Genomic DNA, 279,018 nt, shown 5'->3' on the forward strand with positions numbered 1-279,018 from the left:
GTGTCCTTGCAGCCCTGCCCTCTGCTAGCATGGAAATTCATGCATGCTTTCCCTGCTGTCCGGGAAAAGAGCATTGTTTGTAGGGTCACCTCTGCACCCCATTTGAGACCGAGGACAGTAAGTCAGCACTGGGCGTTATTATGTCTCCTGCTAGTGTAATGACGGTGCTATGGCTTCACACTGAATTGGGCCAGTTTTGTTTTCACCCAGAGTGAGATGGAGAACACTAGACATACAGCTTCATAGTTCAGAGGTGGAGCTGAACAGCGCGGGAAGGTGGTCTGCTCAGCATCCCATGTCAGAGCTGGATATGAAGCCGGGCTTCTAGCAGCAGTGTGCTGCTCTCAGGGTCCGTCAGTAGTGCAGCTGGGAGCGTGCTTCCCAGCTCTGACAGAGATGCTCTAGCCCCACTCAAGATAGTGCTGTAAAAATAGCTGTACAGCTGGGGGCAGCACAATGGGATAGCAGCCTGAGTACAAACCGGCCGGACTCCTGCATACATGTTTGGGCTGCTAGCCCAAGCCGTCACTTGTGCTACTCCCTGTTACACTGCTACTTTCAGCATGCTAGCTTGAGTAGAGCTAGCGCACGTCTGTCTGCCCGCATTGGTAAGTGATGTGCAGATTGTATACGCATGTAACCAAAATAAAAAACTAAAGTATTTGCTAGTCATTTTCTGCTTGATTTGCTATTTGGTTTATATTACAAAGCAAACAAATACTTTGGTTGCTCACTAACAACAACAAAAATCACAAAGGGAGCACTACCCATATGCTGGAATTAAATCACCAGGGCTTTCCTTTAGTCCACAAGGTAGGAAACATAAGGTGAAGGGGGAAAAGGTTAAGGTACCAACTCAACTATTTCACAAACCATTTTAAAAATCCTGCTTGTTTTCAGAAAGACTGAACTCAAACAAGAAATGTTTGCAGGGTTAATTGCACACAAATAAAAACCGCTAGACACCAAAACATTTCAGACTGCAGAAGGGGTCATTTTGAAACTGTTTCCATGAAATCCACAATGAAAAGAATCTGAATATGAAATATTCAAGTAGCATATTCACCCCTATCAAGTCCAGAGGAACAGTTCCCACAGGGGATAATCCTCCAGTTAAGCACCAAAATCATAGTAGGAGGGACATTACCTCAAAGACTGGTATTTACAAAAACCTTAGTAGTAGGTTTTCCCCCCCAAAAATCTTGCCATTCTTCATCATGTCCAGATCCTCAACTGTGTAAATCAACATAGCTCCCGTTCGCTTTGGCAAAACTCCACTTATTTACATCAGCTGAGGATCTGGTCCAATACATCTCAACATAAAAATCCTTTTGAGCTCAATGTATTGCCCTTATTGTTTCTGCGACCTGTAAGACCCTTTCACCAGACACTACTTATCTCCATTTCTATACTGCATTTATACATTATCATGCCTCCATACAAAAAAATGAATGTGAGCATATGGAACGAAAAGCTTCTCAAAATGAAAATAAACTGAATCTTCTAGAATTGGGCAGCATTGCTGCTTATGGAGTAACTATGGTTAAATCTTATCAAGCTAATATGTTCACACCTTTAAAAAAAAAAAGAAAACCTGCTAAAGATTGTAGATAATTACTGAAGTAAGATTACTGTTTTGGGTTATGTTCTATTGATCAATTCAAACAAAAAAAGTCCCATTTAGCATTAGTTAAGTTAGCTCTCTTCAATAAACAAACCATAAAAATTAGGGGGAAAAATTGATGGTTAAAAGGTATTAATTAAAAGGTTGCAAGTTAGGATGTGCTAGGATGAATGTTGCCCATGAAACCTTAATTCGACTCCCTAGCGTGTATGAATTATGATACAGCCTTTAACGATACAGCCTTTAACTACATGATTATTAAAAAACAAATAAAAATAAACACACAGGAGCCCGGTTCATTCAGTGCACAGGACGGATCTGCTCAGGAGATGAATCAGGGCTGTGTAGTGAAGGAGTCTGTTGTCTATGGGACCCCAGCTCAATTGTTGCAAAAGTTGAAAAGTTTGTAGTGAACAAGGGGACTGCAGGAAAAGAAAGGATGGTCTTGTGCAGGGATCAGCAACTTTTGGCCCACGACCCGCCAGGGTAAGCACCCTGGCAGGCCAGGCCGTTTTGTTTACCTGCCGCGTCTGCAGGTTCGGCCAATCGCGGCTCTCACTGGCCGCGGTTCGCCGTTGCAGGCCAATGGGGGCTGCGGGAAGTGGCGCAGGCCGAGGGAAGGTTGCCGATCCCCGGTCTTGTGGTTAAGGAAGTTGAATGCCGCCCCAGAGTCTTGGATTCTATCCTTGCCTCTGCCATAGAGATCCTATGTGATGCTAGGCAAGTCACTTACACCAAACTTTTCACAGATAGTCACTTCTGCCTATAATATATAACATATGCACAAGGGGGCCAAATTAAGGTTGTATGGGCAACTTTCATTCTGGCATTGCTTGACTTTTAATCCTTAACTTTGTACTTCCCAATTTTGTATGGTTTAGTTTATTGATGGGAGCAACCTTAAATAACATTAATCAAAGTATGTTTGCAAGTTTCCTTAGTTTTTTTAATAGAAAGAAAATTTTATAGATGTGCTATTTCAATAATAAAGCACTTACACATTTGTCATCTTCAGTGTATATTTTACTGCCATTGGTATCTTTGCAACGCTCAATATTTCACTGCTCAGTGCCAAGTTGACCAATATATACTGGAAGTAATTAAATTAAACTGTATGCAAACAAAACCTTTTTTAAATGCAACTTTAGTTTTACTGCAACCTCAGGCTCAGGGCAACTTCTAAATAACTTTGAAAAACTGTAACAGAAACCCGAGTAGGGACTATCTATTTTCTGCTTTTTTTAAAAAAAGATAAATATTCAGAAAGCTATATTCCCCAATTTGTAAGAAGCATATGAACAGAATACACGAAAAAGAGCTTAATTCTATATCTCACTTTAATGTAACCCTTTTTGAGGAAAGTAACAATTACGTTTTGAAAAGAAACAGTGTAATTTACCACAGTACAAACCCAAAGGAGCACAGCAGGAGCTTAGAAATATCCAGTCTGCTTTAATCACAGCTCCTCCTGGCCTTTCTTTGAAATAATGTTAGGATAGTCTGAGGTAAATCAACTGTCAAAAGCAGCCATAGCCATGACAACCATAATATTAGTGACTCTCCCCAAGTATGCAAATGAACTGAAGGAGGTAGTGATGAGTGGCTGATTCTCTCTCAAGTCACAATGTTACTACTCAGGGAGCAGTAAATGTGTACTGTGTGAGGGGTGGAGGTGGGGAGGAATCAAGCTTTTCCAGTGGTCAGATTTTCTATAATTCCCTACAAAGCAACATACAAACACAAAATACAGGTTGGCGATAATTTCATAAACATATTAATTAGTGTTTGAAATTTGGTTAAAATTCTCCATGGCATGTTAACAAAAAAGGGTTCTGAAAAACTGTGAGACAGTTGAGGTACAGACCCTGTAAAACAGAAAATTCTGACACAACCTTAGCTATGGTCTGCTACTGAGAGACCGTAAAAAAACAGGGAGGTGCAATGCATATTCTAAACTGCTAGGCACAGAGATTAACCCATCTGGTTGTCCCAATTACGGTCCAAATTCTCCACTGGTGTAATCTGGCACAGCTCCAATGACTTCTGTGGAGCTGCACTCATTTACACCAGAGAATTTGTCCTTATAGACCTGTGCCTGCAGATTTGTCACAATGCAAAACACAGCTCTGAGCATGCAGTGACATTACCTTCAAAATTCATTCAGGCCAGTTTTTTAAAAATAAATTTATTAAGAATTTTTTCCATAAAACATTGATATCATAATCAATGCAACCATTTAATCAGAAGCAGGCATTTCTATTATAAGCAGGCACAACAATACAAAATAAAGAGGTGAGTACACTGTTGGGTGAACTATATGTTATTGGACTACATACTTATCCTGTACTTCTGGAGAAAGGTAAAATGGAGTATCGACTTTCTGTTTCCAAATTTGAACAGAAAAAAAAAAAAAGTTATAAACTACCGTTATTTCTCTTTGGCCTATCTGCAAGACATTGAACAAAAGTTGGTCGTTACAAAAATCTTATGGTGCCGTCATTGTCAACAGGAAGAAGAATACTGAATGGATGTTTGAAACTTAAGAACTCATCTTCAGAACTCAAATGATTTGCTAAAATATCAGAACTGGTGTACAGAGATAACTGTTTATACTTACAAGGCAGATGTGGCCTACATAGTTATATGAATATGTAGCTTTTTAGAATATGTGGGGAAAAAGTATTACAGTAAATTTATGCATAATGCATACATATTAGACAAATTAATATACATACACACATGCTGTAAGTGAACTTTGAGGAAGTCACTTTTTCAGGAAGAGGGTTACTATCAGATTTCTCAACAATAATACACATACTTAGCATACAGTAATATGCTCGTTTATTTCTGTACCTTTTTCTTAAAATATATATTTAAACAAGAAACAAAGAATAGTATTGAATCTTTCCATAAACTTTGTTTTCTTATTTACATTGTAATATTCCATTATACACAAAGTAAAGACTGCATTACGGTACATTATCTTTATATAACTTTTTTGTAATACATACAGCTTGAAGCTATGTAACATCTTAGCTTGGGAAGAGAGATACAACTTATATTATAAGACTATTTAAAAACAATTCTGGCCATAATTCTGCTCTAGATTGTTTCACTGAAACCATTCTTTGTCAAAGAAAAATGCCCCACATAGGGGATGAAGAAGCAGTGTTTAAGTCACCACTGGATCCACTTAAACTTAAAAGAAATGTACAAACCACAATCACTTTTGCATTACTACACAACTACCTCTGAGGCCCATTACTTCCTAATTTAGAACATGAATGACAGTTACTATCACATCTTTAAATTAGTTTTTTCCCATAGTTTTAGGGCATTATTTTTTAAACTGTAAACAATGAAAATTTAAATGCAACATTAATCATACACTATCTTCATCTGCACAACTAGGAAGTGTTCTGATTTGTTTGGGAGAAAAATGAGCATGCACACACCCATTCACACAGAATGAGTATAAATAACAGCAGCACTTATCTCAAGTTATGGTGCACGTGGTTGCAATAAAGAGTATAAAATGAGAGTAAAATTCCCAACATCTGTTAAAACACAAAAGAGCTTATTGTACAAAACGTCATTCACATTCTCTGTATGGAGCTGAGGAGTAAGCTGTTCAGTTTGCTGGGGTCTCCAGCCGACAGACTCCTCCTTCGATTGCCACAGACTGCCCTGCCACAGCTCCAGGAGGAAGTCTCGAAATGTGAGTCTGTGGAAAAATTGTGAGAACTTTAGCAACTGCGGAAAAAAACAGAGAACTGAAAGCAGGTGGAATGGTGGACACAAAGGCATCTTAAAAAGCCCACAATGTTTACATTGTTCAGTATGAACATATATACATGCAAATTACAACACAACCGAAAAAGCTGCAGACAGGGAATGTTTAGTATAAAGAGGACATTAATAGGAGGGGACATAGTAAACTTATGCAAAATAATACGTGCAGAGCAGGTAAATTGGGTGCTGCAGTTTACCCTACCTACTAAGTGAACAAAGTGACATCAGTAAAGTTGACACAAAATTAAAACTGATAAAAAGAAAATACATTTTTGCACAATACATAATTGATATGTGCAGCTCCATGACCGAAGGCATCATTAATGCCAAAAGTTTCGAGGATTAAAAAAAAGGGTTAGAACTTAATATATTTGTAGGACACAAACTCATGCTTCAAAGCTTAAAGCCAACTTTAACTGACGAAAGAGTTAGGATGAAATTTCTCCAATGGGCATTTTTTTGCAAAAATGTTTTGAGAAAAAAAAAGTATGGTCATGACAATATTTCAGCAGGAAAGATCAAAACATCCATACTCCTTTTGTATGAGAGTTTAGTTTGTCAGATTGCTAGATGGATTTAATATATTATTCTCTGTTAATATTCTGGTAATGCTCAATGGCCCTAATGATATAGGAAGACACCATCCGTACCACACAGAGTGGGTTAGTACTAGTTGTGAAACTACACTAAAAGACATCTAAATATATTTTCCATATATTAATTTTCAATGTTAGCAATTGCCAAAGCTATCAAAGTGATATTATACAATTATGAATGGAAGAGGAAGTGGTCCAACTATGAAAAAATGTGAGAAACTATCTTGAGTCATCCAGTCCTCCATTTCCGAAAAATATCTGTTTATTGGTTTTATATTGGCAAACAATGTTATTCATTATATCCAAAGGCATGTCAGAGACCTGTTGTGTGATAAGGAGTGGCACTGCTTCAGTTTATTGTTTGTCTATTGTTTTACGTTCGAGGGAGTCACGTAAAGCCTTATAAAGAACTTACAACTTGACACATACCATTCATCATGTTTAATGGTGTCTAGTTACTCCTTTTCCTATGTGTTTATTGGGGTTATAGAATTCACATTGCTCATAACAATAGCTTGACATAACGGTTATTTCTCCTCTTCAGTCCATATTTGTTGTGCTCTATTTTGTAACTGCAGAAGATTTGTTTTATTACATTCTAATCTCCTACCAAGGAGGACAGATCTGTAAGTACTGAAGAAATTGCTTTATTTTCCAGTGCATACTTTGTTGTAAATGGGCAATGATAAAGACTTTACAGTACCAAACATGTATGTAAGCGTATTCTGCCTTATTGTTAGTGCTGTGTTACTGTTACATGTAACCCATCGTTGTTTCCATATGTAGCATTGTTATACAATATCAGCATATATCTTAGTCCACATGGTGTTGATTCTGCAATATAGTAATGCTAGAATACATGTAGGGCCAGATGGCTAAAGCAGTGCTTGGTGCACTGGGAGCAGTGTCACAGCCAGCTTTCTACAATCTTTCTGCCCACCCCTCAACTCCCAGAGCTGCTGATTTAGGCTCTGCTGTAACTTAAAAAAGCTTCAGGGCTACTCTATGGTGTGTTCTACACTACAGGGTTAGGTCAACTTAAGCTGCCTTGCGTCAACCTAACCATGAAAGTGTCTACACTTGAATTTCGTTCCCACCGTTGTAACTGTCCTGCTCCATCGACTTAACTCCACCTAGGGTGACCAGACAGCAAGTGTGAAAAATCGGGATGGGAGTGGGGGGGTAATAGGAGCCTATATAAGAAAAAGACCCAAAAATCGGGACTGTCCCTATAAAATCGGGACATCTGGTCACCCTAACTCCACCTTCACAAGTGGTGTAGAGTCAAGGTCGATGTAGTCAGGTCGACCCAGTGTCAGCGTAGACACTGTGCTGCTTATGTTGACTGTTACTGGCTTTCAAGAGCCGTCCCACAAGGCCCCACACTGACAGTACAATCGATAAAAGTACTCCTGGTGAGGATGCGCACCGCCAACACAAGGAGCAAAGTGTAGAGATGCACAAATGATGTAATTATTACAGGGGCTGTGTGCCAACGTAAGTTAGGGCAACCTAGGGCATCGCTACACTTGCAAGCTAGAGTGCATTAAAGCAGCCCCAGGCGCCCTAACTCCCGACTCGTCCACACTGGCAAGGCATGTAGAGCACCTGGACTCTGCACCAGGAGTGCTCCTGGTAATCCAACTCCACGAAAAGCATAACGCTTGTTGCACCTCCACTGAAACGCCACAGCGTCAGTGTGAACGAGGTGTTGCATCACTGCGCTTTGATCAGCCTCTGGAAATGTCCCATAACCGTTTCTAACAGCTGGCATGCTTATCTGCTCTGGGTCAAAGCAAGCCATTAGTGTGGAATGTTGCTTGCTGTGAGTGTGTCGGGGGGGGGGGGGGGGGGAGTCTGAACTTACAAGACAGCATGCTGACACACACTCCCCCCCCATACACGTAACACACTCCCTGTCACACTCCACCCCACCCCCCGCATTTGAAAAGCACGTTGCAGCCACTTGAACGCTGGGATAGCTACCACAATACACTGCTCTTTGTGGCATTGCAAGAGCTGCTAATGTGGCCACGCCAGTGCACTTCCAGCTGAGGGTGTAAACACTTGGCAGCATTTTCCCTGCTGTGGTCTCCGAAGACTGGTTTAATTCCCAGTGCTCTACATCTGCAAATGTAGCCATGCCCTTAATTTTGTAGTGTAGACATGGCCTCATCAGTATTGGATGGTAACAGCACTCCCAAGGGCTTAGGGAGGGTGAACAGTTACTGTTGTCCACACTACAAAGATTTTGTCAGTATAGCTATACCAGCAGTGCCCTCTGTGTAGATGCACTGTATTCTGACAGGAACTTTTCTGCCAGCAAAACAACATCGCCTCCCTGAACAATGTTAGCTGCGCCAACAGAAGTACTCTTCTGTGAGCATAACTTTGTCAACACTAGGGGTTTTGCCGACATAGCTATGTCAGCTAAGGGGTGTGGTTTTTTCATACCCCTGACCGACATGGCTATGCTGACAAAACTTTATAGTGTAGCCCTCACATCACACTGCCAGAGAATCACCAGCACACACTGTTCCTGCAACACCCTCATCTATCCCATATGCTAGAAGTTAGGGAGGAGGACAGCAGTTTCCCTGGCTGTTATGCCACTCAGCTTCTTCAGCTGTACTCTTAGGGCAGCTTTAATTTTTTTTTGTGCCAGGACAAGGATCGGGTCTGTAATGCTCATGCAATACGATTATCTGTAGCGTATATTGAAGATGCACAAACCAATACCCTGGAGACATAAAGCTGATCACTTAATTCTGGGAATTATATATTTAACTATTATGAAATAATAAAACAGGTTCAGCTGATTCAATTTCATTGGCAGACGTTCTGGTATATTTTGCATTAGATGAAGGGACTTGGGCAAAAAAAGGTACACCTATTTTGCCGGTAGTCTCATTATAAAATGGTGAGGTACATTTACTTTTAAAAAGTTGTATTTTTTAAGATTATGGGCTGGATTCTGCAAGTCTTCCAAGTACTGAACTCTCAATGCTAGTGCAAGATTCAGCAGAAGACGACTTGCAGGATTGGGCTTTATTTCTTTAAAGAATACTGTTTCAATTGGGGGAGATGTCACTGGCATGACCCATTGGCCTCAAACTTGGGTCACAGGAGCAGCCAAGCTTCAACTCCCCACTTGGGAACCTGCTGACAACCCAGGAACCATGGAGCCCAGCCCCAGCTTGAGGCTCCATCTCTGATGTTCCATTGGTGGTGTCTCAGAGCAGACAACCGGCCCGCTGGCCGTATTTAAGCCAGGAACAGGAAACTGTCCGAAAAACTGAGCTCCACCCTGCTCTGGACCGTGTGTCTCCTACTCCTGTTCCCCCAGCTTGACTTCCTGGTGTCCTGACCTGGCTTGGCTCCTGACCTCTGACTTGTGGTTCTGATCTCTGGTTGGTCTCCTGCCTCTGAATCCCAGCTGACTCTTGACTCCTGGCTGTGGACTCTGACCACTAGGTCTGGTTGCCTACGACCAGGCCCTGACAGTCACTTTATAAAATAGAATGACTTGTAACTGCTCCAGTGCTAGTGGGAGGCTAGACCGTGAAAGCCTTATTTATGTTGTTGTGCACTTACTTGAGCCTATAGTCCCATTAATCTTAAAAGGTCCAAAGATTGCACAATTTAACACATTGTGAGGTGGTATGTTTTGAAAGTCTATGAGTCGAAAAGATAAAACAGTAATAACATGTATCAGTTGAGCAGAATGTTATTTAGAACCTTAACCACAATTCACTGTAAAGACATTCTCTATTCCAGAGGCACAGCCTCTTTTAATCCCCTCCTTGATAAGGCTATCCTGGTGTCTGCTCTTAGGTGGTCTTTTTTTCAGTTAAATGACAGAATCAGATTTAATTAAAAACATTTTTAAGGTTTTCATTTTACTGGTTCAACTTTGATCCTTAGCCCTCCTACGTGATATATGAGCATCTTTCTACTTTTAGAACAATTTTGGTCAAGATCATGATTTACCACTTCAAGAAGAGAGGGTTCCCTTTAAATCTCCTATGGTTCCCCTCAAATGCAACTGATCATTTTTGGAACTATTATTTCAGAGTTAACCTTCCATTTGTTTAAAAAAATTTATAAGAACAACTGGTAGAACCAAATTTGCCAATATCTTTTTCTAAGGTCTATTTAAAACCCCAAATAAAGTTAGAGCCATCATGTAAAATCAATTTTCTTAGTAGTATGCAGTAACAGTCTTTACTCAGTAGAAGCATGCTACTGATCACGCAATATAATACCACAGTCAATGTGGCTCAGTGGCCTAATCTGAATCAGACATCCATTATGAAGTGGAGATGGTCATGGCAGAGTACAGTATTGGAACAAAGAAACAGTACAGTATGAGGCATGGATGCCCACAGATTCTGCCAAATGGCACAGGGCAAATATTTTTTTACCAGAACAGAACCACCAAAATTTCTTAGGCCTGCAGTAGGACATTCATTTATTCATGATAAAGGCTTTGATTTTTGAGACGTGATTTTTCTAATCCAAATAAACTGTGGGCACAATTAATAACATTTGCGCTTACCTGCTTACCCCACAAATCAGGTAAAGTTAGATGCCTCAATACACCCACAAATAACTGCAGGTGAAAATCGGGAGGCTGGGTTGAGTTACATATTGAAAAATCACTAAATATACTTATTATTCTAAAATAACGACAGTGACTAGCTGTTGAATATGAAACCTCAGTGAGAACTTGAACAGATTTTTCAAAACACAAGACGTTTTAACAGATAATCAGTACATTTGTATCTCAAATGTGTTATTTAGACATAGGCATCTACTCTACTTTTTTGAATATGAAAAGGATTTCCAATATATAAAAACCTAAAGTACACTTCCAAAATCTGTGTGTCTCCTTATTGAATTACCACACACACACACAAATGCATATATAATCAAAATCCTTGCATGTGTCTTGATATATAAACTTTTCTCATCATCTCTTTACTTGGCATGCACTCAGTATCAAGTAATAAATGAAGTACTATCCTATTTTATGCATAATGTTTCAGGTCACTTTTACCCAATAGCAAGTAACTATTACGCCAAACCAAAAAAATATTAAGCTGCCTTTTTAAAGAGAAATAAGATCACATTATTTTATTTTTAAAATATCCATAGCTATTTCATGTTGTATGAAAAAATAGCCTTGAAGTGCTATACATTTTATATTCAATTAAACTCCCAAATGACCTTTTAAGATTAGACTCTCATCAACTTTATTCTTAGGCATAACTATTTACACTAAATACATGTCTCCTTTGATTTTAGTAAGATTTTCAGACTCAACCACCTTACTTGTATAGTTTGTTACTGTTTTTTTAATAAATACCCACTACGCGACACATTTTTAATTCTTGCTGGATTTAGGCTTGTATGGAAAAGAAAAGGACAGGAGAGCTTTTAGTTAGATTAGATTGTACCTTTAGCTTTGCAAATAGAGGGAACCTAAATCTGGGGCGGGGGCCCAAAAAAAGCATAGAAAGAGAAAACAAGTTCCACTCCCTTCTTCCAGCCCCATGGAAGCGTCTCTGTTAGTGCACTGTGGATCAGCAGGCAGGGCTGCCAACTTTCTAATCGCAGAAAACTGAACAGACTTGCCCCACTCCTTCCCCATGGCCCCGCCCCTTCTCCAAGGCCCTGCCCCCCGCTCACTCCATCCCCCCTCCCGCCGTTGTTCACTCTTCCTCACCCTCACTCACTCATTTTCACCAGGCTGGGGCAGGGCCTTGGGGGTCAGGAGGGGATGAGGGCTCCAGCTGGGCTGTGGGCTCTGAGGAGGGGCCAGAAATGAGGGGTTCAGGGTGTGGGAGGGGGTTAGAGTTTTGGGGTAGGGCCCAGGATGAGGAGTTTGGAGTGCAGGAGGGCGCTCTGGGCTGGGGCCAAGGGGTTTGGAGTGCGGGAGGGGGCTCAGAGCTGGGGTAGAGGGTTGGGGTGCAGGATAGGGTGAAGGGTACATAATCCGGGCGGCGCTTACCTCAGGTGGCTACTGGGAAGCAACAACATGTCCCTCCAGCTCCTATGCACAGGTGCGGCCAGGGGGTTCTGCCCATTGCCCCCCCGACAGGCACTGCCCCTGCAGCTCCCATTGGTCGCAGTTCCCAGCCAATGGATGCTGTGGAGATGGCGCTCAGGGCAGGGTCAGCATGCGGAGCCCACTGGTTGTGCCTATGCCTAGGAGCCGCAGGGACATGTCGTCGGTTCCCGGGAGTCGCGCAGAGCCAGGTAGAGAGCATGCCAGCCCCACACCAACCAGACTTTTAATGGCCAGGTCCCTTTACGACCGGATGTTCCAGTCAAAAACTGGACACCTGGCAACCCTATCAATAGGAGATGGATCAGGGGCAAGAGGGACAGCCTGTCAACATAGTACATGCCTCACCCTTCCTGCTGGGAATATGCAGAAGAAGATATTAACTCTGTGAGAATCATTTTACTTTGATGTCCCCCTTGAAATGAAATGAGGTTGAGAGGGCCATATAGAAGCATGGCTGCCAAAGGAGAACAGCTGCTATGTGGACCACGAAGACCTCTATTGGTTTAGACTACCAAATCTCATCTATAAAGAAAGAGAAGGAGCAGACAAACATCACTTGAAGTGGGGATTACAGTGAACGAGAAGCTGGATACAAGTCAGCAGTGTGGCCTTGTTACCAAGAAGGCCAACAGCATATTGTGTGGTATTAGTAGGAGCATTACCAGCAGATCGAGGGAAGTGATTATTCCCCACTATTCGGCACTGGTGAGGCGACACCTGGAGTATAGCATCCAGTTTTGGGCCCCCCACTACAGAGGGGATGTGAACAAATTGGAGAGAGTCCAGCGGAGGGCAACGAAAATGATTAGGGGCCTGGGACACATGACTTACAAGGAGAGGCTGAGGGAACTGGGGTTATGTAGTCTGCAGAAGAGAAGAGTGAGGGGGGATTTGATAGCAGCCTTCAATTGCCTGAAGGGGGGTTCCAAAGAGGATGGAGCTTGACTGTTCTCAGTGGTGGCAGATGACAGAACAAGAAGCAATGGTCTCAAGTTGCAGTGTGGGAGGTCTAGGATGGATATTAGGAAACACCATTTCACTAGGAAGGTGGTGAAGCACTGGAATGGGTTACCTCAGGAGGTGGTGGAATCTCCATCCTTCGAGGTTTTTAAGGCCCGGCTTGACAAAGCCTTGGATGGGATGATTTAGTTGGTGTTGGTCCTGCTTTGAGCAGGGGATTGGACTACATGACCTCCTGAGGTCTCTTCTGATCCTAATATTCTATGATTCTATTTTTGTAGGATACTGAGAGCGGAAGCTTGCACTGGTGTTTTTTGTTCTTGATTTTTTTTTAATAACTACCAATACCCTGCCCATGCAAGGTAGCTCTGTTATGATTTGCTTTTGAACTCTGTAGACCCTTCCCACTCCTCTTGAAGCCCAAACCAAAGGGTAGTCTTTCTGGCCTGGAATAATTGTTAATTAAGAACAGTATACGATTTCTTCTTTTGGATCAAATGTATCTTTCAAATCTGAATTACTTGGTTTAGGATTAATTTTTTTCTTAAACTACACATGTTGTGCCAAGAACATTGTTATTTGGTGCCTCATTTGATAAAGTATTCTGACATGACTTGAAAGGTGAACTGTACTAGCTAATATGACAAGCATTTATTAAAGTCTTTAAAATAAAAAGACCAGTTTAAGTGCTCTCCAAAATGATGTCACTTGGCCTTTTTTGTGCATATAAAAGTAATAGTGCTTGTCAATGATGAGCTCATTTTTTTCATTAAAGCCATAAACATAATGTGAAATCAATACGAGTAAGCCAAAAGTAAGACAGAGCTGCGTGAGAAAGACAGAGTCCATCACACACTGCAAACTAGCATATAGTGTAAAGTAGGATAGTGCATAACTACCATGCGACAGCACATTCAGTACTTATGCAAACCTAATGAGTGCCTGACTTATTTTTCAGCTAATTTACCATGTAGGGAAAGTGTGTTTTGGTTAGAATATTTAGTTTACAGAAATATTCTGATATCCAGTACATTTTTGAGAGCTGGAACTGTATCATTAAGAATAAGCAAATCAAGAATAAAATGCACTGAATTTCACTTGCATTCTGCCACCTTACTGATTAGAGAAAAAAAATTGTCACATCAATGTATTGTATACAAATCATAAATGACCTGTGGGAAATGAGATTAGAATTCTAAGTAGACCTTGAGTTAATAAGGAAGTCAAGAGAATCTACAAACAGAATACAATGATTCTAGACTATTTTTACATTTTAAAATGTTAATACGACACATTAAGGACTGATATATATTAAGATAGTTTCTAAAGTAAGTGTTTTAATCCCTCTCCGTTAACTGTAATTCCCATATAATTCATAGTCGCGTTTAGATAGTTTAAAAAGATGAGTAACAATGCACCATTCTAACAAATGATGATGATTTGGGACTCAGAGCATTAGATGATAACTCTCAGATTAGTGATATTTTAAAAATATACCAAAATTTAAGATTTTCACTCTCCTATGTGCTGCAAAAGCAGAGCCAGATAATAGATATAATTCATACTTACATTCCACTATTAATATCTGCTGCAATTTTAAATATTTAATGTTTAATGTAGAGGAAAACAGTGCACATAAAAAACAGGCCCAAATATTTTAGCCTGTTCCTAAAATGCTGAATATATTATCTTGTGTGAAATAGGAACACAATACTGAACAGAAGTGTAAATAAGGGACCAAATTCAATATTAAGACCTTGGCCAAAGCCCACCAAACATTCCAGCTTAATCCAGAATTTCATCATGCGCTGGAATTTCACCCCAGCTACATTTAAACTGGAGCAAGATTTAGCAGGATTAATACAGGACAGACAGCTACGTAATCACAGATGTGTTTTTCAGTCATTTAAAGTTCAATGTCTTAGCTCAACAATGTGGACTGCTTACAAGGTACATCTTACTACAATGTCAAATCCACAGTTTAAGGAAGGGATTGTCAATGGGTGGACTGCAGGCCAATTCTGGACCACCAGATGCTTCCAAACTTTCAGCAAAATCTTTTTATTTAATTATTATTATTATTGTATTCTTTTCTCTAGAGTCTGGATCTTGACTGTACCTTGACCAAGAAATTTGGACCTTGACAAAAAATAATTGATTACCCCGGTCAATGGTGTGATGGTCCAAAGTGGAAATCCTCCTCTTTCCAACTTTAAAAACAAAAGAATTAAATATAAAACCTTCTGCTGTATTCCCAGATCTCAGAACCCAGCATTTTCATGAAGTTCAAATGAAGCTGGAAGTTGAAGCTAGGCAAAAGTTCAGACGGCAAATAAGACATACACTTTTAACTGTTTCAGAGTAGCAGCCGTGTTAGTCTGTATCCGCAAAAAGAATAACAGGAGTACTTGTGGCACCTTAGAGACTAACAAATTTATTATTATTTATTCTGGATTAAGCTGGAATGTTTGGTGGGCTTTGGCCAAGGTCTTTTAACTGTGAGAGTAATTAACCATTGGAGCAATTTATCAAGGGTCTTGGTGGATTCTCCATCAGTGGCAATTTTTAAATCAAGACTGGATTTTTATATTTAAAGATATGCGCTAGTTCAAAAGACATTATTTTAGGGAAGTTCTGTGGCCGGTGTTAAACAGTATGTCAGACTAGATGATCACAGTGATCTTTTCTGGCTTTGGAATCTATTTTCTATTAACAAAATATTTTAAATTTGTATTTCAACTCAGGATGGTCCTTTCCAAGTGAGCTGGAGCGCTGAGTTCTGAGCAGAAAACTGGATGTTCTAGTGTATGCACAAAGTTCTTTTCAAGCAAAAATTATAGAATGACTTCTTCAGTCAAATCCTACATATCTGAGTGCAGATTTAAAGATGAGTGACACATATTTTTCCTATTTCGTGCATGTAAAAGAGCTTCTCTGTAGTCTGAAATGTACGAGTAAATGGCTAAACATAAGATTACACAGTAAATCTTTCCACTAATTTTCAAATTATAATTAAAATGTAGGGTTACCATCCGTCCGGGTTTCCCCGGACATGTCCAGCTTTTTCAGCTTTAAATGGCCATCTGGGGGGGATTTCTAATAAAGTAGAAATGTCCAGGATTTCCCCCTTCCCCTCATGCAGAGTGCGGTGTGGCTGATTGGACGGCTGGGCCTGATTGAAAGCCGCTCGCAGCCACTGGGGCCTCTAGCAGCCAGAGTCCCTCCCCCTCCCCCGCTCCCTCCTCCCCCGCAGAGCAGCGCCACAGTGTTTGGTTGCATGTGGAGCTCGCAGCTCTCCCTCAGCCTGGTGGGGGGGCAGGCAAGGGACAGGGAACAGGGGGGTTAGATTGGTCGGGGGTTCTGGGGGTGGGGCTGTCAGGAGAAGGGGGTGTAGAGAGCGGTTGGGGCAGGCAAGGGACAGGGAATGGGGGAGGTTAGATTGGTCGGGGTTTCTGGGGGGGGCTGTCGGGTGAAGGGGGTGTAGAGAGCGGTTGGGGCAGTCAGGGGACAGGGAGCAGGGAGACTTAGATAGGGGGTGGGGTCCTGGGGGCAGTTGGGGGGGTCTCAGGAGAGGGCAGTCAGGGGACAGGTAGGGAGTAGGGGGATTCTGAGGGGGGGTGGGAAGTGGGAGGGGGCGGGACTGGGGCGGGGCTGGGGCGGCACCCCTGTCCTCTTTTTTGATTGTTGAAATACGGTAACCCTATTAAAATGTATATTTCTTTACTCAGTGAATATTGAGTTTGTGTCTTTCTCTTGGCAAAAAACTTTCATAAACCTTTTTTACCAAAGCAGGCAATGAAGTACAGAAGTTCCCTACCTTAAAACAATACCAATTATTGTAATCTGTACTTGTCATACACATTACTTCAGACATTTTAAGGGCAATAACTGTTAAATTTGGTAACTAGCATTTTAATGGCAGTAGTTAACTATGAACCACATTTTTCCTCTGCTTGTCCCGTTGCCCACTATATTTTTCCAACTGCAAAATGAAGAGTTTTCAGAGAGATTTTTGTTTGTTTGTTTTGCATTGAAGCTACATCACTTCATGTAGATAGTCACAGCGGCCAGCGTTCATTGTAAACTACAGTGGCATACACGATTCCATCTCCTCTACCCATTCACTTTTTCCTATCCCCTGGGCAGCAACTTAAATCCAATAAATTAGAAAATGGAAAGAATGACACACAGTAGTTTAATATTAAAACCAGCCCTAGCATAAGATTTATAAATTCATGTCATAAACTCAGTACAAGGAACAGGTTTTAAACTGGCAGTTGAATTTGGAATACAACAAGAATTGCAATTAGACATTTAAAAATTAGAGTGATTTTAGATCAAGATGGTAGAAAAATCTAAGTCCTATAAAACCAAATTATAGTGCACCAAGGATGTTGAGAACCCAGCACTTGAGGTTCTCAACATTTTACAACTATGTTCCGTTTCTTTCTTATTTTAAATGAAGTTAATAAGTAAATTAGAAACTTTTTATCAATCATGTCTTGATAAAAGACAATGTTAATTTTAAAAATGCGAAATGTGCAAACATGTAACTTCATTTGTTGGCTATTTTAAACATTTGAGGAAAATAACCGACACATGACAATGTGTCTTCTCAAAGAGATTGGCCTGCTAGCTATCTGTTCCGACTGTGAAGCAGATTTCATCCTAATAAAAGAACAGTATCTAACTTAACTAGTTGTAAAAGTGCTCATCAGTAAATGAAGTAAAAATAGTTCAAATCTTTTATACATCCCTCCACTGACAATTTGTGTTTTCTCCCATGCTGCCCCTCACACTTTAGAGGAAAGGCCCATAAAATTCCCCAAAGCCACTTAATTGTCTTCCAAATCCCTCCTTAAAACTCTTCTTTGCTATGATGCTTACTTCCTGGTGTACAGAGACAACGATTTATCATACTGACCAACACTGTCTCATTGTTTCCTTGTACTTCCTTGTCTGTCTATACCATCTGCTGTCTCTACAATACTTAGACTATAAGCTTGTTGGGGGCAATGACTGTCTTTTTGTTCTGTGTTTGTACAGAGCCTAGTAAAACAGGGTCCTGATCCAGGGCTAGGGCTCCTAGGGGCTACAATACTAAAAATAATAAATACAGACCTATTTCAGCTTTCCACCTGCAAGGAAAGTGACTGCAGTGATACAACAGAAGGAATTAAAGCCTAAATCAACAAGGACTACTGGAAATGAATAATGTGAACTAAGGAATTCTTTTCCTGAATACCAGTTTCCATATAGAATATTTTTTACAATAAGCTACCACAATTAACATGTACCATCCCCCACCCCACCCTAAGTCAAACCCACAATTAAATTGCACCACAAGTACTTCCTGCAGGCTCCCACTCAGTTTCTCAACGTCGCATTAAGTCTCTTTTACATGCCTATTTTGATCCTGCTTCAAATGAAGTAAGATGGGAATAAAGCTCCCATTTAGGGCCTCAGCAAAGCTAAAGATCAGAAACAGCAGGAGCAATTGCAGTGTTTAAAGCAGTTGAGTTGGAACACAAAACAACAACTTAGGCAAATAGGTGGTTTCCTCCCCACCAGCCATTTCCTATCCTCCTCAAAAATGTATTTTTAAGACAAGGTAAATAAACCTGAAAGAATTCAAATGGAAAATAAGAGTAGATACAAGGGCAATGAATTACTAATTTTTAATTGAAGCCCTAGTCATAAACCAAATGTAAGAAGGCAGTTCTAGTTTAAACTCCTTTAAGCCCAGAACTGGCAAATGTCCATCTAGAAAGCATTAGCTTCCAAAGCATAACTCAGACCAGGTCTACACAGGTTTTTTTTAACTGACTTAACTATTTCAGTTATGGTTTGTTTTTGTCGGTTTAATATTTAAACTGGTACAATCCCTAATTTTTATGCAGTTATATTGATATAGGGCACCTTTATACCCATATAGCTTATTCCACTAGTTTTATAGGAATAAACTATAACGGCTTCCACACGAGGGTGTTGTACCACTTAACTACAGCATTTCAAACACTTACAGTTAAAACAGTACAAATACTGTTTAGCCAAGCCCTCACAATGGTGTTTATGAGTTGTGACATGTAATTTGAAAGGTAGCAATGGGACTATACATACTATGGAAAATATGACTAAGGAAAAAAACTATTTTCAAAAGGTGTTAGTCTCCAAATAAGAGAACCCATCAACAAATACTTGACCCAAGATACCAGAATATCCTATAAAGCATTATTGTTCCTTTTGTTTCATCACAAATTAAGCTTCATTATATTTTCAACACCACACAAAACAGTTACCCTACAGAAGTGTGGTTCTTCTAGATGCGTTCACCACACAGATTACACTGTTTGTAAGCAAGAGCCCCAAGTACACAAAGTCAGATTCCTTTAGCCAGCAATGGCCACTGGGGCTATGCCTACACCTTAGGTACTCTCGCTTCCCTCTTTCCCCCACACCTGGAGGTATACAGGACAAAGTGGACCCAGGGCAAAGGGTAGAAGAGTAGGATCACTGAATCCATCTGGACAATCCCCTACAGTCACTGGTTCTTCAAGAGATAAGTAACCATTCTCTTCTCACGCGACTGTTGACATGGATTCCCATCTCAGTGACTAACAAGCAGTTGTCAAAATCGTGTCTTGTAAGTGCATGATTTGAGCTCTATGTAGTTGCCCTACAAATTTCAAATACAGGGACATTCCTCAAACAGGCAGCAGAGGCTGCCTCAGCCCTAGTGCAATGCAGGGCTGGCAGCTGGGACCCCAGGCTCGCAGGGCTGGTAGACAGGACCCCGGGCGCACGGGGCCTGCAGCAGAGTTTAACATTAACTGAAACTGATAAGACTGATGCGAATCGGTTAATTGGTTAAACTTTTACATTTTACCCCCCAGTCCAGGCCAATGGGGGCTGCGGGAAGCGGCACGGGCCGAGGGATGTGCTGGCCGCCCTTCCTGCAGCCCCCATTGGCTTGGAGCAGCGAACCGCGGCCAGTGAGAGCCGTGATCAGCCGAACCTGCGGATGCGGCAGGTAAACAAACCGGCCCGGCCCACTGGGGGCTTTCCCTGAACAAGTGTCGGACCGGCTTTGAGAACCACTGTTCTAGAAGTCTGAGACATCAGTTATTCAGCAAATCGAAATTGCCTGGACTCATTTTAAATTGGCATTTCCACGTATTTAGTGCCTATATTTAGGACATTAATGCCTTCTCTGCTGACCCGGAGAAGGAGGGAAAGCAAAAAAAGAGAAAGAGGCTACCCATGGGCAAAAAGAGGGCAAAACAAATCTGCATTCACCTACCACCTAGGCAGCTGCAGGGGAACAATTATTGAAGACTAGAAAAGATATTCTTGAAAAGAATTGGTTCCGATTATAGCAGCTCTCTCTATTTAACAAAAAACAGCCCTGCTTTAAGTAGAATCCACTGCAATTAAAATAATAAAAACAAAGTAGAGAACAGTTTGTAATGGAGATTCTCTGTTTGCTTCCCTGGGTAAATGAATCCATGGAGCCTGAGGTATATATTTTTTCACCTATTGCTGCAGATTGGGACCTAGCCACATAACTATTTTCAATTTGCACCTTCTAGAATTCAGTGGTGGAAGCCAAGTTCCTCTGGTCACTTCTATTACAAACTACTCTGTGGCAGAGTTATTTTAGGTTGTTCATCCGAGTTAGAGTAGATTGTCTGCAGTTTTAGAACATATGCAGTTGCTTGTTGTCACGGAGTATTGGGGAACTCAGGGCCCTGCACCCCCGGCTTCCTGCGATTCACTGCGACTCTCAGCCAGCCAGTAAAGCAGAAGGTTTATTTGGATGACAGGAATACAGTCCAAGACAGGTCTTGCAGGCACAGACAACAGGGACCCCCTCAGTTAGGTCCATCTTGGGGTCCCAGGGCATCCCAGCCCAGCCCCCCTTGGGAGGTCAGAGCCATCTCTGCCTCCCAGCCATCTCTCCAGCCTGCTTCCCCCACTCCGCCTTCAGCGACCCCTCCCACAGCCTTTGTTCAGTTTCCCGGGCTAAGGAGTCACCTGGCCTTCAACCCCTTCCTGGGTTCTCATGTTACACACTCAGGTATGCGCCCTCGGGCAGTCTCCCATCCTCCAATGCAGACTATCCCAGCCACACTCCCGTCAGCATTCACAGACCACAGTGAGAACAGGCCCAGTTCGTCACACTTGTTTAGCATCTTCTAATGGTTGTTTAAAAAGGGAAGGTCAATTTCATAAGGGGAGGTTTGGCTCCCACTGTTGTGAGGACATCATGGCAGGCTGGATAAAGAGGATGTGGACAATGTTTCTAGCTGAGATGTAGTAGATGGTTATGGAGTTCTGACCCACTACACGCAGGATGGTCCTATGGCCTTCCTGGTGATAAAGACCAGTAGGGAGGTCCTGGATGTGCTGCCAAGGGAGGTGGTTAATGCCTCATTCCAACTGGGTGGCATGCTCTTCATGTTCACATTGAACAAATTCTGAGCAATGGACAAACTTGCATGAACTTGAACATTTTGGTTAATAATTGATCAGTCTCCTCTCTTTCTGGAGAAAGGTATTTGAGATGCTTGCTGGGCAGTTCCAGGCACACTTGGACTTGATTGGTTCCTTTTATATCTTTCAGTCATGCTTCAGATTGCTATATGGCACAAACAGCCAGGGTCAATAATTTTCTGCTGGTTACAGACAATCAAGAATTGTCCTTATTGATTAAGTTTGATCTCTTAGCTGCCTTGATACCATGGGCCATCAGGTGTTCAAGAGGCTGTGGTGATAAGTCAGATCTTCCCCTCTCCCCTGGCTTAGTAGGAGTAGTTGGCAAGACAGTCCCACAAATCCCTTCAGCATCCTCTCTAATATGGGTGCCCTTTTCCAGTCTGTAGCACTGAAGTCTGATACATACTGCTTTAGATAGAGAACTCATGAGGGGTAGGAATCCAATTAAAATATTAGCAGGCATGTAGAGGTGTATGACCCTAACTATTGTCAGAGGAATGTCCCATCTGGCTAAGGACAAGCTACTTGGCAGCCTGTATAGGATAGTTACTATAGTGAGTTAGAAGGCAGGCTGGATTGCAGCAGGGTCGATCTCCCCAGTAGATCCAGCCATAAAGTAACAATAGTCCAACTGAATCAGGAAGCATTTACAAGAAGGCCATGTACCAATATGGATGGACTAGACAGGCATATTTCTCCTTCCATTCATAAAGTTCTATATTTAATAGTTTCTCTGAAATAATATTCAGTAATCACTTGTTAAATATCTAAAAATACTATAATTCGTTGAGTTATGCATACCAAATAGTCCAGAGATTACATAGGGTACTTGAGGAAACAGACTAACGAAACTGAACAGTTTGCTAAAACAAAAATATATCTAGACCCCAAGGCTGCCTTCCATTCTGTAAGCTGTAGCTGTATTGTGTTTCAGGACTTTTTATCCAAAGTCCTGCAATTCCCACTTCCCTTTTTAAATAAGAAATTAATAATGCTACACCACCACTGAAGAGTGTGCATCTTTTTTTTTTTCCAAAGTTTTTTGTTTGTTTTTTTCCACTTACTGCAGAAACAAGTTAATGAAAACACACAGGAGATGAGCTACTGTTATAGGCTCGATCAAATGCCTTATTAGAAACATCTAACTTGAGTTACAAAAAATGCTTTTCTAAAAATGAAAGAAGATAATATTCTAACACAAGCAGTAGTGCCCCCAACATGAAGTAACTATTTTGGATCTCATAATGACATATAAAGATTAATCTATTGCTTGACTGAAGTTGGTGATGGCCTCAGGACCAGTGATCATGACTTGATTACATTCAATATGGGCAGAGAACAGTACCAAAATAGTTGGTACTTCAAAAGGGTTTATTTCCCAAATTGAGAAAAATCTTGAGCTAAATTGACTGGAAAGAAAAATTTAGCCTGAAAAATATGAATGAAAATTGGGAGTCCTTTACGAAAAGTTCGTTAGCTGGCCAAAAGTCCACAATCAAAGAGGACAAAAACTTTGGCTAAAAGCCCACCCTAGTTCGGTGGCCAAGTAAAGACAGCAATTAGTATATATAAAATAAATGGAAGACAGGGAAAATAAATAGCACTCCATATAGATCAGAAAAGTGCAGAAAATCGATAAGGGAAGCTAAAGACATCAGGGGAAAAAAAGTCATGGCTGGCAGAACTAAGGATAAAGAAGAATTTTTAAGTATACTTCGAACAAGAGATCCTAGCAGTGGTATGAAGCCATTACTAGATGAAGATGGTAAAATTGTTAATGATGCAAATAAAGGCAAAAGTGTTCAGTAAATAATTCTGTTCTGTATTTGGAAAGAAGGAGGATGATTTATTCATATAACATGAGGATAATTAAGAATTTTCCACTCCATTGGTAACTAAGAAGGACATTAAAATGCATCTACTAGGGATAAACATTTAAAAGTCAGTAGGCCTGGTTAACTTGCACCCAAGATTCCTATAAGAATTGGCTGAGGAGATCTCCAACGTGTTGATAATTTTTTTATAAATCTTGGAATACCGGGGAAATTCCTGAAAATGAAATGTTGTGCCAATATTCAAAAAGGGCAAGTAGCATGACTCAGGGTAACTATAGGTCAGTTTGCCCAACATCAATCTTGGATAAGCAGAAAAAGCTGGGAAAAGCTGATATGGACTTCCATTCATAAAGAACTAAAAGTATAGGAATATAATTAATATAATATAATAGGAATATAATTAATGGAAGTCAATATGGTTTTATTGAAAATAGGTGTTGTCAAACAAATCTGATTTCATTCTTTAATGAAATTACAAGTTTGGTTCATAAAGGTAACTACATAGATGTAATACCCTTAAGGCTTTTGCTACGCATTTGACTTACCACCACACAGCATTCTAATTAAAAAATTAGTAATATACAATATGAAAACACATGTTAAATGGATTAAAAACTGGCTCAGAAATCTCAAGAAGTAGTTATCAATGGGAAATCATCATCTAATGGAGGTGTTTCTTGTTGGGTTCCACTGGGATGGGTACCAGGTCTGACATGATTCAACATTTTTTATCAGAAATCAGAAAATAAATATAAAATCACTGCCAATAACATATGTGGTTAACACGAAGATTGGTGGAGTTATAAACAATGATGAAGACAGGGCAGTGATACCGAATGACTAAGATTGGTTGGTGAGCTGGGCCCATTAAAACAAAATGTATTTGAATACAGCCAAATGGAAATGTATACATCTAGGAAGACAGAATGCAGGCCATACCTAAAGTATGGAGGACTTTTTCCTGAAAGCAGCAACTCTGAGAAGGATTTAGGGGTCATAGTGGACAGACTACTGAACATGAGCTCCCAGTGTGATGCTGTGGCAAAAAGGGCTAATGAGATGCTTGGATGTATCAATAGGGAAGCAGTGAACAGAAGTAGGAAGGTGATTTTACCTCTTTATAGAGCACTTGTGAGACTGAGGTCTGGTCTACACTAGGAAATTAGGTTGGTATAATACGTTGCTCAAGAGTGTGAAACATCCACACCCCTAAGCAACACAGTTAAACTGACCTAACCCCCGGTGTAGACACTGTTAGGTCAGTGACTCTCAGAGAGATGGAGTACCTATGCCAATAGGAGAGGCCCTGCCATCAGCATAGGTAGTATCTTGACTGAAGTGCTATACCTGCGCTGCAGCAACATTTTAACATTTGGTAGACATGCCATCACACTAGAATACTGTAAACAATTCTGGTGTTCACATTTTCAAAAGGATGTTGACAAATTGGAGGGGTACATAGAACAGTCACACAAGTGATTTGAGGCCGTACATTGAGAGACTTAGAACTCAAAGTGTTTAGTTTACCAAAATATTGAGAGGTGACTTGATAACAATGTATAAGTATCTTCACCGGGAGCAAATAGTGAGCTCTAAAGGACTCTTCAATCAAGTGGTGAAAGGCATAACAAGAACCACTGGCTGGAATCTGAAGCTTGACAAATTCAAATTAGAAATTAGGCACAAATTTTTAACAGCGTGGGAGATTAATTATTGGAAAAAATAACCAAAGGAAGAGGGGATTCTCCATCTCTTCAAATCAAGACTGGATGCGTTGCTGAAAGGTACGCATTAACCAAACAAATGTTTTTGGGCTCAATACAGGGTAGCTATGTGACATTTAAATGTCTATGACGCACAGGAAGTCAGACTAAGTGATCTAAGACTAGAAGAGACCCTTAAGCTATTAATATTTTATATGTGTGTGTGTGTGTGTGTGTGTGTGTGTGTGTGTGTGTGTGTGTGTGTGTATATATATATACACACACACACAAACAATTATGATTTTAATATTAGTGTGTTCCTTTTACAACTCTTAATATCTTATCATTTTACAAAATTTTGCTACCAGTTGCTGTATTGATGTGCACTGCCTGTGAATTCCTCAATCATTATCAGCCAGCCTTTGGCTGGCCATGATGTGAACCACTTGACTTCAGAATAGACGTTAGCCCAGGACTAGTGAAGGCTGCAAAAAACTTAGATAAACAGGGAAGCAAGTCAATTTTATACTACCCGCTTGACCAGCTTGTTTCTGGAGTTTTATACATGGATATTCTGTACTTTTATGTCACGAATACAATGTTAAATTTGCCAAATATTTACTTTTTTAAAGAAAAAAAATTATTTGCAATACACCGTGTTCTATTTCAAGCCTGGCTTTCCTTCTATGACTTAGCCTTACTTGCAATACAACAAAATTCCAGCCTTTATGACAGAAGATTATTTTTTGATCAATAGAAGTCGGCAGCCCAGGCATTTGTGTTTTTTCTCTGGAAAGCATTTGCAGCCACAGGCTCAAAGGAGGAAGAAAGGGAGAGGGATTAACTTTCTTCAATGAAGGTCAAAAACATAATTTAAAAGTGAACCAAGAGAAGCAGCTGTGTCTGTCAGCCCAATCAAGATTACCAGCTGGAGAATTTACCAGCAATATGAAAACAATGTACACCAGATGTCAAACGATGCAACTACGAGTAGGAAAACATTTCTGGGTATGGCACTGTATTGCTAGTGCTTATTACTAACCAGATTTCATATGACATACTAAAGACTTCAGCAGGCTACCACCAGCTAGGAACAAACATTTCCTCACAACCAGCTCTAGGAGCCATATTGTGTAAACAAAATCAGCTTTTATTTCTAATATAATTTAACATTTCACTTCTTTTAATGACTATATTTCAGGATCAAAAATATAAAGAATGAAGCAGGTTTATGCATTCACGTTTGCTGCATGCTGGGACATCTGCAGCTGGGCTTGTTCTAGCTTCACTAAATTGAGTTTGAGAAACTAGATTCTTTTAAAATAAAAATCTAAAATAAACAAGAACTCAGTGACACCGCATTTCAGTTGATTATCCAAGGAAATAAGCTGTACACGTGCCATAGAAAAGTGTGCACCATTGGCCGCTGTGTCAGCACCTCTGTAACCAGCTGCTTTTCCTCCTTCTCCCTCAGGTTATTGTCTACATTGTGAGCGAAGGGGTATGATACCCTTGCTCATGTACACTTACTCATGGTAGCGCTCATCGGTTCAGGTGGGCTTGTAATTGGCACAGCTCAGCTGTGCCTTCACTGCTGTGACTACACTGCTAATTATACTTGCACTAGCTCAATGTGAGCTAGCAGGAGTATGTGTACATGGCAGGGGAATCTCACCCCTGGGTCGTAGTGTAGACTTAGCCTCTGTTGGTATCCTTGTCTTTGTTTCTCTCTACATACAGTACTTATTCCTCAGAGGAGCTCTTCTACTCCCATGGTTTCAGATATCACATTTGTGATAATTACTTGTAAATCTACCTCAGACAGAAATACAGGACTGCACAGAAGGGAGAAATTGTCCTCCTTGACATCCCACTAATTAAACACAGCAAAAAGCAAACCTCTTTTTGAACCCTCTCCTCCCCGCCCTTTAACACTGCTGAACTACACCCCTGATCACTCAGACTCACAGTTACTGGGGTCATCTCTCTAACTTTCTCCCAAAGCATCCAGGCTCTCATCAAATCATCTCACCCCTTTAGCTATAAAACTGATCCGCCCTCTCTCACCAAGTTCCTTCTCTAGTTATGTTTCCACATCAATTTGTACTCATTCTCATGTTCAAATTCTACGCAGCTCTGTTCCTGCCTGCATCTCACCTTCTTCTGCTTTCCTTTTCACACTGTATGCTCTGCCCACACTTCTCTCCAGAATGTCCCATTTGCCTCTCACTCACTCCAATCTTCTCCCCAGCACCGCTCCATGCCTGAAAACAGCTCGCCTTGTCCTCATCCATGGCACATCGCTCCTAGATGGCATATCCTTCTCTTTTGTTTCACTTTCCATCACTACACTCAACTATCATAGAATCATAGAATATCAGGATTGGAAGGGACTTCAGGAGATCATCTAGTCCAACCCCCTGCTCAAAGCAGGACCAATCCCCAGACAGATTTTTACCCCAGTTCCCTAAATGGCCCCCTCAAGGATTGAACTCACAACCCTGGGTTTAGCAGGCTAATGCTCAAACCACTGAGCTATCCCTCCCCTGTGCTGATCTGAATTCTTTATGATAAAGGATCCTATGAATAAGCTTAGCTTTTTTGTGTTATACCCTCTTCTCTCATTTCCAACCCATCACGGGGTATTTCAGTTTCTATATCAATTATCTGCCTAAGGACTTGTCATCACACAAAAACTAACATCTAACTACACCAGTATAGTTAAAATAGTACAATCCACCTAGGATTAATAGCTATTTCTGTAAGTGAACGGCAACAAGCTATACTGATATAAGGCACCTCTATAAACTGCACCCACACTAGCAGTTGTTTCAGTATAGCTACCTGTTTCCTTAAAAATATCACACCCCAATCAAAACAACTAAATCTGTATAAAACTGCTGTAGACGTTGCCTTTACATAACCACTTCTGAGAAAGGTGTTATTTTCCCTATGCATCTGTGAGGCACCATGCACGCCTATGGAAGCTATGAATAATGATCACCTTAAATGGTGAAAAGAGGAAATTCAATGCACTTGATGACTAGATACTCAACACTATGTACTAGAGTACAGTCTAAAGTCTCATTCTGATTAGAATGCTTAAAAATAAACCAAAACAGCATCCATTTACTTCACTTATCTAAAAGCAGAAGAGTTCCTATTCTGCTTTACTTTTCCTTTCCACATGTAGCAGTACATTTCTTTTGATTCATGTTTTCAATCTATATTGCTAGGATCAAGATTGGAAAAACAGTTTAATTAAATGATAAGAGATTTATCATAATCTAAATAAGCAAGGCTTTAAAAATACAAGAATGTGAAGGGCATGCCCTTGTAAAAGTCAGAGTTGTTAGTAACCTCCTATGAAGGGAAGTAGGAAGGGTCTAAACATTATTTACACAAATCTAAAGTATCAAATGAACACAGGGCACATCACCAATGAAAAGCACTATCAAAATGAGCCAGGGTGGCAAACTACCAGTGAGGTAGCTGATTTGAACACTCAAGTCCAAGCAGAATGCTAAAATACACACTGATTTCATACAAATTGGTAGCTTTCTTTTTCATTAATTCATTATTACATCTTTTACTTGCAGACCTTTATAGAAGTCTGATCTTAAGGATGTTTTGTGTTAACAGTATTGGTCACTAGCCTGGCCAAGGAGCAGAAAGTGCCCCATCAGTGGCAAGGTTGCAGCTAATCGAGTAAACGGAATCTTATTTTACGTCACTTTTAAAATAATATTTCAACAGTTTGAGTTAATTTACGTGAATTCAAAATAAAATTGAAGTCATTGTAGAAGCTTTTAGGTCACAACCTATTCCTTAGGGCTTACCTTGGCTTTGCCATCCTGTGCTGACATATATCCTACACACATGCTCTCTGTTGTATGACTCCACAAGAACTCCACTATAAGGAAAAATGTAACAAGTCACAAACAAATACATTCATTTTAAGTGTAGAAAAACTTCACTTTTAACAAAACCAGAAATTAAAGGGACAACTCAAACCTAGCTTAAAGTTTAGGTTTGGTGCTTTTATAAAAATTTAACACAATTATTTACAAGAAAAAAGTAATTCCAGTGGAAGTAAGAGTAAGCACTCCTTGTAGTAGTTGCAAATAAATACTGTAGCACTAATAACCAGAAATAAATGGCATATATAGTGAAAAGTAGCATGCATTTTTAAGTTGTATTTATTTATTTGTAAGGTAAGTAATTTTTTTTTTACAGTACGATTACTAAAAAGGAGAATGTCTCTTTAAAATTAAAATTCAGACATATATAAAGCATATTACTGTGCTTTATTTTTTCTCCCTTGCTTAACAAAAATTTTCAACTGTTAAAATGATTTATTCTTAGTACTGGGTAATCCCTATTTACTGTGATAGACTTTTTTTCTACTCAAATGTATAATTTTTGTGACAAAAATATCAAGTGTTTCTGCCGTCCAGAGCTCAGTTTCATAAAACTCTACTGTGTGTAATATATGTAGTATACTGAAGACTCTTTTAGATTACTTACCTGCTATCAAAGAATAATGTTTTAAAACAACTAAACCTTTCTCCAGTACAAAATAGAAATCAAATAGATACTCAGAACTCTTCACCTGTCTAACAAACTTTAAGTCTGGGTTCAGCAAAATGGCCTTTGGAACATTTACATTCACCCACTAATCCCGAAGAACACTTTTTAAATTCAGACAATTCTAGGAAAAACTGGTTTGAGAATTTTGAAGAAGATATTGCCAGAATCTGTGCAAGTCAAACAATAAGAGAAAAAGGAGTTCTATACTTAGATACGTCCTTCACACTGATTAATTAGTGAATTTGTCAAAAATAGTAAGAAAACAGGATTACACAATTGGAGTGCACTGGTTCTCCCAGATCATTATTTTCCATAGACCAGGGGTCGGCAACCTATGGCACGCGTGCCAAAGATGGCATGCGAGCCAATTTTTAATGGTACGCAACTGCCTGCCGGGGTCCCAGCTCCACTCAGCCCCCCCGCCCACCGCTCTCTCCTGTGGGGGTAGGAGGCAGAGGCTTGGTCCTGCCAGCAGCCAAGCTTCCCCCTCCCCCGCTTCTTCCCCCAGCGTGGTGCTTTCCTGCCCCTCCTCCTCTCCTTCCCTGTGCCGATCAGCTGATCGCCCTTGCCAAGGGGAGGGAAGGGAAGTGGAGCCGCAGCATGTTCGCTGCTCCGGGGAGGAGGCGGGGAGGAGGTGGGGGCGGGGCCCGCGGGGAGGAGGTGGGGGCGGGGCATATCCCTTCCAGTCCCCTGCTGTGAGCACCCCCATGAGCCGAGCACCCCAGCCCTCTGCCCTGACCCCTGCACCCTCTCACACACACCCAGCCCTCTGCCCTGACCCCTGAACCCCCTCACACACACCCAGCCCTCTGCCCTGACCCCTGCACCCTCTCACACACCTCCAGCCTGTTCTGACTCCTGCACCCCCCACACATACCCAGCCCCCCCATGCCCCATGCCCTGACTCTTGCACCCCCCCACATCCCCTCTCCCACCCTGAGCACCAAACGGGAGCTCCTGCAAACACCCCCCCACACATTCCCACCTGCACCCCCGGTCTGGGGTCCCAGCTGCCGGCCCCGCTCAGCCTGCTGCCGGTCTGGGGTCCCGGCTGCCAGCCCCTTGCCAGCCGGGATCCCGCTGGTCCCACTCAGCCCGCTGCCGAACTAGGTGAACGGAACCCCAGGCCGGCAGTGGGCTGAGTGGGCCGGCGGCATAAGATCAGCATTTTAATTTAATTTTAAATTATGCTTCTTAAACATTTTGAAAACCTTGTTTACTTTACATACAACAATAGTTTAGTTATATAATATAGACGTATATAGAGAGACCTTCTAAAAAACGTTAAAATGTATTACCTGCATGCGAAACCTTAAGTTAAAGTGAATAAGTGAAGACTCGGCACACCACTTCTGAAAGGCTGCCGATCCCTGCCATAGACATTTCTAGTTTAAAAAAAAAAACCTTGCAAATTTTTTGTATTATTGCTGTCTGTGGAGTTTTCTAAATACAGAAGTGACTGCAGTTAAATAATCACCGTTTCTTTAAGGAAATTGAGTCACTCAATTTGAAAACAAGTCTTAAACACTGGAAATTTTCAGCAATAGGTGAGGTAGGCAATTAGCTCCTTTTGGACAACTAATTTAATTTCATTTTCTAACTTTACTTTCCAAAGTGCAGAGAAAGACTATACAGTATACACTTAGAATACAAAAGAATGAATGCTGGTAACTGTTCTAAATGAATGTGTGAAGTGTTATTAATTAAGTTTTAAGGATATTTTAGCCTTATTTGTCCACCACCTACGTTCTACATAATAGCTGTGAATTTTACTACTGAACCTTCACAGCTGAGTAGCTGTGTGTGTTCATAATGAGTTTCTTCAAGCTGCAGATAGTGCTAGTTTCTAGACGTGCTAGAATTAAAATCAAGATCTCAAATGTATGTAAATTCACTGCTCTGAACAGATTCCCTGGAATAGCACAGTTCATTAAAAACAAAAATGCTCAACCTACCTTGTATGTTTATTTCAGCTCTTTAAAAAAAAAAAAGACACAAAACCAATAGCTTATATGAATATCCAGCATGTGACATGTCATTTATACAAAAATAATGTGTTGCCATCTTCAAGAACTGAGAGTGCATATAAAGCTCCAAAAGGGATCTACTATCTATGTTGATTTATATCTAACAATGTCGTCTGAATTATGCAGTTTAAAAATCTGATTCTATTTCAGAAATTCCCAAAACCCTTACCTCCATTGATTGAACTTTGAAAAATTACAATAGGAAAACATCTCTGGAGGAGACTTTGACCTTGACTTGAGAAATTCAATTCTATTCATTTTTCCCTATATAATTTTAAAGAATTTTTAAGAGGCGAGAGTACAAACCTTAATGCTGCTCATTATCTCTTGAAACATATGCTTACAAAAGCAAGATGCATCAGTGCCATGTGATAGTATGACATTAAGATTTGTTTAAATTTTCAGAAAGCCAAAGCAATGATTTAGTATAGACAATGTGCTCATGACAACGTCAGTTAGGTAATCCTGCAGGTAATTAGATATGCAGAAGGGCAAAATAATCTTAATACAAATCTAAGGATACATTCTCAGCTTGATACAAAGTGAGTTGCCGATATGAATCTCCATAAATTGCCACTAGAGCACGTGATAAGGGCATGGGGTCCAAGGAAAAAGCAAATATCATCACTGAATAATGATAGTGACAGCACTAAGATGTTTGAAAGGGAAGATTTGTCACTATTGTTAAATATTGTTCAGACACAAGACATTAATCTTGCTACCAAATGTGTTAAGTGAAAGGTTAATTTAATTCACATACAATGTCACATGCTGTTCTTTCATGTCTCATCATGCTAACATTTTAGTTCTATTAACTCCTTCATGCAGACAGTGTTGATTTCTTGGCATACTTCCCATTACATGTCAGTAATGTCAAGTTCTTACAACAGCATATAATCCTATTGTTAATTCATCCATTTTTTGTGTTGTGAAGTGTAAGTTGCACTTATGAGATCTTGCATATGTTCAGCAATACCCAATCTTGACTCAGGAATTACATATTTTAATAGTTTTGACTTTTTAATGGTTGAATAACAACAAGTGGCCTGATTATCAAAGGTGCTGACCCCATAGAGGTACAACTGATGTCACTGGGAGGGATGATCACAGTCTTTTGAAAAAATGGGGCTATAAGTACATTAAGATGTTACAAAGTAAGAAAAACACCTCCCAATGATTCTGTAGCAGTTGTTGAAAAATTGTTACAATATCAACGCTAAGAAACTATTATGTGCCAAAAAGACACTCCTCCCCCCAAAAAAACCTCCCTATGTCCCTGTATGACTTATCACCCACTGTTCCTTTACATCCAATGCAGTGTCAGAAGAACTATAAGGATATATGTCATAGATCTCTGGTTTCTTGGGACAGCAAGGTCTGGGAAATACGGTAAGGGCAGTGTGCTCCATTGTTAGAAGAGTGAGACCTCTTTGGCCAGTTGAAGAATGTCAAATTACAACAAATATCCTTGAGACAAGGTGGGTGAAGTAACATCTTTTACTGGACCAACTTCTGTTTGTACCTTGTGGTCCCTTCTAATCCTCTGATTCTATGATTCTGCTGGTGAGAGAGATAAGCTTTAAAACTACTCAGAGCTCTTCACGTCTGAGAAAGGTACTAAGGCTATGTCCACACTAGAGAGCTTACAGTGGCTGTTTTGATTAATTTTGTTCTCAACCTATTGATTTTGTGCTGAGTGCATGTTTGTTCCCTTTTGTTATTGTGTAACTCCTTCCTGACTACTCTTGGAACAAAGAACATGTGTTACAAGATGGGGTACTGTATTCTAGATGTATTGAAACAAAGAGACTTTGAGATCACGGAAAATAACCAATAGACTCTCATCTCCCTGGGCTAAAGTAATCATTGGATGCATAAACAGGTGACTATGAAGTAAGAGTGGAGAGATGATGTTACTTCCACATACAGCTTTAGCAAAACAGTTACCAGAGTATTGTGCCCACTTCTGGCAAACCCACTTCAAAAAAGAGGTTGAAAAATCAGAACGGTTTCAGAAGACAGCTACAATAATTTCAGGCCTTGAAAACACATCTTATAGTACAAGGCTGAAGCTCAATGTATTTAGTTTACCCAGGAGAAGATTGAACGGAGCCTACGTAGAGAAGATATTAATAGCAGAAAATGGTATAACGAGATCCAACGGTTAGAAGTTTAAAATAGACAAATTCAGACTGGCTATGTCTACATTATATACTAGGAGTGTGATTTCCAGCTCACATACACATACTTAATGATGGCTCTCATCTGAGCTAGCATGCTACAAATAGTAGCATCGCCATGGTAGCACAGTCAGGAGCAGTGGTGGTACAGGCTAGCCACACCAAGTACAAACCAGCTTGAACCCCGTGGGTACCAACTAAGGGCTTGTACCATCACTGCCACTGAGCATGCAGTTGCTGCCTTTGTCACCATGGCTACACTACTATATTTTTAGCATGCTAGCTCAGATGAGAGCGAGTTGAATATGAGTACGCAAGCAGGGAATCACACTCCTAGCTTGTAGTATAGATGTAGCTTTGAAATTAGCTCAGTCAGAGTTACAGGCTTGATTCAGAAATTGGGTGAGGGTCTATAGCCCGTATTAATGCAGAAGGTCATACTACATGATCAGAACAGTCCCCCTTGTCACTAATTTCCATGAAAACCTCTACTAATTGAATTAAAAGACTAACTGCCCACTACTGCTGCCAGAAACTAAGGCCTGGTCTACACTACGAGTTTAGGTCGACTTTAGCAGGGTTAAATCGAATTAAGCCTGGACATGTCCACACGACGAAGCCCTTTTTTTTTACTTAAAGGGCCCTTTAAATCGGTTTCTTTACTCCACCTCCGACGAGTGGATTAGCGCTAAAATCGGCCTTTGCAGGTCGGATTTGGGGTAGTGTGGACAGAATTCGACGTTATTGGCCTCTGGGAGCTATCCCACAGTGCTTCATTGTGACCGCACTGGACAGCACTCTCAACTCAGATGCACTGACCAGGTAGACAGGAAAAGCCCCGCGAACTTTTGAATTTCGTTTCCTGTTTGCCCAGCGTGGAGAGCACAGGTGACCACGCAGAGCTCATCAGCACAGGTAACCCTGATGGAGTCCCACGATCGCAAAAGAGCTCCATCATGGACCGAACGGGAGGTACGGGATCTGCTCGCCATATGGGGAGATGAATCAGTGCTAGCTGAACTCTGTAGCAATAAATGAAATGGCAAAATATTAGAAAAGGTCTCAAAGGCCATGAAGGACAGAGGCCATAACAGGGACGCACAGCAGTGCCGCGTGAAAATTAAGGAGCTAAGGCAAGCCTACCACAAAGCCAGAGAGGCAAACAGAAGGTCCGGGGCGGAGCCGCAAACATGCCGCTTCTACGCGGAGCTGCATGCAATGCTAGGGAGTGTAGCCACCACTACCCCAACCGTGTGCTTTGACTCAGTCAATGGAGAAACACGCAACAGGGAAGCTGGTCTGGGGTACGAGGAAGATGATGATGAAGACAATGAAGATAGCTCACAGCAAGGAAGCGGAGAAACCGGTTTCCTCAACAGCCAGGATATGTTTATCACACTGGACCTGGAACCAGTAACCCCCGAACTCACCCAAGGCATGCTCCCAAACCCTGAGGGCACCCAAGGGGCTCTGGTAAGTGTACCTTTGTAAATATTACACATGGTTTAAAAGCAAGCGTGTTTAATGATTAATTTACCCTGGCAATCGCGGCCAGTACAGCTACTGGAAAAATCTGTTAACGTGTATGGGGATGGAGCAGAAATCCTCCAGGGACATCTCCAGAAAGCTCTCCTTCATGTACTCCCAAAGCCTTTGCAAAAGATTTCTGGGGAGGGCTGCCTTATCCCGTCCGCCATGGTAGGACACTTTACCACGCCAGGCCAGTAGCACGTAGTCTGGAATCATTGCATAACAAAGCATGGCAGTGTATGATCCCAGTGTTTGCTGGCATGCAGACAACATCCATTCCTTATCTCTCTTTGTTATCCTCAGGAGAGTGATATCATTCACGGTCACCTGGTTGAAATGGGGTGATTTTATTAAGCGGACATTCAGAGGTGCCCGTTCCTGCTCAGCTGAACAGAAATGTTCCCCACTGTTAGCCACGCAGTAGGGGGGAGGGGTGAAGTGATCATCCCAGAGAATTGGGTGTGTGTGTGTGTGGGGGGGGGAGGTAGTTGGGTTTGTGCTGCATGTTAACCCGGAAACCGCAGCTGTTTATGTACTCGGTGGCTTGGTGCTCCGGTGCCAAGATAGGGATATGGGTTCCGTCTATCGCCCCACCACAGTTTGGGAATCCCATTGCAGCAAAGCCATCCACTATGACCTGCATGTTTCCCAGAGTCACTACCCTTGATATCACCAGGTCTTTCATTGCCCTGGCAACTTGGATCACAGCAGCCCCCACAGTAGATCTTCCCACTCCAAATTGATTCCCGACTGACCGGTAGCTGTCTGGCGTTGCAAGCGTCCACAGGGCTATCGCCACTCGCTTCTCAACTGTGAGGGCTGCTCTCATCTTGGCATTCTGGTGCTTCAGGGCAGGGGAAAGCAAGTCAAAGTTCCATGAATGTGTCCTTACGCATGCGAAAGTTTTGCAGCCACTGGGAATCGTCCCACACCTGCAACATGATGCGGTCCCACCAGTCTGTGCTTGTTTCCCGGGCCCAGAATCGGCGTTCCACGGCATGAACCTGCCCCAGTAACACCATGATTTGCACATTGCTGGGGCCTGTACCTTGTGAGAGGTCTACGTCCATGTCCATTTCCTCATTACTCTCGTCGCCGCGCTGCAATCGCCTCCTCGGCTGGTCCTGGTTTTGCTTTGGCATGTCCTGGCTCTGCATATACTCCAGGACAATGCGTGTGGTGTTCATAGTGCTCATAATTGCCGCGGTGATCTGAGCGGGCTCCATGATCCCAGTGCTATGGCGTCTGGTCTGAAAAAAGGCGCGAAACTAGTGTCTGACGGAGGGAGGGAGAGGCGACTGATGACATGGCGTACAGGTACAGGGAGTTAAAATCAACAAAGGTGGCTGTGCAGCAGGGAGAAACACAAACAACTGTCACACAGAATGGCCCCCCCAAAGATTGAATTCAAAACCCTGGGTTTAGCAGGCCGTTGATTTCACGGAGGGAGGGGGAAGCAAATGAATACAGAACAAATCTGGTCCATCTATTTTTTACATCTTAAGCTGGCAGCAGACGGTGCAGCATGACTGATAGCCATCGGCATCTTCTGGGTGCTTGGCAGAAAATGATGTACTATGACGGATAGCCATCATCGTCAAGACGGTTCAATGGGACTGCCGGGTCTCCAGGAGACAAAATGAAGAATCAGATGCCCAGAGTGGAAAGTTTGGTTCAATATTTCTTAGAGGAATCTGCTGAAGAAGTTTCCCGGGTGCCTCTGATTGAACTCACTGAGAGTTCAGAGAGTGGCTGAGGAATATGATGATGACAGATATCAATCGTAATACACCATCCACTGCCAAAAGGCAAGGAGCTGCTGCTGTGTAGCAATGCAGCTCCACATCTGCCAGCACCCAGATGACATATGGTGACGGTGAGCTGAGCTGAGCTAAGCAGGCTCCATGCTTGCCATGGTATTTTGTCTGCACAGGTAACCCAGGTAAAAAGGCACGAATCGACTGTCTGCCGTTGCTCTGAGGGAGGGGGAGGGGCCTGACGACATGTACCCAGAACCCCCGCGACACTGTTTTTGCATCGTCAGGCATTGGGATCTCAACCCAGAATTCCAATGGGCAGCGGAGACTGCGGGAACTGTGGGATAGCTACTCACAGTGCAATGCTCCGGAAGTCGACGCTAGCCTTGGTACTGTAGACGCTGCCCACTGACTTAATGTGCTTAGAGCATTTTATGTGGGGACACACACAGTCGACTGTAAAAAAACCGATATCTATAAAACCGGCTTCTATAAATTCGACCTAATTTCGTAGTGTAGACATACCCTAAGAGTTATCTTTGGGCCAGCCACTAAAAAGGAACAATAATGAAACCGTTATGTAGGAATTACTCTTTTTACAGACAATATACCTTGATATATAGTTGGCAGGTTCTTTCTAAGAGGTAATGTGTGACTGGTTATCGCTCTGATTCTCAAGGTGCTCTAGCTCCAACATAAAGTTATTTTAACCCGCATGCAGCTCTAAATTATGGACAACTAGCTATGATAGCTAAGGGACAGTACACTAACTGTCTATTGGCACAGAATGAGCAGAAATCTGCTGCCCCGCCTTCTCCCATTTCCCCTTTCATGGCTTCTACACTGGGGTGCAGAGGGAAAGTGCTGGTGTAGAAGCCAGGATCACTAACTCAAAGTTACCTTCTGATGAAGGAATTATCAACTTGGTAGCTGTAACCAGATTCCACCCCTTTTGCAATGCGCAGGCAGCACAAAGGGGCTGGAACAGGAGTGGGAGATTTGGTCCCTGGGTTCTATTCCCACATCTGCCACAAGTGATCATTAATCATTCTGTAAAATGGTGGAACGTGTCTCCCTTCCAGAGTAGCAATGAAGCTGCAAGGGTTGCAATGTGCACAAATTTTATTACCAATCAGCAGAAGAGGCAAGACAAACATATGCTCTTCTGGTTCCCAGACCAGTGCAAATTTTCTTAGTGCAAAGAGTATTTTGATGGGAGAAATACAGTAGTAGCAGGAAGAAGAGAATGACTCATTTTGTCTGTGTGACATCTGTTTGGAGGCAAAGCAGGGGGCTGAAGTCCACAGTGTAGACTGAATAATTAGGCATTTCAGGAGCAAACATGTCAAATCCTACTGTGCACATGCAAATGTCAGTGCTGTGGCTTATCTGGATGGATTTGCATGGGGGCAGCAAAAGGAATTTCTGACCCTAGGAGTCTGGTGACCCTGCCAAATTTCAAGTCCATGTTCCAAACCATCATACACATTTTGGTCTCTGAGGAAAAAAAAAGAGGTAAACATTCGTACATAGCACATTTTGGCATGCAATGCACTGAGCAGCTTTAACAGCAGGATGTATGTGCATGCGTCTTTCTTTACCAGAAATGTGATGCTCTTTTTTGGAGAAAGTGTTTTAAAAGTATTTTTAAAAAAGAATCCAAGCAACTAAAATGAAAATATTACTACTGTTATCTACACTCTCACTAAAAAGGACTCTGGCTCCATAGACCAATACGGATCACATTTAAGTTCACAAATGGCAATTTAAGAGGCATGGTCTCACCCATACTTTTCAAAACAAAAAATATTTACAACTTTCACTCTGTCCCTCCCCCAGAGCATTCCTGTATTTCAATGACAAATGCTTCTCTTTTATGCCAAATATCCCTATTTATGGGTTTCAACTGGTGGTAGTACACATGATTTTTATTCCAGCCCTTGCTTGGTTCGTGAGTTTAGCACAACCTGTTCACAATAAAACTATACAAAAATCTTCTTACCTAGTAGAGTCTGCTTTTCTTGTAGAGAGTCAGGCTCTGCAGAACACCTGCAAGATCGAAGAACTATCACTCCACCGAGTACACCATCTTCATTGGCTAGGAAAGGTGAACCTAGGGTAGAAGTGGGAGGTAGGGAAAGACTTGTTACTTGCAAAAGGATGTTTTTTTTTAATTTGCCTACCACCCCCCACCCCCCCGCTTAAACTTGTCACCTAGAGTGGAAGAGCCAAGTCATGATAATATTTCTATATAAATGTCAATTTCATTTCTCTATTGAGAATTGCCATTATTTCTGATGGGTAAATGTTGTACTCACTTGATGGGTCAGGAAGACCTAGACTCCCACATTGTCTACATGGTAAAAGTAACATTGAAACGCCAAGGCAGGTTTAGCACGAAGCGTTGAATATTCATTATTTTCTTCAGAATGGAAATACAACCAAATTAAAGGATAAGAACATATATAAAAACACCTACAAGCTTTGATCAGCTCTTCAAGGTCGTTTAGTATCCTCTTCCTTGGCTATCTGGTGCACAACTACAAAGCTTTGATTTACTATCTCAGAATATATTTCAAACAAATACACCTCTACCCCGATATAATGCGACCCAATATAACACAAATTCGGATATAACGCGGTAAAGCAGTGCTCCGGGGAGGGGGGAGGGGGTGGCAGGGCTGCGCACTCCGGCGGATCAAAGCAAGTTCGATATAACACGGTTTCACCTATAACTCCGTAAGATTTTTTGGCTCCCGAGGACAGCGTTATACCGGGGTAGAGGTGTAATAAGATACAGCGTTTAACACAAATATTTCTAGTAATGAAATTCTGTGGGTGACTTGAATATTTCAATTTCAGTGGAAGTTGCAGGTGCTCAGACTTTAGTATCAGATCTCAGAGGCCCAATTGTATTCCCCATGAAACTAAAGTTTTGCCATCAATTCCAGTTGAGGCAGGGTCCATCTCAAGTTGGTGACATGGAGGGTACTGTGACTTAAGGAGGATTATCACACCTGAGGAGACCAAACAGATGAAACCAAACTGATGTTTGATCAAACTAAATTTACTCCAAGAAGTGAGGGAATTTTTGATTTTTAAGTCACCATAAGTACTAAATGATAAGTTTATTCTAATTTATGATTTTTCCTATGCCACTAATAACCCATTCCTCCCCCCCACCCCCACAAAGTGTCAATAACACACAATTAAGGTTGCAAGCACTCGATGGTATCGTCCAGAATACGAAAGCTGTGCTGGGAAACCAAGAAATGTGGAATTTAGGTCCCCTTACAAGAAAGTGTTATGGTTACAATAAAAGACACAAGTGATAGAAAGCAGAGAGAAACAGTGTTAAAGTGACACTTATACTACACTGCCTTAACTCTGCCAACTTTCATCCCTGCCCAGAGAAGTCCACAGGGAGTATGCTTTAACGTAGTGCTGTTTGAAACAGCACGATGCTAAAGCATGTTAGGGAACCTTAAGTGCGCACCGAGCCAGGTCAACACTGACAAATTAATGCATAACACTTTATTGCACTTTAGAAATCATCCCCATAGGGGACATTACCCCACCATACAGACAGGCCCTTAGTTTCACCACTGATTCACACTGAGGTAGCACCTACAGTCCCATTAAGAATTGGGGCTCAAATATGATAGGTGTTGTGCAAACTCATAGATAGTACCTAACCCCAAAAGTTACCATCTTCTCCATCTCCCCAAATGCTAACTAAACATAATTGGTTGATAATATAATAAAATCAATCATTATGTTATATATTATATTATATTATATTATCAATATATTTGGGTTTAAGGCTAGTGTCCACCACTTCCTAAAATTTTCAGTATTTCTAGCACAATTTGCCATCCTATATGACATGTAAAAAGTCAAGTCTCAAATCTGTCACTGGATTAATGTGGGCAGGCGCTTACGCCTATGCAGTCCCACTGAAGTCTAAGATGCGACATGAGGACGTAGGGGTCTACACTAGGCAGATCAGATGGCAGAACTGGGCCCTAAAATGTGTTCAAAAATCTATGCCTATGTGTATAGATGTATAAAATTACATAAGTCTAGATATCAAGGTTTGTTTCTGGTATCAGTTACACCAACGTGAATATAGAGCAACTTCCTTGATTCCAAGGGAGTTACTCTAGATTTATATTAGAGTGTCTGAGATCAGATATTAGCCCTGAGGGCATTTGTGTACCATACATATTTGTGGTATTTTGCTCTATTTTGGTTTTATACTTTTATCTTTAAACACCTTAGGGTAGAGGTCCCCAAACTGTGGGCTGCGGCCCTCTATGAAGGAACATTTGTTGGGGGGAAGCGCAGAAGGGCCTGGACTAGCCCCCCCAGGGGGGGAAGGCAGGGAGGGAGCGCCACCCAGTTCCACTCCTGGCCCCGGCCGATGGCGCCGTGCCTGCCAACGGGATCCGTAACCAGGGATCCACGCTCACTGGAAGGATTTGCGGGGCACAAGGTAAAAAGTTTGGGGACCACTGCCTTAGTGCATCAAACTAAAGAAAAGTAGTCATTTTATAACGTCATGCTTACCAGCATCTTAAACAAAAATAAGGCAAAATATATTACAAGAGTCTATATTTAAGGTAAAGGATCTGAAAATATTAGTTTTATGAGTCTATATCCATTTATTCTCACATCAAGGGAATTAAAAACTGAACCACAGTTTATTGTCAGAGTTGAGTAACAAATTACCATTGGAGAGAGACTGTCAAACTGAAAATCAAGTGTCTGAACATTGTCGCCCTTTCATATTTAGAAGCAATACTGAAGATTTTCATATCTGAATAAAGTTGGGGACATTTTTGCCATTTTTCCAGTTTGTTTACTTTATGCATTTTACAGCACTTCGTGTATAGTCAGTTTGATTGTTTCCCTGAATAGGCTGCCAGTATCTGCCTTACTGAGAATATTCTGCCTTATAAGCATCAACACAAGAACGGAAAGACACCTTAGAAAAATGGTTACTAATGTGTTCTGTAACTTTTCTTTGAGATATGTTGCACATGTCCTTTCCACTTCAAGTGTGTGCCCAGTGCACCAGAGACAAATATTTTTCCCTTAGAGCCATCTGTCGGGGCGGTGCATGCACTTTTAGCACTCTTGTGCTGCAGTCCAGTGGTATAACCGGTAGAGCTGCCTCCAGTCCTCCTTAGTTTCTTCTTACTGGCTAGAGACTCCGACATAGAAGGATCTGGGGCAAAATCAGTACTTGGTCCTGCTAGTGCAGGCAGGGGGCTGGACTCGATGACCTTTCGGGGTCCCTTCCAGTTCTATGAGATAATAATATAATATATGGAGATATACCTATTATTATTATTGAAAGGACAGTGGGTCGTGGAATGGACATGTGCAACACATCTTGAACAACAGTTACAGAACGGGTTAGTAACCATTTTTTCTTTGAGAGATTACACTTGTGCATTCCACTTCAGGTGACTCACAAGCAGTTCAGTCCGCAGGAAGGTGGGTTTCAGAGTCTATCTTAACAGCGATTGTAGAACTACTCATCCAAATTTTGCATAATCTCTGGATTGCCGAGATATAGCATAGTGACTTGTAAAAGTATGCACTGATGACCATGTTGCAGCTTTACAAATGTCCCTTATAGGTACTTGAGCCAGGAAAGCTGTAGAAGCTTCAGGAGCCGTCAGCACCAAGTGGCTACCACAATCCAGCAGTTGCTGCACCAAGGATGTTGGCATCTCAGCAGGGGACAGTCTTGAAGGCCCGGAGGGAAGAAGCAAAGGTTGGTACCGGGGATCCACACTGACACCCTACTTTCCATATCCTATGCTCTGCTAGTAGATGGTACTTGGAGATCTCAATCTTCCCGCCTTTGAGAAATGTGCTATTTCGTTGGCACTGGAGAGGGGGATTGGTGTCTTCCCTTTGACAATGTCCTTGGCAGGGACACCACAATGTCTGCAGGGGCATTCCAAGCCAAGGTGGAAGTATTGGGTACCTGTGCTGAGCAAGAAGGCTCTAAAGTTGGATGTGAAGCTGCCTGCATAAGAATGTGGTGGATGTTGTTAAAATGAAAGCCTTAATTTACATTTCAAGTGTTTGTGTTTCTGTATTGTGATGGGGCAAGGCCAGATGGCTACAGTAAAGTAATGAGGAACAGGTACGTTAGCCCCAGGCTAAACAAATCCCTGGTAAAATGGTAACCAAATGGCAGTTGCTCCAGGTTAATCAAGACACCTGGGGCCAATTAGGATCCTTCTAGAAGGCAGAAGAGACAGCTAGATTGATTGAGACACCAGAAGCCAATCAAGGACTGGCTGGAACTAGTTAAAAGCCTCCCAAGTTAGTCAGTGCAGGGTGGGTGTCAGGAGCTATAGGAGGGAGCTGTGCTGTTGGAGGTACGAAGTAGTACGAATCCATATCAGGTGCAAGGAAGGAGGCTCTGAGGTAATTGTGAAGAAGATATTGAGTGGGGGCTGCTGTGGGGAAGTAGCCCAGGGAATTGTACACGCCCTATTTCCAAAAAGTCAGCTTCCAGAGTTGCTAAGTTTAGGGTCCCTGGGCTGGAGCCCGGAGTAGAGGGTGGGCCTGGGCTCCCCCCCCTCCCCTCCCTGATTAATCACAGATACTGGGAGACAACAGAGACTGTGTGAGGGAGGGTTGTTTCTCCTCACCTCCCTAGCCGGCTTATGATGAAAATGGCTCAGTAGACTGTGACCCTTGCCTCTAGAGAGAGAAGGGCTACGTGGAGGGTCACAGTAAGCCTCTGAGGCTAGCAAAATCCGTCAGGAAACGCAGGACCCACGGAGTCAAGGACAGAACTTTGTCACAGTATCTTTAGTAAAAGGTTAAAAGGCTTTTTAATGGTGCGTCTGCCATAGTGCTAAGCAGGCGGAGGTCTCTGAACTACTCCAGCAAAAAGCCCAGTTATGCAGTATGTGCACTTAACGGGAAAATGCTAAACTGAAAAATGGCACTGTAAGACAAAACATTTTGAAAGGAATATTTTCCTGCTATTGCCCTGCAGATGTGAAATTCTGAATTTTTTTGTTATTGTTTAAATGAAAACACTGACACTCCTGTTAACTAGAGTAGTTCAAAACGTTATGTTATAATTCAATGGAACGCAGCAGGCAGTCCAGTTCCACATGATTATAGCACACTGGGTGGTGATGTAAAATATAAAGCTGAAGGCCAAGTGACTTTAATCTGATGACAAATGCAGCAATCCTTTACAAATGCACTGTCTATGCATTTCATTTTTATGTTACTAACAGAAAGTAGCATTTGCTGATGACAGGCTTGATGCTAGCACTATCACAATTAACGAACAGCTGGTGTCTGGTGTTGTAATGACAAGTCATTCCATATAAAACAACACATCCGAGTTTCCTTATTTTATTTTTGAAGTTCCTATATTGTGGATCAATGGTGGAAGACAGCTTTACTGCATACAGTAAATTTCTGAATAGTCTTTACAAATGCACCAGGTAAAGCCCCACGTTTGCACTGCAAACAAAGTATTTGGATGTCTGTTTTTTGCACATTCAAATAGATGTGCTTGCAAAAAAAATTTAGACTCTAGGATTGAATTTTAGAAAAATAATGGGCTATATTTTTTTAAATGTCTAATATTTAGATAGTGTATGTGTCTTTAAATTACCATAGTAGATAAAGAGAAACTGATTTCTCGTTAACATTGGACTTCCAAAATTTCCAGTGTCAAAATAACTTCACTTTTCAGCATAAGGGGTCTAGACATCAGTAGGATTCACACAAGTGAACAAAAGTCAGTTAACAAAAACCAAATTAATTGTTACATAGCACTGCCAAGATATTGAACACTGAAATATCAAAACATGGGTAACATAATTAGAATCAAATTCTGCTATTAGATGCAGGTGAGCACATTATCTTAAATAAAAGTTCCACATGCGTATTTGAGGGTAGAGTTTAGCTCATTGATCCTGATCCTGCAATGGACGTAGCATCCTCAACCACTAACTAAAATGGGAGTTGAAAGTTCAGTAACATACTAGGAGACGCTCAGTGCCTGGCAGAATTTGGATCCTTAATGCAGTATGCATCACACAAAAATGTGTCATTTTCCCCCCCCATGGTAGTGTTTCCCCAAGCAGTGAAGGCAGTGTTGGTGATTGTTGCTGACTGGGAATAAGCAAGGGCAGGAAGTGCAGATCTTGAACCCTGGCATCTTTGGCATAATCCAGTATCCAATCATGGGTGCTGGGGGGGAGGGGAAAGAGAGACCAGCAAAATAGCATCCCAACGTCCTTAAATCCTAAAAACGACTACTACTAACACTAAAACTACTACAAAATAACAAAATACTAGCTATATACAAGAATAAAACAGTCTTTTTTGTGTTTTAGAAAATGCATTACAAGAGACGAGAGAGCGGTAGAGGCTCTGACTTGGACCACGCGGTGAAACTGAGGGCGCGGCTGCTGCAGCCCACCCTTTGCCTTGGATGAACCCCTGAGGTGGACCAAGGGACATTACTACTTTCAAAGCCTCTGGCTCCGGATGCATGGTGAAGGGTATAGGTCTTAGGCAGTGCTTCCCAAACTTGGGACGCCACTTGTGTAGGGAAAGCCCCTGGCAAGCCGGGCCGGTTTCTTTACCTGCCGCGTCCTCACGTCCGTCCGATCGCGGCTCCCACTGGCCACAGTTCACTGCTCCAGGTCAATGGGAGCTGCTGGAAGCAGCGCAGGCTGAGGGATGTACTAGCTGCCACTTCCAGCAGCTCCCACTGGCCTGGAGCAGCAAACCACGGCCAGTGGGAGCCACGATCGGACGGACCTGTGGACGCGGCAGGTAAACAAACCGGCCTGGCCTGCCAGGGGCTTTCCCTGAACAAGCGACATCCCAAGTTTGGGAAACACTGCTCTTAGGGGAATACAATAGGGACCATCGAAGAACATATCTTTACTGCAAACTGTTTAGGTAGAGAATGTTTCTTATTCATCTAATTAAAAAGAGGAAAGAATAAATTCATATTTCTGTATTTAGAACTTTTTTGGATAGGTACACTTATTTTCTCATATTACTACATGACTATAGCTGTGCTAAAGGAGTTGCACGTATTTTAGAACAGCCATAAAGGCCGTGTACATGAAGAGTTCCATCTGCTTAGTCAAGCTATGTTGGATGCTAGATAGGTTTGATACCACACACATCAGGGTCAGCTATCTAAAAACACTGATATAAAGAGGATCTTGAAACTATTTTAGTCCTACACATGTTCGTGCTATGCACAAGGGACTTGACTTTGTAAAGTGCTGAGTGCCCTCAACACTTCCTGAACTTAAAGTTTAGAACATATTTTATCCTCTTAGATCTAAAAACAGCATCTGTTGCGAGCAAGACATTAGGGAGAAAAGAGGAGTACAGACTGCTAAGGGACACACGAACAGCAATTAAAAGGAACACTTGGCAGAGCATTTTTCATATTTGTTCAGCTATTTTTAGAAGTTTTAAAAGACATGAAAACTTGAAATGTGTTTTACTGAAATTTTATCCTGTATATTACATTCACCATGGTGTGTCACTAAAAGGATAGGACCTAATAGTACCCACACTGATTTTGTTTAATCCACATTGGGCTCTTTGCACATATCTTAACATAAAATTAAGACTTTAGTAAATGTATTCTATACTGGTTGCCTGAAAATGTATTTTATTACAGTGGAAAGATGCGGATGCTATGCAAATCTCTGTTTGGGCCACTGGTTTGCAAACATAACCAAATTCTGCTCTCATACACCAACACAGGTTTATGTTGGCATAAGGAGGAAGAATTTTGCATACAGTATCCAAAGATATAAACCTGATGAATCAAGCTGATAAATATAACAACCCACCGCTGTGAAAAGACAAGGTGCCCTTCAGTAGCTTTGTGCAACAGATACATAAATTATATTTTATCATGATAGACATTATCACCAACTTAACCTAACTTCAGAATTTAATAATTCAGCATTTTATTCCGCTTTGACGGTTTGGAAGTGCTATGAAGGGATTTCTTACATATATTTGTGTGCCTTATTCATTTAATCTAATAATGGCCTCCAAAAAATAAGCGACCCAATTTTCACAGCTCAGGACTCACTGCTCCCATTGAATTCAGGCTAAGGCTGAGCATCAGAGGGCTCAAGCCGACAGGTTTCCTCTCAGAAACTACATGACAAGCAAGTTCTGTCTGTAAATTGAAACCGTGTAGAAAACCGACCAATTTTAAGGGGAATCTAATCCTTATGAGAGGCTGTTAGATTACAACCCCCAGCGCTTGATCCACTGAACAGATACACAATAGTGCAAGGACACGAGACTTGACCCTTCTGGTTTGCCTCAGACTTCAGCCTTAGTTTCCAAGTCCATTTAAAACTTAGTCTTTGCCGAGATTGACAAAAAGAGTGCCCAATTGTTGTGGTGTATTTGGTGATGGTGGGGACCTGCCTATTAGAAACCCAGGCTTGGTGCCAACTCTTTATTTAGAGCATTAAAGATCGGATATTGGGTGATAGCTGATAGGTAAATCCATTCTAAAGCATATGTGAAATTCAGCAGAAGCAATGTTCCATTTAGTATTACCAGCTCCACGGACTAGCCAGTCCCCCATTAGGTGTATTGTATTTAGATCTACTGTCCTCCATACTACAGGAACCACTACTAGCGTCATTGTAATTAACATTTTATGTCTTGATAATTTGGATGTAAACGTTTACTATGGAAAGGTATAAGCACTTGAGTGGCAAAACTATTAAGCAGTACTGATGGAGTGCAAACAAAGTAATACTTCCCAGTTTTAAATACGTTTGCATTAGGTTACTAAAGAAGGTTCAGGGGCCATTAGTCCACAAGGATGTTCATTTTCTACTACGCCACTGGACTAAGCCTGTGCACACCTCAAATTGAAATGAAGTCATTTGCCCTGTCTATGCTGATGCTTTGCATCACATTAAATTTAGTGTTAAAGCTGTACAGGGTATCTTTGATAAAGGTAATTGATATGAATACACGCTAAATGGAGAGTCAGGTTTTGATTTCATGCACCTTCATTTGTTAAATGTGTAAGCACAAGAAAGCATCTGGATCCACAGATCTCTAAATTTTAGGATAACAAAGTAACTGAAACTACCACAGCAATTTAAAATAAGTTGGATTTTTAAAGAAGCTGCAGCAAAAATTTGTCCTCTGCTTGAGACTTTACATGCCAGATTTTTAAAGACATTTATATAATTGAATATAGTGCATGCCATTAAAAATACGTGTTCATTTAGGAGAACCATAAACGGACCCTTTAATACAGAAGTAGAAGCAAGGCCTGCTAAAGCACATACCGAAAGGTATTTTTAAAATGCTCTCCAGTGTCAGCAAAAAAACCTTAACAAAACCCACAAGAGCAGTGAGTGATTCTAAAGAGAGATAATTTCATTTAAGGAGCTGTATGCTCATTGTCTGAAGCAAATGATGAATGTTGTAACAATGCTTTTTATTAAAGCTTTCACGGTTCTATTTATATTTGATATGTACACACATGGTATCTACCTCCACATATATTACATTAGAGTGGTGGTGGGCAACCTGTGGGCCACATGCAGTCTGTCAGGGTAATCTGCTGGTGGGTTGCCAGACAGTTTGTTTACATTTCCATAGCCGCCCACAGCTCCCAGTGGCCACAGTTCATCGTTCCCGGACAATGGCAGCTGCGGGAAGCAGCGCAGGCCACAATGACTTGCTGGCCGTCGCTTTCACAGCTCCCATTGGCCGGGAACGGCAAACCGCAGCCTCTGGGAGCTGTGGGTGGCCGTGCAAATGTAAACACTGTTGCCCACCTCTGCATTAGAGGGATATTTAAAAAAAAAAAAAAAAAAAAAAAAAAAAAAAAAAAAAGACATACACACAAATAACTAAACAATACTGTTTTGATGGCGAATACTTATGAGGACAAAGGAGGATCTTGACTATAATTTCAGATTTCCAGTTTTACAGTTAACTGTATTAATCAGATTCTGGGCTGAAGAAAAGGAGAGATGTTAGCTTCTTTACCAGTTGGGCTGGAAGCTCTCAAAGGACCCCTTGGCCCTTTGGCGGTTTCATTTTCATGGCAGTAAGCTACAGAGCTCAGCAAATAAGGTGGGTTGTGGGCTTTCAGAGCAAACTTACCAATGCATGGAGTAAGTACTGGCTCTTCACTTTAAGCTTTTGCTTTCCATATTAATAATGTAAATGGATGCTAGTGTTTTTAGGTTGCTATTAAAAACAAAGTACTTTTTACTAGGTTTTTATAGGCTTCCAAATTCCAAAAATCAAAGACTTTAAACCAACTAATGAGTTTCATGGAGAAAATGAAGACAGCATTTCCATTCTCTTTTTAAAAAAAGAATCACTAGCCACCATGATAGGGTTGGAAAGGACCACCTGGCTCATCTAGTCCAACCCCTTGTATCAACCATTAGAGTTTAATAAGGTGTTAACTAAAGTTTCGCCTGGAGCACACGTTCAAAATGTTTTAGTCTGTATTGCTTCTATTAACTTTTTAGCCAGTTTTATTCCACAAAGGAGTGTTAACAATCTTAACTTTATTTTTAAAAGCGTATATATACTTAAAATATGTAGAGTATGTTTACTGTTAACATGTAGTATGTTTCTCTCACTCTAGGACTGGTACAGCCTTTCCTCAGTAGGATCTCCCCCTGCTCACATGGAAAAGGGGCAGCAATGGCTCTATGGCAGTTTTCTCCCCCTCCAGACCACCATGGATGCTGCAAAGGTTCTGGGAGGTGTGATGGCCCCAGGGCAGAGCTAGGAAGTGGCCATGCTGTGTAACTTTGTCCCCTGGCAGTCCAGTGGCTATCTGAGCATGGACCTTTTCCCCATCAATCACCATGACCTGTGTGGTATTAGGAGAGCTCCCATCCTGGGAGCTCCAAAAAAAATGTTAAACCCTTCTCCCGAGAGTGGGGTTTGCAAGGTTCTCTTGTCAGATTTTCCTGCCAGAGTTTGCTTGGCTTTTTGAGCTATCCTCCTGAAGTTCTCTTTAGGAAGGTGCAATCTTAGCAACTGAAATGTCATTATAGACATCAAAATACAGCCAGGTTTACTGTACCTTGAATCTCCATAAACAATCAGCAACACATCTTCATTAGCACTATAGGTGAGTCAATTACATTTAGTGTTCATAGCTCAAGTTTATATCTTCAGTCTACCTTGCTAAATATTATTTGGTACTGGTGTCCAGGGCACAGTCACAAAATGATTGCCGAGAAGAGAGATTTCAACAGGATGGTCCACACAGATGCGATTAGGACACTGAAGACCAGTTTGCTAAAACTTGTTTGTTCTCCCCACTCCCCGCCCAAAATGTTTACTTTATAGAACAGTTATGATCTAGTATTTGAGAGTATATAAGAACGTTAATAGCATATTTTTTTTTAAAAGGATATATGCAATATAAATTACACTGCCAAAGAGCAATGCCTAAGTTATGCGCTTGCAAACATCCCTATATATTCATGAAAGTGATAGTGCGGAAGCACAGAGGATGAAATTCCTCTTGCTGAAGACCAGTCACTAGACTTAATGGGGATTTGAGTGGTGCATAGGCCCTGTGCTGGCCCCTTCACGGGGTAAATATTTCACGTAGAGTGAAAAACACACAAGCTATAAACAAATGTTAAAAATCTATTTAAGAAGGGTGTCTAAAGCCTCCCATCAAAAGATTAGGAAGTAGCCAATTTTAATGAATATACTGATGTGGAGTTTCATTATTTTGTGTTTTAAACTGAAGATAATTTCTCAAATTACTCATGGGATTTTTCCACCATGATTCATGAGTTACAAGATCATCTGTAACTCATGTCAATTACAAAAAACAAAAACAACCCCAAAACCAACCAAGAAATCCTGATAACTGGTGATGTAGACAACATTGATCAATTTTTCTAAAACATTTTTCTCTGCAGTCTATAAAACTCTGAAATAACAGTATCATTACATGTTTAACATTCTAAATCAGGAAATTAGATTTCAAAATTTGGCCAGCCAGGAATGGGTAATCAGTAGTCAGTTTTCCTTCTCTCCCTCCAGGGAGAGGATGGCTTGTACATGAGGGTATTAATGTGAAAGCACTAGTGAAAGGAAGGTCAATAGAATACTCCTTGGATTTGGAACAGAAGGTGTTGAAATTAACATTTCATAAGGGAGTCTTACCCTTACCATACAAGCCATTACTTTGTACCTGAGGAATGGTGTTCTCAATCATGATCTTGATCCCAGCACTTTAGATGATTTTAAATATTCTGAGCCCAAATCATAAAATACCTTGAAGATAGAGACCAAGATCTTGAATTTGATGTGATACTGTATGGAAAGCCAGCAGAGACCACAGAGGACAGGTTTGAAGTATGCAGCTCTATTATGTATTAGTTGAGGTTTCCAAATAGCTGCTGTTTTCATAACCAGGGTAGAATGTTTTGGTGTAGTCAAGTCAGGAGTAACAAAGGAATGCAACAACTGAAGTCAAGACATCATCCACCAGAGTAGGGTGCTGTTAGACAGACAGCCATAGAAGGTAGAATGTTTTACTTGCAGAAGCTAGTCTGCAAGAGCTTGGTGTACTTAAAGAATTCAGGAGCATTCAGTCCTCAACGTGTTTTCCTTCTCCAATAAGCATGATCTCCAGTTTCCGAGGGTTCAACTTCAGCTGGATAGTATTCATTCATAAATTAATTTCAGACTGGCAATTGGCAAATCTGGTCTAATGATACTGTCATAGTGAGAAGATTAGGTAGACTTACACATTATCTTGACACTTGGGTTCACGGTCTCTCACCATTTCTGCCAGTGGTTGAAGGTAAGTATTGAAGAAGAGCTAAAAGAGAATTGATCCTGTGAGATTCTGCACCTTTGCCACCAGATGCCATCTCACTTGCAGATCCCCATCCAAACCCTTTAGGGGCATCCCTCCAGGAAGATCTCAAACCATTTCACTGCCTTTCCCTTGACCTCGGCAACTGCCCTCAGATGGGACAGAAGTATCATGAACAAATGCTAGAGAGAGGTCCACGAATATGAGAATAGAGGTCTGCCCACCATCCTCTGACATCAAGAGATTGTCCATTACCACCGCTAATGCCATTTCTGTTCTATTCCCTGGACTGAATTCAGATTACACAAGGTCTCAGATAATGGATACTATTAATGAACTTGAGCTATAACCCCACCCCTATTTAGTTATTTTCCATTGAATTATTTAATGTTATAGTTAAGTGTATCCAAAATGATACATAAATGTTTTCCAATGATAATTAACAAGAGCAGATCAGTTATTTCATGTACAAACTGTACCCTAAAATACATTAATACAGCAACCTAGGCAACAAAAATTTGAAAATATTTTTGCCTCCTAGGACTCAAAAGCATCAGATTCTGTTTATAGTTTTCAAAGGGTTTTCTTTAATACTTTATAAGAAACTCTAAACTACAATTCATAATATTTCCATGTGGACAGTTTGAATCTCCTGCCTGTGAGATGGCACAAACGTTTACTCTCAAGTCTGCATTCCTCAAACTTGGCCACATTTGAAAGGAATGGATGAGTAACAAAATCCACTGTTTTGTATGAAAGATATTTGTGTTTATAGAACATCATTCTTATTCTGTGTACCAATCTACTGCTCTTCTATTTATTACATTAAACCCATTCCATTTACAAAAGTTTAAATTTAATTTCCTCACCTCCTACTCAATCAGAAATTGTGCGTTATCCATAATATTTTGGCTCTAAACAAAGAGATGAGGGAAGCACATCACCTGCTGTTTAAACAGCTCCAAGTGTCTAAGCCAGGCATTCCCTAATTGGAAGAATTCTCAAGGTTCTGTGGAGATTTCAAGAGTTCTGTAAACAGGAAGCAAGGATCTGATGGCAAAGGCCAAAATCAGCAATGCAACGGGTCCAATGCAACTACATTTTTACTTTTGACTATCCACTTCAGTTCTCCCTTGCTAAACCATTCTTTTTGGCTTGGTCCAGAACTATTTTATTAGAAGTTTAATGTGGCCACAAAGTACAAGTTTAAGAAAGAGGAGCAAAAAAACCAGCCATGCTGTCTGTAGTAGGCTATTAACCTAATTTATCCAGTTATTTCACAGTAGAAGGAAAACTTGTATGGTATAATATAGCTTAAGTAAGCTTTATATCAGTGACAATCAAAATCTGTGAAAGTTCACCAGAAAATAAGAGTTACTTAGTTTAAGCCTAATATTTAAGCATAAATTTTCCCCTTGGGTAATATTTTGCAAAAATTAATGTTGGCCTGATTTTCAGAATTGCCAAGCACTCACAAAACTGCACTGTTAAGTTTGAGACTCCTCAGTTGATGTGTTACTGGAAGCAGTAATATTCAGCTGGATTTTCAGAATTCATTCACAGATACCAATATGCAATAATAGTAAGCATGAGTAATGGATCAATATCTAACGTGCCAAATATGTTTTGGAAAGCAGTGACTGAGAATATATAATAAACAGGTTTTAATTACAAACAGGCCTAATGCACATTACAAAATAAGCACACCATTTTTTTTCTATTCTTAACAAAAGCAATGAGCATTTTGACGATGAATGCTATTCATTTAATCGGCTTTTTTATTTGAGTCTTTCCAGGAGTTTTGGAAACATGAATGAGTTAACTCACAACTCCTGTGAATTTGGGCACTATCATCCCTATTATAAATGGGGAAGTTAAGGGATACCGAAGCAAAGTAACTAATTTAAGTTCACACAGCACGTCTGGGACAAAGCCAGGGACAGAACCCAGAGTCTCCGACTTCCAATTATGCTTGTAATCTGAAAATCTTCATCTCCAGAAAGGATAATAGCCTTTAAAACCAAGTTTAAGCACAGTCCTAGTTCAAAAATGTTATTCTGTCCCACCTAACACACTTTTCATTCCACATGGACTTTATTCCTACTTTGCCAAAATCTGCCTCGCTGAAACAGCCCCAAGTTTGTCACTACTGAATGGCTTTTCTGTTCATCCTGCAGACCAGCTTGTTTATCTATGGCTTCTAGCAAACCTTTCATATAGTAAGATGTTTTTCCAATTAGTCACCAAGAGGAATAGCTGCTTTTGGAGGAGTCTCCTTAATGTGCAGTCAGTACAGAGGATCCTAGGTAGACATAGAAAAAAAACTCAAATGCCCTATCACACAAAACTTAAGTAAATCTGCCCATCTTTCTCAGTCAGAGTTTTCTATGACTGGGAAACCCCACGATAAAACTGTATGTAAACACTGCTCTTGTGTTGGTATTGTCATAGCCTTACTGCCACAAACTAAATTAAAAGAAGTCTACTTGTTCTCCTTCAATATCCTGGTATTTCTTTTAATCTTTTCAGAATAGGTTCATTTAGATCAATTTTTTTAACTTAAATTTATGCCCACAGACCTCATGTTTCCTTTCTCAAGACTTTTGCTGACTATCTTCTGTTTCTTATTCCTCAGTATTTGTTCCTTCAATATCGCACTATTCTAACCTATTATTTCATTCATGTTTTCCTCCCCAGCACACTTTCGTTTCTACTCCCAAAGCTTGTATATAGCACCAAGGTCATGAAGTCCCAAAGGTTATGCACTTGCCACGTGGATCAACCGGGAAACCATAGATGATACTCATTATCTGGTCCTATCTGGACAACCTACTGACAATACATTCCCCAAGACTTCTACAAATTAAGTTTACATTGCCAAAATGCTTGTGCAGGAGAGTTCCCTCTGAAACACACACAAGCACAGCTTTTAAGAAAAGCCATTATACAACAAACTGCATAACAAGTGAGGATGAGTAGGCAGGAAAAGATCCCAGCTCAGCAAAAGTACCTAACAACATACTTAAGTCCCATCCACTTTAATGGGGCTCAGTGCATTGCTGAATCTGGGGTTCAAAGGACACACCGAGGACTCATCCTTCTAAACCCAGGAAAGAAACATGATAGTCCTGTTTTCTCCACAATCCAGTTCCCTTTCTTACTTTGATTCCATTCTTCTCTCTCCAGCCTGTCCCTGCACCCTTGCTCTAAATATCTGGTGCCTTGACCTGTATATTGTGGATACAACTGGGAAGAGCTTTGCCTGTCCTGAGCAGCCAGCACGGAAAACTACCAACAGTTAGGAATATTGAGGGGGTTAGAGTTTACTAAGGTTTTCAGGATCTTTACCAAAAAACATTTCAATTTTCTCCATTATCCTCTTCACTATTAGCACCATAGGTGAAGCAGATAAAAGGTTAGGTAGCGTTCAATGTAATGATGTCCTTTAACATTGTTTGCACTGGTGAAATCAGTCTTATCATGGAGTCACAGACAGTTCCCTTAGACACTCCAGTCTATCTTGCCACCCAGGTAAGCTGGACTATGTGATAAATGGTCACTTACACCAAAAAAATCATAAAATATTCAGATTGCACCCAGTCTCAAGAGAGCAGTTACAAATGCAGGTCAATTTCCATCCTAGATCTCACACCAAAAAACAATGTTGGCAGCCAATTCTATACTAAACTAACTAATGACTTATTAGCTAGCTAAAAGGAATGAGAGTTATTGAGAGGTTAAAGCAGGTAAAAATGTATGTACCAGTGAGTCAGAGTTTATACTTTCAAATGGAGCAGAGATGTAGTAATCTGCCAGTTTCCCAAAAGTCTCTCAACACTACCCAGAAAACTCTGGGGATCTCAGTCTTCTCATTCAGTTATTCTATCCTATTACAATCCAAACAATCCAGAGAGGAAGAATTTTTCCTTATGTTCATACGTACAGCATTTTCTTATAGTAAAGAAGCTGACAGAATGACTACCCAAGCTTTTTCTTTGATGGCGGAGAGAGAGGAATGCATTTAGTCTTTGTGAGCGATGATCAGAGAGCAATGTCCACTGGCCTTCAAATGCTCGAGAATTAGCACTTTCCTGTTAAAGTTCTTCATTTGCATTACACAAGGCTTCTTTCTCATTAGATGCGTTATTTAGTTGCATACAATATAAATGTTTGTTATTACATTATAACAGGATACAAATAAGTGAAAACCATGTTAATAACATCCCATTAGTTTTCATGAAGTTTAAACACTACATACACTCTTACACGTTTAACAATCGCTTTGATGTATATACCAATACACGAGTGAACGGGCCTGGCTTCCTGGTACGAGTTTATAAGCCGATGCCTAGGTCTTTGCCAGAGGTGGCACTTGGCTTACCAGCATCACACATGTAATAGCCATTTAAAAATAAAATAGTTCACTATACAAGATTGCTTCAAAAGCTTCTTACCACCAAGAAACAGTAAGTTACTGGGGAATCATGGCATGAATATTTTTGCTTGAAGTAATTAAAAAAAAAACACAAATCAACCTAAAAGAATATCTATTCCCCCACCCCCGCATTTGCCACTTAACTAGCTCCTGAGCTTTTGGTCTGTAATCAGCTGGTTAGCACACAGTATTATTATTAAAGAACTATTTTTGTCAGCCGTTTTCTTATGGTTTGTTGTGTAAATCAAAAAAAAGTTCTGGATCTAACAAAACTCTTATTTCAATTAGCAATATAAGAATTCTAGAGAGCATATAATGTCTTGAATTGGGCTACATTTAATCTTTCCCTTTACATTTTCCATTACAGTAAATTAGAACTGCCAAGAATGGTTTTTTAAGACAAAGATTTGGATCCATATCGCCAGCATTTGCCCAACACCTTCACAATACTGTTCTGAATTAGACAGTAATGTTATAAAATGGGTAAATCTTGCCTACAATACAGCTGCTTGTCTTAGGCAGATTACTGCCCAATTCTGTGCCAGTAGGCTCAGGGGTATATGGTTAAAATGTGCTAAAAATATATTTGTGCTACTTTTAAGCAGACACCATCTTTGTTCTGTCTTTGTACAGTGGCTAACACAATGAGGTCCTGGTCCTTGACTGGGGCTCCGAGGCACTTCTGCAATACAAATATTCTACCAGGACCTAAAAAATTGCATCTCTCCCCATATCACACAAATTGCAGTGGTGGTCAGATGCAGTGCTCAAGATGGAGATCTAGCTTTCTACATGAAGAGGAGCTAATGGCAAGACACTTGCAGTGAAGACCCCATAGGCTCTAAAACTTGCTTTCCCCTTTGCTTTCTGAACATACTGTAAGATCTATCTTTTCTCCCAGTCATGGAAGAATAACATCTGAAGGGATGAGTTTTGTCTTAGCCAAAGCTGTTTATTACTGATCTTAATTATTCAGGGATAATTAAGCAGCATATTGTTCATATACACATTTTATAAGAATGAAAATTTAGCATTGCAAGGGAACCCAGAGCATGGAAGGGGCATCTACCAACTGATTATTTTTACAAATCATATTAAATAAAGTACCTGTGTAAACAAGTGTTCTTTTTTTTATCATAACATTAATTAATTTCACAATATTTTCTTCATTTTCAAACTTCACCTTGGGATACAGAGATACAAATACACACTAAAATATAAAGCAAGGTGAAAAGTCTCTTTTTGATTAAGGTAAAGTTTCTGTTTCTGACAAATAAATAAAAGGAAATTTCCAGCAAGTTATAAATATTTGGTCAACATTAGGCAGCAACTTTTAGTTGACCTAAATATCACAAACACACACCTTATTTACAATTTCAAGTGATTTTGCCATTTTGCTGTTTCCAGAAAACCTTCAGGAAAGATCATGAACATTTCAGTTCCACTATAATAACTTGACAAACTAACACCAAAATTAAATATTACCTCTTCAGAGCTTCAAGTTGAATACCCTAATCACAACTATTATTTGGCTTCCAGAGCTTGTCTCTACCACCACAATCTAGTTCTCCAATTTTTCTTGACTTTGTCTCACCTGGATTTAGGGACTGAGCCCTTTTTGCACTGCAATAAATGGCATCAGACAGTGTAATATTTTCAATTATGACTAGCCAAGTGACATTTAGAATATTTAGGATTTATATTTTTAAACAACAAACCAGTAAACCTGACTATACCTTGATGACATAGATTTAAGCATAATCAGAGTTTAAGAAATAGGATTAAAGCAGTAAACTGCACACAGTGCTGCTTTCTTATCATCAGAGTTAGCTTCAGGCCTGGTACCAGGCACATTATAAAATGTATCAGGTTTCCATTGCCCTCTCTTTGTTCTAGCAGTAGCTAGAGAAGATAGTGATACTCAGACCTCAGTGGTACAGGAGCCAAATTAGTGAGCAACATTACCCAAAAGAGCCACAGCAGTGTGAATTCATTGTTTCATTTACTGCATCCTGATTGGTTAATAATTAAATCACACTGTGTTTTAATATCATGTGCTGCAAAGAGGTGCAGAAGATACATTAAAGAATCACTCTCAGCTCCTGAGTCTCAGTTTGAGTATCACTGTGCTAGAGGTTCACACACCTATATATTGTTTGTGTGTGAAGGTTTGACATGGTATTTCTAGATTGAAATAAAAATAAGTAATTAGTTGCAATTAAGAAGTTTTCCAGTAAGGCACTGCCCCTGACCACATCACCGAGGAGCAAGGTACTTGCACACTTAAGAGACATATGACCTATGCTCAATTGCTTAGGAACTTAAACAGTCCTTATGTTTCTGAATGCTGTAAGATTAGACTACAGTGAAGCTTGACATATTACGTATGTCAAAAGTCTCACTGTAATCCATGGTATCTCCTGGACTCTAGGTTTATCTAGAATTGATTAGAGTGTGAAAATCTGACGCTTTGAATGACAATTGTTTTCTTACTTGATTTTACTGAAGTTTTGTACTTATATTTTTCATACATACATACAACAAAATAGTCAAAAATATGTGACACAGAATGACTGAATACGATCCACAATTGTAATCATTATGTTAAGGGAGAAGGAAAAAAAACTATCAGCATTTGCCTTTTCTATTTATTGTCTTCAGTGAAATCTATATTTCTTTTTCTGAAAAAAAATTAAATTATTTCATTCACAAACCAGAATCTGTCCACACACAGGATTTTTAATCAAAAAATAAAATGGATCTTAATTTCCACTAGGTAAAAAAGGGGGCATGGGAAGAAGCATTTTATAGCCTCTATGATTATTAAATCACTAATTCCTAACAAACTCACTCTATACTATAGTCAGTGATTCAACCTAGAAAATTCCTCCCTCTAAACTATCTGTTCCCTGGCTTTTAACATTCAATGACTTCCCAACCAAGGAATATATTTCCCTTTCCTGTATGTATTTTTCTGTGGTTTAATTTATCATTCACTAAATACATTACAACATACTACTTAATCTCTGTCTACAGCTTCAAGACCACCAAGTAGCTCCAAGAGGAATTGCAAAAATATATCTGATTATATTTCAATGGACTGTTTTTCTTTTCAAACAGAAATGATAAAACATGTACGGTTAGGCAGTTTTCTGATGAATTGTATACTTACTAATAAACTTGTTTTGCATAGTCTCTAGCAGAGCCTGGTGGGCATCTTCTGTTTGCAAAGCACGTGAACATTCTCTGGCCAGTATGGTCCTTACAAGGTGCTCTCCACAACCTACACAAATATCACCACCAAGAATAATTAGAATATAGTTACCATTCACAGGTACTGATAGTTCTTTTATAACCACACAGTAAAGAGCTTTATTTGATAGAGGATTTCACTATTATATTAAAGGTTCTGACATTGGTTCCTCTGCAAGTTCAAATATCAGCAATCGAACCGGACAGTATAATTCACTTAAAGCTCCATGGTAAAGACACACAGAGAAAAGAGGCAAGGATTAAATACACAGAAAGCAAACAGGTGAGGAAAAGGGGTAAGAAGAAAAGGGAAAGCATCATGGTGTACGATTAATCATCTCCCTCAAGATTCTGCAACCATAACTCACATGAGTCATCTACACACAAGTAATCATACTGGTCACTCAAGTGAATAATTATGTAATCTAGCCCTTAGATTAGAAGTTTGTAAAACACAGATCTACCTTACACAGATATCTTCTGGTCATTACATAAATGATATAATATTACTAAATGTAATAATCTGAGCTCAGGTTTTAGAGCCAAAAACTTCCAAACTTAATCCCATCTTTAACACCACCTCCAGGTATGATTTAGCCTTTCTGCCTCAGTTTTCCAATCACAACATGGGAATAAGGGAAGTTTACTTGTAATTAGGTTTTTGAAGGCACAACTGCTCTTGGGTTTTATGTTTCTTGCTAAGAACTCCTCTAGCTCACAAAACTTTGTCTTAAGGAACTGAGAGTGTTTCATGCAGACCTTTAGTCACTGCCTCAATGTGTTAACATAGCCTTCTGCAATTTACTGACAAGCAGGAAGAAAAGTTACTTAACCCATACTTCTGGTGTATATGTTAGTCTTTTCATCTGTTTTTTCTGCTATGGTATGCTGTATGTCTATAATGGTCCTTTAGCATGTACAGTTCAGTTCAAGTTGTATGCTGCATGTTTATTACAACTATGTTTTCTTGGACAGGAGACTGAATTTGTGATACTTTTTGGGCATAAGATATTACTATCCCATTCTTTCTTCCACAAGCTGGCAGGTTTTATTCCACTAGTCAGTGGGAGGATCAGATAGCAATGATCTAAATAGACCCCAATTACACTGCTCTACAGCCAAAATGCTTCTGAAATAAATGTAGTCAAACTTTACTAATTCTGGGTCACTGAGAACGAAAATGATGCTTAAAATTGTTGATTGGCTCTAGTTTCCAAGATATGCTATTGGGTCAGTATATACAACCCTTGACTTGGGAATGGCGGAGGATAAGTGAGTTATAAAGGGAAGGGATCTCAATTTAAACCAGACATGACTAAAATACATCTTTGACTGGATCTATGAATAAATCTATGACTGGGTTTGGACAGTACTTGCTTTTTAGGCAAAACAATGAATGATGCAATCTGAAGCTGGTATTGCGCCATACATGATATGAATTACATCATGTTATTCCTAGAAGTCATGGATGATGCAATCATAACGAAGCTTACATCACTCTGCTGAACAAATTGCCCTATATCAGCTCTAGAAATCATACAGTGTCGTGCTCTCTTATTTGTCAGTGTTTGATTTTGCAAAGGGACACATTTCTGTTTAGCCAAAGTGAGCAGAGATGCCTCGTACTTGTGTGAACAGTGCAGATAACTTCTGCTATGTTTGTGGTGAAGTGACTTTTGCATCACAAAAGCGCGGTATAACCACTATGGTTAAGAAAACCTATCACCTTTATTTTGGCTGCAAAATTGGAGATCAGGACAAGAGGTGGGCCCCACACATATGCTGAGACACTTGTGCAACAAATCTTCGCCAGTGGTTGAACAGGAAAAGGAAATCTATGCCTTTTGCAGTGCCAATGATTTGGAGAGAGCCAACAGATCATACCAGCAATTGTTACTTCTGCATGGTGCCTCCAGTTGGGAAAGGTGTGTCAAAGAAGAAAAAGTGGACTGTGCATTATCCAAACATTCTATCAGCTATACGCCCAGTACCCCACGGAGAAAGAATGCCGGTTCCTGATGCACCAGAATCATTCTCATTTGAGTCAGACGAGGAAGAGGAAGAGGATGAAACTTCTGGTCCTGAACCATCAATGTCACAGGACCCACATTTTCTCCCATCCTCCTCCTCTGAACCACACCTCATAACACAAGGTAAACTGAATGACCTTGTCAGGGATTTGGAACTACCCAAGAGTAAGGCAGAGCTGTTGGGCTCCAGACTACAGCAGTGGAATCTCCTGGCAGGTGATGTTAGGGTTTCCATGTTCCGTGACCGTCAAAAGGACCTTGTCCCATTCTTCTTCATGGAAGGTGATCTTGTAGCCTGCAACAACATCGATGGTCTGATGGCAGCCCTCAACATCGTTCACGATCCAAATGAGTGGAGACTGTTCATTGATTCATCGAAGACGAGTCTTAAAGCTGTTTTACTGCATAATGGCAAAGTTTGGCCATCAATTCCAGTTGGTCATGCAGTCCATATGAAGGAAACCTATGACAACATGAAACAACTTTTGAGGTGCATAAACTATGACCAACATCAGTGGCAGCTTTGTGGTGATTTGAAGGTTGTTGCTCTCTTGCTTGGTCTGCAGACTGGATACACAAAGTACTGCTGTTTTCTCTGTGAATGTGATAGTCGTGCAAGAGATTCCCACTACATCAAGAAAGACTGGCCGCTCTGACAGTCATTGGAGCCTGGGAGGAAAAGCGTTCAGCAACCACCAGTTGTTGAATCAAGGAACATTTTGTTACCACCCTTACACATCAAGCTGGGTCTGATGAAGAACTTTGTCAAGGCCATTGACAAAACACAAGCAGCTTTCAAGTACCTCCATGGAAAATTTCCAAGGTTAAGTGAAGCTAAGATAAAGGAAGGTGTCTTTGTTGGTCCTCAGATTCGTGAACTTCTTCGAGATGACGCATTTGACCATGCACTGCGTGTCAAGGAAAAGACGGCATGGAAAGCCTTCTAGTAAGTGGCAATAAATTTTCTCGGAAACAACAAGGCAGACAACTACAGGTTGTTGGTGGAAAACCTCCTCAAGGCATACAAAAGCCTTAGTTGCAACATGTCACTAAAGATACATTTTTTGCACTCTCATCTAGATTTTTTTCCACCGAACTGCGGAGCACTGAGCGACGAGCATGGCGAGCGATTTCACCAGGACATTGCAACAATGGAGAAACGCTATCAGGGCAAATGGAGCCCATCAATGCTTGCAGACTATTGCTGGACAGTGACAAGAGATGCTCCATTTAATGAATACAAGAGACAAGCCAAGAAGCGCCGAGTAGACATTGAATAGGACTAAACTATGTACAGAATAGTTTTTTGCCTTTTGTTTCATAATCAATTTCATTTATATAACCCTTATATTTGAATTTAGCACATTAAAATACATAATAAATAGCACATTTTATATCTGAAGCAGACGACTTCTCAAAAATTGTAGACCAGTGTTACATCTATCTAGGGAAGCTGAAGTGGGCTATCAACTGTGCTCCAGTTAGCAAAAAAAAAAAAAAAAAAAAAAAAAAAATAGGCCTCCTAGAGAGCTAGCAAGTCAGCCTAACTGAACCGCTGAAAGATGAAAATTATTTAAAGTCATTTACATTTAGGTCACTAGTTACTGGTTTGGTCATTAGGAAATCCCATTATCAATCCTCTGATTCTACTTCTGTTTGGTATGGAGGCATCACGTGTAAACTTCAAAAACAAAGATTGTTACAATTAGGGTTACTATTTTAAGGATTTTTTTATTCCAGGCACATGAAGGTCCAATGTTTAGTACTGAAAATCTGTTTTTAAAATCTGTATTTTCCATTAATATCATTTTTTTCCATCTAAACCACCACCCTACAAGCACACAGGAGAGATTAGCTATTCTACTCCACAAATAATTTTCAAAAAATGCAACAACTGTAGCCACACCGGAAGAAAAACATGAAGCACTAAATGTGGTTTTGTTAGGGCACAACTTCATTCACTTAAAATATCAGGGAATAGCCGCTCCAGTCCAATTTAGCCAATAACCAGATCCCTTCCATAAGTAGTACCTGCACTGGACATCTACCCCATTTTTGTAGTTATTAAGTTGAGACATTTTAACCTAACTTCCTGACTACTCCCTGAGCCAGTGAGGAAGATGAAAAATCCACCCTGCCATTCCTTTCCAGCCCCCAAGGAAAAAGGTGACTAGCATAAATGCCCACAGTGGATCATGAGGAAACCTGGTTCTATTCTGATTCCCTGGGTAGGAGGGTGGGTGTTGCCAGCCTCACTACAATGAGATCCTCTAGGGTCACCTGGAAGGGCAGTCCCTTCTTGCCCAGTCCAGTCACTTATTGTTTCTCCCTGCTCTGTCCAGGTATACTTCCCCCTTCCTCCTCTCTGCCACCAACTGCAGAGGGATTCCCCCCCCTTTTCTTCCAGTCAGCAGGACAAAGGACCCCGCTGCATACAGTTCCAGTGAGGACACTGTTCATTGCCAGATTATGGCAACCTTACTTTGGCTTCCTGGTATTCCTATGTTTTTTATTAAGTAATTAAAACAATCCCATTAACCTAAAAATCAAGGAGATCTACTGTACAGATCTTTGCAAAAAAGAGTCTACTGTGTGTTTCCTCAGACTGCTAGAGCTAAAAATGTTATATCTACATTTATCTATTTACTTGATGTCACACACATCTGGAAATTATCAGGGGGTAGCCGTGTTAGTCTGTATCTACAAAAACAACAAGGAGTCTGGTGGCACCTTAAAGACTAACAGATTTATTTGGGCATAAGCTTTCGTGAGTTAAAACCTCACTTCTTCGGATGCATAGAGTGAAAGTGCAGTTACTTATTGTTTCTAAACAGGTGCTTAGTATGTCTGGTTCAAGCATCTGCAAATAAAGTACAGTTAATATTTTGTCATTAAAAATATAAGGGTATTGTTTCTTACTTTCTATATGCAATAAAATGTAATTTTATCTGTTGATTCATTTTGGAAAGCAGCTCTAAAAGTTTTTCTTCTCTACTATCACAACCTTAGACTTTGCACCTTGAGTGCAAAACTAATGACAGCAATTGGACTGACCGCTTACTTTTTTATAAACTAGTCAAAATGCTCAATTTCTGTGGTTCTTCCCACAAACTCCAAGGCCCCAAAACTTTGCTGCTACAAAGCCCATGTGTAATTCCAGCGCAAAAGGCTTCTGCTCTGCTGCTTCAGAGCTTAAAACTCTGGCTTTAGCAAGATGCTCTTCCCTCACTGGTACAGAGAAATAAGTCTATCACCTCATAAGCTCAAATAAGATAAGCTACATTAATGGTATTTTACAAACTGAGAAAACAGCTTCATTGAAATAAATGGGTGGGGTAATAGTAAGGGCTACTAAAAGAGAGCTCTCAAATCAGGGCCAAATTAACCTTTTGTGGGCCCTGCCTTCCCGCTCTGCCCTGAGGCCCCATCACCACTCAGCCTTTTTCCCCTGAAGCCCCACCTGCTGCTCACATGGGGAAGGCGGGAGCGAGGCTGAGAAGGGGCAGAGAGGAGCAAGCATCGGGCAGGGCCTCGAGGGGAAAAGGCCAAGCGGGGGCAGGGCCCCGGTCCAGGCACCAGGGCCCCTTCTTAGTGTGGGGCCTGGTGCCATTGTAAACCCAGTACTGACTCAAATCACCAGTCGAATGAATTAACTGTTGATAGTGCTTCAAGATTTCTTTTTTAAATAAGGGCATGAACATTCTTATTATTCTACAGTATTTAAAATATTGCACTTACTACAAGTTACAATTGTTGCTTTGACTCTTCAAAAGGCAGCATAAATTAATGGATTGAGCACCAGGCTTGGAGCCAGAAACTCTTGAGTTTTATTCCCAGCACTGCTATTAACTTGATCTGGTCACGGGTAAATCATTTTTAGAGTCCGATCCAAAATGTGCTGAAGTAAATGGAAAGACTCCCACTGACTTCACAGGTCCTGACCTCTGTGCTTCAGTGTCCCCATCATCTCTGCTGGAGGGTAATTAGTACTTCATATTTTCTAAGCACGTAGAAAGAATAATCCCAAGTATTTTCTCTATATTTGTATGAAGCTCATAATACCCATTGAGACCAAAGGCTAATATGCCAGAAAAACAAACAGCTCAAACATGGTTCAGATGGGGAAGGGAAATAACTGATGGCACTCTCCCAAACTCAGGCTACAACCTGAGTTCTGCAATGCTCAAGTAAGATGCAATTTAAAGTATATTGTGCAGATTTTCATGTGATCAGTGAAAATGTTAAATGCTCATATTTAATGGTTAGGCTTCAGCATTCCAGACTCAGTGACTATTTCAGCCTGACTGCAGACTCTGGCAGACACCAGTGCACTGGTTTATATTTCATTCACATTTTTACTGTGTGATTCTATTCCGAAAAGAGACTGAAAATGGAGTATTCTTACTCAACAGATCTACTCCCTAGGAGTAAATCAGCACAATCCTATTTCTGTATACAACACTGAATACACAAATTAGCCTGAAGATCCAGAGATAAGAATAGTGTCTAGTTCACTCTGGCTTGTACATTCAAAAGATAGGCTGCAGTAATTTAAAGAGACAGAGTATTTTTAAAGTTCAAAAATTTTAACATTTAAAACAGATCAATACAAAACCAGTGGTCTTCTGGTCTCTCCTCCACTGTGGAAGTAACAGTGGGAGAGGTAATTTGTAGCAAATGTTAGCCTGGAAATAAGGCCTGTAACTCCATTATAGTGCTCCAGTCCTGGCAGCTCAGAAAGTACACATGTAGTGCCAGCCTTCCAGCACGTTTCCTTTAAGTGAGCCATACAGCCCCTATTCTTGGCTTCTTGTTAAGCCAAACAGACAAGCTTCAGATACATTAATGCAGATTTTAAAGAACTCAACTCATTCGGCATTACCAGCAAAACATGGAAAAGAAATTTAATATGGGAGAAACTCCACTGAGAGATATTTCAGACAATTTGATAGAGGTGTTTCCAACAAGTCTTTAAACAAATTGAAGTACTAATTTAATGGAAAGTAACTAGATAGCTTGAATGTGGAGTCATATAGGCCAGGTCTACGCTAGAAACTTCTGCCGGTATAGTAGTGTTACTTAGGTTTGAGATTTTGTGTGTGTGACATTTCTACCCTGGCAAAAGCCCTAGTGTAGATTCAGTTATATTAGCATACATTAGCTTTTGCCGGTATACCTTATTTTGTTTGCCAAACCGATAAAAGCTATGCTAACAAAAGCACTTTGCTGTTATAAAGTGAGTGCACTAGGAAGGTTATATACTAGTACAGCTCTACTGGGAAACATTTTGTAGTGTAGACTAGGCCACAGTCAGAGAACCTCTATTTTATTAGTTTATTTGGTATCCAGAAACAATTCTATACTACCTGCAAACTCTTAACTTGGAAAGGGTGCTTACAGAACTGGTAACAAATAACTGTGCTTCTTCTGAACAGTATAATTTTGTTAATCCCCAACTCACTTTACTTCTAGTAGCCTCATTTCTACCTTCTACACCATGACCCAAAACAAGTGCTAATAGGGAAGGTACTAGTCATGGCTGTTCACTTTCTATCTAAGAAGCTTGAATCCTTAGTCAGCACCTCAGATAACAGACCTGAATGCAGTCTTCATCCATTTAAGAGGACAAATATGATCCCTTGGCCAGCCCAGTGGAAGTTCAACTGCTGCATGCAGTCAGTCATTCCTTCCTAGACTGACAAGACCCAGGAGTACAAAGGCGATTCGCAGGGCAATTTCTAATGACATTTAAAACCAACTCAAGCTAGCACTGATTAGTCCTGAACCTTCTTTAAAAAGAAGTAAGTTCAGCATGATGGAAGGTCGGAATTGGGGGGGGAGGGGGAATTTGAGGGAGTGTCTTGAGAATCCTCGTAGCAACAGAGGAAAAAAGACATTGGTTCGCCAATAAAGTTTTCCTCAAACTACAGATAAAGAGTATGTCTACACCGCAGCTGGGCGGGTGCTTACCAGAGCAGGTAGACAGACACGCGCTAGCTCTGCTTGAGCAAGTGCACTAAAAATAGCAGTGTTACCGGGGTAGCACAGGTGGATAGCTCAAACTAGCTACCTGAGTACAATCCTGGCCAGACCCCATGGTACGTAGTTGGGAGGCTATTCTGAGCCGCCACTCTGCTCCCCCTGGCTATATTGCCATCTTTAGGAGAGCTAACACATTTATCTACCCACATGCTCCCAGCTTCAGCATAGACATACCCTTAGATGACTGCACTCTCTAGATCCATTGAATTTGTGTCATCTGTTTTATAAAACCAGTAGAAGCGCAGACTATAAATGAGTCAATGCAAGTTATTCTCCTGAAGTACTATGTACAACATATCCAGATATGCCCAAATTAATATGAGAGACCACATGGTAATCTAGCAGAGACCCCGAGAGGGAAACCCAATTTAGAAAAGTCACCTACCTGCTCCTCTGAACACACCTGGTGCCTTTGAAAATCCCTTCATATTCTCCCCTTCAAAACCTTTAATATTTCTGATTTCACCTCGTTGCTCCTCTGTTGTCCCTTCCTCCTTCTCCTCTGCCCAAGCCTCACTAGTCACTCACTTGTTTCCATCTCACTGCCATCTTCATGCCTCCTTTGATGTGGCAATCTACTCCTAGAACTTCCTGTTCTGTTGCAATTTGTCACACCATCACCCTCCCTTAAACACAGAAGCTACATGCCCTATTCTTCTCTTCAGAGACTGTAAACAAAAAGCAAGATTTCAAAGAGTTACGGCATTCTCATGATGTATTCTTTAGTAGTCAAAACTAGTCATATTACATGATTGCTGAAAACCTTGTACACATTTCACTCCATTTTTTTTTTAAACTCTCATTCATCAAGGGACATCTTAAATGTAGGGCCCTATGCTGCAAACCCTTTTTATAACACAGAGCATATAACTATACATAATTCATTGATAGAAGTTTGCTGGATCAGACCTTCATATTGAGCTGTGGCAGAAGAGCATTACCCATGCAAATTATACTCCTGAGGGAAGTCTGCACCAAAAAAAATAAAAATTCTGCAAAATTCTGCACATTTTGTCAATAAATAAACGTGGAGGCTCCAGCATGGCAGTGGGGAGCAGAGGCCACTGGCTGCACAGAGGTGGGAGATCATCCTACAGCTTCCCCCCACTCCCTCCTGGGACAGGGATTCGGCGGTGAGGTTGCACCCGACCCTGACAGCACAAGGGCTGGACCTGCCCCAGAAACACCCTGGGATCCTGCCCTCTGCACCAGGTGTGGACAGACAGGCTCTGCCCAGCAGGATCCAAGTGTGAAGGGGCTTAGCTGGGGGATCCAGGCATGGGGTGACAGGATCTTGTATGGGGCAATCTGGGTGCAGGTGGCTCAGTGAGGGATCTGGATGCACAGGGGCTTGTTGTGGGGTTCTGAGTACAGGGGCAATGGGGCATTTTCTGCAGGAAAGTAAAGAAATTCTGCAAAGGGATATGAATTCTGCATGTGCGCAGTGACGCAAAATTCCCATGGGAGTAACATTAGTAGCCCTGCAGAAATACACACACTTAATTTGCATAATTTAGAGCATATAAAATGCAAATTAACTGTTGCTCATATGAAAAGTCTGTTATAATTGGATATGGATTGAATGTAAGAAAAATGGGTTTAAAAATGTCATGTGATATGATATACTTTAGCCGTAGCAATTTAAATACATAGGTTACATAGTACAAGGAGGCAACCCTTGAGAGCACAAGGGGAAGGAAGGGGGAAACACTTCCATGAATCCTGTCAACTTCTTAATCAACAAGAAAATCCCCTGTAAAATGTAAGGTTCCCAGAAAACAGAAAAGGCGCAAGCCGCATCCCTCACTATGATAATATAATATGAACTGATATACTCTGCTACAAGCAGTTATTCGTGAGACCATTCTAACATTGCCATGTTACTTCCCATGCCAGAAAGCCCCTGCCCAAAATGGAACTGAGATATTCTCCCATATGAATGCAAGATACAGTACAGTATAAAAAGACATGGAAAATCCATGGGGGTGCTACAGAATGCATTTTGTCCACAGGTCGCAGTTTGGGTACCTATATTTAGTAACAGTAGAAAAAGGGAGAAAGAAACAAGATTTTGAACAGTTTCTCCTGTATCCTGCTCTTAAAATAGAAGAAATCCTAATTTTTTGGTTAAAACATGAGTAATAATTTCTAATCCTTCACTGAAATTTCTTCCTCAACAACTTCCTTTGTTATTCTTCATAGAGGTTTTTTTTTTTCCATTCTCTAAACAAACTCTGACTATTCTTATCTGGTGACAAATGCAATCAACCCCAATTAAGGAAAACTGAGCCCACAACTATCTGTTTATGTGTGACTAGTAGTTTGAATAATTATTTGAAATCAAATTAGAGAATGTTACTAATGAATATTTTATCATTGCAAAAGGTAGTGCTTTTACAACAAACTATAAAAAAAAAACCCCAAAAACAGATGCTGCAGTAAAATGAGTGATGGAGGAGTAACTTTACTCCTTTTCTTAGGCAAAATAGTCTGCAGCTTTAAAAAAAAAAAAAAAAACCACCACATTTAAGCCATATGATGCAAAAAAGTACAAATCTGAGATTGAGTAAAGTAATTAGAAAAATCACCAAGACAAGCCCATGTGTCTCCAACTTTTTGAGTGCAAGCAGATGTTTACTAATTCAAGATTTTGATGCAACTCCTAAAACAGGCCTCAAAATGAGATTAACCATCTTTAAACAAGATGTATAAGATCATTATTTCCCTTGAGAATGACTTTCTTAAAGAGCTCCGACACATTAAGTTTGTTACAAAAGGCTGAGAGAGATGGAAAACTGAAAGTGGGTTATAGGACATGTGCAGCCCACTGACATTCCTGGGAAATCTGAATTTGGAGAGATCGAGGATCAACTACAAGGAAAACCAACTTTCAATACTACCACCATACCACACATCCCCAGGGATTAACAGTGATTTTTTTTTTAAGCATTCATGTCAACCTATTAATAAAGCAGTAAACTTACAGAGTGTTGCTAGTAGTGCATTTGGAAATCTTTCAACACATCACATGCTAGCAGTCTGTAGGGACAGATAAGTAATGAGAAGAATATTTTCCCAATTTTAAAAGGAAACATTTGTTACTTCAGTTTTCAATACAGCAACATCTATTTTTCAACAGGAGAATTTATTATATAATACATCACCTACTCTTTGACAGGGCAAAGGTTGGGGAAAGGATTTACTATATTACTTTGGGGATAGATTACTTAGAATTTTGAGGGCTATAGAAAGTAACAAAATGGGGAAGCTGATAAGTATTAGATCATGTATTATTGCAGGCTTTGCAAGGTCTCCTTCTCTACCCAAACCTGGAAACTATTATGTATAACAAACTAATGCAGGAGCTGCAGATGAAATAAGCGATGTGGTGGAGAATCTTCTAATCTTTTCTAGATCTTACAGTATAAATGTTTTGGGTTTCACTCACCTGTAATCTAGCCATCAGTATCAGCTCATTTCTGTGGAAGTTAAGTTTATGTATATTGCAATGACTCAAACATACTTCAGCAGGTTTCCAAAATAAATAAGTAATCTTAATGTGCAACTGATTATCAGTTTCTGATAAAAAGATAAGTCTTGTTTGTGTGCTTCACTGTTTCACATTACAATCATTTTTAAGTTTATGTATCATCACAGACTAATGTAACTGTTTCTGGCACATGGAAACTTCAGGAAATTGAAGTTTACTTTAGTTCAGCATCATAATGGAAAGGAAGTCAAAATAGTGACAAGCCAGTTTACAGTGGGATCATTTTAAACCTACCAACCATCGATTACTCAATTTTGCAGTTTAGCAAGTATGTAAAAAGTGTGCAACTAAAAACTGCCAATAGAGTCTGTCAGAGCAGAACTTTGGGCTCTCCATTTCCGATGCAGATTTAGCAATGGAGTTTAGTTTGTGGAATAGAGCATGCTGTGAAGGGTCAGCATCATTACCCAATTCTATGTATTCATGCTCTGTTTCAGGCTATAACTAAGTGCCAAGGGTAAGGCAAAAGAGCACTATGTCCTCCCAGTGACATTCCAGAAGCCTGGCATTATCCACAAGGATCCCAGCACAGTACCATAATCTGACCTGTCCCTATGATTTTTGGTGTTTTTCTTAGTTTACAGTCAAACACTAGTTAAGAAGGGAATTGTGGACTATAGTACATAGCACAGCCCTCATCTCTTTGGGGAGGGGGGAATCCTAGCATAGTGAAAAGCTCTCATTGCAAAATTCAGTGGCTCGAACGTTAAAGTTAGAACAGTTTATAGTACCCTTTACCAAGAAAGACTGGGTCACAGTATAATCCATTCATTTTCCAAACACTACTAAAACTGTGTAGCATTAATCGGTTTTTATATCCTAACTGAATTCCCCCCCTCAACCTTTCACCCACAAACTTCTTGGTATTTCCCTAAGTCACAGCAAATATAGACAGTTCAAGACTTGTCACGTTCCCCTGAGAGTTACTGTTAGTAGAGTTAGCATTGCCTTTGCAAGAACAGCGGCCCATGAGATGAACCTTCCTCTGGGCTTGATTAATGAAATTCAGAGGACAGACTCTGACTAGCATTTTGATACAAGTTTAGAACACTTTTTAAGTTAGAAATTTGCTAAAGATGAGAATTGTTTAGTTTCTCCCTACATCCATTCACTTTCCTGCCTGGAGAGATCCCTTCCTTCAACCACATCCAGTCCCCAAACTAAAGTCTCATGATCTAGCCAACATGCACTTATTTTTTGCTGCTTTCTTAGCTTTCCTCATTGCAACCTTATATTTCCTAATTTGGAGAACTGAGACAACTCTTAGATAGATATTTACAGTTAGGACCACTCTAGGTGAGGTCCCCCATGGTTACAGACCTCGAGGACTCACGACAGCGATCCAACTGTGAGGACTAACAGAGATGTTGCCTAGAGCATAACTCTCTTACTCACATATGGCAACACTGGGTAGTGATCTAGACATTTCTGCCTCTCCCTATTGTTAACTGTTATGATTCTTATCATGAGTCTTGCAGTGAGCTTTTTTCTTAAAGCTCTAGCTCCTGGACTCATGTGATTAGGAGAGAATCTCTGCTTGCCTTTAAAAAAAAAAAAATTCTAGTCCTTGTAGTTGTGGAGAAAAGCTTGAAAATGTGGCCACCTAAAGACTCCCACAGATACTGAGCAGGAATTAGGTCCAGTGACGAATGAGAGAACAAGGCAGGAGTTCACGTGGCAGGAGAGTGAGGTCTTAATATCTTCTGCCAGTTTGTGTTTAACATATAAGATAAGACCTCTCACTAAACCAATCAGAGCAAACAAACACTACCCCGAAAAAATTGGTAGGAGATGGAAAAAGCCATCTATTAGAGTTAGAACTATTAGCCATAATCTTGAATCGGATATATAGACAAAAAATTAAGCAAAGGTGAGAGCCTAGAGAACGTGTCTGTTGCCTCTTTTTGGCTCAAGTGGCTATCCAAAATTCATGGCTTTGAAATTATTTTGATGATGGATTCAGTTATCTTTGATGCAATCCTGTTACTTGCAGAGAAAGTACAAAGTCTTGTTTTCCTGAATACAGCAGGAAATAAACAGGAGATAGTTTCTCCAATCACAGCTTCAAGTACCTTTCAGACAGCACTTAGTCCAAAAGCATTCTCTTTTAGCTTTTCGCAGGGCCACGCTCCCATTGAATGTTCGTGCTACATATGGAACTTACTTGTCTCTGCTCCTATGTGGTTCTCCCCTCCTCTCCCACGCAGACACAAACCTCCAAACAATAACCAGCAAAAGCTCTCTGCCCAAACAGTTCTAATTCTTGAGAGATTTGAAGGAGGATAATGATGTAGTTTTGCGGATGTTTACGGGGAGCGCCGCCACGTGTGGAGTGCAGCATGTGAGAAAGCACAAAAATTCTTGTTTGAAAATTTAACAAGTGGGCAATGAAAGTTATATCATGGGCCAATTAGAGATGGGAGTTCATATCTTAATAGCATGTGAGAGATGATAGGCAGAGTGAGAACAGGTATGAATGACCCTGAAAGTGAAAAGCAGCTTATAGAATCATAGAAACATAGGGAGAGCTGGAAGGGACCTTGTGAGGTCATTTAGTCCACCTCCCCGCCCATAGCCTGAGGCAGGACTAAGGCTATCCTTGACAGATGTTTGTGTAACCTGTTCTTAAAAACCTCCAATGATGGGAATTCCATAACTTCCCTTGGAAGCCCATTCCAATATTTAACTATCCTTAAAGGTAAAAAGTTTCTCCCAATAGCTAACTTAAATCTCCCTTGCTATAGACGAAGGCAATTACTTCTTATCCTACGTTCAGTGGACATAGAGAACTGATCATCATCCTCTTTATAACAGGCCTTATCATATTTGAAGACTTAGGTCCCCCCTCAGTCTCTATCTTAAGACTAAATACGTCTAGTTTTTTTAACCTTTCCTCATAGGTCAGGTTTTCTAAACCATTTATCATTTTTGCTGCTCTCCTCCGGACTCTTTCCAATTTGTCCACTTCTTTCTTAAAGTGTGGCAGCCAAAGCTAGACACAATATGCCAGCTAAGGCAACACCAGTGCTGAGTAAAACGGGACAATAACCTCCCGTGTCTTACATACTATGCTCCAGTTAATATACTCCAGATTGATATTCTCTTTTTAAATATTTTTTGACACCTGCATCACATTATTTGTTCACATTCAATTTGTGACCCACTATAACCCCAGATCCTTTATAACAGTACTACAGCCTAGCCAGTTATTCTCCATTTTCTATTTGATTTTTCCTTCCTAAGCACAGTACTTTGCACTTTTCTTTATTGAATTTCATTCGCTTGATTTCAGACCAAGTCTCCAATTTGTCAAGGTTGTCTTGAATTCTAATCCTGGTCTCTAAGTGTATGTCTACACATCAAAGAAAAACCCGCAGCTGGCCCATGCCAGCCAGCTCAGGCTTGTGGAGCTCAGGCTCTGGGGCTGTTTTATTGCTGTGTAGCCTTCCAGACTCCAGCCCAAGCCCAAGCCCGGAAGTCTACACAGCAATGAAACAGCCCCATAGCCTGAGCCCCGTGAGCCAGAGTCGGCTGGGATGGGCCAGCTGCGGGATTTTATTTGCTGTATAGACATGCCCAACAGGGCTTGCAAAGCACTCCTCCACCCACTCCAGCTTGGTGTCATCTACAAATTTTATAAGCATACCCCCTCCCCATTTCATTTTCCAAATCATTAATAAAAACATTAACTAGTACCAGGCCCAGGACAGACCTATGCAGAACCACACGAGATAGATCCTGCCAGTATGACAGAAACTACTTTGAGTATTGTCTTTCAACCAGTTAAGCACCCACTTTACATTAAGTTTACATAGACCATATTTCCCTAGTTTGCTTATGAGAATGTCATGTCAGACTATGCCAAAAGTCTTCATCATAATCAAGATATATCCTATCTACTGCTCCCCCCCCCTCATCCACTATGACAGTAGACCTGTCAAAGAAAGAAATTAGGTTGGTCTGACCTAATTTGTTCTTGACAAATCCAGGATAGTTATTACTTATCTCCCTATTATCTTCTAGGTGCTTACAAATTGTTTGTTTGACACAGTAAAGAGGGAGTCACTGAAGGGAATCAAAGAGAAGAGTGACAGTCAAAGTGATGGGCTAATAAAGTGATCTTTGTAGCAGCATTCTAAATGTCTGGGTTAGGCAAGATTGTATTTGTCAAGGTGTGCAGGGAAAAGGATGTTCCAGTAATTTGAGACATGAAATGACAAAAGCCTGGATGAGAGTTAACACTGTGGATCATAGGAAAGACCGTGGCCTTGGCTACACTTGCGAGTTACAGCGCAATAAAGCCTCCCCCAGCGCTGTAACTCACTCACCATCCACACTGGCAAGGCACTTACAGCACTGTATCTCCCTGGGTACACTGCTGCATGTACTCCACCTCTCCAAGAGGAATACCGTGTATTGCGCCGCCGCTGCAGCGCCAGTGTGGCCGTCCAATGCACTGTTACTGGCCTCCAGAAGTATGCGGCAGTATTCCTCAATGCCTGTTCTAGCCACTCTGGTCATCAGTTCAAACTCTACTGCCCTGGCCTCAGGTAACCAGCCATGTGACCCGCCCTTAAAAATTCCCTGGGAATTTTAAAAATCCCCTTCCTGTTTGCTCAGCCAGGCGTGGCGTGCTATCAGCGAATTTTTCCAGGTGACCATGCCTCCACGCGCCAAGCGAGCCCCAGCATTGAGCAATGGCGAGTTGCTGGACCTCATCAGTGTTTGGGGGGAGGAAGCTGTCCAGTCCCAGCTGCGCTCCAGCCGTAGGAATTACGATACCTTCGGGAAGGTATCAAAGGACATGATGGAAAGGGGCCATGACCGGGACACCCTGCAGTGCAGGATTAAAGTCAAGGAGCTGCGGAGTGCCTACCACAAAGCCTGTGACGCAAACGGCTGCTCAGGTTCTTTCCCCGCGACCTGCCGATTCTATAAAGAGCTGGATGCGATACTTGAGGTTAATCCCACCTCCACTCCGAGCACCACCATGGACACTTCAGAGCAGGAGGAGAAGGAGGAGGAGGAAAACAGGAGTGAGGGTGGTGGGGCGGATGGAGACACCCCAGAATCCCTGGAGACATGCAGCCAAGAGCTCTTCTCGAGCCAGGAGGAAGGTACCCAGTTGCAGTGGCCGGTACTTGGTGGAGGACAAACAGAAGAGCAGGCTCCCGGTAAGCGGGTTTTTTTTCGGAAGGAATTTTTTCGGTGCGGACTCTTTGGGAGAGGAGGGTTAGGCATGCCTGCCTAGATGCTGAATAGTGCATTGATGTGGTTTATCACATCGCGGTAATCGGCCTCGGTAATCCCTTCAAATGTCTCATCCAGAACGTGTGCAAAGCGCTTGGGCAGGTTTATCGGGAGAGCCACCGTGGTCCTTGTCCCAGCCAGGCTAACGTGTCCACGCCACTGTGCCGCGAGGGGCCGGGGGACCATTGTTGCACACAGGCTAGCTGCATATGGGCCAGGGCAGAAGCCACATTGCAGTAGAAGACCCTCCCTTGCTTCCCAGGTCACCCTCACCATCGAGATATCGTCCAGGACGAACTCCTGTGGAAAATGTTGGGACAGTGTTCAGTGTAGGTGCCCCCTGCAGCTGTTGGCTCTCCCCAAGGCACAGAAAACCAGAGGGCAGTACAGCCCTGAAACAATGCAATCAGTCCCCATTACTCACCATTTTGAGGCTCCCGTGGGTTGTGTGTGCTCTGTTTGGGAAGAGAAAATTATGCTATTGTGTAGACCCTGCGTGTGCCCTCCTTAAGTGCGGGGGAAATCATTACTCTGTCTGGTATAAACAATGCTGCCTCTGTTAAATGTTGCATTTTGCCTATACAGCTGCAACAACCTTGAGACCTCCGCCGTCCCTCTTATTGCCTGCTCAGAGACTGCAAAGACTCAGGAAGAGACCGCGAAAAAGCAAAGAGGACATGCTGCAAAAAGTGATGCGGCAATTTATTAAAGAGAATGAAAAAGCACAGAACTGGAGGGAAAGAGAAAGCAGGATCTGCCAGGAAAATGGAGGCACCAGCGGCAAAGCACGGAGCTCCAGCAGCAAAGCACGGATCGGCTCATAAGCATCCTGGAGCGCCAAGCAGACACTATCCAGGAGCTCGTAGCCATGCAGAAGGAGCAGTACCGCAAATGCCACCCCCTCCCTCCCACAGCCCTTGTCCCAAAACTCTTTCCCTTGTGCCCCACTGTTACCTCCAACCCACTTTCCCCAACTTCCGGGTTCTTCACGCCACCAGCTGCCTCCAACACCAGTATCTTCACCACCCAGCCCTGAAAACCACGACCCTTACCACTGCACTCAACTCCCATCACCACGCAGTATAGCTATCCTGAAGTGCAGCACTCACTGCACAGCACACCAGACAGAACATACGCGAATCTGTGATTGTACTGTTCCCCACTCCACCTCCTTGCCCTTTCTGATTCCCAAGCAGTTGTGTTTCTTTTCAATAAATGGATTTTTTGGCTTTGAAAACATTCTTTATTATTGCATAAAGTAAAAGATTTCTTACCCCAGGAAATAAACAGGCACTGCAAGTCTGCTTAGCAAACACTAATTCCTAAAGATTGGAACTACTGCACTTCACTCCCGTGCAGGGCACCAGATATCACTGATGGTTTTCAGCCTCAAATTGCTCCCTCAAGGCATCCCTAATCCTTGCAACCCCACGCTGGTCCCCTGTAATAACCCTGCTCTCTGGGTGTGCAAATTCAGCCTCCAGGTGTTCAACCTCGGAGGTCCATGCCCGAGTGAAGCTTTCACCCTTCCCTTCACAAATATTATGGAGTGTACAGCACGCGGCTATAACCGCGGGAATACTGTGTTCGGCCAAGTCCAGCTTCCCATACAGAGATCGCCTGCGGCCCTTTAAACAGCCAAAGGCACACTCCACAATCATTCGGCACCGGTTTAGCCTGTAGTTGAACCATTCCTTGCTGCTGTCAAGGCTCCCTGTGTAGGGTTTCATGAGCCATGGCATTAATGGGTAAGCGGGATCTCCAAGGATCACAATGGGCATTTCAACTTCCCCTACTGTGATCTTCCGCTCTGGGAAAAAAGTCCCGACCTGCAGCTTCCTGAACAGCCAAGTGTTCCGAAAGATGCGTGCATCATGCACCTTTCCTGGCCAGCCTGTGTTAATGTCAATGAAACGCCCACGGTGATCCACAAGCGCCTGGAGAACCATAGAGAAATATCCCTTCCGATTAACGTACTTGGATGCGAGGTGGGGTGGTGCCAGAATAGGAATGTGCGTCCCATCTATCGCTCCTCCACAGTTAGGGAAACCCATTTGTGCAAAGCCATCCACTATGTCCTGCACGTTACCCAGAGTCACGGTTCTTCTGAGTAAGATGTGATTAATGGCCTTGCAAACTTGCATCAACATGATTCCAACGGTCGACTTTCCCTCTCCAAACTGGTTTGCGACCGACCGGTAGCTGTCTGGAGTTGCCAGCTTCCAGCTTGCAATAACTTCTCCACTGGCAGGGCAGCTCTCAATCTCGTGTGCTTGCGCCGCAGGGTGGGGGTGAACTCCTCACACAGTCCCATGAAAGTGGCTTTTCTCATCCAAAAGTTCTGCAGCCACTGCTCGTCATCCCAGTCTTCCATGACAATGTGATCCCACCACTCAGTGCTTGTTTCCCGAGCCCAAAAGCAGTGTTCCACGGTGCTGAGCATGTCCATGAATGCCACAAGCAATTTCATGTCGTACGCGTTACGCGGCTCGATAGCATTGTCGGACTCCTCACTCTGTCACTTTGGTTCTTAAGGAATAGTTCGACAGCCAAATGTGATGTACTGGCGAGACTCGTCAGCATACGCCTCAGCAGTTCGGGCTCCATTTCCTGCAGACAGATCGCACTGCACAGAAACCGTTGAAAGACAGCGCCAAAGGTGGACGGAAACAAAGGGATTTCTGGGATGCGAAGCGATGCATCATGGGGCGTTTGGGACAGGACCCAGAATCCCCCGCACCCACGCCTCCTTCCCACAACCCATGGCTCCAGAATGGGAAGAGGTGCTCTGTGGGATAGCTGCCCATAATGCACCACTCCCAATGGCGCTGCAATTGCCGCAGATGTGGCCATGACAGTGCGCTGGCAGCTGTCAGTGTGGACAGACTGCAGCGCTTTCCCTACTCAGCTGTACGAAGACAGGTTTAACTCACAGCGCTGTACATCTGCAAGTGTAGCCAAGGCCTGTATCTTAGAGATGTTATACAGAAAGAATCTGAACCATTTAGTATTCTTACCTTAGAGAACAGCCCTTAAAATCAACCATAAGCTGTAGGTCTGCAAGGCTATAACAAAAAGATGCAACCAAAAATAATTACATGTCTCTCTTGGAGACAGTTTCAAATAAACCTTTAAGTCAGTTTATTTTTTTTTTTAAGTTTCTTCAGATAAAATACAAGGGATTTTTTTGTGAAAAAGGGTTTCACCAGACTGAACATGCAGGTATAGTGTTGGTAGGATGATTACAGTGCAACACTATAACTTCCTTAGGGAGATATTTAAGAAGGACCTGTAGCATCACTTAATCTCTGTAGATTTTAGTATAAAAAGGCTGATCAGTCACTAGAGCTTTAGCTCAGTCATTCCAAGTTAAAGTCACTGCCATATGTAATGTAGTGTCTTTCATATTAGAAACCCTTATCAGCTTGCCATGGTTACAGGTCTGCCCCCTTTCAGATCTGGGTGTATTCCCCACCCCACTCAGGTGTATGGCCCCTTACTCTTGCCTGTTTCTTGATGGAACCTCATGAGTCTTCTCTATGGAGACCAAGACCAGGGTACATTGTGCAACCAATTATTACCCTGCAGGTTCAACTGGGTTTCAAACATGCATTTCCTCCCTTCCGAAATCTGTGATACTGAAAACACGCTTCTTAAAACACAGCATTTTCATTTAATAGTCTGAACAAAGCATTAGAGGAAAAAAGGCATTTTAAAACAAGAGCCTACATGCATATTTAGTGTCATCTAAACTTAAGCTTTACCACAAGCAGTCATATAGGCTTTCCTCCTAAGTTACAGGAATGGAACAGGACAAAAACTTGCATCCTCCTAGCAAGCCCATACCCTCCTTCATCCAAGAGTCTCCATCTTTACTGTCTGCCCCACCCTTTCCAAACCTACAGATATATCTGCACTAGAGGTGCTGCAGCTATGCTGCTGTAGCACCACAGTATAGACACTTCCTACCTCGATGGAAGGGATTTTTTCATTGATGTAGTTAATCCACCTCCATAAGCAGCAGTAGCTAGGTCGACAGAAGAATCTTACCCACGTCAAGCTCAGAGACTAAGTTGGCTTAACTATAGTAGAACCTCAGAGTTACGAACACCTTGGGAATGGAGGTTGTTCGTAACTCTGAAATGTTTGTAACTGTGAACAAAATATTATGGTTGTTCTTTCAAAAATTTACAACTGAACATTGACTTAACAGTTTTGAAACTTTACTATGAGAAGAAAAATGCTGCTTTTATCCATCTTTTAACTTACTTGAAACAAGCACAGAAACAGTTTCCTTACCTTGTCAACTCTTTTTTAAACTTTCCCTTAATCTTTTAGTAGTTTAGAGAGAGAGAGAGAGAGAGAGAGAGCGAGAGAGAGAGAGAGAGAGAGAGAGAGAGAGAGCGCGCACGCGCACACACGTAATTGGTTAGTTAGGGGGGAGGGATAGCTCAGTGGTTTGAGCATTGGCCAGCTAAACCCAGGGTTATGAGTTCAATCCTTGAGGGGGCCACTTAGGGATCGGGGGGCAAAATTAGTACTTGGTCCTGCTAGTGAAGGCAGGGGGCTGGACTAAATGACCTTTCAAGGTCCCTTCCAGTTCTAGGAGATGGGATATCTCCATTAATTTAATTTTATTTATTTATAACTCTGAGTTTCTACTGTACACAGCTAGGTCAATCTAAATTTGAAGTGTAGACCTGGGTTTTGGTGCTCCCTAAGGACAGCAGGCAGCAAGCCAATAAAGCTACTCACTCTGGCATTGTCTCTTGATCATCCCTTAAGTGTAAGCTGTTAGGCAGCTATTAGAAAGGGCCTCCTCCATCTTACCCTAAGTGGGACAGATCCCAAGGGTCAAATATCCACTCCTATTTATATTGGACACCATGCTAGTGTGAATCTACATCCAGAATTAATCACCAAAGATCACAGACACATTTTTCACATATCCACTTTAATGTTCCAAGAAATATAAACTAACGGGTGGAGAGAAACAAATGTATCAAGCCTTCATGCACTAACAAAATACAAGTGAACCCAAAAATTTTCTAAAGGATAATTATTGTGGAGAAGATTAAATATTTGCTCACTCATACATATTAAGTATTTTAGTACATGCCAAATTATGTTAGCTATGCACAAAGAACAGACTGGCAGACAAATGAGGAAATTTTGGACAAATGAGCCACATAGCCACTTACACAATGAGTCCATGAGCTACAATCCTGTATTGTCAATGCATTACGCTGCTTCAAGCCACTGACTATTAGTTGCTTGCCTGTTGTGACTGTTACGCCTACACTCTTAAGAAGCCTTGTTAAGGGTTCATCCCCTGTTCCTATTAACTTACGGCAACAAATGGAGCCAATATACTCCAGTGGCATAATGTTGGAGTAGAGCATATACCATGGAACAGCTGTTACAGAGAGGACTGAAATGTTGCACTGGTAGAAATTTCAACTGCTTTGCTGAGAGAACAGGTAGGCCACATAAGCATGGTCTTTGAAAACTCCTGGTGATCGGGGGAGATCCCGGATGACTGGAAAAAGGTTAATGTAGTGCCTATCTTTAAAAAAATGGAAGGAGGAGGATTCAGGGAACTACAAGCCAGTCAGCCTCACCTCAGTCCCTGGAAAAATCATGGAGCAGGTCCTCAAGGAATCAATTTTGAAGCACTTCGAGGAGAGGAAAGTGATCAGGAACAGTCAGCATGGATTCACCAAGGGCAAGTCATGTCTGACTAACCTAATTGCCTTCTATGATGAGATAACTGACTCTGTGGATGAGGGGAAAACAGTGGACATGTTATTCCTTGACATTAGCAAAGCTTTTGATACCGTCTCCCATGGTATTCTTGCCAGCAAGTTAAAGAAGCGTGGCCTGGAAGAATAGACTAAAAGGTGGATAGAAAGCTGGCTAGATTGTCGGGCTCAACAGGTAGTGATCAATGGCTCCATGTCTAGTTGGCAGCCGGTATCAAGCGGAGTGCCCCGAAGGTCGGTCCTGGGGCCAGTTTTGTTCAATATCTTCATTAATGATCTGGAGAATGGCGTGGAACCCACAGCAAGTTTGCAGATGACACTAAACTGGGAGGAGTGGTAGATATGCTGAAGGGTAGGGACAAGATACAGAGGTACCTAGACAAATTAGAGGATTGGGCCAAAAGAAATCTGATGAGGTTCAACAAGGACAAGTGCAGAGTCCTGCACTTAAGATGGAAGAATCCCATGCATTGCTACAGACTAGGGACCAAATGGCTAGGCAACAGTTCTGCAGAAAAGGATCTGGGGTTATAGTGGACGAGAAGGTGGATATGACTCAACAGTGTGCCCTTGTTGCCAAGAAGGCTAACAGGGCATTTGGGGCTATATAAGTAGGAGCATTGCCAGCAGATCAAGGGATGTGATCATTCCTCTATTCGGCATTGGTGAGGCCTCATCTAGAGTACTCTGTCCAGTTTTGGGCCCCATACTACAAGAAGGATGTGGAAAAATTGGAAAGAGTCCAGTGGAGGGCAACAAAAATGATTAGGGGGCTGGAGCACATGACTTATGAGGAGAAGCTGAGGGAACCAGGATTATTTATTTAGTGTGCAGAAGAGAAGAATGAGGGGGGATTTGATAGCTGCTTTCAACTACCTGAAAGGGGGTTCCAAAGAGGATGTTCTCAGTGGTACCAGATGACAGAACAAGGAGTAATGATCTCAAGTTGCAGTGGGGGAGGTTTAGGTTGGATATTAGGAAAAAACTTTTTTACTAGGAGGGTGGTGAAGCACTGGAATGGGTTACCTAGAGAGATGGTGGAATCTCCTTCCTTAGAGGTTTTTAAGGTCAGGATTGACAAAGCCCTGACTGGGATGATTTAGTTGGGGATTGGTCCTGCTTTGAGCAGGGGGTTGGACTAGATGACCTCCTGAGGTCCCTTCCAACCCTGATATTCTATGATTCTATGATCACCTGGAAGCAATAAGTGTCTCAGTTTCTTCAGAATAGCTTGCTAAAAGACATTTTCTGTAGTGGGTGAATGATTAGTAATTATCCCATGTATAACTCTCACATAAACCAATTATCGGTTTTCAAAATTCAGTCACCATCTTTGACTTGCAGTTATTAAACCTGGTATGACTTTAAAGTGCATACAAATTTGAAGTTACTAATTTCCTATGACAAACATTTGCTCTGCTGCACCAAAACAATAACTGTTACTGTACCTCACTGATCAGTTTATATTAACCATTACTACTTATGAGCATTGCTCCTAATTTAAGCTTCATGTTAGATACTAGGAACTACACTACAGTCTTTTCTATGCAAAAAACTTTACTAGTAGAATTCTAATGCTTGAAATAATCACAAGAGTATAAAAAACCCAGCACAGCATAAGGCGAAACCCCCAGATTATGTGAGCTCTGTATCTTACAATAATCTCCTATCGATGGAACCAAGATGGCAAAGCAAAGGAAGGCCTTCTGCAACACAAGGGCCTCTGAACAGCGTGTCAGAAAGAAATTGTTTTTCTACTTCTTTTGATGGGTTATGCTTTCAAGTCAGGAAATTAGAAACAGGTGTGCCAGAGGGCGCACACACATCCATGCACCACACTGAAAAACACGAGTTTTCAATTTTCAGACATGAAAGAGACTCCTGTTGAATGGAGGGAGAAATGAAAATCCAGCTGTTTCTGGAAGCCATATGCAGAGGGCTTAGAGAGCTTTGACAAGTTGCCTAATTCTGTCTAGCTATTGTAAGGTACTGTACCTCAGTAGGAAAGTGTAGGAACTTGTTTTAAAGGAAGACTTCAGAATGGAAAATTATTTGTACTATTGTGTGTACATGCGTACAGTCCACCCCACTGCAAATGATGATTATTCTCTTCTCAGAAGCTATTTAGAGACAGACATTTTTTCTTTTATTATCTGTTTCACATGCCAGAGCCTAGAACCCTTATGCTTCATTCATTCTTATTTTTAAAAGTTTGAATAGTAATGCCCAGAGAACAAGTTAGGTGATGTGCTGAAATGTTATTAACAAAATCTATCATCTTCACTTTATTTCCAAAAGTGACGAGTAGTTATGTAGAATGGAAATGTACAGTACTTGGCCTTTATTTTTAAAAACTCTGGTTGTCATTACCAGCATTTCTAGAAAAAGCTGAAGAACCAATATGCCAATGAAGTTTTAAAAATAGATGTTGTTCAAGTAGTACACTAATATACTAAACACAAAAATACATTAAAAGAACATTACAGTTGCAAAATCTAGCATTCAAACATTAGGAAATGCCAGAATTAATGTTGCCTCTGCAATCAATCAATTCAATCCCCTTATGTATTGCGATACAGTTTTTGTTAATTGTACTCCAGTCAGCCTGCTTCCTCCTCCTGTTTGCACCCCAACAGAAGGAGCTTTGAGAACAAAAGGAAAGCCTCCCTAACCTTGGTTCCTGTGCTCAGCACCAGAGAGTCCCTGGCTGCCACAAAAAGGAATTACAGGGAATGCCTTCTCAGCTCTTGCGGCCTGGGATAGAGCAGTCTCAGGGCAGGTCTACACTATAGTCCCCCCTCTCCCCGAGCGACGCAAGTTTTGTGCTGTCTACATGACGCTATGTTGGCGGGAGACACGCTCCCACCAATATAGTTTCTGCTTTTCGCCAAGGTGGAGTAATTATGCTGACAGGAGAGCGCTCTCCCATCAGCATAACGTGTCTTCACCAGACATGCAACTGTGCTGATATAGCACTGTAGTGTAGACTTGCCTTTAGTAAACATCTTCACCAAATTTAGCTGCCAAACTAAGAAATCTCTACTAAGAGTGTGTGAAGGAGATTCTCAGAAAATTTTAACGGCCAAATTTGGGCAGGTTTCACAGGGATGAAAGAAGGCACATCTGGCACCAGTGCAACCCCTTGCCAAATCTGAAGTGCCTTCTTCAAAACACAGTAGCACTAGAGTATTTGCACAAGGCAGTTATAGGAATTTAACGTGGCAAAATAACCTCTTTTCCCCCAACATTGTTCTGAGGAACAGCTGAACAGATTTTACTTAACTTTTTGGAAAAGTTCAACCTTAATCGGATACCTGCATGGAAAGTTTCAGCCCAAATAGCTATGTTTGGAAGAGTTATGGATACTGAAAACAGCATCTTATAAAGAAAAGTATCAGGCAATCTCAACAATAGGAACCACTACCTGCACTGCCTATAATACCCACCTTAATTCCGTTTTCAAGACAATTGTTAGAAAGAACCAAAGTTTAAAATGTATACAGCCATTTTTTATTAAACCATTTCAGCAGCTAATTTCAGCAGCGCTAAGTAGGAAAAAGCATTACAGCTCAGTATAGATATTCAGCAGAACTTTTGTAGAAAAAAAAATATAACTTGCCAAGTGATATCACTTTTGTCCTATCAGCTCTAAGAATTTAGGTAAATTATTTTGTAGTTTATGAACTATCCAACTGTAAATTAACATTCTCCTCTTCCAAAGGATAAGTTTATCTATTGTAAAAGTTTAAGTTTTAATTTAGGTTATGATTTCAATGTCATTTTACATTCTTGTTCAAAGCAAATTGCGTAAGGTGGTCTGAACAGGAACAAGATGAAATCTATTCATTCCTGTCCTGGAAAATGGATGGACAATGCCTCTGTTTACCATCACCCAGCCCTGTGAAAGTTACGTCCTTCTATAGAGATAAACTAGTGAGAAGGAGTCTGCTCTTATTTGTTCATAATACATTGTTAAATGAAGTGCAATTTAAATTCCAAGTGCCCAGATCCATCCACTGGTGGCATCCAACTACCACCAAGTACTTTTTCAAGACACACCCATCTAGCATGAACTTTCCTGAAGGCAGTTCAACCCCAGCATTATGACTAGCATGTGCCAAAACTGATCATCTACTCCATTTCTCCATCTGCTTTCTACAATCCACAGTAAAAGCTTTTTTAACCAGCATGCTGGAGGAACGGGGGGTGCTGGTAAATTAGAAATGCTGGTTAACTCAGAGGAAGGGGTTTGGAGTGTGTGGCGGGGGCGGGCAGGGGCGTGAGAGGGGCTGCGGGGCCTGGGCTCTGGGTGGGAGTTTGGGTCCAGGAGGAGCCTTGGGGCATGGGTTGGGGTGTGGGAGGGGGCTTGGGGTGCTGGATGGGGGGGTGCACTGACCTCTGGCAGCTCCCCGCAAGTGGCTCCCCCCAACCCTGCCTCTCCTGGTGGAGGCACAGCCAGGCGGCTCTGCAAACAGGCAGATACGTTGTCTCCGTCTGCAGGCGCCACTCCCTCCCACCCCTGCAGCTCCCATTGGCCACAGTTCCCAACCAATAGGCTGGGAGCCGTGAAGTTAGCACTCAGGGAAGAGGGACAGAGGCAGTGTGCAGAGCTGCCTGGCCACGCCTCTGCAAGCAACAGCAGGGACGGGAGCTGCTTGGGGGGAGCCGCCGGAGGTAAGCGCCCCCCCCATCTGGCACCCCGATCCCCTCCCACACCCCAGCCCCCTGCCGACCCCATACCAATAGCACTATAAACCAGATTTTCAGTGCAGATGAGAAATGCCGGTTTATAGAACTTGCCGGTTGGTGAAGTGCCGGATAGAAGAGCTTTTACTGTATAGCATTTCCAATCTCACAAATAATCTTTGTCTGCTACTAACTTCACCTTCCACAGCCAGTGACCAGTCCCTCTCTGGGAGACCTCAGGGAGGTAGCGTGTGCAGATTCCACAAAGGTATCCTTGAGAGCAACCTGCTTCTCAAGTATGAGAGAATCTGTCTGCAGGCAAACTTTTCAAAGCATGGTGGTACTGCAGAAAACCTGGAGCTGAACAGTCTTCCTCCAAGAAGCCCAGTTTGACATTACAGTAGGGTTGCCAACTTTCTAATTGCACAACCGAACATCTTTGCCCCGTCCCTTCTCTGAGTCTCCCCCTCCCCCCCCCGCCCTCTGTCGCTCGCTCTCCTCACTCACTCACTCTCACTGGTCTGGGTCAGGGGGTTGGGGTGTGGGAGGAGATGAGGGCTCCAGCTGGGAGTGCGGGCTCTGGGGTGGGACTGGGGATGAGAGGTTTGGGGTGCAGGAAGGGGCTTCGGTCGAGCGGTTTGGAGTATGGGAGTGGGCTCAGGGCTGGGTGTTTAGGTGCGGGAGGGAGGTGCAGGTTCCGGCTGGGAGTGTGGGCTGTGGGGGGGTGAAGCTATGGATGAGAGCTTTGGAGTGCAGGAAGGGGCTCTGAGCTTGGGCCGAGGGGTTTGGAGTGCGGTAGGGGACTCAGGGCTGGGGTAGGGAGTTGGGGTACAGGAGGGGATGTGGGCTCTAGGAGGGGGCTCAGGGCTGTGGTAGGGGGTTGGGGTGCAGGCTCTGGGAGGGAGTTTGGGTGCAGGAGGGGGTTCGGACCTGGGGCAGGAGGTTGGGGTGCAGGTGGAGGGTGCAGAGTCTGGGAGGGAGTTAGGGTGAGGGAGGGGGTTCCAACCTGGGGCCTGGGGTTCGGACTCCGGTTGGGCAGCGCTTACCTCAGGCGGCTCCCACTCAGTGGCACAGTGGGGCTAAGGCAGGCTCCCTGCTGCTCCCAGTAGCGGCCGGCATGTCCAGCCCGTAGGCAGAGGCGGGCTAAGCAGCTCTGCACGGTGCGTGCTGCCTGCCCCCACAGCTCCCATCGGTCGGGAACCATGGCCAATGGGAGCTGCAGAGCTAGTGTTGGGGACGGGGGCAGCATGCAGAGCTTCCCTGATAGCCCCTGCACCAGACGCTTCCAGGAGTCGTGTGGAGCCAGGCAGGGAGCCTGCCTTAGCCCTGCCACACCACCAACCAGACTTAACAGCCCTGTGAGTGGTGCTGACCAGAGCTGCCAGGGTCCCTTTTTGACCAGGCATTCCAGTCAAAAACAGTGAAGCAGGGTCTTTTCTACATATAGCCTCTTGGTTCTCCATATAAGAAAAGGAGATTGTTTCAGCTCTTTGGAATGCCAGTACGTAGCAGGCCCATGGTGCACCTGCCATGAATCAGTGCCCTCAAGATCTCACCTCAGCCAGTGCACTCCATCCGTCATGTCATCTGGATCACTTGGTAAACTGTGCTTGTTCAGACATGCTCTCTAATATAGCCAAATATGCAAGATCATATATTTAGGAACAAAGAATGTATGTAAGACCTAAAGTGAGAGAGTATTCCAGAATTCAGTTACTATAAAGGTCTTGAGGGTCATGGTGGATAACCAATTGAACACGAGCTCCCAGCACAATCCTGTGGCTCAGAGATTTAACAGAATGACCATGCTACCCACCAGATTTGCCTCTGCAGGGAAGTGCAGCTTAAAGGGGGAGGGATAGCTCAGTGGTTTGAGCATTGGCCTGCTAAACCCAGGGTTGTGAGTTCAATCCTTGAAGGGGCCACTTAGGGATCTGGGGCAAAATCCGTACTTGGTCCTGCTAGTCAAGGCAGGGGGCTGGACTCGATGACCTTTCAAGGTCCCTTCCAGTTCTAGGAGATAGGATATCTGCATATATTACAATGAACAAATTCCCTGTTTGGATCTAAAATGTGTTCATGAATACTGTATCCAATAATTTGACCATTTTCTCCATATAAACCATTTTGCCTACAGTGCCTACTGCAATGGGGCTCTAATCCTAGATATTTGCTTCTGGGAGCAACTGAAATTCAAATTATTCTTTACAAGCATTTCCTTGTAAGAATCTAAAATGTCACAATATGTAAGTGTTTTGATGAATTCAACTCCAAAAACATCCTTGAATAAATTACTTCACAAACTACAGATTTCAGTATGTATCATTTACTAATGTTCAACAATTCACAACAATTTTGACAAATTTGAAATCCCTGATTAATTCAAGAAGCACAAGAGTATTAATAAATATTTTGCCTTTTGTATTTTAGGTGTCCTTTATGAGTTCTGCATGCTCACAGCATTTGTAAAAATCACAGCACTAAACTACTGGGTATAAATTATTTTTAGCTTTTATGCCCACTGGATAAGTAAATTTTCAGTGAAAATGTGGAAGTCTACACAGGCTATCAAATTAATATGCAAAGCAAGCAAAAAGTCTAATTTTCATTCTTGTCCAAATCCTTGGGAAGCAAAAACTCAAAACAAACATCTGCCAATTTACAACTTAGAGCGGATGCAATAAAAAATAAATTAAAAGGTTGTACTATGAAAGCTTTTGCACAGCCACAGAAATCTCTAAAAATTAATTTTATTGAATCCAGACTTTAAGAATTGTTTTTAGAGATATGTTTACAACCCTTTACATAAGTTATAAAGAAAAGGAGCCCATTTAAATCAGGAGTCACCTATCCATCTCCCCATAACACATCCAAAAAGGTATAGAACTAGAAATATTAAGCTAAGTTTGAGTGCTAAATAGCAAAACATTCATACAAGACTACCACAAATGAACAATGACTAGTTAACTTCAAGGAAATAATGAATTTACACGTATAATCTTTAAAATGTTAGCAAAACACTACGGTCATAATACAGACATTTTCACTACAGTAAAATTGTTAGTCTTCTACAGTCACTCATGTCCGTTTCTCCTTCTCTATAAAGGTGGAAGAAAAAGGTAGTTGCACGTTTCAAGACTGATTCCCTCCAGACAATGAAGAAGCGGTATTCAGAGGGTACCAAGTGAACAAGGTCTTGTCCTCCTTGACAATGTGGAGGGAGGGTGAAAGTCACGCAAAATCGAGTGAGAAAACAAGGACTTGCAGGCAGCACTGTAAAAAATGAGTGTCTTGAGTTGTGTGCACGTTGGATCTAATTAGTGGTAGGGCAACAAACTAAAATGATTCCTCTTCAGCAGAGTGATTCACCACCATCACCAGGCAATTTTATGTTTGAGAAATCTGGATGAGCTGAGCCCCAGTAGGCTCTTTGAAAGGGGGAAGAGCATAACTGCGCTCAGAGCTCAGCTCTGGTGCTGCCTACATATATAACCTTGTCTCTGTGAAAAAGAACAGTAAGTTTGACATAAAAGCAGTTGTTACTGTAGATGGCACTGGAACAGGACTATAAGCTCCGCTGACGAGCCTTCTTTCTACTATCTGAGATCATGGTCTTTGATGGGTAGCTTCACCCCCAGCTCACATTCTGTTCTGCATGTGGCTGGAACTACCTGAACCCCAGGCCGGAGCAGCATTTGTAGAAAAATAGCTGCTGCAAGGAGTCTGGTTACAGCAGCCAGAAGAAGGACAGTACTGGAGTTGCTTCCTGCAGTGTTTTTTAGCTCTCAGCCATGGGGCCTAACACTAACTCGGAGGACCGAACCCCAGAAGTGAAAGACCAACTCTAAAGACTCTGATGCCATCAGAGGACTGTTTGACAGCTGAGCCTGGATTCAGGCCCTCGGGGAACCATCCACGTGAAAGGGAGTGCTACAGGCTACTTAAGGAGGGATACCACCCATCCTTATTGAGCTTTAACTCCACCAGACAATCAAGGCTGGTGGAGGAACTCTGACAAAATTTTTCCCCATATGTATTATTTGTGAGCATTTAGTGTTTAGTCGTTAGTGTGATTTGGTTAGTCACTCATTTAATTATCCTCAACACGCCTGCCTTCTCCTTTTTTCCTTAAGAGCTGCCTACCTTGCACCCCCTTCTACCATCGTTCTTCTGGGTATCGTAGTAGCGGAGAGTCACCACAGTGAAAGACTGCCTTGACCATGCTTCTGGTTCACCTGGAATGCTTCCTGTGTCAAGGGGTTCTGTGGAAGTGACACAAATCTGATAAAAAGGACATCCCCCACCCTACCCCCAATTGCTCCTGTGGGAATTGTGTGTCCCAAAATTAAAAATTCTTTGCCAAAAAGATAAAAGTTCTGCCCACAATGTTTTAAAATTCTGGAAATATTATTTGTCAATAAATAAATGTGGAGGCTCCAGCATGGCAGCGGGAGCACAGACTGCATGGAGGTGGGAGATCACCCTGCAGTCCTCCCTGGGGACACACATTTGGTAGTGAGACTGCACCCGACTCTGACACGGTGCAAGGGCCGGGCCAGCCCCAAAGGTCCATGTCATGGAAGCCCCTCCCTCCCGGGAGTGATTTACCTCTCCACTGGCTGCCCGAAATTATGTGTCCGCACTGCAGGGGAAGGGAACGTGACCACTCTTGTTGCTTCCCTTTGCTTCCCCATCAGAAAGTCATTTTTCTGCGGAGAAGCAAAGAAATCAGCACAGGATATGAATTCTGCCCACACAGTGGCACAGAATTCCCCCCAGAGTAAAAAATGTATACTTGTCACTGAGGCCAGAAACTCAGCAAGATTCATCCTGTGGCAGTAAGCTCCACAATACAAAGAGAGAGGGGACATATTTATGGATAAGACTATCCAGGGAATTAGGAGGACTTCACAGACAGATGTGGGGTAATCTGCCTTCCACAGTTTTTGCACCTTCCTCTGAAGCATCTGGTGCTTGCCACTGTTGGAGACTAGATTCTGAACTAGATGGACTGCGGCCTGAACCAGTATGGCAGTTATGCTCAAAGATGTGCAGAGCCACTGCTGACAGGCCAGCTCTCTCAGGGACTGCTGGTCTTGGACAATTCACTTGGAGGAGTGCCTCACAAAGTCCCTGTGTGGCTGCTTTGCACAAGTAATGCAAAGTGACCGGAATGTACAAGTGGATTTCACCCCTGCACATGAGGCACAGCCTCCCCGAAGAAAGCTAAATAATGCCTTTGAGACTACTGTAAAATGAAGCCCTCTATTTTCACCCATAGAATGGGAAAGCACCGATAGCTTTGATTATGGTACTTGGGTGGGAAAGCTGGTAGTAGCTTTCCCACCAAAAGTGATTCAATCCCTAGAGGAAGGGACTATAAAATGTATGTGTGACTTTTCACTCCATATTCTTTATGAAAATATGCTTATGATATGAATAGGACATAACTGAGATATATTTTATGCAAAATGGCTCATGTAAGATATGGAGATATACCTATCTCACAGAACTGGAAGGGACCCCGAAAGGTCATCGAGTCCAGCCCCTTGCCTTCACTAGCAGGACCAAGTACTGATTTTGCCCCAGATCCCTAAGTGGCCCCCTCAAGGACTGAACTCACAACCCTGGGTTTAGCAGGCCAATGCTCAAACCACATATCATTGGAAAGTTTATGATTTACTGAATGTGATTATCCAATTTGTTTGCCTGTATCATTTCTGTATCCGAAGTTAGGAATATTGACTATATATCTGTATTTCAAATGGGTTACTTTGGGTGTCACCCACAACTACCCCTTCAAGTACAACAATGGAAAAGACAGACAGGGCTAATGGGCCATTAGCAAAGACAATGGACTGTGAAAGAGCTTAGTCTCCCTGTGGATGCTCCAGACAGCTGCCACAGCCCTGGAGAGACATCCCCTGGAACTGAGTCATCTGGTACTGGGACCCACCCCTTGGAATGCCAGTGTTCTTCCACTGGGAGACAAAGGATTCCTGCCATACACAAGAGCTATATAAGGCAGGGGAGTGACATCATGGTGGTTCTCCTCTGCCTCCCTGCCCAAAGAGACACTGGGAAACACCTGGAAGCAAGAACTGAACTGGGGGGAGAAGGGTAGAGTCCAAGCTGGAAGGGTGTCTAGCTTGTGAGTAATAATACCTGAGGCCTCAAGCTTTGGAGACTTTCTGTAACCCGCCTGCTACAATATCTAGGTTGAGAAATTACTATTTGTAACCAATTTCTTTATGAAACAAACTTTGTATGTGTGTTTTATTTGCTTAGTAATCTGCTGAGTTCTGTTTGCTATCCCTTTAACCACTTAAAATCTGCCTTTTATAGTTAATAAAATTTGTTTTGTTTATGATTAAACCCAGTTTCTGTCATTTCTAACGGGGGCGGGGGGGCAGCCGACACAAGAAGTTGTGCACACCTTCCTCCACATTGAGGGAGGAGGTGGATTTCATAATATACCTTTGGGTCAGCACTCCAAGGGAGGTGGACACCTGAGTGCTGGGGCAAGTCCCTTAATCTGAGGCTTCCCAGAGCTGATCTCAGAGTCTGTGTCGTTCTGCAGTTGGGTGTGGCCCTACCTATGTGTGTGCTGGAGGAGGCTTAATAGCCTGGCTCAGCAAGACAGGTAAAAAGGGTGCCCAGGCTGGCAGAACAGGCAGGCTCAGCAGAATCACAGGATGGACGATCATTCTCCACGTCAATTCAGTTTTTAGCCTCTGTGCTTCCCAGTCAGTAATTAATTTTGCTACAGATTTTGGTCACACTTGAACAAGTAACGTAGAGATGAAATGCTGTGTGCATCTTTAAGTGATTTAGTCTCACCTTTCCTACCCCAACAAGACATTATGATTTTCACCACTTGGTCAGATGGTCAGTTCTGTTTTAGAAAAGAAATTTTGGTAAAAGCTTTTAAGCATTTCCATATGACGAAATCCATATGTTGTTATACTTATTGGAATGTTTAGTCTGATGAAGGGAAAGCCTTATCACAAGGTTACATTTTTAATTCTATAACAATGCTATGGACAAGAACGGTTAAACAAGAGCATAATGCAGAAGATGATAATAGTTTTATAATTGAATACCCCCAATTACAACCTACTTTACCGCAATAAGCTTCCATTAATAATTCCCAGCAATGTCACCCCCTACATTATGCCAACCTCTTCAAATTCAGCAAGGAGATGTTAGAGTGGATGAGGCAATATGGGTTAGTTAATGTCTTGAAAGTCGCTTTTAAATGTTATCCGTGTCATATTGTTCACAAATTAATCATGCAAAATTAAATGAAAGACCTTTTAAGGTCATCTAGTTCATCCTTCTGCTAATCATGATTACTCATTACAGTAATTAGTCCAGTCTGTTTTTAAATGTGTCAGGTGATAGCACTTCATTAAATGTCCATTAGGAGATCGTCCCACTGTCTGAGCTCTGACTTTCAAGAATGTTTTCCTAGTATTTCAGGCAATATTTCAATTTTTTTCCTTAGTGCAATATCCTCTATCACTAAGTAAATTCCTTCCCTTCCTTGGTGATTTCACCCTTCAAGTACTTCACTAGGTGAAGGGAAAAGGGACATAACCACGTACAAGCCACACATTTAGCATTTTTAATCGTTCCTCGATTCAGTCTCTACAGCTCCCTAATGAGTTTTGTTGTTCACCTTGTTGGCTGAGCATATTTTAAACAAGAGCCAGACCTGAATATATTTTAAGTATGTCCTAAAAACACGTTACATTATAAAATAAAGCTTATGAGCTTCTGAAAATGGAAAAAGAATGGTATAGATTACAAGAGTTCTGACTTCCTGTCAACATTTCTATCACACACACAAAAAGTTTATAGGAAAACCAGAAAAAAAAAGAGATTAAACACTACTACTTTGAATTTCAAATCATTTAGTGAACAGATGGCTAAGCTTCACAGACCATCAGCAGTCTATTTCAATTAGCTGGAATTGCAATTAATGTAATGTCATATAAACTAGGACTAATAGATTTGAAGCAAGATAAATAATATACTTGTAAATAGCCATTAAAGTATTTACCACTATAAAAAAATGGTACCGGCATTAAATAAAAAACTTCTATTTAAGGCAGTCATTAAATCTAGACATCATCTTAAGTGTATCAGGATGTTTGCTTGCATAGGCTTCAACAAACCCATCTGACTATTGTAAAGAATAATTTAAGAAAATTAAATAAAGCTGCCCTCTGATTTTTCATCAAACAACCTCCAACTTTAGAAACATGCTTACTAACAATTATGGCCCCAATCCTGCAAACACTTAAACACATGAGTACTTCCATCTAGTTCAATGGGACTATTCGTGTGCATATGCATTTATTAACTTGAGATAAGCCCCATGGTCCTTGAACAGAGAAATTTTCCAATGCCTTTGCCTTCAAGAGGACACTTTCTTAAATTTAGGAATACAGTAACACAAATTTTCAATACTGTAAGCCTGGCATCAGACAACATCCTTTTATCAAGCATGTCCTTGGGCTGTGATCTTGTAGCCAGGCCCAACCCTGCCTGTGATGTACCATTAGATATTTGATAATGATTTCCATGTTGTCAACTCAATAAATAGTACTCTTCCTTCTGAGTCAGAGTTTTATCAATATCCCATTATAGCTACCAACCTAAACTCCCTCTCTTTTTATTTGGGTAAGTTCTTCCTTTTCTGTTCTAAATTGTTCATATTTTAGCTGGTACCACAAGATCTAATGCTTTCAGTCCCAATGTGGGTGCATTTTGATGATAGGTGGAAAGAGCTACAGATTTTTTTGTTTGGTTTATTTGTAAAAATACTGCATTGTACAATATATACTAATGAGAGGATACAAGATCTTTACCCCAAAAGAGTCCTAGAATTCAGTTGAGAGGGGGAATACTAAAAAGCCACAGGCAGCAAATTATATTACTATAAGATTGGGGTGACAAGGCCAGTGGAGTAGATTTTAGCAGATGAGTGCATTACTACACTAACATCTAGAGCAGGAGCGGGCAAACTTTTTGGCCAGAGGGCCACATCGAGTTTCAGAAATTATATGGAGGGCCAGTTAGGGGAGGCTGTGCCTCCCCAAACAGACAGGCGTGGCCCGGCCCCCGACCCCTATCCGCCCCCCCCGCTTCTCACCCCTGACGGCCCCCCGGGACTCCTGCCCCATCCAACCCCTCCTGTTCCCTGACAGCCCCCCCAGACTCCTGCCCCATCTACCCTCAGGCCCCTTCCCTAACTGCCCCCCGCCGCCCCATCCAACCCCCCCTCCTTCCTGACTGCCCCCCACCCAGGACCCCTGCCCCATCCAACAACCCCTTCTCCCTGACCATCCCTGGACCCTCCGCCCCTAACTGCCCCCCACCACCCCATCCAACCCCCCGCTTCCTGGCTGCCACCCCCCGGGACCCCTGCCTCATCCAACCACCCCTTCTCCCTGTCTCCTTCTGCCCCTGGAACCCCCACCTCTGACTGCCCCCAGCCGCCCCATCCAACCCCTACTCTCATTCCTGACTGCCTCCCCAGGACCCCTGCCCCATCCACCCCCCTGCTCCCTGACCACCCCCAGAACCCCCGCCCAACTGCTCCCCGTTGCCCCATCCAACCCCCCCCCCTTCCTGACTGCCCCCCCGGGACCCCTGCCCCATCCAATCACCCCTTCTCCCTGACTATCCCCGGAGCCCCCACCCTTAACTGCCCCCCACCGCCCCATCTAACCCCCCTCCTTCCTGACTGCCCCGCGCAGCACAGAGCACCAGTTCAGGCCGGGCTCTGCAGCTGCGCTGCCCCAGGAGCTCGCCGCCCCGCTGCCCAGAGCATTGTGCCAGTGGCACAGTGAGCTGAGGCTGCGGGGGAGGGGCCAGGGCCTAGCCTCCCAGGGCAGGAGCTCAGGGGCCGGGGAGAACGGTCCCGCGGGCCATAGTTTGCCCACCTCTGATCTAGAGACTCAGTCAGGGATATCCAGTCCAGTGCCTTAACCACAATGCTTCACTACAATCTAAAAATCTGTGTAACAAGTCAGAAGTGGCAGAGATAAGCCTGTAAGTGATTATCTTAACCTTCATTGTCATGCAAGAGGATAGTGAGTGAATGCAACAAGCTATAAAACCCATTAAAATTTACATTTGTAACCAGGGAAAGAAGCATAGCTACAGCCATCTTGAGAAGAGATGAACAAGTGGAGAGGAAGTGCAGTGACAGCCATCTTGAGAGGGGCCAGACAGACAAAGAGGAAGCCCAAAGCATTGAAGAGTTAAAAAGATTATAGAAGCCACATGTCTGGGAAAGGAAGAAAGTTTTTCCATCATAAAGATCTTTTTGCCACAAAAAACAAAGACACCATTGAAAATGATAATGCTTCTCCTTCACTGGACAAACTGGAGACAGAAAGAGAAACATCGGTCAGTTCACGAAGGCTAACCGGAAGGATCTGCTAGGAGAAATTATGAATAAGGAGATGAAAGAAGAGCTTCAGACCAACATTAAGGACAATGAAATATATGAGATTAAAAAGATATAGGTGAAAACAGGATTAAACGAGTAAACAATACAAGCAGAGTAGTTTGAAGACTCCAAATAATTTGAGACAGAAAAAGACAAAATTAAAACTAGAGAACACTGAAGATGGGGAATGTAGAAAAATCAAGATTAATGACATCCTGGAGACAAACTGAAGGAAGAAATCTCCTGGGAATGCTGAATGGTATTTTCCAAGATATGCTAAAATTGGGCAGCAAGGCATGCATCTGTATTGACGGTACCCATAGAATTCCGACCCCACTTCCCCCACCTTGCACTCAGTAGGTCTAAATTTGGACCGCTGGTGATTCTAAATCAACCCATAAAAATGTTCCCAGATCTGGCAATCTCAGTCTTTAGACAATGAAAGGAATTGTACCAGATAACCACAATTACTAGGAAAAACAATATTTAAAAAAAACAAGTTGGCTTTCCCATTTAGACTTTCCTTTTAATGGAAAGCCAGAAGGGTTTTTCAGATTCAAAGGAGAGAAATAGATACTTATGGATTTGGGAATAGACAAATCAGTTCAGAAACAAAGAAACTGGACCTACATGTCACCAAACAACTGGGAAAACAGACCAAGGAAAGCAATAAATAAAAAAGATGCGTCACCGAAACAACAGGGCTGACCTGAGAGAGATGTAATAGACCAAATATAGAACAAGACTGGAATATGAGTTAAGGCATTAAAATCTACCAATTTTATACAGTTATGATGGGAAGATTAAATGGAAACTGGGTTGTATAGCACCAAAAATACTTCATATGGATACAGTATAGTTAATGAGCATAACATTATTTAAGGCTGTGGTTCATAGTATTCAATGAACAAAGTTAATAGTACAGTGGAGACCCAGCTCTCCCTTTGTGATGGAAATTAAGAGTTATATAATCCTGAATTGTACATTTTCCACCATAATTGACCCTTTTCCAATGATTATCAAACATTCTAATACTTATGTCAATCTTATAATGGCGTGTTATAATATATGCACTTAAGACAGACTATGTCTTCTAAATAGACTCCCCTCACCAGCAGGCAACCAGCATACCCTTGAAGGAAGAAAGGAGAGCCCAGGCTCCCACAGATAACAGGAACTAGACAAAAACAGTGGCAAGGAACAGGAACAGTGGTTAAATGCTGCTAAGTTTTAATAGAAGAGATCACATTTGATCTATTTATGTAATTCAATATATTGTTTGACTTGCCAGATGAAGAAAGAAGTCTATCAGCACAAGCCAACACAGCAAAATTGGAAAGGAGAACTGTGGCACTCTGTACCTCAAAGCAGCGCTCTGGAATCCCCATATTCACCACTGTCATGTAATTATGATATGTTTCATACAAAGTTTGCCATGTAAGATATCATATGATCAGGTCAGGTTCTACTGAAATCCATTGTTCTGCTGAAATATGTATATCGTTAGTGAGCATCGAGTTATGAGATTTTGCTGTATGGTTGTTACTGAAATATGCTGTAAGGTTGCTAGTGACATACAAAGAAGGCAAACCACGCCGAGGAGGTGCTCAACGACCATTAATCAGCAGGGGAGTTGTAACCAAGGGATTTATAATTCAATGAACACTGCCCAAGCACTACAAAACGGGGAATGCTCAAACTCTATGACTCAGTTGCACAAGACCACACCAGGGGGATTGTTCAACCCAGTGACTCAGCAAAGCCCACCAGAACATGTCTGGGCAAGTGTCTTCTAGGTACATGGATTAAGGATATAAAATAGAGAACAATGGCAGCATGCCTTTGCTTTCAGCATAGGTCGGGGAGGAGAAAAGCAACAAGAACTGTGAGAAGATGAAGGCTTCATCTAAGGAGACTGTTCCATGCTTCAGGGAAAAGCCTGTACATTAAGAACTGTAACATCCAGGGGGGTGAGAAAATTGCTTGATCTAAATACTGCCTAGTGTAATAAGGTTTAAAATTTAGATTGTGTATTTATCTTTTATTTTCTTCTGTAACTATCTCTGACCTTTTATGTCTACCACTTATAATCACTTAAAATCTTTCTGTAGTTAATAAATCTGTTTTATACTTTACCTAAAACAGTGTATATTGCTTGAAAGGTTGGGAAATCTCAGCTCAATCTACAAAGGCTGGTGCATGTCGGCTCCACATTGAGGGAGGGGTGGACTGGGTAATGAACTTACTCTGGTCAGGTTTCTGACCAGGGCAAGACGGTATAGCTCTGGGGTGCAAGGCTGGGGAGAATAAGCTGGTGCCTTTCTCTGTGTGATTCATGAGTGGCTTTGTGAGCATTCATGCAACCTAGCTGGGTGTGGGGCTCCACATGCTGCTGTGCTGAGTGATAACAGCACCTGAAGGAGTTTGCTGCCTGTCACTAGCAAAGCATTGTGGAGATTTGGGGTATGTCTACACTGCACTATAAACTCAGGCCTGTGGGACCTGGGCTTATGGACTTGGTGTTTCCAAGCCAATGCTTGAATATACACACTGCTTTGCAAACCTGGGCTTACAATTGCTGGACCCGGGTATCACAGCTGTGTTAATATGTCCATACTGCACTAGACAGACCTTCTGACTTGGGCCTGCAATTTGAGCTGTATCCAGGCTGCAAAATGAGAGTCTGATACATAGTGGGATTTGGGCTCTGATCCACTCCCCTACCAGGATTCTAGGGCCTGAGTCTTAGTGCTTGTTGACTCAACTTTTGTGTGGATTGACTTGTGTATGGAAAAAAGTGGGGCTTGGGCTCAAACCTGAGTTAGAGCCCAGGCTTAATGTGCAGTGTGCACAACCATTAAATTAAAGAGACTGACAGGCTGCAAGTTTTGCATAAAATAGGGTTACCATATCTCCACAATCAAAAAAAAGAGGACATGGGGGGGAGGGGGGCAGAGGAGAGCCCCGCCCTAGCCCCGCCCCATCCACTCCCTCCCACTTTCCACCCCGACTGCTCCCCTCAGAACCCCCAACCCCCCCGCTTCTTGTCCCCTGACTGCCCCCTGCTGAGAACCCCCCATCCTAACTGCCCCCCCAGGACCCTACCTGTCCCGACTGTCCCAACCCTTATCCACTCACATGGGTGGCAGGGTTGTAGAAATTTTGGTGGTGCCCAGAACCCGCCCCCCTCACCTGCCTACGGCTCTGGGAGGGGGGTTGGGTGGGGGGAGGAGGTCTGGGGTGCAGGTCCTGGGCTGGGGATTAGGGTGCAAGAGGGGTGCAGGGTGCAGGCTCTGGGATAGAGTTTGGGTGCTGGGTGCAGGCTCCAGGCTCGGGCAGGGTGTGGGTGTGCAGGAGGGTGAGGGGTGCAGACTCTGGGATGGAGTTTGGGGGCAGGAGGGGGTGCAGGCTTTGGGAGGGAGTTTGAGGACAGGAGGGGGTGTGTGGGAAGGGGGTTTGGGAGGGAGTTTGGGGATAGGAGGGGGTGCAAGGGTGAGGGCTGTGGGGCTGAGGATGAGGGGTTCATGATGCAGGAGGGGGCTCTGGGTTGGGGCAGAGGATTAGGGTGCGGGGGGGATGAGGGTTCTGGCTGGGGCTGGGGATGAGGGATTCATGATGCAGGAGGAGGCTCAGGGCTGGGGCAGAGGATTAGGGCGCGGGGGGATGAGGGCTGGGGATGAGGGGTTTGGGCAGTTGGAGAGGCTCGGGGCTAGGGTGGAAGGGCAGGGTAAGGGCAGCCTGTCTTGCCATTAGTGGATGGGGGGCACTAGGACCTGGGGGCAGCAGACAGCAGTTGCTGCCAGTTCTGGTAGTAGAAGCAGACAAGGGAAAGGGAGGCAGGGAGGGGGGAGGACTCATGGGGGGGGCAGGGATGCGCGGATGGGGGGTGGCAGGTGGAGGCCGGGGACCCATCCAACCCTCCCCCTGCTCCCTGACTGCCCCCCGGGACTCCCCTTACCATGCCCATGTACCACGTGTAGGCAAAACACGCTGCAGGCAGCAGGGGGGAGCAGAGGAGGGCTCTGGCTGCTGGAGGCCAACGGGAGCGGCTCAATCAGGCCCATCTGCCCAATCAGCAGCCACACTGTGCATGGAAGGGAGGGAGGGGAGGGGAAAAATCCCGGATCTTTTAACCTTGTTACCAATTCCTCCCGGACGGCTATTTAGAGACGCAAAAGCCGGACATGTCCGGGGAAATACGGACGGATGGTAACCCTACATAAAAGAGTCTAGAAGCACATTTATACACCTCTGATTCTGAGGGCAACTAACTGCCATACTTATAGAGAAAACTGAAGAAGCTCTCAAGTTGGCTGAAAACAGGTATTATAAAGGGTGTGGGAGACGAAGGCTAATAAGCTGCTTATAAATTAAGACAAGAGAAGGCAAAATTAAAAAATGCCAAAGGAGTAGTAAGTTTTAAGACCTGAGAGATTACTGAAGAACTGAGGAGGTTCTATACAGTTCTTTATGTCTTCAAACCATGACAAGCCCACAGCAAAAATTATTGTATTAGAGAGAGAGAGAGAGAGAGAGAGAGAGAGATGGAGATTGATTAACATGCCAAAGTTAACTCAGCAACAGTTAACAGATTGGAAAGATCAGTAGAGACAGAGAAAGCTACAAATTTGATTAAATTAATGCCAACACCAATCCCCAGGACCAAACAGGTTTTCAGCAGAGTTTCATCAGGTGAAGTCACATCACTGCAGACAAACCAGATACAATGCTTTTGTAGAGAGTAAGGAGATTCCCCAATACAATGAAAAGGGCAGATGATAGAATTCTAAAGCCACAGAAAGACAAGCTGCTATGTGGCTTGTTAAGGCCAATCTTGCTTCTTAATATAGACATGAACATATTTTCAAAGTCTCTTGCCAGAATAGAAGCAGTCCTTCCTCAGTTAATACAAATTAGTTAAATAGGTTCCACATGCAATAGACAACCGAATAACATTAGAATATCAGGATTGTTTAATAATATAGGGAACAAAAAAACTGAATGCCTGTGTTATTCTTAGGCATGGAAATGGCATTTGATAAAGTAGAGTAGCCTTTCCTAAAAAACAATTCTATTGGAAATGGGTTTTGAAGTCAATATAAAAAAACAAACAAACAAACCATGGATAAATATGACTCTCCCTTAGATAAAACAAGAGTGAATGGGGGTATATGCCCAAGAATTTCAATTACCAGAGGAACCAAATAAGGTTGTCCTCTATTCCTTTTGTTGTTTGCTCGCTTTATTTAACCCCGGCTCAAAACATAAGCTAGAAGAGCTAGTTAAAATGAATAAAACTGAACTTACTGTTGTGCTGTATGAAGACTGTGAATACAAATCATTACCAACCCAGTGCAATCTATGACACATTCTCAAGATAATTAATTCAGAGGTATATTAGCCTATACAATTATATTAAATCTGAAATTAGATCTAAGGATGGAAAGATCTAAGGTTTAATAGCTGCACAATACATTGTTTGCTTAAATTACACAAATTCTGAAAGGTTTCAGAGTAGCAGCCGTGTTAGTCTGTATCCGCAAAAAGAAGAACAGGAGTACTTGTGGCACCTTAGAGACTAACAAATTTATTAGAGCATAAGCTTTCGTGTTCCATTCTATATGCATCCGAAGAAGTGGGCTGTAGTCCACGAAAGCTTATGCTCTAATAAATTTGTTAGTCTCTAAGGTGCCACAAGTACTCCTGTTCTTCTTTTTACAAATTCTGAAGTATTTAGGAGTCAATATTTCTCCTAACCTCAAATCAGCTACATGAAATGAACTTTCCTCCCATTATTTTGAAACTGAAAAGTTTGTTGGATTGGAAAACACTACATTTGTCTTGCTCACATAGCAACAGTAAAGAACTGTTGCCAAAAAGGTTTCCTACTTCAGGTCCTATCAATAACACCAAGAAGAATAAGGAAATTTAAACAGGAGTTACATTAGTATTAGACAATAAGCATATATCCACGCTGGAAGGGGAATTGGCAATACCAAATTTACTAAAATATTATTGGGGGACTATGTGCATCTAACACACCTCAAAACCCATGTAGGAAGCCTAAGTTTCAGGAGATGATTAACAAGGATAGAAAATCTCATTAAAGAAAAGGGCAGCCAGAAGGGGCTGACTACCAGATGGTGCAACAAATTGTTACTGATGGATTGAAATATAGATAAGAAGGTGAGCAACCACAAATGGATTGTTTAAGGATAACACACACAGACTCTGAATAAGTTTGTCTGAAACTTCCATAAACATGTTAACAAAGACTCTTTGGTAGTTAATGACACTGAATTCACTGGCTTGAAGAACACACTTTCTGGTATGCTACCACATGAGTCTTAAGATTTTAATTCACTATATATTAAATAACTTGTTTTGAATTTTTAAATGAAAGAAAGTTGAACAGCAGTTCAAAATATTTACAAAAGTAGCAAATACCTGAAGTACTCACAGCTGTGGAATAAGGGTTATGAACTCCAATATTTTCAGCCCAGCAGCCACATCCATAAAGAGCTGCCTGAGAAGAGAAATGGATCTTTTATAAATTCAAGTACTCAGTTTTTGGGGAAAAGGGAGATTATTACATAGGATAAAGGAATAAGACTCAAAATAGCTACTCCAGTACATTTTGCTACATCCTCCAACAGTTAATCCTGAAGAGGAGTGCCTTGGAGGTGCTCTTATCTCCCTAGGTAGGGATGAAGGGCTCAATCTTACTGCAATGGTAAAACCCGCATTCATTTCAACAGGAGCTGGAATGGGTCCTATTACCATAGGAATTCTTTAAAGCATGTTTTATGTTTAAAACATTACAACATAAATGTTTTTAACTACACATTTTAAAGAACCCTTTAAAATGCTGTAGCTAAAGAATCTTAAGGTCAGTCCAAAAGAGAGTTACCCGTGGGATGATGCCAAACAGTGGACTAACCAGTTGTACGTAAGCTGTAGCGCATACAGACTCTTGAAGCATCTCAAAATTGTTACTCCATGTTGATAGGCCTATCTATGCTGTGTGTTCTTATAGTATCATATCTTTATCACCTCCTTCAAAAGATTCTAGCACAACAAAAGAACATCACTGAATTTGAAAATGGACACATTCTCCTCACATATTGATCAAAAACGTATAGAACAAGTAAATTTATCTAAAAGGTATCAGAGTAGCACTTTTTCTTTTAAGCTGTGTGGGGTATTTAATGAGTGGCAAAAGTGAGATACTAATAGCACTAGCAAAAGCTAAGCGTACCAAGAACAGGCTCTAGCTTTCTCTATCAATGCATCCCAAGTGTGACCTACAACACAACCGTTATTCCAGTAATAACCAGAAAGCATGCCAAATTAGAAGAAGTTTTGCAACACTGATAAAGATCCTCTAGACTAGACAAAACTCATTTCCCCATACAGAGTAATCAAGAACTGAATCCAGGTCTTCAGATTTAAACGCTAAGGCATCAATTCACTATCACTTGGCTCTTGCCTAGTTTACAGATGCACTGTTTATTAAATATGTAAGCCATTCCCTGGTAATACTAAGTAATTGTCCCCAGTTGAAAATACCTACTCACCTGACCAACTCTTCCAGGATGCTTCAAAGCTAAACCTCCACTGGAGACAGCAGCAGCAACATTTCCTTCTTGGTCAACAACGACTGCACCAACTGTATCCAATGTTCCTGAATCATTCTCCTGCAGGACATACAAATAGAAGCAACTACTAAAAATAGTATACTAACAGAGGGCTAAAATTAAATTATATTTCTTTAAAAGTATGCAAAAGCAATGCTCAAAATCTGATAACTAACAGGCAATCCAACAAGAAAAAGCTTCTTTATTGCTGTCCATGGTGTACCTGGTCTGTAATGTTGTAAATTTTCATTCAATAGTCACTGAATCAAGGAAAGAGATGGAGAATGACGCTCGAGCCACTCAGACAAAAGTTATAAGAAGGGTGGCACTCTCACCAGCTCCGCATTTTGTTACACCAGCCCAAAAATGTTTCAGCAATGCCAAAATGAAGTTTCATGTCAACACTACCAAATGTGTTCATTTTTTGATATTGTCAAAACTATTTGGTGAACTTGACCAATTCACAAATAGTTTCAGGTCAACCACAACTGTATTTTTTGGCAAATAATTTAATCATGGAAAAAATTATGCTCAATTCTACTATTAACTCATTTATGGGTATTCTGTGTCACTAGCTCCATGGCATACATTTAAGTTGTTATAAAAACTCAATCCTGCACACAATCACCCTGGTGAACAGTTCCACTGAATTCAATGTAGCTACTCATGTGAGTAAAGTTACCCATGTACGTGTTTGCAGGATTGCCCCTCCAACACCCCCAAAAAGCTGCTCTTTACCCAATTATCAATCCCTTGAGCGTTCCCAGTTCCAAAAGTCTACTAATTTAAAAGCTCATGCGGTGGGACAAAGAAAAAGTTATGGCTTAATCTAATAAGCAGAATTTTTACCACTCAAAGAATATGCATATGTTACATAGTACTTTAGTTATATATTTTTGCTTGCAATCTTCACATACCACTGTGATATGAACTCAGCAACACCTCAAGGTGGTGTAACACAGCTCACCCCCGTAGCTGGTACTCTTGTGGGGAAAAAGGGAAGCTCATCCCTCTTCTCCTACCCAGTAACAGGCAGCTTCTTTCTTCCACCCACATTATTATTTCTGAACCAGCACCTGAAATTGGCACCAAACACATCCAATATTACTCCTAGAACCACCACCTATCTCAGGTACTTATCTGGCCCTCATCACCATAGTATTTGAGCACCTCACAATCTAATGTAATTTATCCTCACAACACCCCATGAGATAGTACTTCCCCACTTCCATTTTTCAGATGAGGAACTGGGCCAAAGACTAAGTGACTTGCCCCAGGCCACCAAAGAAATCTATAGCAGAACAGAGAATTGACCCAGGTCTCTAGATTGCCAGGCTAGGGCCCTACTTATCCAGGACCATCCTTCTTCTCTGACTGCAACTGACACTCTTCCTCCTTTCTACTCACTCATCACCTCTCAGCTTCTGTAACAAAAACAAAACACTTAAGAGCAAGTGAGGAATTCAACGCTACCCGCTATAATTTTTTTCCAAAGCTCAAGTCTGCAGCATCACAGTGACAGTCACTACCCATGCTCCTCCAGTGGAGCCAACAGCTAGGACTACAGTCACACTGTACTGGTAATTTATCTTTTTAGAAGTTAAGGAGAAAGTGAAAGCTAGAATGGAGGGTCTTCTATGGAAGATTCTCCATAGAGTTCATTCATTTTTCTCTACTTAAAAATGAGAGATTAGGAAAAAACAAGTCTCTCCAAATATACAAAATTAGAATTCCCACTTCAATTTTTAGCATGTAAATAGCTTACAAACTTAAATGCTGGATGTAAAATATCACACACTATGTCTATTAACTCCAGTAACTAAGTAAAATGACTCACATAATACACATACCAGGTTCCAAATTTCTAGTGCCTTTTCTTAGGAAACTAAGTTTTCAGACACTCGAAGAGGAATAAGAAAAAAAAAAACTTTATTTTTAATTATTATTAATCTTCCTACTATGTATATTTGTAATTGTACCCTACTATTGAATGTCACAGCCTGGTGTTAGCAACTGTAGGTCTCTATCTTGGTGTTTTATAGTAAAATTGACTAGAGGATGACAACTCCAGTCGCAGTAACTTTTGAGGTTTTGAAATTTGATTTTGTTACAAATTAGAAGGAAACCAAACTGAATTGCTACTTAACCAGATCAATTAACCAAGTATCAAAAAGAACTATTTCAACTTCTTCTGTACTTGCATTAACTCCAGATACAGGAAACCGCTCTCCACCATCCCCCCAGAAAACAACACCACAAAACTACAAAGCAACCTGGGCCCCAAAGGAAGCTGAATATTCCACCATATTCCAATACTTTGCCTCAATGAGAAAACATTATAATTTCACGACTTTCTCTCCTTAACTAAATACAGCTAGAGAAAAAGAATTTTTAGTTAAAAGGAGTGCTATGTTATGTTTCAGTTATGTCAAAGCTTAAGTAATCCACTAACATACAGTCACCAGGAGTGAAAACCCAAATAGTTAACTTACCTAAAGCAATTTACAATGAATACCATTTCTAGTCACATGCTGAGTGATTCCTTCAGGCTGATTTTTTCTGGAAGGTTTTGGCCAAAATGGTTCAGCTGTATTTCAAGAACGAGGTTAGTGTTATTTACCCTTTCCCATGATACAAAAAACCTGGAGTCACCCACTGCAATTAATAGGCAGCAGGTTTAATACAAACAAGAGGATATACTTTTTCACATAATGCACAATAACCTGTGAAACTCATTGTCATGAGATGTTGTGATGGCCAAAAGTATAACTGGGTTCAAAAAAGAAGATCTAGATAAGGTCACAGAGGATAGGTCCATCAATGGCTATTAGCCAAGATAGTCAAGGACGTAACCCTATGCTCAGGGTGACACTAAACCTCTGACTGCCAGAAGCCAGGATCATCACAGAATCATAGACAGATCATATCATAGAGTTTCTATGGATAGAAATTTCATGCTTGAATAATAAGAGTATAAACAGTAGGAATATACTTCCGAGCACCTGACCAGGATGGTGATGATGATTGTGAAACACTCAGGAAGATTATAGAGGCTACAAAAACAGAAAACCCCAAAATAATGGCGGATTTCAACTATCCCCATATTGTCTGGGTACGTCACCTCAGGATGCAGAGATGAAATTTCTAGTCACTATTAATGACTTTGTCTTGGAGCAGCTGGTCCTGGAACCCACAAGGGGGAGAGGAAAGTCTCTCTTCCTGCAGTCCCCGACTCAATCACTACACACCTTCCCAACATCTTAAGTAAATGAAGCAGAGGTTCTACAAATGGCCCCTTTCACTGCAAAACCTTGATTCTTTACCAGAGCATCATTCATCCTCTGCACTGAGCCAGGCAGGGTCATGCACGATAAAAGTGATCATGTGACTAAAGATTATCACACTATGTAAGCATAATGGGGCCAAAATAAGGTTGCACAGGAATTTTGGTTCTGCCATTAATTAACTTCTGAGTTTCTATGTTAAAAAGAACATTAAGGGTGGGATTCACAAGGTGGATTTAGCCACCAAATTATCACTTTAAGGCCAACATTTAGGCACCACTAACCATTTAGGCACCACTGTCATTCACAACCCCCCTGTTCAGTTACCATCTAACTCTGTAACGTGCTTAGAATCCCTAAGTACCTATGTTTCCACCTTTAAAGTCCCCAAGATGCCTACATTTCAGTGGCTGGAAACACTCTCAGGTGCCCAAGTCCTTACATTTTGACATTGTCCAGTAGCTCTAAGCCATGGGGGGAACCCAAACTAAACAGTCCCCTCTCTATCTGGCCTTCAAAACCCAATCCTGTAGGTGTGTGCTCTGAGCACACCTAAACCCACACAAAAATGATTGCACTCCCTTTATAACCTTTAGCCCAGTGGTTACAACACTCACCTGAGATGTGGAAGACTGATTCAATCACACCCTCTTCCTGATGTGAAGCAGGGACTTGAATTTGTCTCTCTCATCTCCCAGGCAAGTGCCCTAACCACTGACCTGTAGAGTCATTCTCACTTTCCTAGCCCCATGAATATGTGATTACTTATAAAACACTGGAACTATTTCAACAACAGGAGAGATTAAGAGAAATCTGTCCCAGGAGCACCCATAGCCCAATGGTAAGGGCACTCCTGGGAAGCAGGAGACTATGGTTCAAGTCCCTGCTCCACATGTAGCAGAGGGGGATGGAACCCAGCTCTCCCACCTCCTGGATGAGTACTCTACCCACTGCGCTAAAGGCTGTAAGGGGTCTCCTCATTCTCCTCTGTTTCTTGAAAAATGGCTGACTGGGCTTAGGCATCTAACTGCAGAAAAGGATTCATGGCTATGAATCTCAAGCAGAAGGACGACTTCCAAGCAGTATCCCCAAAGGGAGGAAGGAGCTTTGGAATCTAGTCCAGATCTGAAGATAGCACTGCTGAACCAAGTGCCACACTGAATCTAGCAGCATGGGATGCGGTATAGTGTTTCTAAAATGTATGTATTGAAGCCTACGCAGTGGCCCTCCATAGCTCATATACTAGCACATTCTTAAATTATGTCGTAGATGTTACCTGTGATCTGGTCAAATGCACTATCATTCTTTGGGGGGGATGGGGGGGAGGTAGGGGCTGAACGACTGCAGCATCGTAAGTGATAATACATCCAGAATACTGTGAAAGGCAGGATCTGCCATCAAAGCACCAATGTCCAAGACCCTACGGGCTGACGTGATGGCTACTAAAAAGCTACTTCTGAAGATTAGTAATATGTCACCCAGAGTGTTCTGACTGCAGGCACAAGTATATATTTCCTAAACTCCCTAAATCACAATTAGAAAAAGGAAAATACTAACATACAGTTAAGTTAGTTAAAATATCTTTAAAACTAAATCGTACTGTCAATCAAATCCAACAAAATCATGCAATTTAGGGCTTTTGTTTTTCAAAAGCAGTGGGCCTGAACAAAAACTATTGTGTACATATGACTCAAACCCAATGTTACTCAAATCAAGCAGATGGCAATTCTTCAGAAAAGTGGCTTGTTTCAATATAACTGAAAAAAAGCTTAACAGCCAACAAAAATTTGCAGAGGAAAGGAATGGCATTTTATACTGGAAAGAAGAAGTTAACAGGGGGAACAAAGTGAACATCTGATAATTACTTGTGCCTGCGGTCAGAACACTCCGGGTGACAGTTGGACAATCAGTCAGTACTCCATGCCCAGCTGGGGAATAAATCAGTTATAGTCAACTTCAACAGAAACAGCTCCACTTATGAACACATTTAAGATTAGCTCACATGCAAAGGAGTATAATTTCTCAAACCCTGTATCATCTAATCATTTAGCATGCACATACAATCTCAAAGATGTGGAAATACATTTTAGGTCAGTTCCTAGTTTCTTCATCCACTAAATGTAGTGAAATTAAACAGATTTTTAACTTTAAATTAGAAACTCATAAAGAAATGCTAAAGAATAAAAGAGATTAGAACTTTTAACTAAGTTGTAGAAATTATGAAAAATACACTAAGAATATTTTGTTGTTCACTTGGGCCTCGTCTAAACAGTCAGTTAGTGTACAGCAAGCACACTAGTGTGCTGTGTGGATGCTGCTACTGCACACTAAAAAAGTTCCATAGTATGCTTTGACATACTGCTGTTAGACAGCAAAACTACTCTGGTCAGTGGCATTGTCTAATTCTTATATACAAGGAGTACTCAATGATATGGAGGAATACTTTAAAGCTGTGGTGGGCTGCACGCAGCCCGTCAGGGTTATCTACTGGCGGGCCGTGAGCCAGTTTGTTTACACGGACGGTCCGCAGGCATGGCCGCCTGCCGCTCCCAGTGGCCACGGTTCACCGTTCCCAGCCAATGGGAGCTGCAGGAAGTGATGCCTCGAGCTGCGAGAGCGCTGCAAACTCCAGCGCCCCCTGATAGTGCTGAGGCGTTTTAAATGTGCACATTAGGTATTGCAATGTCACAAAATTATTTTACCAATCTGTTTTGAACGTTACCTGCAATATATTAATGGTAAGACTAATACTTATCAGTTAACCATTTAACATTTTACATCCCTAATTAGCAGCTGTAGGCTACAGAGGCTGCCTCTTTTCCTCTTCCTCTGTGGGCCTCAGTAGGTACACTCTGCTTTCACATCCATTCCTTCCATGAACCAGAACGACAGGTACTGAGAGAATGGCACAGCCATTTCGCCTACATTGTCCATCTTTAGCTTTGTGAAAGAATGAAGAGGAAGCACTGGAGGGAAAGGTGAGAACCCACCCCCAATACACGCGGAGAATGGGGCGAAACCCCTCCAAGATGGGTAGGGGAAATTTTGCACTTCTCAGAAGAAGTTTACTATAAAAGTGCATAAGTGCATGAAATTTTGAGAATTCTGTTTTTGACACCAGATGATCTAGTGAACAAAGTTTTGGATTATATTTTATCTAGTAAAATATTCTGCCTTTGGTAACGGAACCTTCATGCCACGCTTTAACTTAGCATGAAATGCTGCTGTAAGCTTTAAAAGTCCCCTTGCACCACCTTAATTACAATGGCAGTGGCAGGTGCTAGTCCACATTCAAACAAGGATCTGATATCCTTGTATCAGATTATCCAAAAGCTTTAATTGATAATGATTCCTGCAGTATGTGTTCCACTGACTCAATTTTATTAAGCGAAATAGTGAAGTTTCCAAACTAATTCAGACAAATGAACATGCTAGTTTTCCGACATACAAATACACTGGCGAAATGTCCAATTGATGTAGTCATGGTGAAATCAATGAGTTATGCTGATTTACACCAGCTGAAGATCTGGTCTTTTGAAATTACATGTACCTCACTGGCTAACACCAATGAAATGTAAGTGTATATGCCTCTCAACTGTAACCGCATACAGCTGAGTCAGGAGACTTCTATTTTCTGAAGAGGCTGCAGTGAAATTAGGACAATCACTCTGGCTGTAATTAAAAACGTTGGGTTAAAAACATTCACTTGCATGGAACAGATTTGTCAAACAAATGAAAGACACCCCAGGGAAACTCTGATAGGGGGAAAAAAGAAAAATCAAGCTCATTAAGGTTTTATCATGGAATGTGCAAGTGCCACGTAAAGGCTCCAATCCTTAGATTTTTAAATATTCACTTTATTGCATATGCAAGTTCTGATCCATTTCATGACTTCTGAAAAATCCACCCAACAAAGAGAATGGATGTCCAAAATGAAACATTAAATGAGTAAACACTATCTAAACAAGACATTTACATGTGAACTAGTCCTTTGGGAAAAAAATTAAGGCTGTGAAAAAATGTTGTGTCTTAAGGAAGCGGAAATTCAATTGGCTTTCACAAGACCCTCTGACTAGTCAAGCTATCCACAGAGGACTGATCCAATTCCCATTGTAGTCCGAGGGAGTCTTGACTGGCATTAGTGGGCTCAGAACCAGGCCCAAAATGAGTTATCCAAGTCTGGTTTCAGTGTAATTTTTGTTGAGTGTGCTACAGAATTGCTACATCCAATTATTTAATCCCTCGTCCCAACCGAGAGAGGCCAGGGACCAACAAATCCCCCTTCGCCCTAAAGCTGTTCCCTTCAGATCAAGTTTGATGCATATTGAAAGCTCTCTCACTGGCCTGCAACTGCCTGCATTCTACATATTACGTAGACACATTATTTCAGCCCACAGCTTTGTCAGTCTGGTTTCTTTCACAAAGACCGAATTCACTGAAATTTAGAGAAAGTGGTGGGATGAATCAAGTTACTTACCAGTAAGCAGAGTTCTCATATATGGTCATCTCCTCTACCTACTATCCCTGGTCTGTGGGTGCTCCCCATAACTGCTGCCACATGACCCTTGAAATTTCAAATTGCAGGTTGGTAAGCTCATGCACCAGCACATGACTTGCCCCACATTACATGAATGTCAATACTGTGCAGAGACCCCTCCTCCCTCAGTTACAGGGAAGTGTGCACAAACCTGTAAGCAACAGGCGAAGTTCAGATACCAGTAAATAACCCATTTTTCCCCTCTAATTCTTATCTCCTCTACTGAGCCTCAGCTTTTCGAAGACTGAGAATTAGTACTTTTACACAAGGAAGATATGATTTGAGAATGTAGAAGAAATAGGCCTGATTTTTCACCACCTTGTGCAGTCATTTACACCTGTATAGAGCAAGGGTAAAATATTATTACACTTTCATATGCAGTATTATCGTAGCCGTATTGGTCCCAGGGTATTAAAAAGACAAGATGGGTGAGGTAATGTTGGCCCAATAAAAGATATTACCTCAGCCACCTTGTCATTCTAGTTCCATAGCATTTACGTGCACTTTAAATGAGGGTAAGTGACTACAAGGCAGTGGAGAATCAGGCCACCAGAGTCTGGAGATTTGGCTGTCCAAGAAAGGCATCGATCTCAAACAAAATGCAGGTTAATGTTTAAAAAAATAACAGACTAGCCTTCACTTTCACAGTTGTCATATTTCACCGAAGGGATATGTTTGGCATCGGTTATAGCGGTTGCCTTGCTGCACCACTTGTAAAGTCTTCAATAGACCAACCCTGCAGGTGTGAATTATACAGTCCACCACTAATTTTTCTTTTATTTAGTATTGTACTTACTAAGTATCCTACTTTAGCCAACTATATATTAATACTTATACTGTAAACCTATATATGCTGAAGTGAGAACAAAGGCTCAAAACTCACACTAGCAAGGAGGGAATTGTGGCAGTTTTGTAGTAAAGGAGCATAAGTAACGTGGGCCAGGGTCAATGCTAGATGCATGAACTGATGCACATTTACCTACCTGATATTTCAAATTTCACCGCTTCCAGGTCCACAAAGCAGTGTTCTCAGGAAACATTAAAAAATGGGAAACAATGATAGATCCCAAGCTAGAGAAAATGTTTTATTAGATATTTATCTGCTTATATTTACACTTGTCATATTTCCACTTTAAAACGGAATAGTATAGATATATTGACATCACAAACAAGACAAAAGGCATCTTTTTCACAGCTCTTTTGAAACTGTAACTAGCAGGAAGTTCTATCACCAGAGAAGATAATTTAGATGATCTGATATTATACTGATACTAACATGCATAAGATGGCCAAAGATGAGTGGTTTGTGATGCTATATCAGGTGACCATCTACAAAATGAAAAATTTAGATATGAAATTTTCGCGTTATAAATTATCTTTGTGGTAAGGGTGACAAAACATCTACTGACCTTTTCACTTGATTGTCTTCTTTTCTTTAGCTGAATAAGATCTGTTTCCACCTTTTCTGCCAACTCCAGCTTCCTTTTGTTCCTCTTAAAAGCTGCTAAACTAAACCCTATAAAATATTTTAAAAGCATTTAACTAATGAAGGGTTATTCAAACAAATAGTAGACTAGTAAGGTATTTCACTTCAGAAGTCTCTTCCACCCCACATGATTAGCAGCAGTATCCGAAGTTAAGATATAGATTGTGTGAAGTTTCAGTACTACAGATTTTACATCTTTTACTAAATCAAAAGGAGATACTGTTCAAATATAACCCTGAGTAAAATATCTAATACAGACAAGTCACTGAACACATCTGGAAGTTATGATGCCCTAAATATCTCCCTGTTTGGCAGTCATGTAGCAACACTAGACAAAAGAGAAAGCAATAAGTGGCTTGTTACAATGATTGTTTTGGACTGCTAAGATGTAAATAGATGCCATGTGAGCTTGTTTTGATGATATCCATAAGTTTATATAGCCTCTTAACGAAGTTAATTACATAGCTGTATGCTCACCCACATATTTAAATCCACATAATACACAGGCAATATTTTTATGCATCATAATCCAGCACAGGCTAAAGATCAATACATCTTGAGGATGCATACATGTGTTTTTCCACATTTAATAACTACATTTAAAAGGAAATGTTTTCTAAATGACAACTAAAAATGTGATGCTTAATAAAAATGATGGTGTATTCTCAGTTTGAGGGCTTTGTTTTACAAAAAGCATATTGACAGGAACACTTTTGTAGTTCAAATTAGTTTTGACTTAAGGTTACCCTCAGCTTGTCTTAATTCCCCTCTCTACTTCTAAGAAGGAAAGAAGAAACATTGCAGAGGGTAGTCCCTTCAATAAGCAGAGACGTATACAGGTATATTCCAAAGCCAGTGAAAGTTAAATGCAAGAAATCCCTACATCATAAAAGAAGGTTTAATTACATTTCAAATATAGCTGAAAATAGCTTTCTTCCTGTACCATTAACATTTACAAAGCCAGCACTGCTCCAGGAGCAATCTATTAGTTAACTGATACTGCCTAGTAAAACCGGCCAAAATTCAAAGTTTCCAGTTCATGGAATATTTCAACATTTCAAAATTTGGTTTTGGCCAGGTTCAGGCTGAAACCAAATGTCTGAAAGTTTCTCATGAACCAGGAATTCTGAAAAAAGATTGTTTCAAAAGCACCAAAACATGGTGTTTCCAAAACAAAATATGATCCCCAATTCCTGGCACCTCTTTTGTGAAACTGACATGATATCAGTTTCACCACTGCTATTCAATGGCGGACAACAGTGAAACTGACAAATTTCAGCAGCTGCCAGGGATCCTTGTTATGCAGACTTCCCCAGAGCTGGGCACCCCCGGGCTTCCAAACTTCTGGACCATCTGGCTCTCTGAGCTACCTGACTCACACCACCTGGGGAGTCAACTGGCCCAGAGTCTGGAAACCCTGGCTCTGCACCCTAGCTCAAATCAAGGCTCTCAGGACTTTCAAAGTCACAGCTCAAGCTGAGATTTCCAAGCTTCTGGATTCAGTGACAGCGAGCCTAGAATCACTGTGAGCCCCGGCTCCAGGCTTACAGCAAGGCACCTGAAGACTCTGAGACCCAGCTCAATCCAAAGGCCCCAGGCTTCCCATTCTACTGTAGGACCCTAGAAACCTGGGCTCTCCTGCTCCAAAGCACACTGCACAGCTGGGGTGTACCTGAGCCACGGACCTATGGTTCCGTGGTGACCTGGCAGGGAGCAGGAAGGTTTCCTCAGGAGTTTCCAACCTGCTCTACTGCCTAGCCAGCAGAATACAACTTACCTTTGCAATTCCCACAAAGTTTCATGGAAACTATGGTTACATCTTTGGCAATTTAATAGGGAAGATTGAAAGACATCCAGTGCATTTTCCTCTTTAGCATAAAACAATTTTAAGGTATGAAAAATTTGGGGCCTAAACTATCAGTCTCCTTTCCTCTCTTAAGTAATTGAGAAAGCTAATCTTCACAAATCCATTAAAAATTATGAAGGTTTCTTATAGATTCAGGACAAGGACAACCTTCAACAGCCAAGAAAGGAACCCATCCTATCATTCAGAGCATAGTAAAGCAGGAATTCATTAAATATGCCTGAATATGATTCAAAACAAAAGGCTCTTTAGTGTGTAAACTGATCAAAAGAGTGAAAAGAGAACACTTCATTGGAAAGATTACTCCAGCTACAACTTGGTTTGGATTGAGAAATTGTCCTAAAAAGTACAAGCCATTTACAAAATGTGAATTTAAGTTCAATTTTTAACAGGCAAACTTTCAGGTTGACTTGGGCCTCAATCCAGCAAGACACTTAATAACGTGTTTAACTTCAAGGAAGTGAGGAGTCCTATTGATGTGCCCCAGTGCATTTCTTGGAACCTAAATGGCTCAAGGACAGTGATAAGGCTCTGGAGCCCTTCAGTTCTAGGTTACCAGTGACCTTAAGCCACTGTCATCTGGAAGCTGTGTGGCAGTTTAAATGAACAAATTGGTGGTTTCAGTCCTGAATGGACAAGCATACAAAGACCTTTACCACAATTAACACTAGTTGGAACTACTGGTAGCATTGTTGGCAGTGGCAAAGGGCTGAACAGGTTTAGAGACTGAACTATTCACCCTGGAAGTGATCCTTCTAGAATAAGACTCATGCACATTGACAGGACAGGGTGGGGAAGCTTGCACTTCCACTACTCTTGGCTTATCTGTTCAAAGTCCAAATATTTGTGTGGAAGCTTATTCCGCCAGCCCATCCTACCTGCCCTGAGGCTCCCCTCTCCTACAGCTGCTTTTCCAGCCTATGGAGTAAGTAGTGGCCACAGCCGATCTGTACTACTTGTATATCCACTGGCCCAAATGCCTGTACATGATTATGGAATCTATAGGCCAACTCATAACTTGCTATTGATAGTGTCCTGTAAGCTAGTTTATACTGGGAGAGTACCAAGACCAAATATGCAGTAAGCGGACTGTAGAATGTCTCCCATCACTTTTGCACCTGAGATGGCTACTTCGCCACTTCAACCGCGCCCTCAACATATGAAGCTCTCCAAGGTTCAAGAAGTGAAATTCACATGCTGTCAATAGAAGACATGAGTCTCTAGCACCTTTCACCACCATAAGAGTTAATTAGTTTTGACTTTAAAGTGTACTTTCATTTTTAACTCATCTAAAGGTTTGTGCTTTCAACAAGCGTACTGTCCTAGAGATTTGCTTTTAAAAGACAATTTTATACATAGGTTTTGATTCAGTGTAGTATGTCGTAATAGTATTTTCAAAAAGTCTTTTCCTTTAACATGGCCTTTCAAGAGGGCACCACTGGATTACCAAATGCAGCGCATAGGACAAAGGCCATCATCACCTGAGAAATTGTACATGCCTATAGGTAATAAGCAGCACATAAGCATGAATTTGGGATACCAATACGTCATTCAACTCCAGAAAACCGGTAAAAAGTATTTGCACAGTTTTAGCCTCCATAGCAGTTAAAATTTATATAATCATGATGAGATTACAAGATTGGTTGGTATCACTAATTTAAAAAAAAAAAAAAAATCAATATAACGCATTACATGGATTAAAAACTGATCTCAAAGAGTAACTGCGAGTCACTTTGCATCCAAAGCCAAAGGTCATGTTTCTAGCGGAGGTTCAAAAACATTGACTCTTGGCCCAATAATATTTGAGTCTATGATTTTTGAAGGAAATAAAACTGCTAGAAAGTCACAGATCACAACAACTGGTAATATAGGAACGATAGATCAGTTCAACAGAGATCTGTATTGCTTGGAAAACTAGTGTTATTTGAACATGTATTTTTTAGTGCAGTCAAATTCAAGGTCATACATCCAGGAAAAAGGCAGGTCACACTTACAGGATGGTTAACTGTATCCCAGAAAGTAGTGACTCAAGAGGACTTGACAGATGACCTACTGAACACAGATTCCCAGGACAATGCAATGACTCAGAGGGTTAACATGATCCTTGGATGTACCAACAGGGTGTGATGGGGTATACAAACCCCACACTGGGCCCAAAGGGGTCAAAAGGCAATACTAGGCCCAGGTAGCCCTGCCCTTTTGGGTCTGCTAAGCATGCTCTGGCTGGAGAAGTGGGTAAAAGAAGCTCAGAAGCCCAGGAGGACAGGCTGCTGGAGAGATGACTCCTTCTCTGGGAAGCTAGATGGAAGGCTGAGCCTGAGAGGGGGCTACAGAGTGGGTAAGGCCCACAGGCAAGGCCTTCTCCAACCGCTACCCTCTTTGAGAACCAGCAGGTCCTGCAGGGCCCTGCTCACTTGGACTCCTTTGTTAAGTTATTGACTGCCCCAAATAGGTAGGAGGTAGCCTAGAACTGCGGATGTAGACTCTCCGCAGGGAGGACCCTGCTGGTGTTGCTTCCCACAAAGCCCAAGGCTGGGACCCAGTGGAGAGGGAGGGCCCCCTGCTATACCCCCGTTAAGAGCAAAGACCCAGATGTAGGTGGAGGCCAAATCACTCACGGCTTAGCCCTGGTCTACACTGGGGGGTGGTGGTGGGGAAATCAATCTAAGTTACGCAACTTCAGCTACGTGAATAACGTAGCTGAAGTCGACGTACTTTGATCTACTTACCGCGGTGTCTTCACTATGGTGAGTTGACTGTTGCCTGTGCCTCTTGCTGAGCTGGAGTACAGGAGTCGACGGGAGAGCGCTCGGGGATCGATTTATCGCATCTAGACTAGACGTGTTAAATTGATCCCCGCTGGATTGATCGTTGCCCGCCGATCCAGCCAGTAGTGAAGACATACCCTTAGAGTCAGAAACCACGCACTTCTACTGCCCTGACAGAGCGACAAGGGGCTGGAAGTCAGGTACACTAACTGCACTAATCCCTCCGAGCACCCGGTTGCACAGGGAAATAGAGTGTAGATGTAGAAAGGTGATATGTCTCTCACACTGAAATAATGGGACTTACTGGATTTGGGTGCAAGTCTGTGCTCACACTTCAGAAAGGATGCTGAATAGTTGGACAGGGTTCAGAATCATTAAGTCTGGGAAACCTGCCTTACAGCAAAACTTAAGCTCAATCTATTCACCTTAACAGGATGCTGAGACAACTTGAACATGGTCTATAAGTACCTACATGGGAAGAGATTCTGAATAGTGAACAGTTATTTAAGATAGCAGAGATATAACAAGATCCAATGGCCGGAAATGAAATGTTGACAAATTCTAACTAGAAATAAGATGCAAATGTTTAGCATCTAGAATAAATTAGCCATTGGAACAATTTATTTTGGGACATGGTAGACTCTCCCTCAGTTCAAGTCTTTAAATCAAGATTGGAAGTCTAAAAAACTATGCTGTACTCAGCCACAAGATTCAGGTTTTATGCAGAAATTACTGGGTGAAATTTCTGTCTATAGTCAATCTAGATCATAATGATTTCTTCTAGCATGAAAACCTGTAAGTGACCAATTTCTAGCCCTATACACTTAAAACACAAATGTAAAAGACCTTAAGAGCAGTAATATTGTATTTAGTGGTTGATCTAGTTTCTCACCTGTACAGATTGCACAAAAGCAAAAAAGAGTGAACTATAGAATTGTGTCTTTAAAGTTAAAAATAGCAAGGATAAGAGGGGCTTTCAGAAGCTAGCTGATATTAAGATAGTCTTCCCCTCCTGCTCCCATCATCACCACAAATCCCATGAAATTTCTAGTCCATCAGTTCCTACACCGACAAATACCTCAGCATGTACTTTAGTGGCAAGGTCAACCACCACAAAGCAGAATAGAGTAATTCTGGTAATGCCAGTTACAGTTCCATAGTTAAAGTTTTGCACAAAACTGGGATTTATCCTTTCATTTAGGAAGAATACAACATATCCTCCCCAAAATTAGAGCACTGAGAATTCTTGAGTAAATGCATACATTTATTTGAGTTTAATAAGTTTAGCTCCTGATGTCAAACCATTGTCCCTAATGGTCTTAATGGAATCTCTTCAGACTTCCCTTATAGTTGAAAACTCACTGAAATCTTGCGCTTATGCTACACTTGATTTTTAGGATTGATAGTTTTCTCTCGGCGATTCTTCACTACTGAAAGTTTCTCCTTCAGCAGGAATTCTGCTAAGGACTGCCTTCTTCAAAATGGCTGCCACCACCTATTGTTTTTAAATGGGACTCAGACCACAAGCTGCCCTTGCAAAGACTGCCACCATTTACTTCCTCCTCAATGTTCCTCAGCAGCAGAAGGAAATCTTCCCCAAATCACCACAGACAACAATGGGCTATAGTAGCCATTTTCAAAATGGCAACTCTTCATGAGTTTGACGTACAGTTTTTCCTTCAACCTGTGTTGAAAGATGCACTCACTAATAAAAACAGCAAAAAACCTATCCTTAAATATATTTTTTCAGGAGCTACCTGTTGTATCAGATCTAACAGACAGGGAGGGTGAAACTGGGATGGTTTTGTATACAGGGGAAGGAAGAATATCAAGGAGTGGGGGAAGCTGGGGAACACACGCCATCCGATTTGTGGGGTTCTGGCAATGCAAAGCAACTGTAAACTGGCTAATGCTCCAACTGCTTTGTGCTCCTCCAGAGCCACACCTAGTAGTGTGAAGGAGTAAGGGATAACATTCCTCTGGAGTCCGGGGCTTGGAGCTGGCCTGGCTGTTGGATTATCCCACCCCCTGCACCTGAGGAAAGATGCAGACCTTAATTAGCTGCCCTTTATAAAATCCTCCAGGAAGTGAAATTGCATGGGCAGTGCTCCCAGTGGACTGCCCTTGGAGTTCCAGTGAAAAACTGCTCCAGAAACCCAAACAGAGAAGAGGGGAAACTGTAGGGGAGCCCTGGAGGTCTGAGGCTCTAACGTCAGAGCCAGGAAACCTTGCTATGGGAATTAACGGATGCAGGAGTCAGATTTGGGGAAGGGATTGCTATGTTTGCAGATTTTTGAAGAAAGCGTGCAAGGGTGGGACTGTGTTGGTTAAAAAGGCTCAATTAAAGAAACCACCCCAACTAAAGGAAGGAATCCCAGGAAACTAAGAAGCACAGAAAAAGGTTACCTCAGTGAACTGGCCTGGGAGAATAAAGCTTGGTCCAACAAGAGGAGGACACTATAAGAGAGGCCTAATCTATTACAAAAATCCAGATAACAGACAGTTACCTTTTCTGTAACTGTTCTTCGAGATGTGTTGCACATTAGGTGTGTGTGCTCGCCACATGCACCAGTGCCGGAAGCTTTTCCCTCCGCAGTATCTGTAGGAGACCGGCTCTGGCGCCCTCTGGAGTGGCACCTGCATGGCACAAATATAAGGGGTACCACTGGTTCCTCCCACCCTCAGTTCCCTATTGCTGGAAACTCCAACAGTGGGGAAGGAGGGCAGGTTGTGGAATGGACATGAGCAACACATCTCGAAGAACACCAGTTATGGAAAAGGTAACTGTCTTTTCTTTTTCGAGTGCTTGATCATGTCCATTACACATTAGGCAACTCCAAAGCAGTACCTCTGTAGGTGGGTAGAAGTTCACGGACGTGTAGTTTGCAACACAGCTTGGCCGAACCCAGTGTCATCTCTGGCCTGCTGAATGATGGCATAATGAGCAGTAAACATGTGAACAGAGGATCACGCTGCGGCTCTACAGACATGCATCATTGCGTTCTTGCTGGGTGGCACGTGCCTCAGAGGGTCTGCGCCAATCTACAGGCAAGGTACACCTCGAGTCCTTTGATCGGTGCCCCCAGTGCGGGGACCGAAGTAGGCTCCGCTGAGCCTGCCTCTCCAGTCCTGAGGCGTGACAGCTTCGGGCAGCAAACATTGGCGGGACATCCCTCTCGATGGGGATCAGGACTGCTGAGGCAGGGACACACGCATAGGTCCCAATGCGGGTTTTCCCCGAGATCGGGGTACTGCGGGAGCCGGTGTGGGCAGCACAGGGAGTGTCAGGATTTCTTGAGCCATTCGAAGAGCTTTGGGCATCAACGGCACCTGAATCTGGCTAGGGTCTGCACCGCTATCCGGGGTCACAGGCAGAGCAAGAGATGGGCTGCACCGCTCGACTTGAACTGGGGCCCAACTTCCCGAAGGGGGGTTGAGCTGCACAGCGCGGGTCATGGTTCACCCCCAGCCCACTCCTGTCCCTTACGAAAGATAGGAGATCTTCCCCTCCCAGTCTTTTTTGGCTTCCTCCCTGGAGCCGTGGAAGGGGACTGGGGCCGGCTCGTGGACGGCGCCAGCGGAGCACTGCGCACGGAGGCCGCAGTGCTCGGTGTGGAGTCGGACCGCTGCTCCGGTGCCGGAGTGAGTGCCGACTCCATTAGGAACGCTTTCAGATGGATATCATGCTCCTTCTTCGTCCTAGGTTTAAAGAACTTGCAGATACAGCACCTGTCACTTGTGTGCCCTTCGCTTAAGCACCTTAGGTAGCTGGTATGTGGATCGCTGATGGGCATAGGCCATTCATAGCGATTGCAGGGCTTAAAGCCCGGGGACCGGGGCATGCCCCATCCCCCGGCTGAGTCCCATTTGGGACTAACGAAAAGTTGAGAACTACTACTAAGGGTAACTAAGAAACTACTAACTATATACAACTATATTACACGTTTTCAAAGTTCACAAGAATAGAAAATGAAACAACGCTAGTCGAAGCAGCAGATGTTCCAGCACCGTCACTGGCGGCAAGAAGGAACTGAGGGTGGGGGGGAGCCTGTGGCACTCCTTATACTGCGCCATGCGGGCGCCACTCCAGAGGGCGCCAGAGCCTGTCCCCTACAGATACTGCTGAGGGAAAAACTTCTGGCACTGGTGCATGTGGCGAGCACATACACCTAATGTGGAATGGCCATGAGCAAGCACTCAAAGAAGAATACCATGAATCTGACCCTAGACATGACTTAAGGTTGATACTACATTTTAATGATTTGACATTAATGATTATTAAGTGTATTTGGCTTCCATTAACAGTTTCATACAGTAAAGAAATTCCTAAACAAAAAATGTTGAAGTTTGAAATACTTTAACAACTTAGGGCAAAACATTACAGCAAATGTGTAATATATACAAAGGAATGCAGAGTTAAACTTAAAACATGTTAAGTTATGGAAATGGACATTTAGGGCACACAAACACCCTAAATCTATCTCTAAGAGACATATTTTTCTATTCTAGGCCCACAAGCACTAAAGTGCCTTATAATCATGTTACATGGCTGAAGGCAGAGGTAAAGTTCTTGGGTACCCTAACTGCATTTCCATACATCAACATGTTTAGATTTTATTTCAATTTAATCTGACCTCGGAATTTCTTGAGCAGTTGTTTTGGGGAAAACTGCAACATCCCTGTAATACGTTTACCCAAAACTACGGATATGTACTCAACCATAAATGCATCTTAATACAGTTTGCCTAAGACTCTACAGATTTGTTTTGCTTTTCAGCTAAGCTATGTGATTTTGCAAAGGTTTTTGATAACTATTTCAGAGTTTTTGGAATAAAAGCTTTACAAAATAGCATATATAATGCTAAAACAGTAGTTTGGTCTTTAATAGGCTTCATGATTGCGGTGATATCTGTATAGTCCAAGCTGAGGCATCATCAGAAGTTAAGCTCTTCAGACCAAATTTGTGATATTAATTACAAGTCACATAATAAAGTTTGGGGTGTTACTTTATGGAATTATATTTCATGGTGAATATTTACTGAGCAAGTTATTTGGATACATTTCTTATTTTTGGGTGTAATTCTGTGGTTCACATATGAAAAAGACATACTTGAATACAGAATGTTGCATACTTTGAGTGTGTACTAACTATTTTGGAAACTAATCTAGCATTCCAGATTTCAGAGGACAAGTCTTAAGACCACAGTCTCACAACATTAGAGCTGTCCTATATGATGAGGACTTCATAGAAAAGGTACAAAGTTCAAGAAAATTTGAATATTTTCAAAAAGCAAGATTTAGCCAAATCTACCTTTTCCTCACTTGACAGAAGTACTATTTATACATATGCTTAAATAATCTGATATTTCTAGGACTGGATGTTTCAAATAGGCATCTAGTTAAATAAATTAAACAGATTTTCAAATACCATAACTGAGAAGTTTACAACTGTCAAATGCTTAAATCCTAGTTTTTGTTAGTGCACAACAAAAATTAAGTTATATAATCACAAGGTTTTCCATTCCCCTCTCCTACTAAAATCTGTTCCATTCTTTAGAGCAGTATTTCTAATCATTCCAACCTGGGTTCATCATCTGAATATTTCATTAATTTTTTTCAGATATGATTAACAGATACAGCAATATAGAAATTTCTATCACTGTCAAATCACAAACATTAAATTTGGGTTAATGGTCAATCTGATATTTTTCTTCAGTAACTGATCTATACAATTATAAATATAGATCTTCATAAGTATTGTGTGATGTTTCTGTTGGAGTAGGTAACATGGTGTTTCTATACTGAGATTACCATTAAGGCAACAGGTATGTTAATGATTCAAGATAGAGGCCAGGTCTACACTTACCAGGGACTGATGCTGCTGCGATCAATGCTGCGGGGGTCGAGTGAAGACCTGCTAAAATCGACTGCAGCGTGCTCTCCAGTCGACTCCAGTACTCCACCAGAACGAGTAAGTCGACGGGAGAGTGTCTCCTGTCAACGCAGCGCAGTGTAGACACCACAGTAAGTCGACCTAAGCTATGTTGACTCCAGCTACATTAATCACGTAGCTGGAGTAGCATAGCTTAGGTCGACTTACCTCAGTAGTGTAGACAAGGCCACAGTATCCAAGTTTAAAATAAACTATGAATCCAAGATATTAGGAGTAGTAAGGACGTGTTTTCTATCTCTGGGGATCAGATCAGACTCTAACCAGTCATACAGCACCCCCGGCAGTCAGTTCATGGAGTGGACTGAAACAGTATCAGAGAGGAGGGTTTTGTACACTTTCCCTTTTAACGCAGTTTGAAAAGAGAATACTGCAGTTGGAAGGGGGGAGGGAGGGATTACAAAAATAATATACCAGCAAACTACAGGAATTAACGTGGCTTAGCACAGCAATCTGCTGAGCAGCTGCTAAATAACTACTGCGTAACTGAAAACAGAAACAAATGCAAGTAATTAAAAATAGGTATGTTAAAATGAAATTTAACTCTGATATATAACCCCAGCTATGCTTGGGCTAAGCTGAGTGACTGTATTAGATCTAATTTTCCTTCATATTGCTCCACTTTGACAAAGACAGCAGCATGTAAAGCAAAGTAATGTTCATCTGTAAGTAGTGTCACAGATTTCAACCCAACATGTGACTAGATAAAGCCATACAGCCACCAAGATTGTGTTTGCAGGAGTGAATCAATCTTATGTCCCTGCTCATGTAAAGTTTGCTGCACCCCAGGAACGTGATTCACCACAGGAGGAGGAAGGCAATGGTATAACCATCATCTGTCCTGGGCTTCTATCAGGGAGGACAGTTTTGTTTTACTGTGGATCTCATCAGACATACTCAGTCAACACATTGGGGGGAGGAGGGAGGGCATCTCCTGGGTGCCCTTGCCCTAATTTGCCCTGTGCTAAGCTTATACATTGTTTGGGCTGCACTTTGCTGCTCTGGCGTCTCAGAGAATTGCAAGTAAGCTTGCATCACTGTGATCCCTTCCAGGTAGGCTTTACACGACTAACAGGCTAGAGTTCTGCCAGCAGAACACAGGCAGTGAAATGAGCTCATTTACCTGCCACATGATGAGAAGTAATAGAACTTCCATAGTTAAGGTTTAGCCAGAGTCTTCTGTTTAAGGACCATTTTTCCCCAAAATGTCCTAAAATCTACATGTATACTCAGATTGTCAAAAATATGAGCTATCTAAGCCTGACCTAAACTTATTCATTCTTCCTAACCGACACACACGCACACACTTCCTAGAGATTTTGAGTTAATAACCCTTTCATCTTCACCTTAAGAAAACCTTTTAAGAGAGAGAACCTTCAGTTACCTTTGTGGAACAATGTCTGCTGTGCCACACTGCTAGTATTCACTGGAGGAGCAGTAGAGCAGAAGACAGGGAAAGTGCATGGCAGTAAGAGAATGCCAGTGCACATTTGGAGATTTGCGTGGGCACCCAGAATATGCAAGGGGTTATTAGGATGAGATAAAGTATTCTTGTACTCCACTTGTGTAGACATTAAGTGGACATAGCATATTACGGATAGTACAACTGTCCAATTAGGAATGAAGCAAAAGTATGCTGAGGACACAATTTCTTTATTCACAATGCCTGTTGCCATTTCCACAGGGTCAGAGTTAAGGTTGGGGGGCAGGCAGGGGAAGAGGAAGGAAAAATACCTTAACTCTATTTCCTGGGTTTTAGTTTACATTTAGGCACCCTCTGTGTTCTAGAAGGGCAAAAGGCAGTGCTGGGCTACCTTAAAGTGCACTGTAACATCATCAGTGATAGTGGGTTAATCCAAATGTTGTAATCCCAAATTAAGATTTTATACAAATTTGCATTCCATTGACCCACTTCACTGAAACAGAAGTCTCTCTCCAGACAGTGGGTCATCCATCTAGACACACAAGGGGCATGTTATCAGCCCTGATCTTCAGTTTTTACTTCAGAAACTGATTCCCCAGAATAATCAGCTCCACAATTTGTGGGAACCGTAGAATATTTAAATCTACCTCCCTGTGGTAATTTGGGTAACATGTCTGTACAGCTTACGAATTCTGGTTGATACTATGAAGTTATTAAAAGATTACTATATCAGAGAATACCTGACTGTGGATGTTGTATCCACCACTTGCTGACATGGGTGAAGCATGTAACTACCAGATGAGGGACAATGGACTGTATGCTCACCCAAGGAGGCTGGCTGGAGCTGGAAAAAGATACTTCCTCTACCTTGTCTGCAAAGGGCTGGTGAAGTCAAGAGTGGAGAAACATAAGCAGCAGAACAAAGGAACAAGGTGTTGGTTGGGGGGGGGGGGGGGAGACGGACATACAAACTTGAGAAATTCACAAACAGGAACAGGAAGCTTTGGGTAGGAAAGGATAAGAGATGGGCAGGCTTTTGCAGCAGGGTGTTCCGTTTAACTGGAGACCAGCCAAGGTCAGAGAAACCTAGCTAACCTAGAGAGGCTCCATGTTTCTGAAGGGAAGTCAGAAGCGGCAGGGAAAGGATCCCAGACAGCTCTGCTCAAGGCCTGAGAGCTCACCAGAGTATCGAAGAACCTGACACAGGGAAATAGTATACAGTTGAGTTTATTATTTTGTGTAGATCTATTTCTTGTGCAATTAAGCAAAGAGCAATGGTATTTTGGAATCCCATGCCAAGTCTGTCTCTCTCTGTTGGCTTTCACTATCCTGAAGAAGTGAGTTGTAAACCCAGAATGCCTACACTGCTGCAGTTCTGGGAGAAGGTATGTTTAACTTACAGGGGACCCTGAGGAGTCAGCATTGGTCCCAGGGATGAGGCAGTTGGACCTCAGGGTCTCATCCCTCAGAAAGGGGTGTTAGGGAGAGGAGATGGACCTCTAGGCACACACTCAGGGTACAAGCCAGGGGTTGGTGCCTGGACTCTTAAGACTCTGGAGGCTAAAAGTCACACAGGGCTCAGTAAGGTGGATTCCCATCGCAGCAGTCTAGTGAGTTCCGTCCAACACAGGAACTCAACCAGATCGGACACATCTCCCAATCTGCCTTTGGCTCCAAAATTCATTCATTTTCAGCTTGTATGTATGGTATGTGCAATTTTATAGGTGGGGCTGGTAGCACCACCTATTAAGGTTGCAGACACTTCCCATCATAAGAGCTTGTTTTCAGTTGTGTATAACTTTGCCAGACTTTAACCATTTATACTGAAGTTTTCCTTACTATATATACACACGCATATTGAGACTGTGCTGAGGTGATATGGAATCCCTGATGTTATTTAAGCTTTGCCTCTGCTAAGCTTATTGTCCTGAAGTTTTGATAAGCTAAGACAAGGTCACAGTGGCCATGAGCATTTTTAACCAGTGGCATCTAGATCTGCTCTAAGCCATTTTATGACAGCGCTTAATGCCATTTGGCAGTCAACACTTGAACACTCACTGTTGCTTCTTCCAATGGTGCTAGCAACAAAGGAAATTTTAGGTAGGCATAGAGTTAGTGTAAGAAGCCTCCTTGACTATCTCCTATGACTATGTGGCAGCTGCTGTATATAATACCCTTAAACCCCATTGACTTTAGAAAAAGGAAACAAGGAGTGTAAAAATATTCTGTTTAATCAAGCCAAGGAAATTTGTCAAGACCTTTGTTTTTTTAGAAACTGGAAACGTTGTTACAAAGTTTCATTCAGCAAGGCCTATGAATCAAATTATCTGGAAAATGAAATATATTGTGGATCTGTATAATAGTTAATACGATCAAGTATAATGCTGTCTTAGTTCTGGAGGGTATCATTGTTTGATTATTTGAGTATCAGCAACTTTAGACAGGAAACTTCTTGATGTTTATATACATTACGTCACTGATTTGCATTACTTATTGACCTAAAATGGAGCTAAAGTTTTAATTATAAAGGTTAATTATCCAAGTTCTACAGAATATTAGAAATTAAAACATCCTTATGTACCATGACTAATACCAGTGAAGTGAAATGCACTTCAAAATATGAAACCATTTTTAAAGTCACTCTGACCTGTTCCTCCTACTCACACAACCAGTTTACTCACTTGTAGTCATGATACCTGGTGAACATGCTGGTATCCCATGATCAACTGCCCATCTGTAAGCTCCTTCACCAACCAAAAAGCTAGAACACACAGAAGAAGGAATTTAAACAAAAAAACCTAACAAGTGCTTCTTCCTGGGCAAATTGTTTGGTTTGGTGGCTTTTAAATGGCAAACTATCTGCTTTTGAAAGAAAGTCCCCACTAACTGCAGAGTTGACCCTTTGCCTAGTTTTACTATGAGAGAGGACATGTAGTTATGAGACATGAAATAAGTTTATTTCTTACAACCAGTCCCTTTTTTTATACTGCTGATAACTTTGAAGACTCACATACATCAAATTAATAGGGATAAAATGGAAATACATTTCCAGTTAAGCAGGTTTCAGAATATTAAAGGGTATGCAATAAATGATTTCTGACAATCAGTTTCCTTTCACCTATATTTCCCAGGATAAAGATCACAGGCAGTTTCAGACGCTGGATGTTTTTGCAAAACATTTGATGAATCTGCTGAATTTGAAAAAGATTTGAAAAACCATGTCTGAAATACTGATGTTTCACTTGGCCAGTGACAACGATTGTATTACAATAGTAAGATACTAGGCAGCATGTCTGTGCATGCAAGCAGCAGTTACTAAAAGACTTTAGAACTCTGGAAATAAATATTTTAATTGGCTGTCAATAGTTATACCCATGTTTATAAGCCTTAGTAAATGCAGGGAATAAGATGGAATTTAGAACATAAGAATGTCCATACTGGATCAGACCTAACATCTATCTAGAACAATATCCTGTCTTCCAACAGTGCCCAATGCCAGATGCTTCAAAGGGAATGAACAGAACAGGGCAATTATCAAGTGATCCATCCCCTGTCATCCAGTCCCAGCATCTGGCAGTTTAAGTAGTATTTTTGATTAACTGAGATTTTAAAGTTTGCTTTTTCATACACTAGCTCTTAGCATTGTCTCCTGATTTCACTGTTACCTGATGCACTATTGAGAAGCGCAGTTAACTTCCTTTCAAAATATGTATGCTACTTAAAGTCTGCAAGGTATTTCATCTTCCCTCTTCAACATTTAGACAGATTTATATTAAGAAAAATATTGCATTTTTAATGCATTGTAAAGATGCTCTACATTGTTCAGCTGCATCTTTAATAAACTGTTTCCCATTTGGATAGGATAACTCATTTGGTTAACAAAACGTTGTAATCTTTATTTTCCAACTTTAGGTTAAAAGATGGAGTCACCATAAAGACAGAGAGTAAGATAAAGGATTTCAAAATCCATTATTCTTTTAACTCTACACAAATCTTAAGTTTAACCCTTAGAAAAAACGTATCTTTTCATAAGAAAAGGCAAACAGGTTTCTTAGAAAAAAAGTTATTTTAACTGACAAGTTTACAGGACTTCTTAAAAATCAAATTAGGAATAAGAATTTAGTAATAGTACAAATCTGTGTCAACAGCCATGAAGAAAGAAATTAACACTCAACATAGTATCATCTTCTATCCACAATATTTCATTCTATTCACAGCTGCACCAAGTGAACAATAATATGTTCCAAGATGAGAGAACAAAGCAAGTCTTCCTTTTAGAGGCATGCTATTGCTCATGTGTAACAAACAGCATCAGCCTTCTGTGGATAAGAATAACCTTCAAATATTGCATTCATTAAAAGACCAAAGGCTAAAAGAAAGTCAAGCAGAACAAAGCAATTACCAAGGTGGAATTCTGCCAGCAGAGAGTTTTCCCTTCTGCCCTTCACACAACAACCTATTTGCAACTGAAACAGGATTCTTGATTCCTGAAAAGAAATAGGAACAAAAATTTTAAATGTTGTTTCACAACTGTTGCAGGGTTTATTTTCACTAACCAACATTAGGAATTCAGTTTCCCGTTGATATTACAAGTTTGCAGGACATTTGTTAAGGCAAAAGACATTGCCTGCAATATCAGAGATCTCAATAGGATGGTAAACTGATAACTGTACAAAGGCTTGGCACTTGCTGTTAAAGTTAGCATTTTCTTTAGGCGTGCACTGAAATGTGACTGCCCCACTACAAGAGTCCAGAAATTCAAAGTTGAGAGGGAAGGGGGCCAAACACTGTAGCAAGAAAGGGACACTTCTTTTTACGCCTCCTATAAATCATGAAGCAGTTTAAAAAATAAAAAAAAAGTCCATTCTTTCTCAAAATCTTTTGCAGTCACCTTTAAAACAGCTACAAGAGAAGGCAATAGGTTCAGAGTGATCCTCTTCCTGATTCTCAGAGATGTTTGCTCATTTATTTCTCCATTTCTATGATTATCAGCTTTAATGATATGGAGGAAAAACAAAAACAGGACATTTTGCAGTCCTCAATAGCCTCCCCTGGTTTTACTACATGTATTCATTTTCAGAGACAGAAAAATCTATAATGCCCCTTGTAAAAGCATGTAAGTCAGTAGCACTCTCTATGATATTTTTCAACATCTCAGGTGTTTTGAGGCTTGAACCAACTTGATGCTGTCTCTTTAAAAATGTGTTTCATAGGATTCTACAAGTGAAGAGACATTTTAAATTGACCAAAACAGAGATGCTGTGTTAACAGCAAGATTCATTTTCTCATCACACTGAGAGCTGCACTAGCGTTAGAGGAACACATTTTGTAAACCATTTTTTCTCACTTTTTACGTCAGAGTTGTGACAAAAAAAATCTTAAACTCAATATGCCTTAGCCAGTGAGAGTAACAACAAATGTCTATCTCAGACAGCTCTGGAAAAGTTGTGTCAGATATTGTATGTTTCAAATGAAATGTAAAAGTGTACACCATAACATTGAATTAAGTCAAGTCTGCAAGTAGACAGACTGTAAAAGCAGATTAAGCCATATTATTGTTTCATTTTACATATTCTATTAGCATCTCAACACTATTTCTACTTTGCAGCATAGCCAAGGCCCCAAGCCTAAAAGGTGCTCCACTTGAACAAACCTGTATCCATGGGAGCACCTTACAGGATCAGAGACTGAATTACCTTCATGACAATCTAGAATGCTAAAAAGAGTACTTAAAAGCAAATTACAGAGTTTTATAGTAATTATGGGCCCAATCCTCCTTCCATTGACTTCAATGGGAGTTTTCAGAGTGAAATTGAGAGCTCTCCTTCTCTCAAGGGAAAGCATTAATCATCTTTAAACAGGAACTGTTTTTATGCTTTATAGTATACAGTTAACATACCACTCAGTGCTCCAACTGCTCCAAAATTTAATGACTTTCCATCCATTATACTGGCATCACATTCTATCTCACCCAAAAGGTTTAGGTTAGATCCCATTCCTGCATTTGTAAAGGGGGAATCCTAAAAACATAAGAACAGGCCACAGAGTAAGATACATACACATACCATGACTTCATATCAGGGCCGGCTCCAGGCACCAGCATGGGAAGCAGGTGCTTGGGGCGGCCAATTCAACGGGGCGGCACGTCCGGGTCTTAGGCGCCAATTCAGCAGTGAGTCCCTCGTTCCCTTTCTTCCTCTTTGAGCTGTTGCCAAATTGCCACCTGAGAGGAAGAGAGGGAGGACCCGCCGCCAAACTGCCGCCGAAGAAGCGGTGCGATTTAGCTGCCGCCGAAGTGCCGCCACTCTTCTTCTTTTATTTTATTTTTTTTGCCGCTTGGGGTGGCAGAAAAGCTGGAGCCGGCCCTGCTTCATATATCCGAAACTCAGTATCATTGGACTGACAGCACTCACCTGGACGACAAAAAAAAAAAAAAAAAAAAAAAAAATCTATGGAACTTTCTACAGCAAGTAACTGAATTGCTGTAGAAAAGGAAGCTTCCCTAGATGGTTATCTTGGACATGTTCCAGTGTAAACTCAATATACATTACAATGATGGTGTATTTAAAATGCACTGTGCTACTATAAAGGACAACTCTAGCCATACAGCAACTTAGGAAAGCCTTTTGTTGAAGACTAGATTTGTGGCAGAAGCAAAACTTCTCCAAGGAAAAAAACAGATCAGTGCATTTGGCACCAAGAACCTTCTACCAACTAATTCAGATACACACGTGCCGCCTCCACAGTAGAGGCCACATACACACACAGTCTTTTCAACTAGACATTGAGTACTAGGACTGGTGATGACTTACTGAGGCAAAATGGTGGGCAAATTGATAATTTTCCTTAATATTCTAAAATTAAGTAGGGTTTGAGCTTTGCCCACACAACAATACCTGCCTGATGGAACACCACCACCACCAAAAAAAAAAAAAAAAAAAACACCCACCACTTCAAAGAAGTTCTGTTTGACCATTCACCTAGAGACGGTCATTTTGATGGGCGTGTAATTTCTTCCATAGGTGGAAAAGTACACTTCAATGCTTAGTCTGTGTTCTCATAACAAATTTGCAAAGCTAGTGTATATTTGTTATGATTGATAATCTACATTTCTACAGCACTTTCATCCTCAAGGATCCCAAACAAACAGTCACCTACACAATCACAGATTTAAAAAAAACAGAATTATTCCAGTAGTCCTGCCTATTTTCATACTACCCACCACTCCATAACTAGTTCAATTTTTGCTACACTGAACTTGAATTGGCAGCAAGACATTCAGGAAATGTCACACTGTCCAACACAAACAAAATGGTGTGGGAAGGGGAGAACAGGGAAGGAAAGGTTAAGTCCAAATCTCAAGCACGTCTTCTCCCTTTAAGTTTTGTATCTCCATTTCTGTGACTGAAGTGAAAATGCCTCTGGGGTGGCACAAGAGAGCTGTTTGACATCAGTACTAGACAACTAATTTAACTGGAGAACAGACCATATCTAATTAAAGATTTAAAATGAATTTAACTGAATAGTGGTTAATCAAGTTTTGTTATAGTTCCTTATGGAAGCAACCTAGAAAAGGATTAGCATATACTAACCTTGGTCCTAATAAATTGAAAGGATGATGCAAAAAAGCAGTTTAGACAGAGATGGAGGGTCTAGGGACTAGAATGTGGAAAATGGCAATCCAGAATACAGAAGAGAGGGGAAAAAAGTGTTGGGAAATCCAGATCAGACAGTAGGATCTCAAGCTGAGAGGAGTGTCGGAGGGGTTTATATAGGCTTGGAATGTTTATATTTTTAACTGGTAAATATCAGCAAATGTTGATTACAGATACAAACCATGACAAATTATTTCCATGGATAATTGAAATTTACAGACAGTCAATAAAAGAAAAATGTTGCCTGAGAACTTAGAGTCAAAATCCCCGCCGGGATCCGATTTGGATATGGATGTTTTTAATGAAGTAATAACTAATGGGAATTGTATGATCATGGGAGACTAACTTCCCAGATATAGATTGGAGGACAAGTGCTAGTAATAATAATAGGGCTCAGATTTTCCTGGATGCGATAGCTGATCGATTCCTTCACCAAGTAGTTGAAGAACCAACAAGAAGGGATGCCATTTTAGATTTGGTTTTGGTGAATAGTGAGGACCTCATAGAAGAAATGGTTGTAGGGGACAACCTTGGTCCGAGTGATCATGAGCTAATTCAGTTCAAACTAGATGGAAGGATAAACAAAAATAGATCTGGGACTAGGGTTTTTGATTTTAAAAGGGCTAACTTTAAAGAATTAAGGAAATTTAGTTAGAGAAGTGGATTGGACTGAAGAACTTGTAGATCTAAAGGCGGAGGAGGCCTGGCATTACTTCAAGTCAAAGTTGCAGAAACTATCAGAAGCTTGCATCCCAAGAAATGGGAAAAAATTCATAGGCAGGAGTTGTAGACCAAGCTGGATGAGCAAGCATCTCAGAGAGGTGATTAAGAAAAAGCAAAAAGCCTACAAGGAGTGGAAGATGGGAGGGATTAGCAAGGAAAGCTACCTTATTGAGGTCAGAACATGTTGGGATAAAGTGAGAAAGGCCAAAAGCCATGTAGAGTTGGACCTTGAAAAGGGAATTAAAACCAATAGTAAAAGGTTCTATAACCATATAAATAAGAAGAAAACAAAGAAAGAAGAAGTAGGACCGCTAAACACGGAGGATGGAGTGGAGGTTAAGGATAATCTAGGCATGGCCCAATATCTAAACAAATACTTTGCCTCAGTCTTTAATGAGGAGCTTAGGGATAATGGTAGGATGACAAATGGGAATGAGGATATGGAGGTAGATATTACCACATCCGAGATAGAAGCCAAACTCGAACAGCTTAATGGGACTAAATCGGGGGGGCCCAGATAATCTTCATCCAAGAATATTAAAGGATCTGGCACATGAAATTGCAAGCCCATTAGCAAGAATTTTTAATTAATCAGTAAATTCAGGGGTTGTACCATACGACTAGAGAATTGCTAACATAGTTCCTATTTTTAAGAAAGGGAAAAAAAGTGATCCGAGTAACTATAGGCCTGTTAGTTTGACATCTGTAGTATGCAAGGTCTTGGGAAAAAATTTGAAGGAGAAAGTAGTTAAGGACATGGAGGTCAATGGTAATTGGGACAAAATACAACATTGTTTTACAAAAGGTAGATCGTGCCAAACCAACCTGATCTCCTTCTTTGAGAAGGTAACAGATTTTTTAGACAAAGGAAACGCAGTGGATCTAATTTACCTCGATTTCAGTAAGGTATTCGATACAGTTCCATATGGGGAATTGTTAGCTAAATTGGAAAAGATGGGGAACAATATGAAAATTAAAAGGTGGATAAGGAACTGGTTAAAGGGGAGACTACAACGGGTCATACTGAAAGGTGAACTGTCAGGCTGGAAGAAGGTTACTAGTGGAGTTTGTTTGGGTTTTTTTTGCAGGTGTCAGGGTGTAAAGAGTCTACAGAGAAAATGAGAAGGTGACTGTGTAGATTTGAACACAAGATGGATATAAATATATCATTTTATTAGCTTTATAAGTGGTCAGTTATGAGAAATTCAAAGCATCTGTGTGGATACAATCATTTTAGTTTGTGAGGATGTGAAGTCCAGATATCCTTAGTGAACAGACAAGAAAAAAAATTAATTATTTTAAAGAAGTGACAGTGTCTGAACAACTTTTCACTGTAATGACCGTACTACAGAATCCTTAGAATAGAAAGTACTCACTCCACAGGCTCCTTTTACAACACTCATCTCTGTATTTCCCTGCCTTCCTCAAGTGCAGCAAGGAGAAAAGGAGCATATGGCCCACATACTAGAAAAACATAGCTTCCCCCACATCACATAGAACGTACACACTAAGCCGAGTCAAAAATCTTTAACACTACTCCTTTGTTATGAGTCACAACTTGTGTAAAAAAGTAATATTTGATTAAGACAGTGGAATGTTGGCAGGCCTAACTCAGTGCATGGGGGGGCCACCACCTCAGCGGTCTTACGAAAGGTGGAAGGATGAGGAGCAGCAAAAGACTTTGACAACTTTACAATCTTCCAGCTTTCAATGGTATGAAAAACCCTGCCAGTGAAAGTCACAGCCCCAGAACTAAAAGGGAAGGCAAGAGTGGGTTTGAGAGGGATTGCTCCAAGAGGCTTTATAAACTCCAATTCTCCTAGCTCAACAGAAAATTAGAGCCTCAGAATGCTGAAGCGCCCCAACTTCAAGAGCTGTCTAAGCCTCCCAAGCTCAAGGCTGATCAGACAAGTCCTGGAACTGAAGTCTTGGAGACTCGTCTCTGCTGTCTCATTCCAAAGGTGTTGGACTAACAGAACCATCTCTAGAAGAGTGCACCCACAGAAGCACAATCATATGTTCTGGTGATTGTGCCAGAGCTACTAACTGAAGAGAGAGCCGAATCCTAAGAATTGGCACCATGGGCAAATGGAAGGAACCCTCAGTGCTATAACAGGAATCTTAGCAACAAGGACCCTCTTTAGTGCCTTCCTCTTTGGGGAAGGCAGTAAACTCTCCGGCACCAGATACCTTTCAACTTGTTTTTTATGTTTAAGGGCAGCCGAGGTGGCACTGGTGTGGATTTGTCCTATAAGCAAAGATGTGCTTGATGCTTTTGAGATTTTTCCCAATGAAGGTCCCAGCATTAATGGATGCATCATGACGTGACAGGCTCAGACAGAAGATCCTAGGACAGAGGGATAGCCACATCAGATTGGCACTTAAGAGCCTTGTTCTAGTGGAACAAAGGAATTTCCTGCACTGACATACCAGTTGGTGTCAGCTAGGTTTCCATATTTCAGTACTTAAGTAGTTCCTAGAACCAAAGAAGGAGAAATCAGCCTCGACATCAGTAAAATTTCAGCAGCAGAAGCCCCACTTCTGAGCTAGTGTTTATTTGTGCCAATAAAGCTCCAATGCTTACTGAAGACCTTGGCACTATAGTCTCTCTCTGGCACAGAGTTTAGTTCTGTGGTCATGCCTGACTGAAAAGAAAGATGGTCTGCTCCAACATAACAGGCCTGAAAGTTGGTCCAATGACAAATCTAGGGACTGAGGGCCTCATTTCAGAAGACCTGGATCATCTTGTCTACTGGTGTGGTCCCAGGGCCTTCAAATCTGGACAAAGTGAGCTCCCCTGTCCGAACAGAAAATGGCATTGTGCATCCACTTCCGGGAGAATGTGGGAACATGAAATACACCATCTACAACCATCTCTTTTTATCTGAATCTTTGGATGCCAGATCAGCCATGACCAAATTTCTAAGAACCCTTGTTCAATAATAACTGGCCAAATACTAAATAGCTATCATACACATTAACAAAAATAGGGAGAGTTTAAAAATGAAAAGTGAATTCTTCCATCCAGGTATACAGGGATATTCTTTAAAAAGTGACAGAGTCCTGTGGCACCTTATAGACTAACAGAGGTACTGGAGCATATTCTTAACACCCACAGACATCCATGGTAAAAAATGAATTGACCTGGCGGGGGCAATCAGACCTTTTTTAACCTCAGCTCCAATCATTTGATGCTGGCAAGAGGGCAACGATGTAGCTTAGGCACTGTTTTGCAAAAAATTTCAACAGCATCAGAGGATGCATGCCATATGGGAGAATATGCAAAGGCCACTTCACAGAATTTACCTTTTAATTTTTAAATGGAAGCAAAGCACTCTTTTATATTTCTAAGAAGTCTCAGCTGACTGGGGAGGTGAGCAGTGCAGTCATGAGCTTTGCAGATCAAAATGCTTGCCCTGTCATCATATAAAAGTGGAAGAGGGAAGGGAAGAAGAGAAGAAACACTGTCCATAGCATTTTAGCCAAAAGAAGCCTAGCCACATGACATGGAAGACATTGTTTAAGAAACCTACATCCACTGCTCTTAAATCGCCAGCAAAGTACATTTAACTTATGCATCTGAAGAAGTGAGCTGTAGCCTACGAAAACTTATGCTCTAATAAATTTATTAGTCTCTAAGGTGCCACAAGTACTCCTGTTCTTTTTGTGGATACAGACTAACACAGCTGCTACTCTGAAGCCTACATTTAACTTATGATTCTTGCATCTACTGAGATATAAAATTTTAGCTTCTAAAATAAAAATTAGATTGTCAACAAAAAAATTGCACTGTAATTTCTCCTACACAACTGAAGCTATGATTTTCTTTTTAGATTCCTTCTCTTCAAGATATACTTACAACGTTTGCCAGTTTCACAGCATACTAAATTTTTCAGCTGTGGTCAAAGTTGGAAGACTTGTAGAAGTTACTCATTTTTGACAGTCCTGGAATTACACCTAGCCAAATAGTTATAGCGCTCTACTTTCAACATATGTTAAAGTAACACTTCAGCTATCTTTGAGAGAGTTTTGGCCAGTTTGTTTATGCAAGCATTGTGACTACTAAATTCTATTCAAGAGACATGCATATAGACAGCCAGCATTTAAACAATAAGATTATAAATTTGCTTTCTTACTGGAGGGTTGGTGGCACTGAGAAGTGGCCTCCTGGGATGAATCAAGTCCCATTTTGTTTAATGAGTTAAAATGTTCTTAAAGAAAATCTTAAATTAAAGTCAGATAATTAAACAAAGCACAACACATACCTATGCATCATACTATGCCAAATGGAAGTCATAAGCAAATGGAACCAGTTTTTTTTTTTTTAAACATAGTAACTATAATTAACAATTTTGAAAAACTATGTCAGAACCTCTTTAACTTTCCAGTTTACGTAGACCCCTTTACTGTAATAGTGCTGTGCTTCTCATTGCGAATTAATTGTTTGTACTTAATTTTAAAAACACAGACTTTAGTTTCAAAAGTGTAAATCTGCGGAGGTTAATCTTTTCCTATTAATGTACTCAAGTTAAAACTCAATCTAGTTCTACAAAATAGGTCATATCACACAGTTCACTTCAGTATTTAATTGAAAGCAACAGATCTGCAGTACAGAACGCCATAGATCTAATATTAATTAATCTTGCACACTTGATAGTTTAGATTTGTTTTAGATTCTTTATGGTATCTAGTAAGAGGTACTGAAAGTGTCTTTTCCAGTTCAACTACAACATTAAGACACAGTAAGTGGAGCGGTTTCACTAGTAAACACAAATCTGGCGTTTATTTATATAGCATTTTCCATCATACGATGAATAATAAGTCAGGGCCCAGAACTGAAGTATCATCTGTTTACAGCCTTGTAATAAGTCAGAGGAACACAAGCTAATGCTATTGCACAAACTGTGTCCATCATATGTTTAGAGAGAAATCAGAGTGCTTGCAACTTTGATCACTAGCGTATTTGGCTCTGCTTGTGATTATTTTTCCCCTTCTACATGATCAAGTCTTAAAATATTTAACTGGGTGTTCTTTAGTGTCTCTTTCCAGCACCTAGACAGTGACTCTCTGAAGTGCTACAGAGATACATAAAAGCTTAATCATATGGATTTCTTCTGATCTTCCATAAAACACACAGCATGTGGTTATTGTACACTGCAAGTCAAAAAATTAATCCAACTCTTGTGTTCCAAGACCAACTGAACAGTCAACTCATATGTGGCAACTGATGATAGAATTGTGCAAAAGCGAATGGCTCAGTGACCATCTCCTTAAAGAATCATGCAGTGTTTTAATAATCAGTCTTCTGAAGTATCCACTAATTTATTACTGCAACATACATAGACTTTGGAGTTAGCATCTTCATTTGTTATATTCAATTATGCAGCTCACTGAAATTCTGGGAAACACATTCATCCATGCTGCCATGATCAGGTTGCCAAATATGATGGATGACACTTTATAAAATTCAGCAGTGTAGTAGTAGGTTATATGAACAGCATTCACCGTTAGTTGTTGTTCATTAGTTTGTACATGTAAGCTACTTTGCCCACATAACTGCTAACATTTTATCTTAATCATGGAATTTATTGCATTGGAGATGTTCATGCAGTCACGCAGAGATGGACTGTTCTTTCTCCACTTAGAGGCTGCAAAAATAAAAAAAGCAGCCAGCATACCACAAGCAAACTGTCAGCTCACTCATAAAAGATCAAGAGCAAATTTTGTTCCTCAGCAACTCTTTGAAGTGATGCCTCTTGGACTGGCTGGAATTCCATGTAATAGGAGTTGTGTAACTAAGCAGAACCTGGAAAAATCCATCTTTTGTAACACTTGCCTAAAAAGATAGTTGGATCTTCCAAAATTCTGAAGAGAAAGTAGTTTGTGAAACATAGAATAAAGAATATCTAGACCACTGGAAAAAGAGCTATGAGCTATAATTTATTCTATAGCTTTCAGAGTTTGAGAAGTAGACTCAATATTCAGGATTTTATTCTGTTGTTGCACGCTAGAAAGGTTCTTTGTACTTCAGCTGAAAAGATTTGTTCATACTGTCTAATAATTAGGGCTGAAAAGTGATTAGAAAAATTAATCGCGATTAATCACACAGTTAAACAACAATAGAATACCGTTTAAATATTTTTGGATGTTTTCTACCTTTTCAAATATATTGACTTCAATTATAACACAGAATAGAAAGTGTACAATGCTCACTTAATATTTATTTTTGATTACAAGTATTTGCACTGTAAAAAAACAAAATAAATAGTATTTTGCAATTCATCTAATATAAGTACTATAGTGCAATCTCTTTATTATGAAAGTTTAACTTAAACGTAGAATTATGTACAAAATAAACTGCATTCAAAAATAAAAATGTAAAATTTTAGATCCTGCAAGTCCACTCAGTCCTACTTCTTTTTCAGCCAATTGCTCAGAAAAAACAAATTTGTTTACATTTGCCGGAGATAATGCTGCCCATTTGTTTACAATGTCACCTGAAAGTGAGAACAGATATTCTCATGGCACTGTTGTAGCCAGCATCGCAACATATTTATGTGCCAGATGTGCTAAAGATTCATATGTCCCTTCACACTTCAACCACCATTCCAGGGCAAATGCATACATGCTGATGACTGGTTCTACTCTATAACAATCCAAAGCAGTGTGGACTGACGCATGTTCATTTTCATTATCGGAGTCAGATGCCACCAGCAGAAGGTTGATTTTCTTTTTTGGTGGTTCGGGTTCAGTAGTTTCCACATCAGAGAGTGTTGCTATTTTAACACTTCTGAAAGCATGCTCCACGCCCCGTCCCAAGCAGATTTTGGAAGGCACTTGAGATTCTTAAATCTTTGGTCGAGTAGCTGTAGCTATCTTTAAACATCTCACATTGGTACTTTCTTTGCGTTTTGTCAAATCTGCAGTGAAAGTGTTCTTAAAATGAACCACATGTACTGGGTCATCATTCAAGACTACTATAACATGAAATATATGGCAGAATGAGGGTAAAACAGCAGGGGATGTACAATTCTTCCCCAAGGAGTTCAATCACAAATTTAATTAATGCATTATTATTTTTAACAAATGTCATCAGCATGGAAGCACGTCCTCTGGAATGGTGGCCGAAGCACAAAAGGACAAACGAATGTTTAGCATATCTGGCACATAAATACCTTGCAATACCCAGCTACAAAAGTAGGAGCATTGCCAGCAAATCAAGGGAAGTGACTATTCCCCTCTATTCGGCACTGGTGAGGCCACATCTGGAGTATTGCATCCAGTTTTGGGCCCCTCACTACAGAAAGGATGTGGACAAATTGGAGAGAGTCCAGTGGAGGGCAACAAAAATGATTAGGGGGCTGGGGCACATGATTTATGAGGAACAGCTGAGGGAACTGGGCTTATTTAGTCTGCAGAAGAGAACAATGAGGGAGGATTTGATAGCAGCCTTCAACTACCTGAAAAGGGGTTCCAAAGAAGATGGAGCTCGGCTGTTCTCAGTGGTGGCAGATGACAGAACAAGGAGCAATGGTCTCAACTTGCAGTGGGGGAGGTCCAAGTTGGATATTAGGAAAAACTATTTCACTGGGAGGATGGTGAAGCACTGGAATGGGTTACCTAGAAAGGTGGTAGAATCTCCATCCTTAGAGGTTTTAAAGGGCCAGCTTGACTAACCCCTGGCTGGGATGATTTAGTTGGGGTTGGTCTTGCTTTGAGCAAGGGATTGGACTACATGACCTCCTGAGGTCTCTTCCAACCTTAATCTTCTGTGATTCTAAGAAGAGGACAGCATTATCTCCTGTAAATGTAAACAAACTTGTTTGTCTTAGCGATTGGCTGAACAAGAAGGAGGACTGAGTGAACTTGAAGTTTTACATTGTTTTGTTTTTGTACACTTTTTTATTTCAATTACAACACAGAATACAATATATATGAAAATATAGAAAAGCATCCAAAATATTTAATACATTTCAATTGGTATTCTATTGTTTAACAATGTCATTAAAACTGCGATTGATCGCGATTACTTTTTTATCACGATTAATTTTTTTGAGTTAATCGCGTGAGTTAACTGCGATTAATTGATAGCCCTACTTATAATTAAAATCAACACTACAATAGCAAAATAAGTTAACGAGTTGACTTAATTTACATACAGATTTTCACAATACATTCTGGCTAAATGTCTTAGGAAAGGTGATATTCTTGCTACATAAAGACAAGAGGGATGGGGTTACTTCATTAAAGGGACAGTCAACATGAAAAACTACAGTTTTAATCTACTGAAGTTACAAAATGACTATAAATGGAAGAGAGGAGAATACATTTCTCTATTCTGTTTATTTTGTTGACTTGCTATATTCAATATCAATTTCCTATGATGGTGTTTCACACAGCAACAGAGAGAGACTATTTTTTTAAATGAAGATTTGGTTCTAAAGATTACAAAAACTGGGAGGGTTCTCAGGCAGGTGAAGCAGGTAAATTATTATTAATTATTATTATTATTATTATTTACATTTTACTATGTTTAAGGTTGGCATTCTATTCAGAAAAACTCTTTTACAGAGCAATATACCTAGGTATTAAGCCATCAGCCCTTAGGAAACTGCAGTTAGTCCAGAATCCTGAAGCTCTTCCCCTCAGGAACACAGACTACCACAGACACATTACACAGGTCCTCCACTCGGAACACTGGCTTCCCATAGAATATCAAGTCAAGTTCAAGGTCTTGGTCATTATCTTTAAAGCACTCGATTACTTGGGTCCAACATATTCAATCTTTTAGATAAACACCAGGAGGAAAATTGTGATAGACTACTCTGCTCATCAAGCAAAATGGAATTTTTAATTAGTGTTCTGAGGACAATTTATAAGCTAAATTCAGTTACGTATAAGGCTAATTGTGGACGTATCCACTAACAATCATCCTCACACCTAAATCAAAATCTAATAAAGAATTATTAAGTTTAGCAAACCATGTTAGAGTTATAATTCATTATTACAAAGTTTATTAATATGCCATTTTGAAACAGAATGTAAATGAAGTAATGTCTATCACCTATGCCACCTCTTCTCCACAATGCAATACAACTATTCAACTTAACATGATCTCATGACTGTCATAAGAAACAAATTAGCTTTATATTTATACAGCACCTTCCTAAAATAATCCAAAAGCGCTGAAAAATATGCATACTATGCACCCTGAAATGCGTGCCACCCCAGAGGTGACTACATCAGCACTACTACAACTACACAAGAGCTTTAAAGGAGAGGGAGTTAAGAGTAACTTTGACTGAAGTTGTAGTGGTTTTGTTTTGTTTCATCTACTATCAAGCAAAGTAGAAAGTAACTACTCAATGTGAAATTTCACCAGAAAAATAAGGGTGAAATATGGACCATCTAATGTGTTATGGGCTCTGTAATGAACAGAAGTGATCAGAGCATCATTTATCTCATCGAAGAAGCCATCAGTGGGTTGCGTCTAATAAGATAGGAAGAAGTCAGAAATGGATAGGCCCAAAGATAGAATCTATCCTGCATTTGCAGGGAATTCTCCACTTTTAGTATTATCAGATATTAGAGACTGTGGCTGGTAAAACAAATTTGATGCTATTACTGCTGATGTATAATAAATACATATTCAATTTGAATATTGGAAGGCAGCTAAACCTCTTTAATACATTAAGGGCAAGCAAGGCAATGAAAAAGTCAAAGGCAAATTGCAGACTAAATTTTACTTTTGCACAGATAGGTCTATTTAAAGCACTGAAAGAGTATTCTCTGTAAGTTACAAGTTGAAATGTATAGCTTTATATAGAATTGGGATATATGGCAATAACATGTTCACTTGGTTTAATTCCTGAATTAAAAATAAGAAGTACCTCTAGTTCAATTAGTGCCGCAGTCACTGCATCAGTTGCAAGAGCACCAGCCTGAAGTTTTTCAATTGCCTGTGAAACAGAATTTTTAGTTGATGAGTTTGGATTTAATTGTATGACTAGTTCTAATGATTTTCTTGGCACTGAGTGAGACAGAATCCCCACCACAAGAAAATTCCAATCTAAGGCTTTGTCTACACTATACAGCTTCTAGCGACACAGCCATGTTGTTAAAAGTCAGGCAGTGTAGCCGCTGTTTGTTGGCACTTTTGCTGACAAAATACTTCCACCCACAATGAGCGGTGTTCACATTGTCAACGGGAGAGTGCTGCTGCAGACAACGCGCTGTTCACACTGACACTTGTCACAGCAAAACTTTTGTCTTTCGGGGGGGAAGGGGTTGTTAGCACCTCTGAATGACAAAAGTTTTGTTGCTCAGTGTAGACATAGCCTAAGAGGACAAATAAGACAAAAGGCACTGTGAGAGAAGAAAGTCTTTACAAGATTTGAATACATGATATTATTGTTCTGGCATCATGAAACCACAGTGCACTTGGCAAAAAAAATGTACGGTTGAATTTTATAGTAACATATGTCTCCCGCACACTTGAACTAATGATAGGGCTCTGACACCAAAAAAACCAACCCTAAATTATATTGTGTCATATTGAGTTGCTGCCATTAAAATGATTAGTTGTACCATTGAGTAAGTTTGTCCAGATGTTAGCAACACACACACACATTTGAAAGGATTAGATTTTTAATCATTAAATGTCAGTAAACATTGATTTCACCATATATACACCAACTGACGAAAATATATTTCCATCAAAGAGAATTGAAATTTACAGATAAGCACAGTAAGAAAAATGTTGCTTGAGAATGTCTTAGAATTGATTTAAGGATATTTATTTTGTATATTTTGACATGTGATGTTGACAATTTACAAAGCTTTAATTTTTTCATTCTCTCCATCTACTGTCATTAAATAATTATCTGACCCACTCCGTTTTCCTGAAATTGTGAAAATTTAAATCTATTAAAAATATTAAAATGCTTAAAAATAATCACTTTTGAAATTATAAAAAATAAAACTCAAACTCTGCCAAGCCTAGCAACATAAATGCAAAATAAACAAGGGATGATCTTTGTTCAAGTTTGGCACTAAAAAGATATAAACTTTTGGAGACATGTAGTAATTTCCCAGATCCACGCTGTACAAAAACGTAGAACTTCTACTCACAGCAAATTCCCTCAGTGAACTCACAAGAGCTAATGAGGGCTGCATTCTTAGGGCATGTCTACACTTACCATAGATCGACGCTGCGGCGATCGATCTAGTGAAGACCCGCTAAATCAACCACCGATCCTCTCCCGTCAACTCCGGTACTCGACCGGAACGAGAAGTATAAGGTACGTCAATGGGAGAGTTTCTCCCATTGACCCAGCGCCATGTAGACACCAAATAAGTCAACCTAAGCTACATAACTTAGGTCAACTTAACCCCATTGTGTAGACCTGTCCTTAGTTGCGGCATAAATCTTATGCTGTTTGTTCTTACTCAAACATTATGTTGGCTACCTAGCTCAAGGAACCAAATGGAATCTCAAGTTACCATTAGCAATATCCTCAACAGCAAGCAAATTTATCACTCAGGCAAGTAAATGGAAAAGTAGTATCACAAAACAGAGATACCAGGTAGGACTGAAGTTCAGTGTTAAACTACTCAAACTGTACTGATACTGCATGCTTTGAAACTCTGTTAGTTACAAAGTGAGATTGGTATTTGGAGATGAGGGGTGGGATTTTCAAATAAGCCTATGAGACTTAGACACCCAACTCCTTCAGACTCCCCTGAAAAAGTCAGCCATATAAATCTTCCATCAAAGCATTGAGGGTTACTTTTTAATGGAGATGTTACCATGCAATCAGGGAGAAGTGATTTTATATCTGCAAGTATTCAGATATTTTGCAAGTTACTTCCAATTTCAACAGTCTTTTTATAAAAGAATCCAATAATCTCTACACCAGCAATAATCTATAAGACATTTAATATATAGGCCAAAGGTAAATGTAGTTTTCTATATATCCAGCTACCTAGACCTCAAGATTCCCATTTGAATGGTTATATTAAAATCAAATCTAAGTCAAACTGTAAACACACAGCATTTCATTAAACAAGCATTAAGTTACACTAGGGAAAAAACATTAATCCAATTAGCACCTAAACTTAACAGGAAGAATTAATCAACTCTTCTCATATTCTATTCCAAATTCTGCCACAGACATGCTGTAGTATCTTGGCCAAATGACAGTTTCTGATATCCTTATGGAGAAAAGCAATAAAATCACTACAAAATCACCATTTAAATATCCAGGTCAGCCAGATGTCCACAGAGGGATGGATCTTCCATAAATAAGCTAAAAGAAGAACAGGAGTACTTGTGGCACCTTAGAGACTAACAAATTTATTAGAGCATAAGCTTTCGTGGACTACAGCCCACTTCTTCGGATAAGCTGTTGTCTCAGGCCACACATTAGGTGTATATAGTCCTCACCAGTGACTGCCAGACAGCCTTCAATTAGCATGGAAACATGATTTGGAATCATGATATGAAAGGAAAAACACAATTTGTATGTGTACCTGGAGCAAGCCTTGGAACCAAAATTGTTGCATGCGCAGAGAATCACCACTCTTTTCTTTTAATAATCCACATGTATTGCAGCCCTCTGAAGGAGAGGGAATGTGTACGTAGTTTCTGTGCAAGTGAAAGAGGTATAGTACAAACCATAATCCTTTGGGGGATTATGAAATAATATTTATTGATCTGTTACTCAAATCACACTTCTCAAAGTTTTTACCATTCTTCCCTTATGGAGTGCACAGTGGTTCCTGTTTTTTTATTGCTGTTTCTTTTTTGTCCACAGAAATGTCAACCCTTCAGTACATAATTGTATCCGGGGGATAGTGTTAATGAATCCCAAAATAAACACTTCATGCAAACACACTTTATGCACTTCTGCATAATATCCAAAACTCTCACAAAACAGATCAAAACTTTAGAGACTAGACCCTAAAACCTTTTATAAACTGAACTCTAGTGAACTCAAATTTTTTAGAAGCCTGTTGATCCTCTAAAGAAAAAAAAGTTTGGAACTGGGGAAGTCATACCTTTTGACAGGCTCTTTTGCAAACATGTTTGTATTCTTTAGCTTTGGATTCAGAATGATAACCTGCACCTATTATTAAAGACAGAAAAACAAAGTTAAGTAGAGTTTACAGTAAGCATTCAAACTAATATATTGGGATAGTGTTTTCACCAGGAATTACAATACAGGCTGACAACCGCATCTGAACTCAGATGTACATAACTATGTCATTTTATAAAACAGAGACTACTGATCTACTTCCATCACAGATTAACACTTTCAAGCATTTCAAAATTAATCCAGTATTGCCACTGACAGTCATCTACACTATTGATATAAGTGGAGAGGTACAAGTCCCAGTATTTTACATAGATATTCTGACTCTCAAAATATTCATTGGGAGATTCTAGTTTTGCCTATTCCTGGAGAGTTTCAGACATGACAGTTGTCACTATATTAAGCCACCAAAAAAAATATTGCTATGGTTTTAAGAGTCATCCTCCACTTTTTCTTTTGTAAGTTCGATCACATGAGTTGGCCCTCCTTCCACTTTGATACCTGCACTAGCTTTTTTTTTTGTAAAACTACTGCTTCTGCTCTGTGACTGCCAGATGCAGTTTCTTGAGACAGATTACATGAAATATGTCTCTACTACTGTCATTTTCAATCTCCATTTTGTTCCTGTTCCTTGCCTCCCCAAACTGACTCCAAGCACCTCTCTGCCCATACCCTAACCTTTTGCCACTCCTTTCTGCCGCCACAGATCTAGAAAACCACTACAAGTACTATCAGCAACGGACCCCATAGGCTTATAGTAATTTAACATTTAATACTAGCAAACTGCCTTTTTTTTTTTCTTTTGTTACTTGTGATATTCATCCCAGCTCCCTCTTCCTCATCTTCAGTGCTGTCTGTGCTTAAGCTTCTTTTAAACAATCAGTTTAGTTTATCAAAAATGAAACTAACACCAATAGTGGAGGAAATATACCATAAGCAGCAGCATATTAAACATGTCCATTTATTCTTAAAACAGTACAAGTAGGGTCTTTAAACACTAAGGCTAGGTCTACACTACCCGCCTGAATCGGCGGGTAGAAATCGACCTCTCGGGGATCGAATTATCGCGTCTCATTGGGACGCGACAATCGATCCCCAAATCGACGCTCTTACTCCACCAGCGGAGGTGGGAGTAAGCGCCGTCGACGGGAAGTCGCGGAGGTCGATTTTGCCACCGTCCTTACAGCGGGGTAAGTCGGCTGCGATACGTCGAATTCAGCTACACTATTCACGTAGCTGAATTTGCGCATCTTAAATCGACCCCCCCCCCCCCCCCCCGTAGTGAAGACCTGCCCTGACTCAGAGCAAGGTGTCCTGCATATATTTGCTCACCTTAAAGGTCTTATTCGTTTAAAAAAAAAAAAAAAAAAAAAAAAAAAAAAAAAAACCAACACATTGCTATTTTTAGCTCCTCGAGCGTTTTAAGTATCACCAGGCTGCTTTAATCAGCTGCAGTTGTAAGACTGCAGGCTCTTTGGGGCAAGATAAGTCTTTGTTCCATGTTTCTATGGTGCCTATTATAATGGGGTCCTGGTCCCTAACTGGGGCTACTAGGAGCTATGGTAACACAATTAATTCACTTCACACTATGGTCCAGAAACAAATGCTAAAGATGAACCTGCCACTATATTTAACAAGATTCCTTGTAGTATCAAGGAACTAAATGTACAGTATTATTTTCTCTAGAACATTAACTATACTAGAAGTTTTTTGAACCTTAATTTCCCAATGGGTGCAGCATCATTGGAGGTGGAAGGGACACCTGGTATAACTGCAAACGTAGGTAATTTACAAGTCTGAAAAATCTTGGTGTACATAAAATCTAGTGTTTCCTCAGGCCTAACACCCTAAAGTGCTCCTTTTCCCTTCACACATCTCCAGCTCACTTCCTTTCTTTTATTAAATCGGACCCACAAATTCAGGAAAATGTATCCCTTATCCCCACAACACAAGAATAAAGCATTAACCAAAGCAATCAGTCAGGATGTCAAACCGTGCTAAAGAAGTTTTCACCTAGACAGCATGATGGGATCACCATTTAGCCTATTTTTTCACAACACTTGTGCTTGAGAGAGCATACCACCATGTGATCAGGTAGCAAAACAGTTAAGGCATTTATGCTGTGACCCAAAGAGTCATCCCATTATCCAACATATTCTATCATCCCTTGTAGCCACAAAGCATTGTGGGATTAGGGTCACAGAAGAAACAGTAAGAAGTTTCTGGGTGCTGTAAGGGCAGTTGGCTGAAGGGACTGGTGCTGTTGTGGAGGACACCACGCGTGAACTGCACAGTGCTCAGTTCTGAGGCAGCACAGCTGCAAGAGTCTGTGAAGCTGAATACACAGCCCCTTCAAGCATTGCCTTTCCAGCCTGGATCAGAGTACTGTGCATGTGATGGGAAAAAGGAGCTGCTTTGTAACTGGGTGATAGGCAGGAAGATGCACAACAGGATTGAAAGCAGGAATCACAGCAGCAACAAGGTAAAGAGAGAGGAACAAGGAGCAAACTTCTCCCTTTCTCCACTGCCTGAATATCCATAGGGTCCTAACAGTCCCATAATTTAGCTGATCTCTCAGACAACATGATATGACCCATCTGATGCCCCCTTTCCAATCCATCAATTGAGTAGTGCTGACAAAGCATGGTAGAAACTCTGTGTACAAGACAAGTCATATAGCTCTTTCCCACAGCCCAATGCCAGCCCTACATGTATGGGTTGTTAAATTGCAGTTATCTCATCTCATAGCATGGATAAGTGCCAATAAACCGACCTGAACTCCTCTGCATGCTGGATGACAGAAGAATGGGAAATGCTCCTTCCACCTTTAACTATCCCAAACCCACCCTAACTTAAATTCAGCAAACATGTAGGAAAGAAGGAAACTGCACTGAGCAAGAAGTACTGATATGTTCCACATTTGCACATTTTTAAGAGTAATTAAATGGCTTTTGTTCAAGCTTAGCAAAAAGGCACTAAAGTAGGGTTACCATATTTTAAAATAACACAAAGAGGAAACTCCAAGGGGCCCCGCCCCCGCCCCCAACTTCACCCCCTTCCCCGCCCTCACCCCAACTCCGCCCCTTTCCCAAAGTCCCCGCCCCCTCCCCTGAACGCTCCGCCCCCCACTCCTCCCCCTCCCCTGCTTCCCGCGAATCAAATGTTCACGGGAAGCCTGAAACAAGCAGGCAGCAGGTAAGCGGGGGGGGGGGGGGAGGAGAAAGGCACAAGGTGGCACAGCCCAGTCCAGCCCCCGAGCCAAGCGGCTCCGGTGGCTCTGGCCCGGCTCGGCTCAGGCCCCAGCCCGCCCCAGCGGCTCCAGCTCGGCTCAGGCCCCGGCCCTGGTTCCGGCCGAGCGCACTGGCCCCAGCTGAGCGGTTCCAGCTCGGCTCGGGCCCCGGGGCACGGGCACCGGCCGAGTGGCTCCGACCCCAGCAGCTCCGGCCCGGCTCAGCTCGGGCCCCGGTCCTGGTTCCGGCCAAGCGCGCTGGCCCCGGGTGAGCGGCTCCGCCCAGCCCCGTTCCCAGCCGCTCCAGCTCGGCTCCAGCTCCACCCCCGGGGCACCGGCCGAGCGGCTCCGGCCCCAGGGACTCCAGCTCGGATTGGGCCCCGGGGACTCCAGCCCATCTGGCATGGGCCCCAGTACCGGCCTCAGCCCCGGGCGAGCACCGCCGGCCCCAGCGGCTCCGGCTCCGGCCCCAGCGGCTCCAGCCCAGATCCAAGTCCCACGACCCCTCCCTATTTTCCCGGACATGTCCAGCTTTTTGGAATTTCTTGAGGACCAAAAAGCTGGACATGTCCGGGAAAATCCGGATGTATGGTAACCCTACACTAAAGAGTTCTCTCTTGTACCAAAAACAAACATGGGAAGTCAGGCCAAAAAGGAATTTAAATTTTAAGCACCCAGTAAAAAGGAAGGGTTATAATTGAAGCTCTCTTCTTCAATTACAGTGCTCATAGCTTTCCATATAGGGAGATGGGCCATGTTTTAATTCCGCTCCATCATTACCCCTCAGAGACTAGCTTGACACTCTAGTCCCCCACCCTAATCCTGAGAAAACAACTCAGCTTCATGCAGCCCGACCATCTGCAAAACCACCTCTCAGGTATCCAAAATAGGTGGGTTACTGAGGACTGAGATTCTCGAACTGATTTCAGGATCCACAAGATCTAGAGCTAGCCTGCCAGCTCCAAATTTTAAAAGGTAATAGACACCCTGGCTTAGAACCTTCTTGAGGCATACATTAAAATCTGACACAGATGGCACACACTCTTCCTTTCACAGTTCTGTGCACATGAATCTTGGAGGACAATCCAGGCTATCATGTTAGCATTAGAACTCTCTCACACAGCAGAAACAGCCACAGAGGTTTACATAACTCACTTAGGATTTTATTACAAATTTTAAAAAACCACCTCAGTTCTCAACTTCTGGAATCTTACCTGCATGTACAAGCACAAATCCCACTGGTTTTCCTTTTTGGATCGATTTTGTTTCATGCTCCTTCACCATCACCTTTACAGCCGTAACCTGGGATGATTTGGAAGGTAACACTTCTACTGAACTCATCCCCTTCTCCATGATGATACTCCAGGGTCACCATCTTCTACTGGAAAGAGAGCATGCTTTCATCCAAAAGTAAACTCTGGAGAGGACTCACCCTAAGGTAAAACCATATGTAAACGTTATGTAATTTTTTCCCCCACTGAACACAGTTCAGGCAAATTTATGCAAAAAGCATTTTATGAAAAACAGCAGAAGATCCATGTTACATTAGGCTGTTTTTTCCACTTAAGCAGGGATTGAGTTTTGCATCTTCCATTTTACAGCTCATAACGTGAGTAAAAATGGACTTTTCCAGGTATTTACATAAATTTAAGATTAAAAAAATTTAAGATTTACTTTGAGTCTCACAATTTTTCTAGCCCATCTAAGTTACTGATTTGAGATTTGAAGTTTGACTATGGCAAATTTTAGCAAAGGGAAAGTTTATGATCTTTTTATTTGACATTATATCCATAACATATCTGTTCTGATTACGATCATCAAATCTGTGCGTCACTGATGCTCCAGAATCTCAACCTTTGCTTTTTAAGGAAGTGTTTCCAGCACTTACAGTTGTGAAGAAAATATCAGATAGCAAATAAAACATGCTCTTTATGAATGGAACTCCTGATAACTATAAAAAACAGGACTTTGTCAAAGTTCCCAGCTGCCAAGCTGGCAAGGCATTTTAATAAAGAAACTGTGTCATGAAATGAAGAGCTGCTGCTGCTGAGATCCTTTAAAAAATGAAAGGACTGGAAAAATTGATAAAGTGTTGCATATCAATTAAGGTTGCTACATAACATGCCTGACAATGCCTCAAAAGCACAGTGGATACCTGCTTTTCTTCCACCCAACGACCCAGACTTCACTAATATCACAGCCACCATACACCATAGCCTTAAGTCAGCCCTGAAAGTGTTGTGGCACCCTTTCAGTAACTCCTTTCATAAACCTGGGTGTGGTTTCCCTGAACTGTACAGCAAAGGAGAGTCAGAAAAAGAGTCTGTTCTCTGTTGATGAGAGTTTAGGGAAGAGGATATTGGAAGACTGGCATTCCGACTAAGGCAGAGATTTGGTTGAGATTCGTTGGCTGTGGTATGTGGCATCTCTACAGGGAAGACTAAACGATATATTCTGTCAGCCTGCCTACTGTTTCCTGGCTTTTTGAGGTTGCATCAGATATGTGATTTATACAGCATTCTTAACAGACACACAGATACCAAATTGTGAATCAAATAAATATACCTGTGTTTCTACTTAGGGTAGCATGCAATGAAAGGGCTTGCATACAGTTCAGAAGTAGTATATAGAAAGGTAAGAAAATACACTTTTTACCATAACTTTCAGTTTACAAGTAAATTGTAACTGTGGTACCAAAAAAGGATGAATGTACAGTACTGTTCTGTTAAGTGAGTGCTCCCAAGAACTAGTAATGTAAAGATGCCATAATAAAAAGTTTCCATCTTTTATCCTCAGTTATATTCCATGAAAACTTTCTATTCCCAGGAGGCAAAGATACAAATAAGGTATTTAAAAAACCATGACAGCAAGAGGAGCCACCACTGCTAGTCCACATTGCGTACATATGGCTTACACCGGCACAGTAGCTATGCTGGAATAATCCCATAGTGTAGACCCAGTCTACAATGACTGAAGGGATTTTTCCAATGGGTGCAACACCACCACCTCCCCAAGCAATGGCAGCTAGATTGACAGAAGCATTCTTCCATTGACCTAGCTGTGTTTACACTGGGTGTTAGGTCAGCATAGCTACCTCACTCAGGGATGTGGATTTTTCACACCCCTGTGCAATGTAACTAGGTTGACCTCAATTTTAAGCGTAGACCAAGCCTTGGTCATCAGCGTACAGCAGGATCTCTAGGTTCACGTAGTTTGGAAGAACCGAGTGTTGGTAACTTTTTGCAATTTCAGAAGATGAATAAAGTTTTGATGCTTACAGAATGATTATGGAAAATTTAAACTGGTTGTTTAGGCACCTAATGTATGAAGTACAAGCTCCCACTGACAGCAGGAAGTAGTTTTCAGGAGTCAGGCACAGAACATCAAAGCTAATCAACACTTATGGCTTTACATCTGCAAAGCACTGTACACATTAATCAAGATCAACATCTCTCAAACAATTTAATTTAAAACAGTGGGTAGTTCAAAAGGTGGGAGGGTATATTTAGTATATACAACAAGGCTATTTCTGTACACATAAATTAGATGAACTTGTAGCTTTGGAACAAGAGTGGAAAGAATAACAACAGATCAATATGATGTATATATACAGCTCATATTAACATTGGGACTAATTGCAGCCTACATACTACTAAAGTGAATAAAGATGGCAGAATCAGGTGGAGGGGGGCTCAGCAGAGGGGTCTGGGTGCTGGGACAGCAGAGCTTGGAGGGATGGGGCCTCCAGGTGAAGCAGGTTAGGGCTCAGTGGGGTGGGGAACCGGGAGGCTTGTTGGGGGCAGACTTGGTGCAGTGGGTGGGGCTCATCAGGGTGGGGGGTTCGATGGGTCTGCTTAATGGCGGAGCCCCAGCTGCTGCTGCAGAGGGGATGCCGCATGGCCGGGCTCCTGCTTCCCTCCCCCATTCTCCTATCCCTTTCTCTTCCCCATCCCATCCCCCTTCCCCACCGTCTCTTCCCTATCCCACCACCCTTCCTCTTCCCCTGCCCCTCATTCCCACATCCCCCTCCCCACCCTATCCCACACCCCTTCCTTCCCCAGTGCCCCCGCAAACTACACCCATGGGCATCCCCAGCCCCACAGTGATTTACCTCTCTGCCAGCTTGTTCTGGGCGACAGAAATGAGGCGCCCGTGCTGCCTGGGAGAGGTGCTGGCAACTCTTCAACTTTCCTTTGCTTCCCTACAGAAAATGATGGGGAAGCAAAGAAATCTGTGGGGGACATGAATTCTGCATCCATGCAGTGGTGCAGAATTCCCCCAGGAGTAATAATATTTATTTAAGCAATTCTATAGCTTAACACACATTTCATATTCTTAATTTTTACACTAGAGACTGGTGGCATGCATTTCTTATTTACTAGATTAATTTTTCCTCATGATTTGTGTCAAGCTTTATTAGGATAAATTAGAGTTCAATTGAAAATGCACAAAAACCACAATTAATTCCTTTATTAGCTAAATAAAACTACCTTGGGTATGCTGGATATATAAGAAAAAAGTAAGTTTATCAAAACATGTTCTGCATTTAAAAACTAATTGATTTACTAAACAAAGCAAATATTACCTGTAACTAGTGGATTTAATTGATTGTTTCTGGTCACAACGACCTTCAGGATTTTTGAACTGGTGGATCTCATCGTCTGACACCTAGTTTTTATTCATATAGTGGAAGAGGAAAACAAGCTTTCCTGCTTTTTCAACTGCCACTGGTTTCTTTAACTTTGAATAAACTAGCCATTGAACTGACCTGGTTGAATAAACTGAAAAAATATATATATTCTCTCTGAACCTGTAGAAAAGGCTACTGCTTTCAAAAACTGGATTAGCACTTCAACATGCTCCCATTCCAGGTGCTTATCCAAAGACTTCCACCAATACAGAAGTTTTATTTTCTTTAAAATTTCAGCAGCAAACATTTACTGCTTCATATTTTTATTAAATTGATTAATAAATTATAATACATTTAGGCCTTAACATAGATTATCAATTTTTAATAAATGTATTTTAATTTTTTTGTTTAAATAATCATTTATGTAACCAATAGTTGGAGTATCCCAGTCATTTCAGTGGAATTTTATTACTTATTTAAAAATCAGTGTAAATTTTCATACTGCTTCCTAAACTTTGCTAAATATTTCGGGGAGAGGGGAGGGGAAAATTTATGGCACAGCTAATTAAAAATGGTTTCAATAATTTAAAGTATTTTTACTGCATCAGAATACTGTTATATAATAATATATTCATCCAGATACTAAGTATTAAAGATACACAGCTCACACCATCCTGAGAGGTAGATATTTCCCTTTTACAAACTGGCAGAGGTTCAGCGAGGTTAAGCAGTTAGCCAAGTACACAGCAATTCAGTAACGCTGTAGTCCCAACTCCAACAACTAGCCAGCACTAATGCATTTAAAATTGCCAAACTGTGGGACTAAGAAGAGTGAAACTCTGGGCAAGGTTCACCATTAGCGTAGAACATGGTTAACCCTACTGACCTCACGGGCATAGTCCTCATTGCTAACGAGACTGATACTTACCCTCTCTTATACAAATGTTTATTAGCAGTTATGTTTTGATAAGCTACTGAATGCACTGAAAAGATGTCATGAAATAGTTTATTTTAGGGCTGTCAAATAATTGCAGTTAACTCATGCGATTAACTCAAAAAAATTAATCGCGATTAATCCCAGTTTTAATTGTACTGTTAAACAATAGAATACCAATTGAAATTCATTAAATATTTTGGGATGTTTTTCTACATTTTCAAATATATTGATTTAAATTACAACACAGAATACAAAGTATATAGTGATCACTTTATATTATTTTTATTACAGATATTTGCACTGTAAAATGATAAACAAAAGAGATAGTATATTCACCTCATACAAATACCGTAATGCAATCTCTTTATCATGAAAGTACAACTTATAAATATAGATTTTTTTTTGTTACATAACTGCATTCGAAAACAAAACAATGTAAAACTTTAGCACCTACAAGTCCACTCAGTCCTACTTCTTATTCAGCCAATCACTAAGACAAACACGTTTGTTTACATTTACGGGAGATAATGCTGCCCGCTTCTTATTTACAATGTCCCCTGAAAGTGAGAACAGGTGCTTGAATGGCACTTTTGTAGCCGGTATTGCAAGGTATTTACGTGCCAGATATGAATGTTTAGCATATGTCCCTTCATGCTTCGGCCACAATTCCAGAGGACATGCTTCCATGTGATGACGCTTGTTAAAAAAAAAATGCATTAATTAAATTTTGACTGAACTCCTTGGGGAAGAATAGTATGTCTCCTGCTCTTTTACACCCGCATTCTGCCATGTATTTCATTACCCAGCACATGTTGTTCGTTTTAAGAACACTTTCACTGCAGATCTGACAAAACGCAAAGAAGGTACCAATGTACGATTTCTAAAAGATAGCTACAGCACTTGCCCCAAGGTTTAAGAATCTGAAGCGTCTTCCAAAATCTGAGAGGGACGAGGTGTGGCACATGCTTTCAGAAGTCTTAAAAGAGCAACAATGTGATGCGGAATCTACAGAACCCGAACCACCAAAAAAGAAAATCAACCTTCTGCTGGTGGCATCTGACTCAGATGATGAATGTAAACATGCGTCAGTCTGCACTGCTTTGGATCATTATCGAGCAGAACCCATCATTAGCATGGTAGTTGAAGATGAAGGGACATATGAATCCTTAGCACATCTGGCACATAATTATCTTGCGACGCTGGCTACAACAGTCCCATGCGAATGCCTGTTCTCACTTTCAGGTAACATTGTAAACAAGAAGCAGGTAGCATTATCTCCTGCAAATGTAAACACACTTGTTTGTCTTAGTGATTGGCTGAATAAGAAGTAGGACTGAGTGGACTTGTAGGCTCTAAAGTTTTACATTGTTTTGTTTTTATGTGCAGTTATTTTTTTTTACATAATTCTACATTTGTAAAGTTCAACTCTCATGATAAAGAGATTGCATAACAGTACTTGTATGAGGTGAACTGAAAAATACAATTTCTTTTGTTTTTTACAGCACAAATATTTATAATCATATAAATATAAAGTGAGCACTGTACACCTTGTATTCTGTGTTGTAATTGAAATCAATATATTTGAAAATGTAGAAAAACATCCAAAATATTTAAATAAATGGTATTCTATTATTGTTTAACAATGCGATTTAATCGCAATTAATTTTCTTAATCGCTTGATGGCCCTAATTTATTAAAAAAAAAAAAAAAAAAAGATTTGTATACTTAATTTTGGCCTCCGTGTATATTAACTCATTTCATCCCTAATTAACTTTAGGAAGTAAATACAATGACAGTTTTGTTTATCAGTACAATTGAATGGCGCCATAGACAGACATAGGAATAGCCCCATTTATACCCAGGCTTGCAGTTTGCTTGCTGGGGACAGCATTTGTGAGAAATACTCCCTATGTTATATGGCATAAGATGACATATTTCTTCTCCAGAGAAATGACAATGAGCAGGAGGGCTGCAGATGGGTTACCCCATAAATACATTTCTAACCGTTACCTATTCCTTCACATCCACCCTACTATAATATTAAGCATGGATGCAACTGAGCACTGGAGAGAGTACTGGTGACCCACTGAAGCATCAAAAGAAGAACATACATTTCTGTTGGAATCCCTCATAAATAGGGATATTTTTAAAAAATACTTGAACAAAGCAATATTTCAAGAACAAGGCTACAGTAATTAAAACCTGAAGGACATTTTTCTCCAGATTGCAAATAATACAGAGATAGATAGATGCTGGGCCTAAGCTATGTGACAAAATGTATTTAAACACTGTAAATTTAAACACTGAAGATTTGAAAGGCTGTAGATTTTATACCAGCATTACAATGCCCCAGTTTGCATGTCCTATGCTGTAAACAAGACAGTGCAATCTCCATAAAAATCTTTTAATTTTTAACTTCACTTCCACATCAAATCTACAAATTGTCATACCTGTCATATCCCTGCTATTCCCCCAAACACCACCTCCAGCTCCACATGTACCCCCTTAAAGTTTTCCCATTTTAGCTGTTCTAGTTACCCTCCCCACAAGTTCCTATCCCCATTCCCTTCTCCCTTCTAAATTCCTTCATTCTCTTTTCCAGCTCCCCTCTAAGTATGAACTTCAATCTCCCCACCACCTCAGTGCACCACTCTAGCCATCTTTACAGTTGCAAGCACATTGGGGGCTGAACTCCAACTAATGTCCTGACACACTCTACCCATAAAGATCCTGCATAAAGGAGACTAACCATGGAGACACAGCCAAGAGTGCTTCCCTCGCTTGGGAGAAACTAGCAGTTGCTTGGGACCCCACAAGGGTGCACTCAAAAACAGGAGTCTCCCAGGTTGTATGGGAAACTTAAGAGGTCTGTTATTAAGCTGCCACATTGCACTCGCCATCTTTTATGTCCTACTTCTGACTTGTTCAGAACACTTGCCTGTAAGAACTTACAATCTAGTGATAAACACTCTAGTGATGGGAGCTATATAGATACCTAAGTACATTTGACAAATGAGCAACAAACATGGAAGAATGGGGTAAGGAAGAATAAACATTAAGTTATGTCCATATCTTGATGACGCAATTAAAGAATGTCTTCTTTATTAAGATATAACTCAGTTCCCGTATGCAACATTTACGAGTTAGTTTTTGGAGGCATTTTAACTAAAACAATGGTCATTTGGCAAAAAGGGAACAAGAGGCTGTTCCATGCATAGCAAGCAACAAGTAAGAAGACAAAGAAAGAAGATGGGAGAATCTTGGACATAGTGAAACAGAAGCTTCAAGACAGACATCGATAGATCAAAGGAAATGCAATAAGAGAGAAGGTCTCAAGTTAAGACAGTGTAATTATGAAGGGCCTAGAACTCAATACATGAAGTCGGAATTTGGTATGCTGGGAAAAGAGAAACTAGTGAATGAATTTAAAAAACGGGGTAATATGGACTGAATGACAAGAAAGAGAGTTTTCAGTAACAGTATTTTGAACAGGCTATATAAAGATAATAGGGGCATCAGGAAGACTGAGAAAAAGGTAGCAGTGATTGAAGCAGAATTTGATTAGGCATAAACAAGCAATAACCACAAAGATAGTCAAGAAAGAACTCTTATATTGAGAGTAATTAACAGCAAAATTAGATCATGATTTAGATGTGATGAGAGATTATTTAATATTACTAAAGTCAATTATTCACTTTTTGAAAAACCTATTCCCAAACTGGAGGCTAACAAAAGCAACAGGAAATGATTTATATATGGTTAACAATTAGAAATAAAGACACACTTAACAGGGAGCATTATTAACCATTAGAAAAAGTGAAGCGTTGGATTGTTCATCACTTGATGTCTTCAAGTGTAGACTGGATGCCTTTCCGAAAGATGTACTTTAGCCAAACACAAATTAGGGGGCGCACTACAGAGGTGACGGGTGAACTTTTAGGACCCGTGATATACCAGAAGGTCAGACTAGAGCTATGGGTCCCTTCAGACTTCATGGCCATACACAAGAACTTAGGACAACCCTCACACAGAGATGGTGTTTCCTAAGCAAGTTTAGTTACAAGCGTTGCTGCAAACTCTCTTCAAGCAGGTTGGCAGTCCCTGATTTGGCCTTAGTTTAGAACTACCTAAACCTCACCCCATAGTTACAGCAGCACCAATCTGGGCGTAGACAGAGATCAGGCCCCTCAGTGACATCACAGCGCTCAGCAACCACTACTCTCTGGCTAGGATAACCTACCCCATGTGACATCACTACCACCCGTGTGACGTCAGCAGGTGACACCATAGCAACGCACCCCACGACAACAGGGAAACACCACCACGTGGTGACCACAAGATGACCCCGGGGGACCAGCGAGATGACTTCCCCCTGTCTCGTGGTGATGTCATAGGGCCACACCCCGGCGGACGACTCGAGCCCGCGCTCGGCTCCCCTCCCTGAGCGGCCCAGTGCCGCCGCAGCGCTTGGCGGCAAGCGAGCCCCGCCCGGCAGGAGGAGGGGGCGGGTGGGGCCCGCGGCTAGAAGAATCGGGGCGGGAGGCACTCACCCGCCGCGGTCACCGCCTCGCGCGCACCCGGAACCGCTCAACGGCCGGCAGCCTCGGTGAAGGGGAGCCGCCCCGCCCCCATCGGGCTGTCAGTGGGCCACTCGGGTCACGTGCCCCGAAGAGGCTGGACGCAGCCCGAGTGCCCATTGGCGGGCTGGGTCCGAATACCGCCTGCGCCCGCCCCCGCCCTGGCAGTTCTGCCAATAGCGAGCGGAGGGGGAGGCGTTAAAGGGCTACGCACAGGCCGGGCAGCGCAGGTCAACCCGCAGGTCTCTCAGCGCCACCCGATCGGCGCAGCCCGGGGCGCCTACAGCCGCGCGCGCCACTCGGGCTGCCGTTCGTTCACCCCGTATGAGCCACAGGCCTGAGCCGTTCCCGGTTCTCCCGCCCAGCAGCTCCCTTCCCGGGCCCCGCTCGCCTCGCTGGGCCATGCCTTCCGACGCGGCAGCCGGCCTGGGACAGGCTTCTGAGGCACCGAGCGCCTGTAGCTACGGCTGAAGCCCGCGCGGAGGGACCGGGCGGGAATAGGTGAGAGGCTCCCCCTGTTCTCTACAGGCTCAGCCGGAGCCAAGGGCTCTCATCCTGGAGCGGGGCCTGCGAGCCCGCCCCGCAGCGCTCCTCTTGCCGAGATCCCGCGCTCCCTGGAGGCCCTGCACGTTCATTGCCTGCCCTGTCTGGCTGCCACACGCAGCGCTCTCTCGCTCTCTGTTTTACACATTATTTTCCCCAGGGTTGAGATTTCTGGCTTCTCTTTGTTTGCAGGGGCCTCTCCAGGTGCTCAGCCTGTTTTAAAATAGACACGTTTTCCTGTTTCCATGTTTAAAACAAATAAAAGGAAGTATTTCTTCACACCGTGCACAGTCAACCAGTGGAACTCCTTGCCAGAGGATGTTGTGAAGGCCAAGACCATAACAGGGTTCAAAAAAGAACTAGATGATTTCATGGAGGATAAGTCCATCAATGGCTGTTAGCCAGGATGGACAGGAGTCCCTAACCTGTTTGCCAGAAGCTGGGAATGAGCGACAGGGGATGGATCACTTGATGATTACCTGTTCTGTTCATTCCCACTGGGGTACCTGGCACTGGCCGCTGTCAGAAGACCGGATACTGGGCTAGATCGACCTTTGGTCTGACCCAGTAGGGCTGTTCTTATGTTCCTGTCTGGAGGTGGGGAGTCTTCCCTTCTTGATGTGGACACAAGCTCATTCCACTTTGGCTCCTCTCCATCTCCTGCCTCCCATCAAACCTAGTACAGTAGAACCTCACAGTTACAAACTGACCAGTCAACCACACACCTCATTTGGAACCAAAAGTATAAAGTATACAATCAGACAGCAGCAGGGACACCCCCCTACCCCCCAAAAAAGCACAAATACAGTCCAGTACTGTGTTAAATGTAAACTATTTTTTTTAAAAAAGGGAAAGCAGCATTTTTCTTCTGCATAGTAAAGGTTCAAAGCTGTATTAAGTCAATGGTCAGTTGTAAACTTTTGAAAGAGCAACCATAATGTTTTGTCAGAGTTACGAACAATTTCCATTCCCGAGGTGGTTGTAACGCTGAGGTTCTACTGTAAGTAGATGACCACCTGTCAGCAAAATGTTGAAAATTGCTCTTCCTGGCTGAATTCCCTTAGGTTTGCAGTGCCTATAGCTGACCCTTCAGGCATGGCACACACATTATGTGGGAGCTTTGCCTGGTTTGGTTTTGGTTTTTTCCTTGTGCACAATGCATGCACTTTTATTAGTCTCAGTTTTGAATACAAGTCTGTTCAGGTAATGCCTTTAAAGAGGCTTGCCAAGGTGGTTAAGTACTACAAAGGCACTGAATGTGTTATGCAGCCTTTCTTCAGAAATTAAGGGCCCCCTCCTTTGTCAAGGGCTCTTATTGTTCAACAAAAGTGTTCTGCATTATTTACGTGAGTCTAAGTGCAATTCAGGAGCCAAAAATCTCTGCATGCTTAATCATCTTGTTCACAGAATTTGGGCTTTACCACCAATCCTGGATTAGAACAGATTAAACTGAGTCCCATGGGCCCTTTTAGGATATATTACTGGGTGATTTGGCTGTCAGCACCTTAAAACCAGGGATGTTGTACAGACATATGGAGAATGGCCTCTCAGGCCTTAGGGACAGCATGTCTGCAGCCCATCCTCCTTAAAGAAAAACACATGTTGAGAGTATATGCCTGCCAGCACTTTGCTAGTGGCCAGGGCCGGCTCTAGGCACCAGCAAAACAAGCTGGTGCTTGGGGTGGCACATTTTTAGAGGCGGCATGGCCGGCGCCAGAATGCCGCCCCTAAAAATGTGCCCCGGCCGCCCTAGCTCACCTCCGCTGCTGCTGCCACGGCGCGTGAAACAGCTGATTCGTGCGCCGCTACTCGCCCTCCCTCCCAGGCTCTCAAACCTGGGGGGGGGGAGATCCCGAGCGGCCGTTTCGCTCACTGCTGCTCCCCCTCTGTCCCAGGCTTGAGAGCCTGGGAGGGAGGGGGAGAAGTGGCGCCCGCTCCGCGGCCACTCAGAGTCTCCCCCTCCTTCCCAGGCTCTCAAACCTGGGAGGGAGGGGGAGACTCCGAGTGGCCGCGGCACGGGCGCCGCTTCTCCCCCTCCCTCCCTCCCTCCTAGACTTGAGAGCATGGGGGGAGGAGGCAGGGCTGGGGATTTGGGGAAGGGGCGGAGTTGAGGCGGGGCCGGGGCTGAAGTAATTAAAGAACGGGGGGTGGCTAAAATTGTTTTTACTTTGGGCGGCAAAAATCCTAGAGCCGGTCCTGCTAGTAGCCAGTTTTAGCCTCTGGTTCCTTGTGGTCTCGTACAGCTGTAGAAATACACTTTTGTCCACATGTTGACTATGAGGAGCTAGCTGAGCTATCTTGTCTTGTCTTCTCTTACATTGGACTGGTGGCTATAGAGGTTTTTGGGGGTTTTTTGTTTTTGTTTTGCTTGCGGAGTACATGCAAACCTGGTCAAACCCATACCTTGTTGGCAAGTTTATTGTGCATTTTTGCTTGGTTTTAAGCTTCTTAAGATCACAATCACAGCAACCAGCTTGGCCTCAATCAATGTGATTTGTTTTCAGTTGAATGTGCCCTCCTGAACATTGTTCTACGTTGACAGGCCATTAGGAATGAAGGGGAAAGGGGCTTGCATGAAGATGCATTGAACATTACAAACTCTCCGTGATAAGTGCAGTACACACTCATGTTGCATACGTTTTGCTGCCCCATTCCCAGATTAGTTGAACGGATTTCCGGTGTGCCTAATGCAATACAATATTACATTCTTGTTAGCAATGACAGATGCACAGAAAGACTGTCCTCTTCCTGGACACATTGGGGAAGGGACAGCATAAAGGACAGAAAGTTGTTAAAGGAGTAAAGATATTGTTACTGCTTTTTGACCCAGGTGGTTAGCTGATATTCAGGGTCTTGTGGGTTGTTTCCATTAGGAAGAGAAATTGATGATAGGCTTAGGTACAGTAACTCATCACTTAATGTTATATTCCTGAAAAATGCGACTTTAAGCAAAATTATGTTAAGCGAATCCAATTTCCCCATAAGAATTAATGTAAATGAGGGGGTTAGGTTCCAGGGAAATTTTTTTCACCAGACAAAAGACTATATTATATATATATATATATATATATATATATATATATATATATATATATATATATACGCACAGTATAAATTTTAAACAAACAATTTAATACTGGTACACAGTGATGATTATTGTGAAGCTTGGTTGAGGTGGAGGAGTCAGAGGGTGGGATATTTCCCAGGGAATGCCTTACTGCTAAATGATGAACTAGCAATTGGCTGAGCCTTCAAGGGTTAACTCTCACACTCTACAAGGCAGCAGGAATGGAGGGAGGGGAGACAGCATCGCAAACAGAGACACACACCGTGTGTGTGAGAGAGAGAGATGCACATTTCCCCTTTAAGTACGCTGACCCCACTCTTAAGTATGGTGCCTTGTTAATTAGATCAGCTTGCTGAGACTGCAGCTGCTGCCAGCAAGCTCCCTCCAATCTGAGCCCTGTCGTGTGTCTCCCCTGCTCTATAGAAGATGGGGTAAGCGGGGTGCAGGAGTCGGGGGGAGGGGTACACCCTGACAGCTCCCCTCCCCCCTGCACAGCAAGCAGGAGTCTTGGGGAGCAACTCCAAGGCAGAGGGCTGGAGCAGCACATGGCAGTGGAGGGCAGCTGAACTACGGGCAATTGATAGCCTGCTGGGCAGCTGCTTCACAGGGAACTTAGGGGAGCAGGGAGCTGATATGGGGGCTGCTGGTCCATCCTGGTTCCAAGCCCCCACCAGCTAGCTGCAATGGGCTGCTCTTCCTGCAAGCAGTGGACAAAGCAGGCGGCTGTCAAACAATGTTAGAAGGGAGCATTGCACAACTTTAAACGAGCATGTTCCCTAATTGATCAGCAACGAAACAACGTTAACCGGGATGACTTTAAGTGAGGAGTTACTGTATTTAGACTCATAGACTTCAAGGGCAGACGGGACTAGCATGATCATCTAGTCTGACCTTTTGCACATTTCTGACTACAGAATTTTGCCTACCAACTCATGTATTAGACCCATAACTTCTGGCTGAGTTACTGAAGTCCTCAAATCATGATTTAAACACTTCCAAGTTACAAAGAATCCACCATTTACACTAGTTTAAACTAGTAGGGTAGCTGGGGGGGAGCAGGGAGAGCGGCCGCTCCCCCTGAGCACATTCACCAAAAGTGGCACCTTTCCGCACAGCCAGTACTGGGCTCCGGACTCGGAGTCCGGAGCCGGATTTTGCGTGTGGCCGCCGGCTGGCTCTCGGCTCCGCACTGCCCTCCCTGTTGGCTCGCTCGGGGCTGCAGGTGGCGTCGCTGGTTGCCTGGCTCCCCAGTGAGGAGGAGGAGGAAGCTCCCGCCCGCCTGCAGCTGCCTGGCTCGCTAAGCCGAGCCCCGTTTGGCGCATGCCGCCCAGGCAGGGGTGGGCTCTGCAGGGAGGGGAAGGGGTGGCAGCGCAGCCCCCCAGCGCGGTGGGCGGGGGCTGACTACTGCAATGCTGCAGGCCTCCCTATTTCCAGGGTGAGGAGCCTTTTTAAAAAAAACCCTTTTCCCATAAAAAAGGCAGATTCCTGCCTTTCCGTGGGGGCTGCAAAGCCAGCCGCTGCTAAATATACTGCAAGCGCCCTCCCTTCTGAGACAAACCGGCAGGAAAGACAAGGCCCTTTGTAAGGGCTGCAGGGCCGGGCTGGGATCAAGGGCGTCTCCTCCAGAGGGTGAGTGGCGGGGGGTTATGGTGGCAGGGTTGGATCCTCAAGCTCGGTGCACGGGGGTGCTGAGCTCTTCTGAAATACAGGCTCTGTCGGTGGATCCAGGGCATCTGGGCTCCCTCCTGCTTCTGTCCCAGACTCACCACGGGGCAAGTGGGTCACCAGCCTGTGCCCGCCACTCATTCATGTGTGGAAGGTGCTTGGTGAGCCTCCTCCGGAAGGTGCCAGGAAAGCCAATGGGGCAGTTACTCGGCGTGGGGAACCTGGCCCAGCTGCCAAGCCTCACTCCGGGACTTCGGCGGCACTTCGGCGGGGGGTCAGTCGGGTTTTTCTTTTTCTTTTTTTTCTTCATGGCAGGTGGCGCCTTTTTTTATGTGTTCGCTCCCCCTGCTGCTAAAACCTGGCTTCGCCACTAGTTTAAACCTGCAAGTGACCTGTGCTCCATGCTGCAAAGGAAGGAAAAAAGCCTCCAGAGTCTATGCCAATCTGACCCAGGGGAAAATTCCTCCCTAACCCAAATATGGCAGTCAGTTGGACCCGGAGCATTTCAGCATGACTCACCAGCCAGACTCTTGGGAAAGAATTCGCTGTAGTAACTCAACGCTCTCCATCTTATGTCCCATTATCAGCCATTGGGGATGTTTGCTACTAGCAGTCACCCTTCAGAAACTTAAGTTCAGTCTTGAAGCCAGTGAGGTTTTTTGTCCCCGCTGCTCACTTGGGAGGCTGTTCCAGAACTTCACTCCTCTGATGGTTAGAAACCTTCATCTAATTTCAAACCTAAACTTGTTGATGGTCAGTTCATATCTGTTTATTCTTGTGTTTATGTTGGAGCTTAATTTAAAGAACTCCTCTCCCTCCCTGGTATTATTTATCTCTGCTATATTTATAGAAAGCAATCCTATTTCCCCTCAGCCTTCATTTGGTTAGGCTAAACACAACGAGCACTTTGAGTCTCCCCTCTTAAGGTAGGTTTTCCATTCCTCTGATCATCCTAGTAGCTCTTCTCTGCGCCTGTTGCAGTTTCTTAAACATGGGAGACCAGAATTGCTCACCATATTCCAAATGAGTTCTCACCAGTGCCTTGTATAATGGCAATAATACTTCCCTATCTCTACTGGAAATTCCTCACCTGATGCATCTTAGGATTGCAATAGCCTTTTTCACAGCCACATCACAATACCACTGAAAGATACGTAAAATCTGCCCAATATAAGGCTTTGTAACACTTTTGGGATTTGTAAGTGAAGACTCCTTAAATAAATAAAACTCTTGATTGATTTAGAATTGCTATGGTACATGAAGCCTGTTTTTTATATTTTCATCAGTGCAGTAACTGTTTAACATATAAGCAAGATAGTTCCATATATATCATTGTGTGTCTGCGTAAAGTGATAATGCTATTTCCCTTCATGTTATATTATGAATCTGGAATTCTACCTGTTAAAACAGCCTATGGATGCAATAAACAAGGAAGATTTATTCTGGAAGAAGTACATAAACCTCAGTCCTAGTTAAGTCCCATTTGTGTCACTTCAATGTTTCCTGTAATCAGATAATGGCAGAATCCCCCAGTGCAGGGGAAACATCACCAAACAAAGCCACTTTTCTCCCCACTTTACAAGAGGGGGCTTTCCAAAGCTGGGGACATGTATTAGGGGGAAGAGAAGCTGGAGCCAGCATGCAATGTGCTCCAGTAATTCTGGACCAATGGGATGGAGCTAGGAGGCAACAACATAGATGCAGGAAGAGGAGGAAAGGGAATGAGCATGGGTAAAAGAACAGAGGGGACTCATAGAGGCAGCCAGATGCCAGCCACCACACACAGGGAATCAATTTAGGGCATCCATAGGGATTTTTGTGGGAGTGTGCCTGGGAAGGGACTGAGTAAAAGCTGAGTAAGGATATCAGATTTTAGGCCCATCTGAACCTCTACGCTCTAGCTTAGGTCCCTTATAACTCAGTTCCAAAGTCAGTGCAAACATAGACTACATGCACCAACAATAGGGACAATAAGTTGCTTATTGGAATGATCACATCAGAAAGGAGAATGGCACCTGAACGGGGACTAGAATTCATCATTTCAGATACTGAATTATGATCCCTGCTGAAAGACAGGCTGATCTTTTCAAGTAGCATAAATAAACCTGCAGTCCTGTCCAGGCAGGGTTGCTGCTTCCTCTGCACATGAACGGGCCTCTTCCCTGACATTCAGCCAACTGGAAATACTTTCTCCAGATAATCAATCTCTTTACAGGAGGCAAATACTCCAGCATCCTTTCCCCTCAGCCTTGGATCTGTCTAAATAGCATTCTTTGTACTCTGCGTTGTTCTTTCCAATGCATGTTCCATAACATCTCAAAAGATTCTAACTGAATGTGCTTGTGTTCTTTCTTACGCCAGTTTTCACAGTTGTTACTAGATAGGGGCCAAACCAAAAGCACAAGAAATTTGAGCTTAGAAGCTTTGTTTTTATTGAAATAGTCATCTGTTGCCAAAATGGTCACCAGCCGTAAATCTGGTTTTGTTTTTAATCTGTGGAGATTGGAGCTACGGTATCTGCGTAGCAAAGATATACTGGCCTCCCTTAAGTTTAGGCTATGTGTACACTTCAAGTAGAACATACTCACATTAGCTGTCATCAAGTTAGTGCACTAAAAATAGTAGTGTAGCCAAGGTAGCATGCATGCCGCATAGCCGCCCAAACTACAAACCAGCTGGACCCCCGGGTACGTATTCAGAGCAGCTATTCATGCTGCTGCTCGCCACTGCCTGTGCTGCCATGGCTACCCGACTATTTTTAGCACATTAACTGAATGAGAATCACACACCCAGCTCCAAGTGTAACATAGTCATCGTTATCTTCCCATTGACATCCCACCATTATAAGAAATTAATTGGATGCAGTCATATATTAATGGCTTTGGAAAGTGTAGATCTTTTTTTTTAGGCTTTGTCTACACACCAATTTGCCCTGGTTTAACTTAAGTCAGTTTAAAAACACACTTAGTTTAAGTTAGGCATGTAGACAAGATCTTGTTTATGTATTCTCCACTGTTTTTGTTACTTTTCTAACCTGTTTTAATCCCTGCAGTTATTCATATGTAACAGTTTAGTCCAAGTTCTCCTTATTGTGTTCAGATGTATTGTACACTTCCAGTAGGGCATTCTTCCTTTTGATCATTCCAGTCACCGTATGCTCTTTTTTCCCTGTTTTTATTGGAGCCAGCATCATATGTTTAAAGACAAAAAAAGAAAAAAGCCAAGATATTTATGCTGTGCAACTGACAAAACTGCTTGTAATTATAGGTATCAGGATAATTTTCACATCAACAAAAAAGTTATAGTCTTCCTCAAGATGTAAAATAGTACAAGAGACCACCCTTCTGGTAACTCAACCTAAACCATGAGATCTAAACCAACAAAAAAACACAGTTGGAAAAGTTAACGTTGATAAGTCCAGATAGGGTGACCAGATAGCAAGCGTGAAAAATCGGGGATGGGGGGGAGGGGTAATAGGCACCTATGTAAGAAAAAGCTCCAAATATCTGCGCTGTCCCTATAAAATCGGAACATCTGGTCACCCTAGGTCCGGGGTCTAACACCTAATAGGTTATTTTGAAGGGGGATTTGCACTAATTTTAGTCCAGAAAGTTTGTAGATGTGATATAGTTGTAACCCTTCTGCCCATCTAAGTTGGCAGCAACAAGGGCCGGGTTCTGTATCTAGGGGTTCCGTTTCAATAACACAATGCAAAACCGGCTCGAGCCCCCACCCAGTGACCTGGGACAATTACATACCACCCCCTGGGCGCCTCTAAGAGGCAATACTTCCCCTCTCGCAAGCACGGAGTCTGAGTGTAACAGAAAATGTTTAATAACATGAGGTAAACAACATCAGCATTAAATTGGAAAAACACCACAACTAGAGTTCTTAGACCAAACCATGAGCGAAGACCCACCCCAGCAAATTGGGCTGTGTCCTCTCCCGTTGGTTCTTGAAACCAGCGACCCAAGAATCACCAAAGTCCCAAAAGTCCACCAATCCCAAAGTGTACCCGGAAAGATAATGGAGCAAATAATTAAGCAATCAATTTGCAAACATCTAGAACAGGAGTGGGCAAACTACAGCCCAAGGGCCGCATCGAGCCCTCCAGACATTTTAATCCGGCCCTCGAGCTCCCGCTGGGGAGTGGGGTCAGGGGCTTGCCCCACTCTGTGCGGCTCCTGGAAGCAGTGGCATGTCCCCCGTCTGCCTCCTATGCATAGGGGTAGCCAGGGGGCTCCACATGCTGCCCCCACCCCAAGCACAGCACCCGCAGCTCCCATTGGCTGGGAACCGCGTCCAATGGGAGGTGCTGGGGCGGCGCCTGCGGATGAGGCAGTGCTCAGAACTGCTTAGCCACGCATCTGTATAGGAGTCAGCGGGGGACATGCCACCGCTTCTGGGAGCTGCTTGAGGTAAGCGCCACCCAGAGCCTGCACCCTTGACCCTCTCCTGCGCCCCTGCCCCAGCCTTGATCCCCCTCCCACCCTCCAAACCCCTCAGTCCCAGCCTGGAGGACCCTCCTGCACCCTCATCCCCAGCCCCACCACAAAGCCCGCACCCCCAGCTAGAGACCTCACCCCCTCCTGCACTCCAACACACAATTTCATGAGCATTCATGGCCCGCTATACAATTTCCATACCCAGATGTGGCCCTCGGGTCAAAAAGTTTGCCCATCCCTGATATAAAAGATAATAAGGTGATAAGTAACAGTCAGCATGGATTTGTCAAGAACAAATCATGTCACACCAACCCGATAGCTTTCTTTGACAGGGTAACAAGCCTTGTGGATAGGGGGGAAGCAGTAGACGTGGTATATCTTGTCTTTAGTAAAGTTTTTGATACCGTCTCACATGACCTTCTCATAAACAAACTAGGGAAATGAAACCTAGATAGAGCTACTATAAGTTGGATGCAAAATTGGTAGGAAAACCGTTCCCAGAGAGTAGTTATCAGTGATTCAGTCATGCTGGAAGGGCATAACGAGTGAGGTCCCACAGGGATCACTTCTGGGTCTGGTTCTGTTCAATATCTTTATCAATGATTTAGAGAATGGCATAGAGATGACACTTATAAAGTTTTTGATGATACCAAGCTGGGAGGGGTTGCAAGTGCTTTGGAGGATAGAATTTAAATTCAAAATGATCTGGACAAACTGGAGAAATGGTCTGAAGTAAATAGGATAAAATTCAATAAGGATAAATGCAAAGTACTCCACGTAGGAAGGAACAGTCAGTTGCACAGATACAAAATGGTGAAATGACTGCCTAGGAAGAAGTACTGCGGAAAGGAATTTGGGGTCATAGTGGACCATAAGCTAAATATAAGTCAATAGTGTAACACTGTTGCAAAAAAAGCAAACATCATTGTTGGATGTATTAGCAGAAGTGTTGTAAGCAAGACATGAGAAGTAATTCTTCCACTCTACTCCGCGCTGATTAGGCCTCAACTGGAGTGTTTTGTCCAGTTCTGGGCACCACATTTCAGGAAAGATGTGGACAAATTGGAGAAAGTCCCGAGAAGAGCGACAAAAATGATTAAAGGTCTAGAAAACATGACCTATGAAGGAAGATTGAAAAAATTGGGTTTGTTTAGTCTGGAAAAGAGAAGACAGAGAGGGACATAACAGTTTTCAAGTACATAAATGGTTGTTGCAAGGAGGAGGGAGAAAAGTTCTTCTTCTTAACCCCTGAGGATAGGACAAGAAGCAATGGGCTTAAATTGCAGCAAGGAAGGCTTAGGTTGGATATTAGGGAAAACTTCCTAACTGTCAGAGTGGTTAAGCACTGGAATAAATTGTCTTCAGGAGATTGTGGAATCTCCATCATTAGAGATTTTTAAGAGCAGGTTGGACAAACACCTATCAGGAATGGTAGATAATACTTAGTCCTGCCATGAGTGCCGGGGACTGAACTAGATGACCTCTCGAGGTCCCTTCCAGTCCTATGATTCTATGATCAGTGGGGCTCCACGTGGGCCTGCAAGACTATAGCCTAAAATTTAATTAGCAGCTAGATGATTTCTACTTGAAGATCATATCACTCTTCCCTATGTTCCCCTTTCAGTATTTGGTGTTCTGCAAGCATTTGTATTTTTAAGTGTTTCTGAGCCTTGATACCATGCGAAGTACCAATACACAGGCCTGGTCTATCTATAATTCCACTTAAACCGATGTAAATTATGCTGCTCGGGGTGGGAAAAAATCACACACCCCCAAGTAACATATCTTACATCGACTTAACGTGGTATCTACACCGAGCTATGTTGTCAGGAGACGCTCTCCCACTGACTTTATTTCCACCTCTCGGGGAGGTGGAGTAGTGAAACCGATGGGAGAGTGCTCTGCCATCGACTTATCACATCTTCTCCAGACCCGCTAAATTGACGCCGCTGCATCGATCTCAGCAGCACCAATTTAGCATGCCAGTGTAGACTAGCTCGCAGAGAAAACTGATGAACTGACTAGCAATGAGGGAAAGAGCAACAGTGTTGACAAATGCATAAACTAAACAAACTGAAACATTCCCCCTTCTTCAGTCTCTCTGAGACACAATGGTTGTAGATTAACAGTGACTCTTTATGGAGTATAGACATTTTAGAATAATGCATTTTGTATTTAGAGTTACACATTAGAAGTTTCTTCTGCGCCTAAAATCAGTTGACTACAGATGTATTTGATATGTAATTGTTCTAGAGGAAGTACAAGTAGTAAAAAGTATGAGGACATTTTTCAAGTGTGAGGCGAATTTCTGGCCCCACTGAAGTCAGTGGCAATGCTCCCATTGACTTCAACAGGGTGAAAATTACATTCTCATTTTTTTGTACTAAGGAAATAAAAGATTTCATATTCAATATGGAGAGAGAGGAAAAAATGCGCTTGAAACACAGCTAGGTGAAGTTCAGTGGGCAACAATGCTGAAAACTTGATTTGAAAGAATACAGGAAGAATCTTGAAATGAACAGGAATTTTTCTGAACACTTGTAAAAGAAAGGAATCATCTTGGCTTGGCACTGAGTGCTTAAACACAGCTTTCACAGACCACAATGGGATCATCATAACACTATGTTGAACAAGCTTATTTTTGTGAAAGATGAAAACTATCAAAGTATTTTAAATTGCATGAAAGCCTCTTTAAAAACATACAATAAAAAGAAACTCATTCCAAAACCAAACATCAGATAGTTTAGACAATTTAGTTCAATGGCAACTTATCTGATCTAGAGGTTTAATACTCACTGAGAGGTCTTTCTTTTCTTGTTCCCCTACCTCTTGTCCTTGTTTCATTTGTAGTTAGAGTAGTTTAGTTACTTTCTTTTCTTAAAGAAGTTGCTTGAGAATTATTTTTGGTTCTATCTACACTAAGGAAATCTGTACCTCTAACTTCAGCTGGGCACTAATGTAGACCTAGTGCACGGGGACAGAGCAGAGTTTACACCAATGCATTTTATTTTAGTATGTTACTGGATTAAGGTGCACTAAAATAACCCCCACTTTATACCCCCCCCCCCGCAGAATTATTGATTGTCACTGGGAGGCGAAGGGAAGCTGCTAGAGGGGTCATGCTGTAATTACACCTTTTGCTCATCAGGGGCTGATGTGGCACCAAAAAAGATGGTAGCTGACTCATGGGCAGGAGCAACCAGCAGCAGAGAGGGAGAGGGTAGAGGTTGCCTTCCTCACAGTGCCCTGCCCATAGTGCCAGGTGAGGAGGCACTGGATATGGGGGGAACGGACAGAGCAGGACACATGGGGCTGCTGGGGGGTCGCTCAGACTTGGGTTCAGAAGGGCTAGTGGGGGAGACAGACTGGGGTGGGGACACAGGAGTTAGTGGGATGACAACATTGAGCCAGGGCTAAATGGGAGTGAGGGTGCAAGGGGAGAGGGGAGTGCAGGGACACATGGGGTCAGGGGAAGTTATGCCTGGCTGAATGTGGGGGGGTGCAGGGACGCATGGAGACAGGAGGGAGTGAAGATGCAGGGCATATGGGGACTTGTGCAGCTATGCCTGGCTGAATGGGAAAGGCTAGGGGTTAGGCAGGGTCTACATAGGAGAGGCTCCCCAACTCCCTAACAGTTTCTCCCCCCCAACAATTGTACTTCCCGCTCCCTCAGCTCCTCCATTACCCATGACTCCCACAAGCGTTTGCACTGCTTCTGAGGGGTGCGGGAAATATGGTTCTGTATTGTAGTTTTATTAACATGCCTAGTAAGGAATGTGTTTGTCAAAAAAAAAAAAAATCCTGAATCTTTTTTTTTTTGTCTGTATTGTTACAGACATACTTGCTACAGGTAAATGACCAAAATAATTGAAACTGGCGTGATTAAACTGTCATTTGGACAAATAAAATATGCAGCATTTTGCAAATTTTAAAATATTGTGTGCAGAATTTTTAATTTTTTGGCACAGAATTCCCCAAGCTGGTGAAACTATTTAGGAAACAGGAATTAACAGACTGGATCAGACCCAAGGTCCATCCTGATAGACGCCCGTACCAGGTGCTATAGAGGAGGATGTAAGAAACTTGTAATAGGCAGATGTAATCTACCCCCCACATTAGGTCTCATTCTAATCTTTAATAGTTAGAGATGGTCTGAAATCCTGAAATATGAGGTTTCATATCCCTTCCAACATTTATTACTTATGACAACTTTGGATAGTCTTGTTATTCACATAAACATCTAATACTCTTTTTAATATTATTAAATATTTGGCCTTAATGGCATCCTGTAAAAGTGAGTTCCGGAGTCTAATTACATGTTCTGTGAAAAAATATTTTCCTTTATCAGTTTTGATTTTCCCATCTTTCACTTTCATTGAATATCCCATTGTTCTTGTGTTATGAAACAGGTAGAATGGAAGCTCTCCCTATATCTTCTTTATAACAATTATAGGTAGAGCTGGTAAAGCCATCTGTGGTTAAAGTTGCCTAACGGTTCCTGTGATAAGACTGTTTTCAGTTGCTTGTAACTCTGCCACACGTTAGCCATTTAGGCCAGAATTTTCAATGGTAGGCTGTTTAGTTAAAACAGTTCAGTTATTTCTGAGATTGAGTTTAGGGGGAAATGTCATTGTTTCCCATATTTAAAATATTTACAGCTATTTCATTGAGAAGCTCTAGAACCAAGTCAGGAAAAAGATCTTGGAGTTATCATGGATAGTTCTCTGAAGATGTACACGCAGTGTGCAGAGGCGGTCAAAAAAGCAAAGAGGATGTTAGGAATCATTAAAAAGGGGATAGAGAATAAGACTGAGAATATATTATTGCCCTTATATAAATCAATGGTACGCCCACATCTCGAATACTGCGTACAGATGTGGTCTCGTCATCTCAAAAAAGATATACTGACACTAGAAAAGTTTCAGAAAAGGGCAACTAAAATGATTAGGGGTTTGGAACGGGTCCCATATGAGGAGAGATTAAAAAGGCTAGGACTCTTCCGCTTGGAAAAGAGGAGACTAAGGGGGGATATGATAGAGATATATAAAATCATGAGTGATGTGGAGAAAGTGGATAAGGAAAAGTTATTGACTTATTCCCATAATACAAGAACTAGGGGTCACCAAATGAAATTAATAGGCAGCAGGTTTAAAACAAATAAAAGGAAGTTCTTCTTCACGCAGCGCACAGTCAACTTGTGGAATTCCTTACTTGAGGAGGTTGTGACGGCTAGGACTATAACAGCATTTAAAAGAGAACTGGATAGATTCATGGAGGTTAAGTCCATTAATGGCTATTAGCCAGGATGGGTAAGGAATGGTGTCCCTAGTCTCTGTTTGTCAGAGGATGGAGATGGATGACAGGAGAGAGATCACTTGATCATTACCTGTTAGGTTCACTCCCTCTGGGGCACCTGGCATTGGCCACTGTCAGTAGACAGGATACTGGGCTAGATGGACCTTTGATCTAACCCGGTACGGCCGTTCTTATGCTTTTATGTTCTATAACCTTCATGATTTGGAGAAGGGACTTCAAATATGGTGGGGGAGGGAGTGTCAGTGAGGTGCCTTTTGCCATCCCTGCAATAATCCTCACAAATTTGGCTAGTTAACAAGTTTCTGAGACTCTCACTTCCACATGCTTCTCTGAATGTTTCATTTGTCCTGGGCTTCCTCCATTCCAGAGCTGCAGGGGCTGTGCAGGAACTTTCCTGGAGTTTTTCCTTCTGGCAGTAGGGGAATGTTGTGTTACTAGGCACAGGAGCTGAAAAAAAGGGAGACCATCTCTCCAGTGCTCTCAGTGCTCCCATTGCTGGCATGCAGGCAACAAGAAGAGGGAAGCAGAGGTGTAAGGAGCAGATAGTATCGGGAGCAGGAGCTGGGAGCATGTGGATAGGTGCAGAATGGGACAGAGCCAGGATTGGGGGTATGTAAATGGGTCCGTAAGCACTAGAGTACATTCCCTTCCAGAACAAAGAATTTAAGGCCAGATTCCCAAGTCTCAACAGTCTCTGCTATCAGAAAGCTGCTGTGAAACCCACTGGCAAAGGGAGTGCCTTATCCCCCTCTAGTGGCCAGTCTGCCGAGAGGATAGCAGCCTTTTACTGCTATTTGTTACTCGGTTAGCTCAAGTGATAGAAGACCAGTGTTCCAGTTCTAGATGTCCCAAACCTGCAGTCGACTCATGTAGGGGGTCATTATGGTTCCACATAGCATTTCCCCTGTTTTCATTTTGCCTTTTAAAAATATTTTAAAATTACATAAAAAAAATGTAATTTTGCAAAGTCAAACGCTCAGAAGTTAGGAAATACTGAAATTAAGGTTGCCCATCTGCAAAGGATTTTCCCTTCAGACCAGTGACAGATCAGCTAGTAGAAAAAAAGAAAAATCAGCTTTTTGTATATGAAAACAATGGTAAACAAACTCCATACTTGATTTCACAAACATGGTTTTTCCCTTTGATACAGTTTTGGCTCCTTCGCGTTTGTGTGTAGTTTGCTCATGCAGAGTTCTGAGATGCACATGATGAGAAACATCTTATCCTTTATGAATCTGCCAGCTGTTTTGATTAAAATGGAAATTTCTGCTTGGCAGCAGATGTGTTCCTGAAAGCACATCATTTGTGGTAATAGTCATTTTGGGGTTAGTAAACCCATTTTCATCCTGCCTTACTATTAGTTCAACTATGTGAAATACTTTACTCATTAGACAAGCACATTTGTTAAAGAACTAATTTTTGGCAATACTTTCATAGATACTTTAAACTATGTGTTTTCAGAGTTATGGGATAGTTGTGTGGTGAAAGCTCTGGATTGGGACTTGGAATGTCTTGATTCATTTCCCAGCTCTGCAACATTTGACTTTGGGCAGGTCACTTTCTCTACCTATGCTTCAGTTTCCCAAGTGTAAAGTGGGAATAATACTTTTTTTCTTACCTTTTTTGTTGTTTAGTTAGGTTTTGTCTATTTGTGCAGTCGTGCAATATCTTGGGTAGGGCATCTGTGCTGAAGTTTGGGAAATGCATCTTCTAGATCTACTTAGGAAATTTCTTTTCCTGGACTGATACAATGTAGGACCCGGTCTCCACTGCAACTTTTAGTAGAGTTTGTGGCCAGTTAGGGCCATTAAGTTTGATACACTGAAAAAACTGGTAGCGAAATGAAACTATAACATCTGAAATAGTGCCTTTTGCATAGTTACATTAAGCTTATACAAGGGTTCTCTTTAACCTCTGCTTTACTGGCCATTTGTTTGTCATTCCCCTGAAGGTTTCCTGTGTTAAATAAAGACTTTAACATCAAATCGGTTCCACCACATTAAGCTCCACTTGTGGTTTAAAAAGACCTAACCTTGTCAGTTTATTGTGATGTGGATTTGCTCCTTTTAAGAATGTTCATGAATAGTTGGAATGAGGAGGAGTAGCAATAAATGGTCTCCAGTGCTATGTAGAGTTATCAACACTGTTACAGGAAAACAAAGTCCTATGCCACACTCAATTGTAAGTGTCATTCTTTAAAAAAAAGTTATGATTTTGCCATAGCTTCATCTAGCCAAGCACAAACCTGCATTTTCCCTCTGTAAAGAGACAAATGACATGTATTTGGCATTTCAAAAATACAAGCTGCTTCAGTGCTGTTATACAGAATTATAAACAAACCACTTATCAGCGTTTAGAGCAGGAAACCAGGAGTTCAGGGTTCTAATACTGACCTGTCATGAACTCACTGTGTGATCTTCACAAGTCACTTAACCTCTCTGGTACCTATGTTCTCACACTTGTAACATCAAAAGAATGCTTATTTTTGTAAATGTGCTTTGAGATCCTTTCATGAAGGGTACAGAACATTATTTTAGATACCGTAATCATATAGCTTGTATTTCTGTGTTTCTTCATCACTGGGATTTGTGTAAATAAGTAGTCATAGTACTCCATATTTGCTCTCCTTTTAAGGTTTATTTTTCCTGCCATAAAGTTTGTTCTACACAATAACCTTGTGTACACTAGTAATGTTACCTCTTGTTAACTGTGGGTATCTGCAACAGGTATAGCCTAACTACAATGTTTAATCCTGCAAGGTGGCTATTTATCTACCCCTTTAAGAGGAAGAGTTAATTGCATTTGAATCAGTGCTGGACAACAAAACTAGCTATGTCCTCCCAAGTTAACGTAATCATCAGTTCCCAGGCAACCTGCATTAGCCAATCCCTCTTGCCTGTCTAGACTAGTAGTGGACTTCTGTCTACGCCACAGCAGAGATCCCCACATGCATGTTTATAACCCCACTAATTGTCTCAGTCAGTGGCTACTTCCTCCTGGAACCCTAGAAAAACATCTTCCCCTCAGGCCACCTCTACTCTTCTGAGGGGAACTCTTTTATAGAAGCTGCAACCAGTTCCAGCTAAGGGACTTCTTGCTAACTTTCAAGTATCAGAGGGGTAGCCGTGTTAGTCTGAATCTGTAAAAAGCAACAGAGGGTCCTGTGGCACTTTTAAGACTAACAGAAGTATTGGGAGCATAAGCTTTCGTGGGTAAGAACCTCACTTCTTCAGATGCAAGAAGTGAGGTTCTTACCCACGAAAGCTTATGCTCCCAATACTTCTGTTAGTCTTAAAGGTGCCACAGGACCCTCTGTTGCTTCTTGCTAACTTTGTTACCGTGTGAGGGTATGGGGGCTATAAATCCTAGCACACAGGACAAACCATGTTCAGCTGCACTCATTGTGGACAGCCATTGTCAACAATGGGCAATTTTGCTACTGTGGATAAGGCTAAAGGTTGTGAATTTTGATACCATGGGGACCAGAGGGCAATTTGATTTACATGGAACTCTGACAATTGTTGTTCTTCCTTGGAATATAAAAAGAGAGGGGGCCAATTTGTTGGGCCTGGAATTCATTGAGTTTGTGCAGCACTATCTCATGAGGAAATGGGAGTTCAGTAAGAGAGGGCAGGAGGCATGACCTCAAGGCAGTTGTCCACACAGGACAGCTAACCAGCATTTGGATCCTGCCAAAGCAAACCTGGGCATCTACAGTGTTGGGAGAAGGGTAAGGTTTGCTAATGCATGCACTAGAGGCCAGCAGCAGGGCTGTTCTAATAGCCCTGCTAGTGCAGAACAATTTGGTTGGAGACTTAATGGTCAAGATAAGGAACTGGAGCTGTTCTGAGTAGGGATTAGAGGTGTACTAATGGGGTGGAGGCATTGCTGACCTTACATGACCCCATTCTGGTTGGATGATGTAGACCAGAGGAAAACATTCCCAGATCTGTAGTACTATATTCCAGGCATACAGGAAGTACAGGAGGCAACAGACCTGTCACATTTGCATTATTATTCACAGAACTACAGCATCCTGAACCAGTGCATGAGATAGAGTTTAAATGTTCTTACCAGAAATTACGATTGTAACATGTTATAAAATAAAGGGTAATGAAAATCATTCTTTCAGGGCTAGTACCCTGGTTGACTTTAATACTATCCCAGCTACAAAATTAATATTAAAGTATTTGGGCTTATGATTTAAGGCAAATGCAAAAAAGCATAACTCTAATCGTTTGATATATATTGTAGGTTTCCAAGACTTTATCTTTAATGTAGTATATATAACATTTTGGTTGGTTGTTTTGTTCTTCAGCAACAGCAGTTATTTGAAATATGTCCGCATGGTTTAGCAGTGTTATTTTTGGACGCCGTAGGAATATGAAAGGGGAATAAAAGCCAACTGTCGCTATTAATTGGAAATAATATATTTAATTTTGGAAGGCTGGAATAATAGAAAACATGCCTGGGTGTTCATCTCTGGTTGTCTGATCTTTTTCTGTTATTAAATAAATCAAAACCTCTTGTGGTTTCAACCTGTAATATTAGATCTCTAAATATCTGACTTACACTTTCAGTAATCACTCTAATGACTGCCAGCCTTAGAGGAGAACTGTTTCATACTAGCCTTCCCATACTGTTGGAAGAATTAGATCCATCTCATTTTTAACAATCCTGAGTTTGTTTGGTGGTGTTGTTTTTAAACTGATACTCTACACAGTTGCCACTGCTTTTGCCAATTACCTGCCATAAAATAAAATAGAAAACAAAGCCATATTTTAATGGTTGTGGGTGAGGGCTTTTGTGTGTTGTTTTAATGTCTAACAGGACAACTTATGATTTTATCACGAGTCTCCTCATTTTTGGTGTTTTTCTTAAAGACCCAGCTCCTGGAAGCATGTTGGTAGGTAAGAATCTCAGTTTTCATTTTAAAAAGTAAGTTTTTTGCCCTCACGGTTGTACAGTAAAGTTTGAAAACATGAACCTAGCCATCCCTAAAGGTTCAAAATCCAGAGAGCAAATAAAAAGAACCCTTCTTTAATCATTCTTTTAAAAATATAATGAATTTTAAGCCAATCAAATATAGTGCTTTTTATAATGCAAGTATTAGATTTGTTTAGAGGTGTGTAAAAACGCTTGCATGTGTAGTTCAAACAGTGAGACTCACCAGTGTTTACTGTCACAAAGAGACATGGAGGTGTGTATCTGATGAGGGAGAAAGTAGTTTTACATAGACCATCACTTTATTTTTGCTTTGCAGAACTATTGCCATTAGTGTTTAGCCTTATTAGAACTCACATGATTGCTGCTTTTTAGCTACCGTGGAATGCTAATATATGCCTAATGAAGTTTATTGGCCTCAGAGTGGTGGTCTGGGAAAGAAATACAGGGCTCCTGGTGTGCATCCCTTACACAGCCCAAATTCCCAGTGCCAAAAGCAATGAGAATTTTGGGTGGGCAAGAAATGCCCCTGGTTCAGAAAGAAACGTTTTCTAATAATACTTTATAACCTTCTTAAACTACACTCAAAGCTAACCCCCGAATCTAACCACTAAAAATAAGCACAGTAGTCTGCATGGCTGGAACAGTTAAAATTATAATGTAGATTCCACTGTAAATGCAAGTTTCAATGTGTGCAATTATTATTATAAAATATTTATAGTATGGTAGTACCCAGAGGTCCCAACCTGGGTTCAGACTCCATTGTTCTGTTGCTGTACAGAGTAAATAGACAACCTGAAGAGTTTACAAATCTAAAGAATGACAAATACTTTATTAGGAGGAAAGAACACAACGTGCATGTTTTGCACATTCCCTTAAAATGAAGTTTCTTGCTAAAGCTCTGCAGTGAAAATGTTCCAATAAAATCCTGACTAAGCCAGACCAGAATATCATAGAATCATAGAAGGTTAGGGTTGGAAGAGACCTCAGGAAGTCATCTAGTCCAACCCCCTCCTCAAAGCAGGACCAACACCAACTAAATCATCCCAGCCAGGGCTTTGTCAAGCCGGGCCTTAAAAACCTCTTAAGGATGGAGATTCCACCACCTCCCAAGGTAATCCATTCCAGTGCTTCACCACCATCCTAGTGAAATAGTGTTTCTTAATATCCAACCTAGACCTCCCCACTGCAACTTGAGACCATTGCTCCTTGTTCTGTCATCTTCCACCACTAAGAACAGCCTAGCTCCATCCTCTTTGGAAACCCCCTTGAGGTAGTTGAAGACTGGTATCAAATCCCCCCTCATTCTTCTCTTCTGCAGACTAAATAAGCCCAGTTCCCTCAGCCTCTCCTCGTAAGTCATTTGCCCCAGCCCCCTAATCATTTTCATTGCCTTCCACTGGACTCTCTCCAATTTGTCCACATCCTTTCTGTACTGGAGGGCCCAAAACTGGACGCAATACTCCAAATGTGGCCTCACCAGTGCCGAATAGAGGGGCATAATCACTTCCTTTGATCTGCTGGCAATACTCCTACTAATGTAGCCCAATATGCCGTTAGCCTTCTTGGCAACAAGGACACATTATTGACTCATATCCAGCTTCTCCTCCACTGTAATCCCTAGGTCCTTTTCTGCAGAACTGCTGCTTAGCCAGTCAGTCCCCAGCCTGTAGCAGTGCATGGGATTCTTCCGTCCTAAGTGCAGGACTCTGCACTTGTCCTTGTTGAACCTCATCAGATTTCTTTTGGCCCAATCCTCCAATTTGTCTAGGTCACTCTGGACCCTATCCCTACACTCCAGCGTATCTACCCCTCCCCCCACTTGCTGAGGGTACAATCCATCCCATCATCCAGATCATTAATGAAGATGTTGAACAAAACCAGCCCCAAGACCAACCCCCAAGGCACTCCGCTTGATACCGGCTGCCAACTAGACATGGAGCCGTTGATCACTACCCCTTGAGCCCGATGATCTAGCGAGCTTTCTATCCATCTTATAGTCCATTAATCCAATCTATACTTTTTTAACTTGCTGGCAAGAATACTGTGGGAGACCGTATCAAAAGCTTTGCTAAAGTCAAGGTATATCATGTCCACCCCTTTCCCCATATCCACAGAACCAGTTGTCTCATCAGAGAAGGCAATCAGGTTGATGAGGCATGACTTGCTTTTGGTGAATCCATGCTGACTGTTCCTGATCACCTTCCTCTCCTCCAAGTGCTTCAAAATGGATTTCTTGAGGACCTGCTTCATGATTTTTCCAGGGATTGAAGTGAGGCTTGTTCCCCAGATTCTCCTTTTTAAAAGATGGGCACTATATTTGCCTTTTTCCAATCGTGCGGGACCTCCCACGATTGCCACGAGTTTTCAAAGATAATGGCCAATGACTCTGCAATCACATCAGCCAACTCCCTTAGATGCATTAGATCTGGACCCATATCTCTGGTCACGCTAATAAACTCTCATTTCAGATACAACAGTTAACCCTTGATCTGGAGTAGCTGTAGCCAATGTTAAAACAATTTTAAAATGAAAGCTACACAAACTTTGCCCAAATTTATGAGTTTTGCTTAAATTTAGCATTATAGCAATACAAATAATACAGTAGGGTTGGTATGTACTGATAACCCGTTCTCATTCTGCCCAGTTCGTTTGAAGAAACTGAGTAAGCTATTCCTGGCAAAGATCATGTCCAACTCCACAGCGCTGATCCTGCAAACACTTGTGCATTTGCTTAACTTTATGGCTTGTAAGAAATCCCATTGAACAAATACAATGGAGCCCTAATTCTCTCTGGAGCCTCTGGGCACTACTATAATAATGAAGATTCTTTTCTAATTTGGGTAATTACATTCTGCCTTCCTTAAAAATGTGCCATATTGTTGTGTTTGAAAACATCCTTCATTTTCCCTTCCTATAGGAAAAAGCCCATGGTTGCATAGCATTGTAGGATAAGAATGACTGCCCTGTTCCACTGCACAGGAGAGTGCATTCCAGTGGCAGGTAAAGTGAGCCCTGTGTACATAACAATGGAAGTGTTTTGGGATCCTGTTAGAGGGCAGATGCTAAATAAATAGAAAGGCTTGTTATTCTTCAAGTGAAGAAAGTGCTAGGAAGACTGAGGTTAAAACCCAGGCCCAGATCCCATGGTAAATGCTGAAGTGAGGAGACTCTTGGGGAGGAAATCTCAGCCAATGGGCCCTGGCATGGATCCTTCCTATGTCATCTTATTGGCAGGGCAAGTTTTGTACCTCCCCTGGAAGGACTGTGGGACCTGCTGCCAAGCTGGGGTAGAGTTCCCCCGGGATCCTTTGAAGGCCAGAATCTTCCCCAAAGGCCTGTGCCTTTTCCGGTTTCCTAGCAGTGAAGTTCAAATGGACCTGCAACTCATACTGCGGCTGCTCCAAACTGAAGTTGGAGTAGGGGAAGGGTAGGTGGGAATAAAACAACACAAACTGGCACAGTGTTATCATCAACTCCGAAGATTGTCAGGGCCAATTTGGGATGCTGTGCATTTCCCCAGCCCTCCCCCTACTACACCCATTCTTCTCCTAGAATTGACTGTCTCAGCAAAGTATTTAAACATGTGAGCAGTCCCACTGATTTAAAGTTAAGCATATCTATGCTTAAGTACTTTGCTAGAGTGGAGGTAGAGCGCTCAGAATCGTGCAGGATTGAGCCACTAGTGCGAATCCTTGAATCCAGGAAGAGGCAACTGAACATCCTTTCTCCTTCTGCACCGGAGGGTAGAGAGTCTCCCATAAGGAGGGGTCCTCCATTGCCAGATGAACAAAACCATCTAGCCCTGGTTGAAATTAGTATATTCCAACACTGTCAAGAAGTGGCCAAAGTACGCAATTGGACTAGAAGAGATTTATAGCAATGCAGGAAAAAGTGCCTCATCCTTGTGTTTGAAAGTAGATGTATTAATTTGAGTCTAGCAATAAGACAGATATGTTCTGACACATGCTATTACATCAGCTAATAGCCAATTAGTCTGCTTGCTTTTTCCAATACATTTGTGAAGGAAAAATAAAATTTTTCAAGATGTGACTTCAGGTTCTCATTTGTTATCATGCTACAGAAGTACTGGAATAAGACTCAACAGTGGCCCCTCACCCACACTACAGAGTGAAAATTCATTAAATAAAAACATTGGGTCTCTAGATGAGGTCCAAATCCAAATCTTGAAGGGGGTCTTAATTATTATTACACTGTTGAAGCTCCAAATGTAGTTGTAACCACATCCTATCCACTGATTAACAACCATGGCTGTTTTTGTTCATAGCAATTTTTTAATATTCGTAAAAACGTGCTACATTTACAGTTCTGCAAACTGGTGTATTGTACATCCACAAAACAGATGCTAGGAGCATAGACAGAGGCCAACGATACACTTTCCGTACTCCCAGGGAAGAACCATGGCAAAGACTGAATTTATTGGCTCGCCCATTGACTTAATTACTCCAGTCTCCACGAACGGCGGTAGCTATGGTGGTGGGAGAAGCTATCCTACCGAAATGGCACTGTCAACACTGGCACTTAGGTCGGTGTAACTTTTGTTGTTCACGGGAGTGGCTTATCACACCCCTGAGAGACATAACTTATATGGATGTAAGCTGTAGTGTGTACATAGTCTAAAATAGGTACGGCACCTCACAGATGTAACTCCCAGTGACTAGAGTTTGCCAAATAACTATTGATATTGTAGGCTGTCGCACATTAGTTTGTATTGCTTTCTCTATAATCCAATGGCATTGGCTAGGAAATGGTCTTTAGCTAACTTAATCAAGGATGTTTTGTTCAAAGATTTCACTCAACTGAATTCCGCTACTACTTTCTCTCTTGGATCATTAGCTAAATTTTCTCAAAACTCAAGAGGGTAGGTCACCCTCAACAAAGGAGAGATTTCAAATTAAATGGTGGACTGAGACCAAATGACTTTCAGGCAAAATGCATCAAAACAAATATCCCTAATACAAGACGGTCTGAGAATCTGAATATTCAAGAAAAGCAAATAAGATGCATCGGACTGGACACTGAATACAGCACCATTTATACCATACATTGCTATTTGGTATGGCAAATCTCTCTGGGAAGTTTCCATGTAAATACAGCTGCAAAATACAATCGACCATTTTTAAACCCATACCTGTGCCTTTTCAAATTTCTATTTATACATTTTTGTCTACCATGTCTTATTCTGGCTGTTAAATACAGGCTGGGCTTCCTTGCCATCTCTGGACACAAGACTAAAAACAAAAACAGAGTAATATGGTTCAAAATAGCTTACCAAAACTACTACTTCCAAAGAGGAAACACAATACATCTATATGCGCAGGTGATGCAATACAACATACAATTTGATTCCAGCTCCATCAGCACTGCTGACCTTTTAATTTGTTTTCCCAAATCTTTTTAAACCTTTCCTTTATAATAGTTCTGCTGGAGAACTAAGTGAATGGAATGTTTGCTATTCTATCTTAGGGTTTCATACGGCTGCCCACCACCATAGTAACTGGGCACGTTCCAAGTAAGATCAGAAATAAGAAGTCCCTAGTGAACTTCATGGAGCATCTGGCACTTCTCCCTTTTCAAAGTTCTTGCTTGGTAAGGCTTTTGTTTTGTTAGATTTTATTAATTCTCATCCTCTCTTTTGAGGGGGATGTTAGGGATTTACTGTGTAAAGAGGGTTTTGGTGGCGTGAGTATCGTTTTGATGGTTTAAAGGCTTTGTTGAAGAGGAAGGTTAGAATTTCTTAAAGATGGTCAGACTCTGGATTTGCCTGATCTCTGGAAATTTGTTGCATAGCTCGAGCCCCTGGAAATGCTTTGCCCTATACTCTGAAACCCTTCATCCTGAGCTTTACCATCTGCATTGTCACGGAGAACAGCAGTTGCAAGGTTGATAGATCAAAATTCTGTCTCTGAGGTAATTGCTTTGAAAATGAGGATCAAGGCTTTAAACATGCCTAGGAAGCAGACTGGGAGAAAGTACACGAATCTGAACATAGGCCTGAGGTGCTCATAGATACCTAAGTCGTGGAGAAAGCAGGCAATCACATTCTGTACCAGATGGACTCTGTTTGCACCATCTTCACATTCAGCTTCGGATACAGTGAATTACAGTAATCCAGCCTGGAAGTAACAAATACATATAGCCAGGTCCTCATCTGGGAAAAAGGGGCTAAATTTTCTAGCAAGCTGGAGGTGACAAAAGGCATTTTTAGAAACTGATACTACCTGGTCATCCAGGATTAATGCATGAAGTGAAAAAGGATCTTTAAAAGGTTCACACCACTTTGATGAATGGAGGCTGTGCGCCTTTAACGAAAGGTGGAGATAACATCTCCGCTAATTCTTCGTAACATTTCCCCTTTCCAACCAGCATCACTTCTGTTGTGCCTGGGTTCAGTTTGAGCCAGCTGCTCTTCATCCAAAAGCTGATTTTCTTGCGGGCATTCTGACATCTTACAAGCACTGGCGGTTGTGTCAGTTAAATATGAAATATATAGTTGAACATCATCAGCATGCTGGTGGCAGCTGAGTCCATGGCATCTCACTATCTCACCCAGTCATCCCATGTAGATATTGAAGAGGAAAGAGTATGAATCCCTATGGGATTCTCGGGGTGAAGGCGGTCAGGGATCCACAGGATGCGCTAGATTTTAAAGAGTCCCCAGGCAATGCTTTCAAAACAGAGTAGAGTTTATTAGTTAACTGGGACACATTTGCAGTCCTTACGTTAACATAGAGAAATAAATGTTAAGACGTAATCCACCTGGCCAAGCCAGTGCCATCAGTCATGCTGCTCTGGACTTAATTTCAGGTTCCCTTTTCCAGTCCCCAGTGAGCACTGTCAAGCCTCTTCCAAAAACCAATTACTTTCAGTCCTTTGGCTTCAGACAGAGCCATGATGAATTTACCTACCCCGCCTGTTGGAGCTTGTCGCTGTTAAGGGTTGATTGTTCAGTCATTGGGGGGTTTTCATTGGCTCTCTGGATCCTCCGTTATTTGGAGTTTGTTTCAACCAGTTCTTTAATGACCTGTTCATTCCATCCAGACAGCCAGGTGACACACACACACCTCATATCATCTGTTGTGCCCCAAGAGCAGTCTTAACCCTTTCTCCCCCACCCTACTGGGTAGCAATGCAAAGTACAGAGGCAAATTGAAGCACAATTAGGATTCATAAAATTATGACAGAGAATTCTCACTTTGTCACAAGGGTCTTCAGAGAGGAGGAACCACTCTGAGTTCTGCTGGAGAGAAATGACTGGAGCCACCATAGTGCCTGGCCATCTATTCAGGTTATCAGTATCTTGTAGTACACTGTGCCAAAGACCAGCAGTATGAGCATGGACATCTTGTCTGTATCTATGGCCATGAGATCATTTTGTAGTGTCATTAGAGCTGTGCCTGTTCTGTGCCCTGGTCTGAACCCTGATTATGAGGCATCCAGGTTGTTTGGTGATTCCTATCTTCTCAATTATTTGGGCCAGGAATATGAAGCTGGGGACAAGATGGTAGTTGGAGAGGTCTTCACGGTCAAATGAAATTAAATAATCATTTTCATTTCTGATTTGACTGTTAAGCACATTTTTAAAACAGCGGGAACAGGGTAACATTTTTAAGAGCCCTGTCACTCAGACAGCTTTCTTTTAAAATCTTCCTACACCCAGACCTCACTCAAAATAAAGTGAGAAAAGGGAAATGAGTTTAGAATGGAACAAGCCTTCTTAAATTTTAAGTGAGTCCCTACCAAGCAACTTCTTCAGTAATTTCCAGCATAGTGGGAGTGCATACTATTTATTAGCAAATCTATACACATAAGTAGAATCCATATGAACCCAAAATAGCTGTGTCACAACATTATCTGAATAAAAAGCATAAAAATCCATGTTTCCCACAATTAATATGAGACGCTGAACTTTAGTTTTCCTAGCCAGAATATACATAGGTATCAGTTGAACACATTTTACTGATATATTGACAATTCTCAAACAAGTTTGACACCTACCTGTGCCATCAACCACTATAATAAAATAAAATAGCATTGCAGTTCATATTTCTTACATTAACTAAATACTTGTGTCTGTATTTTCAGAAACATTTTTTTTTAAATACACAAAAATGCTGGAATGATCCTGTCACAGTGCATTGTTTCTGTACTGTTTTCAATGGTCCTGGGGTTTCAGCCTCATTTTCATTTCTTTTGTTTGTTTAGCCCTTTCCATGTGTTCTACAATTGTCCACCTTCTAACGTAATCTATAGCCTTGCTGCATATAGTGTAGAACAGCACATTTCACAACGTGAAAGTTGTCCATGCCAAACTCAATGACCTGGTCTTTAGAGGTAATTTTTAACGTTTTCAGCAGCTTTTCACAACCTTAATTACTCACACCTGGAGGCTGAAGAGACAATTGAGATGCATTAAAACAAAACCTCTATATACTGTTGAATAACCGCTATATGCGGCAGCGGCTTATTGGAGTATTATTTAGCAATGTAAATTTAAAGCACATTCAGAAATCAACCACAAGAGGGGGAGATTGCACATACTGAATAAGCGACACTGGTACTTTTCCATCATGCATATTAGATGTGGATTTGTACTTAGAGCACTCATGGCTGATAGCTTCTTCATTTAGCAGCTACCTCCACTTCTGCTGGGCTGCTGCACGAGTCTGCACTTTCTGCAGGAAATTCTACTATAAATTGTCCTGTTTCCTTTTGATTATTTTGAGTCTATGTCCAGCTGAACATCAGTAAATTGGTCCATGGTGTACACTGAAGTCCTCAATTCTGGTGGGGTTTATTTCTCTTTGCTGACGGCAGGTAGCGAAGCCCTGGCTAGCTCAGATGGCTGGCTCCAAACCATGTATCAAGAGCTTGTTTGCTGTGGGTAAGTTCTGTAGCACCACCTGAGCTGGTCAACAGGTCAAGGTCTATTAATTTGTCCAACCATTCAGTTGAGCTATTTTAGAAGTGAATCTGGAGGCTTTCCAGTAAAGCTGCACAAGTGATCAATAAAATGTAATTTTGGCTCTTCACTTCCAGAACTCCTTTATACAAACTCTCTTGTGAAATCACCTGTTTTTATTTCCACATTACATTTCTCACTGTACACGTCAGTTTTTAACACTAATTACCTGCAATTGAATATGTGGTTTCTCTCATTTTCTTAATCTGTCTGCATAAAAACTGGTTTTACTAAAAGTTAGTATTTTGACATTGAAGGACCATCTGCTTCAGTGAACATCCATCTGTATTTACTTCATGTGTGCAAGACATTTTGATTGGTTTACTGCTTTTAATAGTTGTTTTAGTGAAATTTTATTTGCATTCCAATTTCTTTTTTTATATATAATGGAGCAGCAATTAACTATTTTCATGCACTTACCTCCTTTAGAGTACACTGCTGGTGTGTGTTTGTTTTTTTTCCCCAGTCAACCCTTAACATTTTATCAACCAGCTCTGCTACTAAATTTACTATCAATGGGCCTTCTCAAGCAGCTTCTTAACAAGAGTGCAACACTCCTGGCTGCTCTATTCAGGGTTCTCATGCCCAAGCAAAGGGTTAGATAAATATACCAGTAGTTTACAGAAATAGAGCTGCTTAGGGAGATAGAAGCTCATGAGCTTGTTCACAATTACGGGAACATCTCCAGCCCCACAGTTCTAATGAGTGCTTTATGTTACAATTTTGTAATATCTTTGACAAAGTTTAACTGGCTGCATTTTTATCAGAGTTGATGCAGCAAAGAGAACTAGAGCAGGATGACACACTGGATGGAATGAGTTCAACGCTTCTGAAAAACAGGCCCTTTGTGCTACCCTTCTATCACACATTTTTCCACTGTTCCACTAGTGGTAGCACTAACATAGCTCTGCTCTGGTGTTTTTAACTGTGTCATATAGGCCTGTTTTGGACATCTTGTCTACACTAGCACTCCTAGCATTGCAACGGTCAGTAGAGTTACACTAACAGCAATGCAACATTGGGAGAAATTTAAGAAAATGCCCAATAGACACAACCTTATTGAGGTGGCGAAAAATGGATTTTGATACCTAACTTTGGGCATTCAAGTTTGACCTTAATTTTTTCAGTTTCGCTGCTGTACATGAGAATCTCTCCTAAATCAGAGAATTTCACTGAATGTTTCTGCAGTGCTCTGGAATCCTTAGAAGATTATAGAAGTGAAAAGTATTATTAATAAAATACAATATATTTTTATTCATTATTTCACAAGTTATCCACATAGCTCTTGACTAAGAAACAAAATTCATCCAACCTGTCTTCACTTTCAGTTATATTAAAATTATCTTCATCAGTAACATTCTATTTTCAGACTCATGGAGTATTAAAAACACCATTATGAAATTCCAAAGTTTTTTTTAAATCTAAAAATCATATCAGGACCTGAAGTCAAACATTCATTTATAAATGTGTCCATTACTATAACTAAGAAAGTTCTTTGTAGTCATCTTTACCATTTCTATTAGTTTTAACTGAAATGGTGTTATGAAAAACAGCTTCAGGTAAATTAATTTTGTCAAACATGCTGTTTGTGAACTATTTTACAAATATACTATTCCAAGGAGGTAGTTGTGGGAGGGGGAAAGACTGTATTGCAATCGGTTGTCTATAGTTCACCCCCAAGCCCCAACACTGGCACTAATTCTTCAGAAACCCTTACAGTTTGAGATTCAACATCCATAAAGTTCTTATGAATTTTACCATTTTACAAGGAGTACAGACTGGACTGAGGAAAGCCAAACAACTGGACTTCATTTTATTTTCAGTTTCTTTCTGGCTTGAAATTGTTCTGTTTTATTTTTGATAGATTTTATTAGCATTGATAAAGCAGGATCTACAGATTTCTTAGTGATGTTTCCCTTCTTTCCAATCTCATTCTCCTGCATCTGTTTTGCAGGATTCTGCTGCTTTTGTTCTCTTCGGCGAGCTTTCTCCTCCAAAATTTTTTCCACTGCTTTTGTCTTTTTGAAGTTTGGATCAGAAGGATCCAAATTAAACAAGTGGGAAGTATACAGTGCTTGAAACCTTGTATCAGCAACATTCACCTGAAGATAGAAAAAAGAACCTATTTCAGTTAACCTTACTACCAATGAAAAATAATATTGAGAAACAGGACAGAAAATGCAATATACCAGAAAATATTGCAATCATATTTAAATGACAGAATATGTACAAGATATGGGCAACACTAATTGCCTAAGCCAGATCTTACTTAAGCTGGAATCTAAACTTTAATATTTAAATTTCAAATGGTAGTTCTCAGAATTTGGTCAGGCTGGTTAAATTAAACTACATATTCATGGAGGGCGGATTCCTCTGTCCTTTGCATTGTGTGCAAGGTGGTGTGGGAGAGTCAACAACATACAGGAGACACACCTGTGTAAAACCTGTATATCACAAAAAGTGGGCCAACAAAGACATGCCTTGTTGGTTAAGAATAAGCGAGCAGGGAAAGAGCCAGTGCAAACAGGCCCTGAGAAGGGCAATAATCAATATTCCAACCAAGAGATTGCATGTGATCTTGAAGAGTGAATTCTGTCTCCTTAAATCCCTATACATAGTCTCATTTTGCTTCCTTTATTAGGGAAATATTGCTTGTAATCTAAGCCATGTAAAGTGCACCCAGGTCCTATGGTGATAGGCACATGTACATGTCGGTAACAAACATTCAAACGCAACATGGACTGATTAAAGTTGTATCCTTGTTTGATCCCAGTATTAGAATACCAGCCTTTTTCCTGTGTAGGAGTACTATAAAGAGGTTTATATTCAATTGCACTGTTAAAATGTTGTCAAACCATATTACTGAGGTACAATTCTTACATCAGAATTCCAATCCACTCCTCTTAAAAAAGTAGAGATACTACTAAATTCTATTACATTTCAATACTAGGAATCTGTATTACCTGAAAGTCATCTTCTAACAACTCCTCCTTTTTCATTAGTTGTTTCTTTTTCTTCTTGCTCAGGTTCTGTTGTTCTACAATCTTCTCATAGTTAAAATGTCTTCTGTCATCCTCCTCATCATCCATCATAAGGAGTGCCATTTCAGCCTGTTACAATAAGAAGAGCCCACTTACGTAACTTTTTGTGGAGTATGGAATACACATGTTCCTTCTGAAACATGAGCACTCAAGATTTCCAGGCTCCAGGGGAACTGTTGTAATTTGTAAACAGATTGCAAGCAATTATAAAACATAGTAATGTTGATTATAATATTAAATATGTCATCTAAAACGTTTGGAGAACTGAGGAGGAGGAAAACTACAGTACTATTCAATGAGTGTTATACTCAGTAGTACAGCAGGGCACAGCAGGTAAAGGTTTTATTCTCATTTCCACAAGGCTGTTGTATCTATATTCAATTTAGCCTCTTTGTAGGATTGTGACATGGGCTACATTCCACAACCATCTGTGCTTACCTTAAAGCATTTTATTTGTTTTTTAAACTCTCATGTAGCTGATTTTTATTTTTAAATAAAGAACAACCCAGAAAGGTTTCTCTCTAATTAAATATAATCATTGTCACTCATTTTCATCTTCACAGTGACCATATGGTTAAACATTCCACTTACAAGAGTTCAGAGACTTATGTGATCTCAACACTGACATTTATAACATAGAAATGAAAGAAATTTCAAGACAATTCTTATCTTATGAAAGATAGTTTTTACTTGTGAAAAACCAGATGTTTAAGTAAAAAGAAGAAATTAAGTTTGGAGCACACACTAACAAAAGCAAAGAAATTCTGTGATTAAAGTGGATACTTTAAACTCCATTCACACTAATGAGAAATAAGAACCCCACGCCAGGGCATGAATTCATGACAATGCTAAATAACTTTGAATAGTCTAACTTAGCTATTTCTACAAATGGGAAACAACTATTTAAGCATAATGTTAGTTAAAAAAAAAGAAAAAAAAGAAAAAAATTAACTTTTACTGGAGTGGAATAACTAAGCCTTTAGGGAACAAAAAATGTCTGATAATTTCCTTTCCGCTAGCAGTATGTCTCTCAGTTCTTGACATCTGGGTCAGGATGGATAAAAAAAACAAACCAATAATTTATTTATTTTTGGGAGGAAAATGGTAAAAAAAAAAAGCAGGTTTTTATTTAAATCAGATTTTTAATTTGTTATTTAAGTTACAAGTTTTCCTCATAAAAATAAACCTGATTAAAATGAAATCTGAATGTAATACAAAATATGTTAAGGCCTAAGCTTATTACAATCTCTTAAAACATTTAAGTAAATATGCTGAATCCATGAGCCGCTATCAAAAACTTTAGTTAAAGGCGGCTTTTTTATATAAAGAAAAATAAGGGGAAATCATCTAGCTTTGAAGTAAAGCTTTATAATTATGGAACAATAGATCTTGTACTGTGTTAAGGCCATGATCCCCTGGGAAATCCAGGGGCTGTGCTACGGGGTGCAAGAGACTGGCAAAGTCATCATAGGCATTGGGACCCACTCTCTGATTCCATGAGACACCATCGTGTATCTCATTAGGATTATCCACTGAGCCCACCTGGGCATACTCCTATTGTATAGTGGTTCACTTTTCAAATTATGAATATTTACAATTTCACCCGTCATTCACTATTTTCTAACATACTAAAAATGTACAGTTAACACAAATCTGAAAATATTCAACTATGTAATTGCTTAAATAAATGTGTATAATTACAGCGTGCCCTCCTGGGTAGCAAAAAAGATGTACCAAATCTAGTTTAAAGGCTCTATTTCAGGCCTGCACAACATGCAGCCCAGGGGCCGCATGCGGCCCACGGCGGGTGAGTAGGCGGGCTCACTGTGTGGCCCGCGGGGGGTGAGTAGGCAAGCAGCGGGTGAGGGAGGGGGCTGAGGAGGCAAACGGGCGGGCAGTGGAGGGGGGTGAGTAGGCGAGCTGGAGGGGTGGGGGGGGCCGAGGAGGCAAGTGGGCAAGCTGGAGGGGTGGGGGGGGCTGAGGAGGCAAGCGGGCGGGCAGTGGCGGGGGGGGGGGGCAGGTGAGCCGGCAGCAGGGGAGGGAGGCTGAGGAGGCCAGCAGTGAGTCGGTAGCTGGCCTGTTCTACTGATCTGGTCTGGCTCCCATCCCCTCTCCAAGGGTTGCAGCTGTCTGGAGGTGCTGCCTTCCACACCTTCCTCATTCACACCTCATTCATTTAACAAAGCAATTGATTACAAAGTGGGGGGAAGATCTTATTCTACTTCTGGCAAAAAGACATTTTTCTTTTACCTTAATTATACTACCTTAGGGCCAGCTATAACATATTACCAAGGTTCAATACTGCTGTTTCAGCAGGGCAGCACTGGGGAAGAAGGCTTTTTTTCCCACAGGGCGGACGGTGCTGGGGGAGGGTTCCCGGGGTGGCTGGGGGGGGGGTGTGTGTTTCGGCAGCACTGGGGGAGTTGTTTCTGTGGGGTGGGTGGCGCTGGGGGGAGGCGGGGGATGTTGTGTTTCGGCGGCGCTGGGTGGGGTTCGGCCCTCAGCTATTTTCTTTGGAGTAATATGGCCCCCGCAGCTTTACGAGTTGTGCAGGCCTGCTCTATTTATTTGTAAATCAACATGTTTTAGTGGATATATCAACCAGTGAGAATGCATCTCTCTTTAAAAAAAAAAAAACTAAATTGAAAACTTTATTAAAATCAATTATTTAAATTGAAGATTTCCACTTGGTGTTTTAAATTGCTTTGATTTAAATTAGGGCTGTCAATCGCAGTTAACTCACGCAATTAACACAAAGAATTAATCGCCATTAATCACACTGTTAAATAATGGAATACCAACTGAAATTTATTAAATATTTTTGGATGTTGTTCTACATTTTCAAATATGTAGATTTAAATTACAACACAGAATACAAAGTGTACAGTGCTCACTTTATTTTTTTTATTACAAATATTGCAATGTAAAAACAATAAAAGAAATAGTATTTTTCAATTCGCCTCATACAAGTACTGTAGTGCAATCTCTTTATCATGAAAGTGCAACTTACAACTGTAGATTTTTTTTTTTGGTACATAACTGCACACAAAAACAAAACAATGTAAAACTTTACAGCCTACAAGCCCACTCAGTCCTACTTCTTGTTCAGCCAATCGCTCAGACAAACAAGTTTGTTGATATTTACGGGAGATACTGCTGTCTGCTTCTTATTTACAATGGCACCTGAAAGTGAGAACAGGCGTTCGCATGGCACTTTTGTAACTGGCGTTGCAAGGTACTTACATGCCAGATGTGCTAAAACTTCGTATGCCACTTCATGCTTCGGCCACCATTCCAGAGGGCAGGCTTCCAGGACATATGAATCTTTAATGCATCTGGCATGTAAATATCTTGCGACGCTGGCTACAACATGCAAACACCCGTTCTCACTTTCAGGTGACATTGTAAACAAGAAGTGGGCAACACTATCTTCTGCAAATGTAAATGAACTTGTTTGTCTGAGCAATTGCTGAATAAAAAGTAGGACTGAGTGGTCTTGTAGGCTCTAAAGCAGTGCTTCTCAAAATCGGGCTGACGCTTGTTCAGGGAAAGCCCCTGGCGGTCCGGGCCAGTTTGTTTACTTGCCACGTCCGCAGGTTCGGCCGATAGTGGCTCCCTCTCGCCGTGGTTCGCTAGCACATCCCTCGCCCCACACCACTTCCCGCAGCCCCCACTGGCCTGGAGAGGCGAACCGCGGCCAGTGGGAGCCGCGATCGGCCGAACCGTGGCGGCCCGACTTTGAGAAGCACTGATCTAAAGTTTTAGATTGTTTTACTTTCGAATGCAGGATTTTTTCGTACATAATTCGACATCTGTAAGTTCAACTTTCATGATAAAGAGATTGCACTACAGTACTTGTATTAGGTGAACTGAAAAATACTATTTCTTTTGGTTTTTACAATGCAAATATTTGTAATAAAAAAATAAAGGGAACACTGTAAACATCCAAAAATATTTAAATAAATGGTATTCTATTATTGTTTAGCAGTGCGATTAGTATTTTTTAATCGATTGACAGCCCTTATGTAAATCAAGCTACCCTAGTCTGGGCTGCTCTTTTCTCTGCAGCTCACAGAGGCAGTGATTTTATATTTACTTTCAGATCACTGATAAAAGCATTGAATAAGATTGGGCCTAATACTCATGCCTGCTGAACTCCACAAGAAACATCCTCATTATTTGATATCTTTCAGTTAGCCAGTTCTTAATCCATTTAATGCATGCTTTACTGATACTTTACATTGCCAATTTTCTATTCAGAAAACCTTGCAACACTCAAACACTTTAAAAAAAAAAGTCGATTACATTTATAGAATTTCCTTTATCAACCAAACTTGTAACCTCAAAGAATAAAATGAGGATTGTTTGGCAAAACCTATTTTCCATAGAAACATGCTGACTGGCATTAATTATATTCCTATCAACAGAGTAGTCCTACTGAACTCACCGGTACTACTCACATGCGATGAACTCACAAGTATTGAAAGGACTGGGGCCTAGGTCTGTAATCCTTAATGCTTTAACACAAAAATTACCTTGTGCTTTTCTGTGTCTGCTTCTTTTTCTGGGGCACTTTCTTCTGTCTTGAATTTCTTTGATATTTTCTTTAAACCTGATCACACAACAAATAAATGAGTATTAATTCATAAGTATGCAGGAGACTAATTCTTATAGCTACAGTATCTGAAAGTGTGTCTCAGTCAGCTGAAATTGATATTTCAATTTCAGGTAATAAAAGAAAAGCTTGAAAAAAATAAATCAGCTATGGTTAAGATCTAGCAAGGATTTTTACAGGGAACAATATTCACTCAGTCTAATGAGTGGGTAGGGTATCAGCACAAACTGGCAGAAGTGATGGTAAGCAAAAAAAAAAAAAAAAAAGAGGGTTATGCTATAACTTTTTCTTCCTTCTTGCAAAGAGCAGGTGTGAGAACCACTAGTGGGGCACAGTCAGTTACACAAAGCCACTCGCTGTTCAAATTTGACACAGATTATAAATCCAAAGAGAAATGAGTTTATGCAGCTACACAAGTAACTGAATTCACACACATTCTCTAAAATGTTCATTCCTTCCACTTAACTTCCAATATGGAATGGGACAATATAACAAATAGCTTAAAAAAGAAAAATAGTTTAAACTTATGTTTTCCTAATCTGTCCATTGACAGTATTGGCAGCAGAGTATAGCCTTGTTGAAGTCAAGATAAAAGGCTATGTGGAAAAAAAAACAACCCAAGAAAATTGAATTTTTTCCCCAAATTTATAGACAAGCAGTAAAAGTTATGCATGAAAAATGAACATTTTGAAGGAAAGATTATCGCAGAACAAAAGGGGACCAAAATATTGTTGGACTAATTTAAGCTCATCTTAAATGATGTTACTCTGATGAAGTTTTCTTTACTCCTGTGCATACACTGATCCTTATACTAATAATGAATATTAATAGTAGGCAACAGAAGTCCACAATAACCAATTATTAAGGAGAATCCTATTTACAAATACTATGCAATCAAATTTCTCTCTCAAAAAAGATTCAAGACCTACAATGTTATGAAGTAGAAGGAGAAATGGAAAGCTGCCTGGACTAAATTGTGCTCTCTGACCTTTGATGAACCCGTTTCCAGTAATACATTACAGTCCTTTGGGGGTATTCTTAAGGAACATATTTGGATCCATTCTGTTAAGCCGGATTTCCAGAACAGAGACTCGAAATATAAACAGGCCAAAAAAAATTCTAGTTAAAGTTAATGTGCTAATTTTGCTATGCAATGGGACACAGAATCTCTTGAAGAGCCCCTGAAATATTTTAAGTAATTTCCTTTTTTAAAAAAATTCTCTCAACTGATTCCAAACAGCTTGCAGAGCTTGGATGGGTTTCTTAGAAAGTTTTTGGGGAAAAAAACAAAACAAAAAACATACCACCACAAAATCCTGCCTGCCAATAAGAAGAACAAAGATGTACAACATCAGTTGCTCATCAAATCTTAAACTATTAATTCAGTATCTTCAGGGAACCGTTCAGAGCAGAGCAAGTTCAAGCCCATCAGAGGGCCCCTATTCTGTAGGTGTTTGTTCTTCCTTCTCCACATATTATTCAATTCTATGTTGTACGTACAGAATTGAACAAGTTTGAAACCTTCCCCAAACTGGCTACATCAGGGATGCAAGAACAAACAGACCTGTGGAGACTGAGAAGAGATAGGTACAAAGAGGCTGAGAAAAGACAATCATAGTTAGGGCCCTACTAAATTCACGGCCACGCAAAACATGTAACGGACCGTGAAATCTGGTCTGCCCCAGTGAAATCTGGTGTTAGGTGTGCTTTTACCCTATACTACACAGATTTCACGGGGGAGACCAGCATTTCTAAAATTGGGGTCCTGACCCAAAAGGGAGTTGCGGGGGGTGGGAGTCTCTGGGTTATTTTAGGGAGGTCGTGGTATTGCCACCCTTACTTCTGCGCTGCCTTCAGAGCTGGGTGGCTGGAGAGTGGCGGCAAGTTGGCCAGGTGCCCAGCTCTGAAAGCAGCGCCCCACTAGCAGCCAGAAGTAAGGATGGCATGGCATGGCATGGCCACCCTTACTTCTGCACTGCTGTCTGCAGAACTGGGCACTGGGCCCACCTACTCATAGTGGGTGGCAGGAGGGAACAGAGAGGAAGACCTCTCAGAAGCAAAGCAGACCCAAATTGTTGTTATTTTTATTATGATACCACCTAAATGCCCTAGAGGTCCAGGATCCCATTGTGCTAGGTACCGTACAAACACAGGTTCACTGACGTGGGGAGCTCCCAATGCTTACCACGGTCTCTGGGTACAGGAGGCTCAGCTTGCTCACATTCACTTCTAATATGGTGTATGGAGGAGGAATAAGGAAAGTAAGTGCAGAACTAATTGCCTCCCTATGGAGGACTGATCCTAATTAGGACTATGTTCCTCCTCCCCTCCCACCCCCCACCTCGCAACTATAGGTTGTGCAGCCTGTCAGAACTAGCCTTGGTCTTGTAGTTTAGTGAAATTAAGACTATTTGGTTCCAAAATTGTCAGACCTTTTCTCTTTGCTGTTGACAATAAAATCATCACCACATGTAGCATTTAAATCAGGACTGCTTTCCTAAAAAATGTGTTTTTATTCAGCCACAACTTATTGACACAATAGTGTTCATTTATCCAGTAAGGAAGACTGATTCCACTTGCAGAACAGTAAGACTAGATTAATAGATTTTAAGACCAGAAGGAACTACTATATGTTCATCTAGTCTGACCTCCTGCGTAACACTTCACAGAACCTCAACCAATAATTTCTGCATCAAGCTTATAACTTCTGTTTGAGCTGTAGGATCACTTTTAGAAAGATATCCAGCCTTGATTTAAAGCCTTCTAGTGATGGAGAGTCCACCACATCACAAGGTAAATTATTCCAATGGCTAATTAAACTCACTATTAGTAACATATGCTGTATTTCTAGACTCAATTTGTCTAGCTTCAGCTTCCAAGCACTGTACCTCATCATGTCTTTTTCTATTATATTAAAAGAGCTGCTATCAAAAATATTTTTGCCACGTACTTGTAGATTATGGCTCAATCTTCTCTTGAAGTGCTGTAAAATCCAAATGCTTACTCAGATTGTTTTGAAATTTGCTGTGCTCCTTTGCCGATCCTTACAGTCCAAGGGGTTCTCAAACTCTGGGTCGGGACTCCATTTTAATGGGGTCGCCAGGGCTGTCTTAGAATTGCTGGGGCCCAGGGCTAAAGCCAAAGCCTAAGCCCTGGGGGTAGTGAGGTTCAGGTTACAGCCCTCTGCCTGGGGCTGAAGCCTTTTGGCTTTGGTCCCCTCCCCCTCGCCGGGGTGGTCGGGCTCGGGTGAGCTCAGGCTTCAGTCCCCCCTCCAGGGGTCATGTAATAATTTTTATTGTCAAAAGGGGGTCACAGTGCAATGAAGTTTGCGAACCCCTGTTATAACTTAGAGAAACTCCAGGAATGTTTTACTAATGGCTGCATCAGACCCTTCCACATGTCTGCAAGATTGAACTCCATGAAAACACAATTTTTTTTGTACACATTGTATACAGATGTTTAAGGAGCTACTCATCCTATTCCCTTGTCTAATTTGGAGGTCTGTAACAGATTCCCAACCAGTACCCCACAGTGGGATTTATCCGGTAGAACATTGATCCATAACTATTCCAGGTCCTATACTTCTGAATTGTCAATAAATCTAATGCAGACAATAGTTTCTTTGATGTAAAATAACCCTGTTCCTCGGCTGCCCACTCTTTTTCCTAAAATGGAGTAATATTAAAATCCCAGTCATGTGACTCAGCCCACCGGGTTTCAGTAATAATAATTATACCAAATTTTCTCTTCATAAATGAACATTTCTAATTCCTCCTGATTATTTCCCAGGCTTTTATCCTCTGTCACCCAGAAAACTGGAACCCTTTCTACTGAAATAGAGGTAGTCCAACCCAGACATCCTTTTCTCCCTATTGAAGATGACCCAATGTTTCACAAAACCCAAACCATCAACTATAGACCCTTTACTTAGCCAATAGTTTGCTTCTAACATTTTCTATTGGCTATCTTCTCAGTTGCGGGGCAAGACAGATCTCAGATCACCACCAATGCTTTCCTATCCTTCAGCTCCCTTGTAAGATCTTTGAAGCCTCTGCTGATCTGCTAAGAATCTTCTGAAGCAGCATGCAGTGTTGTTGTAGCCATGTTGGTCCCAGGATATTAGAGAGACAAGGTAGTGAGGTAATATCTTTTACTGTTGGTGAGAAAGACAAGCTCTTGAGCATACAAAGAGCTCCTTTTCAGGTCACTGAACATTTTGGGTATGGTTGACATCGATCTTCACGTGTCCTGCAGAGGTCCCTGTGTTTTCCTCCAGTTTTGGAATTTCTGTCTTCCAAGAGATTCTCTGTAGCTGCTGCAGAAGTACCAGAATGCGATTGGATACCTCTCCCTATGTTGAATTTCTCCTGGTTCTCTTTCCTCTGGTGGTTAAAGACCATCTATCCTCTCCTGCTTTTCCTTCCTTGATTGGTCACAAACTGCCAGTCCTTTGTCTCTGTTTTCCACTCTCTCTTGTTCCTTTGAAACAAAATTGTTATCTGGTTGGACCTGCAGTGGTGATAGCGGGTTGTCCAAGAACTCACTCTCTGATACTACAGAATCAACAGCTGCCCTTCAAGACCACAAACCCGTGAGAAAAAGGGGCCTACTCTCTGTTGCAAACTCTTTCAAACTCCCGGTAACTTCTCCTGCTCACCTCAGGAATTCACTTTACAACTGGTTTATACATTTAGCCTTGGAGGTCAGCTCATCTCCTCACTCACAGAGAGGATTAAGACTTCAAACACTGGGCCTGACTTATGGCCAAAGAGCCCCAGACTACCAGCCCTCACAGAGACACAAAGAGACTTCTCACCCTTCCTGTTCAGAGACTTGAAAGCCCAGCCACATAGCCCTAGCAGAGAGACAAACTAACATACAGACGAAAAGCATAATTAACCAAGCCCTTTATCTCGACGCACAGGATCCACAGCTGCTAATCAAAACCTTTTAGTCTTTCCCTGTTCCTTATACAATTATAATGATCTGTTCTGCACTTAAAAAGCTATTAACTTACACAGTTAACAGTTTGCAATTAACTAGATCCTGGGGAAAGAATTAGAATACCAAATCTGATTTTTTACCTTTGGTCACTGATTCTAAGCAATCTGCTATAAAAAAAAAAGCATACTATTTTTAATTGCCATACCCAGCCATTATTTACTGTTACCCGGCTGTATTAATTGTGCCTGCTATGGAAAATTTTGGAATAAGAACAAGGCAACCACAGTGCTTCATATTTCTCTCATATTTACATGGTTTCCTGAAATCAAAGAGAACAACCATCAGCTAAATTGTCTCCTGAAATAACTTGTTCACGTATGATAAAAAGCAGAATGCTATTAGTATAACACTAGAATTCTAATCCCCCCCCTTTCCATTTCATACAAAACCCTCATGCAATATTATAGGCTATTCTACCATATTCATGTTAATTCCTTTTCCATACATTTCAGCTGACATGCAATCACTGTTTCATCTCCTTCTGCAAAAAAAATTTTCTACTGAAAGAATAAAAATCAGATACTTAAGTATGTTAACATCCACAAAGATTTCAGAAGTATTTTTGGCTTGCATAATAAACAAATTCATATTTGAGTGATTTTTCCATTTGCTTGAAGTTTCATAGCATTAACTCTTCCTGTCCAACTCAAATTGCAAGATACACCTAATCCTAAATGAAGCATTTAAAATTTGGTGAGCATAATAAAAAAAAGTCAGATTCTAAACTTTTATTAAGATTTGACTATGAATTCAGGTACAATATTCAGTGTTGCAAAAGAGGATTTTCTCAACACCCTCAAAATATCTCCCATGTGTAGGGCTTCTCCAATTTTTGGAACCCTTCGAGCCAACTTGGCCCTTGTCTACACTACAGAGCCTTTGCCGGTATAGCTACCTCATCAGAGCCTCTAGTGGAGACGTAGCGTAAGCTGACAGGAGGGCTTTTGCCGGCATAGTTACACCACCTCCCCATATGACACTGGCTAAACCGACAGAAGCACTCTTCTGTCAACATAGTTCTGTTTACCCCAGAGGTTTTCCCAAAATAATTATGCTGGCTGGGGTGAGATTTTTTCACACTCCTAGCCAACGTAGCTATGCTGGCAAAACTTTGTAGTATAGACTAAGGGCTGATCTACATGGAAAACTAGCATCAGCATAGCTACATCTCTCAGGAGTGTGAAATATCTGTAGCAACATGAATAGCTTCTTAGAGCCAGAACACTTACAGTTAATAATTTCAGTTGGCATAGCTACGTCTCTCAGGGGGAAAACACACACCTGAGATATGTAGATATGCTGACCTACCCACTATTGTAGACAGTGCTAGGTCAATGGAAAAATTCTCACATCAACCTAGCTAAAGCGTCTTGGAGAGCTGGATTAACTATAGTGAGGAGAGAACGCCTCCTGTCACTGGAGTGAGCATCTGTACTGAAGCGCTACAGTGGCGAAGCTGTAGCCCTGCACCTATGCCACTGTGGAGTACTTTAAAACATGGCCAGCCTCAAATACAACAAAACATTGCTAAATTGCATCCCCAAAAATTAGTTTCCACACAAATAGCAGCCTCACCCTATTTCTCAGCCAAGACTTAATACCAGAGCGCTAAAGTGATGTTTCCAATTAACAGAGCCAGGTGTATGTGGCTGCATAATAGATTTTAAAAGTGCCACATAATTGAGCTTCACAATCTAAGTTTTCATTTTGAATACACCGCTACCCAGATATAACACAACCCGATATAACACGAATTCGGATATAACGCGGTAAAGCAGCGCTCCGGGTGGGGGGAGGGGGCTGCGCACTCCCGTGGATCAAAGCAAGTTCGATATAGCGCAGTTTCACCTATAACATGGTAAGATTTTTTGGCTCCCGAGGACAGCGTTATATCGAGGTAGAGGTGTATTAAATATTTAGATATTACACTTACGTCTACTTTAGCATTTTGGTGGGAATCTCCCACTACTGCACTACCACCAGGACATCTCCACCTGTGGTAGTAATGGAAAGAGTGCTAGTGGAGACTGAGCACAGACATTTTTACTACTGTTTTATTAGCTGTCCATGTGAGACAATATGGTGGTAATACTGTGACCTTAATGGATACAATAATGTCTTCCTGAGTCTGCAGACACCTTAAAACAACACATATGATAGAAGTATGAACTGGTCCCATTGGTCTCAATGGCATGTTAACGCTGAAGCCCAATGACAATAATTAAACTGTCATTAACTATTTCAATAGAAACATGTTCATGTTTATTTGTCATTGTTGTATGATACGGGAGTGGGATGCAGAAGGGCAGGTAGTTGCCACAAAGAGTTGCAGGGCTGGGAAATACAAAGTTCAGGAGCTCTTTCCCCAAAAACTTGAAGTTCACCCTGCTCCTCCCTCTGATCAAAAAAGGAAGAAAAGAGATGCACTATCCTCAGTACCAAAAGTTAAAAATGCTTCTTTAGAGATCAGAAACCCTGAGCCTCCTCCCACTCCTCTTTTGGTGCCAAAAAGGCCCAATTGTCCCATATTCATATGTCCAACTTTCTCCAGATAGGTTCAATATTGTGCAATGGTGGGTCCCAGTCACTAGTTTGAATCGGAAAGTTCCTACTGTACTTGAGTGCCATATAACTTATCTTGTCAATCGTAGAAATTTATTACTGAAAAGATCTTTATTGCAAGTTGCACTGAAGCCTCAAAAATCCGTAACAATCTGAAAGTCGAATTACTAAATTGAGAGAATCAGAATTAGCCAAACATATTTTTTAAATTTTACCACAATTAAGACATTTATTCCCTTTTCAGAGAGACTGCAAAGGATTAATTTATGAAAAGAAACTTTAATATTCTTCTTTCCTATTCTGAAGCTTCACAATGTTCTTTTCCTATTCTGAAGCAAGAGTTCACTATCAAGTTAAGAAGCCTACTCAGCCTTTATCTTTCCAAGAACACAAAACAAAACAAAAAAAAACACTCCTCATTATGTAGACAAAATATTAATTTTCATATGAAACCCCTAGGAAATACATACACTGAAGCTGGCTCTTTATTTTACTTTGATAAATTAAACTCAATCAAGTAATGCCAACATTCTTCTGAATTTTTTTTTTGTCTATTAATATTAACCCGAGATGACCAATACTGAACTGCCATTTAACAACTTCCAATGGAAGAAAAGGAAAACTTCTAAAATACATTTTAAAGGATTGTCTACATGCACAGTTAAACTAGTTTTAAACACATGATATTAATAGAGTTAGTTACATGGGTACAAAAGCCTATATAAATATTTGTTTTAGTTTAAATCAGGTTTTTGTTTGTTTTAGCTCAGGATAAAAATCAATTATCTAAAAAAATATTTAAATAAAATTGTTTAAATTAAGTACATTATTTTTAGAAGAGAAACCTATTTAAAATTAAATTTGAAATTATGACAACCTATATTAAGACTTAAGTATTAGAGAAAAATCAAATCACTGAACTGGTGGAAGTCACTGGCTAAGCATCTAGAACCAGGGCTTGCTGAAGTGCTAAACTAGTTTTTGACAGCAGTAGCTTCTTCTGCAGGTGCAGACAGAATATTTTCATCATTTCACTTTATTTTTTTTTAATTAGTTCAGTTTAATGACTAGTTAATTCAAAATTAAAAAAAAAAAATCAAATGGGAGTTGAAAAAGCAAGAATGTTTGTTTTTGTTTTCCAATCTATGAATAAAACCTAGGTATGAGAGGATGAGATCAACTAATTCTAAAATCTTGAAGAACATGGTGAACAAAAACACTAAGTTCAATACTTCCTTTGTTTAATAAATAATTTTTAAATACAAAAAGATGATGTTTTGATAATTTTTTCATATGTATCCAGCACTTTAAGGTAGTTTTATATAACTATTAATAATCATTTAAAATGCTGTTATTGTTCATTTTTAGATGAATTTCAACTTCCATCCAAATAGTTTGCACAAACCAGGAGTAAAAAATTAATCTAGTATATAATAAATGCATCATTCACCATTTTCTAACATAATATCAAAAATAAAGATTCTGAAAAAAATGTATATTAAGCTACATAATTGCTGAAATATATTATGTATAGATATAACATACTCTTGGTTAGCAAAGAGAAGCACTATGTTTAGGGTAAATGTTATATTTAGTTGCAAATCAACACGGTTTAGTGGTTACCAAATTGTGAGAATCAACCTTTCTTTAGGAAAATAACTAAAAACTTCAGAGGGATAAATACCAGGGAGGGAGAGGAATTATTCCAGTTCAGTACTAATGTGGACACGAGAACGAATGGATATAGACTGGCCGTGGGGAAGTTTAGGCTTGAAATTAGACGAAGGTTTCTGATCGTCAGAGGGGTGAAATATTGGAACAGCCTTCCGAGGGAAACGGTGGGGGCGAAGGACCTGTCTGGTTTTAAGATTAAGTTAGATAAGTTTATGGAGGGAATGGTTTAATGGGATAACATGATTTTAGTCAAAGGAACAGCGTGCCATCGCTGGTAAATAGCATAATGGCCAATGAGGGTCTGGCTGGAGAATCTTGCCTACATGCTCGGGGTTCTACTGATCGCCATATTTGGGATCGGGAAGGAATTTTCCTCCAGGGTAGATTGGCAGAGGCCCTGGAGGTTTTTCGCCTTCCTCCGCAGCATGGGGCAGGGATCGCTAGCTGGAGGATTCTCTGCTACTTGAAGTCTCTAAACCACAGGATTTGGGGACTTCAACAGCAGAGTCAAGGGAAAGGGTTGGGACGGCTTTGTGGCCTGCATCATGCGGGAGGTCAGACTAGATGATCATAATGGTCCCTTCTGACCTTAAAGTCTATGAGTCTATAACTGCAAAACGAGATTAAAATAAATTATTTAAATCAATCTACCCTAGTTTATCTTCAGTTGATTAGGAACAGGTCTAAGCCAAACTGAAATAAACTACTCAAACCAAAACAAGGTATTTATATCAATTTAACTAACATGATTAATTAAATCAGTTGAATTAATCTGGTACAAGTGTGCATGTACACACAGCCCAAGACTCACAACTGTTAAGATCGGTGTGTGAGTGTCTCATGGGTCTTTGTTTAAGAGTCCTTACGTCTGCATTTTCCTAACTTTTGCAAGCCACTCCCTCGTCCCCTTTCAGGGCAACGAAACTAACTGCATGCTTTGCCTCCCCACCTTGGAAACCCACCTGCAGAAGATGGCACCATGTATCTGAAGAAGTGGGTTTTTTTACCCACGAAAGCTTATGCCCAAATAAATCTGTTAGTCTTTAAGGTGCCAAGGCTACCCCCCTGATACTTATTACCCTGAAGCTTTCTAGAATCAGCAGACGACAGAATAGTAAGAAGCAGTTTGGGATTCTCAGCACCTTAGGAGTCCAGTTTATACCAGGCTGGCATTTGCATCCAGAAGGTAATCTATATCAACACAAGCAGTTCTGACCTCAGTGCAATTATTCAACTTTGCTTGCAGTGACTATCTGAGGATTGTCTGTGCCAACGCCTCTTCCAGTAGCATCAATTACTCCACCTCTTCAAAATGCACCTCGCAATAACTTATGTAAAATCAAGGAGGTGAACCTGGAAGCATCCATGATTATTATTTGTATTCCAAAGAAAAGGCTGGGTATATTTGGGCACAAATATAGATTTACCTATAAGAGACAGAACGATTTGCTCTGGAGAATCCCAGTTTTTGCAAAATCTGGCTAGGACATCTAGGTTGGGTTTGGCCCCACCCAAGAATTCTCAAAGATCAAGAATAATTGGTACCTCATCTAAGTTTTGCTCCCAGGAATGTGACCTTGCATACCATTTATAAGGAAATGACAGAGATACAGAAGTCCAGTCACACTCCACTCTCAAGCAGTAGAGAAAAATACATATTTTGCCAAGGACTCTGATGGCTACATATTCCACTTCCCATAAGTTTGCTGATTAAGGGGAAACAGCTACCTGAACTTTGTTGTTGGCAGTTATTTGCAAGAAGGGTTTATTCAGCTTCAAAGGCTGCGTTGAATGTTGTGGAGTACCCATGACTCCATCAGAAGTCAAACAAGGTTCACACCCGTAAGGCTCTCTGCCAAGACCTACCCTAAGAGATGGCAACCATCACACAGGAGAGAGTTGACCAGGACGGCCATCAAAAGGATGCAGGCTTCTTTTGTGCAGCATGGTGCAGAAAGCTGCTGCCCCAGAAATTGCACTTTATTACCTCATACCATCACAGCCCAATCCTGCTTAGCTTTTGCCCTTGTAGAGTCCCTATTTGGATTCAGAATCCCCATTTCTGAGATCAGGGTGGCCCAAAATCTCCTGCCTCAGTAGTTTCTTCTTGGTATCTCATGTCTGAATTAGCCAAATGTTGACAGTTTTTGTTTTTGAGGTCACATTCTTTGAGGCTTTGTCAATGTACTTATTTTTATTATATGAAGGAATATAATATAAAAGTAATATAATATAATATATAATTAATATAAAAGTTGCATTTTTACAATACTGAACATTGGTCTTCTTTTTACACTGCCTATGCTTTTGGTTATAAGACATAGCCTTATTCACCTTGGAGCTATTTAAGGTGGGAAAATTCTGTAAGAATTACCTTCAAAGAACCAGAATTGAGAAATTCTCCTAGGAGTCATTCATTCAGTCAGCTCCCTGCAGAATCTGGGAGCACAGAGATCTGTATGTAAAGTGATGTGCTATTGTCTTTCAAGTGCAGTGTATGTATATTTTTGTCAATTATAAGGGGGAAGGGTTATCACTGACCCACTTTAGTGAGCTATTGTTTTTTGTGCAACAGGAGAACTGGATAGGAAACACTAAGGCTGGAGTATTTGCAGTTCAGGGCACACAACCAATGGGGTGCCTTTTGTACAGCTATCGGAAAGGCTAAAAAGCACTGTCGTAGGAGAGTTTCCTATCTGTTTCATACTGGCTGCCTGAGTCCCAAGAATGAGAATCTGTTAAAAAGAATTACAGATCAGTTATTTTCCATTTTGTTACTTGTGGCCACATACAATCTTGGGTTTCCTTATCACAGGGAAATGACGTTTATATATGTTCCTATAAGTAGCGTGATATAGAAGCTTGTGTAAACCATGTGCAAACTCTAGGTCAGACCTGTTTATTTTCTAAATACCACCTTCTCAAGAACATTATTCAAGAGCAATTCCTGATGCCCACATAAGCATAGTAACAACACACGTTTGGACTAAATAAAAAAAAAAAACACAGAAAATGTGCTACATATTTAATATTAGATCATCACTGAGATTTTCAAAGCCTGCATGGTTTGCAATTTCTCAGTTGTTTGCCATGTCTGATTAAAGCATGGAACTCTAGTGTGTGTAACATCTACAAAAAAGTGGTATTTTGTACAGATTATGAAGTTTAAAAATATTGCAACAAAGATAAAGAAACAATGTGACTGATTTATGCATAAAATAAAAGCCTTACGCCATTAGTCTGTTCGCAGGAAATCACTCTGCACTGGTATAAACATTTACCAACAACCTAATAGCAAGCCATCTGCTATCCTATTAATCCAATACACACCTGGGTTTTTTTCTGAAAGGCAACTTTCTGAAGCATACTACCTTTAAGTGACCACTGCAGTTATGTCATCAGCAAGGCACAATGAAAACCAACCTCAGAATTAAGAGAGGTGAAACATTTACAGCCTTCCTTCACCAATATTGGTGCACAGGGCAGAAACTGTTCCATCTGTTTCTGTCATTTGCTGCTGTTTCCACCTGGGGTCAGCAGTGTTCTCTCCTGAGCAGCCATTTTTACCGAAATGGTAGCCTGGTTCCATTCCCATAACCAATGGGGTTGGTTTTTTACGAGTCTAGATGATTAGTGTGACAGACTGACAATATCCTGTAAAATCCTGGACAAACCTTATTAAGATAAACTTTATTGAATTAGGTTAAATCTTCCTGAATTAGGGTGAATACCTTTGGGATCCATCCATTGTATTAAAAATGCAAATGTGTATATGTTATTGGGGAATTGTATGCAACTCCTCCAAGAGGATAGGAATGCTAATGTAATTCCTCCAATTATTAGCACATTGAAGCCACTCTCTACAAAGGTATGCACATACTAGTTCAAACTGGATGCTCCAGGGCCACGACCAACAAAGGATTTTTGGATAAACCTCTGTTTTAAACAGCCTCAGGGCCTTCTTCCTGGTCCAGCAAATGCATAAGTCCCCATGTCCACTGAGGGCCTTAATCCTTAGGGAAGAGCTATAATGACTGGGCCTATAAAGGCCCATAAGACTGTGTGCTTGCTTTGAGCTGAAGCTGTGATGAACTGGAAGCCACAAGGAAACTCCTTGGGTGGGGTATTGAAGGACTGCTCCTGCCAGAATCCATGTTAGGTTTTGGGTGATCTCTGGTATGCTTATTAGCATGCATAGGTTCTTTTATTGTTTTTCATATGTGCTCTCTAGTGCATTTACTTTAAGAATAAAACAGGTTTGCATAAAAAGAGCTGCGTGGTATTTATGACTTGGGCAGTCATAGTGTTAACCATCTCTGAAGAGAAAGCAAGCAGGTGACAGCAAACAAGAAGTCTGTCTCTGCCAGGAGCAACATGGTGAAGGCAGGGGGAACTGTGCAGCCTGGAAATACTCCAGTCAGAAAGGAGGGAGACCTGGGTCTCCACCCAGGAAAGGCAATGTCTGCAGTGGTGAAAGCCAGAGAGTAGGTGCCCTGGTTGTACCACTGAGGGGAAATCCAGGTGCAGTTGCTCTCGCCCTCAACTGTGACAGTTATCCTTGCACTCAACCATCCCCACTTTATCCAGGGTTGGGACCGGCAGCCACATCAAGGTGCAGCAGACAGAATAAAGAGGGGGAACAGTTCACCCAAAATAAAGACACTTGAATCCCCACCAATTTTAACAATCATGCATGTTCTGAGGTCTTGAAACATTCTTGTTTTTTCAGTTCCCATTTCCCTCTAAAACCAAAAAAAACTGAAGGGTCAGATGACTGCCATAACTTCTGGCTCCTGGTCATCATTCACACCTTATGCACAGATGCACTCCCAGTTGGTGCCTAAAAACTTTCAGGGTACGAGCTCAAATTCAGTCGGGAAACGTACATAAAACTTGATATACTTAGCTCAATTATCCAAACCTCCAAGGGGGCCCACCAAAGTTGTTCAACCCCGTGATTCCGTTTATACATAGGGTAAAACTTCTTTGGCTTTCAAGGGCAACTAGGTTCTTTCTTCTGCCCATCGTACGTTCAGGGGACCAGCTGGTAGGTCTGGCGCCCACATAGCCACTTTCTGGCAATGACCAGTTGATGGTCACTGCTGAAAGTACTGGGAGAAATATCTTCCTGATATTCCACACAATACAGGCCAAGAGGCACATGCTATTACAAACTGCGTATCACTAATTCCACACACAAACCTTGGCAACTGAGCCTTATTTTTATACTTCTCTATTTCTACAGCTTGTTATTTAAAGAAGAGAACATTAATTTAAACAAGTGAAAATTACTTTTATTAACCAACCTGTTTTCCCAAGTTCCTCAGCAAAGTATGGGTCATTCAAGTCAACGTCAGATGGAAATTCATCTTCATTCAATTCTTCTTTGGCAGTAGCCTATAACAAAAACCAGTAATTTTGCCATTTCCATTTAATATGCAACTAATAGAGAAGTTTCATCTAAATGAAACATAACTTCTGGTAGCTGCTACTAATTCACAACTTGAATGACATAGATCAGAAACATACCATAAATTGTGAACTAAGGTGAACGTAAATAAACAATTTTAAATCTGTATATAACCACTGAACTATAAATCTTACTATGTACACAAAAAGCAGAATAATTTACACATTCAAAGAAGTCTTTTACGTCCATAGAATATAAACTGTATAAACATTCCAATTAATTATAGAATCAGAAGAAAATTTCTGGTTCTCCGTATCCATACACAATATTTTTCAAGTTAATGATTCAATGAGATGAACAATGAGTAAAATCATTGCATCCAGAAGAGTGGACAGTATGCACAGCATGTTTATGAACTACCAAGGAGATAATATATCCTTTCTTCTCTACCAAAGACAGTTCTCAAACATCCAGGTTGAAGTCACTGCCAAAAAAAACACAGCTGCTCAATCACTCCTGCTTCACAACTGCCTGTATTCCACAAGCAAAAAAATATAAACTTGGCATATAAAAAACAAGTTCACCGCACTTACTGGGAGATTCATAAAGTGTGCTGGTCCTATTTAAAATAGGAATAGTCAACTAACAAATGTCCTCCACAAAAACCTTCTTTAGGCAAAAGTGCGGGTAAATAGCTTTAGACTGTGCCCTGAAGTTTATCAAATGTGGGTATAAACTTATAAGGGAAGCAAGTTCAATGAGGACATTTTCCTTAGAACACCTAGCCTCCAGCATGTGAACCATTACCCTGTCGGTTTTAGTCAGGGTAAATGAGAGTCTTACACTAGCAAGAGTTGCTGTAGCCTCTAGAAACACTGTTTAACACAAGAAGCCAATTTGCTTTCAGAAGTTTTTAGCAGTTACTGATCAAATGTTATTTGTAACTTTGCTTAGAGCAGTGTTTCCCAAGCTTGGGACGCCGCTTGTGTAGGGAAAGCCCCCGGCGGGCCGGGCCGGTTTGTTTACCTGCCGCGTCCGCAGGTCCGGCCGATCGCGGCTCCCACTGGCCGCCATTTGCTGCTCCAGTCCAATGGGGGCTGCCTTCCAGCAGCCCCCATTGGCCTGGAGCAGCAAATGGCGGCCAGTGGGAGCCGCGATCGGCCGGACCTGCGGACGCGGCAGGTAAACAAACCGGCCCGGCCCGCCGGGGGCTTTCCCTACACAAGCGGCGTCCCAAGTTTGGGAAACACTGGCTTAGAGAATGGACAAATACATTAACAAAGTCACACAAGTTATTTTAATTAATCTGTTATCTCGATGTGATGGGGGTCTATCAGGCCTTCACTGCCTTCTGCTGGAGCATTAAACCCCTGATACCCCCTGCTTAAAGAACACTTACTTAGGCCGGGCTTCCTACAAGACACAGGGCTAGTCTACACTGGCAACACTGAAGTGCTGCCACGGCAGCACTTTAATGTGCCTTGTATAGTTGTGGCAGAGCACTGGGAGAGAGAGCTCTTCCAGTGGTCTAAACAAATCACCTCCACGAGGGGCTTGGCTCCCAGCACTGGTGCACTGTCTACACTCGCGCTTTACAGCACTGAAACTTGCTGCGCTCAGAGGGATGTTTTTTCACACCCCTGAGCGAGAAAGTTGCAGCGCTGTAAATTGACAGTATAGACAAGCCCTTAGTCCTCCACAGGCCCAGAAGGGCCAAGAGGAGACACTGACCAACAGGGAGGAAGCAGGCCAGTTAAGAAGGCTTGCTTGCTTCTTCTGGGGTAAGTGCTGGATGCGATTAGGACAAAGGAGATGCTCCTCAGTGCTACTCCAGAACCCCAGGTCCAAGTAAGGGCCTTTGCTTAAAGCACTGCAACCAAGCAGTTGCCTTTTCTATTTGTTTGTTTAAAGATACAACAGCCTACTTCTGACTTTGTTATTATTTAACCGTTTAAAGACTGACGCCAAGCATATGACATGGGCCACCCTGATCCTGACAGGCTAACACACCTTGTAAACCAAGGCAAGGAGCATCAGCAGGGCCACCCTTGACCAGCAGGAGGCACTATGGGGAAACCACATTTGTGATACTGGGGCTGATTCAGGATGAAGACAGAAAATATAGGGAGGATTAGGCAGCATGTTTTAAAAAAGTCTCCCTAACATTCATGTGTTACCACCACAGGAATCAATTCACAAATTCCTTTGGTAAATGAAAAGGCAAAAAAGAAGCAGGGTAGAAAGACCAGTAGTATGAAAGCAATTCCATTTTGTCATTCATACACAGAAATATCCCTCAAGTGTACACATCCAGTGAGCAACTCCTCAGTGCCATTCAAAAGGTTTATGCTGCTAGAACTTTGGGAGACTGAATTTTGTGCATCCTAATCAGAAGCCTCACTATCCAATCATATTTTAGCAACAAATATGATAGCCACTTAAACATTCCAGAGTGTAACAGAACTCTAAGATCAAAAGATAGTTTTCTTGGTAGGTGTACGTTTACTTTCCTTTAATCACACACATTTATAATGATATTTACTTTGGCTGCCAAAGACAGATGAAAATATGTGCAAGCCTCTTATGACTAGTACTACCCTGAACATCCTTCTAACTCTCTAGATTTTTAAGTTACTTGTAAACAGTCTCTCTAAATGAAGGCACACCACACTATCAGACCCCAAAATCATTCTAAAAACTCTAACTCCTTTGTATTTAATTCAAGGCAAAATAGGATGGTTATAGGTTTTAATTAAAAATGTGAGTGATCAGAGCATACTCACCTTTCTTTTCTTTTTCAGTTTTCTTTTCTCTTTCTTGTTTTCTAAAAATTGTTCCCATGGAGTTAGTTTATCCTTTCCTTCCAACTTGCTTTTAACCATCTCTTCAGCAGTTTCTTTCAGTCCTATGGCAAAATAAAAAAAACAAATGAACAGGCAAACTTAATTTGCTCACAAGTTATTTCATCCTCTTAAAAAACCCTCCAATATCTTCTCATCATCAAAGCCCTGATCCAAAGGGAAATAATTACTATCTTTTGATCCATGCAATTGCACAAATATCGACTGTCAAATCAAGGCAATGTAGGGAGGGGAAAGGTCAAGCTTGCTGTACAAATCCTCCCACTTCATGCTTAAAAAGCAAATCCCCTGGCACCTTAGTGGTAAGTTGTGCAGATGTCTAGAGAACGAGAGCGGTAATACCCAGTCCTCGGCACAGAGATTCCCTGGACTGCCTTCTCTCCCCTAACTCAGTCTACAAGTGTCACATTCTTAGAGCTAGAGTAACCTGTGTCCTCCTTCTGAGGACTTCGAAGTGCTTCACTAATATTAATTAGTTTTCACAAAATTAATACGGATTTCGGAGAGGAAAAAGGAGGGAAACGAAGCACTGAAAGATTAAGTGATTTGCCCAACATTACAAGCATTAAAACTGAGGTTAGAACCTAGGTCTATCTCCCAGTGCGGCCCATTTCACGGAATGCCTTCCAGTAGTATGCTTCATTAGGAAGCTCACAGGGATTTTAATGTTTATATTTTCCCTTCAATTATTGTGCCTCTCCAGCAAAATACATCAAACCAGGAAACAAATTTAAAATTCCTCGACATTTTAATTCTACGTCATCCTACAATTCTATAATGAAAAAAGGTAAAATTTAAAATGTAGGGGGTTTCACATGAAGTGAGATGTTAAGAGAAAAGGGAAGTACATTTAAATGTAAATAAAGTTAAGGATTTCTGAGTGGTTAGCTCGTTATGGAATACACAAGCTTGTGGGATTCATGTTCAGTTGTGTCCCCCAAGTTCAACTTTCAATTAAAAAAAATTACGTGTATGCATCCCATGCAGGAAAAACGTTATGATGTTTGGGTTTGTACTACAAACGATATTATCTGATGGATAGCAATAGAAGGAAAAATAGATATAGATATTACTATTTAGTTATCTTAAAATTGCTCTGAAATACTGGAATACGCATTGTGTATTAATGACATCCTTTGATTTTACAAAAAACCCACTTTCTCTAAAAAAAAGTCTAAGTTTTAAATTCACAAAACATTTTCTTAAACAAACACCTTGATGTCTGACTATTTGAAACTAGCTAAATATATTATCCTCTTATTTAAGATTATCAATTACCGGAAGTACTACTTAATATTTAGCTTCTATATGAACTGAAAGATCAAAGGACATGGGTAATCTACCATCCCCTCCCTCTACATCCCTGGGGAGCTGTAATTATCAGACCATTAACTTAGATCTTCATCTCTCCAATGTCCTTTTGTCAGGTGTGTACTCTAGGAGAAATAACCAAGTTCGCATTTCCTGAGCTGTCAACAATTGGAAGAAGTTCGATATCAGGCTAAATGTTTTGTTGAAGGAAATTTCCTCTTCCCTTTCACAGCCAATGACAAGCTTCACGGGGCTCTCAGGAAAGCATGCAGCGCAGAAGTGTAATCTACTTGTTCAAAACCTTTCTAGTCATGAAAGGATTAAAAAGATTAAGCAATTAGACAGTCTTAAGTATGACTAACCCTTCCTAAAAACAAGTGCATAAACTTCTGAACTTTAAAAGAAACATTTAATTAAACACACATTCCTCAGCTATGAGCTATATATGTACTACCTTTTGCCATGGGCAGCTTTTAGACTAAACCGAATATTGCCATCTCCAGAGTTTTTGCCCAAATGAATGACTAGATTGTATACATATTAAAATGTTCTTTTAACAGGTGTTTTTGTGTGTAAAGTTGCAACATCAAGCACTCTAAAGTTAAGAAATGCCAGAAAACTGAGGCTGCAATCTTAATTCAGCCCCTCTGTGTGTATGATTTGATATGCTCTTTAATTACATGAGCACATACTATTTTTCCATCTGCTCTGAGGATGAATGAGGATTGTGTGATGAAGGAGACTTATCTTACTGCAGAAGTAACGGGACTAATGGGAAGTAACAAGCAGTGACCATCATCCAACCAAACACAGAAACAGGGTAATAAAATAGTGAACAAGTACTTAGACAGTCACTACAACTCAGAGAAATAGAGAGGTTATTATAAGTCAGAAAAATAAGACCACTGAAAAGCCCTATCAAACCAGAATATTTTTATAGATACGCAAATATACTTAATTGTTTTCAACAATATACATCTTCTTCCTGAAATGCATTGAGAATAGACTCCTCTGTTCCCCAAAAATTGTATCCAAAGGTAAGAGCAACTAAATTTTGTAATGCTTAGAAAAAAACATTGATGGTCAGCTAATGACTTCACACATTCTCTCTGAAGAGGGCTGATTATGGATAGAGAAACGTGTTGCATCACCAGCAGAATGAGGCTCAATCTCAAAGGAGGTTACCAGATTGCTGATTTATCTGCCTGGAAAATGGAATCATTTGAGCCATCTGGCAAAGCAGGACTTGAAGAATAATATAGCCCTTTCCTGAGACTGCCAAATATCATAAGAAAAGCATTAAACTTCCTTCCCAGTTTAAAAAGGTTTAGAAACAAATGTCCAGACAACATCCCCAAAATAAAAATGTATTTCTAAGTAGTCAGAAAGCTTATGACTATAGCAGGAAAAAGAAATGGTCTTCTTTAGGTATCACTATTACAATCTGGACAGAGTCAAGAGCTGATCTGCAGACCACCTCACCTACGTAATTGAAAATAGGGATCCACAAATGAAGTAAATGAACCACAATATTGTTTTGTCACTTAACCATCCCAAAATGAAAGCCATGAAAAAAAAAAAAGAACAAAACTGGGGGGAGTGGGGGCGGAAATCTTCATTATCTGCTTGAAAGTAACTCTCTACGCTGCCAAATAAATGAGCAGTGACCAACCACTAAAAAGTGGTGAGAAACAGTGGGATGCAACTGAAGTGTGCAGTAGAAAAGGCCCGAGAACATGACATGTGAGCACTGGGACCAAATCCAGGTAAGCTACTTCTCAGACTGTAAAAAGTAGGGCTGGTCAGAATTCTTTTTTTTTTTTTTTTTTTTTTTTTAATGTCCCAAAATACTTTTTTCTAAATATGAAGAAAAGCCAGGGTAACTTTCACAGATTATAAAAAAAAAAAAAGAAGTGAGGGGGAGAGGGGTTGGAGATACTGTTTTACCAGGGACTTCACTGAGGAATAAGGGTCTGCAAAGACGGAAGGATTGGCTCCTGGGGATCTCCACTGAGAAGGTTGTGAACAAGCTGTTTGCAAATTATTGAAAACAAAATGTGCAAATTCCTTAAGTCTTCAATCAGGTTTTAAAACAACATGATATGCTAGATGCCCTTCAATCTTATTTAAATTTTGCTAGAATGGGGGACAATAACAGCCCAAATTAGAAAAATACCTTTATTAGACATGAAGTGGGAGTAGAGGAAAAAGGAAAACATTTCTCCATTCTAGGGAATCCAAACCAGCAAATTCATTTCATGTAGTGAGATGAAGGAAGAATCTTGATATATGCCTTGTCAACGTGAAACCCTTGTTGCAAGTAGCTGAAAGGAATGTCTGACAGAAATATTCTGACAAGGATATAGAGAACCATCAGTAAACACCTTGGAGGGCTTTTTCATACCTAAAGGAAGAGTAGACCAAAACGAGGAAGTCTTATGTAAAACAGGATGCATCCTCCAGGGACTCCTCAGAGGAGACTGCCTAATAGCATGACTGATATCAGATTGTTTTTGTTTTGTTTTGTCTAAGCTCTAAAGATAAAAAATACTTAATGTTTTCCCAGAGACCTTGGAGGTTATCCTGCATCACTAGGTAGATTGTCTTTTGAGAAGTGAGATTAAAAGTATTAAGGGACGGGACCATTATTACTACCTAAAGATATTCAGTATAAAGAACTGCAGAGCTCTAGTTTGCCGAGTGTAGTGCATACTTTTGTGCATGGCATGAGGCAGGAATACCTCATTCAAAGAGCACATTAACCAAGAATACAGAATGAGCCATATACACCCTCTTCAAAGATCAAAAACGAAAAACGCTATCTCACGCCAGATAATCCTTCCAACAATATATGGCTGGGGTTCTCTGCAGTTTAGGAGATTAAACTTACTTTTATTTAGGATGAAAACTAGTAATTTTTCAAGTTTTGTTTTAATGCCCGTTTAATATTCACATTTTCACTCTTCCCAAAGGATGACTATTTCAAATTAAGTGAAAAATGTGAAGCTGGGAAGTATTTGAAAATGATATTAAGAAAATGATTGTAGTCTGCCACATGTATAAAGTCTAAAGCACAGAAACCTTCCATGAGAGTGTGTAAAACTTTGAGGGACGGCAAACTCTGCCTAAGGTAATTATTGCTTGAATCCAATATGACTGTAGGAAAACAGATGAACAGACACTTCAATACAATCCCTCATTTTGTGCCTAAAAGAAACAGTGCTTAAAAAATTGGAACCAAATCTAATTGATTTGTTCTGGTATTGGATTTATGTTTAAATGATAATGATTCAAAGATAACTGAATCATTCACAAAATATGCTTGCTACAACTGTGTGTGAAAAGTTGTGCCAAAGCTTAAATTTTTAAATTAATTCAAATCTCAGACTTTCCATTTGAAGTCTTTCTACATTAGTCTCTTATAATTTTCTTTTTATTTTAAACATCTGGTTATTAAGATGCTTTTACAAAAAGCATCCTACAGTACAATAATAGATCTTAGATAACAGCCAGGTTTGGCAATAGAAATAAAGGAACAAAACTTAAGATTTCCTGACTAGTTCAGAATTAAAGTAACATGGTGACTGAAAATTGTCATAGTTCCATTGTTGGAGCTATGAAAACCATTTTTCCATATGCACAGAGCATGCATCATCCCCACCGCTTCTACATGCAAACACACTGTGCAGGGACCATCCCTCAAAAATGATGGAGCATTCTCCATCCTACAAGGCAGGACTTCCTCTGTAATTGCTCCTCCTGGCACCTGGGGGCTACTATGGTACCAGGCCCTAGAACTCAGAGCAGACAGATAATATCTCCTATACACCCCGTAGTTCCACTGGTGGTGCCCAGACAACATGAGGGAGGAAACAGCCTAATGCAACAGGACAATGAGAAGAAGGAGAACAGGAACAAAAGCCTGGAAGCAGATGGATAGGAGCAGGGGGGCGGTCAGAGCTAGGAGGCAGATGGATAGGAAAAGAGGACGCTGGGGAAGAAGTGTTGATAACCACTAGATATGCTCCCTTCCAGGATTTAAAATTAAAAAAAGAATTCCAAAGTCTCAACAGTCCACTTTTATCAGCAAATAGCTTTGAAACCCATGGGCAAAGTAAGTGCCTCATCCCTTCTAGTCGTTCACAGACAAAATAGAAGTCTACTACTGCTATCAGTTACTTCATTAGCTCAAATAGTAGAGAAACTGTGCTGTGTTTCTAAAGATCCCAACTCTGTTGATGACCCAAGTGGGTGTTAATATGGGTTTTTCGGGATTTTTTTAAGGTAACTGCATCCAAACACCTGTATTAAAACATTCAAGATTGTCAAGTCAAGCGCTCAAAGTGATGAAATGCCAGTGTAATCTTAATTTGACCCTCTTGTGCATCATTCAGTGCACAGGATGGATAGTGCTCAGGGTATAAATCAGCGCTATATAGTGAATGAGTGAGATTCATTTGTTGCAGAAGTTGGAAGATGTGCAGTGAATGAAGCAAGGGACAGCAGGAAGGAAAAAAGATGGCCGTACAGTTAAAGCAGTTGAATGCCCATTGGAGAACTGGATTCTATCCCTGTAGTGCCAAGCAAGTCATGTAAACCAATATTGCTGCAGCTAACCACTAAATGTGTTCCTCATTTTCTGGGTGCCCAATCTGAGACACCTGGAGTCAGATTTGCACAAGTGCCGAGTGCTCACAATGGCAACTGAAGTCTACAGGACCTGGGTGTTGAACATAAAGGGCTATCTTGCGACAGAACAACAGGAAAGCCCATGAGGAACTCAGTATTTTACTTAGTGCAGGGTTTAGATGGTGTGTGTTAAATAAGGCTTTTGGGCACAGACTGAATGAGGATCAAACAAAATAATGCATATCCACCTATTCACTGAGCACCATTCATCTTGTGCATTGAATGAGGCAAGAAAGACAGTATGCAATTATGTAAATAAAGACTAGCATAATGCATATCAAGAAAGGCCAGACTGAAGGTTAATCTTGTATAATACATGGTTCAGAGCCCCGTAACTGTGCCTTGCAAAGGATCCTTCTTACTCTTCCTGTCCTACCAATTTTCCACAGACAGCTTCAGCTTCTTTGCTTCAAAGTAACTAGAGAGCTCGCCCCTTTGGTGTCAGTCTCATTAATTCCTCTATCCCTACAGGTACTTTTTTTCACCCTCAAAACAGCTTTCCCTAGTGCTCCAGCAAAGGGTTAACTCAAAATTCATAGTTATAAAGTCCCCATATTAATTTATTTGGATTTTTGTAATTATCAGAAATAACTCACGAGCTTTTTACAAGATAATTTTCTACATGGAACTGCAGATATTACAACCCATGTACCACAGCTCAGTTACCTGTTAAGGATTTTAGAATTCTGTGTGAATGCATTGAGATGTTTCAAAAATACAATTTTAAAAACAAAATGGGTAGCTTTAGCTACTTAAAAAATAATGCCTCGTCTATATTCTATAGATAGAACACATTCAAGCAGTTTCCATTGTGGTTTCTAATACTCCTGGGTCTGAAGGTCTTTGTGAAAATCTTTGTGAAAATGATATAATAGTTACCGATGCATAAAAATGTTCAGCTCATTTGGATGCTTGATGCCCCAATGAATTAAAAGCCATTCATGATGTAGCAACTACATGTATGCACATACTGACACTCTGTGGACAATGGAATTATAACATGATAATTCAGATGCGCCATTAAGCCCTTCATCTTAATTAACTATAGGTAGGTATGTACATTATTAAAGGTAAACATAGGGAGAATTTATGTCAGAGTAATTGAAATTATATCAAACAAGGAAAATTCATGGACATTTTCTGTATTTACCAACTTATACTTTCAAAAGAAGACCTTTACTTGTGCATTTATTATTTTGTACTTCAGAAACTTCTCAGGCAATGAATTCAGATTATGGGCGAAAAAGCAATATAATAGAGGTTGCACTTATTAAGCAGAAATGATTCCAGAGTGTATACAGACTCGCATCTGAATCTCTGAGTTACAAAAATAAATTTTGCTATTTATTATTTCTGCTTGTACTCCTATATACTAATACAACTATGGAAAAAGGAGACGGATTCTACTCTGACTCACACATTAAATAATTCTGTTGACAGTGAGTCAGATCCTATCTTCATTTATATTCAATGGGACTTCACAAGAATAAGCAGAACAGAAACCGGCCTGCAAAGTCTAGTACTGGTGATGATGCAAAAGGCAGAAAACACAACTTGGTTTTTAAATGTCATGTTGAGTTTTGCAGGGTTGACTTATAGTAACATTGTCTTTTTACTTGCAAAATGAGAAAATAATCTGATCTGGAAAGTCACTAACAAGAGGTCTAAGAACCCCACACAATGCCTTTTTTTAGCAGCTTCTCATATTACGGACTCCCTTTAAGCTATTGCTCCTTTCCCACTTACAGCTTCATTGGAGGTTCAGGCTTCTTTCAATACCCATCCTTCTGTGGTCCCAGAAATCTTAGTGTTTTACAATTTTGTTGTCTCCTCCATTTCAAGTTCCTGAAATCCCTGTACTACCCTTCTAGTTGCTTAAGGAAACCTTGAATTTCCTTAACTTCCATAAATTCACAATTTCTGCCTTAATTAAAAATTGTCTCTCTATACCGCTCAGATTAGGGTGGGAGGTATAATTTTAAAAGAGACTTACATGATGACAGAAAAGCCAGGTTACTTTTAAAGGGGATTAAAGGCAGGTTCATAGTACACTCAGTCAGTTTGCAACATTACTGTAGGGTTTTTTCTTTCTGCATTGAAGCAGAAATCTTAATTTAGTTGAACCACATTATAAAATTAATTTATCAAGCACTGATAGCCTCACCTGTGCCAGGACTACTTCCTACATTCCAAACCTCTGATCAGCTTTTTAAACAGCTTTCATTTTCTCCTTAAAACCAACTGTCAAAATATTTCTTACCACCCTCAAAATTATATTGGTTTGAGATATAAATCTCAAGCCATAAATAGTTATATTCTACCCTGGACCAGTGACTTTTAAGGTTTAATATTTTACTATCCAGACTGGCTAAAAGTTGTTGCTAAACATTAATAAAATAATGGATATTCAGAGGAAAAAATCAGCATTATAGCAAACAAGATTTTTTTTATTCTTCCCAAATTTTAGATTATGGAAAAAGATACCATATTTTCCATTTTCAAACGCATGAAAAAGTTATGATTCTAAGGCATACAAAGCTATTTGAGAAAAATCTACAAGAAGAATGAAACAGCAAACACGTAAGAAAAACTGGCAAGAGGCACAAACTAGACAAACAACACTACAGCTGAGGAATTGTGCTCAATCATTGTTTACTTTCATTTTCCTCACTATAACCCATCTGGATTTTTAATGCTAAGAAATAATAAAACACTGTTTATAGTTTCAATTGCTACAAATCCCATGCTTCACGCTATACCTCAATAAACGGGCCAGTAAAAATACCGCAAATTTTTCCAAGCGAGAAAAGAAAAAAGAAACCGCTGAAGTGCCAGATAAATTTACCTGGAACCCATTTAATCTCCATTTCCATATCATTTTCTTCCCGTTTCTTCTCTTTTTCTTGGATACTCTGCAAGAGTTCTCTGTATCTGGCAATTTGTTCTTCATCATCCTTCTGGCTTTTCTTGGGTTTGTCATCTTCTGTTTCCTGGGCTACATCACCACCTAAAAAAAAAAACAAAGACGAACACTAAAGCTATTGTGGAAAATCTCAGGAGATTATGAATGAATAATTGAAGGCAACACAGATAAGATAAGCAAATGATTTCTGGTAGAACGGTCTGGACAATCCTTCTCATCACTATGAATCAATTCCTCGCTTTAAAAGACTATATAAGAAAAACTGAGAGGATACGGGAAAACTGGATGGCAGAAGGAACTAATGATAGGGTGCAGAGTTCTTCACTCCTACTATCGATCACTAGTTTCTGAAACCATCACAACATATTACTAACTATAAAAATCAATACTTAGTAGTGGTAAAGCACTTTGAAAATGTAAAATGCAGTATAAATGCTAACTAAACAATCACCACAATATTTCTTTGAGGCAGATAAATACTAATGCCTACTTTCTTAACTTCTGTTTGTCTCCTCAATTTTAAATGACATGCCCAGAGCTACAGAAGGGAGCCAGAACTGGAAGTCAGGAGTTCCTAGCGTATAGCTCTTTGCTCAATTCACTACATCAGTGACTTCAAGACACTGACAAGTCAGGGAGCCAAAAGCAATGTACCTATTTTACCTGACATGTGCATATACAAATAAATATGCAAGAATAGGAAACAAATATATACGTTCTAGAACTTCATAGGTTTAAAGTGAGCCTTTCCCCATATGCAACATACAGCAGGTCAAATGCGCTACTGTGTGATTTGTCACACTTCCCTGGTCACACTCCTCCATGCCACACATTTTGGGACTCTGTGGTGCCATTATTACTTAGCCAGGATGTGGCATTGTGTGCTCAGAGTCTCTCCTTGAAATTTTACATGGCATTGGCTACTAATTTTTAGCAACAGGCTTTCCCCTATCTCAGTTTGCGGACTCTAGCTATCTGAGTGCAGAAATGTATTGTGCAGGAAGTGTTAGTTGTGATTGCTCAATGGGCATAAGTACTGTAATGGTATTGTGGGGGATTATTTTGTACACAGAGTGTACCAAAAGAGTTACAATTCGATTTATGATTTTTAGAAAACCCTGGGAGATTTTAGACATCCACAACATTTTTAAAACGCTGCAGTTACTTGTGCGGTGACTTTGATAATAATACACCTCTACCCCGATAGAATGCTGTTCTTGGGAACCAAAAAATCTTACCACGTTATAGTGAAACCACGTTATATCGCACTTGCTTTGATCCACCGGAGAGCGCTGCTTTACCGCATTATATCCAAATTCGTGTTATATCGGGGTAGAGGTGTATATGGAGATATACCTATCTCATAGAACTGGAAGGGACCCCAAAAGGTCATTGAGTCCAGTCCCTTGCCTTCACTAGCAGGACCAAGTACTGATTTTGCCCCAGATCCCTAAGTGGCCCCCTCAAGGATTGAACTCACAACCCTGGGTTTAGCAGGCCAGTGCTCAAACCACTGAGCTATCCCTCCCCCTTTAAGCTGCACTTCCCTGCAGAGGCAAATCTGATGGGTAGCATGGTCAATATTTGCAGATTAGCATCACTGTCTGCCTGCTATTCAAGTGGAAGGGTTAACACACAGGATACAGTGATGCCGCAGCTCTTTAGTTTAAGGCTAGAGATCGTGAAACTGATGCTGTTGCTCTACTCTTCTACTGTTCACACCAAGAAGTGTTGTTCCCCAGGTTGGGAGGACTGCAGGCAAAGCAGACCCTTAACTTGGCTGCTGTTTTCCACTTTGTCTAGAAGCAGCTAGAAACTAATCTCTGAGAACCCTGCTAATGGTAAAGGTACATTCACTCTGGAAAGGGGCCAGGAGAGGGGTGTCTGCTTAGGAAGCAAGGGAAATTCTTGTGTGCGCGCCTGGAGCCCTGAATTCAGGGGGGGGAAGGCAAATTCTTACTTGGAGGCATGGAGGATGGACAGCTCTATTGTGTTGAAAGAGAGTGTCCTCATGGTCAAAGAGGCTGCCTTTAAATTTTACATTGGTTACTGATTTTTAGCACTAGGCCTATGTCTGAGAGAAGCCTTCATGAGTCAATTCTCTTCCAGTACTTGGTTCCGCTGATGAAGGTAAACTTTAGTATCCAAACCAATGTCAAAATCTGAATGCTGAGTGTTTTGGTTTTGTTGATTTTTCAAAGAATGTTACCCAAGAAGGTAAAATTAAACAGTCATGGTAATGGAAGAGACTTTCCACTTTCAAATGGCAAAGAATTGTGTTTTCTTAGCTCAGAGTGCACAGTTTCTAAAACAGTCAATGTTCAACATCACTTTCAAACAATCTGTAAGAATCTTAGTTAGCTTAGAGAACAAAAAGAACATTTGACAAAAGCTGTCGGGAGGCCAGAATCAGCTGAATGTGTGCGCAAAGTCTGTTCATAGTTCAAACGGTCTTGCTGCTAGTTTTCAAGTGTCATGCTGTACTGCACAGCATGATAAACCACTTTCTGACTGTGATTAAGGAGACAATGGTTTTTTGTGCCAATAGTTTGTTCAAAGGTTTTAGACCAAAAGTGAAATAGAGAATTGCCTTGCACAGAAAGACAATTAAAGACAAAAGTTCTAACATATGAATGAAAATAAGTAAGCAATTGAAAATTGGACTAAAAAACGGTAGATATATTCTGATTTTGTTTAGATGACAGTACCAATGTAAATTCTTTTGTACGATTGGCCATTAGTGTGTGGAATTGATTCATCTGTTGATATAGGCAGGAACGTCAAAGAAAGATATTTCCAGAGCAGTGGTTCAAGTTGTGAATTCTATCATTTTAAGAGCTCTTAACTAAGCAAGTTAAACATTTAGAAGTAGAGAGTCTCAACATGCAGGACTGCTGATTTATAGCAGTGTCAGATGATTAAATTAAGGCCATATACTTGGAATCATGGAATGTTTGGAAGAAGTCAGTTTATTCTTAGATCAAAAGGGACAAGCTTATTCTGAACTGGCAATAGCAAAGTGACTCGATGCTTTTTGCTGGCCTCACTCAACATGCCCATGAGCCAAATATAAAATTTCAAGATTCGGAATGACAGCAAACATCACGTTTGACATCAAAACTTATTAAAAAAAGCTGGAAACATTCAAGACTTGGATGACGGAAACCTAAAATACTTCCCTTTGTTGAGAAAACATCTGGAAAATTCAGCAACTTTCATGGATATCCTGGGCAACATCATAGAAATTTACCAATCAGATACAATTGAGAAGTCACTGGAAACTTATGCAGGATAGTTTAAGTTCCGACAGATAGAAAAGAAGTTACAATTCAGACCGCCACACAAAAAGTGTTAAGGACTCTACTACACAGATCCTGAGTGGCTAGATTGCGAGGCAGCTCACTGCATTCCAGTAGAATGCTATCTGAAAAACAAAGTTTGTTGACTTCAATTCTCAGCTGGCAAATACTGAGCATGGAAGGACTGAAGAAAAACTCCTGAAAACAGTTTTTGAGAGCTTGGAAAACACTGCCAGATTCTTTTTTTCTTCCTATGAAAAACTAGCTGTAGCTTTGCTGATGACCCATTCGGTTCAACGTACTTGTGTTAACTATCTTCAACAATTAACCGCCAACTCTGACATCAGAACTTAACTATCAGATTATATAGGTAGAACACAACACTGTAAAGAAAATACAAGCCTTTAATGAATAGCTGACTGCCAAAATGCAACAGCAGGAATCCCGTGACCGCTAGCTCTTCCCCTCTGGTATGTCATGTGATGAAAATACGACGTTTGCAATTTCTTGGCATGTAATGCACAAAATGTTTGCCATCACAGCACTAGACCTCACGTCCCATCCCTCACAGATACCTGATTGGTGTCCAAAGTGAAATAATTTAATTCGGGCCCTATGAAATCTGCCTTAACGAGAATGCAGATGGAATCAAAATATTAATGCGGAATGCTGCTCCCCCCCGCACTAGGACCGCGGCGGCAGGCGGACAGGATGGGCTGCGTGGGTTAACTAGCACAGCCCCACTTAAAAGTCAAGTTGCTGCGGATCTGGAGCCTTCTGCTCTGCTGTCCTGCACAGAGTCGGGGGTGGGGGAGGTGAGGGTGGGCTGATGTCACAGTGTCCCCTTCCCCCCGCTGGTGTACCTGCTCTCCGCTGAGCTGCAGTGGGTGGACAGGAAAACACCTGCCTGTGCACCAGCCTCTGGCTCAGGAGTGGTTGCTACTGGCTGAACAAGCGTTCAGGCCGGTGAATGCTCTGCTGAAAGAGACAACATGCTGACACAACACACACACACTCCCCTGTGACACTCTGTTCCTCAATCTAGCACCCTGGAACCTCCATATTCACCACTGTCGTCATGATTATGATATGTTTTGTACAAAGTATGCCTTCTGAAGTAGCATTTTAAAAGTCTTGATCTACTGAATATTAATATCCTGCTGAATTGGATGTACTACCTTTGCATGTGAAGTTACAAAGTATTGCTTTCTGTGTTACTGAAACATGTTAGGAGAAGCCCACAGCCAGCCTTTCAGCTGCAACAAAGGAGGGGCCCATTAAGAAAAGAATCCACTATCCCAGAGACTTCTCAGAGAAGGCATATACACCATGGAGGCAGATTAACCCATAACACAGCAAGGATCTTTCTAGCAGCTGGCCTCTCTCCCTCCCTGCCCACACCATCTCAACAGCTGGAAGACTGTCTGGAGATAAAGACTTTGAACCAGAGAGATTGGTCCAATGATGGAAGGGATCCAGTCTGTGTATTGAGGAACTGTAAGCTGTCTAACATCTAGACAGCTTACTAACTAGACAGCTCTCTAACACCACATTCTACAGGCCATTATCCTTTGATCCCACTGAGGATTACCTAAAGAAACTACACCATCTGCTAAAAAAACTCCCTGACAAAGCACAGGAACAAATCCGTACAGACACATGCCTAGAACCCCGACCAGGGGTATTCTATTTGCTACCCAAGATCCATAAACCTGGATATCCTGGACGCCCCATCATCTCAGGCATTGGCACCCTAACATCAGGCTTGTCTGGTTATGTAGACTCTGTCCTAAGACCCTATGCTACCAGCACTCCCAGCTATCTTCGAGACACCACTGACTTCCTGAGGAAACTACAATCCATCGGTGATCTTCCAGAAAACACCATCCTGGCCACTATGGACGTAGAAGCCCTCTACACCAATATTCCACACAAAGATGGACTACAAGCTATCAGGAACAGTATCCCTGATAATGTCACAGCTAACCTGGTGGCTGAACTTTGTGATTTTGTCCTCACCCACAACTATTTCACATTTGGGGACAATATATACCTTCAAGTCAGCGGCACTGCTATGGGTACCCGCATGGCCCCACAATATGCCAACATTTTTATGGCTGACTTAGAACAACGCTTCCTTAGCTCTCGTCCCCTAACGCCCCTACTCTACTTGCGCTACATTGATGACATCTTCATCATCTGGACCCATGGAAAAGAAGCCCTTGAGGAATTTCACCATGATTTCAATAATTTCCATCCCACCATCAACCTCAGCCTAGATCAATCCACATAAGCGGTCCATTTCCTGGACACTACTGTGCTAATAAGCGATGGTCACATCAATACCACCCTATACCGGAAACCTACTGACCGCTACACTTACCTACATGCCTCCAGCTTCCATCCAGGACACACCACACGATCCATTGTCTACAGCCAAGCTCTAAGATATAACCGCATTTGCTCCAATCCCTCGGATAGAGACAAGCACCTACAAGATCTCTATCAAGCATTCTTAAAACTACAATACCCACCTGCTGAAGTGAAAAAACAGATTGACAGAGCCAGACGAGTACCCAGAAGTCACCTCCTACAAGACAGGCCCAACAAAGAAAATAACAGAACACCACTAGCTGTCACCTTCAGCCCCCAACTAAAATCTCTCCAGCGCATCATCAGAGATCTACAACCTATCTTGAAAGATGATCCTTTACTCTCACAGATCTTGGGAGACAGACCTGTCCTCGCTTACAGACAACCCCCCAACCTAAAGCAAATACTCACCAGCAACCACACATCACTGAACAAAACCACTAACCCAGGAACCTATCCTTGTAACAAACCCCGATGCCAACTCTGTCCACATATCTATTCAAGTGACATCATCATAGGACCTAATCACATCAGCCATACCATCAGGGGCTCGTTCACCTGCACATCTACCAATGTGATCTATGCCATCAGGTGCCAGCAATGCCCCTCTGCCATGTACATTGGCCAAACCGGACAGTCTCTACGCAAAAGAATTAATGGACACAAATCTGACATCAGGAATCAAAATACTCAAAAACCAGTGGGAGAACACTTTAACCTGTCTGGTCATTCAGTGACAGACCTGCGGGTGGCTATATTACAACAGAAAAACTTCAAAAACAGACTCCAAAGAGAGACTGCTGAGCTAGAATTGATATGCAAACTAGACACAATCAACTCCGGTTTGAATAAGGACTGGGAATGGCTGAGCCATTACAAACATTGACTCTATCTCCCCTTGTAAGTACTCTCACACTTATTATCAAACTGTCTGTACTGGGCTAGCTTGGTTATCACTTCAAAAGTTTTTTTTCTCTTAATTAATTGGCCTCTCAGAGTTGGTAAGACAACTCCCACCTGTTTATGCTCTCTGTATGTGTGTATATATATCTCCTCAATATATGTTCCATTCTATATGCATCCGAAGAAGTGGGCTGTAGTCCACGAAAGCTTATGCTCTAATAAATTTGTTAGTCTCTAAGGTGCCACAAGTACTCCTGTTCTTCTTTTTGCGGATACAGACTAACACGGCTGTTACTCTGAAACCTGTCTAACATCTGTTAATGTTAGAAATTGTTTGATTCAAATCTTGCTTAGTCTGTTAAAGTTAGAATTTAAACTGTGCATTTATTTTTCTCTCTTAGGTACCCCCAACTTACATTTCTATGCCTGCTATTTATAATCATTTAAAATTTATCTGTCTGTAGTTAATAAATCTGTTTTTTTTTTTTTTAATCTAAAATAGTGTGTTTTTGTTTGAAGTGCTTGGGAAATCTCAGCTCAGGTTAACAAGAGCTATCGCATGTCTACTACCCTTTTGTCAGAGTGGTGAACTAAGAAATGAGCTTACACCAGTCAGGCTTCTGACCAGTGCAAGTCAGTAAGGTTCTGGGGTGAAGTCCTGTCCCTCCACAGCCGGAGCCAGGAGCCCCCTTTGCTGGGGAGCTCCCAGCAACACAGGGAAGATTGGAAACAACTCCACAAGTCTCCTACAACTGCAGGAACCTCTGGGGCTGCTGCCCAGTCCCAGAGAGTGTCCTGAAGCAGAGGGAGGCACCCGGAGGTGGGTCTGGTCTCCCCCAGTCTTCCCCCAGAGCAGCTGTGCAGGAGATGGACAAGTCCTGTCCCTCCCCTGCCCAGCAGGAGCTAGGAGCCCTCTTTGCTGAGGCACTCCTAGGAACAAGGAGGCATCGGATTTCACGGGGAAGGGCTTATTTCACCGTCTGTGATGCATTTCACGGCCGGGAAATTGGTAGGGCCCTAAAAATAACATATAAAAGCTCATATCTTGTCATTCTTCTGCATGAAGCTCTACTGAAATGAAAGTTCTCCTGAACTCAGTGACCATTTTGAACATCAAGAGATGGACACATATGTCCCAAAAGTAAGTCTCCTTGGTTCACGGACCCTGTTCATAACTTAAAATACCCTTAATTCAGAAAGAAAAAAAGTAGGGAACAAGAGAATCAATTTTAGATTATCAGATGCAAGGAACTAAGGCAAGCCTTAACAGAAGAGGTTCAGGTCCAAATATATGGTATACCTTTTCAAAAAAGCCTTTGTTAAGAAGGGTTTATAAACCACCAAAATACGAACTCCTAAATACAAGTGCTCACCTCCCTCCTTACAATGGAATAGTGAAAACATTTTTGTTATGGACTGGCTCCACCTTGTCTTGTATTGCATTTAGATTAAAAACTAATAAATGCCTAGTAGTTTAGTCTATAGATTTTTGTCTGAATTTATTATAGGAGTTAGTAGTGAACCTTATATTTAGGCTAACACTTTCCATTTATAAAGATTCCTGCAAACTTTTTTTGTTTTGTTGCAAAGCTCTAATGCCTTTATTGTTTGCAGCAAGCCTCAGTAATTTCACAGGGAAACTCAGGTTAGAAAAGTGCCATTCCTTTGTCTGATGTAATTCCATCTAGGTTCAGCTGGTTTATAAACTGGTAAAGTCATTAATTCCCATCACTTGCTTTGCCTCTGGAAGATGTTGGCAGCATGCCAAAGTAACTGAACATGAACATTCTAAAGAGGTGAGCCCACACTACTACTGTCAAAGCAGCAGGAACAACAGCACACCGGACTGTGTACGCCTGGGAACTGCTAGGGCAATCCTAGTAGATATAGTGGTAGGGAGCCAACATAAATAAGCTCCTCTTTAATACAGTTCAGAATTATACATTGTCAAATGACACATTAATCCAATTTTGTTGTATATCATTGTCCAGTTGAATCTAGCAAGTATGGAAGGAAAAAGTGTAAATACATACAAATGTGTGTATATTTTCTTTTGCAACTGCTCATTTATAAAAAGTTGAGTGTACTGTATTTTAATTTATGACAAAACCCCATTTATAACTTCACTATTTCTAAAGGTAAAAATAGAATTTAAATGTTACCCTCAAATTTAGACAAAGTTTATTGATTCATAAGGATTTTCAAGCTGAAAATAGGCAGAGAAAGGAAATTGTCTGGATTTTATTTTTTAAATATAATTATCAATAAAATTAAAATTTGTAGTTAAAAAGAGTTGCATTCACTCTTCAGTGCAACTGATAATCATCATTTATATTTGCGCACATCTGTCATTGGTGACAGAGCACAAAACAAATCCTTTGCCTCCATCATATTAAGCACAAATATTGCAGTAGACTCCATTCCCTGTGCAGATCCCTGCTGTAGTCAATGGGCTTTCCACAGAAATCCACCCATGCAGAGACTTATGCGTACAATATGGGATTAGGTTCATAACATCTTTCTATGGTAGTCTTTTTTGATCTATTAATTAGTTTGAAAGAATTAAGCAGGAGGATGAGAGGACAAGAGAATATTTTCTTATCTCTAGTGAGGTATTATAAAATGACAGAACTAAAACTAACTACACAAATCACATGGTTACGAGAGAACTGGAGTTGACATAACCGCAGCCATTTTACATGCTCAGACACATTAACTAAAAGCGAGACCACCACGTAGTCAGGAATAGTTTGGCCTTTGCCTAAACAGACAAAACAGCTGCAGTGTTGCTAATAATGATAGATAAAATGACAGATTCATGACCTTGGACCTGCATGTCTATGACTATGAGTTTTGTTTTGTTTCTTTTTAACGTGGAATTGCTTTGCTGACAAGTAGAATTATGAGTTATTTGCTGATGTTAGGGAAATTGTTAGCCCACTTGGGGTTACTGTGAGTTATGTGCTTTGTTTTGAGCAACCTATAAAAGAGATTAATTAAAGTGTGTAATTTGGAGAAGTTCGGAAAGAGATTTCAACCAGTTAAGAGACTGACATCCAACTCCCCAGCAGTAAGGAGGAAGGCTGGCCACCAGAAACCTGCTGCTGACCACCGGATACCATCTCAGATTTTGGGTAACTATATCTGGGGTATTTCAGATGTGTGCTTTAGACTCAATAAAAACAAGGCTTTTTGGGTACCAATCACTTATCAGATGGAGGAGCTGTGTCCCCACTGATTTATGTTTTGAAACCACCTGGAAAACAAAAGACGAGTTACCATAGTTTTGGGTTCAGAAAACTCCGGGTAACAGTGTGCCTAATTTGGAGTGTCCTTAAAAATATCCAAACTGATCATTGTGGTTCCTGCCCAAAATAGCAATTAAGCGCTAGATTTTAACTCTCAGTACAAAGGCTTAGTGACTGGAACAAATTACCTCAAATAAAGAAAAATACAGAAGCAAAATAATGGAGATATTTTGTGCTATGAACCACAACATACCAGGTCACTGAAATGCTTGACATTACAAAACTGTTTTATGACAGCACTGCCAACAGCCATGGGAGACATTTTTACTTTAAAAATTCCATATAAAAGCAGACTAGGATGGGGTAAAAGAAACACTATTTATAAATAAAATACTTTTATAAGTTAAAAAATATAAAATAAAAAAGTGCCTAACATTCTTTCCACCCTATCACACTTTTACATTTCCATTCAAACAGCTGAAATTCATTTTTTCTGTTTGTGCTTAGTGCCACAATAATAATATGGGATACATGACAGGATTCCATCCAACAAGTCAATGAATAAAACATCAGGAACATGTTAAAGAAATAGCAATGTATTTCTCTCTTTTAAAAGCGTATTGTTAAAAACAGAATTAGAAGCAAGACCTTTCCATGTTGAAAATGTACTGGCAAGAGTGATGACAGTTCAATTTTTTTCCTCCGCTCCAGTAACAGAACTTTTTGAAACTCTAAGATATTGGGTCACTCACTGTGAAGGTCCATTTCCACCATCACCCCCAACATATGCACTACCTCTCATTGCACACCTGGAATCTTTCAAGAAAAATTAGACTATTTGTTAAATAACTAACTTGCCCTTCCCCTACTGCTCTGAGGCACCTGAGTAAAGTTTCTATAGACAAAGAAAAGAAAGAGTTCTTAGCAACATGTTTTAAAAATTAATTCGTAAATAAAATGAAGACTAAATGGGCATTATTCTTGGCAAGATATTGCCAAGCAGGGGTTGCTGCCAGATGAATTCCCTAGGCTCGGAGTAAAAGACCTGGAGCAATTCCTTGAAACAAGATGGAAAGATCTCTCCTGTATGTTCCTGTAACTCATCTCTGATTATTAGTTTCCTTTAATACAGTACAAGTGTCCCAGATCAGTTTTTAAAACTATTTGAAAGAACTGACCAAAGCTTCAAGACATTTTATATTCCTTCCAATTTACTTTATGACAGTGGTGGTAAGCTTACATAAAGTTCATATGGAGGGAGAGCAAATTAGGGAATTTAGGAATCTATAACTGACAACATGTTGACTAATATATACCAGAGGATTTACCAAAGTTATATTGCATTTTCCTTGCACCCTGAAGAAAGCTGAGAGAACCGAAAACTGATTGAAAGACAGTATCACTACATTATGTCACTAACATGCAGGAGTGCCTAGTAACAAAAACCCAAAATATATAATCACAGCACTTCCATTTCATTATCTTTGAAAATATATTAAAAATACCCCTTCCCGTTCAGTTGAGCTGGTAATACAAGATAATACTCTCTAAAAGGTTTTGAAGAGGGCAAGTACATCCACAATTGTACAGTTTTACAAGGCTAGGTTCCTGAAAGAACTGAAAGACACTGTACATCCAGCTCCTTTTTAAAAATATCAGAAAAAACAGTAACAAGAACATCTCTTTTCCTTTAATGAGGATTGAACATAGACTGCAACGAGGCTCGTGAATTCACTGCACACTTGAGAGAAATAATCTCATAATCAGACAGACTAGAAATAGTACAGATCTTGGTAAAGATTTTTCCTGCCTAACAATAACTGCAGCAATCAAATTCTCTGCTGGTGATTCAAACTTTATGGGAAGATAACTGACACTAAAAAGAATTAAAGTTACGAATTTGAATAGTTTGGGGTCATACTTAGTTACGATTTAGTGTACTTAAAATATAAAAAGTCTCATTAAGGAAAATATATATGGACCTCTCAGTATTCAGGGAAAACTATTTTTTCTATCCAAAAATGTGATTCCAAAAAACAACTTTAGATCTCCACACTGATTCCCACCATGCTACCAGAAACCCTGTTACGTGTGCTATAGATATAAATGAAATATGGACTACAAACTTAAATCACTACTCATCCAAAGCATGTAGCTCTACTTCACCACCTATTAGCCAGAAATCCCCACATCTTCCCTCTTATCCTCTATATAAGGACCAGAGAATCCACCCTCCTCAAGTTAATCACACAGCTGTGATCAGGAGACAAACACCTTTCTCCCACCCATCCACTATTCCAAAGCCAAAAAAATCCAAAAACAATCTGCCCTGCTAACCACCCTAGTCATATTCCTACTCCAAGATAAAGACCTCACTTTCCAAACACAGACCACACATCTACCTTCATTCATTTCACTATACTCAAAGGCTGGAGATTGCGAGGGGGTGGGGGGTGAGGACCCATTCAAACCAGGCTAATAATTAAACTGTTCATCATAGAGAAGAGAAGCAGACAGCAAATCTGTAGAGTGCAATACCAGTATTATAGTTATTATAATATGCAAGTTGTTACAATATGCCTGTTAAATGGATATTAGACAGTTTTTCAGGGGAAGAGAAGGTTGTTTCATGAATACACAATATTTTATACATTAATATTTATTTTAGATATGTCATCTGTGTATGTTTGAATGTGTATGTTTGAATATGCATCTATATACTGAACTGTCCATTTCCATACTTGCAAATGCTCAGTCTTGCAGAAGGGAATTGTTTGTTTTGAAAGATTAACTGCAAAGTTCCTTATTATAAATACACAATAGCAATCTTGATTTAAATAACGTTTGTCTATTAATGTCCTTATTTAAAGAATGCAAGGCCAGTAGACATTCTAGGAATTAGACAGGGTCCCTAGCTTCCCCTCCTGCATCTCTGATTGAAACCTAGAAGTTCGAACTCCATAAGACACCTGGTTCCCTAGACATATATTATTAATCTGTGGAGTTCACAAGTTTTCCATGATTCTCACCACCCCACGAGCTACAGAACTTTAGAACTTGAAATCCCAAATTTCTAGTCTTCCTTATCTTGCACTACCTTGTGGAGCTTTTCCTCAGCATCTCCTTGCCTTGCACAGACTTTATAAAGCACAAATTGGGCCATGCAGACTTTAAAGCACAAGTCACTGTACCAAATGATAAGCAGATTTTTGTAGTGGTCTTCACATTGACTAGAGCATAGGATAGCAATGTAACTATATACTGTTTCAAGTTTACAATCAAACTTTTTTTTTTAAATCCCACAAATGAAAAAAGTTTGATATCTGAATATCATTTAAAAAATTTAATCATCTCCAAGTTATGGACGTTTTAAAAAAATAGATTTCAAGCTTGCCAAAGAAATCCTAAACTGTTCTGAAAGTAATCACAAAAAATACTTTTCCAGTGCAAACTTTTAAAGGGCATGAAATTAAACACTTCTAAGTTAAAACTACCAATATTTGAAAGAAAGCTGCTACTGAGCAACTCCTAAACCATTTGGTCCTGGGAAGGTTCTAGATGGATTGTCAAGTCCAGGACCAGATTAACCCACCTAGGCAAACATACACCTCTCCCAGCCTGCTGTGGAGGGGAGGCCTGGGCGGGGAGAAGAGCAAGCCCACCATATATTCAGCCTGCAGTGGTGGCTCTTGTCCCAGGGTGCTGGGCCTGGCTCCCCACTCAGGGCATTGAGACCTGGTGCAAGAGGTCATAGCACTGCTCAGCTTTCACCTGGCTGCCCCATCATCATAGGAGGGGGGGGTCGGGGACAGCTGAGCCAAACTTGAGTGACGCTGTGACCCCGCATGCCTGGTTGCAACACCACACCCCCAGATTTGGTCCAGCCCAGGGCCTCCCTGCCACATCAGCCAGGATTAGGGTTGTGGGGTCAGGGTGGAGTGTGTATATACCCCTAATGGGCAGTCACAAAAAAGGACAAAAACTGCAGCTAGTTGGCCTGGGAACCACAGAGGTAAAGCATAAAAAAACTGAGACTAGAACCCTCATCCTTTAGCTTCATCACCACAATATTCTATCACTGGACTTCAGAGAAAACATCTTTTACAATACAGTATAGGAATCTTCTGCTCTTTCTGAAATTTAACCAGCTAATGGGTGGAAGACTTCTTACAAAAGTATAGCCAACACATTTCAACAAACAATTGTGTAACAAAAGTACAATTGGTAGAATAGCTTCTTCAATTACAGTTCATACATGAGTTAGAGGAGTTTTAACTGTATAGAAACCGTTAATTGTGTAGAAAGGAAAAGCTGCTTTTAAGCTCGTGGTATTGAATGAAATGTTAGGTAGAAACAAAATTTCAAGACTATATTTTTAAGACTTATAACTAAAAGCAGTTTGACTAATTCTCCTCAAAATTCTCCTTAGCCTTCAGTGTAAATGGCAATTGTGGGGCCAAACCAATTTTGTTAGTCAAAGCTATAGGGGTGGGAGGTGTCAAAATAGGCTTTTATAATAACTCATGACTGTATCCTTAAACATGACCTACAAACAACTTAAAGGGTGGCTTGTGTCTTTGTGTGCGTTTCCTTATTAAAAGGAATGTCAAAAGTCTCATCTTCCCCGATTTGCTGGAGGACCTCTTGATATTTCCATATGTTTACTATGAGCTGACACACCATACCCTAATTGAATGACTAAGGATATGGAACATTTAAACAAAGGCTTCCTTTATACCAATGCTCACTAGTCTTTGACCTTAACCAGGCAGTTTCCCCCCACCCTCCCACAAAAAAAAGTTTGAACAGTACCCCTAAAAATATTTCCCCTCTCAAATGTACAGCTTCCATTCCCTTTGCTCTAGTTTTGTCACCACTTCATTAGCTTTCCAGTCACCACAGAAGTTCCCAATGTAGAAGAGAGCTGAATGTAAGAAAACAAAACTTTCAGGACTTCTTACATACCACAAACAAAAAAGGGTACAGCTCCATTTTTGGCCCTTTAATAGTCACCTTTAATTTTGAAGGGAATACACTCTCTCCATAATGGCTCCTGACTATTGCAACCTTTACTATGGACAAAATACTGTCCCTCATAAATCATATTCAAGGAAGAAAGTTTAAATCAGTAAAATAGTTTTTAAAAATATCTGGAGTTTATTACTAACCTACAAAGTGTATGCTCTTGAATTGTTTTGCTCATAACTTATGCAAACACTGCATAAGAATTACAAGTACCTTGTTGCTCTTCCTCCTCTTCACTAGATGAGGCCAAATAAGCTTGGAAATCCATGTCAAGAAGTTCATCTTTTTTAAAATTTCTGTGTAGCGAAGTTATTCTTTCATGATCTGTCTCATCCCATGTAATATCTACCTTTAGAAAAAAACATAAAATGTAAAAGGTAAAGCTTAAGTTTTTGCCCAGAGTGCAGTTTGTAATACTTCCTATTACAAGTTTAACAAGAGAAAAACAAACAAAAACAACAAAGAAAAAAAAAACCAAAGGGTATCACTGAAATTTCATTTCAAAAGGCCACTGACTTTTAGGGAACAGGATTTTATGCATTTAAGAACCATTTAAATCTTAACTAAGGAGCTGCTACCAAGCATCTCCATAAAATCAAGTAGCTATAAACAATAATTAATAATTTAATTACAACATATTTTCGTCTAATGTACCCTATGCATAGTATTTAGTTTCTTCTAGTGTTCCCTATAGGCCCAAAATTTCAATGAGTTTTAGCTATCTGGAAAGTCTGAAGAGTCTGCTATTGCATTAATAAGATCATTTGTGATAAAACAGGCAAGAAGTGGTGCTACATTTCTTAAAATACCCAGGTCAGTCCAATTAACATTTTCTTTTAAATAATAAACACTACTCTTCATTTATAACAATGAGGTTGAATCTGTTTAAAGTGTGAAACTCAGTCTTAACTATAGTCATAATCTATACCTCTGTAACATACACATACAATATCTATTTGATGTCTACATCTCTACAATCATGAGTATATGCAGGGATCCTTTCTCCACTATCATCAGTGCCACCAATCCATTATTTACATATCTTATATAAACCAAGAAAAACAAAGTTCAACAAATTACGAAGGGTTACAGAAACACTGTTAAGATACCTTTGATGTTCCCATAGCAGCAGATGTGAAGTACTTTGGTTTATATGCAGCTCCATCCACTTCTGAGGCTATGTCCTTTGGCTCATCATCAAATGTAACATCATCTGGAATAAATCTTAAAGGCAAAGAAGATGTCTTGTTATTCAAACACATATTGTGATGTTTCAAAAGAACAAACAGTTATAGGCTCAGCTTCTCTCTAATTAAATCCTTGCACATTAATACAGAAGAATTTGCTAGGATAAGAAGTGGATAAGCCCAAAGAGAGTAACATACAGGGAAAGGATAAAATCATAGCGCACAAGTTAATATTTGCAATTTGCACTGTACATTCAATTTCCACATCCTCCGTATTTTATAAAATATTGTGGAAAAGGTAAGAAATTAATTTTTGAAAAGAATTAAATTTAAGAAGTTAAATTGATTACTTAGAATTTTGAATATTTTTAATATGGCCAGTGTAGGCATGGAATGCTTCCAACAGGTATGATTTGTAAGTAAACTATAAATCATTGAAACAGGATAGATTAGAGACCCTAGGATGCTTTTTTTGTTTTGTTTTGGCCAGTAGTAGCTACATATGCAAACACTGATTAAAAAATGGAAGTGAACAAGTTAAAATATCGAGTATGAGTGGGTTTATTAAAATAACCCTAAATATATCACTGGATGTATTTATGTGTTTCCTGGAAGATCAAGACACAGAATATGTACAACAATGTTTAAGGAGACAGAATCTCTCAACTTTGCTTCTTAATTTTCATATTCTGACCACAGCATTTTTGAGACTGAGGAAAACACCTTTAGAAAAACTAACCTCACTTTTCTAAGCACTATCTGCTCTTTCAGGATAGATCTTCTAGAACAGTTCTGATTATTTTCAATATTGTCACAAAATTAGGGAAGAAAAATAAAGCAATTTTGAAGACAAGTGGAAGTCACTATGAAGCTGTGAAAGTCTAAAGGGACATTATCTTAAAAATCAAAAAGCGGTCTGAAAATTGTTTAAATACCATTTTTACAAGATGCTTATATCTAGAGAATATTTTTCCCCTTTCAGTTAGCCAACTTCGTGCATTTGACTGAACTTGGTGTAAAGACAATTTTGTTGTTTCCCATGTTGTGTAGGTCAATGAGAAACATTGTTTAAAAATTGAAAATATGATCGTAAAGTCACAACTATTAGCTGTGGGACCTCATGTGTATTTTTAGTGCCTGAAACTATTTAACCTCATTTTAAAAAACTGAGTAGGGTTCAAGTTGATTATGTCCCTTGAAATGCAACTGCCTGACGATGAAAGCTACCCAGTGCACCTCCAAAAACATCTACTTTTCTAATTTAATAAGTTAAGCAGAAGAGAAAGAAAAAGGCTTTGGGGATTCTCAAACAGGTTCCTCTGCTGTAAGACAAGATCTTTCTAGGATGTGAAAGTTTCATTAACAGGAACACAAAAGTATGTGTCTAAGTCATTTTCTTTGAAATACAACACCCAGTGTCTATGAGGTAATACACCTTAGCTTTTTCCCCGTCACATACAATTTTAAGCCCTCAACAAAACTGGGATCTAACAGAGATAATTTTTATTGACAATGTCACATCAGAATGCTTTTCTGTGCAAACAAAGAAATAGTCTGGTGACAAAGCAGGACTGTAGTTTAGCTTCCTGCCTTCTTAAAATATGAGGTTTGCAGTGATCAAGTTTGAATCAAAGTCTGAGCACAAAGATGCACAGCCTGAAGACAATAGCAGCTATACATTTGCAATTAATTGAAACAACAAGTTAACCTTGTGCCTCAGGTGAAGGAAGCAAACATACAACAGTAGCAGTGTGTTTTTCTATTAGTGTCCTACTGCTTTACTTGACTGTAAAAAATGACTGAAAAAGCAGATGTAGTAATATTTGTATCTTGAACCCCTTCTGAAAACAGTCTCTTTAGGGTGGGATTTTTGCTTTTTCTGACAAAGCCAGATATAACCAAAATGCATGTTTTATTTCCAAGGTACTATACAGTTTTGCTAAAAGTTTGATGGAAGTAAACTGCATTATTCTTCTAATTTAAAACTTCCTTTAAATTTTTATTAAAAAACAAACAAAACAAAAAAAACACCATTTGCTGTACCTGAGATCTACAAAAGAACAGCTACTTTCAAATTCCAGTCCATCACACTCCTCATAAATTTTATTGGCTGTTTCAGGAGAATCACATTCTACCACTGCATAGAAGTATTTCAGTCGTTTGAACTGATAATCCCTTAGTTTTTCCCTATAAATCCTACAAAAGAGAAGACAACATCCAAATAACTTTTGTTAAAACAATGAAACAAAGTTGCAACTTCAGAAATACTTTGCAAACTTAACTTCTTAAAACCATATATTACCAACACATGGGCCTGACTTTGCAAAAAGATCAGATCTTATGCTACATAGAGTCCTACCAACTTCTATGGGACTCTGGACAGGTATGCATAATGGTTTAACTGCATGGATGCCATTCCAAGACTGGAACCAAAATCAGGATATTGTATTGAAGAAACATTTTCCTCAGTGCTCATTAGTTAACATGTGATAGGACTAAGCCTCTTCTTGATAACGTAGATACATATTTTGGCAGCAAAAAAGTCTTTCCTTGTGCTTGCTTGAGAATCAAGTTTTAGAGAAGTATGCTGTGCATTAACTACTCCAATTTTCTCTTCTGTTTACCATTGTGACAACTCCTAAGAGCATTAAATATGAGTTTAAAGTTGCTAATCTGGGAAAATTCTCCAGTTCATAAATAAGTGCACTTTCTGCATTTTCAATTTAATTGTATCCCATTTCTGTAACTCAGATGATTTTATGATTTTACTCTTCAGTATGGGATATCACCATCTAGTGGTGAAAAGTAAACTCACACAGTCCCACTACATTTTCCAGTGTCTTTTACTCAAAATGAGCTATTTGCATAAACTAATCTCTATCTACAGATATAGACATGCACAATGTATGAAAAAACATTTTTAAAATAATTAAGATTTTATGATATTATTTGCAAAAACCGTCTTCACCACACAAACTTCTTAACTATTTGCTAAGTGGCTAGAAAAACATTGCACTTGATTAAATACTAAGGTATCATCACTCTGTGAGATGCTGAATGTTTTCTGTTAGGAGCTAAGTCCTCAAGGTGGAAACATGTCAAAATAGTCTTTTTGATCAGTTCTTACTTTGATCTAGCATGTAAAGGTTAAAAGGTAGATTTAAGTTTTAGCAAGTTACACTCAAATGCTGCAAGCTGACCCATGCAGATGAACCTCTGCACCCATGGCCTGCATGGAACAATTTACACAACTGGGGCCTTAAGTTTTATGTCGCAACAAATTTATTCAATTATATGATGTGAATATGAGTCAGATTCAATTAAAAACACCATTTGAAAAACTAGAAAGGTGGAGAAGCATTAAAAAAGGGTACTTAATACCAATCTTTCTCTGTGGCATCCGCTGGAAGACTTAATAGTTCTACAGGTCCTTGCAGCTCCTCCTCTTTCAATCTCTGCTTTCCAAACTCTGAAGGATAAATCTACAAATATACCAAACAAATAAAGGTTATAAGCCAATTGCACAGGTGCAGTGTACAGCATCCAAAAGAAAAAAAATCTAACAAGCCAGGAGTTCTGAGCATCACTTTTTTTTTTCCAGTGAGAAAACATAAAAAGATCCAATCCTGAAAATACTTACACAGGTGCTTAAAAATTAAGCATACAAGTAGTTTCAGTGACTTCAATATGACTATATGTAGGAAAAAAAGGTAAGCAACCGTATAAGTGTGTTCAAATTAAATTGCTGTACAAATACATAAAAACAATATTAACTTGCGATTATAGAATTAATGTTCAGCGCTGAAATAATTAAAGTGACACAATCAATTTGGAATCAATTGCCAAAAAAGAAAAACGAACAATGAAACACTTTAATTACTATACTTGAGCTCAATTTCCCTGCCACTTTTTGCAGTTATACTGTCTAAGGCCCTGATCCTGAGAGCTGATCCATTCAGGCAAAACTTTATACTCTCCCACAGAACCTTACACAGAAATTGCTTGGACTCCACTCAGGTTCAGGGGTCTAACTATGCAGCTCAGGTTGTAGGATCGGAGTTATATTTGTTTTACACTTTTTTTTTCCCCAACGTGTTAAAGACTCATACAAAAAAGGGGAAACTGACTAAACAATAGAAGCAGTGGAACAAAATACAAAGTAACCAAGCTAAAAAAAATTAGAAAGATACTTCTCTATAATCCATTATTTATAGTACTCAGTAGGAACAAAAAGACAGACAGAAGAGTACTTAGATTATGGGATGTTTATATGAGAGAGCATCAAGTGCCCAGTTAATTTATCTCATTCAATTTATTATGTAAAGAATAGTAGAACTTTGCCAATTCTTTTGGTAGCAAACAAATGCATTTGGCAGGGAGAGTGTAAAAACCCTTGAACAAAGAGCACAAACAACCCTTACACTATCACAAAACCAAACAAAATACAGAAGACCAAAGCTGCTCAGACCACCTAACTTTCAGCACTCAAAACCCAACCTCTTATTATATATATTTCTACTCTTGTATGTAGAGAAATACTCCCCAAGAGGAATTCATGTAATGGATTTTATGTAGTAAATGCTCAGATGAAAGCAATCTTTAAACACTGTAGCTATTTCACTCACATATCTTTGTAACATCAATTTCTGGTCCAGGGTAACTTAATAGATTTCATGGTTATGAAAAAATCTTTACGCAATGACTAGTCAATGCAATGTTACATGAGTAATTGTGTTTTGAAAAAATGGAATCAATTCAATTGTAATTGAAAGTTTGGGACAAAGAACATTTATTTTTAGCAGTAGCTTGAGTGCCAGAGACACTATTCCTATGTATCAGAAAACAATACACTATTTCACCGTAAAAAGCCTGAACAGAGTTACTGGGTTAGTTATAAATGCTGGTGATGTTGCTGAAATACTGTTTCCCTCATAAGAAATCTATAACTAGAATTGGGAGAAAAATTTGCACATCCACCCTGGCTGTGCATTTTCAGGTGAACTAGGTTTGTAGCTTACTTAAAATGCGAAGTTAGAGCTACAGTGCATTTTTTTTATATTATATATATATATACACACACACACACACACACACACACACACACAGTTTTTGTAGTATAAATTACTCATTTAGTGACAATACAGCTCTGTTTCTGTATATTACATACAAAACTACATTAAAAGGTTGCAAAGTCAAGCACTCAAAAGTTAGGAAATGCCAAAATTAAGGTTGCCTGTGTATATGCATTGGGATTGTCTAATTATACAATCACATTCCCCGCCCCCACAGAACCTACACTTTGTTCTTTTTAACAAGGGCAAAACATTTTTGCCTAGCCTCATTCTCAGAAATGGCCAAACCATTTTGGCTGAAATTTTCCAAAAAAGGTCAGCCTGAGGCAGACACCCGGCAACTCAAATGGATTAAGTTTGGCAAAGTTACAGGTACTGTAACTGAAAACAGGGTCTTATAACGGGAAGCATTAGGCAGCCAAGATTTTAGATGGTGCTACCAGCCTCACCTATAACACAGGATAAAATTTTAGAGAATCTACTGTATGAACTAAGGGAAATTAAGCATTTAAACTTTATGCTGCTTTGCACATAGGACTTGATTCTACTCCTTTTAGCGTCAATGGAAGTGTTGCCATTAAATTCAATGGGAACAGGACTGAGACCAATGTCACATACACAAATTAAGCTGTGTCAGTATATCATCCCCACAGGAACACCCATCAATGGAAGGGAGAGTGTGGAGCTATAGCCTACATTTAGTTTATAAAGGATCAATACAAATCAATTGAATAGAGGGAGGGGAAAGGAAGTCAGCAGGAGGAATGGGGAAGAAAAGCAACTTGCTGGAATCAAAATACGCTTTTATCTTTATTTTCAAATAGCTCTTACCTTTACAGAAAATATAACACCCCCTTTGGGTATGAAAGAATTAAGCAAAGCCAGTAGGTCTTTAGCCTTCAGCCTATCCCAGTCCATGTTGCAAACTGCCAATCTACTTGTTATCTACATTGAAGAAGAAGGCAAAAATATATTAATTGTAATAAGATTTTTGGGTGCTGATTGCTGAGAGGAAACATCTTATTTTCCAGTTACTATCCTTTGATGAAGTCACACTGTGTTGAACTTTAGAGAACAACATGAGAATGACATCTCCCACAACACTTGATATCACTGACGCTTCCATGGTTCTTAAACAGTGACTACAGAGCAAACAGAAGTGTTCAATAAACGGGCTTTACTATTTTTCAAACATAAAATGTGCTCTATAGATCCCTTCCTGACAAGAGTTGACAGCAACAGGTCCCCCTGAAGTAATGTTGGAAAAAAGGTTAACTGCTAGCGCAGAGGGGACAACATTATTTTCAGCACCATTACAGAAAGTATGACTGAGTATGATCAGCCGCAGAGGGACCAGGGATGTCTGTCTGCATTTGATGACAGACAACATTACAAAACAAATTTGAAAGGTTGCCTTTGGAACAATAACTTTTAAAAAAATAAAACCTTAAAATCTGATAAATGGCCTAGAACAGTGGCTCTCAACCTTTCCAGACTACTATACCCCTTTCAGGAGTCTGATTTGTCTCACGTACCCCCAAATTACACCTCTCTTAAAAACTACTTGCTTACACAATCAGACATAAAAATACAACAGTGTCACAGCACACTGTTATTGAAAAATTACTTACTTTTTCATTTTTACCATGTAATTATAAAATAAATCAATTGGAATATAAGTATTTCAGTGTATAGTATATAGAGCAGTATAAACAAATCATTGTCGGTATGAAATTTAAGTTAGTACTGACCTCACTAATACTTTTTATGAAAACTAGGCAAATACCTGGATGAGTTGATGTACCCCCTGGAAGACCTCTGTGTACCCACAGGGGTACATGTACCCATAGCTGAGAACCACTGGCCTAGAGAAGACCTCCCAACACTTACCAGAGAAAGCTTCCAGCACACTAATGGTGAACAGACTTTTAAACTCTGTCGAAATAAGCTTCAGAGGTCATAATCGAACAACAGGAAACCCTCCTTCCAGCAAAGGACCAAGAGCACGATCATCGAGAGATGTAGAAATTAACTGAACTGATGCATCTCGCATTAGCACTAAATTGCTCACTTTTAGGCAGCCAACGTGTCTAATTGTTTCAAGCAAAGGAATACTACGAACTAATAAGTAATTAGTAGGGCTGTCGATTAATCTCAGTTAATGCCTGTGATTAACTGAAAACAAAATTAACTTGTTAATTTTTTTAATGGTGTTAATCTCATGCATCTGGGCAGGGAGGGAGGCATCAGCTGTGGATGGACCTGACAGTGTCTGGTCAGGCGCAGTAACCCAATCTGCCACCGGACAGCAGGGAGGGGAGAGAAGAGGAAAGTGGCTCCTATCCCAGCTCTGGCAGAGAGGTAGGAATCCTGACCCTGCCATACCCCAATGCCTCCCCCCTAGCCCTGTACCATGCCCCAATGCCCCTGGCCGCCCCCTCGCTCAGGGGACCAACCCTCTGTGGCCATCCCCTCACTCTGGAGACCAACACACACACACACGGTCCCACACCATGCTCCAATGCCTCCGCTGGCCCCTCAGTCTGGGAACTGATCCCACCCTCACCGTGCCCCTCGCTCTGGGGACCGACCCTGCACCACCCTTGGCATGCCCTTCACTCCGGGGACTGATCCCACCACCACACCATGCCCCAAAGCCCCTGACCAGCCCCTCACTCCAAGGGCACCCCATAGAGAGCAGGAGCCTGGCAAGTTCAGCCTCCCTGCATCAGCCTCTCCTCCCCTGCCACATGCCCAGTCCCTGAGGTAAAATCCACTCACCCTTGCAAACGAGGTGCGCTCAGCTGAAAGGAGCCCGCCTCACTCATTAAGGAGAGCCTAACAAGTTCAGTACCAGAAACCACGCTTCCAGAGGCAGCAGCAAGATACCTCCCTCACAAGTCATTGCCTGCTCCCCCACCGCTGTAACCCCGTCCTCCCAGACACTCCTCCTGCCCAAGTCATTGCTTCCCCCCCAATGCAGATTTCTAAGATCAAACTCTCTTCCTCTTTGGACAGGAGGCAAGCCTGGTGAGCTCAGAAACCCAATACAACAGGAGCAGCATCAAGAATTCACCCTTCTCCTGTGCAACTCACACCCCTCTCATCTCTAGAATACTGATTTTTTGAGATAAAAAAAAATCTTACCCCTTCAATAAGCCAAGGCTCCTCTAAAGGAGACATACTAAATAGTATAAATAATAAATAGGGCTGTTGATTAATCACAGTTAACTCATGCGATTAACTCAAAAAAATAATTGCAATGAATTGCACTTTTAATCACACTGTTAAGCAATAGAATGCCAATGGAAATTTATTAAATATTTGTGGATGTTTGTCTACATTTTCAAATATATTGATTTCAATTACAACACAGAATACAAAGTGAACAGTGCTCACTTCACATTTTTATTACAAATATTTGCATTGTAAAAATTATAAACAAAAGAAACAGTATTTTTCAATTCACCTCATACAAGTGCAGTTATGTAACCAAAAAAAACCTACATTTGTAAGTTGCACTTTCATGATAAAGAGATTGCACTATAGTATTTGTATGAGGTGAACTGAAATACCTTTTTTTTTTTTTACAGTGCAAATATTTGTAATAAAAAATAGTCATATAAAGTGAGCACTATACACTTTGTATTCTGTTGTAATTTAAATCAATGTATTTGAAAATGTAGTACACACCCAAAAATATTTAAATAAATGGCATTCTATTAACAGTGCGATTAATTGCAATTAATTTAATTGCTTGATAGCTACAATTAAAATGTTGCCACTCTATTCATTTGATTGATGTGTTACAGTCATTTCATAACAATTTTTCCACTCACAGAAATATCCTCTAGTCTATTCTGTATACTATACTATCACTGACTATTCCAAAATGTTACCTCATCTGCACGAGGAGCATCCGTATGCAGTTCTCTCCAGGCATGCTCGATCTCTGGCTCCTTTGGAAATATTTCAGACATATCATCTTCCTCTTCATCTTCAGAACTGGTTTCAATATTTCCTTTCCCCCTAGCCAGATCAGGCCCACTGTCACTTTCATCTTCTTCTGAATCATCATCACTATCTTCCTCTCCTGTTTCTCCGTCATCTTCCGACTCCTCTTCCCCTCCTGTTTCTCCGTCATCTTCCGACTCCTCTTCCTCTCCTGTTTCTCCGTCATCTTTGGATTCTGCATAATCAAAATAGTCTTCATTTTTAGAAATTTCATCTAACTGGCTTTTGTTGATGTTACTTTATTCATATGCAATAGCAGCTTTATTCACGGAAAAGGTAAATATCAGATTTAATATTATTTATATGTGTATGCTGTTCCATAAGTGTGTATGGTGCTTTATGTAGAAAATGATAACTTGGTTCCTGCTGCAAGAAGCTACAGTCTAAGTTATTACTATGTTATGATTGTTTCTTTTTTAAAAATATATTTTTATATAGCTGTATTATTTTATATAAAATCTATGACAGCTGGAGAGATTACATCAGACAAAATGGGAAAAGAATACCCCAAAAGACTGAGTCATTACAGATAGAGTTACTTGGATTTCAACACTCCAATTAATTAAATTGGAACACTGAATTAAACAGAAATATTGTGACCCAAGAAGCTCTTAATGGCAACGGACAAGGGGCTGCAGAAATCTCCTGATTCTGGTATGTATATTCTGGTTCACCAAAGAACGTCACAGTGTCTTAAACTGTCTATGCCTGGTAATTCTGTGAGTGTTCTGTAGAGAAGAAGCTGGATGTTGCAGGGAATACCCCGAGGACTTGGGGCTTAATGTGTACTATCTCGACCCACACAGAGAGAATGCAGCCTGCAGAGGCCTGGAAGGCAGGGCTTGTGTTGCAAGAGGCTGGTGGACTCAGGGAGTTGATCCACAGCAGGCATAGACGAAGGCAGGTGATAGTGAGGTGGTTCAGGACCCCAGATATCTCTGGGGAGCATCACAAAAATTCTGATAAAGTTATGATAAAACAGGATTCTGAGATTCTGTACTAAACTATCTGAGATGTAGTTGTATCTTTCCTCATCTGAACAGAATCAGAATTTCTGAACGGTGTCTCAAAGACCCAGTACTCCTGTGATAAATGGGGGTGGGGTGGAGAAGAGGGAGCTCCCTTTTAGGGAGACCCAGCCAGCCAGCTAGCTATAAAACACCGTAACTGTTCTCTACTTGCTTTACCTGTAAAGGGTTAACAAGTCCACAGGTAAAGGGAAGTGAGTGGGCACCTGACCAAAAAAGCCAATGGGAGGACTAGAACTTTTTAAAATTGGGAAAAAAGCTTTCCCTTTGTGTCTGTTGTTGTTCTCCGGGAAAGAGGGGAGCAGGGCAGCAGTTATGCTGTGAGAAGCTTTAAAACTAGGTACGAAAAAGCATCAAATCATACCCTCAACCCTACTTATCTGAAACCCCAAATATGTAAGTCATCAGGGAATGTCTAGGAAGATGTGATTAGGGTTATTGCTTTTATTTCTTATTGCCTTGTGGACTCCTCTGTGTTAACCCCAGATGCTTTTGTTCTGCTTGTCACCTTTAAGCTGAACCTCAAGAGAGCTATCTTGATGCTTAATTTTTGTAATTGGTACTTTTAAGATCTAGCAAAAAGCCTAAGTTCCAAATGTATTTCCTTTCTTTTTGGGTTTAATAAAAATTTACCTTTTTTAAGAACAGGATTGATTGAAGAGGGCCTCATCCTCCCTGATTGAACAAACCTCGTTATCTCCAGACTGATTCTCGCCTGTATATTTATACCTGCCTCTGGAAATTTCCATTACAAGCATCTGACGAAGTGGACATTCACCCACGAAAGCTTATGCTCCAATAAGTCTGTTAGTCTTTAAGGTGCTACAGGACTCTTTGTTGCTTTTGACAGGATTAGATTTGTGTGTCCCTACAACGTTTGTGCATATGTTGTTTAATTAGCTAGTGGCAACAGTTGATTTCCTTTGCTTTCTTTCTCAGCTCTTCCCGGGAAGGAGGGGTGAAAGGGCTTGAGGGTACCTCACAGGAAGGAATTCCCAAGTGTTCCTTCCTGGGTTCTCAAAAGAGGTTGTTGTTTTTTTGCACTTGGGTGGTGGCAGCATCTATCCATCCAAGGTCGGAGAGAAGCTGTGACCTTAGGAATTTAATAAATCCTCGCAGGCCCCCACCTTTTGCACTCAAAGTGCTAGAGTGGGGAATCAGCCTTGACAACTCCTAAAGGAGATTCTCCCTTAGCTCAAATGATGGGTGGGCATCTGTGCTTCTGAAGCAGAAGAATCGAATTCTATCCTGCTACAACTACAAAGCATCATGGCTACAGGGTGCAGCATAGCGACAACTAGGGTGACCAGATAAGATGAAGAAAATATCGGGACACCGGGGGGGGGGGGGGGGGGGGGGGTTTCCACTGGCAGAGCGGAGTGAAATATCAGGACAACCACCCAAATATCGGGAAGGTCCCAATTTTATTGAGACGTCTGGTCACCCTAGTGACAACCACAAAATCTTTGGTGGCTATGGCGATGTTACAATATATTGCTACTTCATTAAGACAATAATAATTCAAAGTTTGAACACGTGAAAATCAACACTCCTGCCCAGTCATCCTTTCTAGTAACAGTATGAACGTTATTTCATTCTAGTATGTTTTTTGCCAAAAAATTTAAAAGCATATCACATCTTCAATCTCAGACTTTTGGATCAAGAAGCATTTAACTGCTTTACTATTTAGTACCAAATATGCAATTTGTTCCAAAATGCTCTGAATATTTTAAATTTTTCCTTCCTCAAGTCTCAACATCAGGATAGTTTTAATCCTAAATAAGAGAACACACGTATTCATACACAGGACATTACACCAAAACTGCATCATCAATTTCAAGTTCTGAAATAAGATTGCAGCAATTAAAAATGATTCTGACAGTACGCTATAGAAACATACACATTTTCTATATTTTTGTAAGGTATGCTTTTCCCTTTTCTTAGTGCAATGAATTAATAATCTATACCAGTTCTCTTTTGAAACAGCATTCTTCCCAAAGTAAGGGCCTAAAACTATGAACACATAGGAATATTGATCAAAGTTGCTCACATGCTAAAAGCAATTTTTGTTTGCAGGATCAGGCCCTTAACTTTCTTCCTAATTCCCTTGGTGAATGTACTGATAGATGTCTTTACCATTTTATTCTTTCAAACTGTTTTAACAAATGTGTAAACAGCTTTACCACTGGCCTTGTTTAAAAATTAGTCTCTCCCAATAAGATGAAACTGCACATATAGAAGAGTTATTTAAAAGCAGAAAAGGCTAGATCAGTTGTTTAAATGACTGATCTTTCAAGTTGGTCCAATAAGATGTCCTCACCCACTTTGTCTGACCTTGCAAAAGACAAATACATACTTTTAAAAAAAGATATAACATGTTCCTTAAATTTAACAAACCTGATTCAGTTTTCTTTTCCTCTAAAGAAAACTTTGTTTTGGGAGCCTTGACTGATTTAGTACTACTTGCTTTTGAAGTCTCCTGTTTGCTTAGAGATGAATCTGAGCTCACGACAATTTGTTTATTTTTCCCTTTCCATGCAAGTCCTTTATCATCCTGTGTAGGATCAATTTCTACATTCATTTTCTTACAGTCCTTTTTCAACTTTGAGCTACATGAGCTGGCAATCCTCATGATGCTTTTCTGTCCATTCTGGGAGTCATCAGATTTCAATGGAGCTCCACACTTGTGGCCCATTTCCTGATTAACTATTTTGCTTTCCCCTTCAGTAGGTTTGTCAAGCAGTTTCCCAGAGTCTATTCCTCCTTTCGATTTTGACTTTTTTTTCTTCATTTTCTTTCCAGCAAATACTTTGGTGTCAGCTCCTGAAAGATCAGAGTCTGAATCTGAAAGATCATAAAACCGTTTCAGATCCTCTGTAGAGCTGTGGTTAATAGGGCGGCCTCTTTTATCAATAGTATATTTCAACTTAAACTTCTTGTCATGAAACATAGCCCGAAATCTTTTGTCAATCTTGATTTTGCGGTCTTTTTCTGGCATTTCCCAAAACCTAGGGTCCTTTGTAACATGGCTAAACCGCTGATCGCTAGTCAGTTCCTTCTTGAATGCCATTTTTGACAATTTTGGATCAGAACTTGATAAACCTAAAATGTAAAAATACACAGACCAATAAACCATTTGTTGCTTAATATAAATGTTAACAAAATAAAATCCTACTTTAATGCATATTACTAAAATAAGTTATATAAATGTTGTGTTAAAGGTAACAGAGCACGCAATATTTACTGACCTCTATATTTTTTGGATGTCAGGAAGGAATGAAGCAAGGCTGGAAGAGAGGAAAAAAATTCCTATTTAAAAAGACCTCAATTCAAAATAATAATAATAATAATAATAATAATAAAAGAGTAAAAAGTAGGTTCAGGTTCTATGTCTGTTCAAATCATCATGCCAAATTTTGTGCTTTTGCAATAATATTTTTGTTTTCTTACTATTTAGGTTTGAATTTATTATTTTTAGAGATGAGAACCCGAGTCTTCTGTTTTTTAAAAAACATATGCTAAGTAAATTGCTTATCAGCGCATTTTAAAAAGAAAATGTTTGTGTACAGTAAGCACATTTAGGTAAATAACCGCTATTCTGCTTACCTGACTTTACCAAGGCATGTTCTGTAGTTAGAATGGGGGCTCTCCCTTAAGTAACTGTACTATAGCACAGTAAGCATCTAGTTCTAGAATTAAGGATTTATAATTATCCTCTTTCACCAGCTTCCTTCTATAATTCCTCTTTCCCCCTTATAGTTCACTCTGACTGTGAGGAGGATGACAATGAGTAACCAAATTATACTGAGGAACATTGGTATCAAAATACTTCCCTAACCAATGAATGAAGATATGTGAGAAGTACCCTAGCTCCTTTAGCAGTTACCCTTTCTCCTAGTGATTCACCACCAGCCCTGGATTCCCACACACACTGCAGGAAACTGACTATTAAGAAGTCTGGAAGCACGAACAAGCCCAGCTCTAACGCTGAACAGCTGCATAATCTTACTATTTGCCCTGTTGTTGTCGCCGTGTTTGCCCCAGGATATCAGAGACACAATGGAGGAGGGAATCTCTTTTATTGGACCAACTTCTGTTGGTGAGAGACGAGTTACGGAGCTCTGCAGAGCTCTTCTGCAGGTCTCTCTCACTAACAGAGGTTGGTCCAGTGGAAGATATTACCTCACGCAGCTTGTCTTTGCAATCACTAGGGCAGCCGTGTCCCGGCTCCCTGCTCTCGTCCATCCGACTGGCCTGTCTGAAACCGCGCGGGGATCTCCGCCAGGGCAGCGCGACTTCAGCCGGCGCAGCATCGGGGGGTGTGTGTGTGGGGCGGGGGGGGGTGTGTGTGTGTGGGGCGGGGGGGGGGTGTGTGGGGCGGGGGGGGTGTGTGTGTGTGTGGGGCGGGGGGGGGGGGGTGTGTGGGGCGGGGGGGGTGTGTGTGTGTGTGGGGCGGGGGGGGGGGGTGTGTGTGTGGGGCGGGGGGGGGGGGTGTGTGTGTGGGGCGGGGGGGGGTGTGTGTGTGTGGGGCGGGGGGGGGGTGTGTGTGTGTGGGGCGGGGGGGGGGGGGGTGTGTGGGGCGGGGGGGGTGTGTGTGTGTGTGGGGCGGGGGGGGGGGGTGTGTGTGTGGGGCGGGGGGGGGGGGGTGTGTGTGTGGGGCGGGGGGGGGGGTGTGTGTGTGGGGCGGGGGGGGGGTGTGTGTGTGTGGGGCGGGGGGGGGGTGTGTGGGGCGGGGGGGGGTCACTTCGATCGCGAGTCACTTCCCGGGGGTGGGTAAACAAACCGCTCCCCGAGCCTGGCCCAGGTTTGGCCCAGCCAGCAGGTCTGTGCCGCGGCGGCTCGGAAGCAGGTACAGGCGGCGGCCCGGGCCCGCAGGTTCGCGGCGTGGCCCGGGCGGGCAATGCCCCCGCCTCCCTCAGCTGACCACGGGGCCTTCCCCGAACGGGTTCACCCCAGCGCCTCCTCAGCCGGCCACGCGACCGCGGGGGGGGGGGGTGACATATCCCCTGGGGACCACGCGCTCCCGACTAACAGCTCGGCCCTACCAACTCCACTCACCTGCTGCCGCTTGCCCAACGCCACCTCTATCGCGCGCGCCGCCTAACAGCAACTAAACGTGCGCTTGCACGACGGAGACTCGGACAGGACAAATACCCGACCGTGCGCGTCTCTGGAATTGAGCATGTGCGCATGCGCAGCTGTCTGTCACTCACGCTCTCGGCAGAGGCGACGCTTGTGCGTGGTAGGGATGGAACTATCGGCCCCTGGCAGGCCTGCCGCGGAAGAGGTGGGGGGAGCTCAGCGCAGGCGCAGTGCCTCCTGCTCGGACGGACACCTTGTCGCCGTGGGGAGCGAGTACCCTTTGCCCGCCCCCTCATGAGGGCCGCCGCCCTTCTCCGGGGGCCCGGCTCCCGGCTCCTACGGGCCAGCTCGGGCTGCTGGTGCCGTCGCTTCCGGGCGGCGCCCGGGGAAGCCGCCGCTGCCGCCGCCTCGCCAGGCTCCGGGGCCCGGAGCCCCTTTGACCGACAGCTGAAGCGGAAGCAGAAGAACTGGGCGGCGCTGCAGCCCGAGCCCGCCAAGTACAATTACCTGAGGGAGGAGGTGAGACCCCCCCCGCCCCCCGGCTCCGCGCTGTCCGCTCGCGGCGGGACCCAGAGCGGAGACGGGACCCCGGTTCCGGAGCACACAGGGGCGGGGAGCAGCTCTTCGCCCTGCGGGGCTCTGGGGCCAGGGAGGGAAGATGGGACCGTGACGCCTCCCGCCCCTGGGTCCCGTCGGAGACCCGCCGCCATCCCCTGGGCCCGGCAAGGGGCAGGCGGGGAGGAGGTGACGCCCCTGCCACGAGACCCTGCTGCGGGGGGGGGGGGAGTCTCCGTACTCACAGCGGGGCCAGTCAAAGTTGTGTGTCTGTCACCAGCGTCATACACCTAACCAAGCACATGTACGTCAATTGCATGAAATAACTTGGTGTCCATACTGTCTCCTTCCTTCTGCTACCAGCGTGGCCTTGCACTGCTGGTAGGACCTGCGCCATACAAACGTGTTTTTTAACAATTGGGGTGCATTGAGACTGTGCGACCATTTCCCTGAGCATGTAACTGTAAAAATGGATAGCTGGGGGGAAGGAGTAATGAAGATGTGGTTTGTGGCTGTACAGGAGGAAAGGATATATAGGCAGATGCCACTTCAGCTCTTTCAGGCTTTTGCGAACATGCAACACTCACTTGACAAAGAGTTAGGGTGCATCCATCTACAATGTGGTTTATACAGTGGAGTACAGTATTAACGATCACATGCATCTCCCTCCTCCAGAGGTAAAGGGGGTCAGTGTAAGGTGTTCAGGGTCTGGCTGGGTATTGAACAGATCCTGGCTGTACTCCCCCGGTGATCCCCTTTCTGGCCCATGCTGAAACCTCTTCCTTGTCTGCTGGCTGGGGAGGAGGGGAGAAGCCTGTTTCTCTTCTTTAGAGTGTGAGGTTCCTTCTCTTCAGGATGCAGTGTCCACAGTGGAAGTGGTAGGGTCCTTGATAGGTAAAGCACCCAGTTCATAAAAGGCACAGGTCAGGCAGGTGACTCCAAAACGTATTTTCCTTCACCTTCTGTTCTCCTTCCTCAGCCCCTTCCCCTTTTGCAAGGCACTAAGCGCTTGTCTACACTGGCACTTTACAGCGCTGCAACCTTCTCACTCGGGTGAGAAAAAACACCCCCCGAGCACTACAAGTTTCAGCGCTGGAAAGTGCCAGTGTAGAGAGTGCACCAGCGCTCGGAGCGATTCCTCTTGTGGAGGTGAGTTGTTTTTACAGCACTGGGAGAGTCTCTCCCAGCACTATGCCAGGACTATGCAAGCCACGTGAAAGCGCTGCTGTTGCTAGTGAAGACGTGTCCTGAGACTCCTGCCTAGAGAATGAGTTTTGCTATCTTCTTTGCCAAGTTACTGCCAATAGTCTTGTTCCTGTGAGAGTGCCGTAATGTGAAGTAGACTTCTGGTAGCTTTGACTCCTGAGCAGCACAGTCTGAAAGTGCTATCAGACAGGTTGCTCCTGAAGGGAATATTGTGTTGTGGGATTGCAGCTGTACTGCTTATGGTGGTATAGGTTTGTGCATGTCCACATTGCTACTGTGCTTGTATAGCAGGGGGCTTTGCTCCTGAAAAGGAGCAAAACTATGCCAGAAGAAGTGGAGGGTTCTGCTGTTAGGTAACAAAATTAAGTGTGGATGCATGCAAGGCTGTCCTGGAAAAAAGTGAGCTTCACTGGGACAACTTTCTGGTGTAGACCTGGCCCAGGATTCTGTGATTTGACCCTCTAACAGCCCCTCCCTCTTTGTCCCCACCCTGCACTGCTAACAAAAAAAGAACTTTCTACTCTCAGGGAGAACAGGGATGGGTAGCTGATGGTTAATTCTTATTTATAATGCCTGTATCTTAATCTCTTGCAATTCTCTAGGTTGGTGGCAGAGTAGCAGACCGGGTATTTGACATAACCAGGTAAGTTAATAATTTTGAGCAAGAGATATCCAGTATCTGTTGACTCTGGAATCTACCCAGTTAAAAGTATGAATTAAGTAGATTCTAGTACTATATCTGTCTGAGTCCCCTTGCCAATTTTTATGGTTCAATCACCACATTTGCTTATGTTTTCTTTTTTCCCTACTTTTGTGTTGTGTAAGGCCCATATTTGGGGAAAGTAAAGGAGTTGAAAAACTGTGAAGCTGACTATAGATTGAATACTGTCAAATGTACAAAGTTTAAAAAAAAAAATAAAGAAATATTTTCTCTCTGATCTTTCAGTTACAGTAATTGTAGGTCTTGTTTGTGTTAAAACACTTTCAAACAGAAGTTAGATTTATAGTGTCCCTTTAGTAAAAATTCAGTTCTCAGGTATTTCAGAATTTACATAGTATCAGAGCTGGCAGACTTACGAGATCCCGTTGTCCACAGGTTATTAGGGAAGCTGAGGAGAAGCTGAGCAAGGTCCAGGGGCAACATCCTAGTTATTGGCCTAGTCTCCCCTTGCTGCGTGTGTGCCCTCCTCCCTGCCCCACACACACAAAGTGGGAAGATTGGTGGGATCGCTATCAGAGTGCTGTCTTTGAATGCTATATAGGGGGCCCAGTCTTTTGTTTCAGTCTGTAGCTATTAGATGTCTGAATGTGAAGTTCTCTCCCCGCTATCCTCATTTCATCCCTGTTCAGCTGGCAGGAGAAAAAGAGGAGCTTGCTGCAAAGAGAGTGGGGCAGTACAGTACTGTGCTAAATGTAAACTACTAAAATAATAAAGGGAAAGTTTGTTTGTTTGTTTTTTAAAGATTTGACAAGGCAAGAAAACTGTTTCTATGCTTTTCATTTAAATTAAGATGTTAAAAGCAGCATTTTTCTTCTGCATAGTTAACTTTCAAAGCTGTATTAAGTAAATGTTCAGTTGTAAAAATTTGACAGAACAGCCATAATGTTTTGTTCAGAGTTACGAACAGCCTCCGTTCCCAAGATGTTCATAAAGCTGACATTCTACTGTAGTAGCAGTTAAACTGAACATCTTGTAAATAGTGCTTTGCTGCTGTATCACAAAGCTGTGAGCAGCAGCAGCCGAGGCAGTGCAACTATATATCTGCCAGGTCAGGAAGTCAGCACTACATGGATTTACACTGGTTCACAAGTTTTAGTTCTGCAGATGTTTATACTCTCGCCGTTGATAGGAGAAGCTTGCCACTGTTATGTGAGAAAGTAGATTTTAAAAATTGTGTAAGATGTCCTTACTGTCTTTCTCAAACATTCACTTATTTTGGAAGCCAGTGTTTTATTCTATAGAAACTTAAATTAAAGTTAAAGACTTAACATAACTTTTATGTAAATAGAACATATAATGAAGTTGCATATTTTTATTTTCTAGTATTATTGTGGCAAGAAAACACACATGAAGTCATAAATGGGGAAAATAGCCCTCAAGTTACATGCATCAAGTGCCATTAAAGGAAATATGGGCAATATACACCAAAGGAAAATGAGTTTAAGCTGTTTATATTGACATTAATTGAAATTCTATTTAGTCAGAAAAGATATTTGGAACTTCATAAATTTATGAAATATAGTAGTTTTACTTGCATGCTAAGGAATTTTCAATTCTTTTGCTTAGAACGTTCCCTCTTGCGTTGGATGTTGGTTGTGGAAGTGGCTACATAGCTCAGTATCTCAACAAGGTACTGTATGTTTATGCTTGTGTCTAAAAATAGTACAAATTATTTTTGTAATGCTGTGCTGTTCACAAATGAAACAGATTATTTGAAATCTTGTGTGTAACTTGTTGCTTCTTAATTCTTAAGTCACAGTTTAGAGGTGTAATTCTCCCACCCCCACCTCTAAAATGTATTGCCATGAAAGATGTACACTAGACCAGGGGTTCTCACAACAAATTTTTGGGTGGCCTCAGAGTACAGCAACCAACTCTTGCTGTGCCCACTCTGATAATTTTTCCTAAAATAATTAACTTTAGGAAAAACAAATAAATATGCACATACACGTGTCCAAATCACTGTAATTTATTTATGTAGGGTTTTTTGTTTTTTTTTTGCAGTCTCAACAATTAAAAATAATGTACAGTTGTCTCTATTCTTTACTGGACTTACACAGAATAGAAACACAAATAAGGTGCTTTGCATGCTTTGCCTTTTTTGGTGGGTGTTTTTTTTTTTTTTTTTTTTTTTAAGAATTGCTAGCTAGTAAGTCTGCTATTGTGAAAAATTATGTTTGTCTCTTCGTTAATATTATTTTTCACAGCAGACTTGCTAGCTAGTTGGGAGTCTTAACAATATCACTTTTCACGGCAGAGTTACTCAGCCCTGGCAAGAGGAGAACAAATTAAGCCCTGGTTGGGGAGGTGGATAGGGGGCCCAGGGGCGATGGGTGTGTGGGGGGGTGAGCCCAGGGCGGGAGCCTGGGGTTCTGCTGCATGGCTGGGGACTGGAGGAGGCAGCGGGTGCCAGGGGCAGCGTGTCGGGGGATGAGTCCAGAGCTGGAGCCCGAAGCCCTGCAGCTGGGGGATGGAGCCTGCCGCCACAAGGCCAGAGATTGCTGCCCACGACCCCAGAACTGAAGCCCAAGCCCCACCACCCCCAGGAAGGTGGGGAACTCATGCTGGCCACCTATTCCTACAATGTTTGTGGGTCCTGAAGGGGAGACAGACCAGCCCCTGCTGGTGGCTCAGGGGAGGAGTTGATGCTTTGCCTCCCCTCCCCCCCAATCACTGCCCAGGAGGCTAGATAGTTCAGTCTTTGTCACTTCAGTTAAAACTGCCAACAAAGATACCAATTGCAATAGTAGTTCTGTGATGTGAACCATCTTCCCATTATGACCATAATTAAATTTTAGCACATAAGATAAACTGAGGTTCTATTCCTTTTTGGTAGTCTTTTGTTTTTATGAAATACTTTAAAATACTGTTTTACACAGTTGTTTGCAGTGTTGTTGTTGCCAAGTTGGTCCCAGGATATGAGAGATACAAGGTAGGTGAGGTAATATCTTTTATTGACCCAAATTCTGTTGGTGGAAGGTACGTGCTTTTGAGCTACACAGAGCCCAGACCTGAAGAAGAGCTCTGGATAGCTTAAAAGCTTGCACCTTCCACCAACAAAAATTGGTTCAAAAAAGATATTACCTCACCTACCTTGTCTTTCTAAAATAATAACTCTTCCGGGGCAACATTGTGCTTTTCAGTAGATAAGTTCAGTTGGTGATACTATACAGAACATACATGCATCCAGTGTGTAGTGGCATAAAGAGAAGCTTTAAGGCTAATTCATCTGATTCTGAAGTAGCAGATTAAACTAACCTTTATTGACTGGAGTAGACAAAGGGATTAAAGCAAAAAAATTTCTAAAACTGTGTACAGTATCAAAGCTGCACGTAGTGTAAATTAAGTCTGTAATGACTTTAAAACTATATTTCCTGGATTTTCTTTATGCTGACAGTAGCATGACGCCCAACACTAACCTCTTCTCCAGCACTTTACTATAATTTTCTTAATGGGTTTTGTCATCATAATGCATCTCCTGGTTATCTGAAAGCTGGATTAATGTAATGCACACATTGGGATGCACCATAAGACTCTTCAGAAACTAAAGCTACTGCAGAACCCCCCACCACCTCCTTGATAAATGGAGTCTCTTGCCCTGAATGTGTATCGGTTAGTGCTCCCTGATCTGCACTTGGTTTCCGGTGGGTTTTTGGGTGAAGTTGAAGGTGTCGGTATTAACCTATCAAACCTTCCTACCTGAGACTTTTTCTCCATGCCATACTGCCATGGATAAGATCTTCAGATGTGCTCAAGCTAGACCTATCTCAGAATAAGAGGGTAGGGGCTCTGACAAGGCTTACTCTGTAAACACTTTTTAAATTTGTGTTATGCCCTTACCCCAGTCTGAAATAGCACAAAGCTGTTGACCTTAACATATGCTTGGCAGTGTGGCTTGATTAGGAGGGACGCTGAAGAAGCAAACATTGTTGGAGGGGAAGGTGTGGGGAGAATGCATAGTGGATTTTTTTTATTTTTGAGGTTGTCTGTTTTTACTTACTGTATTTAAAATATTTGTAAGACACCTAAAGCGTTCAGAGAGATTGCCTCTTGTTGGTTTATAAATCTAAATATTTGACAGATTTTTCTTATTTCAGGAAACAGTTGAAAAACTTTTTCAAGTAGATATGGCAGAGAATGCTCTGGTGAGTAGCAATCTGACTTCTGCCTGCCATGTTTTAATTCCACAATACTGATAAACAAAAGAAATATAGCATCAAATGCAGTTTGAAATTCTATGTATTTTATTCTAACCTGACTTAGAAAAATACTATGGAAACTGAAATCCCCACTGTCAGTATTGTAGCTGATGAAGAATTCCTTCCCTTCAAAGAAGACACATTTGATCTTGTTGTTAGCAGTTTAAGGTTTGTATTAATCATTTCACTAAAGTTTAATGTTTGTAAAATCAGATAAGGGAATAGTGATGTTCTTGCCCAAGAACATAAAGGGTTTAACTAGGCAATGGCATTTGAATGGTATTTCTAAAGTCAAGCATTTTCTAGTCTTAAAGATCTTTGATAGTACTGTATATGAATTTAGTCATTCTTGAATACTATCAAATTTGTTGTGCGGCTATTTGACAACTTGTATAATTACATTAAAAACTTGTATTGGGGAAGAGTTGATGATAGTTCTTTGCTTTGGCTTCTGAAGTGTTTTTTGCTGTGACAGCTACTTGCCTTTACTCAAATTTTATTCACCACTTAAACCTTAATAAAATGTACACTTTGTATTTTAGTTTGCATTGGGTGAATGACCTTCCTAGAGCTTTTAGAGAGGTAAGAAAAACTGTTGCTGTTACCGGTAATCAGAACTAATTTTGGTTTGCAGTTACTTCTCATATGTACTGCCTTCCTCTTTTGCTTATTTCGAAGATGTGTGCGGACAGCTTTTGTTGAAATATTTTTGGTCATATCCCTAGAAGTCTGATTAAATATGATTTAATACTGTCCACCCATTTTGTTGTTGTCTGTCATTAAGAGGACTCAAATTCTGCTACTTTGAGACATTAGCTAGAAAAGAAATGACACCACTCTTCACATACTTTGTATTGATAAAGGTTTAAATACCTGAGATGACAAAATTAACAGCTGTGAATTGATGTATCCATATTGATTTTGATACCTTGTTAAGATTGTCATTTGGTTAACCCATGGAACACATGTCTTCCTGAGTGATAACCAAACATATAACACAACTTGTACACACATTCCAGTCTCAAAGCAGTTGATAAAACATGTTATGTTATATTCAACTTTCTTAAATTGCAATAATTTTCCATGCAGAAGTATTTCTTACATTAGAATCTCTTTCAAATTGCAGCTAGATATAAAGGAATTTTCTTCAGTTAAAAACTGCTTGTGCTTTATGACTAACTTCCTACTATGTGACTTTTGGACCAATGGCTTAAAGTAATGGATTTGCAGCTAACTTCTTAAACTTATGCCACATATACTTGATAGTAGTTACTGAAAGGTGCTGTCTGCTGACTAGCTGATCAAATGTCTCAACATTAGCACAGAATAAGACACCTTGGCTGATAACCTGATTAAATACTATTCATTCCCCCAATATCTTGCATTGCACATTACTTCGTAAGTCAGATCACTTACATATTTTATATAAATTATCTGTTTTATCAGTTCTGATGATTCAAAAGAAAGGTATCCGTCAAGAGCCTTTTTACCTCAATGACATTAGTTGGAATTCATCTGAGGCAAGTGGTGACTGAAAGTTGTTACTATCTGATAAGTCTGATTATCTGTTTGTTACCTGACTTATTTTATTTGTCCATTCATAGTGAACAGTCTTCTATGCTAAGCAAAATATTTATGAAGCTTGTTGGCACTCTCACAAGAGGGGTTCAAGAATTAGAGTGTTAAAATGTTTTTTCAACCTACAGGTTTCTCTGGATCAGAGATGGTTATACTACTACACGATCTAAGGACAGACTGTTATCACAAATTCCTCCACTTGTCACTCATTCACAAGAACAAAAATCACTTTTGGAAAGTGAGGGAAGTCTGCTTCTCTATCCTAAACTCTTAAAATTCAAACTATTTACAATACACCTCTGGAAAAGTATGGCAAAAATACATAATCTGTCCTACTGTATTTTCTGTTCACAAGTAAATAGCTGCAGATGTTCTTGTGTCTGTTTTCCATGCAGATATAATAGTCTTGCCTATGCATAGGCATGTTTTGAATTTAATGCGATTTGGTAGTACTTGGTTTCCTAGGGAATTGCTCCGAGGCATAAATGCAAAATGATGACTTAGGTTCCGTATGGAAGATTTTATAGCCTGTTATGCCACTAAAAACTTTGGCAGGACCTCCTCGTGTTAATAGAACCCAATACTCTTCTCAGAAATCCAGGCACACACTTAAGATCCATCTTGTGTGCACAATTACTTATGTTTCAGCATACAAAATCAGATACATTTGCTTGAAAACGGTCAGTTAAAAGTAAAATTGCCTTGCCTTTTCTAAATCAGTGGGAGTTGGACTGGGCCCTGAATCATAATGTGATATTAAATTTCACTCCGTTGCATTCTGCTATTGCAGCAATTTAAAAACAAATTGTGTTGAATGAATGTTTGGTATAGTGTGTGATAAAGAAATTTAACTAAGGTATTGTACAGATGGAGATTACTGCTGAGCTCAGACCGCAAATTGAATTGCTTACAACAAACACTTTAATTTATTTTATCTAGTCTTACCAGATATTTTAATATTTGCTGTATAAAATGAACTAAAAGTAGAACCTCCAAAAGAAATAAAATATCCAACTTTAAGCTTCTTGTTTCTTTAACCCTGATTCTTCAAGTGCTAGAAAGTAAGGGGAGGAGATACTCAATTGCTTCAGTGATCTTGGTGCTTCATCCTTTCTGTACAGGCAAAAAGAAAACTTTTAAGAACTTTGTACCAGATAGTAACATTTGCAGACCTTTAATATTAAACAGATTTTCTGTATTATAGATTCATCAAGTCCTTAAGCCAGATGGAGTATTTATTGGTGCTATGTTTGGAGGAGAAACTCTGTATGAACTTCGCTGCTCTTTGCAACTAGCAGAACTGGAAAGAGAAGGAGGATTCTCACCACATGTATCTCCTTTCACTGATGTCACTGATTTAGGACATCTGCTGGGAAGAGCTGGCTTTAACACATTGACTGTGGTAATTATCAATATGATGAGTTGAACAGTTTTGGAAAATTAACAGTGGTGCCAATGAGTAATACTAAACTCCTTGGGTTCTAGGATAAAGGATGTTGGTTTGTTTCTATTAGCCTTTCAATAGGGGGGTAATAGAGCAAATAACCTGGGCATGGCATATCTCCATGGGATAGACAGCATGATTCTTTAGCAAAGGCAGGTTATCTTCATGGAAACTAATACAGAAATGTACTGTTGATCTGTCTTCATGGTTTCAAAGCTTTAGGAAATTGCAGTGGAGAAGACATTACCTGCCTTCGTAGGACTGGTTCTGCCTTGAGCATAAGTAGTCTGCTCTTAATTTTACTAACAAGGAAGTCTGACTTGACTAAATCAGAGGTGAATGTCATAGCTAAGGTGATAGTGATTTTCCCTCTTTATATTTCTAGCTCCGAAGATCAAATAAGTGCTGAGACTAGCAGTAATACATGTCATAAGGTGGTATTAGGTAAAAACTTGTTACTACAGTGATAGGTGCAAATTAAAAACTTAAGTTGGTGAATGACAAACCACATGAACTTGTACTCACCTTGAAATTAACTGTCCAAAGCATCTTAATGTTTTTATGAAACTAAATAAATACATAAAAACCTATTAATTAAATGAGTGCATTTACTAGGTATACTAGACATGACCTAGTTGATAGTCAGTCCAAAACTACAATTGTGCCCAGACTCCTAAAGCTGCCTCCATAATTGTTGCTAAACTGTGTGTACTACATGCCTTGAGCTTTACAATGAACTAAACCTTTTCTTTAACATTAATTGAGGTAAATATTTACATGTTGGAGGTGTTTAAATATGGACATAGGTGCCTAACTAAGTGGCCTGATTATTCAGAGATGTGGAAACCCACTGTTCTGGTTTAAGTCAATTGCTCATTTGCCTTAGTAACGTAGATGTGTTGTAATTAAGTACTGTGTGTTCTGTATGAAATGTATCTTGACTGAACTTGTATTGAACCTTGCTATAATTTTAATTTAGTAATGCATTGAAGAACAATCAACGTGTTCGATCTGTTGCTGTTCATGTCAGGACTGTTACACACTGGTATTAGGAATATGGACCACAAAAGAAATTTGTATTCAAAATGTGTAAACTTTGGGTACATAGAGATTGGAATACTCATGTTCTTTCATAAATGTTTAAAACCCCATACATGATATAGACTTGCAGAAGGTGGTCTTTTACTTGAGCAGTGTAAAACAACTCTTGTAGTTTATGGAAACTGACATCTCCATTTGGTGGACTGTGTATACCTCTTGCAAAAGGAGTTTGAAGTGTCAGAGTAATTCTGGATACTCTATACCGGAGTAGGCAACCTATGGCACGTGTGCCAAAGGAGGCACGTGAGCTGATTTTCAGCGGCCCTCTCACTGCCCGGGTCCTGGCCACCGGTCTGGGGGGTTCTGCATTTTAATTTAATTTTAAATGAAGCTTCTTAAACATTTTAAAAACCTTGTTTACTTTACATACAACAATAGTTTAGTTATATATTAGACTTATAGAAAGAGACCTTCTAAAAACATTAAAATGTATTACTGGCATGCGAAAACTTAAATTAGAGTGAATAAATGAAGACTCTGCACACCACTTCGGAAAGGTTGCCGACCCCTGCTCTATACCTTGAGTAGTAGAGTGGCTTATACTGTTTTTAAAATCGATAGGTACGAGATTGCAGTGTTTCCTTTAGGATGCGAAACTCCCTTCTGTCATCCATCTCCTGATTGTGCTTTACAAGGGGCAATAATCCATTGCTTCCCTTGAAGACCACAGCATCAGCTAGTTAGGAATTTGGCAGCACTGAATTGGTTGCCTCTTTAGTTCTATTTACAATTTAACTTGTTTATATAAAATCCTGTAGTTTTGACACCTGGCTACTTTAGCCTTCTTCTGGTCTCAGCACCATTATAATTTACTGAGATCAGCTGAAGTGGTGCTTTTGCACCTAGAGGTCCAGCAAGGCTTGGCTTGGTTAGCTTCTGGTCCACACAACTTTTTTGAGACCTTCAGACCTACTAGTAAAAATGTAAGACACTAGCAGTCAATTGCTATTTTTCTCTTCCTTTTGCTTATAATGGCACTTTAATCTGAATTTGGTGATTCAAATTGAGTTACTAAATATATTTCTATAGGAATGTAGACATGGCTATCCATGTGTAATGTTTTTCTTAGTGTAATATTGCATAAATGGGAGACAAGTAGTAAAACAACTTGTATAGTCTTGCAAATCATTTTCTTTTCATAGAGCAATCTCTTGTTTTGCTTTAGTTATCTATACACTTGAATTAAACATTTTTTAGGATACTGATGAAATTCAAGTCAACTATCCAGGGATGTTTGAGGTCATGGAAGATTTGCAAGGTAAGTACATTTTTCACAAACAACGTGTAGGTTATTGTTCAAAATTGGCTAAATACAATAAGGTGTGGTAGTATTTGGAGGCTAGAGGTTGTGCCTGTTTCTTAACTACAGCTAAACAGAAAACAGCAGAAAAGTTCTCCTGTTATCTGAGAATGGTAAAATGCTTGATTAGGAAGAATTATTCGTTCTAGCCTTGGAATGCCTGAATTTACATATTAATTAGGGCTGTCAAGTGATTAAACAGTAATAGAATACAATTTATTTAAATGAATTGTATGTTTTCTACGTTTTCAAATATATTTCAATTATAACACAGAATACAAAGTGTACAGTGCTCACTTTATATTTATTTTTGATTACAAATTGCACTGTAAAAAACAAAAAATAGTATTTTTCAATTCACCTAATACACGTACTGTAGTGCAATCTCTTTATCGTGAAAGTTGAACTTACAAATGTAGAATTATGTTAAAAAAAAAAAAAAAACTGCATTCAAATATAAAACTTAGAGACTGCAAGTCCACTCAGTCCTATTTCTTGTTCAGCCAATCGCTCAAACAAGTTTGTTTACATTTGCAGGAGATAATGCTGCCTGCTTCTTGTTTACAATATCACCTGAAAGTAAGAACAGGTGTTTGTATGGCACTGTTGTAGCTGGCGTCACAAGACATTTACATGCCAGATGCGCTATAGATTCATATGTCCTTTCATGCTTCAACCACCATTCCAGAGGACAATCATCCATGCTGATGATGGGTTCTGCTCAATAACAATCCAAAGCAGTGTAGACCAACGCATGTTCATTTTCATCATCTGAGTCAGATGCCACCAGTAGAAGGTTGATTTTCTTTTTTGGTGGTTCGGGTTCTGTAGTTTTTGCATCAGAGCGTTGGTCTTTTAAGACTTCTGAAAGCATGCTCCATACCTCATTTGTCTCAGATTTTGGAAGGCACTACAGATTCTTAAATCTTGGATTGAGTGCTGTATCTATCTTTAGAAATCTCACTTTGGTACCTTCTTTGAGTTTTATCAAATCTGCAGTGAAAGTGTTCTTAAAATGAACAACATGTGGTGAGTCATCATCCGAGACTACTATAATGTGAAATATATGGCAGAATGTGGGTAAAATAGAGCCAGAGACATACAGTTCTCCCCCACAGAGTTCAGTCAATAATTTAATTAACACATTATTTTTTTAATGAGCGTCATCAGCATGGAAGCATGTCCTTTGGAATGGTGGCCGAAGCATGAAGGGGCATACGAATGTTTAGCACATCTGGCATGTAAATAGCTTGCAATGCCAGCTACAAAAGTGCCATGCAAACGCCTGTTCTCACTTTCTGGTCACGTTGTAAATAAGAAGAAGGCTGTATTATCTCCCGTAAATGTAAACAAACTTGTTTGTCTTAGCAATTGTCTGAACGAGAAATAGAACTGAGTGAACTTGTAGGCTCTAAAGTTTTGCATTGTTTTGGTTTTGAGTGCAGTTATTTAACCAATAAAAATCTACATGTGTAAGTTGCACTTTCACAATAAAGTGATTGCACGCACTACAGTACTTGTATGAGGTGCTATCATCCAATCAGTTTTTCCCACATGCAACCACATATCAGTTCCTTGCACAGAGTTCCCTCTGTCCTTTCCCCTCCCAGGCTCTCTAGTTCCTTCTTTAAATTTCCCCTGAGGAACTATTACCTTTTCCCTGAATTATGGAGGGGGTAGGGATAATCTCCTGATCTATTTTAGCCTACAAAGAAGAATTTGCTGTCTCCCTAATGCTCTGTTTGCTGGCCACTGTTTGTAGAACCAGCTCTATCTCTGTTGCTGTACAGCTCTGTAGGTGGAAGTTGAGTGCTGCAAGAGGGCAGAGCCTCTGGACAGATTTCAAATGGCCTTTCATGAGAGGCTGCTTAAAAATCAGAATATTCAGGTAGCTGCTTAGGAGCTGAAGAGAGGGAGCCTTAAATCAGTGTGTGAGGAAACTGGAAGACTTCTCGGCATGAAACCCTTGTTATTACATTGTTGCAGATATATCACTTGCCTCTATATAGTCACTTTATACTTCTGTTTAGTATCCTTTTTAAAAAAATCCATAAATAATAATGGAGGGGTAGGCTTAATCATCAGTATTCAGATTCTGGAAATAAGCAGACTAACTTGCTTATTTAAAAAAATCAAGACCATTACATAGCAGAATAAGTCTTCTGGACGATAACATAGTGAAATGGCTAACTTTATAACCATAAATTGTAATACAAGCTATGCAAGGCTTTTGCATCTTCACAATGTAAAGCAGATGTTCACTTGAATCAAATCTCTGTATGCTGTACCGTTCTATTTGGAGGATTCTGCCTCTGTATTGACTTAATATAAACGTGTGATTTACACATGAAATTTCAAACTCATGGTGTATACTGTATCTTTTTTTTAAAGCTGAAACATATTTTTAGGTATGGGAGAGAGTAACTGTTCTTGGAATAGGAAACCTATCCTACACAGAGAAACCATGTTGGCAGCTGCAGCAATATATCAAGGTAGAAGTACACATTTAATAGCTATCTTTTTAGCCTTCATTGGGTCTATGAACATACCTGTTTTCCATGTTACTTTTTTTTTTTTTTTACTTATCTAAGACACAATGTGGTTCTCTATTTTTAACACAAAAGTACCATTTATTTTTGTAATATCTTTTTAATAGTAATGACTGTAGATTTGTAATAGATTCACATTTTGTATGGTTGGGATCTCATCTTGTCTTCTGTACCTTATTACAATCAGAATTTTAAGGGTCTTCCTTTCCTCACAGTAAAAATGGCTTTCAAAAATGTATAGTTGCTTTCAGCAAAAACTGTTGTCAGATTCAACATTTCATACTTAATTCTTCAATGTATATAAACCCATTTCTCTTTTCAATAGAAATGTATGGAAGTAATGATGGTTCAGTACCTGCTACATTTCAGATTTATTACATGATAGGCTGGAAATTCCAAGAGTCACAGGTAACATGAAGCCTATCCATTGCTTTCTGCTTGAATGTCAGTAACTCCCATATTTCATAAGATAGCACCTTTTTTGTTCTAAGCAACTAAGGGGCTCTTCTTAAAGGTTTGTGTGATTTGTTTTGAACATAAAGATGAGCCCTTTGTTCGTTTGTTTGTTTTCAGGCAAGACCTGCCCAGAAAGGTTCTGCAACAGTGTCATTTGGCGATCTGGCAAAAATAAATTCACTTATTTCAAGAGAGAAAAAGTAGTTCATCCAATGGCTACGACTGAACTGGATCTTTTATGGAACTTTGCATTGCAGATATTCTACAGTTGTCAGGTTTCTCCTGTTAATGTCACTTTGAAGAGCTAATAAAGTAGTTACAGGACTCGGTTTATGTTTTTGTTCAATGCATAGCAGTAAGAGAACAACATAGTATCCATTAAAATTTCTATAGAAAGATCCATTAAAATACATTAATAGAAGAGTGAAACTTCTTTTTTGGTAATTGACAGTTTTCAGATGTAATGTTTGTATTCTCCATTTCAGTGCTAAGGACTGCTCCAAAGGGGGTAACTTTTTGTTATTATTTGTGTACTCTGGGAGTAACGATATAATGATATTAAAGAGAGCATCTGCCTGGGGCTGTGAACAAGACTTTCAACTGAACTAATAGGGAAAAAACATCTGCAAATACACAGATCCAATTTAATATACAAGTAGTCAGAAGATCTGGTTTTTTTCTTTGGGGGGGCCTCAAAATATGGGTAAAAACACTTGGTCATCAATTGTTGAAATTCTCATGTTTGACCTGTATGTAAAGAAGTGAAGGAAACCATACTTGTGAGAGAAAATAGCTGAGCTCCCGAGCAAGGTAAGTATATTACTTCAAAGTTTGTACAACTAAACACAGTTTCCGTGAGATCATTATTTTCTAGCAACAGTGATCCACGGTGTGCATTGAGTGAAAGGACCCAGGAAATGCAGTCATTGGAGCCTAATTCTTTACTTAATTATTTGAGCAAGACTACATCAATGAGGCATGGCAATGCTATTTGTCTCTATACTGACTTGCATTCTAGTGCTTTAAAGAAAAGCTACATCACCTACAGTAATGTTCAAGATACCCCAAACATCACATCAAGGGCAAGGACAATACCAAGCTGGTGTCCTGACAACAATGCTATTCAGCCTAGGGAGCTTATGCAATATTCTGTTAGTCAACATGGTGGAACCCATGTAGAAAACAGACTAGTCTGTACGTGAAGTACACTAGTTCTTTAGTTAGTAGCAGTGGAATAAGTATTCACCAACACTAAATTAACAAAGAGTGTGGTGGCACCTTAAAGACTAACAGATTTATTTGGGCATAAGCTTTCGTGAGTAAAAACCTCACTTCTTCGGATGCATAGAGTGAAAGCTACCACTAACAGACTAACACGGCTACCCCCTGATACTTGACAACACTAAATTAGTTTTGTGGAGGGTCTAGTTTCATAGTATGAATCGTAAAGTGAGAGTTCTAAATGGGAGACAAGTCTCTTGTGTTTCTCTCTCGTAGACAGAAACTTCCCTCTCCTTGGCTGAGTAATATCACTGACAGAAAGGGGGAACATCTCATTTTTGAGTTAATAGACATTTTTCTGGGCAGCTTGCAGTATCTGGCCTCTACTATTTAATGTAACTAATTTATGACAGCTTACTTTAAAAAGTGTGCCAAGGAAACCGTTGCCTATCCGACATCCACCTTTACTTTGGAATCCAGAACCCCGAGCAACCACCATATAGTCATTTTAGAGCTGGTATTTGTTAAATAACTGTTCCTACCCTCCTCTATTCCCCTCAAGGTGCTAAGCCCTTTAATGCTATATCCTATAGTATTTGACAGCAAAGGAATTGCATTTTTTACAGCAACAATTTTGCTGTATTACAGGTACAGGATAGTACACATGAACAGCATTAGTAGTAATCCCAAATAATATTTATACACAATGTGGCTGACCTAATTTCAGGCTTTTTATATCTAGATTCTCAGCCCTGAATTGCATTGCAACAGTTGAACATTGCTGTCAGCACTGTCTTAACTCAGTCCTGGTCTACACTACACAGGTCAACATAAGGCAGCTTACATGGACCTAATTATGTCAGTGTCTACACTATAGCCTTGTCCTGCCAATGTAAGTCCCCTACTACACTGCCATAATGACCACCTCCACAAGAGGCATAGGGATTATGTTGATGGAGTTAGGGTGATGCAGTGTCTGTGTAAACTTTGTGTTATTTACAGTGGCTGTTAGCACTCTCGTTAATTTCATGGCTCTGGTGGAGTGGGGGGGGAGGGCTAAGAAGCTGGGACAGCTGGACCCCACTCTCTAGGGGCAAGAAGCTCCAGGTGCCATCTCTCTGTCCACTCGCCTGGCAGGGAATAGGAAGTTGAGAAGTTTTGGGAGCCTGTTGGCAGCTGAGTTCCTGACAGAGAGCTGCCAACAGAGCTGAGAGATTGGGCTCTCAGCTCCCCCATACTGTTCCTTTTAGGTCAGCGGAAGCACTCTTAGGGCTGGTCTATATTAGAGGGGCGGGTCGATATAAGATACGCAACTTCAGCTACGAGAATAGCGTAGCTGAAGTGGACGTATTTTATTTCGACTTGTCTCCCGTCCTCACGGCGCAGGATCGACAGCCATGGCTCCTCCGTCGACTCCGCTTCCGCCTCTCACCCTGGTGGAGTTCTGGCGTCGACGGGGAGCACGGTGGGAATCAATTTATCACGTCTAGACGAGACGCGATAAATCGATCCCCGATAGATTGATCGCTATCCAGTGGGTAGTGTGGATGTACCCTTAGTGAGGACTTGCACCACTACCCCCAGGAGGATAGTGTGGACATGCACCACTGCAGTAATTACTCCTAATATAGGTTGATTTAAGGTTTTAGTGTGAACATACCCTCTTTCATTGTGCCTGTTGTAATAAAATAATCCAGTAGGTGGAGTTTGACAGAAGGGTACAGCATACTCCAAGCAATAAAGTCATAACTGTTTGTCAACCCTGCCTATAAAGAAACCTTCAAATAGAATTGAAAAACCATCCTATCTTCTACAGTGTTAGGTTTCTTTTTATATTATAGTTAACAATGCACTCAGACTGAAAGGAACACGCATGTTTTCTCAAATGTAGATTTTTAGTTAATTGCATGTACTGTATATTTTTTTTTTTCTAAATTTTTGCTTTGAGTTTCTTCTCAAGCACTGTGGCTCCTGGTTATGACTGGTTAGGTGTGAAGAGACTACAGCAAATGAAGAGGAACATTGTGTGGAAATGTTAATTAGGAGAGCTGCTGCTGTGTCTGGTTCTACCACTCAATCAGCACTTGGGTAGGAGAGAACTGAAATGTGAGAAACTTCTTCTGTTTCCTTTGCAGAGATGAAGAATGTGCCACTGGTAATAGGAAAAATGTGCATTGCTGGACAGAGAAACTGGAGATTTGTTACCCTCCCCAATGCACAAAAGAGAGAATACAGATAGATCACCTAACTTGGGAGAAGGCTGGGAGTTACAGGTGTAGGGAAGAATTAGGAGGTACTGCACAGGATCCTTGCTAGGTGGTAGGCAGGAGATTGGTCCTGTTGTTTGCTTGTATATTTAAAAACTTAATAAACAATACTTACTTAATTTAACTTCCTCATACGATTCACATTACATGATGTAGCAATTCATGTCACTAACATTCACCTTACAAACTTAAGAGCAGGCTCTGCTTTATAAAATCTTCAGGTAAAAAAGCCTCGTATCTTGGGTTTTCAAGTGGTATGGGAGCAAGGATATGTTCATAGACCAGATCCTGCTTTCATGGAAGTCAATGACAAAACTTTCCCATTTGCTTCTCTGGGTTAGGATTTTGGTTGCTAGCACCCTTAAAGGAGTTTATCTCAGCAGTATTTGCTCCAACTTCTGAAATATTACACCAAAAAGGTGATTAGTGATAAACTTATTCATTAACGAACATTCAGTGTCTGGCCTTTGCCCTGCAAAGATCTATGCATGTGATGAATGTGACTACTCATGTGCTTCAAGTTAATTAAAGTGAAGGGATAATGAAGCATGCACCTGAACCTACAACCACTTAAGTATGTACAGTGTTACCAGTAGTGATTATGAAGTATAAATTAAGGGCAAAAAAACAGTAATGCAATATTAAGCTCAGAGCATGACACTTCTTGAAAGGGTAGGGGTGCAAACCCTGCTCTTCTGCCCAAATTCTAGTTTGGGTGATTATATTCTGCCTACCTAACATTTCCTCTGATGTTTCAGCTTCAGGGTGTCATAGGTTCTGTTAATGAATAGAACTGAAAGCTTTAATGGGTTCACTTTATCCCTTTTGCTTTAAAAAAGAAAAATAAACATACTCCATCACTATAATATTGGTCTACTAGTCTGTGACCTATATTTCAGCATACTCCTGCAAACTAATACTTTCATTTTTGAATTTTTAAGTACTGTATAGACCAGGGGTGGGCAAACTTTTTAGCCCGGGGGCCACATCTGGGTGGGGAAACTGCAAGCAGGGCCACGAATGTAGGGCTGGGGCAGGGGGTTGCAGTGCAGGAGGGGGCAGGGTACGGCAGGGGTTTGGGGGGCAGGAGGGGTGTGGGAAGGGGCTCAGGGCAGTGGTGCAGGGAGGGGTGTGGAGTGCGGGAGGGGGCTCAGGGCAGGGAGTTGGGGTGCAGGAGTGGTTCAGGGTGCAGGCTCTGGCCCGGTGCCACTTACCTGGAGTGGGTCCGGGGTGGCAGCGGTGCGTACCGGGGCCAGGTCAGGCTCCCTGTCTGCCTGCCCTGGCCCTGGCCCTGCGCCACTGTGCTCCGGGAAGCAGCTGGCACCACGTCCCTGCGGCCCCTGGGGGGGGGGGGGTAGAGGGCTGCCCTAGCCTGTGGGTGCCTCCCCCAAAGCTCCCATTGTCCCTCTGCCCCTCCCTCCCCCAGGGGCCTCAGGGACATGGTGCCGGCCACTTCCCAGAGCGGGGCCTGCGGTGCTACAGGGTGGCAATCTTGCGGGTCGGAGCCAAAGCCCTGAGGGGCTGGATCCGGCCCACGGGCTGTAGCTATACCCACTCTTGGTATAGACAGACACTTCTGTAGTTAGAACTTTCAGTATTAATTATCTCCATTTTTAGGGTTTATGCCTTTTATCTTGGTTCTCTCAAAGCACATTTAGCCAAAATGTGATATGCAATTTCCCAGGCTAGGTATAATTTAGAGCTGTTTAAATACTTAAAAAAAAATTCAGCAGTTGCAAAATAAATGCCTTAAATTCCAAGCAGTTGTTAGGGTGATATAGTGTCTTTTGTTATAAGACTAGATACTTTACTTAATGCATGGAAGCTGTTTTTTTAAGTTAGGGCACAAGATAAAGCAAAATGCATGCTGGGAGATGATTACTTCTGACTTTTTGTCAAAGACTAAAGGAGTCCAAAATCAAAATACAAATGTAATAAGAACCTCTCAAAGAGGAAATACATACAAAGAAGATCAAGATCTGACAACTATGATCAACAGGCATGATTGTGCAATGTTTTGCACTGAAAACATGTACATATAGTTTTATCTAAGCTTACTGGAATGGGGGACGATCATGGCATATGAGGCATTGCATTTTAAATGATTAACTTAAGCATATGATCTCACATTCCTTGTGCATCCAGAATTCACCCTTAAAGTCGGGGAGTTCACGGTGTATAGGAAATACAAGGTCAAGTCCTTGGGAAACTGTCAGAGTCTGGGGTGCAGTCCAGATTAGTGAAGACTGTCACCTCTTACCCTGTAAGCCGGAGTGCCTCTCAATGCGTTGCTACTGTAGCTCTCTTCCTGGAATGCCCACAGTCAACAACAAGCATGCACTATGTCTATGTATTGGGCAGCCCTGGGCCAACACTTTGGATCCTGGAGCCTGCCTGCAATACCACAGACTTCCACTGGTCTCCACCTGACTTGGTTAACAACTAGTAAGGGATTGCACACTCCCCACAATTTTCTCAAAAACATGTGTTCTGAAATGTTCAGCCCTGTCCTGGTACTATCAAAGGAATGTCAAGGTTCTTTTTTTCCTTCAAAAAGTCAATATTCAACAGTTTGTTACTTTAACTAGAGTTACCAACCAATTCAAGCATAGTACTGGATTGGTTTAGGTTAAAAATAAAACAAGTTTAATTACAAAGAGAGCAATTAAGTGAGTAGTAGTGTACGGATTAAACTCAGAAATGGTTGCAAGAGAAATAAAGAGAAAGTGTATTCTGGTAACTAAACTTAACAAGCTAGACTTGTTTCAAGGTAAAATCCTCACCACGTTTCCATCAAGATGGCTGACCAAATTCCTGGCTCAGGGTCTATCCTCCACAGTCAAAAGGCTGGTACCTTCATCTTCTTAGGTGAAAGATAACTTGGGGTTTCTTGGCCTCTCTATTTTATAGTCCAATGAACCTTTGAAATGGAGTCTTCTGAAGGATACCTCCAGATAAAAGTGTGTTTGTAGCTTGTGAGGTAGGCAATAATGCAAACTGTCTTCAAGGAAGTGGCATGCGACTTCTTCCCTGCTGGAGTAGTTGTCTGCTAAAATGCACTACAATTGAATGAAAATTATACATGTGATTGTCATCTCCTCCCCCGCTGTGATAGTGTGAGGTTTGACTCTCTCTTTCCCTGGTTAGCTTGATGGGTCTGTTCACGCAGTATGCAAATACATTCTCATTGTCTTTCAAAGTACTCTGGAAGTAACACCTGGGTGGGGAAGCCACATTCCATGCTCACAGTGGGGTAATTCCTGTCTGGCTGACACATGCATTTTAACAGTGATAATTTGAGTTTATGTCCATAACTTTCCATCAATTGCTTGCACCTACATTATGTGATAAGTGAACCATGAGTTTTTCTTTGACATTTGGCATGACACTTATCAGATACATTTAATGACAGAGAATTAGGGTACCCTTGAATTTGAACTGGTTAATCCAGTTGCAATTCATTGCCATCTATCATGATGCCCCTTGCTCTCTGCCCTTTTCCTTTCCTTTCCATGTGAGAAGGAAAAGATCTATTTGGTATTCAGTTCATTTTCTTATGCTACTGAATATTTTGACCAGTCCAGCAATCAAGAAGGTTCTGACTAAATAAAAATTCTGACATATAGTCTAGACTTTTCCCTGTCTTAACTTTGTTCCATTACCCTAAATTCTAACCCCCTTACAATTTCCTTAGTGCTTAAAAAATTCAGGTGTTTGAAAATCTTTGTCAGGACGACTTTCCACAAGTGACTAGTACTACTAGGAGGCCTCAATTTGGCTGCCCAATTTGATATTTTTAAAAATAACTGTTTTTTTCCATGGGACAGGTGCTCAGTAGTTTCTGAAAAATCAGGCCCCTTAAGGTGTGTTGAGCTAAGCATGCAAAATTACTAGTCATTTTAGAACTTCTGGGGGTTATTGATGTTTAAGCATTTTTTTCTAATTGTAACTCACACAGTAGATCAGTGTCTGTAGGCCATTAATCACTTGATGTTTCTCTGAATGCCATCCAATTTGTTTTTCTTTGTAGATGTGCTCTCACCACTGTGTTGTCAAGAGATTCTTGTTCCCCTGGTCAGTTACATAAGTGAGACTTGAGTACACAGTCAAAAATCCTATTGGTTGTATTGCCTGTACTGCTTGGTTCAGTGCAAGTTCATGCCTAATTAAAAAAACCCTTCCACTTTTCTGTTTAGTTCATTTTTGATATTACTGTTCTTGCCAATATGTTAGAGTGTTTGCTAATATTGGGAATATCTTCCTCTTATGTTTGTGTATATATGCACAGTTATTTAAAAAAAAAAGTAAAAGTTTTTAAATTGGTCTCATTCATTTAACAAACATTTTATCTTCTATTTTTCCAAGATGCAAGTCCTCTGGAGCCAGATTGGGGATCCCTTATTTAACCTCAGGAGCACTTAATCACTGGCGTGGTTTAATTGAAATCAGTGTTACTAATTGGATGAGTCTGAGTTCAACAATCTGGCCTTTTATTATTTCCTGCACATATTAACTACGACTCCTAAGAGGGGGGGATGTTACAAAAAGGAACTGACAGAAGTTAGATCACAAATCAGGAGCTACTAGTAGCATTAAATAGGAGAGATAGATATGGTGATCATGTGTTGAAGCCTCAAGAGAGAAGGAACTGGTGGCTTGACAAAACAAGTGATGTATGTGCAGGACAGATATAAAATGATCATACATACAGAAGTCTTCTCCCCTAGAAAAATGATTTTCTTCAGTGTCATGCTAGAGGCCTGATCTTCCACCATGGGTGTCCAGGAACGTTTTGCCACTAAATGAATGCAGGAT

The 279,018-nt window shown here is 41.1% G+C and overlaps 3 protein-coding genes across 6 annotated transcripts; 1 reads left to right on the forward strand and 2 right to left on the reverse strand.

The window, feature by feature from the left end:
- Positions 1-3,789: 3,789 nt before the first annotated feature.
- Positions 3,790-161,370, reverse strand: TASP1 (taspase 1). 3 transcript variants are annotated; one of them, XM_054023754.1, is made up of 14 exons: positions 155,290-155,307; positions 152,393-152,611; positions 147,915-147,982; positions 144,746-144,814; positions 132,377-132,497; positions 130,880-130,964; positions 129,159-129,238; positions 114,396-114,502; positions 105,106-105,225; positions 103,976-104,054; positions 59,664-59,774; positions 39,166-39,276; positions 28,919-28,992; positions 3,790-5,348 (listed from the first exon to the last, which is right to left on the reverse strand). In XM_054023754.1, exons 2-14 carry the CDS (start codon positions 152,529-152,531, stop codon positions 5,256-5,258), a joined length of 1,257 nt encoding a protein of 418 aa, XP_053879729.1. In that variant the 5' UTR covers positions 152,532-152,611; positions 155,290-155,307; the 3' UTR covers positions 3,790-5,255. The 3 variants fall into 3 exon arrangements, with proteins under 3 accessions (XP_053879729.1, XP_053879727.1, XP_053879728.1); XM_054023752.1 differs by lacking the exons at positions 3,790-5,348; positions 28,919-28,992; positions 155,290-155,307 and adding exons at positions 30,656-34,898; positions 38,594-38,660; positions 161,296-161,370; XM_054023753.1 differs by lacking the exons at positions 3,790-5,348; positions 28,919-28,992; positions 155,290-155,307 and adding exons at positions 30,656-34,898; positions 38,594-38,660; positions 161,296-161,365 and having other exon boundaries at positions 152,393-152,559.
- A 27,724-nt stretch (positions 161,371-189,094) lies between these two features.
- ESF1 (ESF1 nucleolar pre-rRNA processing protein homolog) lies at positions 189,095-255,815 on the reverse strand. Of its 2 annotated transcripts, none has more exons than XM_054022139.1 (15): positions 255,738-255,815; positions 253,773-253,811; positions 252,922-253,626; positions 249,382-249,671; positions 246,314-246,427; positions 243,792-243,892; positions 242,454-242,606; positions 240,333-240,447; positions 239,437-239,572; positions 224,298-224,459; positions 215,375-215,496; positions 212,488-212,578; positions 197,862-197,938; positions 193,249-193,395; positions 189,095-192,387 (listed from the first exon to the last, which is right to left on the reverse strand). In XM_054022139.1, exons 3-15 carry the CDS (start codon positions 253,592-253,594, stop codon positions 192,094-192,096), a joined length of 2,475 nt encoding a protein of 824 aa, XP_053878114.1. In that variant the 5' UTR covers positions 253,595-253,626; positions 253,773-253,811; positions 255,738-255,815; the 3' UTR covers positions 189,095-192,093. The 2 variants fall into 2 exon arrangements, with proteins under 2 accessions (XP_053878114.1, XP_053878113.1); XM_054022138.1 differs by lacking the exon at positions 255,738-255,815 and adding an exon at positions 255,583-255,694.
- Positions 255,802-271,044, forward strand: NDUFAF5 (NADH:ubiquinone oxidoreductase complex assembly factor 5). Its single transcript, XM_054022140.1, has 11 exons — positions 255,802-256,125; positions 257,970-258,010; positions 259,655-259,718; positions 262,186-262,233; positions 262,352-262,455; positions 262,830-262,869; positions 265,070-265,267; positions 267,608-267,668; positions 270,119-270,202; positions 270,585-270,667; positions 270,833-271,044. Exons 1-11 carry the CDS (start codon positions 255,901-255,903, stop codon positions 270,917-270,919), a joined length of 1,035 nt encoding a protein of 344 aa, XP_053878115.1. The 5' UTR covers positions 255,802-255,900; the 3' UTR covers positions 270,920-271,044.
- The last annotated feature ends 7,974 nt before the right edge of the window (positions 271,045-279,018 follow it).

The sequence above is a fragment of the Malaclemys terrapin genome, chromosome 3 (assembly GCF_027887155.1).
Source record: "Malaclemys terrapin pileata isolate rMalTer1 chromosome 3, rMalTer1.hap1, whole genome shotgun sequence".
Lineage (NCBI taxonomy): Eukaryota > Metazoa > Chordata > Testudines > Emydidae > Malaclemys > Malaclemys terrapin.

Bases quoted from the DNA above. Each gene is read 5' to 3' on its own strand.
- TASP1 (XM_054023752.1), bottom strand. From the start codon at position 152,531: ATGGAGAAGGGGATGAGTTCAGTAGAAGTGTTACCTTCCAAATCATCC. The intron at 104,055-105,105 runs GTGAGTAGGTAT...TTCTCTTCTCAG, and splicing joins ATCCTGGAAGAGTTGGTCAG to GCAGCTCTTTATGGATGTGG. The intron at 59,775-103,975 runs GTATTTGCTACT...ATATTTGTGTAG, and splicing joins CACAGCTGTGAGTACTTCAG to GTTGTGGAGAGCACCTTGTA.
- NDUFAF5 (XM_054022140.1), top strand. From the start codon at position 255,901: ATGAGGGCCGCCGCCCTTCTCCGGGGGCCCGGCTCCCGGCTCCTACGG. The intron at 259,719-262,185 runs GTACTGTATGTT...TTCTTATTTCAG, and splicing joins TAGCTCAGTATCTCAACAAG to GAAACAGTTGAAAAACTTTT. The intron at 270,203-270,584 runs GTAGAAGTACAC...TCTTTTCAATAG, and splicing joins AGCTGCAGCAATATATCAAG to AAATGTATGGAAGTAATGAT.
- ESF1 (XM_054022139.1), bottom strand. From the start codon at position 253,594: ATGGCATTCAAGAAGGAACTGACTAGCGATCAGCGGTTTAGCCATGTT. The intron at 243,893-246,313 runs GTAAGAGCTATT...GTATATTTGTAG, and splicing joins GTGTTATATTTTCTGTAAAG to ATTTATCCTTCAGAGTTTGG. The intron at 197,939-212,487 runs GTTGGTTAATAA...TTGTGTGATCAG, and splicing joins TGAGGAACTTGGGAAAACAG to GTTTAAAGAAAATATCAAAG.